Source organism: Oncorhynchus keta, chromosome 12 (genome assembly GCF_023373465.1).
Source record: "Oncorhynchus keta strain PuntledgeMale-10-30-2019 chromosome 12, Oket_V2, whole genome shotgun sequence".
In the NCBI taxonomy this organism is placed as follows: Eukaryota; Metazoa; Chordata; class Actinopteri; order Salmoniformes; family Salmonidae; genus Oncorhynchus; species Oncorhynchus keta.
In genome coordinates this window covers 29,260,339-29,548,696 of record NC_068432.1, presented here as the reverse complement: position 1 = coordinate 29,548,696, position 288,358 = coordinate 29,260,339, and the positions used below count along the sequence as shown (strand labels likewise).

General features: G+C 42.4%; 4 protein-coding genes and 1 long non-coding RNA gene across 26 annotated transcripts; 4 read left to right on the top strand and 1 right to left on the bottom strand.

The window, feature by feature from the left end:
* The first annotated feature begins 14,129 nt into the window (after positions 1 to 14,129).
* On the top strand, positions 14,130 to 35,005 carry LOC118391262 (long-chain-fatty-acid--CoA ligase 4-like). Of its 7 annotated transcripts, none has more exons than XM_035782479.1 (15): positions 14,130 to 14,248; positions 19,864 to 20,417; positions 20,789 to 20,966; positions 21,118 to 21,227; positions 26,384 to 26,522; positions 26,811 to 26,961; positions 27,276 to 27,399; positions 27,510 to 27,581; positions 28,808 to 28,947; positions 29,501 to 29,673; positions 31,269 to 31,343; positions 31,686 to 31,874; positions 32,097 to 32,211; positions 32,388 to 32,545; positions 32,701 to 35,005. In XM_035782479.1, the coding sequence occupies exons 2-15, from the start codon at positions 20,067 to 20,069 to the stop codon at positions 32,856 to 32,858; spliced, it is 2,133 nt and encodes a 710-aa protein (XP_035638372.1). In that variant the 5' UTR covers positions 14,130 to 14,248; positions 19,864 to 20,066; the 3' UTR covers positions 32,859 to 35,005. The 7 variants fall into 7 exon arrangements, with proteins under 7 accessions (XP_035638372.1, XP_035638375.1, XP_035638371.1 ...); XM_035782482.1 differs by having other exon boundaries at positions 14,142 to 14,248; positions 20,181 to 20,417; XM_035782478.2 differs by having other exon boundaries at positions 14,149 to 14,248; positions 18,581 to 20,417.
* Positions 35,006 to 46,172: 11,167 nt separating this feature from the next.
* LOC118391261 (cohesin subunit SA-2-like) lies at positions 46,173 to 60,757 on the top strand. 3 transcript variants are annotated; one of them, XM_035782477.2, is made up of 34 exons: positions 46,173 to 46,418; positions 47,831 to 47,949; positions 48,112 to 48,190; positions 48,317 to 48,472; positions 48,592 to 48,688; positions 49,144 to 49,220; positions 49,322 to 49,526; positions 49,744 to 49,895; positions 50,277 to 50,350; positions 50,918 to 51,041; positions 51,206 to 51,304; positions 51,406 to 51,485; positions 51,637 to 51,744; positions 51,917 to 52,025; positions 52,371 to 52,488; positions 52,586 to 52,689; positions 53,176 to 53,268; positions 53,427 to 53,516; positions 53,665 to 53,868; positions 54,163 to 54,233; positions 54,350 to 54,437; positions 54,549 to 54,629; positions 54,743 to 54,835; positions 55,013 to 55,187; positions 55,455 to 55,594; positions 55,687 to 55,788; positions 56,129 to 56,277; positions 56,462 to 56,590; positions 56,723 to 56,931; positions 57,750 to 57,975; positions 58,357 to 58,467; positions 58,578 to 58,704; positions 58,814 to 58,891; positions 59,121 to 60,757. In XM_035782477.2, the coding sequence occupies exons 2-34, from the start codon at positions 47,906 to 47,908 to the stop codon at positions 59,142 to 59,144; spliced, it is 3,816 nt and encodes a 1,271-aa protein (XP_035638370.1). In that variant the 5' UTR covers positions 46,173 to 46,418; positions 47,831 to 47,905; the 3' UTR covers positions 59,145 to 60,757. The 3 variants fall into 3 exon arrangements, with proteins under 3 accessions (XP_035638370.1, XP_035638367.1, XP_035638368.1); XM_035782474.2 differs by having other exon boundaries at positions 46,174 to 46,418; positions 57,747 to 57,975; XM_035782475.2 differs by lacking the exon at positions 46,173 to 46,418 and adding an exon at positions 46,510 to 46,952 and having other exon boundaries at positions 57,747 to 57,975.
* A 474-nt stretch (positions 60,758 to 61,231) lies between these two features.
* Positions 61,232 to 138,363, top strand: LOC118391260 (THO complex subunit 2-like). 4 transcript variants are annotated; one of them, XR_004827100.2, is made up of 39 exons: positions 61,232 to 61,493; positions 63,634 to 63,689; positions 63,981 to 64,072; positions 64,631 to 64,682; positions 64,796 to 64,866; positions 69,997 to 70,118; positions 70,638 to 70,771; positions 71,093 to 71,253; positions 73,022 to 73,114; positions 74,569 to 74,718; positions 76,407 to 76,579; positions 76,738 to 76,933; positions 77,052 to 77,093; positions 82,668 to 82,798; positions 83,092 to 83,193; positions 111,038 to 111,122; positions 113,916 to 114,009; positions 114,165 to 114,245; positions 115,580 to 115,676; positions 116,358 to 116,475; positions 116,603 to 116,782; positions 118,369 to 118,533; positions 118,955 to 119,230; positions 120,280 to 120,421; positions 120,997 to 121,154; positions 121,292 to 121,420; positions 121,599 to 121,730; positions 121,931 to 122,115; positions 125,842 to 126,017; positions 126,199 to 126,301; positions 126,659 to 127,059; positions 127,206 to 127,264; positions 128,810 to 128,845; positions 130,450 to 130,584; positions 130,814 to 130,880; positions 131,003 to 131,151; positions 136,941 to 137,034; positions 137,288 to 137,359; positions 137,508 to 138,363. XR_004827100.2 is itself a non-coding variant. In XM_035782473.2 (39 exons), exons 1-38 carry the CDS (start codon positions 61,429 to 61,431, stop codon positions 137,333 to 137,335), a joined length of 4,713 nt encoding a protein of 1,570 aa, XP_035638366.1. In that variant the 5' UTR covers positions 61,233 to 61,428; the 3' UTR covers positions 137,336 to 137,359; positions 137,508 to 138,363. The 4 variants fall into 4 exon arrangements, 2 of the variants coding, with proteins under 2 accessions (XP_035638366.1, XP_035638365.1); XR_004827099.2 differs by having other exon boundaries at positions 137,505 to 138,363; XM_035782473.2 differs by having other exon boundaries at positions 61,233 to 61,493; positions 136,941 to 137,017; positions 137,308 to 137,359.
* Positions 138,364 to 139,707: 1,344 nt separating this feature from the next.
* gria3a (glutamate receptor, ionotropic, AMPA 3a) lies at positions 139,708 to 269,686 on the bottom strand. 11 transcript variants are annotated; one of them, XM_052457972.1, is made up of 16 exons: positions 268,804 to 269,614; positions 268,109 to 268,267; positions 225,972 to 226,211; positions 207,362 to 207,549; positions 172,536 to 172,586; positions 165,236 to 165,412; positions 164,519 to 164,686; positions 164,275 to 164,379; positions 162,941 to 163,048; positions 160,898 to 161,104; positions 158,974 to 159,347; positions 157,220 to 157,418; positions 148,342 to 148,589; positions 143,636 to 143,750; positions 141,926 to 142,174; positions 141,267 to 141,411 (listed from the first exon to the last, which is right to left on the bottom strand). In XM_052457972.1, exons 1-15 carry the CDS (start codon positions 268,889 to 268,891, stop codon positions 141,929 to 141,931), a joined length of 2,673 nt encoding a protein of 890 aa, XP_052313932.1. In that variant the 5' UTR covers positions 268,892 to 269,614; the 3' UTR covers positions 141,267 to 141,411; positions 141,926 to 141,928. The 11 variants fall into 11 exon arrangements, 10 of the variants coding, with proteins under 10 accessions (XP_052313930.1, XP_052313928.1, XP_052313935.1 ...); XR_008060877.1 differs by lacking the exon at positions 141,267 to 141,411 and adding an exon at positions 147,463 to 147,577 and having other exon boundaries at positions 142,025 to 142,174; positions 268,804 to 269,685; XM_035782468.2 differs by lacking the exons at positions 141,267 to 141,411; positions 143,636 to 143,750 and adding an exon at positions 147,463 to 147,577 and having other exon boundaries at positions 141,418 to 142,174; positions 165,236 to 165,397; positions 172,533 to 172,586; positions 268,804 to 269,686.
* On the top strand, positions 227,865 to 230,012 carry LOC127906315 (uncharacterized). Its single transcript, XR_008060878.1, has 2 exons — positions 227,865 to 228,004; positions 228,120 to 230,012. It is a non-coding gene; the product is annotated as an uncharacterized LOC127906315 (long non-coding RNA).
* Positions 269,687 to 288,358: the final 18,672 nt, after the last annotated feature.

Sequence of the window (288,358 nt, the reverse complement as noted above, 5' to 3'; positions counted from 1 at the left end):
GGCTTCTAACTCTATTGCATCTATCTGTGAATGTAATGTAATGAATGATTCTACTGTTGGAAGTGATCATTTCCTGATTTCGTGTACAATGAACTTTGATGTTACTGTTCCAGACAGGGCACCATTCAGAAGATGGGGCTTTCATAAAGCAGACTCGGAAAAGTCTGGTGATCATTGCTCAAAGTCTGTTGGACAGTTGTCTATAGAGAGGCCGGTTGATGTATGTGCTGCCTCTGTGATCTCTGATTTTGAGTGCTGCGAATTTATATGTACCAGTGAGTGAAGTGGGTGAGAAAAGGAAGGGGGTTACTTGGTGGACTGAAGAGTGCACTGCGGCTATGCGAGAAAGAAATAGGGCGTAGGAACATGACTCCTGAGAATCTACTTGATTTCCAAAGGAACAGAGCTTTAGTATGTAGAGTCATTAAGGCTGTCAAGAGAAATGCATTGAGACAGTTCTGCTCTACAATAGGCAGGGTTACTGAGTTGGGGGTTGTACTGTGTGGTCTATGTTGAAGAAGATGACTGGAAGAAGCAGGTCCCCTCGAATTCCAGTTTTTCCTCGACTAACCTGTAGGTACCGGTACCCCCTGTATATAGTCTCGTTATTGTTATTTTATTGTTACTCTTTTGTTTTCTTAACTCTTATCTTATTTAACACTGCATTGTTGGTTAAGGGCTTGTAAGGAAGCATTTCACGGTAAGATCTACACCTGTTGTAATCGGCGCATGTGACAAATACATTTGGATTTGATTTGATTGTGGAGCAATAAATGTCCGTAACTGATAAAGAAAAAGATGACTTGTTGGGAAGACATTTGCTAGGGTATATAGTGGGGTGTATAGTGTGGTTACTTTGGATTAAGTATAAAAGCAACTCAGATTTTAAATGTTCATGTTAATGTGTATAAGAAAAGGGATACTGTTGACTCTTCTTTGGATGCTGTTTCATACATGAGATGCGTTCAGCCTTAGTAGGCTGTGGATATAGAGCCACAGGTCATGATCAGTTGTGCTTTGTAATGTTTTAAGCATCTACCAGATGAGGTCAGACATGTTCTCCTGGGATTATTTAATATGATTTGGAGTGAGGGGGTTACCTTCTGATTGGAAACATGCAGTAATATTACCTTTTGTAAAGCCTGGTAAGCACCCTTCATGTGCTGATAGTTGTAGACCAATAGGACTGACCTCTAACTTGTGTAAACTGTTGGAAAAGTTGATTGTCATATTTCCTGGAAAGGTAGATCTACTTTGGTTCCATTAGTAAAGGTGAGCAATGAAGTTGAAAAAACTCTGGTCATGAAAGACGTTATGGCTGTCTTTTTCGACATTGAAAAGGCTTATGACACTATGTGGAGAGAAGGCCTACTGATTAAGATGGAACGGCGTGGTGGGAGATTATAGAACTGGGTTTTGGCTCTTTTATTTAATCCCTCTTTTTGAGTTAAAATAGGATCCATTTTATCTGATGCCTATGGAGTTGACAATGGTATTCCTCAAGGCAGTCCTATTTTTTTTAATATTATGATTTGCAATGTGTTTTTGAATGTAGGTATGAGTATTGGGGCTTCCCTATATACTGATGATGGAGTTCTGGAAGATGGGAAGGAATGTCTCTCCTGATCAAATCTATTCAAAAAGCTATAGTGGATGTTGAAAGATGGTTGATTGACTGGGGTTTTAAATTGTCAATGGTGAAGTCTTGTTGTATTTTCTTCTCGAAGAAGAAAGTTGCTGATAATATACAGTTGTTTCTGTATGGACAGCCTATGGGGAAGGTTTCTACGTACAAATAATGGGGTATATGGTTCTATGAGCGATATACATGGAAAGATCATGTCAGAAATGTTGAAACAATGTGTAAGAAGGCGAATCTTATGTGCTCTGTCTCTGGTTATGAATGGGATGTTGACATACAATCGTTGATGGATATTTATAGAGCTCTGATCAGGACAACGATTGATTACGGATGCGTAGTTTATGGAACAGTGACGAACACTTGGCTTCAGAAGCTGGACAGAATCCAGTATATAGCTTTAAGGATATGTATTGGTGCATTTAAATCAGCATCTGTATGTGCTTTACAAGTGGAGGCCTTTGGATATATGGCATAAAAAAAATTGTCATTAGCTTATTGGGTTAGGTTGAATGGCTGTGGAGTTGAGCATCCCACTGCTACTTTTCAAGATGACTGTTGGGAATATACTACTAGAAAACGCAGTGGTTTTGGTTGGTCAGTTGGAAAGCTTGCTGATGAGAGTGGTTTGGGGGAGTTAGAGGTGGTGATATGGGATGCTCCTCCATGGTTACTTCCAGATCCTGTTGTTGATCTAACTTTGGTAGAGAAAAGGAAAGATTGGTCAGAATTCAATGATATAGGGAAACTGGTTTACAATTACATTGGTAGAAGTTGTTATTCTTTTTAACTCTTTTTCACAGATGGATCCAAGGACCCAGAGAGTGGGCGCACAGGAGCGGGCGTTTACATTCCTGAATTTGATGTGCAGATATGTAGAAAACTAACAGATGAACTATCAGTACACTCAGTTGAACTGTTGGCGATAGTAGTTGCCCTCCACTGGGTGGAGGACATACAACCTGTTAGAATTATAGTATGCTCAGATTCTCTGTCTGTATTAACTAGTTTATCATTTCATCTAAATGAAACATAATACAAAACAAAAAACGCACAGACAGGAAACATAACAAATGACACCTTGGGAAGGAACCAAAGGGAGTGACATATACAGTATAGGGCAGGTAATCAAGGAAGTGATGGAGTCCAGGTGAGTGATGACACACAGGTGCGTGTAACGATGGTGACAGGTGTGCGCCATAACGAGCAGCCTGGTGACCTAAAGGCTGGAGAGGGAGCACACGTAACAATGTTATTGTGAACAATTGAGAGAATGGGTGAAATTTTGCAATTCTGCCGGATTCCAGCACATTCGGGCGTGGAAGGAAAGGAAATTGTAGACCAGTTAGCCAAAAGAGCTTTGAAACGAGATATAATTGATATTAAATGTTCCACTGGGTAGAGGTGAGGCCAATTGTAAGATCAGAGCCATTTTGAAAGATGTATGGCAGAAGAGATGGGACTCAGAAGAGATGGGCATTTAAATGCCCTCCAAAAAAAGGTTGGTAGACCAAGATTCAAAAGGTCAGATTAGGAAGGTGTTTGCTCGAATGCGCTTAGGACATTGAACTCGTCATGACATCTGGTTGGCATGCATGTCAATGGTTTGTGTCTGGAGTGTATTTTTTATTGACTTATTTCACCTTTATTTAACCAGGTAGGCTAGTTGAGAACAAGTTCTCATTTATAACTGCGACCTGGCCAAGATAAAGCAAAGCAGTGTGACACAAACAACAACACAGAGTTACACATGGAATAAAAAAACATACAGTCAATAACACAATATAAAAAAAGATATGAAAAAAAGGTCCATATACAGTGTGTGCAAATGGCTTGAGGAGGTAATACAATTTAGCAAATTAATACTGGAGTGATAGATGAGCAGATGATGATGTGCAGGTAGAAATACTGGTGTGCAAAAGAGCAAAAAAGTAAAAAACAATATGGGGATGAGGTAGGTAGATTGGATGGGCTATTTACAGATGGGCTGTGTACAGCTGCAGTGGTCTGTTAGCTGCTCAGATAGCTGATGTTTAAAGTTAGTGGGGGAGATATAAGTCTCCAACTTCAGCGATTTTTGCAATTCATTCAAGTCATTGGCAGCAGAGAACTGGAAGGAAAGGTGACCAAAGAGGTGATGATGGCTTTGGGGATGACCAATGAGATATATCTGCTGGAGCGCGTGCTACGAGTGGGTGTTGTTATCGTGACCAGTGAGCTGAGATAATGCGGAGCTTTACCTAGCAAAGACTTATAGATGACCTGGAGCCAGTGGGTCTGGCAACGAATATGTAGCGAGGGCCAGCTGACGAGAGCATACAGGTCGCAGTGGTGGGTGCTATATGGGACTTTGGTGATAAAACGGATGGCACTGTGATAGACTGCATCCAGTTTGCTGAGTAGAGTATTGGAAGCTATTTTGTAAATGACATCGCCGAAGTCGAGGATCGGTAGGATAGTCAGTTTTACGAGGGTATGTTTGGCGGCGTGAGGGAAGGAGGCTTTGTTGCAAAATAGGAAGCTAATTCTAGATTTAATTTTGGATTGGAGATGTTTAATATGAGAGTTTAAAGTCTAGCCAGACACCTATTTGTAGTTGTCCACATATTCTAAGTCGGAACCGTCCAGAGTAGTGATGCTAGTCGGGAGGGCGGGTGCGGGTAGCTATCGGTTGAAAAGCATGCATTTAGTTTCACTAGCATTTAAGAGCAGTTGGAAGACACAGAAGGAGTGTTGTATGGCATTGAATCTTGTTTGGAGGTTTGTTAACACAGTGTCCAAAGAAGGGCCGGATGTATACAGAATGGTGTCGTCTGCGTAGAGGTGGATTAGGGAATCACCCGCAGCAGGAGCGACATCGTTGATATGTACAGAGAAAAGAGTCGGCCCGAGAATTGAACCCTGTGGTACCCTCATAGAGACTACCAGAGGTCCGGACAACAGGCCCTCCGATTTGACACACTGAACTCTGTCTGAGAAGTAGTTGGTGAACCAGGCGAGGCAGTCATTTGAGAAACCAAGGCTGTTGAATCTGCCGATAAGAATATGGTGATTGACAGAGTCTAAATCCTTGGCCAGGTCAATGAAGACAGCTGCACAGTACTGTCTTTTATCGATGGCGGTTATGATATTGTTTAGTACCTTGAGCGTGGCTGAGGCACCCGTGACCAGCTTGAAAACTGGATTGCACAGCAGAGAAGGTACGGTGGGATTCTAAATCGTCAGTGATCTGTTTATTAACTGGCTTTCGAAGACTTTAGAAAGGCAGGGCAGGATGGATATAGGTCTGTAACAGGTTGGGTCTAGAGCACATATGTCAGAGTCAAGGCCCGCGGGCCACATCCGGCCCGCGAGAAGGTTTTTTACGGCCCCTGGGATGATCTTGATTTATTATTAGAACCGGCCCGCAGACCGCAGCAAGCCGGCAGCCCGCAGATCTTTTACACGCACCAATACTACATTTCCCACAATGCAACGGTGACGCACCGAGCAGTAGGCTGCTTCATTTCAATATTTATTGGCACAGCAGTTGTCAGCATCACAGTAAAATTAACTTTCAGATACCCATCAAAAATGGCAAAACGGAAGGTGGACACTGAGAACCGGGGTTTCAAACAAGGTGGGAGTCTGAGTATTTGTTCACGGAGGTAGCTGGAAAACCTGTGTGTCTTCTGTGTGGAGAAAGTGTGGCGGTACTGAAAGAGTATAATCTGAGACGACATTATGAAACGAAACACGCGGACAAAAACAAGAATATGGACATGGAACAAAGGCTACAAAAGGCAGAGGAATTAAAACGAGGCCTCAAATCTCGACAGGCTCTGTTCAAAAAAGCCAAATCACAAGGCCAGGCTGCTGTCAAGGCCAGTTTTATTTTGGCAGAAGAGATCGCTAAATCAGCCCGGCCATTTACGGAGGGGATTTCATCAAAAACTGCATGATTAAAGTTTGTGACGAAGTTTGCCCAGAAAAAGGCAACTCTTTTTAAATGTGAGTCTGAGCAGAAACACCATTGCCGAGAGAGTAGACCAGTTGTCCATCAATCTAAAAGAGCAGCTTGTGAAAAAGGGAAAAGATTTCATTGCATATTCCTTGGCTGTGGATGAGAGCACCGACATTTCTGACATTGCCCAGTTGTCAATTTTCATCCGCGGAGTGGACTCCAGCCTAAGCGTGACAGAGGAGTTTTTGGCTTTACGTCCTATGCATGGCACAACTACGGGGCATGATTTGTATGAAGAGGTGTCAAGATGTGTAAATGAGATGGAGCTGCCTTGGGAAAAACTCGTGGGTTTGACAACCGACGGAGCACCTGCGATGTGTGGACACAGGAGCGGACTGGTGGCGAAGATACAGGAAAAGATGCAAGAGGAAAACGCGACAGGTGAGCTGACAGCTTATCATTGTATCATACACCAGGAAGCGTTGTGCGGTAAAGCCTTGAAAATGGAGCATGTAATGAGCATCATCACGCGCACAGTTAACTTTATCAGAGCCAAAGGTTTGAATCACCGCCAGTTCAAGGCATTTCTGACGGAGTTAGAAACGGAGAATGGTGATTTGCCTTATCACACAGAGGTGCGATGGCTAAGCCAGGGAAAGGTGCTTCAAAGATGTTTCGAGCTTCGTGAGGAGATTTGTCTGTTCTTGGACAGCAAAGGGAAAGACACAACACAACTCCGAGACGAAATGTTTCTGTGTGAAATGGCTTTTCTGTGTGACATTACGAGTCATCTGAATGCAATGAACTTGCAGCTGCAGGGTCGGGATCGTGTCATCTCTGATATGTACAGTACAGTGAAGGCATTTAAAACCAAACTGACTCTGTGGGAGACGCAGATGCGGAAAGAAAATTTGAGCCACTTTCCCAGCTGCCAGACCATGAAAGAGAAGCTCTCTACCAGTGCGTACCCGAGCGCACAGTTGGCTGATAAAATAGGTATGCTTGCCGCTGACTTTCGACGCCGATTTGCTGACTTTGAAGCACAAAAAGCAGGTTGGAACTGCTCGGTAACCCATTTGCTGTTGACGTGGAAAGCTCACCACCAAACCTCCAAATGGAGTTGATTGACCTCCAATGCAATGATGCACTGAGGGCAAAATATGCGGCAGTGGGTGCTGCGGAGTTCGCCCGTTTCCTCCCGACACAATGCCCCAGCTGCGCATCCAGGCTGCTCAAACGTTGTCTATGTTTGGCAGCACATACCTGTGTGAACAACTGTTTTCTTTGATGAACTTGAACAAAACATCACACAGAAGTCGACTTACTGCTGAACACCTCCACTCAATTCTGAGGATTTCCTCAGCTCAGAGCCTTACCCCGAACATTGATGAACTTGTGGAAAAGATGGGACACCACCAAGTATCACCCTCAACCTCAAACAAGTGAACATTACTGTGCAATCACATATTTAGAGTTTTTACTCAGTTCAAGTTTAAAAGTTAAAGTTTAATATTTGTTTTCACTGCATGTTACTTCTCCTTAAACAAAGTGTTGTTTTTGATTAATAGATTTTTGCACTTTATTTTATTGTATTTCAATCCAATTATATTTTAAAAATATTTCAGTTGAGTGGATGATAGAAAATTGCTATTATTGTTTTTTTCTTTGAAGTAAATTTAGCCCACTTTTGCTAAAATAGAAAATATAGGCTACTGATGGTGCCTTGAATACCGGTTTCTTTCATTTAATGTTCATGTTATGGGGATTTTTATATAAAGGAAATTTGTCTTTTGTGTCTGTTGAAAATTAAAGATTACTGACAGAGCCATAAGAAAATATTGCTTTATTTATCTGATCATATTGGAATATATTTGTTAGGTTTTCAGTAGGTTCAATTAGGTTCACTAGACTATATGCGTCATTTAAAAATTTTTCAATGAACATTCGAACAGTCCGGCCCTCGGCTTGTAGCTAAATTTTTTATTTGGCCCTCCGTCCATTTGACTTTGACACCCCTGGTCTAGAGTGTCACCCCCTTTGAAGAGGGAGATGACCGTGGCAGCTTTTCAATCTTTAGGGATCTCAGATGATACAAATGAGAGGTTGAACAGACTGGTAATAGGGGTTGCAACAATGGCTGCATATATTTTTTTAAAGAGAGGGCCCAGATTGTCTAGCCAAGCTGATTTGTATGGGTCCAGGATTTGCAGTTCTTTCAGAACATCTGCTATCTGGATTTGGGTGAGTGAAGGAAAAGCTGGGGAGGCTTGGGCAAGTAGCTGCGGGGGGATGCACTAGCTGTTGGCCGAGTTTGGGGTAGCCAGGAGGAAAGCATGGCCAGCCGTAGAAAAATACTTATTGAAATTCTCGATTATCGTGGATTTATTGGTGGTGACAGTGTTTTCTAGCCTCAGTGCAGTGAGCAGCTGGTAGGAGGTGCTCTTATTCTCCATGGACTTTAAAGTGTCCCAAAGCCTTTTGGAGTTAGAGCTTAAGGATGCAAATTTCTGTTTGAAAAAGCTAGTCTTTGCTTTCCTAACTGACTGCGTGCATTGGTTCCTGACTTCCATGAAAAGTTGCATATCGCGGGGACTATTCGATGCTAGTGCAGTCCACCACAGGAAGTTTTTGTGCTGGTCGAGGGCAGTCAGGTCTGGAGTGAACCAAGAGCTATATCTTTTCTTAGTTCAACATAAAAAAAGGGCATGCTTATTTAAGATGGTGAGGAAATAACATTTAAAGAACGACCAGGCATCCTCGACTGACGGGATGAGGTCAGTGTCCTTCCAGGATACCCGGGCCAGGTCAATTAGAAAGGCCTGCTCGCAGAAGTGTTTTAGGGGGCGTTTGACAGTGATGAGTGGTGGTCGTTTTACCGCGGACCCATAGCGGATGCATGCAATGAGGCAGTGATGGCTGAGATCTTGATTCAAAACAGCGTATTTGGAGGGAAAGTTGGTCAGGATAATATCTATTAGGGTCACCTAACAGAACGAACTCTGAAGATAGATGGGGGGCAATCAATTCACAGATGGTGTCCAGGTCACAGCTGGGAGCTGAGGGAGTCTATAACAGGTGGCAAAAGTGAGATGGTAAACCTAGGCATTGACTGACGATAAGAGAGGTTGTATCTCTGGACGCACTAGTTATGCTGGGTGAGGTCACCACATGTGTGGGAGGTGGGACAAAGGAGGTATCTGAGGCATGTTGAGTCACTATGGGCTCCGCAGTAAACTAAAACAATGATAACTATCCTAAACAACAGTATACAAGGCATGTTGATATTAGAGAGAGACCTAAAGCGAGGCGTAAAGCAATCACAGGCGTTGATTGGGAGAGCTAGCTAAGACAACAACGGGTAAGACAACAACAGCTAATCAGCTAAGACAATAACAACAGGTAAAATGGCGATGAATGGGCAGAGAGGGTCAGTTAAGTACACACAGGGCCTGAGTTCGAGGCTGGGGCCGACAGATAAACAAAAATAAACTAAATGGAGTACAGTGATTAATGTACAGTCCATCAACTATGTAGCCAAGTGATCAGGGTCGAGTGAACAGCAATAGATGAAACAGGGAAGCCGCTAGGTAGTTGTTACTATGCTAGATTGGACAGAATGGAAGGAACAGAATGGAACAGATGTCCACTTGTGGTACAGTGGAGGAGAAAATCTACAGATGGCAGGTGTTCAAAGAATCATTGATCTCAGAAGTAACTTCAGCAAAGAGATCTTAAAGAACTCTTCACGCTACAAGACACTCAATCCTCATCCACACAGACGCAGCTACCGTCACCACACTCGAGACAAAGACACACAGATCCAAAATTGGATGAACACATCACCCACCTTCACTCCATGGAGAAGTTTGGAATCTCTGATCATGACCTCATGTTCTCACATGAAGTAGAAAACAACAATGATGACCCTGAGGATCAGGAAGCTCAACGGCAAATAGAGAACAGGGTTCTGAAAGCTCAGGGGCTGAAGGCTGAGTCTGAGTTACATCAGCAGCTTGCTGGTAGCATTCAGAAACCCCATCAACACTATACAGTGGGGTCAATTGAGAAGAAGCCAATGGATGAAAAACCCAGTCCCTCCTCTCCGAAACTGTTAGAGGAAATTATAGTTAAGATGATTAATTATGTATACATTATTGATTAGAACCATTTATTCTAATACTATTATGTTATGGTATGAAAAGTAAAAGTTATTGGTTAAGCTGTTACTGAAAATATAAGCAGAACAAATTAATTGTCTGTGTCTCTTGGGAAGGTTAAAGGGAGAGCGATGCTATGGCTTTTCATACAGATAAGAATGTTTTGGTTGGATTCCATTAGTGGAGAGAAGTATATATTTTAGACAGGTTGGAATGTAGTTTTATGAGGGGAGTAAAACATCTCTAGGACTGAATACTACCTATTGTAAGGATGGGAGAGGGTGTGAAACTGATGACGTCATTTTATGTTCTCTTTCTTTAAAATGTAATGTTCTTTGTATTTTGGGTCAGTACTCATCAAGAATAAATGCTGAACTTGTTTTTAAGACTGGTCTCTTGCTAATTCATGCAAATGATAAACTTACAACTTATCATGAATTAGAAATGAGTGCGAATTTAATTGGTTTTGGCAATAAAACATAAAGGAATTTAGAATTCCTCTATCAGAAACATAACCACAACTCCACTGCGTTGGTGGACCAGTCTGGGTCTGGTGACAAGGAAGATATCCACAATCTGAGTAACAGATTAATGATGAAAGCATTGAGATTTTGGGACCTGCTGTGACAATTGCGACTGAGGAAAAGTTAATAAAGAGCAACCATCATTCTCCCATAGACAAGTCTCTTGAAGAGGTTTTATCGGCTGGTGAGGCAATTGACGCTTCTGTTCAAGTGGCTTTGGATGTGTCATCAGAAAAGAAGGATGGTATTGTTGCCATGGCGCATGGTACAAGTCTGGGATATGTTACCTCTGAAGTTGAATAAGACATACAGAAAAATGGAAATGGTTCCCCACAATGGCAGAACTTGTCACTTCACCAAGACTCCACAATCGACCAGAAGATCTCACCTGTCAAATCCCCGGAGAATCAAAGACTTTCTATGCTACTACAGATCTCCAGTACAAGCCTAGAAAGTTATGCAGAAACATCTCCAAAAGTGGATGCTGAATTTGAGTCTTTTGAAGGAAATTTCAATCTACAGTTATTGGACAGTGCTAGTGATATGTTTTCAGAGAAGTAATCCGATTCTGTCGAAGGGAATTCAGGTTTCCATCTAGAGATGGATGTCAGCTTAATTTTAGATGACGAGCCCTCTGTCTGTGAATGGAGCAGTTGAACATAATGGAGCAGATGTCCATGATGTCAACTCTCCTGTTTCTAAAGCAGACAACACTGAAGAGAACTCGTTCATTACTTCTGTAAAGAAAAAGCAAATAGCAGCTGTAATTTATGATAGTGCAGAGGATGATGTTGAGGAAGAGGAAAGGCCTGATTTGATGAACACTGAATTGGATAAATCATTCAACGGTATGTGATCCTCCAAACCAAAAACAGTTCAATCTGGATCCAGTTCCTTTAAAGCCAGGAAACGCTTTGGAGGGAATACCTCTGTGGCCTTAAGACGTTCATTTGTGGATTCAGTGATTGAGAATGTGGAAGACCTCAATGAGGACATAGAAGCTGAGCTTTCATATATGCACACTGATGATGCAAGTGAGGAAAGTGAGGTAACTGGATTTCGTGAGGCAAGGGAGGTGACTGGATCTCATGAGGAGTCTCTCACGGAAAAGGAAGAACCCACATGGGAAACCTTCAACACTGAGACCGAAGAGGAAGGTGGAAGTGGGTCAATGTATGTTGCTGAAAAATCTATAATGGGAAAGGACGATGAAAGTTCTTTGGAGGAATCTACCAGTGATCCTGAACTTGCTTCTGGTGAAAGAATGGACCGATGTGCCAGTGGCAAAGATGCCACATTGCAGACTGCGGAAGGTGTAAACAACAACGGTGATTCCCCGGCTGTGACAGAGGAAAAGTATAAAAATCTTGTGAAAAGGGGAAAGCAATCTTACTCTGATGCCCTAAGATGCTTTTTGAAAGCAATTGACATTAGAACTGGTGATCCTGAAATTCAGTTAATGACTATTCAACTGTGCTGTCAGGCTCAGTAAGTAATGAATTAGTAAAATATTATTTCTGAAATGGTTGTTAACACTGATTAGCTGTCACCTACACCAGGGTTTCCTAAACACGTTTTGGTTTTTGCCCTAGCATTACACAGCTGATTAAAATAGTCAACGCTTGATGATGAGTTGGTTATTTGAATCAGCTGTGTAGTGCTAGAGCAAAAACCAAAACGTGCCCACAAGGGTGGCCCCAGGACCGAGTATGGGAAACCCAGGCCTACATTATTGAAAATGTCAGTTTAGTGTTGTTTCTTTTAGGGTTTGTCTTGTAAAACAATGTTGAAAAACAAATGGTGCAAATCATTTTCTACTAAAAAAATGTTTGTACTGTGGTGGGCTAGCAACAACAATACCAAACCCTGTAAGGGGTTAGATTGTGACACAATGAAAAATCTGTCTGATTGGCAATTGTTGGTAGTCTATTACTGAAGATGGCCACTTGATGGTGCACTAACGACTGGAAAAGTATTTCTCAGTTTGGCCAGAAGTACAGTGCGAGGTATGTGAGAGAGGTATGTGTATGTATATATGTATATATATATTTACACCCCAAAAATATATGGGGGATTGGAATTGTTGCAGACAATTACATTGATGGAAGCAACAATCTTTCTGCAATACTAAAATGAGTAACCCCTTAAATAAATAAAAAATCCCTCAATTGAGCAGTGAATTTCAAAGACAGATTCAACCACAAAGACCTGGGAGGTTTTCCAATGCCTTGCAAAGAAGGGCACCTATTGGTAGATGACATTAAATATCAGTTGGAGCTCTTCATATATTAAAGTGTGGTGATGGCTGCATTTTATGGATATGCTCGTCATCGGCAAAGATTAGGGAGTTTTTTTTTTTAAATAAAAAGAAACGGAAAAGAGTTTAGCAAAATCCTAGAGGAAAACCTGGTTCAGTCTGCTTTCCAACCGACACAGGGGGACAAATTCACCTTTCACCAGGACAATAACCCAATTCTCAAGGCCAAATATACACAGGAGTTGCTTACCAAGACGACATTGAATGTTCCTGAGTGGCATAGTTTCAGCTTTGACTAACATCGACATGAAAATCTATGACAAGACATGAAAATGTCTGTCTAGCAATGATCAACAACCAATTTGACAGAGCTTGATGAGTTTAAGAAGGAATAATGGCATTTATTATCAAAAACTCCAGTCAGCCAAATCATAGACAGTTCTATCTACCACACCGCAAGCGTTACCGGAGCGCCAAGTCTACAGTTGGTCCAAAAGTCTCCTAAACAGCTTCTACCCCCAAGCCATACGACTGCTGAACAAGTAATCAAATGGCCACCCGGACTATTTACATTGACCCCCCACCCCTTTGTTTTTACACTGTTGTCACTTTACCCCTACCTACATGTACATATTACCTTGACTAACCTGTACCACCGCACATCGACTCATTACCGGTACTCCCTGTATATAGCCTCGTTATTGTTATTTTATTGTTACATTTTAGTTTATTTTTTACTTTATTTTATTTAGTAAATATTTTCTTAACTGCATTGTTGGTTAAGGGCTTGTAAGTAAGCATTTCACAGTAAGGACCTGTTGTTTTCGGCAAATGTGACAAATAACATTTGATTTGATTTTAAATTGTACAATCCAGGTGTGCAAAGCTCTTAGAGACTTGTCCAAAGACTCACAGCTGTAATCGCTGCCAAAGGTGATTCTAACATGTATTGACTCAGGGGGTTGAATACTTATCTAATCAACATATATTAGTGTTTTATTTTTCATTAATATATTTTTTATTTAATTGTTCTTCCACTTTGATGTTAGAGTATTTTGGTGTAGATCAAAAAATAAAAATGATGTAATCCTAATTTGTACACAACAAAAGGTGGAAAAAGTCAAGGAGCTGAAGGCACTATAATTGCCCAGAATGTATGCAATTTATTTTGACCATTATCTTAGCACCACATGTAATGTTCCTATCACCATTTCTCACCCAAATTCTTCCAATCTTCTGACTGTATTTCTTAAAGCAATTTAGACACACAATTTGGCTGTTTTCAAAGGATGTGGGAGATGAATCATACAAGCAGCGTTTTGTTATTTTCGCTATGTTGAACATTTAAATGAGAGAAATAGCCTCCATTACCAGTGTTTTCACTGGTTGGGGACTTAACTCGCATCTATATTTCATACAGTACAATGATGTGTTGCCTAGTCTATAGGGATCATGTATTTACTTATGACCCACATAATTCACAAGGGTAACCTACAGTCAGATGAGATTAATTACTTATAGCTGGTTGATATTCGTATAAAGTGTGACAATATATTTTTTTCAATGAAACTGTAGCATCAAATAAACGTAGTCTTCAGACCCATTCTCATTGGCTATGAGAGATGGACTCATATGACGTAAAATTTCCGGGTTGTCGCCTCTCTGTTGGAGGTTACTTTCGGTCATTCATCCTTCTGGGAATGTCCCTCTCACTTCTCGGTTTTTGAGGTAAGATTAGATTGACTATAGCTAGCATACAAGCTAGCTAGGGAAATGGCTAAGTAAACTGTCAGATAACATATATTATCATCATAGCTATCTTATTTACAAAAATGTGTTAATATTGAATATTCTTAATATCCAGTGTACTGAAGTAGTAAGAAAGAGCTAACGTTAGCAATGCCAACTTCATTACTGTCTTTGTTTATGATCTGGCCAGGCTACAAGCCGTTTTTAATTTTAATAACCAACAGCGCCTATTAATATCAAATACTTAAAGCGCATAATGGTTGTATTCCACGGTGGGTCTCTGTTTTCAAACATCACATTAAAGAACATTTGCGGAACGCCAGCCACAATTCTATTCCTCGTTGTCCCTCTCATTTTCATAATGATACCACGAAGCTAGCTACAAACGTCTTAATTTTGATATGCCGGATTATTTTTTAGATATGTGAACAGTCTTACATTTGTTGGGATAAATAGCACGACTATGTTTTTTCTTTAAGCTATGTCAACGGAGTTGACAAGTGCAGAGGTTACTTTTGGTCAGACAACGACATGGCCTCGCTCACTGGACCTTTATTTGATTTATTCATTTGATGTTTAAACTAAAAGGCATGTAACATTGCCTAATTGTAAAAAACGAGTGAATGTTTGAGCAAATGATTTGATAGCTATGTGGGTTATATTACAGGTTTATACTAAAGCGTTGGTGAATACTCGGTTCTGATTGGCTAGAATGGCATTCTAGAATAGACATTAAGTAAGGGATAATCGAGGGGCTATGCGTTCTCTGGAAAAGAATGAACGACGTAGAATATGTGTTCCATATTCCATATTATTCCATTATCCATATTATCAGAGTGGAACTAACATTCTAACATGAATTATTTTTCCAGAGAAAGCATAGAGCCCCGAGTTGATTATCACTTTTATACTATTGCTATAATTGAACACTTACCGCTAGAAATGGGTTAATTTGCTGGTAGAAATGTGTTCAACATCCACTGAAGTAGCTAGCAAGTTTACTAGACAGTGACAGTAATCGCCTTGGTAACCAAACAGACTTGCTAGTTTTAGCTAACCAAACCATCGGTCCTAGCTTGCTATTTTGAAAATCGAATTCAACAATGCCAATAAGGTTTTCAATTCGACTTTTGTTTCAGAAGCAGCTCAAACATAGAACATGGAAGAACTATATCCATCGAAGTTTACCGTGCAAATATACTGTGGGCTATAGGGAAATAATGCATGCTCTAGAATGCCATTCAAGCCAATCGGAAATGAGTATTCAACAATGCCATGGTATAATTAAGCAAAAGGGCCCGAGGAGGTGTGGTATATGGCTAACAAACCACGGCTAAACGCTGTTCTTATGCACGACGCAACGTGGAGCATATTGGTGAATACCACAAACCCCTGAGGTGCCTTATTGCTATTATAAACGGGTTACCAACATAATTAGAACAGTAGAAATATATCTTTTTGTCATCCCTGTGGTAATACGGTCTGAAATTCCACAGCTGTCAGCTGATCAGCATTCAGGGCTCGAACTACCCAGTTTCTAAAACCAGATAATGGGACAGTTGGAAACGTTGGCTAGCTAGCTCGCAAGGCATAAACACGTTGCCATGAAACATAAAGAACGAACGACTGCAGTCACGTCCATAAATATCGAACGAACGACTGTCGCGTCTCTAGCAATCAAAAATATGAGAGAGTATGAATTTGCTTCGAAAAATGAAAATATCAACGAACACTTTTGGTAAATGTCTGCTTAAGTATTATTTTCTTTGGCAACTGTGGTATAAGTGGAATAAACACCTCCATTCTGTACATGGGGTGGCAGGTAGCCTAGTAAATAGAGCATTGGGCCAGTAACCGAAAGGTCGAATCCCTGAGCTGACAAGGTAAAAATCTGTCGTTCTGCCCCTGAACAAAATAGTTCACTGTTCCTAAGCCATCATTGTAAATAAGAATTTGTTCTTAACTGACTTGACTAGTTAAATTTAAAAAAATAAACATTACCTTGGAAAATTGTATTCTGTTACTTGTCCATTATTTTCAAGGTCATGTCAGAGATTATCCCTTACGTTGTTGCCATGAAACATACATTTGCGGATTATATATTATATATATGTACATGTTGTACATGTATGGTTTATATTATATATGGGTTATGCATCAAAAAATTGTTTATTTACCAAGAATGTTCAATATCAGCCCCAATAACAGGATAGAAAACTAATGCCAGTCATCACCCTGTTTTGTATTGATATGGTGCTTGCTACAATTTGTACAGATGAGGAGTTTGATGTACAGTGTAGGTTTGTTTCAAGGCTTGAGGTACAGTACAGGTTTGTGTCTTTCTTTTTCTGCCATCTGTTTTATAGGAATAGCAGTAGCATTGAATAGTCTATCTAACAATACAACCTTGCCAATAGCCTTGGTCCTACCTTTCATGCATCACACAGTATTCTTCAGTGTGTTAAAGGTCATTGACCTCAAGCTATGACATGCTTCTACGTGGGTAGTAGTATCCTGTCTGATGATGAGGCAGTGGACATGTTTTTCTTGAAACAGCTGAAAGGATTTCACTGTTGCTGATTTGAAAGCGTTAGAGCACATCAAGAAAAATAATCATGTGGCTTGGAAAAACATGTCTGTCTCCTCATTTCTTGGAATAGATTAAACTGAATCTGTGAACACAATGTTGTGTCAGTCAGTGTCAGTCTATGTAATGCGTATCACTATGAGCAACCAGCTGTGTTTGCGTAACAGTTTTAATAGATGTGGTCTCTGGAAATATAATGCAAAAAGGGTTAGTCACAGTCAGCCCTGAGTACGTTGAGATGACTACTGTAGAGAGGAACCGTATCACTTCCTGTCCAATACACTCTCCTATTGGATGAGAGCAGTTGTGGGTGGAAGCAGGAGAATGTATGTTAGCTCTTTGTGAATGCAGCTGAGTTAATGAAAAACCTGAGCCAGGGAGTGAAGAATAAACATCTTGTGTCGAATAAACAATATCTCGACCAGGCTTTTTGTTTAAGGAAAGAGGAAGAGGTGTTGTTAGCGTACTTCAGAACAGTAGGTAAGGTAACCAATTTCTTCTCTCGTTCATTCTACCGAAAGGTTTCCACTGTTTTGATCTGCTCATCACTGGTGTAGTGTTTTTCAGAAGTGTGTGCATGTGTTAATTTTCTAAAGCCATTCAGACCATCTCTGAATTGCCCCTCTTTTCAGGGGTAAATGGTCTTTCCTCTGACTGTTTTAGGCTCTCTGAAAATTATGATTCTGTTTAAAGAGCTGATACACCTGATAACAGATATCATTTCAATTAAGAGCAACAAAGCGATTGGAATATTTTTTTGGGGGGGAGGCATCATATCAAATGTAGAAATATAATATATTTAGAATGTAGATAATTTCTTCTCACTGAAGAAGATATACTGATTGAAGGAGGAATTTGTCCTGGCTGATTCCTTCTGGGGTTGTGATTCCTGGGCCTCGTGTGCCTATGTAGTAAATGGGATTAGGCCAGATCAGTGGCACATGAGCAGTATAAGCCACTCACAGGCAGCATCCTGTGTGCTAAAGCACTTGAGCCTTCATTACTGTCTGGAGGGATGTCAAGTCACACAAGCATTCACCATCAGGGTAACGTAGCAGATCATGATTCAAGCATGACGTGGCCTTTCTATCATTTGAAGTTATGATCCTGTCTAGACATGCTCAGCTGCTAGTTATAGTATCTGCAGCAAGATCAATTAGGTAACATTTTTAATGGAACGTATGTCTGATGTTTTGGGCACTTTTATTACAGTTTGAGTTGACCTGAAATGTTCCCCTTATCTTTGATGTCAAGCTGCCCTCCATTAGACTACATTGTATTATAAGTGATTTGATCGAAATGTTTTACTGGATAGTGGAATGGGATTTTTGTTTAGGCTTGGTTGAAGTCCAGATTAACCTTTGGTGCCCTTTTTACCCTTTCCAGTGTGCTGGTTAGTGTTAGTTACCAAACTTTGCATCTTTTATTTTTCTAGGCAAGTCGGTTAAGAACAAATTCTTATTTTCAATGACGGCCTTTCAATGACGGCCTAGGAACAGGGGCAGAACCATAGCTTTTTTCCTTGTCAGCTCGGGGATTCGATCTTGCAACCTTTTGGTTACTAGTCCAATACTCTAACCACTAGGCTACCTACCACATCTGCACTGTTCTTCAAGTAAATGTGTGCATACAGTTGTATGGTTTGTTTAACTTTGTAATCATTGGTTTTTGTTTGACATGCATTTTAAAGTGTGAAAACCCCAGTCTGTATCACTCTGTTACAGTGGAATTGCCCTCTTGCCAGTTGCCACCTTGGAGAATTTTGCACAAAGAAATGTGTTCTTTGGCTTACATGGAAATGTCTCTGGTTTGCACAAGGAAGTCGTTTTCGGTGAAGTCATTTGGGTTTGCCCCGTTTTCATGGGAAAAGACTGGGTGATGCACATACGCCATGACAGTGATCGAGGTTAGAATGTAGACGTAAGTCAAAAGAGTTGCCAAGTGGCACCAGAAATGTGGCAGTAGTAAGAAAGTAAAAGCCAAGTATCAAAATAAGACAGAAAATAACAACTTAAATGTTTTAAAATGTTAAGTAAGATTTCATGTATGCTGTCTCTGTCATCTAACCTAATCTAACCTCACCTCTTTGGCTTCTTAACCACTCTGCTGAACTCTGCTCTGCGTCTTTGTATTTCAGTCTCTTCATTTACAACATTCCCAGGGTAGACCGACTGAGCTATTTATTAACAACAGGTGTTGCTCATTTGGATTATTCTACCTTATAAAAGTTTCTGTCTTAACCAAGGTACCATCAATTGGCATAAATACATACAGGTACTCTTTCAGATTTTTTAAAACACAGACCTAACATTCTTCCAGTTCTGGGAAATGATTGCACACTGCAAGCATCAATTATAGATAAGATAAAAGATAGTGAAATCTGAAGTGATAATATAATATAATAATAATAATATATAATAATGATGAAGTGAAGTGATGTGATGTTGACCAGACATGGGCCTAGATGTTTGTGTACAGATACAGTGGTCAGTGCAGTGCTCCAATGAAACTCAGCTATTTTGTGCAGCAATATTTACCGGCGGTAAGGTATGTGTTAAATACCATAGCTGCTTCTTCTTTGACGCCCCCATCCCCCAATAATACAACTTCTGGGTTTGGTGTGTTGCAATGTATGAATTGGCATGAAATGCATACAAGAAGGCTTTTTGAAAATAAATAAAGTACTTTTGGCTAGTCTATAAATTAGATGTTGTATTATGCTTGTGGCTACTGGCTAGCTCCTAGCTATTGCTCCAATATGACTACTCTTGGTTAAGTTCTGGGTCTATACGTGTTAGATGTGAGTAATTCAGCTTCTCCCAATGTCCAAATAGTCAGTTAAGAAAACCCGAACACTGGAACTACTGTTGCTCGTTATCCTACCCATTCCATCCCGCCGCGACAGATTCTGTCCACAAGAGATTACAATATGACTAACATACTTCTCTTTCTCCATGTATTTTCTTCCCCTGTGCTCAACAATTCTGGACCAATCACCCTGCTATAGAGCTAGCATCACAGACCTCTTGTGTCAAGCCTTTCCATTGAACCGTCTGGGTGCATGTGCTGCTACCTGTCCAATCTGTAATTACCGCCACCTGCTTTGGCAACCTTTCCATGACCTGAGAGCTGAGCCGTCTGAACTCTCCCTGAAGCAGACGCTTCTCCCTCAAGTCTCTTTTTCTCTCCACTTCTGCCTCACCTTCAACCATGAGGTTCAAAGTAGACATGCATTACATAGTGTTCTCGCCTGTGTACCTGTTGATGTGGCTGTACACGCTCATCACGTTTATCCCATGGTATTTCCTCACTGATGCTGGGAAGAAGAAAACCATGGCAAAGAGAGAGAAAGCGAAGTCCACCACAGGCAAAGCAGAGGGCCCCTATCGTTGTGTGGAGAACTTTGACAACCTGGCCCGGGAGGACTTTGAGGGAAAGGACACTCTAGACAAGCTGTTTGAGCATGCAGTGCAGCGCTTCGGCAACACAGACTGCCTGGGCACCAGGGAGCTCCTAAATGAGGAGAACGAGAGGCAACCCAGCGGCAAAATCTTTAAGAAGGTAGAGTGATCACACACACATCTCACCAGGAACCAATTATTGCAGTCAAGGTTCTGCCAAATAAGTTAGAAAAGTTATGCAACCTGAAGCAAGTCGGTGTAACTTCATATATCAATCCTAGATTAAGTCCATTCTTGTAGAGTTATGAAATCAAATGTCATAAATATATGACTTGACTCTCCAGTGTGCTTCTACACCTGCATTGCTTGCTGTTTGGGGTTTTAGGCTGGGTTTCTGTTCAGCACTTTGATATATCAGCTGATGTACGAAGGGCTATATAAATACATTTGATTTGATATTTACCCCTGTGAACTGAAGGCCCTTAGTAGAACCAACCCTAATGGCCTGTTCCTGTGCTCTCTCTGCTGCAGCTGATCCTGGGGGAGTACAGGTGGCTGTCCTATGACGAGGTGGACCAGATAATCAGTCATCTAGGTAGTGGACTGGCAGCCCTGGGCCAGCAGCCCAAGAGTACCATCGCCATCTTCTGTGAGACACGAGCAGAGTGGATGATCACTGCACAGGCCTGCTTCAGACGCAACTTTCCATGTAGGCATTGACCCAACACACTTCCCTGTTTGAGAATGGCACATAAACTTCCACTAGTTTACATTATAAAGATATTTCCTGTTAGGACAGCAATATTTGTGAAAACATTGTGTTTGTGTGCATGTGAACAACATGTTTGGTTGTGTTGCAGTGGTCACTCTGTATGCCACCCTGGGGGAGGAGGCAGTGGCCTATGGCCTGAATGAGTGTGGGGCCACTCACCTGATCACCAGCACAGAGCTACTGGAGACTAAACTCAAGGTAGGAGTCATTAGGGAAAATGCATGGTTCAGAATCTAGTCTAACTACACACTGCTGTTCTCAGCTACTCTATCTGTGGAAAAGAGAGCGATGTTTTTAGACAGGATGTGTGCAATCACCTCTGTAGATCAAGGAGGATTTGGGGTGTGAGCCATGGGGTGTTTATGTGTGAACTGAGGGGTGTCATTGGTGAAAATGGTGCCGGAGAAGATGGCTGACGTTTTACGTGCTCCTAACCAACTGTGCTATTTTGTTCGTTTACATAATGTTGCTGCTACTGTCTCTTATGACTGAAAATAACTCCTGGACATCAGAACAGCGATTACTCACCTCGAACTGGAAGAAGCTTTTTTCCTTTAACGAGTCCAACAAGTCCGACACGAAGGATATACTGCTTTCCCAGGAACAGGCCCAAATCCCTGTCATTTGCGTGAAAAAAATATGGAAAAAAGGGGGCGGAGGTCAGGTTTCCTTCTGAGAATTCGTAGGTTGAGCGAGTAAACCTCCACTGCCATCCGTTCTATTGGCCAACGTGCAATCATTGGAAAATAAAATCGAGGACCTACGATTAAGATTATCCTACCAACGGGACATTAACTGTAATATTTTATGTTTCACCGAGTCGTGGCTGAATGACGACATGGCGGGATTGTCCATGTAGAACAGAGAAGCTTCGTCTGGTAAGATGAAGGGTGGGGGTGTGTGTCTATTTGTTAGCAACAGCTGGTGCGCGATGTCTAATATTAAAGAAGTCTCGAGGTTTTTTACCTTATGATAAGCTGTAGACCACACTATCTACCAAGAGTTGTCATCTATATTATTCGTAGCCGTCTATTTACCACCGCAAACCTAAGACCGCACTCAACCAACTCTATAAGGCCATAAGCAAACAAGAAAATGCTCATTCAGAAGTGGCGCTCCTAGTGGCCGGGTACTTGCAGGAAAACTTAAATCCGTTTTACCTCATTTCTACCAGCATGTCACATGTGAAACCCAGAGGGAAAAAACTCTAGACCACCTTTACTCCACACACAGAGATGCATACAAAGCTCTCCCCTGCCCTCCAAATCTGACCATAATTATATCCTCCTGATTCCCGCTTAAAAGCAAAAATTAAAGCAGGAAGTACCAGTGACTCGCTCAATACGGAAGTGGTCAGATGCCGCGGATGCTACGTTACAGGACTGTTTTGCTTGCACAGACTGGAATATGTTCCGGGATTCATCCAATGCCATTGAGGAGTATACCACCTCAAGTCACCAGCTTCCTCAATAAGTGCATTGATGACCTCGTCCCCACAGTGACCGCACGTACATATCCCAACCAAAAGCCATGGATTACAGGCAACATCCACATCGAGCGAAGGGAGCGGGACACTAATCCGGACACTTATAAGTGGTCCTTCTGTAGCTCAGTTGGTAGAGCATGGCGCTTGTAACGCCAGGGTAGTGGGTTCGATTCCCGGGACCACCCATACGTAGAATGTATGCACACATGACTGTAAGTCGCTTTGTATAAAAGCGTCTGCTAAATGGCATATATTATTATTATTATTATATTATAAGAAATCCCGCTATGCCCTCAGACGAACCATCAAACAAGCAAAGTGTCAATACAGGATTAAGATTGAATCCTACTACACCTGTTCTGATGCTCGTCGGATGTGGCAGGGCTCGAATACTATTACAGACTATGAATTGAAACCCAGAAGTGAGCTGCCCAGTGACGCGAGCCTACCAGACGAGCTAAATGCCTTTTTATGCTCGCTTCGAGGCAAGCAACACTGAAGCATGCACGAGAGCACCAGCTGTTCTGGACGACTGTCTGATAACACTCTCGGTAGCCAACGTGAGCAAGACCTTTAAATCGGACCTGTACTCAAAGCATGCGCGGACCAACTGGCAAGTGTCTTCACTGACACTTTCAACCTCTCCCTGACTGAGTCTGTAATACCTACATGTTTCAAGCAGACAATAATAGTCCCTGTGCCCAAGGAAGCGAAGGTAACCTGCTTAAATTATTACTGCCCCGAAGCACTCACGTCGGTAGCCATGAAGTGCTTTGAAAGGCTGGTCATGGTTCACATCAACAGGATCCTCCCGGATACCCTAGAGCCACTCCAATTCGCATACCGCCCCAACAGATCCCCAGATGACACAATCTCAATCGCACTCCACACTGCCCTTTCCCACCTGGACAAAAGGAACACCTATGTTAAATAAAATGTTATTGGTCACATACACATGATTAGCAGATGTTAATGCGGGTGTAGTGAAATGCTTGTGCTTCTAGTTCCGACCGTGCAGTAATATCTAACAAGTAATCTAACAATTTCCCAACAACCACCTTGTATACACACAAGTGTAAATGAATGCATAAGAATATGTACATATAAATATACATGGATGAGCGATGGCCAAACACCATAGGCAAGATGCAGTAGATGGTATAGAGTACAGTATATACATATGAGATGAGTAATGAAGGGTATGTAAACATTATATAAAGTGGCATTGTTTTAAAGTGACTAGTGATAAAAAAAAATTACATCCAATTTGTAATTATTAAAGTGGCTAGAGATTTGAGTCAGTATGTTGGCAGCAGCCACTCAATGTTAGTAATGGCTGTTTAACAGTCTGATGGCCTTGAGATAGAAGCTGTTTTTCAGTCTCTCGGTCCCAGCTTTGATGCACCTGTACTGACCCCACCTTCTGGATGATAGCGGGGTGAACAGGCAGTGGCTCGGGTGGTTGTTGTCCTGGAGGGCAGGAGAATGCTGTTAATTGACTACAGCTCAGCTTTCAACATCATCGTGCCCACAAAGCTCATCACTAAGCTAAGGATCCTGGGACTAAACACCTCATTTTGCAACTGGATCCTGAACTTCCTGACAGGCCACCCCCAGGTGGTAAGGTTAGGCAACAACACGTCTGCCACTCTGGTCCTCAACATTGGAGTGTGTACTTAGTCCCCTTCTGTACTCCCTGTTCACCCACGACACCGTGGCCAAACACGACTCCAACACCATCATTAAGTTTGCTGATGACACAACAGTAGTAGGCCTGATCACACAACAATGAGACAGCCTATAGGGAGGTGGTCAGAGAACTGGCAGTGTGGTGCCAGGACAACAATCTCTCCCTCAATGTGAGCAAGACAAAGGAGCTGATCGTGTACTACAGGAAAAGGTGGGCCGAACAGGCCCCCATTAACATCGACAGGGCTGTAGTGGAATGGGTCGAGAGTTTCAAGTTGCTTCAAATACACCAAGACAGTTGTGAAGAGGGCACAACAAAACCCTTTGTCCCTCAGGAGACTGAAAACATTTGGCATGGGTCCCCAGATCCTAAGAAATTCTACAGCTGCATCAGAGAGCATCCTGACCGGTTGCATCACCGCTTGGTATGGCAACTGCTCGGCATCTGACCGTAAGGCGCTACAGAGGGTAGTGTGTACGGCCCAGGCCAAGCTTCCTGCCATCGAGGAGCTATATAACAGGCGGTGTCAGAGGAATGCCCAGAAAATTGTCAGACTCCAGTCACCCAAGTCATAGGCATTCCAGTACCGCACGGCAAGCGGTACCGGAATGCCAGGTCTAGGACCAAAAGGCTCCTTAACAGCTTCTACCCCCAAGCCATAAGACTGCTGAACAATTAATCAAATGGCCACCAGACTATTTATCAAATGATCAAATGTATTTATATAGCCCTTCTTACATCAGCTGATATCTCAAAGTGCTGTACAGAAACCCAGCCTAAAACACCAAACAGCAAGCAATGCAGGTGTAGAAGCACGGTGGCTAGGAAAAACTCCCTAGAAAGGCCAAAACCTAGGAAGAAACCTAGAGGGGAACCATGTTATGAGGGGTGGCCAGTCCTCTTCTGGCTGTGCCGGGTGGAGATTATAACAGAACATGGCCAAGATGTTCAAATGTTCATAAATGACCAGCATGGTCAAATAATAATAATCACAGTAGTTGTCGAGGGTGCAACAAGTCAGCACCTCAGGAGTAAATGACAGTTGGCTTTTCATAGCCGATCATGAAGAGTATCTCTACCGCTCCTGCTGTCTCTAGAGAGTTGAAAACAGCAGGTTTGGGACAGGTAGCATGTCCGGTGAACAGGTCAGGGTTCCATAGCCGCAGGCAGAACAGTTAACTGGAGCAGCAGCATGACCAGGTGGACTGGGGACAGCAAGCAGTCATCATGCCAGGTAGTCCTGAGGCATGGTCCTAGGGCTCAGGTCCTCCGAGAGTGAGAGAAAGAAAGGGAGAATTAGAGAGAGCATACTTAAATTCACACAGGACACCGGATAAGACAGGAGAAGTACTCCAGATATAACAGACTGAACCTAGCCCCCCGACACAAACTACTGCAGCATAAATAACGGAGGCTGAGACAGGAGGGGTCAGGAGACACTGTGGCACCCCCCTGACACACCCTTCCATTTATTTTGTACACTGCGGCTACTCACTGTTTATTATTTGGGCTCCAGAGTGGCGCAGCGGTCTAAGGCACTGCATCTCAGTGTTAGAGGCATCACTACAGACACCCTGGTTTGAATCCAGACTGCATCACAACCGGCAGTGATTGGGAGTCCCATAGGGCGATGCACAATTGGACCAGCATCGTCCGGGTTTGGCCGGTGTAGGCCGTCATTGTAAATAAGATTTTTTTCTTAACTGACATGCCTAGTTAAATAAAGGTGAATGTATTTAAAAATATATATATATATGTTACATCTATATATAGTGACTTTACCCCTACCTACATGTACAAATGACCTCGACTGACCTGTAACCCTGCACACTGACTCTGTACCGGTACCCCCTGTATATTGCCTCGTTATTTTATTGTTTTTATTTTTAACTTTATTTTATTTGGTAAATATTTGATTAACTCTTCTTGAACCGCACTATTGATTTAAGGGCTTCTAAGTAAGTTACTTAGTTAACTTACCGTGAAATGCTTACTTTACAAGCCGTTAACCTATAGTGCACCAATACTTGTTGTATTCAGCGCATGTGACAAATAAAGTTTGATTTGAAAAACAAACACTGATGTCATTGAAACTTGAATGAACCCTAAAGGCATTTAGGACACGAGAGCTGAGATTATTCATGTCAAGACAAAGATGTCTTCCTGTGTCTTTGACAGAGTATTTTGCCAGAAATGCATAACCTGAAGCACGTTATCTATGTGGACAACAAGAGCATCAGAAGGACGGGTTACCCAGAGGGCATTCAGATCCACAGCATGCAGGCAGTACAAGAGCTGGGAGCCAAACCTGACAACTGTACGTGGAAACATCAACAAAACTATGCATGTACAAAACACACAGGTCACACTGTTGGGTCACCCTGTTATGTTAAACAGTGTTTGCGCTGAACTTGAGTTTACATATGGCTCAGATGGCATTGTAGAGATGGTAAAATGTCTAAGCAGCTAGTGAAGTATAATATGCACATATGCTGGCAGTTTAGTTTAGTCCCACAATGTAGTAAAGAATGTTTGTACTGTCCTGAACTGTACCATTTATTTTCTAAGCATTATTAAGTGACGTGTCCCCCTGTGCTCTTGGCAGTGAGTATAGCTGTGCAGCGGCCCCAGCCCACAGACCTGGCTGTGGTCATGTACACCAGCGGCTCCACAGGACAACCCAAAGGAGTCATGATCATCCACAGCAATCTTATTGCTGGCATGACGGGCCAGTGTGAGAGGATCCCAGGCCTGGGGTGAGCAGAGCACTCTACCACAGGGCTTCTAGTATCTGACCACCATTTAACTAGGCTGGTCAGGTCTCTGCATCTGACATGGGGATTTGACGCAATGTTTTAAAGACAGCAGACAAACAGTGTAATGTGCTCATGATAACCGTGTCTACACTTATTTACTCATGCGATCTTCCTCAATTTGATAATTAGACAGTATTGTCAAAGTGCATAACCACTTATTTTTGTATAATGTTGTGCATGGTTACAGACATTGAAGATGTTCTCTCATCTTCATATTGCTTACAGTAGTGTGATGTGTTTTTGCCCATATGCAGGCCGAAGGATACCTACATTGGCTACCTGCCTCTAGCTCATGTGCTGGAGATGACTGCTGAGATCTCATGTATGACGTATGGCTGCAGGATTGGCTACTCTTCCCCACAAACACTCTCTGACCAGGTAATAGACTCAGCAGTTTGATACAAAGAGATATTTTCTTATGGATTTGTTTTATTATACTGCAAAGTGGGCAACAATCCAATGTTATTTTTATTGCTTCTCTTTTGCAGTCAACAAAAATCAAGAAAGGCAGTAAGGGAGACTGCTCTGTGTTGGGGCCTACTCTGATGGCAGCTGTTCCGGTAAGAACGAACATCCTTCCTTAATCTTTTTGCTTATCACTGATTTGTTAGTGTTTTATAAAATAGTGTTTTATAAAATAGGGATGTGCATGGTTATCTGAATATCTGAACGGACGTCGTATTCTAATACTTGTGTGAGTGTAATGTTATAGGCCAATTTTAACCTGACTCTAACACTGGTTTTTCTAAATTAAATGTAAATATCCATGTGACTTTGTTACATACAAGGATAGACCATGTTATTTCAAGTTATTCATTTAATAAAACAAACCTTTCAGTGTAGTTATTATGATGTGCACACCATAAAAAGACCTGTAGACCATCCATTGCCTTCACGTAGCTTGTTGCCAATCAAAGCGGCAAAGAGGTTCAATGTGTTGTGAAAGTTCAATAATGTAATGCAAGATGGAATGAATTAAAAGTTAGTGAAATGAGAAGGTGTAGGCTACAATGAGCAACCAACAGGTAGGCTGTTTTATCTGAATGGGGTTGTGCAGCATGTGGACTCCATTAGATTAGCTAGCTTCTCTAGGCTTCTCCCAGCCCTTGATCATGACTCTGCTCCATTACATTACACATAAGTCATTGGACGAAGGCGTCTTCTGTACAGGGGAGTTTTGTTAAGAGCCCTGACGTTCGGTCTGAACATTAACACAAATCGCTTGAGGTACGGTTTTGGAAGCATAAGGACCTTTATTTCATATCCGCAAGAAATCATTTTCAAGAAACAGACAGTTGAAATTGATACACACCTTTTGATGTGCTAGGCTCCTCCAGTCAAGACAAACTGTCTTGTTATATGGGATGATAAATAACATTGTGGCTGCTCCAAATAAACTTTAGCTAGTCTTGACTGTCGCCGAGTTGCCTTGGCATCTCTCTGTCTGGTCGCTACACACACCGCCCCATATAACCTCAATGGCTGTATTTCAAATATCCGCATATCCGACAAAAATGTATGATGCTATTTGAATTGTGACATTATTTCAAACCCACATCCATACTATAAGGCTGGTTTCTTTCCAGATTTTTAGAGGTCAGGTTTAGACGAAATCCTCGAACAGGTGATGTTGATTCTTTGAGGTTCTTTGATAACTATCCTGCAGCTTTGATTTCCTCTGTAGAGAAAGTGGAGGCAGACATGTATGGATAAGGTACAAAAGAAAAACCGCCACAAACTGATGCGTGACGTTTATCTTTTCTGTTTATTGTAATGTATCTGTCAGGAAATAATGGACCGCATCTACAAGAATGTGATGAACAAGGTGCAGGAGATGAGCTATGTGCAGAGGACTCTGTTTAAACTGGGCTACAACTACAAACTGGAACAGATCAAAATGGGCTATGATGCCCCTCTCTGCAACTTGTGAGTACACTGTATGTGACGACACACATACCAGAATGTTCCCAGCTGATGTACACAATCCTGTTACATGCACATGGCTATCTCTATAGAGATCAAATCCCTGATACAAGGTCAGTGCATAAAGACATAAACATTTCCAACATGCCATTACAGTACTTGGAAGTAAGAGATATAGCTAGGCCTTATCAAACTACATGGGTTTTTCAAAGCGGTATAGATTTGTCCTCTAGAATCTATATATTTGAAGTGTATGCTTGTATTTGGACTGGTTTTGGTTCCCACTCGGTGGCAACAATATTTTCTTGTCTGCCAGACAAGACAAGCTTCCTTTCTCCATTTCTTGGTATCAGCATGACTGAGACATTTGCCTCTGGTCACCCTCTCAACATTTGTAGGCTAAAAATGTGTCACTTCCACTGCAAGTCTAATGTGCCCTACCTAGCAAGCTGCTTATCAGGGATCAGACAGTGAAACTGTATCAGTAAGCATGGGCCAATGGGTATCTTGATACTAGTAAGTAGTAATAGTACATTTCTCTCCTCTGCTCTGTCAGGCTGCTGTTTAAGAAGGTGAAGGCTCAGCTGGGAGGGAACATCAGGATGATGCTGTCAGGAGGGGCACCCTTGTCCTCCGCCACACAGCGATTCATGAACATCTGCTTCTGCTGCCCTGTGGGACAGGGCTACGGCCTCACAGAGACCTGCGGAGCAGGTACCATCACAGAGGGTGAGTCATGGCAGGCACATCCACGGACTACTACTGCTGGGGTCCTTTGCTAATGACATTCACCCTGGAAGTGGTATCATTACCAAGTGCACCCTTGGTTCCTTCACTAGCAGAGTAGTAGTGGTATGGTGGGAGCTCTATCATTTTAGAATTTTCACCATTGTGTTTTTTTGGGGAAATTATACCTATGCATGCCATGGTAAATCTAGGCTTTAGCCAAGACAAGGTCTTTGAGAAAATGCTACTGCTCAGGCTTTTATATATGTTAAAGTGCCCTGAGGGTTTCATGTCTTTAAACACGCATGCTCTCAGAGATAGATGTCTTTGTTCCAGCCCCAACCTGTGAAACGCTCTGTGGTACTGGGATCGTGGATGACAAAGGAATGACAGCTATACTAAATGGAACTGTTTTGCGTCAATCGGCTTTGCTGTATAGGTCACGCGGGTATCGGTCACCTTTCAGTGCATTGTAAATGTGGAAGGATATGCTGGTGTGACGCTACGCAGCAGTATATGAGTGTGAAATAGTTGGCCGAATGATGCCAAATAACCACCGGGGAAGATTTTATAAGACCATATTATTTAAGAGGACCTCAGGATAGGGTTCTCAGTTTCGTTTAACACTCTTGCAAGGCAGAGGACAATGTACAAGTTCTTAGTTTAAAAACAAATAACATTATTTTATAATAAATCAATGTTGGCAAACATTTGATTACCCTCATAGCTCAAAGCAGTGAATGAACTAAATATGACAGTGTTATAATTGTGATTCTCCCACCACACTGTTTTTTGTCTCCGGTCAATCTGAAGGACAAGTGTGTTCGTGATGCGTGGGTCAGCTGTTTGTTCACCTGCCCGCAGTTGCTAATAACACATTCGCAACCGCCCAACTCTATGTGATAAAGTGAAAATCTGTGGCCCGCTCCCGACCGACCCAATCCCGTAAATATAGAAATTGGGCTGCATTATGTTAAGCTATGTGAGAGGTTGTAGACTCAGCCTACAGTCAGTGTCGAGATTTCAGTTACTATTCCATTTAACCCATCTGAACACTACAGTTCCCATCTTGTGACTGTCTAATTTGTATAGCGCTTCACAATCATCACACAACATAGCCACTATTGTCAACCTCTTCTACCACTTCACCAAATCTTTCCCAAACATTACAGTTCTGGCCCTCAATGTTTTTAATTAAACTCTGACATTGTCCTTTTTGCCTCCGTGGATGGACGTACATTTTTCCCTGAAGCATATAGAGTTATTGGCGTGCGTAGGCTAATGTTAGACCTTAAAGCTTAGGCTTTTTTGTACCCTTGTCTAAAGCCAGATAAAGTTTTTCTTTGGTTATTTTGTTAATGTAGCCTATTCTGTAGATATGTAGAATTACACAATTGTATATTTGAGTCAACCCGCACATCACTAACGTGTGTATCTTGCTCTATGCCTTAGAAGTGCATGAGCGTAAGCACTGACGCTTATTCTTTAATAAGAAAACCCAGACTGGTTTTTGGTAGGCCGGGTTGCAGCCTTCTACTGGCATCAGGTATTAAACTCAGCATGAGACTATTTTGTGATTGTGTGTTTTCTCTCTCCAGTGGCAGACTACAGCACTGGGAGAGTAGGAGCCCCCCTCATCTGCTGTGAGGTCAAACTACGAGACTGGGTTGAGGGTAAGTAATAAAACCTATGGACACACACATACAAACTTATTTGTGATAGTGTACTGCGCTGTTGAGAAAGAGCTTGCAAGTAAGCATTTCACTGTATCAGTTACACCATGTATCCTGTGCACATGACAAATACATTTTGATTATGACACACCTAAAGTATGTGTATCACAGATGGCTTGGACATCCTCGTTTTGTAGCTGCCCAATTTGCCTCCTCTGCATGTCCTCTGCATGTTGTTACTGTATTTTCATGTGGTTTTGTTTTTCTCTGGTCCAAACAATACTCTATACAGCTATTATCTCCCACCATGCCTCACTCTTATATTCCCACTGTGTTCCCAAGGCGGATACACCAGTCAGGACCAGCCCCACCCGCGTGGAGAGATCATGATTGGTGGGCCCAACGTTACCATGGGTTACTATAAGAGTGAGCACCTGAACAATGACTTCTGGGTGGATGAGCAGGGCCAGAGGTGGTTCTGTACCGGGGATGTGGGGGAGATTCACCCTGATGGCTGTCTGCAGATAGTGGGTAGGTGGCTGAGAGTTGGAGAACGCCTGAATAATAACACCAATGTGCACTGATCAACTGCCCCTTCAACACTTTATGACCATGAGGCAATACTGTCATAAACAATTCAAATGGATGTAAACAGTGCTACCTGCCATAACCTCTCAGGAGAAGATGTAGACAACGCTATGCTGACATACTTTAGTGTTCTCACTGACCCTCTGCTCTGTTTGTTCCATGTAGACCGTAAGAAGGACCTGGTCAAACTGCAGGCTGGAGAATACGTGTCCTTGGGGAAAGTGGAGTCTGCTCTGAAAAACTGCCCCCTTATTGAAAACATTTGTGCATATGCAAACAGGTATCTCTTCTGTCTGCTTTACTATATACCATACACTTCTTTACATAGGACAGAACACTGTTACATTGACACCACATGCATTTGTGGTTATTCTAGATGTATCACCCTGAAAACATATTTAATGTGCATGCTCAGGTCTAGTCTGTATCATTTTACAAATGTTCTCTTGCTTTTAGTGACCAGAACTATGTGATAAGCTTTGTGGTGCCGAACCAGAAGCAGCTGACAATTCTGGCCAATAAGAACGGCATCAGTGTCGCCTGGGAGGAGATCTGTAATCACCCCGCCATGGAGAAAGAGGTCTTGAAGGCCATCAAAGAGGTGGCTACCTCAAGTAAGGCTGACACTTACTCTATGGCACATATCCTGTTAACTTGATTAACCAGATGGATAATAACCTAGAATTATAAGACACATCATTTTAGTGTGTGACAATAGAGGGCATTGTTTATCCCTTTTATATTAACCATTGTGTTTTCCCCCCATCAGTCAAACTGCAGCGTTTTGAGATCCCAGTGAAAGTGCGTCTGAGCCCAGAGCCCTGGACCCCTGAGACTGGCCTGGTGACGGACGCATTCAAACTGAAAAGGAAGGAGCTGAAGAACCACTTCCAGACTGATATCGAGAGAATGTACGGAGGGAAGTAGAGCCACTATCTGATCTAACCTAAGAACGGTTTCCTGACAACTTTCACCAGTGAAATGAGTGGGTGTGTGTCTGAATGTGCGTGTATGATTGCGTGCGTGTGCATATGCTTCAACGCATGTGTGAAACTCGGGCTGAGTGTCTGCGGGATTTCGCTCATCCTTTGTACTTGATTGATGAAATAAGGTCACTAATTAGTAAGGAACGCACCTCACCTGGTTGTCTGTCTTAATTGGATGGAAAAATCAAAAACCTGCAGACACTTTGCCCTCTATGGAATGAGTTTGACACCCTGCTTCACAGCATTATGTCTGAACTGTAGAATTGTCTTTCCACGTTGTCTCTTTTGTCACATTATGAATGTCAGTCCATAAAGTTCAGCACAGAGGGATCAGCTGGTTAGTTACGGCTATTTGTGTTGGAGATCGCACAGCGTTGTGTAAAACGCCATTTGAATGCAAGTCTTGTATTTGCATATTGTAATTTGCCTTTGGGATTTATGACATGCCTGTAAATAGTACTATTTTTGTGTCTAATTGAGGTAGGAGTCAATGGCCTTTACTCAATGAGATTTGCTCAACTCCTGAGTCCTCTCTTCTCTGTCCCAGCTGGCCTCCTTTTGAGAAAGGTCAACATAATTGATGAAAACATTTTTGCTGCCCCCTAGTGAGCAAGCCCCCACAGTGCTGCTGTATAAATAGTTTGCTTGTTCTGTACATAGGATCACATTACTGCCACGCAACTGCCGAGCCCCCACAATCCTTTAGGCTATTGCACATAGATCAAACCTGAGTGTAACTTTGGCCATTTCTGTCACCTGTGCTTGTGTAATTTATGTTTTCATGTTTTGAACCTGCTCATGACATTGCTATAGTGACTCAACCCAAGTATGTCACGTTGTTATGTTTTGGATTTTTCAGATACTAGGTAAATGGTTGTCATACTTGCTATGTTACAGCATGGATTATCATTTTTATTTGAGCAAAAATGAAGATAGTCCTTTAGCCTTTTTCATGCTGATCTCTTCCTATAACTCTGTATTACTGTACAATATTTATAGTCTTCGATGTTTCAAGTCATCTTTATAATGTACTGTAATAGTTCTACATTTCTGACCTATGGATATGCCAACTTAATAGCCTATACTCTTGAATAATTTAACATTTTGTGACAAAGTTTATCGAGATATGAAATACTCAATATAATTCAATGCATTTTTTAAATTATATGATGTTCAAAATCCAATTGAGTTGCATGTGTAAAGAACTTATATTTAAAGTATTTTGTATGTATATGAAGGTCAAGTTAAACGTTGAACCATTTTACATTTTTTCGGATGAATTTGTACTGTTGAACTGTTTAAAGGTCCCAATTGTGCTTCTTGAAACTTTGTGTGGAACCTTGATGAAAATGCTGTGTATCAGCAAGTTTGCGTTTTCATTCAGAAGCTGTTTAATGTGGCATATAATGCAGTAGAAGAGAATTGATGGGGTTGTGACAACTGAAACGTGAAAATCAATGCCAAAAATAATATTCCAGGATGCATTGCATTCATAACATATATAATACAATTTAACGATTTTGCAAATATCCCCAATTGCCAACACATCGGGGTGAAACATACACTGTTCAAATTAGCCATGATACCACTCTAATCCATCGAGTCCTATCACGGATATGTTCCAATAGGAGTAAGAAAAGTCCAAAAAATGTTTTGTGAAGGTTTTATTATTCTTATACTCAGGGTTACATCCACCAAGAATGCAACTGCGGTAGTATTTATTTTGAGACTCATCTTATGTTAATTGTGAAGCACTTAGGTTGTGTTTACAATGGCAGCCCAATTCTGATATTTTTTCCACTAATTGGTATTTTGACCAATCACAGAGCTTTTTCAGAGCTGATTGGATTAATCAAAATCCCAATTAGTTTAAACAAGTTCAGAATTGGGCTGCCTGTGTAAATGCAGCCTTCTCTCTCCATTTATATTGATGTGATGTTTTGTTCATTTGTATTATTTATTAAAATCTGTTAATATGTGAATGAAACAATGTGTGATAGGGATGGGCAGTGTGTACCTTCTGGTTATGTCATTTGAAAGTACATATTCTTTTTATATGAACATTAAAGCTTTCTGCCCACTGTAAAATGTGTATTACTTGAATAATTGTCAGCCATAAATATCAATAAAGTATTATTCAATGATTTATAATTAGGTTCACTAGTTTAAATCTACCCCATTCTTTCACAGCGCTGTCAAGAAAGATGCATTCTAACTATCCTTGGGGCAAGCTTTGCAAATCTTTCAAGCACGGAGAATGACAGAATTTCAAACAAGCCCAAAGTATGAGGTGATTGATTCTAATGCCTCATTCAGTAGGGCTAAATGCAAACTCAAATGTGGCATTGCTCCACTCAGACACGGCTGTTTATTAAAGTGCATCATGGCAGGTAACATAGTGCCTAGTGAAGGTCTACATAGCTTGAACAGTCTTCAACATTTTCTGCCTTCAAATGAAATCTAAAAATTGATTTCATTTTAGTTTTTTTCCTACAACCTACTCCACATTTACAAAGGGAAAGTTGAATCTTTTGCCATATCTATAACTCATATTTTTATGGGAATTTGGTTAGGTCGCCCAAAAAGTTACATATTTAATTGAAAGCAAGTCTAAGATCTGTTCTATGTGCACTTTCTATGCTTCCCTTTCTTAAGTTTAGTTTTTGCATTGCTTTCTTTTGCACACCAGCTTCAAGCACAATCTTTTTTGGTTATGGAAAATATATTTCACAGCAGTTTAGATGGTACAATATTTCTCTACACTATACTTGCTTGTTTTGTCACTAACTTAAATTGTGGAACTATTAGAATTTTAGCAACCAGGAAATGACAGAGTGAATCTTTTTAATGGTCTTGTTGCAAACAGAATTGATGATTTAGAGTGGAATTTTTTTAACACAGGCTTCCTTTTCACTTTGTCAAACAGGCCAGTAATGTGAAGTGAATGCAATGTTGTTGATCCCTTTGTATTTTCTACTATTGTGGCGGCGGCATGGGGTGTGAAGAACTACAATACATCGTTTTTTATTGATTTTGAAAATGTAAAAAATAATCTTGCACTTCAAAAATGCAGAGTAGGTTGTGTAGATTGGTAAAACAAAAAAAGATCCAATTGAATCCCTTTTAGATTTATACTGAACAAAAATAAATGCAACATGCAACCGTTTCAAAAACTTTACAGAGTTACAGTTCATATGAGGAAAACAGTCAATTGAAATAAATTCATTAGGCTCTAATCTATGGATTCCTCATAACTGGGAATACAGATATGCATCTGTTGGTCACAGATACTTTTTTTAAAGCTAAGTCAGTATCTGGTGTGACCACCATTTGCCTCATGCAGTTCGACACCTCCTTCAGAGTTGATCATCAGGCTGTTGATTGTGGCCTGTGGAATGTTGTCCCACTCATGTAGCTTAAAGTTGATGATGTGGTTGTTACTGACAAGAAGCACATGGCTGAGCTCTTCAATCACCACTTCATTAAGTCAGGATTCCTATTTGACTCAGCCATGCTTCCTTGCCCGTCCAACATTTCCTCATCTCCCACCCCTTCTAATGCGACTAACCCCGATGCTTCTCCCTCTTTTTCCACGGCCCCGCTACAAAGTTTCTCCCTGCAGGCAGTCACTGAGTCTGAGGAGCTCCTGAAACTTGACCCCCCAAAAATATGTGGGTCAGATGGTGTAGACCCTTTCTTTTTAAGGTTGCTGCCCCTATCATCGCCAAGCCTATCTCCAACCTTTTTAACCGGTCTCTCCTTTCTGGGGAGGTTCCCATTGCTTGGAATGCAGCTACGGTTCATCCTTCATTTAAAGGGGGAGATCAAGCTGATCCTAAATGTTACAGGCCCTGTTTATCAAAAGGGGTTAAATTCAGATGGATGTTATGAAATGCAATTAAGTTCAAGTCCTTTTCTAAAAAGAATTGACCGTGACCCTATCTCTGCAGTTGTTTTTATCATCTGACATACTTGTGGTAATAGGCTGTAGATTTTAATGTATACATTGACACCTCTTCTCTCATCACAGATACAGCAGCTATCCTGTATGATGAACGGACTAAGAAATCATGCAGGAGGTTTCTAAAGACTACAATTAAAGATACAAGGAACATGTCGTGTGAATTAAAGACCCTTACGATTTATCTGTGTAATGCTTATATTTTTGTCCTTTGCATCAGGCCAGTGTGTGTTTGGCAACAACTGCAGATTCTTTCACATGTCAGAGGGACATGGAGATCAAGCTGATCCTAGCTGTTATAGGCCTATTTCTATTTTGCCCTGTTTATCAAAAGTGTTGGAAAAACAGGTCAATAATCAACTGACTAGCTTTCTTGATGTCTATAGTATTCTCTCGGGAATGCAATCTGGTTTCCGCTCAGGTTATGGATGTGTCACTGCAACCTCAAGGGTCCTCAATAATGTCACCATTGCCCTTGATTCTAAGCAATATTGTGTTGATATTTTTATTGACTTGGCCAAAACTTTTGATACGGTAGACCATTCCAGTCTTGTGTATTGGTGTCTCTGAGGGATCTTTGGCCTGGTTTGCTAACTACCTCTCAAAGAGTGCAGTGTATAAAGTCAGAAAATCTGCTGTCTCAGCCACTGCCTGTCACCAAGGGAGTACCCCAAGGCTCAATCATAGGCCCCACACTCTTCTCAATTTACATCAACAACATAGCTCAGGCAGTAGGAAACGCTCTCATCCATTTATAAGCAGATGATACAGTCTTATACTCAGCTGGCCCCTCCCTGGATTTTGTGCTAAATGCTCTACAACAAAGCTTTCTTAGTGTCCAACAAGCTTTCTCTACCCTTAACCTTGTTCTGAACACCTCCAAAACAAAGGTCATGTGGTTTGGTAAGAAGAATGCCCTTCTTCCCACAGGTGTTATTACTAACTCTGAGGGTTTACAACGTCATACAAGTACTTGGGAGTATGGCTAGACGGTGCACTGTCCTTCTCTCAGCACATATCAAAGCTGCAGGCTAAAGTTCAATCTAGACTTGGTTTCCTCTATCGTAATCGCTCCTCTTTCACCCCAGCTGCCAAACTAACCCTGATTCAGATGACCATCCTACCCATGCTAGATTACGGAGACATCATTTATAGATCGGCAGGTAAGGGTGCTCTTGTGCGGTTAGATGTTCTTTACCATTCAGCCATCAGATTTGCCACTAATGCTTCTTATAGGACACATTCCTGCACTCTATACTCCTCTGTGATGAGATTCGAACACGCAACCTTCGGGTTGCTAGACGTTCCCGACCAACCACCCTATAAGTAACCTTCAGTCTTATGTAATCATACCAATTGTAATGTATTGTAACGTATTGTAGCGACCCGCACAGACAGCTGTGTGCTATGCTATTAGTTGGTTGTGTTGTACTTACCAGTACCCAGTGTTCGTGGGGTCCGGCATGCCAATCAACCTGTTATCTGCCAATCACGGGAATTCCTGGAATGTTCTGATGCCTGGCATCTTGGTGGTTGGTGGAGTGGCATGGGGGATGGAGCATTGCAAAATGGCGCCAGAGGAGATGGCTGCTGTTTTACGGTCTCCTAACCAATTGTGCTATTATGTGTTTTTTTTGTGCGATATTTCTAAATGATTTTGTACATAATGTTTCTGCAACCATATCTTACGGAAGAAACAAGCTTCTGGATATAAGGGCAGCGATCACTCACCTCTGATTAGACAAAGATTTTTTCAACAACAACAACAGCAGCAAGCAGGACTCACACGATATTCTCCAAACACCCCACAGGGCAGACATCCCAATTATTCACAAAAGGAAGCGACGCAGAGGACAAAGAGCCGGATGCCTCGTCCGGACCCGCAGAAGACAACTAGGAAAGCTTCCGTTACCGTCAATATTACTCGCCAACGTGCAATTAGGTACTAAATGATATCATAACCGCCATCGATAAAAGACAGTACTGTGCAGCCGTCTTCATCGACCTCGCCAAGGCTTTCGACTCTGTCAATCACCAAATTCTTATCGGCAGACTCAACAGCCTCGGTTTTTCGGATGACTGCCTTGCCTGGTTCACCAATTACTTTGCAGACAGAGTTCAGTGTGTCAAATCAGAGGGCATGCTGTCCGGTCCTCTGGCAGTCTCTATGGGGGTGCCACAGGGTTCAATTCTCGGGCCGACTCTTTTCTCTGTATATATCAATGATGTTGCTCTTGCTGCGGGCGATTCCCTGATCCACCTCTACGCAGACGACACCATTCTATATACTTTCGGCCCGTCATTGGACACTGTGCTATCCAACCTCCAAACGAGCTTCAATGCCATACAGCACTCCTTCCGTGGCCTCCAACTGCTCTTAAACGCGAGTAAAACCAAATGCATGCTTTTCAACCGATCGCTGCCTGCACCCGCATGCCCGACTAGCATCACCACCCTGGATGGTTCCAACCTTGAATATGTGGACATCTATAAGTACCTAGGTGTCTGGCTAGACTGCAAACTCTCCTTCCAGACTCACATCAAACATCTCCAATCAAAAATCAAATCCAGAGTCGGCTTTCTATTCCGCAACAAAGCCTCCTTCACTCACGCTGCCAAGCTTACCCTAGTAAAACTGACTATCCTACCGATCCTCGACTTCGGCGATGTCATCTACAAAATGGCTTCCAACACTCTACTCAGCAAACTGGATGCAGTCTATCACAGTGCCATCCGTTTTGTCACTAAAGCACCTTATACCACCCACCACTGCGACTTGTATGCTCTAGTCGGCTGGCCCTCACTACATATTCGTCGCCAGACCCACTGGCTCCAGGTCATCTACAAGTCCATGCTAGGTAAAGCTCCGCCTTATCTCAGTTCACTGGTCACGATGGCAACTCCCATCCGTAGCACGCGCTCCAGCAGGTGTATCTCACTGATCATCCCTAAAGCCAACACCTCATTTGGCCGCCTTTCGTTCCAGTACTCTGCTGCCTGTGACTGGAACGAATTGCAAAAATCGCTGAAGTTGGAGACTTTTATCTCCCTCTCCAACTTCAAACATCAGCTATCCGAGCAGCTAACCGATCGCTGCAGCTGTACATAGTCTATAGGTAAATAGCTCACCCTTTTTCACCTACCTCATTCCCATACTGTTTTTATACTGTTTTTATTTATTTACTTTTCTGCTCTTTTGCACACCAATATCTCTACCTGTACATGCCCATCTGATCATTTATCACTCCAGTGTTAATCTGCAAAATTGTATTATTCGCCTACCTCCTCATGCCTTTTGCACACATTGTATATAGACTGCCCATTTTTTTCTACTGTGTTATTGACTTGCTAATTGTTTACTCCATGTGTAACTCTGTGTTGTCTGTTCACACTACTATGCTTTATCTTGGCCAGGTCGCAGTTGCAAATGAGAACTTGTTCTCAACTAGCCTACCTGGTTAAATAAAGGTGAAATAAAAATAAAAAAAATAAAAATTGTTGGACAATAAACTAGACGTGGTAAGATCACGAATATCCTACCAACGGAACATCAAAAACTGTAATATCCTATGCTTCACGGAATCGTGGCTGAATGACGACATGGATATTCAGCTAGCGGGATACACGCAGCACCGGCAGGATAGAACAGCACACTCCGGTAAGACGAGGGGGGCAGTCTGTGCATATTTGTAAACAACAGCTGGTGCACGAAATCTAAGAAAGTCTCTAGATTTTGGTCACCTGAAGTAGAGAATATTGTGATAAACTGCATGCCACACTACTTGCCTAGAGAGTTCTCAGCTATACTTTCCGTGGCTGTTTATTTACCACCACAGACAGATGCTGGCACGAAGACCGCACTCAGTCAGCTGTATAAGGAAATAAGCAAACAGGAAACCACTCACCCAGAGGCGGCGCTCCTAGTGGCCGGAGACTTTAATGCAGGGGAACTGAATTCAGTTCTACCAAATCTCTATCAACATGTTAAATGTGCAACCAGTACTCCACACACAGAGACGCGTACAAAGCTCTCCCTCGCCCTCCATTTGGTAAATCCGACCACAACTCTATGCTCCTGATTTCTGCTTACAAGCAAAAATTAAAGCAGGAAGCACCAGTGACTCGGTCTACAAAAAAAAGGTCAGATGAAGCAGATGCTAAACTACAGGACTGCTTTGCTATCACAGACTGGAACATGTTCCGGGATTCTTCCGATGACATTGAGGAATACACCACATCAGTCACTGGCTTTATCAATAAGTGCATTGAGGACGTCGTCCCCACAGTGACTGTACGTACATACCCCAACTAGAAGCCATGGATTACAGGCAACATTCGCACTGAGCTAAAGGGTAGAGCTGCCGCTTTCAAGGTGCGGACTCTAACCTGGAAGCTTAAAAGAAATCCCGCTATGCCCTGCGACGAACCATCAAACAGGCAAAGCGTCAATACAGGGCTAAGATTGAATCATACGACACCGACGCTCATCGGATGTGGCAGGGCTTTCAAACTATTACAGACTACAATGGGAAGCACAGCCGCGAGCTGCCTAGTGACACGAGCCTACAAGACGAGCTAAATCACTTAATAATATAATAATAATAATAATAATAATAATAATATGCTCGCTTCGAGGCAAGAAACACTGAGGCATGCATGAGAGCATCAGCTGTTCCGGACGACTGTGTGATCACGCTCTCCATAGCCGACGTGAGTATGACCTTTAAACAGGTCAACATACACAAGGCTGCGGGGCCAGACAGATTACCAGGACGTGTGCTCTGGGTATGTGCTGACCAACTGGCAGGTGTCTTCACTGACATTTTCAACATGTCCCTGATTGAGTCTGTAATACCAACATGCTTCAAGCAGACCACCATAGTCCCTGTGCCCAAGAACACAAAGGCAACCTGCCTAAATGACTACAGACCCGTAGCACTCACGTCCGTATCCATGAAGTGCTTTGAAAGGCTGGTAATGGCTCGCATCAACACCTTAGACCCACTCCAATTTGCATACCGCCCAAACAGATCCACAGATGATGCAATCTCTATTGCACTCCACACTGCCCTTTCCCACCTGGACAAAAGGAACACCTTTTGTCCAGGTGGGAAAGCAGCTCAGCGTTCAACAGCATAGTACCCTCAAAGCTCATCACAAATCTATGGATCCTGGGACTAAACACCTCCCTCTGCAACTGGATCCTGGACTTCCTGACAGGCCGCCCCCAGGTGGTGAGGGTAGGTAGCAACACATCTGCCATGCTGATCCTCAACACTGGAGCTCCCCAGGGGTGCGTGCTCAGTCCCCTCCTGTACTCCCTGTTCACCCACGACTGCATGGCCAGGCACGAATCCAACACCATCATTAAGTTTGCTGACGACACAACAGTGGTAGGCCTGATCACCGACAATGACGAGACAGCCTATAGGGAAGAGGTCAGAGACCTGGCCCGGGTGGTGCCAGAATAACAACCTATCCCTCAACGTAACCAAGACTAAGGGGATGATTGTGGACTACAGGAAAAGGAGGGCCGAGCACGTCCCCATTCTCATCGACGGGGCTGTAGTGGTGCAGGTTGAGAGCTTCACATTTCTTGTTGTCCACATCAACAACCAACTAGATTGGCCCAAACACACCAAGAAAGTTGTGTAGAGGGATGACAAAGCCTATTCCCCCTCAGGAAACTAAAAAGATTTGGCATGGGTCCTGAGATCCTCAAGGTTATACAGCTGCAACATCGAGAGCATCCGGCAATTGCTCGGCCTCCGACCGCAAGGCATAACGCCATTCGAAAGCCAAGTCAACAAACAGGTCACTGACCATCTCGAATCCCACCGTACCTTCTCCGCTGTGCAATCTGGTTTCCGAGCCGGTCACGGGTGCACCTCAGCCACGCTCAAGGTACTAAACGATATCATAACTGCCATCGATAAAAGACAGTACTGTGCAGCCGTCTTCATTTACATTACATTTACATTTAAGTCATTTAGCAGACGCTCTTATCCAGAGCGACTTACAAATTGGTGCATTCACCTTATGACATCCAGTGGAACAGCCACTTTACAATAGTGCATCTAAATCTTTTAAGGGGGGTGAGAAGGATTACTTTATCCTATCCTAGGTATTCCTTAAAGAGGTGGGGTTTCAGGTGTCTCCGGAAGGTGGTGATTGACTCCGCTGTCCTGGCGTCGTGAGGGAGTGTGTTCCACCATTGGGGAGCCAGAGCAGCGAACAGTTTTGACTGGGCTGAGCGGGAACTGTACTTCCTCAGTGGTAGGGAGGCGAGCAGGCCAGAGGTGGATGAACGCAGTGCCCTTGTTTGGGTGTAGGGCCTGATCAGAGCCTGGAGGTACTGAGGTGCCGTTCCCCTCACAGCTCCGTAGGCAAGCACCATGGTCTTGTAGCGGATGCGAGCTTCAACTGGAAGCCAGTGGAGAGAGCGGAGGAGCGGGGTGACGTGAGAGAACTTGGGAAGGTTGAACACCAGACGGGCTGCGGCGTTCTGGATGAGTTGTAGGGGTTTAATGGCACAGGCAGGGAGCCCAGCCAACAGCGAGTTGCAGTAATCCAGACGGGAGATGACAAGTGCCTGGATTAGGACCTGCGCCGCTTCCTGTGTGAGGCAGGGTCGTACTCTGCGGATGTTGTAGAGCATGAACCTACAGGAACGGGCCACCACCACCACAATTACTTTGCAGACAGAGTTCAGTGTGTCAAATCGGAGGGCATGCTGTCCGGTCCTCTGGCAGTCTCTATGGGGGTGCCACAGGGTTCAATTCTCGGGCCGACTCTTTTCTCTGTATATATCAATGATGTTGCTCTTGCTGCGGGCGATTCCCTGATCCACCTCTACGCAGACGACACCATTCTATATACTTCCGGCCCGTCCTTGGACACTGTGCTATCTAACCTCCAAACGAGCTTCAATGCCATACAACACTCCTTCCGTGGCCTCCAACTGCTCTTAAACGCTAGTAAAACCAAATGCATGCTTTTCAACCGTTCGCTGCCTGCACCCGCACGCCTGACCAGCATCATCACCCTGGATGGCTCCGACCTTGAATATGTGGACATCTATAAGTACCTAGGTGTCTGGCTAGACTGTAAACTCTGCTTCCAGACTCATATCAAACATCTCCAATCGAAAATCAAATCAAGAGTCGGCTTTCTATTCCGCAACAAAGCCTCCTTCACTCACGCCGCCAAACTTACCCTAGTAAAACTGACTATCCTACCGATCCTCGACTTCGGCGATGTCATCTACAAAATTGCTTCCAACACTCTACTCAGCAAACTGGATGCAGTTTATCACAGTGCCATCCGTTTTGTCACTAAAGCACCTTATACCACCCACCACTGCGACTTGTATGCTCTAGTCGGCTGGCCCTCACTACATATTCGTCACCAGACCCACTGGCTCCAGGTCATCTACAAGTCCATGCTAGGTAAAGCTCCGCCTTATCACTGGTCACGATGGCAACACCCACCCGTAACACGCGCTCCAGCAGGTGTATCTCACTGATCATCCCTAAAGCCAACACCTCATTTGGCCACCTTTCATTCCAGTTGTCTGCTGCCTGTGACTGGAACGAATTGCAAAAATCACTGAAGTTGGAGACTTTTATCTCCCTCACCAACTTCAAACATCTGCTATCTGAGCAGCTAACCGATCGCTGCCGCTGTACATAGTCTATCGGTAAATAGCCCACCCATTTTTACCTACTTCATCCCCATACTGTTTTTATTTATTTTATTTTCTGCTTTTTTGCACACCAATATCTCTCTACCTGTACATGAACATCTGATCATTTATCACTCCAGTGTTAATCTGCAAAATTGTAATTATTCGCCTACCTCCTCATGCCTTTTGCACACAATGTATACAGACTCTCCTTTTTTCTACTGTATTATTGACTTGTTAATTGTTTACTCCATGTGTAACTCTGTGTTGTCTGTTCACACTGCTATGCTTTATCTTGTCCAGGTCGCAGTTGCAAATGAGAACTTGTTCTCAACTAGCCTACCTTGTTAAATAAAGGTGAAATTAAAAAAATATATAAAAAAATATCAGAGAGTAGTGCATACGGCCCAGTACATCACTGGGGCAAAGCTGCCTGCCATCCAGGACCTCTACACCAGGCGGTGTCAGAGGAAGGTCCTAAAAATTGTCAAAGACCCCATTCACCCCAGTCAAAGACTGTTCTCTCTACTACCACATGGAAAGCGGTACCGGAGTGCCAAGTCTAGGACAAAAAGGCTTCTCAACAGTTTTTACCCCCAAGCCACAAGACTCCTGAACAGGTAACCAAATGGTTACCTGGACTATTTGCATTGTGTACCCCCACCCCCCCCCTTTTACGCTGCTGCTACTCTCTGTTTATCTTATATGCATAGTCACTTTAACTATACATTCATGTACATACTACCTCAATTGGGCCGACCAACCAGTTCTCCCGCACATTGGCTAACCGGGCTATCTGCATTATGTCCCACCCCCCTCCAACCCCTCTTTTTACACTGCTGCTACTCTCTGTTTATCATATATACATAGTCACTTTAACTATACATTCATGTACATACTACCTCAATTGGCCCGACCAACCAGTGCTCCCGCACATTGGCTAACCGGGCAATCTGCATTGTGTCTCACCACCCTCCAACCCCTCTTTTTACGTTTCTGCTACTCTCTGTTCATCATATATGCACAGTCACTTTAACAAGACCTACATGTACATACTACCTCAATAAGCCTGACTAACAGGTGTCTGTATATAGCCTTGCTACTCTTTTTTTCAAACGTCTTTTTACTGTTGTTTAATTTCTTTACATACCTACACACACATACCTTTTTCCCCTGCACCATTGGTTAGAGTCTGTAAGTAACATTTCACTGTAAGGTTTAAACCTGTTGTATTCGGCGCACGTGACAAATACACTTTGAATACACTTTATCTTCACAAGATAATGTCACAGTTATTTTATAGGGACATTTTCATTTATTTGTCGTGGGCTACGGCCAAGCAGTAGCCTGTGTGGAGTTGGCTTAATAAACCGTAAATTCATAAACTCAACCCTCTGTCTGGACAATTGTTCCTTTATGATCTAGCCAGGCCATTACAATTTTATACAAATATGAGTGGGACGTATTTACGTTTACTATGTTACGTCTAGTCTATGAGACCAGGCTACATGTGTATGGTTCTCAGTATTTTGTATCATCAACAACAGTCTGTGTTATGTCCTATTAGTTTTGTATGAAAATGAGTTGCGGACAAGTGTACTGTTCAATTTGACCGACAGGTGGTGCGCCATCGACGACACGAATCCATCGACAACAAACTGAGCCATGCTAGTTAGCTAGCTAGCAGAGAAAAATAATAGCCTCAGCTCAGGAATCAGATTAACCAAATCTACATTTAAGAGAGTGGTAAATAGACAATTATATATGTACAAATGAATAAACGTTCCAGCGAGACAACTTCAGAAACATCTGGATTATTTTGATGGTTGATTACAGTATTTGAGTCAAACATCGAGGTAAGCTGTAAAATGGCGGATAACATTCTGGGAGCTAGCTGTGTTGCTAGTCATGTTGAATAAACTAGCAAGTTATTAGCTATATGTAGCTAGGACAATTAATGTTAGCTAGATACAATAAGGAACTGGGATTTTAAATTGCGCTTTTGTCGCAAATTAACTAGCTAGCAGTTAATCAAACCATATTGGCGTGTCCCTTGACTGTAACGTTATATATTAGCACGCTAGTACATGGTAGCTAAGTTATTTAGCTAGTTAGCGCTTTCACCATGATGTGTGCAGGGACTTTGCCTGATTTAAGTCGGAATCGTTACCAATATCGTCTTGCGATCACCATAACACATCATGCGAGTGTATGTTTATAGTTAACCCGTTTCTTAGTTAACCATAAGATAGCCAACTAACGTTAGTTAACTACAGCAATGGTAGCCAGCTAGCTGGCAAAGATGGACGTCAAATATTGTTTACACGGAAGAGGATTGTACCCTATCAAGAATAGCTTGTTTTTGGAGTAACGTTGGCTATGTTGAAAATGTATGTAGCTAACTGGATGACAGTTATTGCATACTTCTTGGTTTTGTTTAACTATTTTACGGTTACATTGTCTGACAGCCGCAGAATGCATAGCTACGTTACTAGCCAACCTTTCATTCGCCGACAACCAATGAGCAAAGATGGAGTAGTTTAAGAACGTCTGTTGCAGCCCTGGAGTAACGTTAGTCCTCATAATGTAGGGATGTTGTTTGTTTGAAGCCGACGATTTGTTATTTAGTTCGAGATTCTCATTTGTAAAGAAGTTTGCTGACGCAGCTTTCCGAATGGCCTAACGTTAGCTATCTCGTTTAGCTAGCTTTCTCATGAATAATTGTTGCTGGCTTCATAACTGATTCCCCCCATTTCCATTTGTAAAGTCTGCTGTTGTCTTCTGGTTCTACGTGTAGTGTCATGTTATTTTATTTTCCCAGGTAACAGTAGCAAGCTACATCTGGAAGGTGTATTCATTTGTCTGTTGTAAAACGTTTTCCAACGTAAACCGCTTACTAAAGGAACCTAACGGACACAAACGAAAATGAAAGGGACATACCTGCAGTTTTCCAATAAAAACCTATCGTTTTCGTTGCAAATCATTTTCTGTTTGGCGTGAACGGTTTCCGTTGCAAAACGGTTAGCAACAGACCAAACGTTTTGCAACGGAATCAGACTAATGAATACATCTCTGTCTTCAGCAGTCAATTGTGAACTGCCGAGTGTGCAAACGGAATTGGTTATCCTCACTTCTTATTTATACTGTTAATCCATGATACTTGTTACACATCAACCTACACACACGTTAAGTTATACATAGGCATAATACCATTTTTGGACTGCCTTTGTCCTTTTGAATGTTTTACCGTTCTTTTCATATGTTCTAGGTTGTATTAGTCTACATTTTGGTGGATCCTGAGAAGTCCATACTTACTAGAGTGTGTCCAGAAAATGTTAAAGAAATGATAGCAGCACAAGAGTTGCACACAGAGTTTCAGTTTCCTCAGTAAGTATAACTTAGATCTGTAAAGTAACATGCAAATTGTATTACCTTATTTTTTTGCAAACCGTGAAGATACAGAGGACATACGCTTTGTATTGCATAGATAGACCTTCAAACTAGTTCTGTGTGTATTGTTACAATAACTTATTTTTGTTTTCTGAACAGCGAGACCGATACACAGTTATCCTCTGACACAGACCTTGAGGACCCTGATGTCAAGAATGCAAAGCTTGGGAAAGGAAAGGTGAGACTTGCTTGTAAAATCCCCTATCTACACAAGACCACCAATAATTAAATGGATATGGTCACCTCCTACCCTACATTTGTGCACACACAATATACACTAACACGGTATTCCTGTCTGTTGTAGGGTGGAAGGAAGGGGAAGAAAGCCCCTGGAGAGAAGGGGAAGGGTGGTGGAGTGAAGGGTACTGGCCTTGGCGGGGTAAATGGCCATCACCAGGAGAATGGGATGGAGAGCATGACCCTGTTCGAGGTGGTGAAGATGGGGAAGAGTGCCACACAGGTTGGTTCAAACTATTTGAATTAGAAGGATAGGGTAATAAAGTAGTCATTCTCAATGCATGTTGTTGATAGTAGTATTTTCATATTTAAGTGATGGCTAATTGGTGTTTTTTATTTTAGTCCATCGTTGATGACTGGATTGAGTCTTACAAGAGTGATCGAGACATTGCACTCCTGGACTTGATCAACTTTTTCATCCAGTGCTCTGGTTGTAAAGGTAGGCTCTCAGAGTGTATTGAATAGAATTGTTGAATAGAATACGATCTGCTGTGAAGGCTCACAGAGTGTATTGAATAGAATTGTTGAATAGAATACGATCTGCTGTGAAGGCTCTCAGAGTGTATTGAATAGAATTGTTGAATAGAATACGATCTGCTGTGAAGGCTCCCAGAGTGTATTGAATAGAATTGTTGAATAGAATACGATCTGCTGTGAAGGCTCCCAGAGTGTATTGAATAGAATACGATCTGCTGTGAAGGCTCCCAGAGTGTATTGAATAGAATTGTTGAATAGAATACGATCTGCTGTGAAGGCTCCCAGAGTGTATTGAATAGAATTGTTGAATAGAATACAATCTGCTGTAAAGGACTTTTCTAAATCATTTTGCATCCGTTACTTGTGATGATTAAACAAGGTAAGATTTTTTGGTTCTTATTTTTTGTTTTGCTACAGGTGCTGTCAGTGCAGAGATGTTCAGACACATGCAAAACTCTGAGATCATCAGGAAGATGACAGAGGAATTTGACGAGGTACTTTTTGATTGTACACTTACTGTACATCGTTATTTATGCCTCTCTGTCTATAGCGTATATTTAAACATGATTCCCGCTTTCGCTCTGTTATCAAATAGGACAGCGGGGACTACCCGTTAACCATGGCAGGGCCACTGTGGAAGAAGTTCAAGTCGAGCTTCTGTGAGTTTATCGGGGTGCTGGTGCGGCAGTGTCAGTACAGCATCATCTATGACGAATACATGATGGACACAGTCATCTCGCTGCTCACTGGCCTGTCTGACTCGCAGGTCCGAGCCTTCAGACACACCAGCACACTGGCAGGTCAGTACTAACATAATAGAGACTCTGGGCAGTTGAGGGAAGACTGTAGTTCATCCACTGTTAAACTACTAGCTTGATGTATTTTAGTGCTATCTTCTATGATGGCTACACTGTGTGTGTAGGCCTATTGAATATACCTTTATTTGATGGCAGGTCTGCATAAATAGTGCCTTATTAATTAGTAGATGTCACTCAAGTGAGTCGTTGTCTCTACCAGCCATGAAATTGATGACAGCCTTGGTGAACGTGGCTCTGAACCTGAGCATCAACATGGACAACACTCAGAGGCAGTATGAGGCAGAGAGGAACAAGGTCATGGCCAAGAGGGCCAATGATAGGCTAGAGCTCCTGTTACAGAAGCGTAAAGAGGTGAGTGGGTTCTTCTGGTGTCTCTCAACCGTTTCTTCCCTACGGCTGTTGTAGGGAGGGGGAACCTTACCTGGTCCTAACAATTCAAAACTGACCATTTAGACATTTTTGAAAGGGAAAGGCACAGCGCTCGCTCACCATTTTAAAACATTATTTTATTTAAACAACTAAAAGCTTGACAACCAATTTCTGAAGGCCATCAATGAAGTCCGAAGCGTCAAACGTTTAATAGTTGTTTAAGTAAAATATGTTTTTAATGGTGAGTGAGCGTTGCCTTTTATAATTTGGTTGCACCTCGACTTGCGTTGGTTGTGCGCCCTCCACTTCTTTCCATTAGATATGTAAAAAGCATTTTCAATTTGAAACGTCTCCTCTTTTCAGCTTCAAGAAAATCAAGACGAAATTGAAAACATGATGAATGCGATTTTTAAAGGCGTGTTTGTTCACAGATATCGGTATGTATTGCAACTTGTCATCTTTCTACGTACAGAACAATGAATTAAATTACAACTGTAATGGATTATATTATTATTATATTATATATTTTTTTATTCTGTATTGTTTTAGGGTGGGTATTATGAATGGTGTTTTTGTAGTAGATTTTTAAAGAGGAGTCTAAAAAGAGAACTGTGAGTGCATTCACTTGATGTCAGAGAGTTTGATCACTGTGTGAAAACCAACTTCAGGTACTGACATTGAGAGAGACTTCAGATGCATGGAAGGCTTAAAGCAGTTCTGAGATGTGCAGGCTGGTCTTTCACTGAGCTGTTCCAAGGCTTTAGGGTGCCCTCTTGTGCTAAACAACAGGCAGCAACGGTTGCTAAGGCAGAACAGCTCATCATGGCACACCATGGTGCACTGATCTCTGATCTAAGTAGAACTGCCTCTGGTTGTACCACTTAAGCCTTTCTAATGACATCAATATTAACTGCCCTACCTACCGTAAGATATCAAATAATTGATTTGATCATTGAGCGTAATGGGGGGCTGTGAATAAGTCTGGACATTTCTCTGTTTATCAGCGATGCTATAGCTGAGGTCCGGGCAATCTGCATTGAGGAGATTGGGGTATGGATGAAGATGTACAGCGATGCTTTTCTCAATGACAGTTATCTGAAGTATGTTGGATGGACCATGCATGACAAGGTGAGCCATGCAATATGTCAAATCACATTTGTGGGAGTTGTATAGCATGTTGCGGGTAGTCATTTACTGTGTGTTTCAACAGTAGGTATATTATCAGAGTTGAAAAGCTACAGCATTGAGGTTTGAACATTGTGGTTTGGACATTGTCCTCCCTGTGATCGCAGCAAGGAGAAGTGCGCCTCAGGTGTCTGACTGCGCTCCAAGGCCTGTACTATAACCGGGAGCTCAACACTCGACTGGAGCTTTTCACCAGCCGCTTCAAGGTAGGTCAGACGCTCCCCCATCACACCACTGACTGGGAAATCCTGTACATAACATACACACATCATGGTTGGCCAGATGTTGACTTTACTGTCATTGACAGGACCGCATTGTGTCGATGGCTCTGGATAAGGAGTATGATGTTGCAGTGCAAGCCATAAAACTTCTGACTCTTGTCTTGCAGTGAGTAACCTTGTCTACAAATCATGTCTATAATTGCTCATCCTTCACAACGTTAGCCCACGTATTATAGTGTCCAGCCCTCCATGCACTCCTGACCCTTCGCCGATGACGATGAGACCTTACAGACCTGTGTGTTGTTTTCTCATTGCAGTAGCAGTGATGAGGTCCTGACAGCAGAGGACTGTGAGAGTGTCTACCATCTGGTCTACTCTGCCCATCGACCTGTGGCTGTGGCTGCAGGAGAGTTCCTCTATAAGAAGTAGGTCTCACACTGGCTCTCTAAAGCTGTGGTGGAAGCTGAAAAATACTCTTATGAAATTGTGATTAAAGCCCCATTTGGGTTGGTAATGCCTTAAGGCTGAGAAACAGATCTATATTTTTTAGATTATCCAGCTGCATTTAACCTTACCTCAATGTTGCCATGTCCATAGGCTCTTCAGCCATCGAGGTCCAGAGGAGGAAGGGATGCCCAGGAGGGGCAGGCAGAGCCTCAACGGGAACCTCATCAAGACCACCGTCTTCTTCTTCCTGGAGAGTGAGGTGTGTTCAGGCTCCATGAAGAGTCTGTCTCTGTTTGAAGTGACCTACTTGGGGCACAAATCAAAGTCACATTTTAAATTATGTTTTGTAAACAACATGTGTAGACTAACTGTGAAATGATTACTTACGGGCCCTTTCCCAACAACGAAGAGTTAATGATAACAAAAATAGAGATACAGTAGTGACTCGACAAATACACAGTGAATAACATGGCTATATACAGGGAGCACCAGTAGCATGTCAATGTGCAGGGGTACGAGGTAGTTGAAGTAGCTATGTACATATAGGTAGGGGTAAAGTGACTAGTGACGTGTTTCAGTTGTGATAACCTCTGAACGTTTGCAGCTCCATGAGCACGGGGCCTACCTGGTGGACAGCCTGTGGGAGTGTGCAGGGGAGCTGCTCAAAGACTGGGAGAGCATGATCAGCCTGCTACTGGATGAGCCCATGCCAGGGGAGGAAGGTAAGGAGGCGCAACACACACACACACACACACACACACACACACACACACACACACACATACACACACACACAGAGTCATGTTTTGTCTTGTCCAGCCCTGACAGACCACCAGGAGACTGCTCTGATAGAGATCATGCTGTGTGCCATCCGCCAGGCCTGTGAGTGCCACCCTCCAGTGGGCAGAGGCACTGGGAAGAGGGTGAGTGCTGCTTGGCATTTTCCAATGTAAGCCCCTCAGCGGTCAACTCTAGTACTAGTGAGCTCTCAAGGCTTTATTTTCAGAAGGCATGTTTGAACATTCACTCAGATATGAGGTTTTATAAAAAAAATCTGTCATATAACATTATTGTAATGTGAGTTCAGGTGGGCCGTTGCGCTTTAGCAAAGGGAAGGAGGGGTGTTCAATGACAAAAATCACCAGAATGGCTCACCAAGAAAAACTTCCAAAAGTACTAATTTGAGGTAAAAAGGAGATGGAGCACTCAACAAGAAAAGCCAGCGATTGATTACATTTTGCTCACTTTAATCCATTGTACAGGGAGCTAACAGGTGACAGACGGTTCTGCCTTTTTTTGTTGAGTGCTCCAACTCATTTTGTACCTTCAATTAGTCCTTTTGGAAGTTTATCTGGTTAAGCCATTCTCATGATTGTGATGTGATTGTGCTCTTCTGAAAATCCTCCTAGGTCCTGACAGCGAAAGAAAAGAAAACCCAGCTGGATGACCGGACGAGAATCACTGAGATCTTTGCTGTGGCGTTGCCTCTGTTGTTGGCCAAGGTCAGTTATCAAGTTGTGTATATGACTGTCACTTTTTATAGTCTATACACAGCTTCTATATATAACTCAAACCCTGGGACTGCCAGAATGATGCAGTATTACTCAACGCTAGGTCTCTTGTTGTAGCTCCCCTCACCCTCTCCATCTTACCCTCACAGTACTCCGTTGATGCTGAGAAGGTGACCAACTTACTGCAGCTACCGCAGTTCTTTGACCTGGAGATCTACACCACTGGTCGATTGGAAAAGGTTTGTGAATCATCTGATATTCCTGGAGCATAACTAATCCTACCGCACCTTAGATTGTTAACAGGCAATTATTCAGATGGCCATTGTGGCAGAATATAGTTTGAGACCTCGCCACAAACAGAGACCTTTGTCTTCTGTTTGTGTGCAGCACTTGGAGTCGTTGCTGCGTCAGATCAGGGAGGTGGTGGAGAAGCACACAGAGACCGACGTGCTGGAGGCGTGCTCCATGACCTACCACTCTCTCTGCAACGAAGAGTTCACCATCTTCAACAGGGTGGACATCGCCAGGTCCCAGCTACTGGACGAGTTGGTGGACAAGTTCAACAGACTCCTGGAGGACTTCCTGCTGGAGGTGGGCTCAGATGTCTAGAGATACATAAAATGTCTATTGTATTCTATTTTATTCTATGTTTAGCTGGCTGAGTGGCTTAGAGACTGAGCAGTCTGTCTGTCAGATTGAAAACTTCTATGGCAGATTTGGCAATGCATAAGGACATTGCCTGTCTTTAATCTTTGTAGACTATTTGTCAAAGAAAAATGAGTGTTCTAGGGTAGTACTCAGATTGGTGTTGATTTAAACTGGGACTGTAAATTGAGTGATACGTGGCTGTGTAGGATTTCACAACCTAGTTATCTGTTGTTTCAGGGTGAGGAACCAGATGAGGATGATGCCTACCAGGTCCTGTCCACATTAAAGAGGATCACTGCTTTCCACAAGTAAGGCCTTGAGCAAGATTAAACAAGTAATGTGTCATCCAAACATTTGCCAATGAACGGTAGATAAATCAGAACTCCTTATCTGACTAGATTCTGTGTTTCTCTCTCCTCTTCAGTGCACATGACCTCTCTAAATGGGACCTGTTCACCAGCAACTATAAGCTATTAAACACAGGACTTCAGAATGGAGATATGCCTGAGCAGGTACCTAAACCATAACCCTTTTATCCCCTCAAACCCACCTACCCCTGAAATGTTTGACATTCATCTCCACTGTTTACTATCACTTACCTTGTAATACTCTCTTTTTCCCAGATTGTAATTCATGCGATGCAGTGCACACACTACATCATTCTGTGGCACCTAGCCAAGGTCTCAGAGGGCAGCTCCACAAAGGTACACACACTGTTGTTATCAGTGACTAATAACTATCCAGTGTCTGCCAATGGTTGTGACTATACACCCCTGTGTGGCGGAGTTACAAGTTGTGTCTGTAAAATGGTTTCCAGGGGAACATGGTCACCCTGAGGAAGCAGATGAGGGCCTTCTGTCTGATGTGTCAACGCTACCTCACCAGTGTCAACACCACTGTCAAAGAGCAGGTGGGTTGTCCTACGTCATGTCAGTCTGTTGCCTGACTGTGTAGCTGTGTGTTCACTGTTAAGTGAGGGCTGAGGAGTTGCTGCTCTGTTGTATTTTCCTGGATTACTGTAAAGCACTGTGTGACAGCTGTTGACGTGGATGGGTGTTGTGTGATTGATTGATTGACTGTGTTCCAGGCCTTCACCATCCTGTGTGACGCCCTGATGATCTTCAGCCACCAGATAGTGTCGTCGGGCCGGGAGCAGCTGGAGGCTCTGATCTACACTCCAGACTCCCCCCTACAGGCAGAGCTGCTCAACTTCATCCTGGACCACGTCTTTATCGACCAGGACGATGACAACAACAGCACAGGTCAGACACAGCCCAATGGCAGACAGTAACAACACAGGCCAGACAGATCCCCCCTCCCCACACACACAGCACAGGCTGAACATCCACACAGCCCACCTGGCAGCTAGTCACAACACAAGGAGACAGCTGAGAATGGCTTTTAATGTGAATAGTGCACACACAAGTTAAAACACCAGAGCTGTTTCTGAGTTAAAGCGAACACATTATATGGAGACAGGAATGTTAAAGTTTTGCAAGGGGTTACCTCAGTGTTCTTCATTTTATCAGATGGGCAGCAAGATGATGAAGCCAGTAAAATCGAGGCTTTACACAAGAGACGTAACCTGCTGGCAGCGTACTGCAAACTGATCATTTACAATGTAGTGGAGATGAACACTGGAGCTGATATCTTCAAGCAGTACATGAGGGTATGTCTGGCCTCCAACCATATTTAGACCTTTTAAAAGAAAAATGTAATGTTGTGCTATTCCTAAAAGATGAAATGTGTTTTTCTCTCTAGTACTACAATGACTATGGAGATATCATCAAGGAAACGATGAGTAAAACAAGACAAATTGACAAGATCCAGTGTGCCAAGACCCTCATTCTGAGTTTGCAGCAGGTAAGAGCTATGGCGAAATTAACATTCAGTTAAAGTATTGTCTTCATTTTGTGACAATGTGAGTGGTTTTGATCATTGTCTTCATTTTGTGACAATGTGAGTGGTTTTGATCATTGTCTTCATTTTGTGACAATGTGAGTGGTTTTGATCATTGTCTTCATTTTGTGACAATGTGAGTGGTTTTGATCATTGTCTTCATTTTGTGACAATGTGAGTGGTTTTGATCATTGTCTTCATTTTGTGACAATGTGAGTGGTTTTGATCATTGTCTTCATTTTGTGACAATGTGAGTGGTTTTGATCATTGTTTTTTAAAAGTTGCAACACTTTTCTCTTTTTAGCTTTTCAATGAGATGTTATCTGACCTCGGCTGCAACTTTGACCGCTCGTCGTCGTCCTTCTGCGGCATTAAAGAACTGGCCCGACGTTTCTCGTTGACCTTTGGCCTGGATCAGCTGAAGACCAGAGAGGCTATTGCCATGTTACACAAGTAAGCCTGCTGCAAATGTGAAACTCATCCTCTGTGTAGGAATCAATACATAAAGGTTTAACAGCTCTGCAGGCATGCTTCTATTTGAGGCTTCTCAACCTCCCAGAACTGTTAAAGTATTTACAGCTCAATACTTCAATCCATTCCTTCCTAAACATTTTGTCTTGTGCTACACTTGCTGCAGGGATGGAATCGAGTTTGCCTTCAAGGAGCCCAGTCCCCAGGGAGAGGGAAACCCTCCTCTCAACCTTGCCTTCCTGGACATACTCAGCGAGTTTTCCTCCAAACTTCTCCGTCAGGACAAGAAGACTGTGTAAGTCAGAGGAAACTGTTATACTTAGTGCTATGTGCAGTCAAATCATTAGTGACTGTATTATCCTTAGCCAGACAGACCACAGCTACACTAGATCATGGATGTTGATTTGTGGTCCTCTGTCCTCTGCAGTCACCTCTACCTGGAGCGGTTCATGACCTTCCAGATGGCCCTGCAACGAGAGGACTGTTGGCTGCCCCTCATCTCCTACAGGAACTCCCTGCAGGCCGGAGGGGACGACGACACCATGTCTGTCATCAGCGGCTACAGCAGCAGAAGTTCCAGCATCAGGACCAAGAAGGCCAAGCCAGCCAGCACCGGAAAGAGGAAACTGCCTGAAGGTGAGGGGCCGACACCGAGCCACAGAACAGCATGGGCAACATACACTTGTGTTAAACCTGAAAGCTCAATGTTTAGTGTTATGATATACACTGAGTATACAAAACATTACGAACACCTTCCTAATATTGAGTTGCAGAACAGTCTCAATTTGTCTGAGCATGGACTACAAGGTGTTGAAAGCATTCCACAGGGCTGCTGACCCATGTTAACTCCAATGCTTCCAACAGTTGTGAAAAGGTGGCTGGATGTCCTTTGGGGGGTGGACCATTCTTGATACACACAGGAAACTGTTGAGTGGGATAAACCTAGCAGAGTTGCAGTTCTTGACCCAGACCAGTGCGCCTGGCACCTACTACCATACCCCGTTCAAAGGCACTTAAATATTTTGTCTTGCCCATTCACCCTCTGAATGGCACACACACAAATCATATCTAAATTGTCTCAAGTCTTAAAAATCCTTATTTTACCTGTCTCTTCTCCTTCATCTACATTGATTTGAAGTGGATTTAACAGGTGATATCAATAAGGGATCATAGCTTTCACCTGATCAGTCTATGACATGTAAAAAGCAGGTGTTCCTAATGTTTTGTACACAACAAATTGTGTTCCAGAATATGCCACCTGCTTTGTGCCATTAGATTTTCACTTGGGGAAATAACTTGCCGAATGAAGTTTAGACATTAATGAATTGAGTGTTTGCTAGATGTTATCTGACGTTGGCTTTATAAAAAGCCAATACGCTAAGATGTCTCTACCTGAGCAGTGAGTGGTCTGCTCACTATATAACAACCCTATGAAAACCTTGCTATTTCAGCAGAGGAGAGTAGCAGCTGCAGCACAGACGCAGTGTGGATGAACCAGGAGCAGAACGTGCAGATGCCAGTGATGATGCCCTCGCCACATCTAACCTCCACTGTGCTGAGGGACCCCAAGAAAATGAGGCCAGAGGAGAGCTACATGGGTGCCTATGCTATGACATCAGAGCAGCAGCACCAACAGCTGCCCCCCCAACAGCATCACCATCAGACCCCCATGGACTACAAGTACGGAACACCTTTCTATGGCTCAACACCTTTTGATTTTCACGAGTATCTTTGGCCATCCATTGTAGGGCGGCAGGTAGCCTAGTGGTTAAGAGCGTTGGCCCAGAAAATGAAAACTTGCTGGTTCGAATTCCCGAGCCGACTAGGTGAAAAATCTGTCAATGCGTCCTTGAGCAAGGCACTTAACCCACTTAACCCTAGTCGCTCTGGAAAAGAGCATCTGCTAAAGAACTAAAATGTAAAAAATCTATAATGTAATGTTACTTAGCTATGTATGCAATGTTATCAAAATGAATGATATCTTCAATGAAATGGCTGTAGTTCGCCTCTCGTTTGATTAAGTATGACTGTCCGTATTAATGTGTCTGACTCTGTTTTCAGTACCCAGGTGACCTGGATGCTAGCCCAGAGACAGCAGGCAGAGGCCCGGCAGCAACAGGAGCGAGCCAGCATGCAGTATGCCAAGATGAGGAGCCACATGCAGAATGCAATGTAAGACTGCACTTCTCTTCCAGACCACAGTGGTGTTTCAACCCCAGTGTAGTACTTACTGTCATGTGTAATGTATGTAGTAATTTGTGGTCATGTCTTTGACCATCTAGCCGCCGCGGTTCAGGACTCATGGAGGATGATGAGGAGCCAATAGTAGAGGATGTAATGATGTCATCAGAGGACCGTTTGGAAGATCTCAACGAGGGCATGGATTTTGACACTATGGATATTGATCTGGTAAAATACATCATACATCATAAAGATGTTTATTTTCTCACAAGTTGTGCATTTATGAATATTACTGCCTTGGTGTCTCTTCTTTCTTACTTGGCTGTTTATTGTTTAGCCACCATCTAAAAATCGCCGAGAGAGATCAGAGCTGAAGCCAGACTACTTCGATCCTTCTTCGATCATGGATGATTCGGTGGGTATTGGTTTGTTATTGAGAGTACAGTGATATCTTCATTGTTAAAGATCACGTACAAAAAACAATATGATCAACAATAACAGTGGCAGTACCGAAGTGAAATCCAGATACCTAGTTAATGTCTTTGGTATACATATGGAAAGGCTATACTCATATTCTCTAATTATTTTCCATATTATACAGCAAGTAACTAAAAATTTAAATGCAGTATTTTCTTTCTTTTTAGGTCCTCAATGTTTCAATGTTCTAAGCTGATTATGGTAGATCTGCGTGAAGAGGACACTGTGTTGTTACCGAAAATGTTTTGATGACAAGAAGTATTCTCTGTAGAGAATTGTTTTAATAAAATAAGCTCATGGGACTATTTGCTTATGAGGCATCAATGGTTGCACATTCGTCATCATGTTTGAATTTCACTTTTATTTTGTCGATCAATGGGCATGTTTTTGTCTCATGTAAATACATAGTTGCTGACATACTTTTAAAATATAAAACCGGGCATGACATGTAGCCATATATTAAAACATATACAGTAGGAGAAAATGTGAAATGTCTTCATATTGTTGGAAGGCCTTACCGCAAATATGAAATACAGGGTTCTCAGAATTCTCTCTCTGTCATTATTTTTTAGAGGTTTGTCTGTTCTGCTTTTATAACTTATAGAATACTTTGATTTATAGGTATTTTGTAATGACAATCAGATGTAAATCAGTACTTTATAATCATGTTAATACTCGTATAGAGTACAGAAAATAACCTTTGTAATGGAATTTCCGGTGTGTAATAATGGATGTGGCCTGCAGTTTTTCTTTTTTCCAATGTTATAGGTGAGACCTCTTGGTGAACTGATAATGCCCAAATGCCATTTGACCCATTGACAAGCTTAGTTTAAATTCTGAATCACTTTTAAAGGTTTGATGATTTTGAATGCTTTTGAAGAGTGGTACAAAAGTATAGTGTGCAGAGGGTTTGTATAAAAGAGTGGTCAAAATATTCTCTGTTGTACCACTGTGTTGTGTCTGTAAGAGAGCTTGTTATAGAATGTTTCTAAAATACCACATTTAAGAGTTTGGGTTAGCTATTATGGTATCATAATATATAATTATATATTATACAATTATAAAAATGTGTAATATATTGTGAATCGGTGCTCATTTTATATTTGCTCAGTTTTAGTTAATTTGAAGTCTAATTTAGGAAAAGGTTCAATAGAATGTAAACTGGTTTAAATTAACCTAATTAATGTGCAGTTATGCATAATAATTTACCTTTGAATTTGTATTTATATTTAAATGGTAAATGTTTTGTTTGTCTTTTCTAAGGATTTTTGTTTTAATAACTTTTCTTTACCTCTATGTACTTTGGTTTGCAGATTCCCAACAAGCTTTTCTGGAGGAATAAAACTGTAATCATGAATATTGTAAATTATAGTTTTATACAGTCACAACAGCTTAAAACACAGCCTCTCCATTTTCAAAAGCTAAAATGTTATATCAAAATCTAAATACAAAACTACAAACCGGAGAATTGTATATTTTTTATTATTTACATTGTAGCAATGTTAGACAAATTAAAAAAAATAATTTTAATGCATAGTTGTTTTGCTTAAATCTTATGTAGGCTTCATACTGTCATTTTGATATTTACCTTTCTGTTGTCCTTGCATTGAACTGCTGAAAGTGTGTGCATATGTCTAAATGTGTATGTATACACATACATATATTATATATATTCAAATGTATATGAAACGTTTTTTTTATTCTATTTACAAAGTCCACTGTTCCATTTATGGTTTGTATTTATGTCTCGAGACCAGTAACTTTTTGAACAAAATAAACCCCTGCAATTGTGTGATGATTTGAATTAAGTGTTACTAGTATTTTGTAGGCCTATTTACACGGAAATGAAATGTCTACGGGACAGAGTGCAGTATAGTCACTGGTTGTGTGACTGGTTTGAATCACCTGTGTCAGGGGTTGTTACAATGGTGTCATTATTAGGATGGTGATCATGTAGATCACTAAGGGGTGAATGTGGGTCTTTTTTAAAGAATAAGGAAGCCACTGTTACAGTAATGGGGTTGTGGATAATGTGAGAATTCAATGTATGCACAAACGCCCACACACAAATCATCCCAAGAGACAGTGGGTAAACTGGAGTTTACCTTTAAATCCTTTGTGCTCACCTCTGCCATGAATTTGTCTGAATACTGTTCATAAACTGAAATTGAGAGGCTCCTAGCATCACATGCCCATCATGAACTGAACACATGCTCTGACGACTTGAAGTGATAGAGACGCTTAAGCAAGCCAAAAACCCAGTGGATCTGTTCAACATAATTGATTATCTTTACACTAATCTACATAAAATCTTACACGTTAATTATTGTAGCGTTGTAATTTTAGGCTTCCAACGTTTATTTGTGGTAAACTGACTGGAAGACCTCAAATTGACTCGTCGTCCCACGATGCACTAGTTTTCATTATTGTGCATTCAGCTAAACATCCGGGCTATGTGTGGTATTGTGGGGGAAGATGGCGACACGTATCGTCCCTGCTGATTGGATCAAAAACTGGGAGAAATCTGGAAAACACGAGTTGTAAGTTTTATTATATTGTTAAATTATGAAGACGAATGTCTTGGTATTTCGTTTTCCATGAGGGTTGTTGAGCCATGCAACCGGTTCCCATAGTTATCCTGTAAGAGACCGGGCTAACTCGCGACGTGAATTAGCCAACCTAGCGTGCTAACTATTTCATAATAGTAAGATAAAGTTGGCTACAGTTCAATAGTGTTGTTTTAAGTAATTAATTTGGTAAAGCACTTGTACAATCCATGTACTGCAACACTGGCCCGGGCCATTAGATGCTAACTAGCAAGCTAACTAACTTTTGAGTCCGTCTGTCCTCCGAGGCAGCTAACTAGTTAGCTTAGCCCTGAAAGCCAGTGCAGTGGACGAACTAACTAGTCAGCTATTATTGATGCAGGCTAGCCTGATGGTTGACCCTGTGCGTTCTAACTAACCTACCTACTATAGTTAGCTAGCTACCTCTATACCTATCTATTTGGCAAGTTGACTTAGTGACCAGTGAGCTAGCTAACTCATACTATTATTGCATGCATGTGCATCACAACATGCGGGTTTCGCTCACATGCACTACATGGCCAACATAATGTGGACAACGCTCCAAACTTGTCGATTCGGCTGTTTCAGCCACACCCGTTGCTGACAGGTGTATAAAATCGAGCACACCGCCATGCAATCTCCATAGACAAACATTGTCAGTAGAATTGCCTTACTGAAGAGCTCATTGACTTTCAAAAGTCAGTTCCTGAAATGTCTGCCCTGCTAGAGCTGCCCTGGTCAACTGGAAGTGCTGATGTGAAGTGGAAACGTCTAGGAGTTACAGCGGCTCAGCCGCGAAGTGGTAGGCCACAACAGCGCAGAATGGGACCGCCGAACGCTGAAGCTTGTAAAAAATTCTGTCCTCGGTTGCAACACTCACTACAGTGTTCCAAACTGCCTCTGGAAGCAATGTCAGCACAATAACTGTTCGTCCGGAGCTTCATGAAATGGGTTTTCATGGCCGTGTAGCCGCACACAAGCCTAAGATCACCATGCGCAATGCCAAGATTTGTGTGATGCTCGCCCGTCATAAGGATTCTGGAGCAATGGAAATGCTTTCTCTGGAGTGATGAATCACGCTTCACTATCTGGCAGTCCGATAGACGAATCTGGGTTTGGCGGAAGCCAGGAGAACTCTAGCTGAATGTCCGAATGTGTAGTGCCAACTGTAAAGTTTGGTGGAGGAGGAATAATGTTTTGAGGCTGTTTTCCATGGTTCGGGCTAGGCCCCTTAGTTCCAGTGAAATCTTAATACTACAGCATACAATGACATTCGAGATGATTCTGTGCTTCCAAATTTGTGGCAACAGTTGGGAAGGCCCTTTCCTTTTTCAGCATGATACTGCCCCTGTGCACAATTCGGGGTCCATAGAGAAATGGATTGTTGAGATCGTTGTTGAATAACTTGTCAGGAATCTGTCCAGGCCAGTCCTCGACTCCATCAAACCCTGTTAAGATAAATTGGAACGCAGACTGCAAGCGAGGCCTAACATCAGTGCCTGACCTCAAGTATGCTTTTGTGGCTGAATGGAAGGAAGTCCCTGCAGCAATTTCCAACATCTAGTGGAAAGCCTTCCCAGAAGAGTAGAGGCTGTTTATAGGAGCAAAGGGGGGACTAACTCTATATTAATGGCCATGATTTTAGAATGATATGTTCGACGAGCAGGTGTCGTTCCCAGCAAGCTAATGGTACCACCACCTGACTCTTGCTACACAAAAACATTAGCTAGCTAGAATTGAAAACATGTCGTCGTCTGAATTTGGTAGTATGGGTGTGATTTCTGCTGATTAAATAATTGGCAACAGTTGGCATTGATAAGAATTTAGTCATCAAGCTCTAGTAACTGGACGTTAAGAATTTTGGACTATGTTTTAAAGTGTCAAATGCTCAGAATGGTGTATTCAAACAGTTACAGTGTAATATGCAGCGTTAATATTGGGGGTTGACATAAGGCAGATTTTGCATATCTGCAACACGTACTGTACAAATTATGTACACATACTACAGCACACTACTAACTGTTCTATGGTCATTTGGAAAACTATTTACAAGTCACTGAAAATAAACTAGATCATGTATAGTAAATAATCACCTTTTCCCCCTCCTTTTCAGTGTACAACTATGTAAGAATCTTGCATACAAAACAAATCATGACAGCACAATAAAAGGTAAGCTCAAAAATGAAAGTACCCATCTGTGCTCTTTGAAAGAACAGTATACATGTTAGTTTTGCAACAATTGAGTCTTTGCAAATTAAGTTAAGATATTATTCAAGGTAATTTAAGGTAATATTCATTCAATGATGGGGTCTCGCTATGTCAGGTGTCATGTAATGTTCATATAGCATCATAATGAGCCTCAACAGCTCTTCGGTTGGCCGTTTGTGAAATGGGGGTTATACTGATACATTGTATTGAGAGTAATTCTCAGCCTGTTTGCCTCTTCTTTTTATTGTCTAGATATACAGGCAGCTTTGTATGAACTCTGCTGGCATGTCATACAGGGGAACTTCAAGCTGGACCTTTCTGCTAGCGTCCTCTGTGACATGATGGTATGTATAGTCCTTTTGATGTCCTCATTCTCTGCAATGTCTTTCATCACAGAAAATCTTCCATGCGTTAGTGCAATAACGAAATGAGGGTTTTGTGTCATAGGAGAGTCCTTTTTGTGAAAACATTGACTAGTATCTGCAATTGAGGAGTGATGTGCATTTAGTTCTTGATTTCTGGTTATTTTTAAGAGGGAGAAAAATATACAATCCTAATCGGAGGTTCCTTTAGCAGCTGTTCAAATTGATCGAGTAATGTTACAACTCAATGAGTCTACAAGTTTTTTCTCTGTTCCCTGGAATGTGGGATTTTTGTAATGTTACGAATAGAGGCACAGACGCTATCATTAGGAACATGCAGAGAAGGTACACTTGCAGCTGCGCCATAATAAAACAGTCCTCTTCTGCCTATTCATTAATTTCAGACAGAAACAGTGTGCTTTGCTTGTGAAGAAAGCTAAACACCACTTCTGGAACTTCTGTATCAGCAAACAAAAGTCAATAAGAATTTACATTTTTAATGCCCGTTTTGAATGCGTCTTATTTCTTGTTTATTTCCAGGATCTGCGGGATGACATGCCATCCATTTTAGCAGATGTTTTCAGTATACTAGGTGGGTTTGACTTCAGTTTGGGCATATTGTGACAGTCATTTGCAATTTAATGCCTAAATGTGTTGCCTAATTGTAGTCATGATATTGTAATGTTTCAATTGTTATTTTGACAGACATAGAGACCAGCTCTTTAGAGGAAAAAAACAAACGTGACCATTACACCCAGCTAGTGGGAGCGTGTCTGGTAAGTGTGTTTCAAGTTATTGGGATGAACAAAAATACATTCTCATGAGATGTCAACTTTCACTAGGTGGCAGTATTGATCATAGAAAATTCAGCCTTTGTCTGTATTTCCTACTGCAAGGCAAAAACACAGTATTTGAGTGTCAAGCTTGAATTACAAACTTTTTAAAAAATGCTATTGACTCTTAATATAAATTATAGTAACATTTGATTCTCTTCACAAATGACACATTTTCTGTAATTCATAACCAGGGGTGAAAGTAGGCTGGTCCGGTACGGCGTTCCGGCCAAATAAATAGTGAGGCTCATGTTTTACCAGTACGGTGTAGCCCATCACAATTAACACAAAATGCCAAAAGATAATAGGCATTTACACGCATTCTGGGATATGTTTCGGGTAGCCTCTGAGAATAACATTGACTAATACACGGATACAGTGACTGAGTTCATCAGGAAGATTATAGGAGATGTTGTACCCATTGTGACTATTGAAATCTACCCAAACCAGAAACCATGGATAAATGGCAGACTGAAAGTGCGAACCACTGCATTTAACCATGGCAAGGTGACTGGGAATACACAAACGGTGTACTTCTTCCCAACGTAAGGCAATCAAAGAGGAGAAACATCAGTACAGAGACAGTGGAGTCACAATTCAACAGCTCAGACACGAGACGTATGTGGCAGGGTCTACAGACAATCACGGACTACAAAGGGAAAACCAGCCATATTGCGGACACCGTCTTGCTTCTGGACAAGCTAAACGCTCTACGCCCGCTTTAAGGATAATACAGTGCCACCGACGCGGCCCACTACCAAGGACTGTGGACTCTCCTTCTACGTGGCCGACGTGAGTAAGACCATTTAAACATGTTAACCCTCACAAGGCTGCCGGCCAAGACTGCATCCCTAGCAGCTTCCTCAGAGCATGCGCAGACCAGCTAGCTAGAGTGAATACCGACATATTTGATCTATCCCAGTCTGCTGTCCCCAGTTGCTTGAAGATGTCCAGCATTGTTCCTGTACTCTAGAAAGCAAAGGTAACGGAACTAAATTACTATCGCCCCGTAGCACTCACTTCTGTCATCATGAAGTGCTTTGAGAGGCTAGTTAAGGATCATATCACCTTCCCCTTACCCGACACCCTAAACCCCCTTCAATTTGCTTACCGCCCCAATAGATTCACAGATGATGCAATTGCCATCGCACTGCACAATCCGGACAAGAGGAGTACCTATGTAAGAATGATGTTCATTGACTATAGCTCAGCATTCAACACCATAGCTCGGGGCCCTGCCCTGTGCAACTTTTTGTAAAATATATTTAACCAGGCAAGTCAGTTAAGAACAAATTCTTATTTTCAATGATGGCCAAGGAACAGTGGGTTCACTACCTTGTTCTGGGGCAGAGCGACAGATTTTTACCTTGTCAGCTCGGGGATTCGATCCACCAACCTTTCGGTTACTGGCGCAATGATCTTAACCACGAGGCTACCTGCCGCCCCATGTGGATTGGGTCCTGGACTTCGCACCTAAAACCCTCACACATTTTCACAGTATCACCGTCTGGTACAGCAACTGCACCGCCCGCAACCAACGGGCTCTCCAGAGAGTGATGCGGTCTGCCCAACGTATCACTGGGGGCACACTGCCCGCCCTCCAGGACACCTACAGCACCCGATGTCACAGGAAGGCCAAAAAGTTCATGAAGGACATCAACCACCTGAGCCACGGCCTGTTCACCCCGCTATCATCCAGAAGGCGACATCGGTACAGGTGCATCAAAGCTGGGACCGAAAGACTATCATAAAGCCATCAGACTGTTAAATAGCCATCACTAGCCGGCTTCCACCCGGTTATGCATCTTGTCAATTCAGGCTACACGTGTAGGCCTTCACAGAATGTAATTACAGTACACGTAGGTGTTTTGTAACGGATGGCTCTTTCCATTGATTTGTGAGTGGATGAATGTGCGCGGGTAGCCTCTTGGGGCCCTTTGTTAAGTGATTGTCAAACAATCGGATGAAAACATCATGACTGGTTGTTTATGACGCATTAAAAGGCATAGACGACACGTCTATAAAGCTATGGGAAGCTTTCCCTAATGTAACTTGAATTCAATTGCCAAAATTATATAGGCTTACTTACTTACTCTTACTTACTCTGTCTATACAGAAATGAATAAAATCATTCAAAATGGGCAACTACACCAGAAAGTATGATTTGGCTACAGGATCGTTAGCATTGTTTATTTTGAAATTGCATAACCTACAGATGGAAAGGCCCGCAATTTGGGCAGCGCACAGCATGTACCAAATAGATGATTCAGTTGTGACTGTCAGTGAAAAGTGGAGACCCAGCCAGGCAAATCGCAAAATGTAAATACAATTACAGAAAACAGTTTGGAAAGCAAATGGATGTTTCTGTAAAGAGATGCCAATGAAAAGACTCCAGTCTGTCTTTTAGTTATCAAAATTCTTAACTTAAGTGAGCGAACAGTAAGTAGCCTATTTTATGAAGTGAGTGAACGTAGTGAATATCTTTATCATTGGGTCAGTAACGCTTTTTTGGTTGTTTTTGGACAATTTCCTCCTCCAGGTTAGATAGATGTCATATTGTATTTGTGTCTCACCTTTTTTTGTAGGCCTTTTTATATGGATCAGATAACATTGTTTTTATTGATCTGTCAGGTGACAGCAGAGTAGGCTACCCTAACATTTGTCGTAATAAGATTCTGCTAATATAGTGAATTCAGAAAGTATTTCGATCCCTTGACTTTTTCCAAATTGTGTTCCGTTACAGCCTTACTCTAAAATGTATTATAGTTTTTTTTATCCTCATCAATCTACACACTACCCCATAATGAACAAGAAAAAAAACGTTTTTTAGATTTCTTTTGTTGCAAATTTATTTAAAAAAATATATATTTACTTAAGTATTGAGACCCTTTACTCAGTACTTTGTTGAAACCCCCTTCGGCAGTGATTGCAGCCTCCAGTCTTTGGTTATGACACTACAAGCTTGGCACAACGTTGTGTGGAGTTTCTCCCATTCTTCTCTGCAGATCCTCTCAAGCTGTGTCAGGTTGGATGGGGAGTGTCGCTGCACAGCTATTTTCAAGTCTCTCCAAAGATGTTAGATTAGGTTAAAGTCGGGGCTCTGCCTGAACCGGTGAAGGTCATTCAGAGACATGTCCCGAAGCCACTCCTGCGTTGTTTTGGCTGTGTGCTTAGGGACATTGTCCAGTTGGAAGGTGAACCATCGCCCTAGTCTGAGGTCCTGAGCACTCTGGAGCAGGTCTTTATCAAGGATCTCTACTTTTATCCGTTCATCTTTCCCTCTGTCCTGACTGGTCTCACCAGTCCTTGCAACTGAAAAACATCCCCACAGCATGATGCTGCCACCACCATTGCTTCACCTTGGGGATAGTGCCAGGTTTCTTCCAGACGTGACGCTTTGCATTCAGGCCAAAGTGTTCTTTAGGTGTCAAGCGGGCTGCCTTTTACTGAGGAGTGGCTTCCATCTGGCCACTGCCATAAAGGCCTGATTGGCGGAGTGCTGCAGAGATGGTTGTCCTTCTGGAAGTTTCTTCCATCTCCACAGAGGAACTCTGGAGCTCTGTCAGAGTGACCACCGGGTTCTTGGTCACCTCCTTGACCAAGGCCCTTCTCCCCCGGTTGCTCAGTTTGGCCGAGGGGCCAGCTCTAGGAAGAGTCTTGGTGGTTCCAAAAGTCTTCCATTTAAGAATGAGGGGGTCCACTGTGTTCTTGGGGACTTTCAATGTTGCAGACAGTTTTTGGTACCCTTCCCCAAATCTGTGCCTTGACACAATCCTGTCTATGGACAATTCCTTCGACCTCATGACTTGGCTTTTACATGCACTGTCAACTGTTGGACCTTTTTTATATAGACAGGTGACTCCTTTTCCAAATCATGCCCAATCAATTGAATTTACCACAGGTGGACTCCACGTTGTAAAAACATCTAAAGGAGGATTAATGGAAACAGGATGTACCTGAGCTCTGTTTCGAGTCTCATAGCAAAGAGTCTGAATGTTTATGCAAATATGGTATTTCTGTTATTTTTAACACATTTACAAAAATGTGTAAACCTATTTTCGCTTTGTCATTATGGGGTATTGGATTTTTATTTAATCCATTTTAGAATAAGGCTGTAATGTTAACAAAATGTGGATAAGGGCAGGGGTCTGAATACTTTCCGGATGAATATAAAGTAGTAAAATTGAATGAAATGTGTTTATAAAAGGCCAACAAGACATGTATCTGATAGGCCTACTCTACACCCATTTGTGCTGCATTGAAGTATATATTTTTTGCCAACAGTGATGGAGTTAGTGTTAGCTTAAATAATGACTCCATTCTAATTCTCACATTCGGAATAGTAGACTAACTTACATAATTCTGAAAATGCGAGGATACATGGAATGCTTTATTATAAATGTGCATGTTTATGGTGAAAATGATCTTCCCCAAAGTTGAAACCCACGTGCCGTCTATGTTAAAAGGTAATGCATGTTAAGTGTTATGGCATATCTTTACTAGTCCATGGCCCACTGAGATCATATGAAATGAATAGGGATTCTATATGTAATTCTATGATTACACCTAGGCTATACAAAAAATGAATGTGTGTGCTCTTTGGTGTCCCGTACCGGTAAGAAATGTAATCTACTTTCACCCCTATTCATAACCATATGAGATCTATTTACTAATCTTTATACAGTCTCTCCAGGATTTCACAAGGTTTTTTTGTTATTATTGCTGTCAAAAATGCTTGGTTTTGCTGTGGCAGTTCTGGCATTTTGCATGTCAATGTGCAGTGATTTTTGTCCAATTCGTTGTGAAAATGCACTGAGGAAAAAGGTTTGAGGCGTGGCTTGATTGAACCATATTTTTGATAAATGTGCGCTTATTGGTTTAAATTGTGAGCCCTGTTTTTGTACTGTGTTATGGGTCAGTTTGAGATAATGTTGCATTAGACTTTTATGCAGGAATAGTGCAGTGATTGGTCATATTTGCAAGCCCTCCCACAATATGCTGGGAATGTTTGTAACCGCGGAATCCTGGAGGGATTATATAACACTTGTTTGTTTCATTCTGCCCTCTCTTCAGTTCTTTGTGCCAGATGCCATCCTGAAGGAGAGGCTGGACCCAGAGACCCTGGAGTCCCTGGGACTCATAAAGCAAGCTCATCAGTTCAACCAGAAAATCGTTAAAATCAAGACCAAACTATTGTAAGTGGAGCGGTGACTCATTTTCATCTGTAAAAAAACAAAAATCCTGTAATGGTCGGTGTCAAAAGTCAACAATGTAATAAATTGAATGGTCTGACCAAGTAGCCGGAACTAGAGTAAGCTACTGTTATTCCCAGGTCAGGGCTGAATGTGCCGTTAACCCAAAGTTACATCTCCAACACTGGGCTATCCGCCTCGCAGCCTGTGGCTGTAGCATTTAATATGTGACCATTTACCCAATAGGATGTGAGCTTTGCCACAAATGCCAAATGTAATGTCAGCACAGAACGTAGAGAAATTACATAACTTTAGTTGTTTATATTCTCTGACTGTTCATGCACTACCTTGCTGCAAAACATGGTTATTCAGGCTGTATAGGGTTCTATTACCCTATAATACACTAGAAACACAATAAATAATATCACTTGTGTTCACGCTTGGGCCTAAAGTTTGAAGTTGTTTATCTAATGGTGAGTGGTTGGCCTCCTATGTATTGTTTTCCACTCTGCCCCCTTATAGTTACAAGCAGCAGAAATTCAACTTGCTGAGGGAAGAGAATGAGGGCTATGCCAAGCTGATCACTGAGCTGGGCCAAGATCTCTCAGGCAACATCACTAGCCACATCGTCCTAGAGAGCATCAAGTCCCTAATAGGTATGAAACCCCTAGTCTTTTTCGTCACGTTCTCCACTGCCAAGAAGGAGCGGATCCTTGTTGCACTCTTAGTCTCGCTGCATTTTTTGTGACGGGTATGTATAATATCTGTGACTAACAAAGAAAGTAATGGAGATTCTAAGTTTGGCAGAAGTGCATTTTACAGTTTTTAAATTGAGGATTGAATTGTTGCATGGGACGTTAATATATATTTTTTAGACATTTAGACTCCCAAATGGGGGTTACATTACACATGGCCTTATTTTGTACCCAAGTTACTCAATGTCATCTGTACACCCTTACCCCCTCTCCACCCTGCAGGATGCTTCAATCTGGACCCCAACCGCGTTCTGGACATCATCCTGGAGGTGTACGAGTGTCGCTCTGACCAAGACGAGTTCTTCCTGCCCCTCATCAAGTCCTATATGTGTGAACCCCTCACCCTCTGCCACATCCTGGGCTTCAAGTTCAAGTTCAACCAGGTGAGAGAGCAGACTCCCCACTGTGACTGTCTGCACACCGTGCTTCTACACCTGCATTGCTTGCTGTTTGGGGGTTTTAGGCTGGGTTTCTGTACAGCACTTTGAGATATCAGCTGATGTACGAAGGGCTATATAAATAACATTTGATTGATTGATTGACTCTACAGCCTGTCTGAAACTGGCCGGATATAAACTGTACAAATTGGTGTTTGTGGGGAGCTGCCTGTCCAAGAAGCGGACAAATCCTTAACCAAATTAATTAAAAAATACTTCAAGGTCTTATTGATGAACATAAGTCTTGCGCACATTCTCCCTTGACCTGCAAGAATGAGGGGAAATGGTGCAGTCAGACCTGATGTGAATATTAGTGCTGCCAGTAGGGATGTTAACAGTTAACCACAAACGGTCATTTAGTGGACATTTTTTATTTATTTTTACCTTTATTTAACCAGTCAAGTCAGTTAAGAACAAATTCTTATTTTCAATGACGGCCTAGGAACAGTGGGTTTAACTACCTGTTCAGGGGCAGAACGACAGATTTGTACCATGTCAGCTCGGGGGTTTAAACTTGCAACCTTCCGCCTACTAGTCCAACGCTCTAACTACTAGGCTACCCTGCCTAGTAGTTATAATAAATTGTCTTGTGTATTTCCGCTACTTGTCATGTATCTTATCACATGTGCACAGAATAAAGAGCCTAGTTTGAAGAGTGGAATGGCCTATCACCTGTCAGACAGTGTGAGAACAGCTCCTCAAAAAGTTGGTACTGGAGTGAATCATGCTTTTATAAGCCCAGTCAGTAAGCAACAAATAACAATTCTAAATGCAATCAGGTGCCAACTCTTTTCTAGGCCTAGATTTAAAAATAGCTCATTTTAATTTCTTAACTCGTAATTAAAGCGTGCCTCCGATTCGATGTGCGTAGAATTTAGTCAACGGCAGGCAGGGTATCAGCATGTCACCCACCACTTTACAATGTACGCTTGTGGCAGTGTAGTTGTTATACCTTGCTTCAAAGTAGCCTAGCCAAAATCCAACCATAGAAATGTGGAGACAATTGTTCCATAAAGACTCATGCCATTAACCAGCAAGGACCCCTGTTCTATTGGTTTTCATATCTAGAAACAGAATCCTAGTCGTATTAGCAACCTGTCCTAGTTGTTGCTATTAGATTCCCCTCTAAGTTATTAGCTGAGATTTTCATCTCTGTCACATGTGACAGACTGCCTTGTTAGGTGACCCGCGACATACGCCTAGTTACCTGCAACGGGTCACATATGGAACCGCTCGCATTCGATGCTCTGTTAAGAATGGTGTTTTCTCCTGAATTGCATTTTGGCAAATGTTTGAAAACAACTTTTTTTTATTAGCTGCTTCATTACAGCAGTTGCATCTTCAGTAATATGCTATAGCCTTTTGACTATAAGACGATAGGCTTGCTATTCTTGCATGTTTTCATGAAGCTCTTAGGAAACATGTCCGTTCCTTGTTTGTATACATAGTATTTTCTGTTGGTCATGTCATTTTACTGTTTTGGGATTAAAAAAAAAAAAAAAAAACTGTTTTAATGAGGGTTGGTCAGCCAGAAGCAAAATTGACCGAAATGTGCATCCCTAGCTGCCAGTCACTGAACTATACACTTTAGCTTCAAGTAGGGGATCAAAAGACGGCAGAGTGAATTTCTCTGATTTGTATTAGAACCCCCCCATATCCATTAGCTATTCCTCGGTATGTATTGAGTGTTCCTTGACTGTCCACCTCCTCCCAGGAGCCAAATGAGGAGACTCCCACGTCACTCTACCACATCGCTGCCGCCCTCTTGCATCACAACCTTATAGAGCTGGAGGACATCTATGTGCACGTAAGCATCTCAACTCACACCTACAGAGCATTGTCTCACATAATACAGTTCCTTCTCAACTTCTTCCACGTTTTGTTGTTAGAGCTGAAATTAAAAAATAAATCACTGGCCTACACAGTACTCCATAATGTCAAAGTGGATATTTAAAAAAAAAAATCTTTACAAATGAATCTGAAATGTCTTGAGTCAAATTACAAGTATCTGTGAGGTCCCTCATTCGAGCAGTGGATTTCAAACACCAATTCAACCACAAAGACCAGGGAGGTTTTTCAATGCCTTTGAAAGAAGGGTACCTATTAGTAGATGGCTAATAAAAAGAAGACGGTGAATTTCCCTTTGAGCATGATGAAGTTATTAATTAGTCTTTGGATGGTGTATCAATGCACTTGAGTAAAACAAGATACAGTCGTCCTTCCTAACTCAGTTGCCGGAGAAGAGGTAAACCGGTCAGGGATTCCACCATAAGGCTAATGGTGACTTTAAAACATAGTTTAATGGCTGTGATATGATAGAACTAAGGATGGATCAACAACATTGTAGTCAATCCACTATACTAATTATTCCAAAACATGCATCCTGTTTGCAACAAGGCATGAAAGTAAAACTGCAAAGAAATTAACTTATGTCCTGAATACAAAGTGTTAAGTTTGGTGCAACACATCACTGAGTACCACTCTACATCATGTTATGGGTATGCTTGTCATTGACAAGGACTAGGGAGTTTTTTTATGATTAAAAATAAACTAAATAGATCTAAGCGCTGGCAAAATCCTAGATGAAAACCTGGTTGTCTGCTTTCCAACAGTCACTGGGAGACATTAACCTTTAAGCAGAACAATAACTTAAAACACAAGGCCAAATATACACTGGAGTTGCATACCAAGAAGACGGTGAATGTTCCTGAGTGGCCTATTTACTGTTTTGACCTAGATCGGCATGGAAATCTATTGCAAGACTTGAAAATGGCTGTCTAGCAATGATCAACAACCATTTTGACAGAGTTGAATTAAAAAATAATAATGTGCGTATTGTCCAGGCGCGCAAAGCTCTTACACTTACCCAGAAAGACTCACAGCTGTAATCACTGCCATTTGACTCAGGGGATTGAATGTCTAATGAATGTATATTAGTTTTCTATAAATGTTTTACTTGTGTTAGAATTCTTTAGCACATATTTTGTGTAGATCGTTGACACAAAAAAAAGACAATTAAACCCATTTCAATCCCACTTTGTAACACAACAAAATGTGGAAAAAGTAAAGGTGTGAATACTTTCTAAAGGTATATAACGGTATGTGTATATATGTATATAATTTTATATCAAAGATTTGACTAACATTGGTTGTCCTCAGTGCATGCCAGATTGTGCAACATGTGATCCAACAGAGAAATCTAAATGCCTGGTGCTATAAATTGTGACCTGATGTGTGACTGAGCCTGCGTTGCCCTCCCAGCTGATGCCACTGGATGCCAGCATTGTAGAGGAGCACAAGAGAGAAATCACAGAGGCCAAGCAGATCGCCCGCAAGCTCACCATGGTGGTGGTGCCCTCCGAGAAGACTGAAGACAAGGAGAGAGAGAAGGAGGAAGAGAAGAATGACAAGGTAAAGTAATCTCATGTTACACTCGCACACATTTCTACTATTTGAAATCCATGTCTCCACATTTGGGTAACTGTTCCACACTAAAGCACAGGTCTACTTCCACTAAGTGTCCTTCTTTTATCGCCTTGATGAAGCCCAGTCTTTATAAGGCTTCCTCTGTGTGCTGCTGATGGAAAGGGAAAAGGCTTTATTGTTGTGTGTTAATGAGGTGTCAGTCAGTGTCTTGTCTGAGGCAGGGCTGTGCATACCACCACTGACAGACAGACAGTGATTGATGGGCCAGAGGAGGTCTGTTAGAGTTAAAGCTGCAGCAGCAGCCCCCCCTCCCTCCCACACGTTAAAAGTAACGAAGAGCAACACTGAAGGCTTTTGTGAGCCATGTTTCTAAAATAAATTCCGCCTCCAGCCCAAGATCCAGATTGTCAGATTGCATCTGTCATCTGAGTGCCCGCGTCATGCTAATGCTATATTTAGCAAATAACTGTTTCAATAATAGTTTTTCAAGTGGCTTGAACCAAAAAAAATATTCAATATTCCAGAACCTGCAGCCTGTTTGCAATAAAGAACTAAAGTAAAACTGCAAAGAAATGAACTCTGTCCTCAATACATCATTGAGTACCACTCTTCCATCTTTTGAACAGGATGGTGGCTGCATCATCTTATGGGTATGCTTATGACTAGGGATTTTTAAAATGATAAAAATCAAACAAAATATAGCTAAGTACAGGGATATCCTAGAGGAGAACCTGGTTCTGTCTGTTTTCCAACACACTGGGAGGCAAATTCACAAACATCTTTCAACATTAAGCTCATAGTTTGACGTAAGTGCTTTTCGTTTTTTATAAAATAGCCTGAAAAATGAGTGACATTGGATGAGCGGAATATCAGTTTGTCCTCTAGCTAGTTAACTCATCCCACACTCAGCCTCTCCCTGACAACACTGCCTTGTTACTATGCTGTGTCAGTTGGTTGTGTCAGTCACACACATGAATTAAGTGCAGCGTCAGGTACGATGACAGATTTCTACAGTTCCTTGTTCCCATCCAATGCTGCTGGAGAAAATTACGACTCATAGGGCCTCCCGGGTGGTGCAGTGGTCTAAGGCAGCTTTGCCACCAGAGATTCTGGGTTTGAACCGGGCGGCGCACAATTGGCCCAGCGTCGTCCGGGTTAGGGAGAATTTGCCTCATCGCGCACGAGCGACTCCTGTGGCGGGCTGGGCACAGTGCACGCTGACCTGGCCTCTAGGTGTACGGTGTTTCCTCCGACACATTGGTGCTGCTGGCTTTCGGGTTGGATGTGCATTGTGTCAAGAAGCAGTGCGGCTTGGTTGTGTTGTGTTTCGGAGGACTCGTGGCTCTCGATCTTCGCCTCTCCCGAGTCCGTACGGGAGTTGCAGCGATGAAACAAGATAGTAACTACTACCAATTGGATAACACGAAATTTGGGAGGAAAAGGGGGTAAAAATAATAATTTAAAAAACTAATATATTTACAACTCATGATTTACTCACTAATATTATTTACTCACTAGGCTTTGTTTGCAAATCCTCCTTAACCTCTTTTAATGGGCCTGCTTTGTACTTTGTAAGATTCCTCCGTCATAAACCTAAGGACATAGCTGCTCTCAGACTCCTACTGCTGCTCCAAGCTCACCCACACACTCTGCATCTCCCCCTCTACCCTCAGGCTCCTGATAACCAGAAGCTGGGTCTGTTGGAAGCGCTGCTGAGGATCGGAGACTGGCACCATGCCCAAAGCATTATGGACCAGATGCCCTCCTTCTACGCCACCTCTCACAAGGCCATTGCTCTGGCGCTGTGCCAGCTGCTGCATCTGACTGTGGAGCCACTCTACCGCAGGTGCCCGCCTGCTCCCCTCGATTCACTTTGTGCTCTTTGCATATTAGCTGAAGAAATGTACACATTTACCTAAATACAACACGACAACACGACATACACAGCCAGCCAGCCGAAATACTACAAACTCTGTGCCCTGTCTCACCTGTTTCCCTTTGCAGAGCCGGGGTCCCCAAAGGGGCCAAGGGATGTTTGTTGAGGCCCCTGAAGAACAAGCGGGCCCCCAGGCCTGCAGAGAGCTTTGAGGACCTGCGCAGGGATGTGTTCAGCATGCTCTGCTACCTGGGGCCCCACCTCTCCCATGACCCCATCCTTTTTGCCAAGATCGTACGCCTGGGCAAGGGCTTTATGAAAGAGGTACATGCCCTAAAGTCAATTGATGCTTTTTTGATCCCCAAAGGAAAATGTATTGGCATACCGTCCTACCCTGGCTTCATCTCACTAATTGTCCTCGTGCTTTCTTTTATTTCTCCAGTACCAAAGTGAGGGTAGAAATGACAACGTCAAGGACAAAATGGTGAGTTGTCAAAGTAAATGGGACCAAGAAGTGTCTTGAACAGTTTTGTTGTATTAATCAGCAAGAGGAATTCAGAGAATAAATTCAGGTGTACAAGTGTAGACTTGACCGTGAAATGCTTGCTTTCAAGCCCTTCCCAACGATGCAGAGTTTTAAAAAATATATTAAATAAATAAATAGTAACACAAGGAATAAAATGCACAACAATGGAGTTACAGTGGTGCAAAAAAGTATTTAGTCAGCCACCAATTGTGCAAGTTCTCAAATAAATTAATAAAAAATCCTACAAGGTGATTTTCAGGATTTTTTTTTTCTCATTTTGTTTGTCATAGTTGAAGTGTACCTATGATGAAAATTACAGGCCTCATCTTTTTAAGTGGGAGAACTAGCACAATTGGTGGCTGACTAAATACTTTTTTGCCCCACTGTATATGCAGTGAGTACCAGATCATTGTGTAGGATTACGAGGTATTTAAGGTGTTAGATTCTGAACAAACTCAAACGGACGACTGGAAAAGCTAAAAGTATATTTACCCACTGGGTCATACCCCGGCAAAGACAAGATATGATTACACAAGCACATATACAGTGCCTTGCGAAAGTATTCGGCCCCCTTGAACTTTGCGACCTTTGGCCACATTTCAGGTTTCAAACATAAAGATATAAAACTGTATTTTTTTGTGAAGAATCAACAACAAGTGGGACACAATCATGAAGTGGAACGACATTTATTGGATATTTCAAACTTTTTTAACAAATCAAAAACTGAAAAATTGGGCGTGCAAAATTATTCAGCCCCCTTAAGTTAATACTTTGTAGCGCCACCTTTTGCTGCGATTACAGCTGTAAGTCGCTTGGGGTATGTCTCTATCAGTTTTGCACATCGAGAGACTGAAAATTTCCCCCATTCCTCCTTGCAAAACAGCTCGAGCTCAGTGAGGTTGGATGGAGAGCATTTGTGAACAGCAGTTTTCAGTTCTTTCCACAGATTCTCGATTGGATTCAGGTCTGGACTTTGACTTGGCCATTCTAACACCTGGATATGTTTATTTTTGAACCATTCCATTGAAGATTTTGCTTTATGTTTTGGATCATTGTCTTGTTGGAAGACAAATCTCCGTCCCAGTCTCAGGTCTTTTGCAGACTCCATCAGGTTTTCTTCCAGAATGGTCCTGTATTTGGCTCCATCCATCTTCCCATCAATTTTAACCATCTTCCCTGTCCCTGCTGAAGAAAAGCAGGCCCAAACCATGATGCTGCCACCACCATGCCACCACCATGTTTGACAGTGGGGATGGTGTGTTCATGGTGATGAGCTGGGTTGCTTTTACGCCAAACATAACGTTGCCAAAAAGTTCAATTTTGGTTTCATCTGACCAGAGCACCTTCTTCCACATGTTTGGTGTGTCTCCCAGGTGGCTTGTGGCAAATTTTAAACGACACTTTTTATGGATATCTTTAAGAAATGGCTTTCTTCTTGCCACTTCCATAAAGGCCAGATTTGTGCAATATACGACTGATTGTTGTCCTATGGACAGAGTCTCCCACCTCAGCTGTAGATCTCTGCAGTTCATCCAGAGTGATCATGGGCCTCTTGGCTGCATCTCTGATCAGTCTTCTCCTTGTATGAGCTGAAAGTTTAGATTTGCAGTGGTCTGATACTCCTTCCATTTCAATATTATCGCTTGCACAGTGCTCCTTGGGATGTTTAAAGCTTGGGAAATCTTTTTGTATCCAAATCCGGCTTTAAACTTCTTCACAACAGTATCTCGGATCTGCCTGGTGTGTTCCTTGTTCTTCATGATGCTCTCTGCGCTTTTAACGGACCTCTGAGACTATCACAGTGCAGGTGCATTTATACAGAGACTTGGTTACACACATGTGGATTGTATTTATCATCATTAGTCATTTAGGTCAACATTGGATCATTCAGAGATCCTCACTGAACTTCTGGAGAGAGTTTGCTGCACTGAAAGTAAAGGGGCTGAGTAATTTTGCACGCCCAATTTTTCAGTTTTTTATTTGTTAAAAAAGTTTGAAATATCCAATAAATGTCGTTCCACTTCATGATTGTGTCCCACTTGTTGTTGATTCTTCACAAAAAAAATACAGTTTTATATCTTTATGTTTGAAGCCTGAAATGTGGCAAAAGGTCGCAACGTTCAAGGGGGCCGAATACTTTCGCAAGGCACTGTATTTATAACCTCATAGGCGGGGTCAACTCCTTACACATCTAGACAGCCAATACATCTCTGTTGCTAGGCAGGACCTTATTTGTTTCCTCTCACTGGCGTAGACACGACCCTGCCTGATGCTAGAACCTATGTGGAAGTTTGTGTGCAATATGATTGTTGTGGTGGGCCCCTCTGGCCCCCCCACCCAGAGGTTTCATCTCACTTCATCTGTTGACTTGACCTCAAGCCGAATTCCCTTGCTCCTCCCTAGTTCCGCAGCTGGCCTGCCTTATCAGAGATTAACTATTGCTCTTCGCCTAACTCTTTAGAAACATGGAACAGAATATGAACTTTCTGAACTTCCCATTATCTCACTCAGTAACTTCCCATACAGCAAGTCCCTATCTACCCTTCATTGACCCCAACAAACACATTCCTTATATGTCAACAGTAAAACTGTAGTTATATATATTTGTGTGTGTGTGTGTACACACACAGTTGAAGTCGGAAGTTTACATACACCTTAGCCAAATGCATTTCAACTCAAACTCACAATTCCTGACATTTAATCCTAGTAAAAATTCCCTGTTTTAGGTCAGTTAGGAATAATAGTAGAGAGAATGATTTATTTAAGCTTCCCACAATAAGTTGAATTATGGCCCATTCCTCCTGACAAAGCTGGTGTAACTGAGTCAGGTTTGTCGGCATCCTTTGGTCGCACACACTTTTCAGTTCTGCCCACACATTTTCTATAGGATTGAGGTCAGGGTTTTGTGATGGCCACTCCAATACATTGACTTTGTTGTCCTTAAGCCATTTTGCCACAACTTTTTGGAAGTATGCTTGGGGTCATTGTCCATTTTGTAAGACCCATTTGCAACCAAGCTTTAACTTCCTGACTGATGTCTTGAGATGTTGCTTCAAAATATCCACAAAATTCTTTCCTCATGATGCCATATATTTTGTGAAGTGCACCAGTCCCTCCTGCAGCAAAGCACCCCCACAACATGATGCTGCCACCCCCATGCTTCACCGTTGGAATGGTGTTCTTCAGCTTGCAAGCCTCCCCCTTTCCTCTAAACATAACAATGGTCATTATGGCCAAACAGTTCTATTTTTGTTTTATCAGACCAGAGGACATTTCTCCAAAAAGTACGATCTTTGTCCCCATGTGCAGTTGCAAACCGTATGGCTTTTTTATGGTGGTTTTAGAGCAGTGGCTTCTTCCTTGCTGCGCAGTCTTTCAGATTATGTTGATATAGGACTCGTTTTACTGTGGATATAGATACTTTTTTACCTGTTTCCTCCAGCATCTTCACACGGTCCTTTGCTGATGTTCTGGGATTGATTTGCACTTTTCGCACCAAAGCACGTTCATCTCTAGGAGACAGAATGAGTCTCCTTCCTGAGCGGTAATGACAGCTGAGTGGTCCCATGGTGTTTATACTTGCGTACTATTGTTTGTACAGGTGAACGTGGTACCTTCAGGCGTTTGTAAATTGCTCCCAAGGATGAACCAGACTTGTGGAGGTCTACATTGTTTTTTTTTTTTGAGGTCTTGACTGATTTCTTTTGATTTTCCCATGATGTCAATCAGAGAGGCACTAAGTTTGAAGGTAGGCCTTGAAATACATCTACTGGTACACCTCCAATTGAATCAAATGATATCAAATGATATCAATTAGCCTATCAGAAGCTTCTAAATCCATGACATCCTTTTCTGTAATTTTCCAAGCTGTTTAAAGGCACAGTCAACTTAGTGTATGTACACATCTGACCCACTGGAATTGTGATACAGTGAAATAATCTATCTGTAAACAATTGTTGGAAAAATTACTTGCACAAAGTAGATGTCCTTACCGACTTGCCAAAATTATAGTTTAACAATAAATGTGTGGAGTGGTTGAAAAACAAGTTTTAATGACTCCAACGTAAGTGTATGTAAACTTCCGACTTCAACTGTATATATATATTTTTTTAAATATTGGAAGAGAAATTACCGTAAAAAAGACAAGCATTGTAGATGAGAAATTATGGGAATTAACGGGAGGCCGCAGGGGTGGTGTGCAAATCCCTGCGGCCTCCATTGGATTAGTCCACTCAGATTGGCGTGAATCAGACACGTGTCTCGTGTACCATACTTTAAAAATATATATGTATTTGCCACTGCTCGACTAAAACAAGTCCGTCGACCAACAGCCTATTAACCAAACAATCGACCAGTTGACTAAATGTGGTCAGCCCGAGAATGAAGGCAGGATAAAGTGACTAGGGATACAAATGTCAGCTAGGCTACTTTGAAGCAAGGTAAGACAATCTTCATTATTTGGGTTGAAGTAAAACATTCAGGTATTCAGCGATTATACTACCTCAATCTCACTTTGTGAAGTGGTGGGTGAAGCGTTGATGGCCTCTTGACTATAGTTTATGCACTCAATTGTTGAATGGGAGGCATGCTTTAATTATGAGTTGAGATTTAGTAATAAAAATAGTAGCTCTTTTAATCGTGCCAATGAAAACAGTTAACACTCGATTGCATTTAGAATTGTAATTTGTTGCTTACTGACTCTGCTTATAAAAGCCTGTTTCACTGCAGTAACATATTTGAGGAACTGTTCTCGCTCTATCTGACAGGTGATAGGCCACTCGCACCTCAAACTAGGTTCTGTATTTTATGTGCGTGTGATAAATAAGATGAACGACGAGTAACAAATACACACGACAATTTAATTCAAAAAAATGATGCAAATGAATCTATAGATTGATAATCATGACCAGTCAAATGTATTTTCAGCAGCTAACAGATTTTAAATCTTAACCGTTAATATCCCTAATCAGGATGGATAGATGATGAGTAAAATAAAGAACAGATTAGCAGCTGTGTGTGAGAGCGCGTGGATTTGTCTGGGTTTTGTGTGAGTGTGCATAGAGCAGTGCAAGATGGGGTCAGTACAGATAGTCCAGGTATCCATTTAATAAAACATTAATCAGTCTTATGGCTTGAGGGTAGAAGCTGTCTCGGAGCCTGTTAATCCAACCGTTTGCCAGACGTGGCTTGGGTGGCTGGAGTCTTGGGCAATTATTTGGGGCATCTTCTGACACCACCCGATATAGAGGTCCTGGATGGCACTGAGCTCGGCCCCCTTGATATACTGAGCTGTCTGCACAACTCGCTGTAGAACTTTGCGGTCGAGTGCGGTGCATTTTCCATACCAAGCTGTGTCAAGATTCTTTGATGCAGCTGTAGAACTTTTAGAGGATCCGAGGGCCTTTTCAAAAAAAATGTATTATTTTTTGGTCCTCCCAAGGGGGAGAGGTGATCTTTGTCCATATAATTTTGTAATTATCCACTCACTGTGGTCTGTACTCTGGTGGTTGATGCGCTCCTGTTCCCTCCTAGGACACATTGCTGAGTTGTTTCCTGAGCATTGCAGACCAGGTGCTGCTGCCCTCGCTCTCTCTCATGGAGTGTAACGCCTGCATGTCAGAGGAGCTGTGGGGCCTCTTCAAACTCTTCCCCTACCAGCACAGGTGAGAGACACACACACACACACACACACACACACACACACACACACGATCATAGTGGTGTCCTTTTAGACTAGAACTGACATGTTTGGCCATCAATTTTGAATCCATCCAATGGAGATAGCAACGCCCACACAGAGACTGGAGTATGTGGGTTTATGAAACTTGTTCTATTCTCCGACCCTGTTGTGTTCTGTTGGTATTTCAAGGTCCTAATTCCAGGCTGGTCCTGGTGTATGTATTATTAAATATGTCACTGTTAACCCACTCACCTGTGTGCTACCTGTGGTCGTCAGGTACCGGCTATACGGGCAGTGGAAGAATGAGACCTACACAAGCCACCCACTTCTGGTCAAGGTCAAAGCTCAGACTGTGGACAGAGCCAAATACATCATGAAGTAAGTCACGTTGCTACGCAGGCCTGGAATTTCTTGATTTTTAGGGGCAAGGCCATTTGCCTGTCAAGAGGTGCTCAATCTGCCAGGGCACCAAGGCCATCAACCAAAATAGTCAATTTAAATTAATTTGAAAACCAAAAAACAGTAGCTCTTCTGTTAAGAAAACAACACGATTAGCCTACATGTCAAAGTGTAGGTTATAGACTATGCACATTTGCTACAGGCTCTAGTGTCCACACCGATGCTGACATGAGGTTGGCACCAGAAAATGTCAACTTTCTTTAATGAGACTTTTAATTATACAGTTCATTTGGAAAGTATCAAGACCCCATTTTGTCCACGTTTTGTTACGTTAGTCTTATTCTACAATTGATTAAACCTACACACAATTCCCCATAATGACAAAGCAAAAAAAACAAAAATTTTGCTAATTTATTTAAAAAACGAATCACATTTGTCTCACCACCTGTATTCAGATATATGTAGCAAAATGTGAAATGGTGTTTTTTTTAACGTTGGATAAAAGTAGACTGAGCTTCAAATTGGTATATCATACACTGCATTTCAAATCCAAATCAAATTTATTTATATAGCCCTTCGTACATCAGCTGATATCTCAAAGTGCTGTACAGAAACCCAGCCTAAAACCCCAGACAGCAAGCAATGCAGGTGTAGAAGCACGGTGGCTAGGAAAACTCCCTAGAAAGGCCAAAACCTAGGAAGAAACCTAGAGAGGAACCAGGCTATGTGGGGTGGCCAGTCCTCTTCTGTTATAATCTCCACCCGGCACAGCCAGAACATGGCCAAGATGTTCAAATGTTCATAAATGACCAGCATGGTCAAATAATAATTATAGAACAGAACAGTTGAGTCATCATGCCAGGTAGTCCTGAGGCAAGGTCCTAGGGCTCAGGTCCTCCGAGAGAGAAAGAAAGAGAAAATTAGAGAGAGCATACTTAAATTAACACAGGACACCGGATAGGACAGGAGAAGTACTCCAGATATACCAAACTGACCCTAGCCCCCTGACACAAACTACTGCAGCATAAATACTGGAGGCTGAGATGGGAGCGGTCAGGAGACACTGTGGCCCCATCCGACGATACCCCCGGACAGGGCCAAATAGGAAGGCACACCCCACACACTTTGCCAAAGCACAGCCCCCACACCACTAGAGGGATATCTTCAACCACCAACTTATCATCCTGAGACAAGGCCGAGTACAGCCCACGAAGATCTCCTCCACGGCACAACCCAGGGTGGGGCGCCAACCCAGACAGGAAGATCACATCAGTGACTCAACCCACTCAAGTGACGCATCCCTCCTAGGGACGGCATGAAAGAGCACCAGTAAGCCAGTGACTCAGCCCCCGTAATAGGGTTAGAGGCAGAGAATCCCAGTGGAAAGAGGGGAACTGGCCAGGCAGAGACCGCAAGGGCGGTTCGTTGCTCCAGAGCCTTTCCGTTCAACTTCCCACTCCTGGGCCAGACTACACTCAATCATATGACTCACTGAAGAGATTAGTTTTCAGTAAAGACTTAAAGGTTGAGACCGAGTTTGCGTCTCTCACATGGGTAGGCAGACCATTCCATAAAAATGGAGCTCTATAGGAGAAAGCCCTGCTTCCAGCTGTTTGCTTAGAAATTCTAGGGACAATTAGGAGGCCTGCGTCTTGTGACCATAGCGTACGTGTAGGTATGTACGGCAGGACCAAATCAGAGAGATGGGTAGGAGCAAGCCCATGTAATGCTTTGTAGGTTAGCAGTAAAACCTTGAAATCAACCCTTGCCTTGACAGGAAGCCAGTGTAGAGAGGCTAGCACTGGAGTAATATGATCACATTTTGTGGTTCTAGTCAGGATTCTAGCAGCCGTATTTAGCACTAACTGAAGTTTATTTAGTCCTTTATCCGGGTAGCCGGAAAGTAGAGCATTGCAGTAGTCTAACCTAGAAGTGACAAAAGCATGGATTAATTTTTCTGCATCATTTTTGGACAGAAAGTTTCTGATTTTTGCAATGTTGCGTAGATGGAAAAAAGCTATCCTTGATATGTTCTTCAAGAGAGAGATCAGGGTCCAGAGTAACGCCGAGATCCTTCAGTTTTATTTGAGACGACTGTACAACCATTAAGATTAATTGTCAGATTCAACAGAAGATCTCTTTGTTTCTTGGGACCTAGAACAAGCATCTCTGTTTTGTCCGAGTTTAATAGTAGAAAGTTTGCGGCCATCCACTTCCTTATGTCTGAAACACATGCTTCTAGTGAGGGCAATTTTGGGGCTTCACCATGTTTCATTGAAATGTACAGCTGTGTGTCATCCGCATAGCAGTGAAAGTTAACATTATGCTTTCGAATGACATCCCCAAGAGGTAAAATATATAGTGAAAACAATAGTGGTCCTAAAATGGAACCTTGAGGAACACCGAAATTTACAGTTGATTTGTCAGAGGGCAAACCATTCACAGAGACAAACCCAAATCTTTCCGACAGATAAGATCTAAACCAGGCCAGAACTTGTTCGTGTAGACCAATTTGGGTTTCCAATCTCTCCAAAAGAATGTGGTGATCAATGGTATCAAAAGCAGCACTATGGTCTAGGAGTACGAGGACAGGTGCAGAGCCTCGGTCTGATGCCATTAACCTGTTAGTCCTATAGGGGCAGTATTTCATTTTTGGATAAAAAGACGTGCCCGTTTTTAGCGCAATATTTTGTCACGAAAAGATGCTCGACTATGCTTGGAATTGATAGTTTTGGAAAGAAGACACTCTGACGTTTCCAGAACTGCAAAGATTTTCACTGTGAGTGCCATAGAACAAAATCTACAGGCAAAACCAAGATGTTTGAGCGACCAGGAAATCAACAGGATTTCTGACGGCACGTTTTCCATGATCGCCTTATATGGCTGTGAATGCGACAGGAATGAACGGACACTTTCTATCGTTTCCCCCAGGTGTCTGCAACATTGTGACGTATTTGTAGGCATATCATTGGAAGATTGACCATAAGAGACTACAATTGCCAAGTGTCCCGCACGGTGTCTGCGTGGAAATTGGTGCGCAAAAGTCAGCTACCAGTATTTTTCCATCCGAATCAGAGAAGAATGCACGCTTCCAGGGACGGCATTTCAATGAAGAGATGTATGACAAAACACCTTGAGGATTGATTCAAACAACGTTTTCCATGTTTCAGTCGATATTATGGAGTTAATTCGGAAAAAAGCTTGACGTTTAGGTGACTGAATTTTCGGTTAGTTTCGGTAGCCAAATGCATAGTAACAAAACGGAACGTTGTGTCCTACACAAGCATCTTTCAGGAAAAACTGGACATCTGCTATGTAACTGAGAGTCTCCTCATTGAAACATCTGAAGTTCTTCAAAGGTAAATTATTTTATTTGATCCCTTTGCTGGTTTTTGTGAATATGTTGCGTGCTAAATGCTAACGCTAAATGCTAAGCTAGCTATCACCACTCTTACACAAATTATTGATTTTCTCTGGTTCTAAAGCATATTTTGAAAATCTGAGACGACAGGATTGTTAAGAAAAGGATAAGCTTGAGAGCAGGCATATTTATTTAATTTCATTTGCGATTTTTAGAAATCGCTAACGTTGCGTTATGGTAATGAGCTTGAGGCTATGATTACGCGACCGCATGCGGTGTGGGTCGGCCTAAGAGGTTAAAAGGTAATTTACCACCTTCACAAGTGCAGTCTCCGTGGTATGATGTGGTCTAAAACCAGACTGAAGCATTTCAAATACATTGTTTGTCTTCAGGAAGGCAGTGAGTTGCTGCGCAACAGCCTTTTCTAAAAATTTGAGAGGAATGGAAGATTAGGCCGATAGTTTTTTAAATAATTTCTGGGTCAAGGTTTGGCTTTTTCAAGAGAGGCTTTATTACTGCCACTTTTAGTGAGTTTGGTACACATCCTGTGGATCGAGAGACGTTTATTATGTTCAACATAGAAGGGCCAAGCACAGGAAGCAGCTCTTTCAGTAATTTAGTTGGAATAGGGTCCAGTATGCAGCTTGAAGGTTTAGAGGCCATGATTATTTTCATCATTGTGTCAAGAGATCTAGTACTAAAACACTTGAGTGTCTCTCTTGATCCTAGGTCCTGGCAGAGTTGTGCAGACTCAGGACAACTGAGCTTTGAAGGAATACGCAGATTTAAAGAGGAGTCCTAAATTTGCTTTCTAATAATCATGATCTTTTCCTCAAAGAAGTTCATGAATTTATTACTGCTGAAGTGAAAGCCATCCTCTCTTGGGGAATGCTGCTTTTTAGTTAGTTTTGCGACAGTATTAAAAAGGAATTTCGGATTGTTCTTTTCCTCAATTAATTTGGAAAAATAGGATGATCGAGCAGCAGTAAGGGCTCTTCGATACTGCACGGTACTGTCTTTCCAAGCTAGTCGGAACACTTCCAGTTTGGTGTGGCGCCATTTCCGTTCCAATTTTCTGGACACTTGCTTCAGAGCTTGGGTATTTTCTGTATACCAGGGAGCTAGTTTCTTATGAGAAATGTTTTTAGGGGTGCAACTGCATCTAGGGTATTGCGCAAGGTTAAATTGAGTTCCTCAGTTAGGTGGTTAACTGATTTTTGTCCTCTGGCGTCCTTGGGTAGACAGGAGTCTGGAAGGACATCAAGGAATCTTTGTGTTGTCTTTTGAATTTATGACTTTTGATGTTCCTTGGTTGGGGTCTGAGCAGATTGTTTGTTGCAATTGCAAATTTAATAAAATGGTAGTCCGATAGTCCAGGATTATGAGGAAAAACATTAAGATCCACAACATTTATTCCATGGGACAAAACTAGGTCCAGAGTATGACTGACAGCGAGAAGGTCCAGAGACATGTTGGACAAAACCCACTGAGTCGATGATGGCTCCGAAATCCTTTTGGAGTGGGTCTGTGGACTTTTCCAAGTGAATATTAGTCACCAAAGATTAGAATATTGTCTGCTATGACTACAAGGTCCGATAGAAATTCAGGGAACTCAATGAGGAATGCTGTATATGGCCCAGGAGGCCTGTAAACAGTAGCTATAAAAAGTGATTGAGTAGGCTGCATAGATTTCATGACTAGAAGCTCAAAAGACGAAAATGTCTTTTTTTTTTTTTTTTTTTTGTAAATTGAAATTTGCTATCGGAAATGTTAGCAATGCCTTTATGGGATGCACGGGGGATATGGTCACTAGTGTAGCCAGGAGGTGAGGCCTCATTTAACACAGTAAATTCATCAGGCTTAAGCCATGTTTCAGTCAGGCCAATCACATCAAGATTATGATCAGTGATTAGTTCATTGACTATAATTGCCTTTGAAGTAAGGGATCTAACATTAAGTAGCCCTATTTTGAGATGTGAGGTATCACGATCTCTTTCAATAATGACAGGAATGGAAGGGGTCTTTATCCTAGTAAGATTGCTAAGGCAAACACCGCCATGTTTAGTTTTGCCCAACCTTTGAGGCACAGACTGTGCTAGTGGCAGACTCCAATGCTGGCAGGCTGGCCAACAGACTGCTGCCTGGCCTGCACTCTGTTTCATTGTGGAGCTAGAGGAGTTAGAGCCCTGTCTATGTTGGTAAATAAGATGAGAGCACCCCTCCAGCTAGGATGGATTCCGTCACTCCTCAGCAGGTCAGGCTTTGTCCTGTTTGTGGGTGAGTCCCAGAAAGAGGGCCAATTATCTACAAATTCTATCTTTTGGGAGGGGCAGAAAACAGTTTTCAACCAGCGATTGAGTTGTGAGACTCTGCTGTAGAGCTCATCACGCCCTCTAACTGGGAGGGGGCCATAGACAATTACTTGATGCCGACATCTTTCTAGCTGATTTACACACTGAAGCTATGTTGCGCTTGGTGATCTCTGACTGTTTCATCCTAACATCGTTGGTGCCGACATGGATAACAATATCTCTATACTCTCGCCAGTTTTAGCTTTAGCCAACACCATCTTCATATTAGCCTTAACGTCGGTAGCCTTGCCCCCTGGTAAACGGTGTATGATCGCTGGATGATTTGTTTTAAGTCTAATACTGCGATTAACCTCTTGATCTTAGCCATCCCGGATCCGGGATTGTGACTACACCCTCAGGCTCATTACCATAACGCAACGTTAACGATTTCTAAAAATCGCAAATGAAATTAAATAAATATGCCTGTTTTCAAGCTTAGCCTTTTCTTAACAACACTGTCATCTCAGATTTTCAAATTATGCTTTTGAACCATAGAAAATCAATAATTTGTGTAAGAGTATTGATAGCTAGCATACCATTTAGCGTAGCATTTAGCACGCAACATTTTCACAACCAGAAAAGCAATCAAATAAAATAATTTACCTTTGAATGTTTTCAATGAGGAGACTCAGTTACATAGCAGATGTCCAGTTTTTCCTGAAAGATTCTTTGTGTAGGACAAATCGCTCCGTTTTGTACATCACATTTGGCTACCGAAACGAACCGAAAATTCAGTGACCAAAACGTCCAACTTTTTTCCGAATTAACGCCATAATATCGACCGAAACATGGCAAACGTTGTTTGAATCAATCCTCAAGGTGTTTTGTCACATATCTCTTCATTGATATGCCGTTCGTAGAAGCATGCTTTCGTCTCAGAATCCCATGGGAAAATGCCAGCAGCTGTGTTTTGCGCACCAATTTCCACGCAGGACACCGTGCGGACACTTGGCAAATGTAGTCTCTTATGGCCAATCTTCCAATGATATGCCTGCAAATACGTCACATTGCTGGAGACCCCTTGGGGAAACGATAGAAAGGGCAGGCTCACTCCTGTCGCATTCACAGCCATGTAAGGAGATAATGAAAAACAGAGCCTCAGAAATCCTGTTCATTTCCTGGTTGCAGTTTCATCTTGGTTTTGCCTGAAGCTTCTGTTCTAAGGCACTCACAGTGAATATCTTTGCAGTTCTGTAAACGTCAGAGTGTTTTCTTTCCAAAGCTATCAATTCCATGCCTAGTCGAGCATCTTTTTGTGACAAAATATTGCGCTTAAAATGGGCACGCCTTTTTATCCAAAAATGAAATACTGCCCCTAGAGTATGGAGAGGTTTTAATGGAGTCGCCAATGTCTAGAGTTTTCAATTTGTCAGAGCTAATGGTGGGAAGCTTCGGCGTCTCAGACCCCGTAACGGGAGGAGTAGAGACGAGAAGGCTCGGCCTCTGACTCCGACTCTTTGCTTAATGGGTAAAACCGGTTTAAAGTTTCTGTCGGCTGAATAAGCGACACAGGTTGAGCATTCCTACAGCATTTCCCTCCAGAAACCTTGAGAAAGTTGTCTGGCTGCGGGGACCGTGCGAGTGGATTTATACTAACGTTACTATATGTACTTAGTGGTGGCACAGACGCTGTTTCATCCTTTCCTACACTGAAATTACCCTTGCCTAACAATTGCGTCTGAAGCTGGACTTGTAGCACAGCTATCCTCGCCGTAATGCGATCGTTCTCCTGTATATTATGAGTACAGCGACTGCAATTAGAAGGCATCATGTTAATGTTACTACTTAGCTTCGGCTGTTGGAGGTCCTGACGAACCATGTCCAGATAAAGTGTCCGGAGTGAAATAGTTGAATGAAAAAAAAGTTGAGGGAAAAAACTAAAATGTAAACGGTAATTAAAAAGTAAAAACCGTGAAGTTGTCAGGTAGCAAAGCAAGGTTGGCAACAAAATGCACAGCAACACGTAAACAAGTCTGCAAGTTGTGACACCAGTGTTGCTCTGCTGGACTTGAGGTCTTCAGTGGATGGAGGGAACAGGTTCACAGCAGGTGTAGCAATATCTCCATCTGTAGAACGTAGTCAACGGATGGGATGAAAACAAAACACAATTGATAACAGTTTAGAATACAGTACATGTAGCATTTCAGGAACAATGGGAAGGTAATTCTGCTTTTAAAGTTGATTAACTTGTAAGCTCACTTTTGAGAAAATCGCCTTTGAATGATTTGGTGTCTTGTGAAGAGCTCTTAGTCTCCACCCGTTCTGCATCATTCACAATTTCTTAAACTTTAGCCCCACCCATCTCGTTTCACTCTCAGAGCGCACACTTGACGCTCTGACAATGGTTTGTTTACCTCTGGATAACATGAAAACAGCCTATAACTAGCTCTGCTGGCAACAATTTCATTACTCTTTTTTTGCAGATATTTACTGACACCTGCCACGTACATGCATCACGTAACGTTAGCTAACGAGCCAGCCAGCTAATGTTAGCTAGATAAACAACAATGAACAAAGTGCTAACAATGCCTAACATTCAGCTCGAACTAGAGAAGTAAACAGCTCTGGGAAACGAAGAATAACGTCCGCTATGGAGCCAGCCAGCTAAAGTTAGCTAGCTAGTTAACAGTACACTTTAGCTTGAAATGAAACCACTTTGTCAAAATTAGAAACATGTAATATCTGAAAATGTAGCTAGCTATCTTACTTGTTTACATCATCATGTATGTTGGATGCTTCTACATGTCAGGAATGCCATACCACGGTTGCCCTTAGTTTGAAGATGTAATCCAGAGCTATCATACTCCAGTTCCACTGATTTCAAAACTTGATCCTCCAGAAAGTGGAGAGCAACACAATATATTTTTTTTAAAGCAGCGTTCGACAGGACTACCAAAACAGACTGACGAGCTCAAAAAGACAGCAGCCTTCAATATGTCAGACCAATCCTCTCTCCTCTCTCGGTATGTCCAGCCCACTCATTATCTCAGCCAATTATGGTTATCTTCTGTGGCTTGACCAACAAGGCTCGAAATGTAACAATTGTTTTCGTATTTACAGATGGCACACAAGTTTGTTATTGAGGCACATGAAAGGTCACATGTTTGAGAAGGCATGTTTGAAAATATCTTTTGCATTGAAACGGCTCTCCTGTGAAGTCATGACTTGCGACATATGCCTAGTTTCCTGAATCCGGTCACATTTACATAAGTATTCAGACCTTATACTCAATACTTTGTTGAAGCACCTTTTGGCAGAGATTACAACCTTGTGCCTTCTTGGGTATTACGCTACAAGCTTGGCAGCCTATATTTTGGGAGTTTGTCCTATTATTTTCTGCAGATCCTCTCAAGTTCTATCAGGTTGTATGGGGAGTGTCTCTGCACCGCTATTTTCAGGTCCCTCCAGAGATGTTCATCATCGGGTTTAAGTCTGCGCTCTTGCTGAGCCAGTCAAGGACATTCAAAGACTTGTCCTGAAGCCACTTGTGCGTTGTCTTGGGAGTGTGCTCAGGGTTGTTGTCCTGATGGGTCGAAGGTTCACCTTCCAGTCTGAGGTCCTGAGCACTCTGGAGCAGGTTTTCAGCTCTGCACTTTGCTCTGTTTATCTTTCCCTCGATCCTGACTAGTCTCCCTGCCACTGAAAAACATCCCCCTCAGATGTTCAAAAGCTCATATCAGCCCAAGAGCCTAATGCTTCTTAGTTCTTTGAGATTTTGTCTAGATAACAATCTCTCCGCAGAAGCGACAGTTCCAGGAATGGTCAAAAAAAGCTTGATTTGCCGTATCAGGGGAAACTGCGGGGAGTGGTGTTGCAGAACTGCTGTATTTGAATCATATTTAATTGGGCTTTTAATTCTCCTTAATTGCTGGCCTCAAAACGTTAAAGATTATAACTGTATAGGAGGCTCTGGGGACAGGTCGTCGATACTGGATAACCAATTTGCATTTGCCAGTTTATTTGCCATCGTCTTTAGCGGGGAACAATTCTTGAGGGCCTGAAAAAATTAATTGTGTTTCCTTCATACTGGTGAACCAGCATTTTAAGTTGTGTGGTTGCAGTATCAACAGTTCCTTATCTCTGGTATATCTTGGCATCATCATCATATAATGCACAATTTCTCAGGAAAGACTGTCTGGATTGGCAATACTCAGTATAGAAAACTGTCGGGCCCATAACCTGGACCTACAGGCCATGGTGGAAACATTTACACACAAAAAATGACTTCTGGAGACCAGGGGAGCCTCTCAAGTTGGATTTAATTCATACTGAACAAAATATGAATGCAGCATGCAACCATGTCAAAGATTTGACTGAGTTATCATTCATATAAGGAAATCAGTCAATTTAAATGAATTCATTAGGCCCTAATCTATGTATTTCACATGACTGGGCTTATGGATATGCATCTGTTGGTCACATATACAGTTGAAGTCAGAAGTTTACATTAGAGGTCGACCGATTAATCGGAATGGCCGATTTAATTAGTCGCCGATTCCAAGTTTTCATAACAATCGGAAATCGGTATTTTTGGGCGCCGATTTTGCCGTAAAAATAAATTAAAACTTTTAAAACTTTTTTTTTAACTGGGCAAGTCCGTTACCTCACCGTTCCAAGGCCGCCATTGAAAACAAGAATCTGTTAACTGCCTTGTTCAGGGGCAGAACGACAGATTTTCACCTTGTCAGCTCGGGGGATCCAATCATGCAAACTTAAAGTTAAATAGTCCAACGCTATAACCACCTGCCTCTCGTTGCACTCCACAAGGAGACTGCCTGTTACGCGAATGCAGTAGAAGCCAAGTTAAGTTGCTAGCTAGCATTAAACTTATCTTATAAAAAACAATCAATCAATCATAATCACTAGTTATAACTACACATGGTTGATGGCTAGTTTATCTAGCGTGTCCTGCGTTGTATATAATCGATGCAACGCTGGGGGATGATTTAACTAAAGCACAATCGTTGGACGACTGTACCTAACCATAAACACCAATGCCTTTCTTAAAATCAATACACAGAAGTATATATTTTTAAACCTGCATATTTAGCTAAAAGCAATCCAGGATAGCAGGTAATATTAACCAGGTGAAATTGTGTCACTTCTCTTGCGTTCATGGCACGCAGAGTCAGGGTATATGCAACAGTTTGGGCATTGTGAACTAATTTGCCAGAATTTTACGTAATTATGACAACATTGAAGTTTGTGCAATGTAACAAGAATATTTAGACTTAAGGATGCCACCCGTTAGATAAAATACCGAACGGTTCCATATTTCACTGAAAGAATAAACGTCTTGTTCTCGAGATGATAGTTTCCGGCTTCGACTATATTATAGACCTATGGCTTGTATTTCTGTGTGTTATTATGTTATAATTAAGTCTATGATTTGATAGAGGAGTCTGACTGAGCGGTGGTAGGCAGCAGCAGTCTCGTAAGCATTCATTCAAACAGCATTTTTGTGCATTTTGCCAGCAGCTCTTCGCAAGCACAGTGCTGTTTATGACTAAAAGCCCATGAGCCTAATGGCTGGTGTAACCGATGTGAAATGGCTACGCTGCTTCGAGTGTGACTGTTGTCGATGTGTTCGATGTGTTCCTGGTTCGAGCCCAGGTAGGGGTGAGGAGAGTGATGAGGAGAGGGACGGAAGCTTTACTGTTACACTGGCAATACTAAAGTGCCTGTAAGAACATCCAATAGTCAAAGGTATATGAAATACAAATGCTATAGAGAGAAATAGTCCTATAAATACTATATTAACTACAACCTAAAAGGAACCACCAACTTTCATATGTTCTCATATTCTGAGCAAGGAACTTAAACGTAAGCTTTTTTACATGGCACACATTTGTACATGCCACATATTGCACTTTTACTTCTCCAACACTTTGTTTTTGCATTATTTAAGCCAAATTGAACACGTTTCATTATTTGAGGCTAAATTGATTTTATTGATGCATTATATTAAGTTAAAATAAGTGTTCATTCAGTATTGTTGTAATTGTCATTATTACAAATAAAGGCCGATTAATCGGTATTGGCCTTATTTGGTCCTCCAATAATCGGTATTGGCCTTAGTTGGTCCTCCAATAATCGGTATCGCCGTTGAAAAATCTAAAATCCTTTTAAGAATGTTAAATGTCAGAATAATAGAGTGATTTACTTCAGCTTTTCTTATTTCACATTCCCAGTGCGTCAGAAGTTTACATACACTCAATTAGTATTTGGTAGCATTGCCTTTAAATTGTTTAACTTGGGTCAAACATTTCTGGTAGCCTTCCACAAGCTTCCCACAATAAGTTGGGTGAATTTTCGCCCATTCCTCCTGGCAGAGCTGGTGTAACTGAGTCAGGTTTGTAGGCCTCCTTGCTCACACACGCTTTTTCAGTTCTGCTCACACATTTTCTATTGGATTGAGGTCAGGGCTTTGTGATGGCCACTCCACTACCTTGACTTTGTTGTTCTCAAGCTGTTTTGCCACAACTTTGGAAGTATGCTTGGGGTCATTGTCCATTTGTGACCCGGATTTAATTTCCTGATTGATGTCTTGAGATGCTTCTTCAATATATCCACATGATTTCCTTCCTCATGAAGCCATCTATTTTGTGAAGTGCACCAGTCCCTCCTGCAGCAAAGCACCCCCACAACATGATGCTGCCATCCATGTGCTTCACAGCCTCCCCCTTTTTCCTCCAAACAGAACGATGGTCATTATGGCCAAACAGTTCTATTTTTGTTTCATCAGACCAGAGGACATTAATCCAAAAAGTACGATCTTTGTCCCCATTTGCAGTTGCAAATCACATGGCTTTTTTATGGTGGTTTTGGAGCCGTGGCTTCTTCCTTGCTGAGCGGCCTTTCAGGTTATGTGGATATGGATATTTTTGTACCCGTTTCCTCCAGCATCTTCACAAGGTCCTTTGCTATTGTTCTGGGATTGATTTGCACTCTTTGCACCAAAGTACGTTCATCTCTAGGAGACAGAACGTGTCTCCTTCCTGAGCGGTATGACTGCTGCATGGTCCCATGGTGTTTATACTTGCGTACTATTGTTTGTACAGATGAACGTGGTACCTTCAGGAGTTTGTAAATTGCTTCCACAAGTCTGGTTCATCCTTGAAGGTCTACAAAAAATATTCTGAGGTCTTTACTGATTTATTTTTCTCCATGATATCAAGCAAAGAGGCACTGAGTTTTGAAGGTAGGCCTTGAAATACATCCATAGGTACACCTCCAAATGACTCAGGAGCTTCTAAATCCATGACATCCCTTTCTGGAATTTTCCAAGCTGTTTAAAGGCACAGTCAACTTCTGACCCACTGTAATTGTGATACAGTGAAATAATAATCTCTGTAAACAATTGTTGGAAAAATTACTTGCACAAAGTAGATGTCCTTACCGACTTGCCAAAACTATAGTTTGTTTACAAGAAATGTTGTGGAGTGGTTGAAAATCAGTTTTAATGTCTCCAACCTAGGTATATGTAAACTTCTGACTTCAACTGTATACAGTCGTGGCCAAAAGTTTTGAATGACACATATTAATTTCCGCAAAGTTTTCTGCTTCAGTGTCTTTAGATATTTTTGTCAGATGTTACTATGGAATACTGAAGTATAATTTAAAGAATTTCATAAGTGTCAAAGGCACTTTATTGACAATTACATGAAGTTGATGCAAAGAGTCTCTATTTGACCCTTCTTTTTCAAGACCTCTGCAATCCTCCCTGGCATGCTGTCAATTATCTTCTGGGCCACATCCTGACTGATGGAAGCTCATGCTTACATAATCAATATTTGGGAGTTTGTCAGAATTTGTGGGTGTTTTTTTTGTCCACCTGCCTCTTGAGGATTGACCACATGTTCTCAATGGGATTAAGGTCTGGGGAGTTTCCTGGCCATGGACCCAACATATAGATGTTTTGTTCCCCAACCCACTTAGTTATCACTTTTGCCGTATGGCAAGGTGCTCCATCATGCTGGAACAGGCATTGTTTGTCACCAAACTGTTCCTGGATGGTTGGGAGAAGTTGCTCTCGGAGGATGTGTTGGTACCATTCTTTAAAAGTAACTTCCTCACCATTTTAGATAAGCATGCTCCGTTCAAAAAATGCAGAACCAAGAACAGATACAGCCCTTGGTTCACTCCAGACCTGACTGCCCTCGACCAGCACAAAAACATCCTGTGGCGGACTGCAATAGCATCGAATAGCCCCCGTGATATGCAACTGTTCAGGGAAGTCAGGAACCAATACACGCAGTCAGTCAGGAAAGCTAAGGCCAGCTTCTTCAGGCAGAAGTTTGCATCCTGTAGCTCCAACTCCAAAAAGTTCTGGGACACTGTGAAGTCCATGGAGAACAAGAGCACCTCCTCCCAGCTGCCCACTGCACTGAGGCTAGGAAACATGGTCTCCACCGATAAATCCATGATTATCGAAAACTTCAATAAGCACTTCTCAACGGCTGGCCATGCCTTCCGCCTGGCTACTCCGACCTCGGCCAACAGCTCCGCCCCCCGTAGTTCCTCACCCAAGCCTCTCCAGGTTCTCCTTTACCCAAATCCAGATAGCAGATGTTCTGAAAGAGCTGCAAAACCTGGACCCGTACAAATCAGCTGGGCTTGACAATCTGGACCCGCTATTTCTGAAACTATCTGCCGCCATTGTCGCAACCCCTATTACCAGCCTGTTCAACCTCTCTTTCATATCGTCTGAGATCCCCAAGGATTGAAAGCTGCCGCAGTCATCCCCCTCTTCAAAGGGGAGACACCCTGGACCCAAACTGCTATAGACCTATATCCATCCTGCCCTGCCTATCTAAGGTCTTCGAAAGCCAAGTCAACAAACAGGTCACTGACCATCTCGAATCCCACCGTACCTTCTCCGCTGTGCAATCTGGTTTCCGAGCCGGTCATGGGTGCACCTCAGCCACACTCAAGGTACTAAATGATATCATAACCGCCATCAATAAAAGACAGTACTGTGCAGCCGTCTTCATCGACCTCGCCAAGGCTTTCGACTCTGTCAATCACCAAATTCTTATCGGCAGACTCAACAGCCAAGGTTTTTCGGATGACTGCCTTGCCTGGTTCACCAATTACTTTGCAGACAGAGTTCAGTGTGTCAAATCAGAGGGCATGCTGTCCGGTCCTCTGGCAGTCTCTATGGGGGTGCCACAGGGTTCAATTCTCGGGCCGACTCTTTTCTCTGTATATATCAATGATGTTGCTCTTGCTGCGGGCGATTCCCTTATCCACCTCTACGCAGACGACACCATTCTATATACTTTCGGCCCGTCATTGGACACTGTGCTATCAAACCTCCAAACGAGCTTCAATGCCATACAGCACTCCTTCCGTGGCCTCCAACTGCTCTTAAACGCGAGTAAAACCAAATGCATGCTTTTCAACCGATCGCTGCCTGCACCCGCATGCCCGACTAGCATCACCACCCTGGATGGTTCCAACCTTGAATATGTGGACATCTATAAGTACCTAGGTGTCTGGCTAGACTGCAAACTCTCCTTCCAGACTCACATCAAACATCTCCAATCGAAAATCAAATCAAGAGTCGGCTTTCTATTCCGCAACAAAGCCTCCTTCACTCACGCTGCCAAGCTTACCCTAGTAAAACTGACTATCCTACCGATCCTCGACTTCGGCGATGTCATCTACAAAATGGCTTCCAACACTCTACTCAGCAAACTGGATGCAGTTTATCACAGTGCCATCCGTTTTGTCACTAAAGCACCTTATACCACCCACCACTGCGACCTGTATGCTCTAGTCGGCTGGCCCTCGCTACATATTCGTCACCAGACCCACTGGCTCCAGGTCATCTACAAGTCCATGCTAGGTAAAGCTCCGCCTTATCTCAGTTCACTGGTCACGATGGCAACACCCATCCGTAGCACGCGCTCCAGCAGATGTATCTCACTGATCATCCCTAAAGCCAACACCTCATTTGGCCGCCTTTCGTTCCAGTACTCTGCTGCCTGTGACTGGAACGAATTGCAAAAATCGCTGAAGTTGGAGACTTTTATCTCCCTCACCAACTTCAAACATCAGCTAACCGATCGCTGCAGCTGTACATAGTCTATAGGTAAATAGCTCACCCTTTTTCACCTACCTCATTCCCATACTGTTTTTATACTGTTTTTATTTATTTACTTTTCTGCTCTTTTGCACACCAATATCTCTACCTGTACATGCCCATCTGATCATTTATCACTCCAGTGTTAATCTGCAAAATTGTATTATTCGGCTACCTCCTCATGCCTTTTGCACACATTGTATATAGACTGCCCATTTTTTTCTACTGTGTTATTGACTTGCTAATTGTTTACTCCATGTGTAACTCTGTGTTGTCTGTTCACACTGCTATGCTTTATCTTGGCCAGGTCGCAGTTGCAAATGAGAACTTGTTCTCAACTAGCCTACCTGGTTAAATAAAGGTAAAATAAAAAATAAATTCTTTATTCATGGCTGCTTTCTTAGGCAAAATTGTGAGTGAGCCCACTACCTTGGCTGAGAAGCAACCCACACATGAATGGTCTCAGGATGCTTTACTGTTGGCATGACACAGGACTGATGGTAGCGCTCACCTTCTCTGGACAAGCTTTTTTCCGGATGCCCCAAACAATTTGAAAGGGGACTTACCAGAGAAAATGACTTTACCCCAGTCCTCAGCATTCCAATCCACGGACCTTTTGCAGAATATCAGTCTGTCCCTGATGTTTTTCCTGGAGAGAAGTGGCTTCTTTGCTGCCCTTCTTGACACCAGGCCATCCTCAAAGTCTTCTCCTCACTGTGCGTGCAGATGCACTCACACCTGCCTGCTGCCATTCCTGAGCAAGCTCTGTACTGGTGGTGCCCCGATCCCGCAGCTGACTCAACTTTAGGAGACGGTCCTGGCGTTTGCTGGACTGTCTTGGTTGCCGAAGCCGCCTCCACAGCAATTGAACCTCTCTCCTTGAAGTTCTTGATAATCCGATAAATAGTTGATTTATGTGCAATCTTACTGGCAGCAATATCCTTGCCTGTGAATCCCTTTTTGCGCAGCGCAATGATGATGGCACGTGTTTCTTTGCAGGTTACCATGGTTGACAGAGGAAGAACAATAATTCCAATCACCACCCTCATTTTGAAGCTTACAGTCTGTTATTCAAACTCAATCTGCATGACAGAGTGATCTCCAGCCTTGTCCTCATCAACACTCAAACCTGTGCTAACATGAGAATCATTGACATGTGAGCGGGTCCTTTTGTGGCAGGGCTGAAATGCAGTGGAAATGTTTTGGGGGATTCAGTTCATTTTCATGGCAAAGAGGGACTTTGCAAGTAATTGCAATTCATCTGATCACTCTTCATAACAGTCTGCAGTGTATGCAAATTGCCATCATACAAACCGAGGCAGCAGACTTTGTGACAATTTTATATTTGTGTCATTCTCAACTTTTGTGTGTGTGTGTGTGTGTGTGTGTACACCTCTTTAAAAAAAAAAGTGGTGTGGATCAGAAAACAGGTCAGTATCTGGTGTGACCACCATTTACCTCATGCATCGCGACACATCTCCTTCGTGTGGATTTGACTAGGCTGTTGATTGTGGCCTGTGGAATGTTGTTCCACTCTTCAATGGCTGTACAAATTCCTGGATATTGGCGGGAACTGGAACACGCTGTCATACACGTCAATCCAGAACATCCCAAACATGCTCAATGGGGTGACATGTCTGAGTATGCAGACCTTGGAATAACTAGGACATTTTCAGCTTCAAGGAATTGAGTACAGATCCTTGTGACATGGGGCTATGCATTAACATGCTGAAACACAAGGTGCTGGCGGGGGACCAATGGCACAACAATGTGCTATTGAAACTCGTCATGGTATCTCTTTGCAGTCAATCGATAAATTGCTATTGTGTTCTTAGCTTATGCCTGCCCATACCATAACCTCACCACCACCATGGGGCACTCTGTTCACAATGTTGACATCCGCAAACCGCTCGCCCACACAATGCTGTACACTGAAGTCGGTTATGACGCTGAACTGCAGTCAGGTCAAGACCCTGGTGAACTTGAGACATCTGTGGCGTTGTGTTGTGACAAAACTGCACATTTTAGTGGCCTTTTATTGTCCACAGCACAAGGAGCACCTGTATAATGATAATGTTGTTTAATCAGTTTCTTGATATGCCACACCTGTCAGGTGGATGGATTATCTTGGCAAAGGGAAAATGCTTACAAACAGGGATGTAAACAAATTTGTGCACAATTGTTGGTAAATAAGCTTTTTGTGTGTGAAACTTTCTGGGATCTTTTATTTCACCTCATAAAACATGGGACCAACACTTTACATGTTGCGTTTTATATTTTTGTTGAGTGTAATTTACCGTAAATATTGCGGCCCATTTGTGTAGGCTATTAGCCAGACAACAAATGGTTGAACAATAAATAGTGGCTGAATTTATCGTCAAGCCGACTACTTCTATCCTCATTGTTAGGCTATTTGATGTGTAATTTTTATTAAAATGTTTATAGCAGTTAAAAACGGTATATAGCTATAGATTCTATACTGCTGTCGTGACTTGACTTAAATAACAAGTCTTCAGATGAATATTAATCTAATTAACTATTTTGAACTGTTACCCGATTTTAAATGAATCTAACAATTAACTCATTAGGATCTGGGAGTGGTTCTTTTAAATAGTTACCATCTCCCAAATTATACTCTTAAATGTCTTTACCTATCACATCTATCTAGAGTCAACTTATTAATCAAATCAAATGTATTTATATAGCCCTTCGTACAACAGCTGATATCTCAAAGTGCTGTACAGAAACCCAGCCTAAAACACCAAACAGCAAGCAATGCAGGTGTAGAAGCATTAATCATAACCTCGTATCATATCATCATTCAGTGCTACACAAATTAGGTTAATTATTTATTTACTAGCCAATTAAATGGGAACATGGGATAAACACACACTGCACCGGTAATACGCTGAAAAAGGGTCCCTTGCGAATGACAGCGACATGGATGCTTGTTAAAGGAGAGATGGGGACAGACACACTTAACATTGCCATATTCAGAAACTACTCTCACCTACAATAACCATATACGTTGAACATGAGCCACCGCCCGCTTTGAGCAAGAAATCATGAATGTATTTACGTGAAATGCCTGGGTTCGCCAAGAACTCTGTGAACGGGGCAGCCTTGGAAAGGGTGTTGGGCCTTTTCGCGGCACGCTTGTAAGGTGCCGATTGTCTGAAATGGTTCCAACAACTCTTCTACTGTTATCCTCCTTAGTTGTCTGGTATCCATCCGGTGACTTGTCGTGTAGTCCTGAACAGAACTTAAAGTTGATTGTCCTTCCATTCGCTTTTGAAGATACTTCTTTGAAGGTAGGCTAGCCAGTCTTATCAGTGGTTCCCCAGTGGGGTGATGAGAATAGCGTAATATGATGGTTTGAGCAGAGTAACAGGACGGTCCTACTTAAATTTGCTTTCGACGGTACTTTACTTAGAACAGCTAATCAGCCATACCAGTGATTGTCCGGGAGGTGATTTTATCAAACCGTTTTAAACGTGGAGCTGCCGCTTCATGCCTTTTTCTGGTTAAATGTTTTCTTTCCCCCTAACCCATTATTTATATATTTTACTCCAAAGGGGCTGTTCCGGCAGGCTGGCACGCACCCTGGCTTCACTCCGGGGCTGTGATGAAAAACAATTATCTTCTAAAAGCACATCCCCCTCTTAAGAAAAACACTCAATTTTCATATTACACGCACAACCCATCGTGTGGAAACTTCAGCTATGTAGTGTGTATGTACTTTCCAAGTTGAAGTATTTTCTTTTACAAAATGTTTAATGGCAGTGTTCTACAGATCGCCTCCACCATACCGCATGTTCTACGCTCAAAATATTGTTCCTGTATTCGCTTTTGAAGGTGTTAGTTTCAGCGGGAAAAGATCTGAGACAAAGTACATACTTTTAGTGAATTTGGAGAGTGCAAGCCTGGATCTTCTCCCTTGATTTACCACAGGACGTGTGTCAATCCCCACTAGTTATTTCCTCCCACCTCTGGGTGAAGGGGGCCTGATTGAAGTTATTCGTTGCAAATTTGATCTGACCTATTTGGATTCTCGCAGTCAGTCATGACACTGCATAATGAAACAATCCCTTGTAAGCTAGTGTTTAGAGGGTGGACTGACTTATTTAGTAGACTGGTTTTACTCAAAACAACTTTATATCAAAGCTGGGAGAGAGCGCAGGCATGGCTCATGTCATGCAGATAGCCTATAACGGACAGTTTTATATTCCAAAAATCTGTAGCTGATTAGTATGTAAAATACATTTTTGTTGCAACAGCGATCTGCAATGTTTGAATTTTGAACTATTTTTAATGCACCCCCCAAAGCCAGTCAGTGGTTTACATACATTTTTCTAGGAGATAAACTCAAGGTTACTGTTCTGCAACAGTAATTATGATATTGCCACCAACCAGCAGTCTAAAAGTGGGAGCATTGAGACACCGTATATAGCTTTTGTGCAATGTTAGGTATAACATGAGAAAATTATGACCAAATGGACCTACCAATAAACATTTATCGATTTGTTAATGCGTAGTTAACATGCCTTGGCACCACAGAAAGCCTATAATCGATTTGCTAGGCATGCAGCCGCATAGACATGCTGCAATGTCAGCAACATTGACCGCGATCGTTAGTCTATACTTTGAGTGGCTGTCTGGCTGACTCATTCGATTTTATTTTAGGGAGGGGTGCCCGAACACTGTCCTTGCGGGGGGGCTCCAGATAAACTGCGTTACGCCAGTGATGATGTGCAATGGCTAATAAGAATTGAGAGAGCCATGTGAGAGGTGCTTTGTAGCAAGGTGATTGGCAGCCGAGCAAAGGGAATTATAATTATTATATTCAGCTCAGGGGCATTGCAACCACACACATTGGAGGCCTGTTGCTACACCTCCCTAACGTTTCGCCTTAACAGTTAGATATAGTGCCCGTTGTTTTATCCATCGTGTGTTTGTGGCACTTAGAAGTCACATTTTATACACCCACTATTCGTATTTTCCTTTTTATAGACTTTTCAGGCATCTAACAGAATTCAATCATCCAACCCATGCCCCTTGGGTACACTGTAGCAGCATCTCTATAGAAATGCACCCCCAAAGCCAGTCAGTCAGTGGTTGACATACATTTCTCTAGGAGATAAACTCAAGGTTACTGTGTCCATTGAATTCTTTATGGATATCAGTGGTTGGTATGGAAACATGTGTAAAAATAAAAATAATAGGGAAGTGGGTGCTGAGAAGCACTAACATGCAGCCCTGGTTACCATAGTAATTTTGGTTGGCACAGATCTAGGACTGTTCTGCAACTTTCATGGCTTTATTTGATACAAGTGCTAACATCTACTAATGGCTTGCGTACCCAATGGGCCAGGAATATTTAATTTATCCAGCTCTCAACCAAATGCTCACTCGCACTGCCATAAAGAGAGAGACACACACACACACAGACCATCCAGGATTTGAAACAGTCACAACAAGGTCACCCAGTCACATGTTTTGATAAACAGCTGAGAGATGCCAATTCCGGATTGCCCCTTTAAAGAGCAACTCAACAAAACAAAAAAAGTATCTAGTTGAGAACGACCAATGTGGCATTGATATTAGTCAAACATTTTTTCCAATGGTAACATTGTCTAAAAAGAGTAAGTAGGATAATTTTGGTCCTAAATTCAGTATATTCCAAAACAGTTTTGTGAGATTTGTGTAACTGAGGTCTTCACAATTTACATACGGGATGAATTTAGATTACATTCATGCCCACTTGCCAATTGTAATGCCTCAGGGTGTAACAGTTCACCAAACCCACGGTTCGGTACATATTGCGGATTTGCGGTCACAGTTCAGGTACAGCGAGAAAATGAAATGGCAGTTATTTTTTTGTTTAAGAAAATACAAAGTGTTGGTATTCCTGGTTCTCTATCATGAGTCATATAATGACTGATGGGATTGCAATCAGGAATAACACAAACTTTCTATTTTCTTAAATGAAAACACCATGATTGCTCAATACTAAAATAAAGTGCAATATGAGTGTAAAATGTGTAAACATGGCTCAGACATTGTTTAGGTCTATGCTACGTTTTCTTACAAAGAGAAACATGTTAAGTAGCCCTGGAGGTTCGTCCATCTGTAGTAAGCACAACTCATGGTGCACTGGCAAATTCATTGCGATAGGGCGAAGTTCGTAACGTGGCTCGAGCACTTTCACGTGGTGCTTATAAACTCTCCATTCTGAACCACTGAGAATGGCCGCATTTTCACAGCTATAAACATACCTATCACTCTTGTAATTTCTTTGGCTCGGTCAGAATCAGCTGCGAAGGGGTGCTTGAATACAGAGGGGGACAATGTTTGTTTTATTTTTTGGGGGCTTTTTTTTTTTGCGTTTCCGTCGTTCTGGTGGTAGGAATACTGGGGTGACGTTGGCGTAAATGTGTCAACATGTTTGAGGTTTTGGCAGCTGCATACTGTAGGCTATTCTCTTGAGCAGTGGAGACGTACTCTGTCCATCGCTGTTGTAATCTACTGGGAAGCCAAAATGTTCCCAAACAGGAGATCTAAACGATAATGGTGAATCCTCCAGGTTTACCGACCCCGTCACTGGCCATCGTACAGAACTAGTTCCCGGCTGCTTGTTTACATAAGACATTAAACTTATACAACTGGTGGGTCTAATTCTGAATGCTGATTGGCTAAAAAAATCTATGATTTTAAAATGCCTGTTTACTCTGTTCCATCTGATTGCGCAATCCACTGTCTCATTAGCCCAGCCAGGCAATTTATAAACTTGATCTCCACTATAAAAAGCATTGACATTATCTCACAATTTCTTTTCAGATAAGATTGTTTTCTCAAGTGGAGATTTTAATAAACCTTACGGCCGGTCTCACTGACCATTTGCAACGTTGGTTCAATATTTAAATTCGAGCTCCAGCTGTCCCATAGTGATGGACAGGCGGGCAGCGTTTCTCAACCAGTCAATCATGAATTGGCTGGCATTTTTATGGCTATACACAAATGTCCTTTTGAAAAAAGTTACGAAACGAAGTGTAGCTAGTCTGCATTCTTTCCAGCTTCAGTTTGAAGTGATTATGTTAGCTGTGTTGTTGGCGAGCTCCTCTGAGGAGGAGTAAGCACATTTTCTATGCCAGGTGAAATCATGCCTCATTTAAATCATTGTTATGGATGCATCCAAATGATTGTCACTAGAAAACAGCATAACAAATGCAGCTACTGTTGTTATTCTGGCAGCACTGTTTGACGTGACTGTAAGATAGCCATAGTTGGCTGGCTAGCAAACAAGGGAGAAAAAAAATTGCCAGCCAGTATGGCAATGGAACATTTAGAGCATCCCAAAGAAACACAACCACTTGGTCGCGTCTCTGGCAACCGAACCGTTAGAATGGCTTGGGTAGCAACCCTAGATTTGTGTCTGGATGATATCTTGTGGAAGGATGAAATAAATTAATCAAAAATAATGTTTTTAATGTTAATCTTTATTTGAATATGTTGGTAACCTGTTATACACTGCTAAAAAAAATAAAGGGAACACTAAAATAACACATCCTAGATCTGAATGAATGAAATATTCTTATTAACTACTTTTTTCTTTACATAGTTGAATGTGCTGACAACAAAATCACACAAAAATTATCAATGGAAATCAAATTTATCAACCCATGGAGGTCTGGATTTGGAGTCACACTCAAAATTAAAGTGGAAAACCACAGGCTGATCCAACTTTGATGTAATGTCCTTAAAACAAGTCAAAATGAGGCTCAGTAGTGTGTGTGGCCTCCACGTGCCTCTATGACCTCCTTACAACTCCTGGGCATGCTCCTGATGAGAAATGCAACCCCACACCATGACTGACCCACCGCCAAACCGGTCATGCTGGAGGATGTTGCAGGCAGCAGAACGTTCTCCACGTCGTCTCCAGACTGTCACGTCTGTCACATGTGCTCAGTGTGAACCTGCTTTCATCTGTGAAGAGCACAGGGAGCCAGTGGCGGATTTGCCAATCTTGGTGTTCTCTGGCAAATGCCAAACGCCCTGCACGGTGTTGGGCTGTAAGCACAACCCCCACCTGTGGACGTCGGGCCCTCATACCACCCTCATGGAGTCTGTTTCTGACCGTTTGAACAGACACATGCACATTTGTGGCCTGCTGGAGGTCATTTTGTAGGGCTCTGGCAGTGCTCCTCCTGCTCCTCCTTGCACAAAGGTGGAGGTAGCGGTCCTGCTGCTGGGTTGTTGGCTTCCTCCACGTCCCCTGATGTACTGGCCTGTCTCCTGGTAGCGCCTCCATGCTTTGGACACCGCTGACAGACACCGCAATCCTTCTTGCCACAGCTCGCATTGATGTGTCATCCTGGATGAGCTGCACTACCAAAGCCACTTGTGTGGGTTGTAGACTCCGTCTCATGCTACCACTAGAGTGAAAGCACCGCCAGCATTCAAAAGTGACTAAAACATCAGCCAGGAAACATAGGAACTGAGAAGTGGTCTGTGGTCACCACCTGTAGAACCACTCCTTTATTTGGGGTGTCTTGCTAATTGCCTATAATTTCCACCTGTTGTCAATGTATTGTCAATCAGTGTTGCTTCCTAAGTGGACAGTTTGAGTAACCTACACATCTCAACTGTTCAGAGGAGACTGCGTGAATCAGGCATTCATGGATGAATTGCTACAAAGAAACAATACTAAAGGACGCCAATAAGAAGAGACTTGCTTTGGGCCTAGAAATACAAACAATGTACATTAGACCGGTGGAAATCTTTGGTGTGATGAATCCAAATTTGAGATTTTTTTTTGGTTCCAACCGCCATATCTTTGTGAGATGTAGAGTAGGTGAGCGGATGATCTCCGCATGTGTGGTTCCCAACGTGATGCATGGAGGAGGAGGTGTGATGGTGTGGGGGTGCCCTGATGGTGACAGTCAGTAATTTATTTGGAATTCAAGGCACACTTAACCAGCACGGCTACCACAGCGTTCTGCAGCAATGCGCCATCTCATCTGGTTTGCGCTTAGTCCCACTATCATTTGTTTTTCAACCTGGACAATGACCCAACACACCTCCAGGCTGTGTAAGGGCTATTTGTTCAAGAAGGAGAGTGATGGAGTGCTGCGTCAGCTGACCTGACCGCCACGATCTCCCGACCTCAACCCAATTTGAGATGGTTTGGGATGAGTTGGACCGCAGAGTGAAGGAAAAGCAGCCAACAAGTGCTCAGCATATGTGAGAACTCCTTCAAGACCGTTGGAAAGCATTCACCATGAAGCTGGTTGAGAGAATGCCAAGAGTGTGCAGAGCTGTCAAGGCAAAGGGTGGCTACTTTGAAAAATCTAAAATAATATATATTTTGATTTGCTTTACTTTTTTTATTACTACATGATTCCATATGTGTTATTTCATAGTTTTGATGTCTTAGCTATTATTCTACAATGTAGAAAGAAAAACCCTTGAATAAGTAGTTACTGTAGTATATATGCTACTGTATATCTCATTTACTGTTTTTCACACTAGTGCAGTATGATGCATACTTATTTTCAATGTGTGGAAGTACATGTAAGTGCCTGAGGCCATTCCCTGCTCCCTGTAGTGTACCAGTGGACATTGGCGTATTCCCATCACCATACACAGAGCGAGCACCCCAGGGCTGCGTGATAATGTATTACAGAGCAGACACGGTTTTGTTTTGTACCCTAAGCCCAACCCCGCCATCCCGGAAGAAAATATGTTTTTTAATGGAAGCAGGTAGCTGGGAATGGAGCAGGCCTCTTACCGTTATCAATATTCTGCTGGATCCCACCCGGCAGGAACACTGCACGGCCAGCCATGGTGTGCTCTACCCCCACACATGTTTTGTTAACACTCTGGCAACTGTGACGGTGTTTCCACTGATTGCTTGTGTTTGCGTGTGTAAGGGCCTTGACAAAAGGATACCCTGAGGACGTGTGGTGCTGGTGGTGTCTTTGGAGGGTGCGATGTAACCACACCAGCATGCATCGCTCTGAAGGCGGAAGAGACAGTTTAGTATGTGTGAAGGCTCCCCAACTCGGTGGGTGGGGAGACTAATGGATAAACTGGTGCTGCGGGGCTGAGATCCTGCAGCTCTGGTGCAGTGGAAGGCAGGGAGGGGTGGAGTGGAATTGAACAGCTACTATTCCTTCCACCGGGGGCATTATAGAAGATGGCTCCACAGTTGCACTCGAGTGGACTACCCCCATCCCATGTCAGATTTGAGGCTAGCATTGCAGCACGCCAACCCTGCTGCAATGGCCTGCTCTCATAGCACCGTGACCCTCTCACCAGCCCCTAGACTCATGTAATATAAACCATTTGTTAAGTTGTTACTACTGAATGATTAAAATGGCCATTAGACATTTTGATTATTCATTCAATCCATCCCTTTCCCATCCCTGTATGCATCTTAGTCTCTTGTAGTTAGCTGAAGGATGTCAGTGCCTTCGGTCCAGTGTTTATTAATAATGTAAATGGGACATTGCCTGGACATTACCCGTACCTCTTGATATGGATACAGCTCTGCTGAGTGACATGTCACAACTGCTCTGCGTCACTACAAGGTGGCTAATGCAGACGATAGGAAGTTAATTAATGTGTTGTGCCTGGCACCTGGCCTGCATCATTATGCGTGTGCAGTGTACTGTGCAGAACCACAGTAGGACATGAATGCCTGGTGGTGGTGGTGCTTTTAAACTACTTCTAAATCACCACCCCTCTTCCTCTCTCACATTTATGTATGTATTGCGATTGGATACGGTGTTCCGATGGCAATATTGGTAATGTTATTGTTTCGATGTTCCAAACATATTGCCAACCAAATGTCTGCTACAGAGGGATGAGAGAGCAATGAGAAAAGCCACGAGTTTGATCAGTCAAGGAAACAAAAGTGCTGGAAACAACAGCCTTCTTGTGCAAAAATAATATTTGATATTGTCAAAACGCTACAATATATTGTCAAATATCCAGATTATGCAACTGTGTTTCTCCCCCCAGAAGTAGAACATTTATTATTGTGTATTCTGTCGCTATTGACCTTCACACGACTCGACGGTAATTCCACCGAAATATAGATTTTGCCTGAACTATACCTTTACCAGCTTGGATTACTGCACACCCAAAAATACTTTTTAGTTTTGTCAATGTGAAGTATAATGTTGTCAATAATACTATGTATGAGTTAACAAGATAAAGGGAAAAGCATAATTTCGATAAATGGATATCAGCATTGTTAGGTTATTTTTCAGAGTAAATAACTCACGGACACTAGAGAAGCTTTAACCAAGTTTAATTCTTCCCAAAGGGTTGTTAGTTGTTGTTCAGATTTAAAAAATCACAAGTATATATATGTGTGTGTGTGTGTGTGTGTGTGTGTGTGTGTGTGTGTGTGTGTGTGTGTGTGTCCTGTCAAACCATAAGATGTAAGGATTGGAGAGAAGGAGGAGTGTCCAATGTGGGATATATATCAAATATATATATTTGATATATATCCCACATTGGACACTCCTCCTTCTCTCCAATCCTTACATCTTATGGTTTGACAGGAAGAGGGTAACAGGATAATATAACCATTATTTCTCCCTTCATGGGATCTGACGTGACCTCCTGACCTCAACCCCTCCTTCTCCTAATCCACAGATGTCCTCTTGTATCACCTGTCGCACTCCTGTGATTCTCTCCCGTCCACCCATCACATTCCACAGCCACTCTGTCTTTCTACAGATCTCTCCTTTTATATACTATGCGTCTGATCTATCATGTCTTTAATATCTCAATGTTCAAAGTTTAGCCCGAATCCAACAGCATGAAGCAACCAAACATTGAGCACAAGTTCATTATTCGTTGCAAATTCTTCTACTAAAATCATCTTCTTCAATCTAGGCCTAACCATCAAATCAGTCCCACAGCATTGACAGGGGTACATGTATTGGTTGCAAGATGCTTCAATAGATTTAATAAATTGCTCTCTTTTCTCTCTCTTTCTTTGCTTTTTTCCAGGCGATTAACCAAAGAGAATGTGAAACCATCTGGGCGCCAAATAGGCAAGCTGAGCCATAGCAACCCCACCATCCTCTTTGACTATGTATGTATTCTCAAGGATTTTATGATATTTTATTCACCCACTGTACAGTTGAAAGTAGTGTTTTGAGACTTACACTAATATTATCCTTATTTTGAGTGATCTCCCTCCTATTTTAACTGAGTATTTAATCTTGACAGTGAAAGGGCTCTGTGTCCTCTACTATCTTCATGGGGTAGTGAGATCTTATTTTAAGGCCACTGTCTTTATAATCTGCCTTTGTAACGATAGGCTACTGCTGAAAAATGGGGGCTGAATGTAAATTGGATTCACTGCGACTGCTTACATTCTCTTTACCCTCACCCCAATGAACATTTTATCATTGTCACAGATTTATGTATTTGTATAATTGTTTCAGTCACTTTTCTTGTTCACCTGTACTGTTGGAGCCTAAGAATTTCACTGTACCCAGCAATTACATCTGTGTGCATGTGACTAATGAACTCACCTACTCCACATCACAGCTTGTCTTGTCTTGCTAGAACACCCCCATCCACTCCTTCTCCTGTCCATCTCCACATCTACCCCTCCCCTAAATATCTCACGTCTCAAAAAATGACTAGCAGAATGTCGGCCAAATGGAAAGAGGAGTGGGGAGGTAGTGGGGCTGTGTTTCGTGGTGCCTCAGCAGCAGGACCTTAATGGAATGAAAAGGCTGTGCTGCTCCTCTCCCTTTTTAAAGCCTCCATCTCTTAATCTCTCAGCCTGCACTCTGACTGAATGGCCTCTTCTCTGAGTGAATGAGGAGAGTCGGACCTCCCTTGAGACTCAACTCATCCTTACTCGGCCTCAGCCCCCCCCTCTTACCTTCCTCCCCCACCTCAACCCCTGTCCATCTGTCTTCACAAATAATATCAAGGTCATGGGAAGAGTGTATAAAATTGAGCACACAGCCATGTATTCTCCATAGACAAACATTGGCAGTAGAACGGCCTTACTGAAGAGCTCAGTGACTTTCAATGTAGCACCTTCATAGTCAGTTCATCAAATTTCTTCCCTGTTCGAGCTGCCCCTGTCAACTGTAAGTGCTGTTATTGTGAATTGGAAACGTCTAGGAGCAACAACGGCACAGCCGAGAAGTGGTAGGCCACACAAGACATCCGCCAAGTGCTGAAGTGTATCGCGCATAAAAATTCTGTCCTCTGTTGCAACACTCACTACCAAGTTCCAAACTGCTTCTGGAAGCAACGTCAGCACAAGAACTGTTCGTCGGGAGATAAATGAAATGGGTTTCCATGGCTGAGCAGCCGCACACAAGCCTAAGGTCACCATGCGCAATGCCAAGTGTCGGCTGGGGTGGTTTAAAGCTGGCCGCCATTGGACTCTGGAGCAGTGGAAACGTTCTCTGGAGTGACGAATCACGCTTCACCATCTGGCTGTCTGACGGACTAATCTGGGTTTGGTGGATGCAAGGAGAACGCTACCTGTCCGAATGAATTGTGTCAACTGTAACGTTTGGTGGAAGAGGAATAATGGTCTGGGGCTGTTTTTCATGGTTCTGCCTCGGCCACTTGGTTCCGAAAAGGAATCTTAATGCTACAGCGTACAATGACATTCTGTACTTCCAGCTTTCTGGTAACAATTTGGGAAGGCCCTTTCCTGTTTCAGCACGATAATGCCCTTGTGCACAAGGCGAAGTCCATAGAGAAATGGTTTGTTGAGATTGGTGTAGAAGAACTTTGACTGGCCTGGGCAGAGCCTTGACCTCAACCCCATTGAATACCTTTGGGATGAATTGGAACGCTGACTGCGAGTCAGGCCTAATCGCTCAACATCAGTGCCTGACCTCACTAATGCTCTTGTGGCTGAATGGAAGCAAGTCCCCGCAGCAATGTTCCAACATCTAGTGGAAAGCCTTCCCAGAATTTCTGAGGCTGTTATAGCGGCAAAGGGATGACCAACTCCATATTAATGCCCGTGATTTTGGAATGAGATGTTTGACAAGCAGGTGTCCACATACCTTTGTGGAGGAACAGGAGAGTCTGATGGCATCCTGTCACAGTGGGAGTGTAGGGATGTAGTGTAACCGATAATAAGGTGGCTTTAACAGGAGAGAGGTCACAGTGGGAGTGTAGGGATGTAGTGTAACCGATAATAAAGTGGCTTTAACAGGAGAGAGGATAATAAAGTTTAAGTGACCTGCAAAGGACACTGCAGAGCAATAGCCTTGTTTTCTCAGACCATTTAGAATGTTATTCTAGAATCTGACTCTAATGATACATCTACACAGTCTACAAAATATTAGGAACACCTGCTCTTTCAATGACAGACTGACCAAGTGAACGCTATGATTAGTGTAGATGAAGTGAAGGAGACAGGTTAAATAAAGATTTTTAAGTATTGAGACATGGATTGTGTGTGTGTGCCTTTCAGAGGGTGAATGGACAAGACAAAATATTTAAGTGCCTTTTAAACTGGGTATAGTATTAGGTGCCAGGCGCACTGGTTTGAGTGTCAAGAACTGCTTAACAGTTTCCCTTGTGTATAAACAATGGTGCGCCACCCAAAAGACATCCGGAAAACTTGACACAACTGTGGGAAGTATTAGTCCACATGGGCCAGCATCCCTGTGAAACACTTTTGACAGCTTGTAGTTTCCATACCTTGGTGAATTGAGGCTGTTCTGAGGGCAGAAGGTGGTGCAACTCAATATTAGGAAGTTGTTCTAAATGTTTTACACACTCCGTATGTATATAACAGCTGGGTGGATGTTTTTTAGATATCCTCTTTAATCATCATCGTTGTGGCCTGTTGTCCCTGTATTGTATTAACTAGGTATTTTTGTCCCTCTCTCAGATCCTGTCTCAGATCCAGTGGTATGACAACCTCATCGGTCCAGTGGTAGACTCCCTTAAATACCTCACCTCACTCAACTATGACGTCATGGCTTGTATCCTTAACCTGACATTTTGTGACTTGCCGTTTTTGCCCATTTTATTTATACACTTCCAGAACTATGTTTAATCATGTATTTGAAACGCTATAGTCCAGCTAATGTTGGCAGAATGTATTAAGACGTGTTGTACCTCAACTCGTTGCCTGTAGATTGCATAATTGAAGCGCTGGCAAATCCAGAGAAGGAGAAGATGAAGCATGATGACACTACGATCTCCTCCTGGCTTCAGAGTGAGTTCACTAACTGAATCCTACAGACAAAGAACCATATGTGTGCGTTTAATTATTATTATTTTTTTTATATAAACTTCATGAATCATTGTAAAAGAGGTATAATACAAAACAATTGCCAAATAATTGAGAGAAGTGTGATTTCTTTATGTTTAAAGTAATGACACTCTTAATAACGTATACACATTCCCCCCAAAATTATATATTTGACTATGAAAAATGTTCTAAATGCACATAGTGCCCTTGGAAAGTATTCAGACCCCTAGACTTTTTCCACATTTTGTTACATTACAGCCTTATTCTAAAATGGATAAAATGCATTCTCAGCAATCTACACACAATACCCCATAATGATAAATAAAAAATAGGTTTTTGGACATTTTTGCAAATTTATTAAAAACAAAAAACAGACCTTATTTACGTACATTTTCAGGCGCTTTGCTATGAGACTTGAAATTGAGCTCAGGTGCATCCTGTTTCCATTGATCATCCTTGAGATGTTTCTACAACTTGATTGGAGTCCACCTGTTGTAAATCCACTTGATTGGACATGATTTGGAAATGCACACACCTGTCTATGTAAGGTTCCAAGGTTGACAGTGCATGTCAGCAAAAACCAAGACATGAGGTCGAAGGAATTGTCCGTAGAGCTCCGAGACAGGACTGTGTCGAGGCACAGATCTGGGGAAGGGTACAAAAACATTTCTGCAGTGTTGAAGATCCCCAAGAACACAGTGGCCTCATTCTTAAATGGAAGACGTTGTTTGGAACCACCAAGACTTCCTAGGGCTGGCCGCCCTGACAAACTAAGCAATCGGGGGAGAAGGGCCTTAGTCAGGGTGACCACTCTGACTGACAGAGCTCCAGAGTTCCTTTGTGGCGATGAGAGAACCTTCCAGAAGGACAACCATCTCTGCAGCAGTCAAAGGCACATGACAGCCAGCTTGGAGTTTGCCCAAAGGTACCTTAAGGATTCTCAGGCCATGAGAAACAAAATTCTCTGGTCTGATGAAACCAACTCTGACCTGAATGCCAAGCGTCACGTCTGGAGGAAACCTGGCACCAACTCTACGGTGAAGTATGGTGGTAGCGGCATCCAATTAGAACACAGATTTTTGTATTCTGTTACAATTTATTTTGCTACAGTGTACCATACTAAACACGACCCTGATGTCACGAATCTGCTTTATTATTGAAGGGGCATTTGGGTGTACTTTTGTTCCATGTAGTTACAGCCCAGTGCAACTCTACTTTAGTTGACTTTATTTTATGCAACATATACATGTCTGCTTGACAACTGATTGACTGCTGACCTTTTTTTCTCCTATCTCCAGGCCTGGCCAGTCTGTGTGGAGCGGTATTCAGGAAATACCCAATTGAGTTAGCTGGCCTCCTCCAGTATGTGACCAATACGCTGAAAGCAGGGAAGAGGTAACTATAACTTCTGAGCTGGCAGACGGGCGCCTCATTGACTTGCTGGCTCTGATGTGATTCATAGTGATGGAGTCTGTCGCTCATAGTCAATCAACTGGGTCCCCTGTCTCTGTCTGGCCTCTCCTGAATCAGAACAGGGCCTGACGTACAGTCTATTCCGCCTGTAGCAATACAAGGCCAGGGCTGGGAGGGGGAGAGGGGTCTTGGCCGTTGTTGTGCCACCCTTCAGGGCCCTGGACTGGGCAAAGCTGCTAAGTAATGTTGTGTTGATGAGGAGGCTGCAGACTGTGGGGGGGGGGGGGGAGGGAAGGATAATTGTATCAGCACTGGTCTCCCTGTGATGCCTGGAGTCAGCAGGTAGTAAATCACACTGGGCTCCATGGCCACTCTCTCATATCTCTCTCTTTCTCTCCCATCAGTTGAAATCAGTCCTTTCCAGGGCCAGGGATGCAGGGGAAGTAAATAGAGGTGGCACTCTGCCACAACGCCCTATGAAACGGCATGCTGAATTATGTTATTATTAGTGCCCTGTCCTTAGCTACTCCCACGGTTGTTTTTGCCCCCAACCTTGTTTTTTATTTTTTTATTTTACACGTTTATTTTTGTGTATGTGCACAGTATTTATGTCTGCATTCACAAGTATGTATAGACTGATTGTTGTGTTCCCCCCCACTGCAGTTTTGACCTGTTGATTCTGAAAGAGGTGGTGCAGAAGATGGCCGGGATCGAGATCACTGACGAGATGACATCAGAGCAGATGGAAGCTATGACTGGAGGGGAGCAGCTCAAAGCAGAGGTACAGGACCCTCTTTGGTCTGATTTGAAACTGTACACCATGACCAGCTCAAAGCGGAGGCACATTGCATTAGTCGGCTATTCCTCAGCATGACTTGAAACAATGCAGTTATATTTTCTGTCCTCAGGGTGGTTACTTTGGTCAGATCCGTAACACTAAGAAGTCGTCCCAGCGTCTAAAGGATGCCCTGTTGGACCATGATCTGGCCCTGCCCCTCTGTCTCCTCATGGCCCAGCAACGCAACGGAGTGGTCTTTCTGGAGGGGGGTGAGAAACACCTCAAACTGGTGGGAAAGCTGTACGACCAGGTACTTACTGACCCCCTTTACAGCTTTACTTACACTAGTTTTACACCTTGGAGAGTTCTCCTGTTTAGAGTTCATTAAATAGTCAATCTGTCATTGCTTTTCCTCTGCTTAAAATAGCATATTGATAAGCACAGAGGGTAACTAGAAGTCATGCCGATAAGCTACATCGGGGGAATGCAGATGAAGGGAATTCTCCCCTTTTTCATTTCTTAAATATTACACAGCTGACAATTATGTTTGGTTTAATTCCCCCATGTTGCCTGTAAGCTGTGAGCTTTCCTCAGTGATAATCCCTCCAAAATTGCCTCTGTTTGCAGTATTGGGCCACATTGATGGATAGTTTGAATAAACCAGGTTGTGTCTTTAAACAAATGACAAACTGTGGGACTAATAGCACACAAACATGACTGTGCAATTAGGGAGAATGAACTGGCTTTGTCCAAAATAGATGGCGTTGTCCTATTTCCTATATCGAGCAGACAGGAGACCGCTCCAGCCATTACCATGAGCCCGTTCTCCCCAATTAAGCTGCCACCAACCTTCTGTGATAGAAAACTACTTTTGACCACCAGGGGTTTGAACCGGTTCAGGGAACAGAGCATAAAACAACATTTTTCGAGGAACGTACGTGATCAATACTGTTCCGGAACAGAACCGTTTTCAAAGCATATGCAAAGCCCTCACTCAGTAACTCAGTTATTCCGGTGTCTGTCTGCCAGTTGAAAGTCTTTGCCAGTGTGCGTGTCTGCAACCTGCCCCTCCCCTCTGAACCATAGGCTACTGTAGCCTACTGACGTTACAAGCATGATTCAGAAATTAGAGAGATTTTTCATTCGAGAAGAATCTCTTAACTTTTTCAATGCTAGTTACAGATACTATAGTTATCATGTTTCACGTTGGCTTTATGAACTACAAAATGGCAAGACGTGTTTTTAATTCTGGTGCCGCTCTGCACACACAAGATTGTCAGCTATCTCTGGTCTATAAGCCAGCGCTCGGAAGTTCAGACATTCAAAGTTCCTCCATAGAACACGTTCCTCTGTAGGTATAATTCTGTGGGCCTAATTCATATAATGCATGTCCTAACAATGCCAGGTACTTCAAACCAAGCCTCCTCCACCCACTCTCCCGACCCGGGAATTGTCAGTTGCATCTCGCGCCTTACATTTGTCTGTCCATCGCACATGTAAACAACTATAGCTTAGGCAGCCAATAGCGCCCATGCACAGATGCCTAGGCTAAAACGACTACAGCTTGCCCGCTCCATAGCAAGGTGCTCTATCCACAATGATTGGTGAAGTAATTTAATGTCAAGCTAAGGTAACAAAACTTCTGATTTCAGAGGATTAAAAAGGAACGAAAAGGAATGATATAAACCAGTACTTTTTTTTTGGCACGAACGGTTCAGAACATAATTTAGCAAGTCGGAACAGTGGAATGGAATGAAAAAAACTATGATTCTGTTCAGAATGATACTATTGGAAAAGTATTTAGACTACATCCCATGCTTTTGTCCAGAGGCCATAAGTAGTGCACTAAATAAGGATTAGGGTGCCATTCTCTGACTCCCTGTCCCTTGGCCACAGTGTCACGACACCCTGGTGCAGTTTGGTGGCTTCCTGGCCTCCAACCTGAGTACTGAGGACTACATCAAGCGTGTTCCCTCCATTGACATCCTCTGTAACCAGTTCCACACGCCCCACGATGCTGCCTTCTTCCTCTCACGCCCCATGTATGGACATCAGATCCTGGTGAGTAGTCTCTCCTTCCCTCTGGCACTTCACCTTTAGTCTGTACAGTATGACAATTAGATACAGTGAGTATAAACGATCTACAAATAAATTCAATACAAATAAGACTAACTTTGAATTGATGTGCACAGTAATGCTTTGAGAACACTGGCCACGTAGAATCCTGAAAAAAATGTTTCAGTTAGAGTGCTGTGTAACCTCATTTACGGTCCCCCTGGCCGCACTTGAAACATCCCGAGTTCCCCCTCTGCTGCCGTCACATGGCATGGTTGTGCCATGTGAACAATCACAGCTGACACGCATGCATCATGAGGAAATGGACTCGGTCAGGTTGTGTGTCTGGAACATACTGTATATCAATCCGTTTGTGAATCTTACCATGTAAAGGAGACAGTAACTGAGTGTCCCCTCCTCTCCCCAGTCTAAGTATGATGAGCTGAAGAAAGCTGAGAAGAGCAACCGGCAGCAGCAGAAGGTCCATAAGTACGTGGCTGCGTGCGAGCTGGTGATGTCGCCGGTGCATGAGGCCGTGGTGTCCCTGCACCCACCCCGTGTCTGGGACGACCTCCGACCCCAGTTCTACGCCACCTTCTGGTCGCTGACCATGTACGACCTGGCCGTGCCACACAACGCCTACGACCGCGAGGTGAAGAAGCTCCAGCTCCAGGTGCAGGTCATCGAGGAGAACCCTGATGTGGTGAGTCACATCGTCATGGTTGTGTTCATTAGAGCGCACAACGGATACCGCATTCAAACCAAAATGAGCTTTTATTATTAGTCCAGACGCAGTTCCCCTGTGTCCGTCTGTTTGTTTTCTTATGTTGCCGAATACTCTAAACACGACTCAGGCATCTAGCAGACCCCTTGATGACAACACTTGTATTATTTCTTTATTTTATTTTTTTTAGCAGTGGTTGAAAAAGTACCCGATTTGTCATACTTGAGTAAGGGTAAAGATGCTTAATTCATTTTCTATTAAGGTAAAAGTGAGTCACCCAGTAAAATACTACTTGTGTAAAAGTCTAAAAGTATTTGTTTTTAATTGTCTTAAGTAAAAGTATAAATTATTTCAAATGGCTTATTAAGCAAACCACACAGCGTAATTTGTTTTATTTTATTCACGTATAGCCAGGGGCACACTCCAACACTCAGACATCATTTACAAGTGAAGCATTTGTGTTTAATGAGTCCGCCAGATCAGAGGCAGTAGGGATGGGTCATGAATTGGGTCATATTTCCTGTACTGCTAAGCATTCAAAAAGTAATGTAACTAGTACTTTTGGGTATCAGGGAAAAATGTACAGAATAAAAAGGACATTTTCTTTAGGAATGTAGTGAAGTAAAAGTTGTCAAATATAAGTAGTGAAGTACAGATAACAGAACAAATGACATAAGTAGTACTTTACTCCACTGCATTTTAATCATTTAGCAGACTCTTATCCAGAGAGACAATTAGTGCATTCATCTGAAGATGGGTGAGGCAAGTACATTTTCCATCAAAGTAGTTGTCAGTGCTAGTAGGAAAATACTTTTCTCATCTTCCAGTTCATCTAAATGCCTCCAAACACAGTTGTACACTTCAATGTGGCATAACTCCAATTATCACTTGACTTGCAGTGTAATGGTAAAAGAGTACTGTAATTGTATTGTGCTTGAGCTCGAAGTTGTTATTAGTGTTTTCTCTCTGCATGTGTTCACCCTGTCTAAACAGCAGCCTGCTTGTCTGTCTATGGTGTCCGTCTGTAGCCAATGAACAAGAAGAAGAAGGAGAAGGAGCGCTGCACGGCCCTACAGGAGAAGCTGCAGGAGGAGGAGAAGAAGCAGCTGGAGCACGTCCAGAGGGTCCTGCACCGCCTCAAACTGGAGAAGGACAACTGGCTCCTCGCTAGTAAGATAACATCACGCTCACACTATTTTTCTCCCTCTCTCTTCCCCCCCACCCCCTCTCTGTCGCTCTCAAAAAGACAAACACACACACACACTGCTGACTGCCCCTCACAACACTAATCCCAGCAGACCCTCCCGTACCCAGCTGCCTGTTCCCATTGGGGGACAATACTCTATTGGGACAGTAACACCACAGTCAAGCCCCCTCAGCTCCCATGAGGCTACTGAAAACCAGCCTCACCTTGTTTGTTTTAGCCCAGTTAACAGGCATGACAAGTTGTTTGCTGTCATGGCGCCATAGTCTGTTTTAGAGGATCTGGGCTAATGGCAGATGTCAACTCTCCCATTTCATTAAAGCACACATCAGTCATATGAACAATTTCACTGTACAGCTCTATACAACCTACGCTAATGACATTTTAAGAGTGGGTTTAACCTCAAATCTTGTTTGAAGAAATACCTCTGAGTCACTCTAAAGATGAGTCATGCAAGTTAGTTGACGGTAAGTCTTAATTCACTGTTCTCACATCCTTTTTCAATCCCTTCCCTCTCCCTCACACCTTTTTTTCCCCTCAGAATCCACCAAGAATGAGACCATCACTAAGTTCCTGCAGCTGTGTCTGTTTCCTCGTTGTATCTTCTCTGCCATCGACGCTGTGTACTGCGCCCGCTTTGTGGAGCTGGTGCACCAGCAGAAGACCCCCAACTTCTGCACCCTGCTCTGCTATGACCGGGTGAGACTTCTCCCTTTCTCTCGGTCTTTCTTACTTTCTACTTTCTGCCCTCTACTATCTCTGGTTATCACATGTCATTATACCATGGGATTTTCATCACTTAGTGACTCCGCCCTGACCTCCTAACTGTGTTGCAGGTGTTCTCTGACATCATCTACACGGTGGCCAGCTGCACGGAGAACGAGTCGCGACGCTACGGCCGCTTCTTGTGCTGCATGTTGGAGACGGTGACCCGTTGGCACAGTGACCGAGCTGTCTACGAGAAGGTAAGGATTCCACCTCTATCTCACACACTACATCCTCTCAGATCAACACATGTGTCGGGGCAAGGAGTTTATTTGAGGTTGGCCAACGTTATCTACTGACATTACTAATATTCACTGAAGTGTGGAAGATGTAGAATGCACGTGTTAACACTTGTCTATTTGTTGTTCCCTCTTCAAGGAGTGTGGTAACTACCCAGGCTTCCTGACCATTTTCAGAGCCACAGGCTTTGACGGAGGGAACAAAGCAGACCAGCTGGACTATGAGAACTTCAGACATGTAGTGCACAAATGGCACTACAAGCTGACTAAAGTGAGTTCTTCCCTTTGTTTCATTGCCTTCTGAAGAAGTCAATCTGGTACTTTTGTCTCATTAACACCCATTCATTTACTACCATTATTCAGAATGCAGTAGTTTAAATGAAGAGAAACGTGGCGGACAACTCTAACAGGAAATGGCAACCGCTCAAGCAGTTACAATGCACTCCTCGCTCTCCCCTCTGTGCCCTCTAGGCATCAGTCCACTGCTTGGAGACGGGGGAATACACCCACATCCGGAACATCCTGATCGTGCTGACCAAAATCCTGCCCTGCTACCCCAAAGTGCTGAATCTGGGCCAGGCACTCGAGTGCCGTGTCCACAAGATCTGTCTGGAGGAGAAGGAGAAGAGGCCAGACCTCTATGCCTTGGCCATGGGGTAACACAGAGTCCACCAGCCGCATTGTGTGCAGCCCAGGCACAGTTCACTAGCATTGTGGGGATTGTAGTTAAGTGGTTACCTAACATATTGCTGTTAGGTTTGTCAGTTTGTTTCTAGTACCAACAAAGGGTGGTGTTAAATGGAGTTGTGTACTTTCAATGCAAAAATAACTGCAGAGGTATAGATGAAGTGGTATTGGATGAATTATCATTAGGGAAGGTTGAGTTGTATTTTTATCCAGATGTTATTTACATTGGGATGCACTTGTTGGCGATTATCTGAACAGATAAATGATCTTGGTACTTTGTCTTGTAGTGACTAGTAGAGGATGGGTCTTAAGGAGCTGGTGTGGTAATGAGGACTGATTTAATTAAGGTGTAGGCCTAGTCTAGCTGTTCGACCTGTCTGCCTGGGATTCAGTCAGTCACCTGGTGCTGCTGCAAAGCACTTCAGACAGCTAAACAAACATAATCCTCTACAGAGCTTTACAGGATGTACCTGGCATATCCTCACTTAGAGGCACTGATCCCGTGTGTGTGTTTGGGATGTAACGATTCACCGATACGCATCGGCCCCCAGTTCAAATGTTTAAGATGCGAGTGCATCGGTCCGCAGGCGTCCAAACTGATCCAAATGAAGCCTGCATTGGTAAGAAGAAACTATTGAAACGTTGCCAAATCGCCGGTCCACTAACTTTTTTACTCGTAATATTTTGTTCTGCCTTATTCCGAAAAATACTTATATTCTGTTGGCTGAATTGATGTGTCCTTTCCTTCAGCCTATCAAACGTTTATGCATGTAACTGTGTATGACTACAAGTCGGATCACAACTGTCAAATCAAATTGTATTGGTCACATGCGCCGAATACAACAGGTAGACCTTACAGTGAACTGTGAACGTACAAGACCTTAACCAACAAACGAGTTTTAAGACCCCCCCCCCACCCCCCCAAAGTAAGAGATAAGAATAACAAATAATTAAAGAGCAGCAGTAAATAACAATAGCGGGGCTTTATATTGGGGGTACCGGTTAGTCGAGGTAATTATGTAGGTAGAGTTATTAAAGTGTCTATGCATAGATAATAACAGAGTATCAGCAGCGTAGGGGGGCAGCGCGGGAGACGCTACCAATGAGAGATGGGTCTACCCTATCCCTGTTCTAATATTTGTAGGCTACGTCTGTGCAGCACCTTCAGCATTCAATGTTTGTACAATGGCTTTCGCATGATTAAATCATAAGCTTTATTGCGGGACAACCAATGTAATTGGCTGGGTCATTGTTACTAAATTGTGTTTCACTGGCGGAGCTGTATAGGCTACCGAAGTGGTCACAAGTAACATCGTGCTGGTTGCACATCCAGCTGCTGATTGGGGCTTTTCAATTACAATGTTTACCGTAATAAGTATTTTTGGTAGTTCTGCTTTAAACAGTCTGCATTTGGTCCTTTTTACATGCACATGGTGAAGGTGTAATTTCATAACAAGGACAGCAATTTTTACTGGCTTCACTGGTCAGAACAGGAGAAGAGTAGTTCTCCTCTGTAAAGTTCTAAATCATTCTCTTTTGAGACGGTGGTGACATCCAAAGTTGTGTTATGTGAATTGGCTATGTATTTCATAGCTCATTTTTGAAGATGAAAATTGACATATTACTAGCACAACACATTTCTATCTTCTATATGACACGTTCATCAGTGGGTGATCAGGATTTCAGATAAAAAGTAAGGGAGGGAAACAAATTGCCAGCTCACACACTACATCATACGCACGCACGCACGCACGCACGCACGCACACGCACGCACACACAGAGCTGCTCAGACCAATCCAGCTGAGCTCCATCCGTAACATATATTAATTTAGAATGGAAAATGAATTTGTTCATGCAACCGTTGTTTGTGCATTGAATTGAACCACATCGATTTGTTCCACTAATGAAATTGAATCGCACCGAGTCATGAAAGTATCGTATCAGAGCCCAGTCAAAAGTTTAGACACACCTACTCATTCCAGGGTTGTTCTTTATTTTTACTATTTTCTACATTGTAGAATAGTGAAGACATTAAAACTATGACATAACACATAGGGAGTCATGTAGTAACCAAAAAAGTGTTCAACAAATCTAAATATATTTCATAATGGACATTCTTCAAAGTAACCATCCTTTGCCTTGACAGCTTTGCACACTCTTGGCATTCTCTCAACCAGCTTCATGAGGTAGTCGCCGGGAATGCATTTCATTAACAGGTGTGCCTTGTTAAAAGTTAATTTGTGGAATTTCTTTCCTTCTTAATGCGTTTGAGCCAATCAGTTATGTTGTGACAACGTAGGGGTGTTATACAGAAAAGACCAAGTCCATATTATGGCAAGAACACCTCAAATAAGCAAAGAGAAATGACAGTCCAACATTACTTTAAGACATGGTCAGTCAATGCGGAAAAACCATCAAGCGCTATGATGAAACAGGCTCTCATGAGGACCGCCACTGGAAAGGAAGACCCAGAGTTACCTCTGCTGCAGAGGATAAGTTCATTAGAGTTACCAGCCTCAGAATTTGCAGCCCAAATAAATGCTTCATAGAATTCAAGTAACAGACACATCTCAACATCAACTGTTCAGAGGACACTGTGTGATTCAGGCCTTCATGGTCGATTGCTGCAAAGAAACCACTACTAAAGGAAACCAATAATAAGAAAAAACTTGCTTGAGCCAAGAAACGCGAGCAATGGACATTAGACCGGTGGAAATCTGTCCTTTGGTGTGATGAATCCAAATTTGAGATTTTTTACACTTAACCAGCACGGTTACCACAGCATTCTGCAGCATTACGCCATCCCATCTGGTTTGCGCTTAGTGGGACTGTCATTTTGTTTTTCAGCAGGACAAATGACCCAACACACCTCCAGGCTGAGAAAGGGCTATTTGACCAATAAGGAAAGTGATGGAGTGCTGCATCAGTTGACCTGGCCTCCACAATTACCCAACCTCAACCCAATTGAGATGGTTTGGGTTGAGTTGGCCCATAGAATGAAGGAAAAACAGCCAACAAGTGCTCAGCGTATGTGGGAACTCCTTCAAGACTGTTGGAAAAGCATTCAAGATGAAGCTGGTTGAGAGAATGCCAAGAGTCTGTAAAGCTGTTATCAAGGCAACGGGTGGCTACTTTTAAACGAATCAAAATATATTTTTGATTCTTCACTCTTTTTTTGGGTTAAAACATCATTCCATATGTCTCATTTTTATATTTTCGATATCTTCACTATTCTGCCCTACCAAACAAAAAGGCTGTAATTGCTCATTTTGTCATTTTTGCTACATTAAATTCATGCTTAATCAGGTGGACAAGTATTCTGCCTTGTCCACAACATGGGGGTCATGTTACTGTGAAACTACGGTAAAAAAGTTCTAAGCTACGAGCAGTTACTGCCTTTTTGCTTAGTAGGGCAGTATTATTCTACAATGTAGTAAATAGCACAAATAAAGAAAAACCCTCGAATGAGTAGCCGTGTCCAAACTTTTGACAGGTACTGTAGATGTGTATCGAAACGTGCTTGTAAGGATAGATGCACATCCTGTGTGTGTGAGTGGCAAGATATCATTATGTTATTGCGTCCCTATGTGGGAGTTCTGTTTCTGTGGTATGGGTATGTGTGTAAGCATGTGTATGGGGTGTAATGCTGTATGATTGCCCTGCTTGTACCTTGTACTCTCCATGCCTCTTGCAGCTATTCTGGCCAGTTGAAAGGCAGGAAGGCGCACATGGTTCCTGAGAATGAGTTCCACCACAAGGAGCAGCCGGTGAGGAGCGCCACCCCTGTCAGCCAGCAAAACGGCCCTGGCACCACGGCCAAGCCTGCCACCAACGCCAGCAAGACGGAGGAGGGCGTCAGTGAGGACGCCGGTGAGTGGGGAGATCCAACAAGTTTCCACTGAGATCTGACCTATCATAACCACAAGTCGAACAGATCATTTTATGTGTCACACACAATATGACAGGTGTTCTTGTTTTAATTAGTATGGGAACAGTTGTTTTATTGAAAGGGCCATTGTGTTCATTCTGTTGCTGCTTCATGTTTTGATAGATCGAGCCAAGGATAAATCTCAGGGTGCAGCGAAGCCAGCGAACAAAGCCAACAGCACAGCGGCCAAAGTGACCACCAGCAACGGGAATGGGGCTCCTAACAGGTAGCCATGGAGGCCAGCCAATAGCAGCCCACAGCACTGGGGCTGGGAAACAACCAGATTTACTTATTTACTGTTCTCAACTATAGCTCATTAATACGTTAAAAAAAAGGCTGAATAAAACAAGGAAGAGCTCGATCAGTTGTTTGAATATGTCAGTCAGTGAATGACCAGATTGGAATCTAACACTGCACTTTGAACTGGTGGATATTAAGACTAGGCATCTGAAGTTTGAATGTTTAAATACATGAATTAAAGAATGACTCTATGAGCATGTTGGATCAGTCTTGCTTATCTGTGCATCCGTAGCATGTTGTCCATGTTGAACTCTGAACCATGTCCATTCTGTTTCTCTCGTAGCACCAAAACCATCAAAGAGAGGGATGACAAAGAAAAGAGTGGGAAGGAGAAAAAAGAGAAAAAGGAGAAGACTCCAGGCAGCACTCTAGAGACGAAGGGGGAGAGCCGGCGGGAGAAGCAGAGAGACGAGAGAGGAGCAGGCGGCAAGGAGGAGCGGGCGCCACGCGAGGGTAAGGAGAAGACGCCCAAGGCAGACCGGGACAAGCAGAAGGTGGAAGAGAAGAGCAACAAAGAGGACAACAAGGCCAAGACCGGCAACGGAGAGCCCAAGGAGCCATCCAGGGAACGCGACACCGGAGCCAAGGAGTCTAAGAGCAAAGAGAAGGGAGGAGACAGGAGTGCCATGTCCGGATCCCTCAAGTCTCCAGTTCCCCGATTGGAGTCTGCTGAATCTGAGAGGGGTAAGCAGCCTAACCTTCAACACGGGCTCTGCTCATATACTGTTTCTGATTTTTCTCATTGTTGTCAACGGGTAATTGGAGCTATTAGTTTGAATGTGCCTGTTGAAATGAGAACTAACTGAATTTAATACTCTTGTTTATTCCAGATCACAAAAGGCGAAAACTGGAGACCCACTCTTCACCATCCCATTCCTCCTCTGTTAAGGTTAGTATGGCCTGAGGAAGGCTGTGCGCGTGTTTCTTCCCTTTCTGCCGGAGCGTTCCCAACTGTTGCGTGTTCCATCGTCCCTCAAGATCACCGGGGAGAGTTCTCACACACGGGATCCCCGTCTGGAATCCCCTTCCTAAACCATGACCGTTTGGAAATAATTCCATGGACTTTTCCTTAATATTTTCCTGAGTGGGGAAAACCATCAAGGACTTAGCCAAGAGAAAAATGTATATATTGAAATGTATTTTCGTGTGAATGAAAGCAGTAAAAGTGCGAGAGGAGTTTTTATGCATTTCTATAGTCCCCACCCTTTTTTTCTCTTTTTGAGGGCACTATTTTTCCTCAAGTAAAATGCCTTCCAAGTCAGGAGCTTGCTCGTTTTTCGCTGAAAAGATGACCCCCCCCCAACCTCTAAGATCGGTATTTTTCCGTTGTAAATAGCACCCAAGATGAAGAGCTTTTCTCCTGTTTTCCGGCAAGCTGAAAATATTTATTGTTTGAAGTCGCGTGAAGTGTTTTTCTTTTCCTCTGAATCTACGGGAATCCAGTGGGGGTTGAGCGGAGTCCGCAGTGGCACAATGTCGTCAGAGGAAGTCTATCTGCTACAGGAGGAGAGGCAGAGAGCCGTCCTGCTGCTGCCACGTCATCTGTCCCCACTGTTGGTTCTGTTCAATCACAGCCTTCATGCAGCCTCAGTCTGTACCTTCGCTTCCACTCAAGATGTGTACGCAGTCAGTTGTTCCTTTGGCCTCCTCCCCACAACCCTTCCCCACCAACAACTAGCAATCCTCCCCCCCTCAACACCCCTACCACCCTGTCACATGCGCAGTGGGAACCCCAAGCACCACCAGCACCCAGGCCCACAGAGAGCAGGAGAGACGAGCGGGAGCTTCAGTTTTACACCAGCCAAAAGTACAGAAGGAAAATAAAGCCTGCCTTCTACTACAGAGAGCGCGAGAGGGAGAGAGAAAGTGTTGGCGAAGCCTTCTGGATCTGCTGGAGCGTTGCCTAAACCGCTGGAAGCTTGTGATAGGTCTTAATGTTTACTACCACCAGAGAGATAGGCTCCTCCCTGTGTCTTATCCATTCTCAACTGTAAGTGACAACAACAGTGTTAAAACGTAGGAGAGCAGAGCACATACGAAATGTAATTAATTTAGTCAGACACATACATACACAGTTCAGTTGTTTTGTTAGTTTACACCACATGCACTACAAACAAAGTAAAATACCAGCTGTTCTTCAAGTCTCAGAGGCTTCATTTAATTCCAGACAATTTTTTTATACAAAGTAATCAGACACTATTTTTTTATCTCACAAGTCAGTGTTTTTCTGATTTAATGTAAAGTCTATGAGATGACCCTTGTTAAGGCTATTATGAACTCTTCTCTGTTAATAACCTTGTGAAAGCCTTAGTCCTTGAAGGTCAAAGGGAAAGAAGTGTGACATCGCTCTGTCCAGCCCCCCCTCCACACACTTCTCCTCCTGTCCTGCTGTCTGACAACTCCCCAGCTCATCTGTCTCCATTCATTCCTACAGGACAATAGCAACGAACCCAAGGACTCTGCATCCAAGGTTTGGACTCCTAAACACTTCTCTATTATCATTCACCTTGACTTATCATCTTCACTCTCCTTTTACAAGTGCCATGAGGAGGGGGTCAGTTAGAAGGACTTTAGTAGTTCACACGTAGTGAATGGGCAAATTGACCAGTTTGCAGACTTCCCGAATAAATCTGACTTAAATAAAAAGTCATTGCTGAATAGTATAACTTGAAATGTCACCTTAGGTCAAGTTTTTCTGTTTCAGTCCACTCTGCCAGGCAGCCAGACCCACACACTACGTTTTAATGAGCTCGGAGTCATGGGAAAGATTAAAGTCCTTGTCCAGTACAGCAGACTGTTGTGAAAAAGTGCTGATTGTGCCACCGGGGGGAAGAGAAGGCGAAAGGGCAGAATTTTAAGCAGGCGGCATTTCTTCCTCTTGTCTGTGATCACTTTCTAAGGCCGTCCCTGATGCCTGCCCGGCTGGAGACTCATTAGCTATGCATTTGATGTGCTGAGAAGAAGAGGGGTAAATCCTCTATTGAGCCCACACTACAGACCTCTGTCTCGCAGTCAGACACACCCATTCACCCACCCGCCTCTATTCCATATTGATTTCTGATATTAGTTTAAAGCAAAACACTTGAAGTCTTTATTAAGCTCTAGGTTTTTTAGGCTCGTTTTAAGACTGTAGCCTGCCATTCCTTTTCACCACCAAAACCCCTATAAGCCCTAGTCCATATTCATTGGGGTCCTCTCAAATCAGTAGCCAATGCCATAGTTCAGTTATTCCTCTGTCTCGATGCTCTCCTTGCAGACTGAGCTAGAGATGCTGTAGATGGCTACGCCAGGTGAATAATTCATACAGCAGGTACAAGGTTGGCTTGTTAAACTTTTATTGAGTTAGACAGCAGCACAGGTGTAGCGTTGCCCTGCTGTCTGTGTCCTGTACTAGTCTGTGATATTTTGATCTCCCGCCTGCAGTCCCCATGGTCCAGTCTCGTATCACCTACACTATACATGGTTCGCTGTGTAGTTATTGGGATGATATCTATGCTCTCTGGACTGAGCTACAGTTATTGGTGACACAGTTTTTGTCGGGGAGGGAAATGTTTGGGGTCTGAATACTGAGGATGATGAACCTTACTACACCTCTGACCACGTGGTTAGGGATAGTGTTCAACTTTGATACTACAATATTGAAAATGTTCCTGATGTTCTATTTTACTAGATAACTTCTGCAGTGGTAAGATGCCCTGTGGATCTGCTCTTGAATCTCTTTTTCTTCCCATTTGTTTTTAGTCCTGTTTTATTTAGCCGCTCTATATTCCTGTGTCTTTTTATGTTTAGTGATTTTATCTTTGACTGTTTCCTAGTGATTTTCCTCCAGGAACTGTCAGAGCCACTTAGTGGGTTCATTCATATGATCAGCAGCACGTAGTACAGTTTACAGGGTGTTCCTGGGAATATGGGGTTATATTATCAGGTTAATGGCTTGGTAATAGGCACACTCTGAGAGAACGGGCTGATTTCAGCACACATGTCAAGGTATCCTCCTGTAAGTGGACAGAATGCCATGAAACGTAAAAATAATCATCTATTTTGGTCTGTCTGTTGTATGCTAATTCCTTACAGCACCACATCAACTACAATTCGGTCGCGCGGTCCAAGAGCAGAGAGAGAGAGACGGACAAGAAAGAGTCTGAGAATACCCGGGGCCGTTCCAAAGAGAAGAAGACCGATGACAAAGACCGAAAGGACAGGAAGAGAGTGAGTATTTTACAGGCCATGTTGCATTGAGAGATGTTAAAGCCCCACACTGGGCTCCATGTGGAACTGAATGTTCTAAACTGATTTTATACAGGTCCCATATCTATCTTGATTTGATAGCTATAGAACTTAACAGCCAAATACTTCAGAGGAATTCTGACATTAGTTTTGCATAGATTGTCAGGTGAGATTGATTCATTGTCCTTATTTATTTCCCATCTTTTTTTAGGAGCATATGACCACTGACCGTGAGATGAGCCTAGAATCCAAACGCAGAAAAGATGAAAATGGAACCAGTAAGTTATCTCCATGTACATAATAAGCAAACCTCTCTGCCTAAGAATACAGAATAAAACATTATTTTCAACATGGATATGATCAATATTATTGGTTGGTTATTCTTCTGCTTCTCTCCCAGATTCCTCCAACAAACACAGCAAGAGCGCCAGTCCTTCCTCAGGCTCCCCAGTCTCGGCTGACAAAGAGAAGACCAAGAGATCAAAGTCCTCTAGCAAGGAGAAGGGAGAGTCTGCTAAACCTGAGAGAAACTCCTCCGGGGGCAAGAAGGTAGGTAGTACTGGCCTGGTTCTGGACCCTTGCAGAACACAACACAGTGAGACTCAGTCAGTTCCCTCCCTGGGAGGGGCCATCGTCTCTCATCATAGTTTTGACCCCTTATGGGTTGTTGTTGCACAGTAAAAGCGGTGTAGCTGTAATGGTCTTGGCCCAGCCATGACATGAATGGTGTCTTTCTGTACAGCTTGTCTGGCCCTTTATAAATAAGTAAGTGGCATGCTGCTGCACATAAATATTGGAATCAGCATATATCAGACCTGTCAACCTGCACGCATTTTATGTAGCATGCACGCAATTTGACGTCAAATTACGCTGGTATGAAAAATGAAACGTTTAATTGGCACTTTGTGGTTTTTAACTCAACCATCTGAAGTTGGAGCTGAGCCAATCAGAGGACTTGGGCAAGGAGGAAAAATCTTTAGCTCTCCGCTTCGGCCCGCCCCCGTAGTCATAGTACTATATTCCTCCCTCAAGCTGGATGGCAGTGCGCCACTTCGGCCATTGATACCACTGATGTGAGAGAGAAAACACTTTCTTGCCTGCACATGCTGTGACCTCCACAATGGTAGTAGGCACAAGCGCATCAACAATTAAGGAAACATGTTGCGGTAGTTCAGTGCCGTCGCTGTGTGGATGGAAACAGACATGGCAGAGAGCTGTTCCGCTAATACCTTTCTTCACAAAGTTCTGTTGGACCGTTACAGATTAGTAGGCCTATGTTACTGAATCAGTTTCTGTCCTCTTCATATATGTCAACACTAGGCTCCTAATGGTAAGTCCGTTCACCAATGACAACAAGACATGTCGAATGAATGGTATTCCAAATAGCCTACAATAAACTACACTACTACATTGCATCCAGTAATTGAACTAATAAGGCGGTTTACATTTTCATTAGACTAGTATCCACATAGACACTCATTAGAATAATCGTTACCCCTAAATTTAGCCAAAATAAATGTCAGGGTCATTGAGACAACCTCTAATTTAGGATCAAACAAGACTTCTCTGTTGACTACATTGTTTGATATCAGTTAAGACTATTGGTTTCAGGAAATGGCAGAGGTTTTCAAAACTTCTAAATGCTTCAACTTCCAGAGGGGGAAGTTGTCTGACGCCCTCTGGACCTCCCCCTACCCAACTTTAGGCCTACATCAGCACCACCTTGTCAGAAAATTCTAGGTAGAGCCCTAATTGTAAACTTAAACATATAATACATCTTCTTAGGGATAGCCCCCCCCCCTTTTTTTTTCAATTTTCACCTAAAATGGCATACCCAAATCTAACTGCTTGTAGCTCAGGCCCTGAAGCAAGGATATGCATATTATTGGTACCATTTGAAAGGAAACACTTTGCAGTTTGTGGAAATGCGAATTGAATGTAGGAGAATATAACACAATAGATCTGGTAGAAAAGGCAAAGAAAATAAATCTGTTTTTTTCTAACACCATCTTTGAAATGCAACAGATAGCCATCACTCTGGTTGTAATTCCGATGGTGTCCACAAGATTGCATTAGTGTATGTGCAAAGTTTCAGACAGAACTTGTAGTATGAGCGAACTACATGACATTTAGTGTGAAGTCACTCAGGTACATTTGGGCAAATCGTGAAGGAGACATTTGCATTCATGACATTTTTCTGCAACAATATTGTCACATCTGTATACTTGGACTTTTTTTGGGGGCTTTTCCAGTATTAGTAGCCATATTATACGTTTGCAAAACATACATTTTTCTGAACTCTAAATATTCTTATTTTTGTCCAAAATGATATGGCATGCTGTCGCGCAAGGTTCGTAGCTACATTTTACGACAGATACAGGGTTTCCGGATGCTCCCGTAAAGCCCAGCTCACTGGCTATCTAGCTAGCATTGTTTGACCCCCATTTGTGCTTATTTGACAAAGTTAGTCGTTCAAATGAAGACCTTCCGCGAAATCGGTGTGCCATGAAGGCGTCGCTCTCTGACCAAATATGCTGTCCTATAGGATATACTACACCCCTAATGATATAGTGAAGTCTGATCTCTGAGGAATACATACGAACGCGATTTGACTGGTTGAAGCAACATTTAGGGTTAGATTTTTCAGATTCCTTTCTTTGCAAATTGAAGGAGTGGAAATACAAAATCGATCGTGCATGCTATATGGACCTTTTTAGAATATGAAAAGGGATTTTATTTAGCAAAACTACACTTCCATGTTATCTCTGGGACCCTTTGGATGATAAATCAGAGCAAGATTTCAGAATGTAAGTCCACATTTCACCTTCAGAGATTAATTTATCAAACCTATCGCGGTGAAAGTGTTTTGTTAGGAGCTCTCCTCAAACAATAGCATGGCATTTTTTTGCAGTAATAGCTACTGTAAATTGGACAGTACAGTTATATTAACAATTTAAGCTTTCAGCCGATATAAGACACTTATATGTACCGGCATTTGTTTCTCTAAAAATCTGTCATTGTGACAAGGCGCTGCATGATTTACAACTGTCCCGTTGACGGGACACCTATCCCTAAAAACGATTAAATACATTTTTAAAATCCTCATCAATCTACACACAATACCTCATAATGACAAAGCGAAAACAGGTTTTTAGAAATGTTTGAAAATGTGCTAAATATAATAAGCATACCTTATTTACATACGTTTTCAGACTCTCTGCGATGAGACTTGAAATTGAGCTCAGGTGCTTCCTGTTTCCATTGATCATCCTTGAGATGTTTCTACAACTTGATTGGAGTCCACCTGTGGTAAATTCAATTGATTGGACATGATTTGGAAAGGCACACACCTGTAAGGTTCCACAGTTGACAGTGCATGTCAGAGCAAAAACCAAGCCATGAGGTCGAAGGAATTGTCCGTAGAGTTCTGAGGCAGGATTGTGTCAAAGTACAGATCTGGGGAAGGGTACCAAAAAAATCAATCCGCAGTATTGAAGGTCCCCAAGAACAGTGTCCCCCATCATTCTTAAATGGAAGAAGTTTGGAACCACCAAGACTCTTCCAAGTGCTGCCCCCCTAGCCAAACTGTGCAATCGGAGGAGAAGGGCCTTGGTCAGGAAGGTAAACAAGAACCCAATGGTCACTCTGACAGACGACCTGAGTTCCTCTGTGGAAATGGGAGAACCTTCCAGAAGGCAACCATCTCTGCAGCACTCCACCAATCAGGCCTTAATGGTAGAGTGGCCCGACGGAAGCCACTCAGCAAAAAGGCACACGACAGCCTGCTTGGAGTTTGCCAAAAGGCATCTAAAGGACACTCCGACTATGAGAAACAAGATTTTCTGGTCTGATGAAACCAAGATTACTCTTTGGCCTAAATATCACGTCTGGAGGAAATCTGGCAGCATCCCTACGGATGGCACAGTGGTGGCAGAATCATGCTGTGGGGATGTTTTTCAGCTGCAGGGACTGGGAGTTGAGTCTGGACAGAGGGTAAGATGAACGGTGCAAAGTACAGAGATCCTTGATGGAGCAGGTTTTCAGAGCCCTCAGGACCTCAGACTGGGGGGAGGTTTACCTTCCCTAAGCACACAGCCAAGAGAACGCAGGAGTGACTTTGGGATGAGTTTCTGAATGTCCTTCCTTGGCCTAGCCAGAGACCGACTTGAACCCAATCGAATCTCTGAAAATATTACTTCCCATCCAACCTAACAGAGCTTGAGAGGATCTGCAGAGAAGAATGGGATAAACTTCCCAAATACAGGTGTGCAAACTTGTAGCGTCATACCCAAGAAGACTCGAGGCTGTAATCGCTGCCAAAGGTGCATCAATAAAGTACTGAGTAAAGGGTCTGAATACTTATGTACATTTATTTGTAATTCTTTTTTGTAAATTTGCAAATATTTCTAAACTTTTTTCTTTGTCATTATGGGCTATTGTGTGTGGATTGAGAAGAAAAAACAATTTAATCCATTTTACAATAAGACTGTAGCGTAACGAATTGTGGAAAAATGTCTGAATACCATCCGAAGGCAATGTAAATTGGATGTTTCTGTATTTAATTTTCATTAAATTTGCTAACATTTCTAAAAACATGTTTTAATTTTGTCATTATGGGGTAGTGTGTGTAGATGGGTAAGAATTTAGTTTTTAATCAATTTTGAATTCAGCCTGTAACACAAAATTTGGCAAGGCAAATATGTATACTTTCTCAAGGCCCACACATTGGTGGTCCAGGTGTACAGTTGTGGCCAAAAGTTTTGAGAATGACACAAATATTAATTTCCACAGTCTGTTGCCTCGGTGTCTTTAGATATTTTTGTCAGGTGTTACTATGGAATAGTGAAGAATAATTACAAGCAATTCATAAGTGTCAAAGGCTTTTATTAACAATTACATGAAGTTGATGCGAAGAGTCAGTATTTGCATTGCTGACCCTTTTTTTTTTCAAAACCTCTGCAATCTGCCCTGGCATGCTGTCAATTCATTTCTGGGCTACATTCTGACTGATGGCAGTCCATTCTTGCATAATCAATGCTTGGAGTTTGTCAGAATTTGTGGGGTTTTGTTTGTCCACCTGCCTCTTGAGGAATGACCACAAGTTCTCAATGGGATTAAGGTCTGGGGAGTTTCTTGGCCATGGACCCAAAATATAGATATTTTGTTCCCCAAGCCACTTAGTTATCACTTTTGCCTTATGGCAAGGTGCTCCATCGTGCTGGACAAGGCATTGTTCGTCACCAAACTGTTCCTGGATGGTTGGGAGAAGTTGCTCTCGAAGGATGTGTTGATACAATTCTTTATTCATGGCTGTGTTCTTAGGCAAAATTGTGAGTGAGCCCACTCCCTTGACTGAGAAGCAACCCACACACGAATGGTCTCAAGATGCTTTACTGTTGGCATGACACGGGACTGATGGTAGTGCTCACCGTGTCTTCTCCGGACAAGCTTTCGGAAAGGGGATTCATCAGATAAATTGACTTTACCCCAGTCCTCAGCAGTCCAACCCCTGTACCTTTTGCAGAATATCAGTCTGTCCCTGATGTTTTTCCTGGAGAGAAGTGGCTTCTTTGCTGCCCTTCTTGACACCAGGCCATCCTCCAAAAGTCTTCGCCTCACTGTGTGTACAGATGCACTCACACCTGCCTGCTGCCATTACTGAGCAAGCTCTGTACTGGTGGGGCCCCGATCCCGCAGCTGAATCAACTTTAGGAGACGGTCCTGGTGCTTACTGGACTTTCTTGGGTGTCCTGAAGCCGCCTTCTCAACAATTGAACCCCTCTCCTTGAAGTTCTTGATGATCCGATAAATGGTTGATGTGGGTGCAATCTTACTGGCAGCAATATTCTTGCCTGTGAATCCCTTTTTGTGCAAAGCAATGATGACGGCGCGTGTTTCCTTGCAGGTAACCATGGTTGGCAGAGGAAGAACAATGATTCCAAGCACCACCCTCCTTTTGAAGCTTCCAGTCTGTTATTCAAACTCAATCTGCATGACAGAGTGATCTCCAGCCTTGTCCTCGTCAACACTCACACCTGTGTTAACGAGAGAATCACTGACATGTCAGCTAGTCCTTTTGTGGCAGGGCTGAAATGCAGTGGAAATGTTTTTGGGGGATTCAGTTCATTTGCATGGGAAAGATGGACTTTGCAATTCATCTGATCACACTTCATAACATTCTGGAGTAGATGCAAATTGCCATCATACGAACTGAGGCAGCAGACTTTGAAAATGTATATTTGTGTCGTTCTCAATTTTTGGCCATGACTACTATGTACCACTGGTGGACGGTAGTGATGTTTTGATTGACGTGTGTGTTTCCTGTCTGTTTGTTGAAGGAGTCTAGGCACGACAAAGAAAAATCTGACAAGAAGGAGAAGAGGGACAGCAGTGGTGGAAAGGATGAGAAAAAACAATATCCTTAAGTTCTGGGTAACACTTCAGAACTGAAATTATGGAATTAACTAACTTCTGGAGACATAGTATTTGGTGTAATTATAATTGTATTGCCTCGAGTACTGTATATATTTTAATTGTATTATTCAAGACAACAACCAAATCAAAATATTGGGTCTAAATAAACATGACCCTGTAAGATGTTTCTAATCTCGCTACCTTGTGGTAGATTTTCTATTGATCTTTGTTATGTGTATCTAACGAATTGCAATGTTTTTACTATTTGAAGTTTTTCCTTAATGGTGGTACTCATAAGTCTTCTGACAAGCACAGATAATGTGTTACAGTTCAGTCAGTGAAGGTAAGTAGTAATGGAATAGTATATGAAAAGTTAATTTAATATTACGCTTGACTTTCAAGTGTTTGTATGATTTGGTCTTTGTCTAAAGCATGTCTTCATTCTTATACTCCTTCCTCACCCTCCCCTCCCAATCTGTGGGCTGCAGCAGACCTGGAGAAGCCGTGCTTTCCCCTAGACAGACAGACGGAGAGACAGACAGTTACCCTCCCTCCTGTACCATGCTGTTAGCTAGTGCTCCGTTTTCTCTGCCTTGTGCAGTCTGAGATGAGGCATCTGAAATTTTACTCATTTCTGCCTGTTTCAGTTGTAACTGTCTGCAAGTGATGTTAGTTTTAGTGTTTGAAACTTGCAGATCTCCTTTATTTTTTATTTCAGTAACCAACTGAAAGTGAGTTTTTGTTTTTTACTTTTGAATATTGGCACAATGTGCTATTCAAATCACGAAATGTTATTCTATTCAGAAATTAAACTGGTAACTGAATGAAATGCTCTCGAAAGCATCAGGTCATACAGTCGATAATCACAAATGCCTCATGAAAAAAATGTATCTGTTTCTTGTTGTCAGGCTCCTCCCCTCTTTCTTGTTTTATTGGCATTAATAGACACGCTCCATATTTGCATTTACCTCATTTAGTTACATGTCTATTTTATTTATCCTCCTTTTAATCCAGGCAAGTCTTTAGGCATGTATTGAGTGAAATGATACAAATGACCAGTTTGTATATTATGTGTACAATAATAAAGGTAACATGTAAGTCATATCTGTTATGTTTATTTTTCGATGTCCCCTTGCTATGTCCATTATGCGATTGTGTTATCAGGTTTTTAAATCATTTGTAAAATGACAGTTCCTCCTTGAAGCCAATAAAAAGAAATGTACAAATTTAGAAAGCTTTGTACTCCAAATACAAATGTTTCAGAAACAACCTTTTTTGGAGTTTTTATCTGCTGTACTCGACAAGTGTATGCTTTTTTTAACTAATAAATGATAGTTTTCCTAGTGAGCCATTCGTGTTTGGTGTCCACTTATTTGAACTTTTAGGGTTATTTGCCATCCCACTTCACTTCGTTGTTACAGTTAAGCTGAAGTAATACAGACCTTTCAGTTGGTCAGGCAAGAAGTTCCCACACAAAGGGTCCACAGAGAATGCTCTAAACTGTGCATTTCCTGATGTGAAACCTTGCACAGAGACATCCCCAGTGTTGAGCAAAGCTATAAAGCCTTATAGGACAAGTTTTTGCAGTTTATTTTCTGATATGTACAGAAAACCCTGTAAATATTTGAGTCAGAGTGCAGTATAACTTCAGTACACTGCAGTTATTCTGCAATACCACAGTTGACTGCAGTTACTGCACTTTTCCTGCCGTTTCAAAACTGCACTTCTTTTTTTGTAAGTGAAGCTCTTAAATACCTTAGATTAATAGTCTAGTGTTCGCCGATCAGATTTTCCACCAATGCTCCTTATCGGATATATCACTTCACTCTGTAAACTGGCCATATCTGTATACCTGTTGCAAGACCCATTTACTGATGCTTATTTATAAAACCCTCTTAGGGCCTCACTCCCCCTATCTTAGTGACCCACTGCAACCCTCATCCTCCATATACTGTACATCACCCGTTCTACCTTATTGCCCTTAGTGCTGTTACCTGTGGCTAAAGGTTTCTAACATGTTTGTGCTGCTACTGTGTTGTTTCATGTTGTGTTGCTACCATTCTGTGTTTTAGGTCTATGTAGTGTTGTCTTTCTCGTGTTTTGTCCCGGCAGGATGCCTCTTGGTAGGCCGTCATTGTTTGTAAATTAGAATTAGTTCTTAATTGACTTGCCTAGTTAAAGGTTAAACAAATAGTGTTCAGACTAGGCTCCTAGTCTTGTTATTTTCCAGTTGAGGGCATTCTCCTGTTCCTCTCTGCCTCTGTTTTTAGCTTGGTCGTAAATCACAAGTTCCCTGGCTTTACATCATTTATCACACAAAATCCCCAAGTCCTGTCCAGTCTGGCAATCCTGCTAGTTTATACAAGTACATTGGAAATAACCCTCTCTCATTCCTTCTTTGTAATATAGTGCATTGTCATGAAAAAATTGCTTGCATAAACCATTCAACCGTAATGACATTCTACTCCAGGGCAAGCCTTATGGATTGTCCATATTGTGTCATTCTCTGACCAGTTCAAGATCATGCTTGCGGGATGAATAGTCGGCTGGATAAATGTTAATATTTCCTGGTTTCTTCCTGTCTATTATATGGTGCAGTATGATCACTGGAGATATTTGGATGATAAAATGTATTGTCCCTGTATGACAGAATAACATTCAATAGCTTAACCAATAATATTAGAAAATAACTGAATTTTAAATCCACTTTTATTTACAAAATGTAATAAAATTCTTTGTACAGGACCTCACAAGGTTCAGTATGTCCACACATGCAGTTCTTGTTATCACTACACAGCTTGGCAATTTTCTCATTGCTGAGGTGCAATTACAAATGAAATAACTAAAAGGATCCGATTCGTTAACTTACAGACCCTAACTTCCTAGGGTCTGCTTTAGGTTGCAGTTTGGTAAAGTGATCACCAATTTCACATGCATTTTATTTGTAAAAAAGAAAAAAGCCCCATGGTTAAATTCTTATTCATCATCTGTTTCCTGCTTGGCATGTCTTCAAAGTGTAGGCTAGTGGATCACAGTTTTTGTAGAAACATAAAAACACAGAAATACTCTTGTATTCTTCTGATAGTTATTTTTCTCAAACATAAAACAGAAATACTCTAGTTGTATTCTTCTGATCTCTCCACTCATTGGGTTAATTACTGAATAATGATCAATCTAAACAGAAAACACAGGTACAAAGAAATGAATGTAAATTACAACTAGATATAGTGTGCTATTATTTACCAAACATGTTAAGATAGAGATTTAACTCCATTAGTATATATTATCATTGGATTGCATTGCAATTAGACTTACAATTTAATAACCTTTTTGTGAAAGATATGTAGCCAATTTTGATTAATATGAGTACTCAAACCTTTTATGTTGTAAATTGGGGTGTACTATTTATAACAAAAAATCTATTATGCTCAGTAGGCCTATACTGTAAATATGCAAGTGTTCTCTACAACTTTTAACACTCTGTTCAATCAAAAACCTCAATCACAACATGGCCCCATATGGCTTTTAAAAACTGATCATGTCTTCAAAAAATGTAATATTTAATATTAATATTTTTGTTTGGCAGTAGTGACAAGTGTGGGCCATTGCCCAAATTAAATATTGTATTTATTTTTAACCAGTCATGTTATGCTGCTACCATGGTGATAAAATGTCAGCTTGTCCATCAGGCTCTAAGAAAATGGACAGCACTTGACATTTTAAATAACTGATGAATTCAAATTATTCATATTTTTTAAATAAAAGATTAGGGTACAACATTGTCCTTTTCTTTTGATCCTACCCTATTGATTGAAGTTTGTCTTAGATTATTATATGACATTGAAAATAATTTTATAGTAAAATAGGCAGATGACTCTAGTACGTTCAATAAAACACAACATTTTTTCAATAAACATTTTACCACTAAAATACACCTGTAAAGGCTTGAAATGACTTAAAATGTTCTCTGGGATGAGTTTCTTAATGGTAAGTAATGGCTTTTTTTCTTCAAAATAATTTAACTAAAACTTTCCCCACTTATAGATTACCACAGTATAAATGTTTTCTTTCTTTCCTACCCTATATTCTTTTGCGATTCTTGTATTTTCAAGTGAACCAAAATGGAGTTGCATTGCTGTGATGCTGAATGCTCCGTAAGGCACTAAGAGAGGCAGGTCCCATATTTGAAGAAGCACAGGTCCTATTGCGTCACCATGGTCAATAATCGTGCCAGGCTTGGCAACACAGGATGGGCATTTGTTGACTGTGGGTTTGGGTCCAAGCTGATGACCAAGTCTGCCGCCTCGCCTCCAGGGTGCCAGCCAGTGGGTTGTGTTCCTACAGAGTGACTGTCCCTTCCTCCAGACACACCAGCGGAAGGGACAGACTTCAGATCTGTAAAACCGGAGTCGGATTTCAACAGAATTTTGTGCTGATACCATAAAATGTTATATTTTTCAGTAATAGGCAAACTTACATAAAACATATAGACCATTCAGGACCCTTGAAGACTAGATTTCAACAACATTCAAAATCAGTGTTTGTAGCCTATTCTTGAAAAATATTCTAGAACACACCAATACATGCATTGCTTATGTTGAAACCATTATCAGCTTATCATAACATTGTTTTGCAATAGCATTCAGTAACAGGATGACATCAATTCTGAGAGACACTTAGTGCCCAAGACAGGGCTCTCCAACCATGTTCCTGGTGAGCTACCCTCCTATAGGTTTTCACTCCAACCCCAGTTGTAAGCAACCTTATTCTGTGTATCCACCAGCTAATTATTAGAATCAGGTGCACTAGATTAGGGTTGGAGCAAAAACCTCCAAGACGGTATCTCTCCAGGAACAGGGTTGAAGAGCCCTGGCCCAGACAACTGGAACAAAATGTGGGAGAGACATACCCCCTAGATTTTAACACTCTCTGTTCCATACACATTATAGCCTTCTCGGTACGTGGCAAAATTCTGGGTGTTTGCCGGAGGAGCTGGTTTAAAGTTTTGGGCATTCTTAGCCAGATTCAGTCGTTTGGTTTCAGCCCGTGACTTATAACAGAACTCTATCAAAGCCACGGTCATAGCCAGCCCTAGCCCTCCAACCAGAATATAGAAGACTCCCGCCACATTGCTCAAGCTTAGAGCACTTGTCTTGTCCTGGGGAAGGTAAAGAACAATGTTAAGATTTTTTTTTACAGACATTTTGGTTGTGACCTGATCAAACAAGAAAGGCAAAATCTCCCCAAGTCAAATCCAGCTCTAATGAAGATGACACCCCCACTATTAGTGATCTAATGGATTACCCCAACAACTCTGTATGGTTCTATCAACTGTATAGGCAGTGAATCCTATGGAGACATGCCTACTGTGGGGTAGATTGAAGTAAACTACAGAGGTTGACCTGCTGAATGACTTCCCTACAATAGTGGGAAGCTGGGAGCAGCTTGGGACTGTCTTGTAGGTCAGTCAATCCTCAACAATAGCAGGAGAGGTGGGTCAACTCTGCAGGTAGTTAATAACATAGCTAGATTGGTGAATGTCGAGAAAAAGGTTCCTTATACCCTACTCTGTGGCTCGTTTACGAGGCCACCCTAAAGGAAGGTGGTCAATGTCGTACAGGTCAAAAAACTCTTCATTGGCCCTGACTTCACTGTGATATTGTAGTTCTTCAAATGTACCATTAATAATCTGACTGAATCTCACAATTTCAATCAATGTGGCAAGATGTTAGAACTGTGAATTGAACCATTTTGCTGCTACTAAGATCCAAATTTAGATATTGAAATTCATTTATAAGAGTTTTACCATTTGCATTTTAACCCTATAAGTGTGCCCTTTAAATTGTGCTTCATATAGACTGTCATAGGAGAGCCCTGACATTGGCTACAGGGCCAGTATGTCCTGTCCTCTGAATTTCTCAGAGGGTTAAATAACTGGTTTATATTAAATCCTTTAACTTCATGAAGTGTGCAAATAAAATCTCCTTATTGTGACATTTCACAGTTCAAACATGACCGTCAGATTCCACATCATCACTGTATGACCAGGTGGAGTTTGAAAGTTATTTTGGAGTTTGTCAGAGTAAAGAAGCTTGTTCAGTAAGTCACACTGTATAATGTTAATGGATTGAATATACTCAATTAGCACGCAAATAAGTAAGGACACTAATAAACAATATTTCAATAAAAGTTTGGTCAACAAAACAGTAGCATAATGGTTACAATTCAAGGGTTGACATTTGTCTATGGTAAATATGAATACAAATTTAATTTGACATTTTCCAGGGCATGCTGCACCTTTTCAACTATCATTACATATGTCTAAGCTGTGTCATGAGATCTTAGGAATAATACTAATTCATAATTGAACAGTAATGTAAACATTCATAATGTGGATGCGGATGTGTAAGACAAACTATGCCATGAATTGTTTAGAATGTTTTCACTGTGTTGCAGATATGTCATTCTTGGAACACAAAAACAAAAAGAAAAAAAATGAAAGAAAAAATATTTCTATACATATATATTTTTTAAATGTATGGTATTTAGGTATTTGCATATGAACAGTTAAGTCAAAATGCAATTTGCAATCAGTACAAAAAGACCTGCAGCGACTGACCTTACTTCCAGAGTCCTTGGTTCCACATTCACCCTTATCGTACCACCATTTGTTTTTCAGCTTGTCTAAGATGCCTTGTTCACTGAGTTTCAATACGGCAAGGTTTACAGGAGTTCTTCACGTGGGAAATAACATAAATAACATTATATTATGTTATTTTATGTTATTCAAGCTTTAAACTACTTCATACTTTACAAAGCGATAGAGCAGGGTCCTGGCCAAGACAACACAGAGAGCAGGCAAAACTAACTGTCACCTTTCATACACCAGGACTAACCCCTACCGTACCAGACCCTACCTGTATCGCTTTGAGTAATCGGCACACACTGTTCAAAAAAGCACTTATGATTGGGACTAGCAGAATAGCTACTGTATAGCTCTGTATGTACATAAAATAGGTGCAATTGTTATGGACACATGTAGCTTTTTGACCAAGGGTTTAGCAAGGTGGATCTAACAGGAACCCTTTCCTGACTAACAGACAAACAAAAACTAGCAGCCCATTTTGGTCCTAGCTGAGGGTAGCCAACGCCTCACAAAATACAGCCCTTCACTGCACATGCATCCACAGAGCCACCTATAAATCTGACTTGCGTAGGCCTATACTGTGCAATTAACATCAATCAAATGTAACGTTAGGAACTACAAGAGAGCGGTAGATCTAAATTGGAGTAATATGGAATTGTAGCCAATCTGGTTTTCTATCATATATATATATATATATATATATATATATATATATATATATATATATACCAACATGTTGATTCTATTAAGATCTGTGGCTGCATGATTAGTGTATATAGCTACTTTTTAAACTTCTAATTGCAATGAGATCAATAAAATATACAGGTAGTTTTGACTGAATAAGACTAAGGAATGTAAAAGCGAAACAGTTTCTAATGAGTCCTGAAGTAGGGCGTTATGTTTGTAAGACATTATGCTCTCTACATGACTGCTCGATTTCTGTATTTATTTTCTTCCTGAAAAATGATCAGGGTTTGTAATTTAACTTAAATATATTGTATTCACCACTGTAGTCTGCTTCATGCATAATAGCATAATATTTACATAAAAGAGGAGAGAATGGGAGGTTATTTGATCTTATCTGGTTAGACGGCTTATTTTCACAGCAATTTAGACAACATACTTCGACAACATTTATGGTTCGCAGTAAGTCTCAGAAAATAACTATGTGGATAGGAATGAGTTTAGTAACAGCAGCTTTGCACAATTAGTACTGTCTCCTGCTCATACTGAGCTGTTGCTATGGACATGGTAAGTCACATCGGGCCAGGTTCCAGTACTGGTATCAGTGTGGAGAGAAGCAGCTAAACAATGGGCAGAATGGGCACAACATCAGGACAAACTGGGTGTACTGACATCTGTTTCCCTACTAAGTCCCCAAGCAAGAAGAATCCCTGGCAATGGCATGGCTATCTGGTTTGGAAGAGTACCATCCCCCTTTCTTAGACTATAGTAATGACAGACTAAATAAATAAAGCGCTATAACAGTGCCATAACATAACAGTGTTATAATGCATGATGTCGTCACGGGGACAAAGCAACAACAACAAAAAAACAGGTGATCATTTAGTTCCCTCTTGCGTGACCCGTATCCAGAGCTGGCAGGGTGTCCTATGAGGGCATGCAAACACATGAAGGGACTCACAATAGCCATGACCCAGCAACCTAGAGGTCAGTGGACTGAGAGCGCTGACAGGCTAACAACGAGATAGAGGACAGTACTCTCCTAGCTAACGTGTCACTGAAGGCCTGCCTGTCTGTCCAGTAGCGGCTGACATGATAATGACACATGCTGATGTACGCGCTGTACTGAGCATGCCTGCCAGATGGCTATCCCCTTGTGCCTGTGATTGCTGCTCGGTAAACATGCGTTGCTTCGTCCTGTCTTGATCCAGTCCAACAACGAGGAGGGGAAATGTAAAAATGCAAGGTTCAGTTCTTTTTTGGGAGTATAAAATCAGTGTCTGTGGCGGGGGATGTCGAAGGACTCTTTCACTGTTACCATCAAGTATGACTCAGGTGTCAAATGAATACATATGTTGAGGTGACAAAACAAAAACTGGAAAACAATACAAACAGAACACTCCCAAAACATACAAAGAGACAAAACTATCAAATCAACCCACACAGTATTTGACAGTTCATTCAAGATATCAAGATACAATGTTAAAACAAAAGATGAACAACTGAGAAAACATGACACACAGAAGAAACACGATTTACTCACGTCTTTACACCATCCGATTCTCACACATCCAAATATCTATCAGAAATAGTTACTCATTCCAGTTCTTAACTTGCTGTGTGAACTTTCCTTATTGACTATAGGTCTGTGATAAGCATGTCGTCTACTTTCATATTTGAGACAATTTCCCTGGGTATTTATGGTATATTTACAGTGTAATTTGCCAATGTCAGATCTAGTTTGTGTCTATAATATATTGGGTTTTGCTCTGTCAGTGGTTATTACATACAATATATTTGAAGCACATTGTTAAAGTACCAACACATGCATTTTTAAGAATAAAAGAATAAACAAGAAATGTGGCAGTCAGGTGCAATATCATAACATGGCTACCCTCTCTCTACCAAGGATTCAAGGCAGATTGCTTGCAGGACGAGGCAGCTGCTTTGTGTTGCTCTGCTATAGTTTTCATGTCCCGCTTACACTCAGGAATGAATGACTAGAGTCAACAACATCAAAGTCAGTCTGCCTGTTCTTCTACAATGTGCCAAGTGTACTGTGGTCAAGATGCAAGCAGAAGATTAAAGACAGAGACGGATCCACAGTCAGGCTGTCACTGTGCCCTCGTGTTCTGAAACACAAGATCAGGTCATATTTTACACCCTCTTGCAGCATTTCATTGGTCGGGGCAGGGCCGGCCATGGGTATACTGACTGGTCTTGGAGACTAAGACCAACCAAAGGAATCTGTCAGGGTCACAAGCTAAGACTGGTTTTCAGCGATGTTGTTGGTATCAGACAGAGGTTTGGATCATTTGGTGTCACTGTCATTAGAATTCTCACGTTTGCCTGCAATGCTTAGTCCCCTCAAGACTACGCTGTTCGCCTCGCCTGCCCTAGCACCCAAGGTTGAGGCAGTTTGGAGAGTGCTACAGTACACCTCAGTGCTAGGGTACATGGCCACTGCCATGTTATTCTCTTAATCAATACTTAATTCAGAATCAATTGCAACAAATTATTAATCCACTGTCAGTTAAATAAGTGATGAAATGTGTTGTTCTCTTCAAATAGAAGCTCCCTGAAGTACATTTTAGTGAAACAGCATTATAATTCCACCATGTTTGTCCTGTGGATATAAAAAGCAGAGGAAATGTACATTCTGCCATTCTGTATGTTTTGCCTTTGACAACCACAGGGCAAAGCACTAAGCTAAAAAGCCTCTGGAGAAACGTAGGAAATATCTCACAGAGCAGCCCTGCTGCAGAGCAAAACACTAACTCCCCAAAGGAGGTCACACAGTATGGCTTCTTACCAGAAGTGCTACTCTTCAACCATCGGGAATAATACTTAGTTTCAACACTTCTTTACCTGCAGTTTAAAAATATATATTTTTTTATCAGAAATATCTCAATTGTTACTGGTCTTTTTCCTCCATTAGCCAAGTAAAGGGTTCTCAGTTTGATCTCAGTTGCACAATAAAATAGAAAAAGCCACACGGTTTTCTGTTACAGGGACATAGTGGATATGGTTGGGGCCTATAGGTTACAGTAGTGATATAACAGGCTTGCCGATTACTCTACTCTACGATACCCGATATTGGTGACATTGAGGCTGACCTTGGAGTCACCTCCCCCGCTGCCGCACTCTCCCTTGTCGTACCACCATTTGTTTTTCAATTTGTCCAAGAGGCCTTGCTCATTCAGTTTTAACACTGCCAGGTTAACAGCATTTCTTGAAACGATAAAACATGACTTGTAAGAAAACGAACAGGTCCGTGAGAAATCTAATATTAGAATATTGGTTAATAGTAATAATAATAATAATATCAAATGATTCATAAGGGGGATCACGAAAATGACAAATTGGTAAAGAATTTCAACGGTGTGTAGAGGTAAGAAGCGTTTTACAGCAAAGAAAGTGTTAAATATTAAGAGGTGGTATGGAGGGTTACATTGCTCAGAACTGAAGTGTGCGGGATAGGGACACTTTGTCATAGAGAATAGAAGAATAACGACAACATACAGCATGCACGTTAACATTCATCATAAGTGACAGTGCAGCTTTTAGCAAGTTAAGTGAAATAAACACATTGAACTGTTAAATTAGAAGCAATGCTGAACTGCCAGAGAGGGACACCACAGAGGACAGAGAGAGGAAAGGTTGAGGGAAGAGAAAAACAAACGAGGGGTGGGTGTGGGGGCACATCAACATTCAAATGGATTTAGTAAATATGACTAATATACCAATAAGTACTTTCCCTTTGAAGAGAAAGAAAAAGACAGAAACACAGAGAGAAACGAACCATAGAGAGAACATGATAGAAATGGCTTTACGTCTACACGAGAGTTAAACACATAATACCGTTTACTTCCTGATGAACCTCAAAAAATGAAAAATTGAGGAGTGAGGAAGAAGAGGAATGGGACAACAGGAGACATCAGGGTAGGTGGAATACTATAACAACATGGAGAATATTGTTATATTATCCCACCCACCTTAATGCTGAGCCTTTAGGTGTTGCCACACCGTATCCTTTAGAGTCGAGGTTGCCGCCCACTTTCATGGTGTCACAAGGTTTCCGCTGCTCAATGTACTCGTTCATTGTGGATTCGAGAAGAAAGGCAAATTTGCCTTTCGACTTTCGCACTCGGGCAACCCCTTCTGGAGTGGTCTTTGCGAACACTGACGGTTCAGCTGATTTCATGTAAGACCACATTTTTTCATAAACTGCTATTTTGGAGCGCTGCATTTAGGGAGAGAGGGAGAAAGAGAAGACAAAAATAGGTTAGTGGTGTATTTAAAAAAATGGAGACCTTAGCTCTCAGTGCTTAAATAACACATTTTACACACATACAGTGGGGCAAAAAGGTATTTAGTCAGCCATCAATTGTGCAAGTTATCCCACTTAAAAAGATGAGAGAGGCCTGTCATTTTCATCATAGGTACACTTCAACTATGACAGACAAAATGAGAAGAAAATAATCCAGAAAATCACATTGTAGGATTTTAATGAATTTATTTGCAAATTATGGTGGAAAATAAGTATTTGGTCACCGACAAACAAGCAAGATTTCTGGCTCTCACAGACCTTCTTTAAGAGGCCTCCACTCATTACCTGTATTTATGGCACCTGTTTGCTTGTTATCGGTATAAAAGACACCTGTCCACAACCTCAAACAGTCACACTCCAAACTCCACTATGGCCAAGACCAAAAGCTGTCAAAGGACACCAGAAACAAAATTGTAGACCTGCACCAGGCTGGGAAGACTGAATCTGCAATATGTAAGCAGCTTGGCTTGAAGAAATCAACCTTTGGGAGCAATTATTAGGAAATGGAAGACATACAAGACCACTGATAATCTCCCTCGATCTGAGGCTCCACGCAAGATTTCACCCCATGGGGTCAAAATGATCACAAGAACGGTGAGCAAAAATCCCAGAACCACACGGGGGGACCTAGTGAATGACCTGCAGAGAGTTGGGACCAAAGTAACAAAGCCCACCATCAGTAACACACTACACCGCCAGGGACTCAAATCCTGCAGTGCCAGACGTGTCCCCCTGCTTAAGCCAGTACATGTCCAGGCCTGTCTGAAGTCTGCTAGAGAGCATTTGGATGATCCAGAAGAAGATTGGGAGAATGTCATATGGTCAGATGAAACCAAAATAGACATTTTGGTAAAAACTCTACTCGTCGTGTTTGGAGGACAAAGAATGCTGAGTTGCATCCAAAGAACACCATACCTACTGGGAAGCATGGGGGTGGAAACATCATGCTTTGGGGCTGTTTTTCTGCAAAGGGACCAGGACGACTGATCCGTGTAAAGGAAAGAATGAATGGGGCCATGTATCGTGAGATTTTGAGTGAAAACCTCCTTCCATCAGCAAGGGCATTGAAGATGAAACGTGGCTGGGTCTTTCAGCATGACAATGATCCCAAACACACCGCCCGGCAATGAAGGAGTGGCTTCGTAAGAAGCATTTCAAGGTCCTGGAGTGGCCTAGTCCGTGTTGCCCAGCAACAGCCCCAAAACATCACTGCTCTAGAGGAGATATGCATGGAGGAATGGGCCAAAATACCAGCAACAGTGTGTGAAAACCTTGTGAAGACTTACAGAAAATGTTTGACCTCTGTCATTGCCAACAAAGGGTATATAACAAAGTATTGAGATAAACTTTTGTTATTGACCAAATACTTATTTTCCACCATAATTTGCAAATAAATTCATAACAAATCCTACAATGTGATTTTCTGGATTTTTTTTCTAATTTTGTCTGTCATAGTTGAAGTGTACCTATGATGAAAATTACATGCCTCTCTCGTCTTTTTAAGTGGGAGAACTTGCACAATTGGTGGCTGACTAAATACTTTTTTGCCCCACTGTACATCTTCATATACAGTGTAGTCCTTTGCCATGAGTCAATAGAGTGCTCTCTGTGCTCCCAGAGAGCTGAGTAAAGGAGTAGTTGTAGTGGGCCTGTTGCCAACAGCAGATAGTGCCTAAGGTCCGACAAGCTGGCAGCACACTAAAAACAAAACTGCAGGGCCACGTTTCTCCTCGGCATCCATCGACAGGACGACCACCTGACTGACCACCTGCTCCCTTTCACCATCCCCCCTTAGTTCACAAGACAGGAAGTGAGTCAGCATGCCCTTTGACATTGGGGTTCTGGAGGTGTCACCTGGATTGGTAAGTGAGGCTGCTGCCACCTGGAGCAGCAATATGACGTGCTGAGAGGAGAACACAACCCTGCCATGCCCTGGCCTGCCTCCTTCCTCCTGCCTCCTGCCTCCTGCCTCCTGCCTCCTTCCTCCTGCCTCCTGCCTCCTGCCCTTCCCTTACTGACACACACCCAGGGAGCTGCTGCTAAAAGTGGCCTTTGAGTGGCTGGCTTTGGGTCTCCATGGAGCTGGGGTATGCACACAGCAGTCGACAACAGAAGGACAAATAAGGAAGTTGCATTAAACTTGGTTTATGTGACCTTCCGCCGAGTGACCGAACAAGTGGGGAAAACTTTAGGATGGATGTTCTCACGACCAAAAAAGGCATGTGTATAAATAGCCTATAGATTGATTTAATTAGCAAGTGAATAATTCATGTGGCAAAAACAGAGTCAACTTGGTGATTATATCTATGGCTATATTGCCCAGGGCCCCAAATAACATCATATATTGTTGATGAATAGATATTACAATTTAATCTGAGAGGGCCATTGGAAGTTCATTTCTAGCAAGGCTTTGTTTTGTCATATCTTTTTCACATTTTAATGGAGAATGGGCAATAGGCCCACCATAATAGCTGAATCAAGCTAAATCTAACATTACATATTAAACTGCAGATGGCTTGGCTACTGTGGACCATCGTGAAATTTAGTGTGAAATATATGACTGTACTAACCAGATAAACAGATTGATCTACGTTTTACGAGTGTGAGCACACGCATACAGTTGCAGACGCACGCGTGCTCGCACGCTCTCGAACACACACACACACACACACACACACACACACACACACACACACACACACACACACACACACACACACACACACACACACACACACACACACACACACACACACACACACACACACACACACACACACACTTACAGTATACATTTTAGTATCCTTGTGGGGACCTGAAATGTATTTCCTTTCAAAATCCTATTTTCCCTAACCCTAACTCTAACCCTAATTGTAACCCTAACCGATAAGCCTAAAATAGCCTTTGTCTTCGTGGGAATTTTTCTTGTTTTACTGTCCTTGTGGGGTCTTTTGGGGATTTCTGGTACCCACTAGAATAGTAATACACACACGGAGTAAAAAACAACTCATGGAATGGCAGGGACTGTGAGGGGACACACAGATACACTCTAACACACATACTTTTTTCTTGTTGTATTGTTTGTATCATTTTGTTGTTGTATTGTTTATCTCTGTATCATGTTTTTGTTGTATTGTTTGTATATCATTGTATTTGAAATGTGTGTGACTGTCCTTGTCTATCAGTGTAACAGTGTTTTTTTACTTGTCATGTAATGGGGATCCAAATCAACATAAAAGGGTTCTACCTAGAACCAAATATGGTTCTTCAAAGGGTTCTCCTATGGGGACAGCCAAAGAATCCTTTAAGGTGTAAAAACACACAAACACAAACACGTCCTTACAGACGAAGAAGGCCCAAATTTACGTAGAGAAAAATTCCTCTCTAATTAATATTGTTTGTACATTAAGCACCAGTTCTGATGTGTTCTCTAAAATCAGTCTACAGGCTGTCTATTAACTGACTTACTAAGTGTTGGGGGTATAATTTGCTGGACATTCAGCTGTATCTTCTATCAGATGGTTGCACACCAGAGCAAAACAGTGCATTGTCATCTTTATCTGGATTAAGTAAATCCTCATAGGAAGTGTCAATCTGTTTAACAGAGGTGGCTGTATACAGAAACTACAATGTCACTTCATTTCAGTTAGCTGATTATTAATATATTACATGACTCTGAATGTTATAATTTTGAAATGGACGGGGTGGCAGGTAGCCTAGTGGTTAGAGCATTGGGCCAGTAACCGAAAGGTTGCTAGATTGAATCCCTGAGCTGACAAGGTAAAAGTCTGTTTGTTTTGCCCCTGAACAAGGCAGATAACCCACTGTTCCTAGGCTGTCATTGTAAATAAGAATTTGTTCTTAACTGACTTGACTAGTTAAATAAAAAAGACTGTGTTCTGTGGTTCTGGGGTTCTGGTTCTGGGGAGGTGATTTGGGATGTCAATAGTTTACAGAACCTCTAATGGCCTCAGCTCCTCTGCTCTTTAATGGTTCTGGGGAGGTGATTTGGGATGTCAATAGTTTACAGAACCTCTAACGGCCTCAGCTCCTCTGCTCTTTAATGGTTCTGGGGAGGTGATTTGGGATGTCAATAGTTTACAGAACCTCTAATGGCCTCAGCTCCTCTGCTCTTTAATGGTTCTGGGGAGGTGATTTGGGATGTCAATAGTTTACAGAACCTCTAATGGCCTCAGCTCCTCTGCTCTTTAATGGTTCTGGGGAGGTGATTTGGGATGTCAATAGTTTACAGAACCTCTAATGGCCTCAGCTCCTCTGCTCTTTAATGGTTCTGGGGAGGTGATTTGGGATGTCAATAGTTTACAGAACCTCTAACGGCCTCAGCTCCTCTGCTCTTTAATGGTTCTGGGGAGGTGATTTGGGATGTCAATAGTTTACAGAACCTCTAATGGCCTCAGCTCCTCTGCTCTTTAATGGTTCTGGGGAGGTGATTTGGGATGTCAATAGTTTACAGAACCTCTAATGGCCTCAGCTCCTCTGCTCTTTAATGGTTCTGGGGAGGTGATTTGGGATGTCAATAGTTTACAGAACCTCTAACGGCCTCAGCTCCTCTGCTCTTTAATGGTTCTGGGGAGGTGATTTGGGATGTCAATAGTTTACAGAACCTCTAATGGCCTCAGCTCCTCTGCTATTTAATGGTTCTGGGGAGGTGATTTGGGATGTCAATAGTTTACAGAACCTCTAACGGCCTCAGCTCCTCTGCTCTTTAATGGGAGTGATGAGCTTGACTCCTGATGAGCATGATGATAACATCATTGGTCTGTAATGTAAACTGTAAATAGGGTTGTTGAACATAATGAACACATTAGTGTCACTCTAGTAGATTCTGTAGAGATGCCTGGTGTTCTCAGGACAATTGATATGACAGGGGGTAGGATCAGATCAGCGGGGATTCAATAAATGAGCTAAATATGAGTCAACATGTTAATTATTAAACTATAGAGAAACAACCAATGCTGCAGTCAAAATATTAGTCTCTGATCTGCACATACACCATCTGCTGCTATGTTGGCATCAGCATCACTCTGCTCAAATATTCACAAACGCCAATACTGTCATACAGTTCTCATCAGTGATGGTTGCGTTTACACTCACAGCACACCAAGGAATTGAATGAAATTGAGCTGACTAGTATGTAATCTTGAACAATGGGGAGTCAGGTTCCCCTACAAATGATTCCCCACATCACCCCCCACCCCCACCCCAGAGAGGTGGATTTTACCCCCTGCATCACACACTCATTTAAAGAGTACAGGGAGAGACCATATGGGAGGTGATTGAGGGGGTGGGGTTGCTCAGCGGGACATTCTTTGGAAGCGGTTGCTTCTTATGCACCAACAGATGTTGAAGCCTTATGGGTGTATCAATCCAGGGCAAATATGTTTCACTAACAAAATATTTTCAAATCTGCAGTACATTCAGCTCCTATTGCTGCTTGTTACACCTCCATGATCTTCAGGCAAAAGGAATATGGAAATCAGTGTGTCTTTTGGAAAAAGGGCCTTTTGTGCAGCAGGGCCTTCAGCCCAGGTTTTCAGGGAGAGAAGCTAGAATAGACTGGGCGGAGGGGGTGGGACCTGAGCTGTCGTGCCAGAGTGGAAAGGGCATTTACACAATACAGGTGACAAGAATGACTGTGGCCAGAGAATCCAGTAAATGTCACAGAAAGTGCTTTAAATGTCAATACTGAAACCCCTGTGAGAGCACTTTTGTTATCACTTGAAACATAACAAGACAAATTATTTTCGGTATCGATAGTGAAGTCAGCATTATATCAGATGAACTACAAGAGCCAAGCTTAAGCACCTGGCTTGATCAGACTGATGTCATGGATGCTCTATATCAGGGATGGGCAACTTTGATGGGGGTGGGGGGGTCACAAAAAATCTGAACGAATCATGATGGGCTGCAGTTGCTAATATATAATAATAATAATAATAATATATGCCATTTAGCAGACGCTTTTATCCAAAGCGACTTACAGTCATGTGTGCATACATTCTACGTATGGGTGGTCCCGGGAATCGAACCCACTACCCTGGCGTTACAAGCGCCATGCTCTACCAACTGAGCTACAGAAGGACCACGAGTTGCTTATGTCTCCAGCTTCTTATGTTTTTACAGTAGTTGCATGATAATATCTGCTCAATGCGTTCTGCAAGATGGATGCATTTAACAGAACATCAGTATCAATGCATTGCTGAATAAAAAAATGAAGCTGTCTCCCCGCATTGTATCATGCAAATTTCAGCAGTAGCTGGATATGTAATGAATTCAGGGCCATGATTGAATCATGCTTGACATCTGCACAATTTCAATGGGAGGGACCGTTCATGTAAATTACAGTAATATGTTATGACAGGCTTGGCCATGCTGTGTAAACAGAGGGTAATTTCTGGGTCATGTAAAGATGCGTGCAGCTCTTCTGCTTGTGTTACTTGAGTCAGCAATCATATGTGGGCTAAAGGTCTCCAGTGTTCAAACGCAAATCTATTTTCATCTATACTACAACATAGATAAGCACGTTGTAAGTTAGTTTTCGGCCTCAGTATCCATTTGCAAAATAAATCAATATTAATGAGAAGATGAGCTGACTCCTATAGTGCAACACAAACACCTCCAGCTGTCAGTCCATCTATCAACTCTCCATTTATGCGCTCTGAATGCTTCATGGCTGTTTGCTCAGATCCACCCCACTGGCAATACAAAGTAGGGATGAGTCAGAAAATAAATCATTAGCATTCTGTCTGTATGCAGAGTGCTTGTCCACATGTAATTATTGGATTCTCTTCTGGCCAGTTATACGAGTGCCAAAAGTATTAAAATGTACTCTGGAGACAACATAAGTAGCTCCAAAAAAAATCTGCAATTTCATTTCATCAGGCGTTATTAACATCAACCTGGAGACATACACGTAACATAGCAAATGTAAATCCAGGACACTCCAATTAGTATGATATGTTACATTTCGTATGGTATGTATTCATTTGTGGATTTCCATCATCCATTTCGTATGAGATGTTACGAATTACAATTTGTAGATGTTATCTACTGCAATTCGTACAATATGTTTGGAATTGCAATTCATACAATATCTTACGAATTTGTGAAATTCTAGGTGGCTAATGCAAAAATTTGCTAGGTGGGTAAAGTTAGCCAGGCTAGATGTTAGGGTTATGGGTTAAGGTTAGGTTAAGGTTAGGGAAGGAACTAGCTAACATGGTAAGTATTTGCAAAGTAGCTAAAAAGTAGTAAGTATTTGCAAAGTTGCTTATTAGCAAAACTACTAACGTTGTCCGTGATGAGATTTGAACAAGCAACCTTTGAGTTGCTAGACGCTCGCATTTCACACCGAACCATCCACCCTGACCAACCACCCTACTTTAGTTTTTGCTTTATGTAATCTTCTATCTTTTGTAACCATACCAAATGTTACATATCATACTAATTTGAGTGTCCCGTATTTACATTTACTATGTTACGTTTAGTCTATGAGACCAGGCTGATAACATACACATGGCTGGTTTTGAAAATGAGATGCCTGAGCTAAGTTAATTTCTCTCCATGTATCACATACATGCTGCTGTGCCTAAGATACATGAGGTGGAAATGGAGCTAAAAATGCAAGCACTTAAAATCTATGAATATTCTTCTTCTGACTCTTTGACAACAAAGGGGCTGTGTCATAAGTGAGGGAGTAGTTGGGGAAGCATGTGATGTACTAGGGTGCCGGTACGGTAAATCCTGAGAGGAGTGAGGGAATGCATGGAAAGTAAAGGTGAGCCATTTGAGGGATGACCTGCCAGTGTGTCATCAGAGCAGATTTTCGTTTGCCTGGTAGCTATATGACTCTAATTAAGCAGCACATCTTTCCTGAAGAACATATTTAAAATGTATCTGGAGCCTCTATTTTAATTAAAAGACCCCCGGAATGGCTCCTCAGTCGTGACATTTGAAGTTTGAAGGCGGAGGAACAGGAAGTGGGTCACTCATTATGAAGTCCCTGAACACCTATCAATTATCTTCCCAGAAAGACCTGGGAAAAATCACCAGGCCGTCAGCCAGCCTGCCAAACAAATCATGAAAGAGAAGTACATTTGCATTACATCCAGTGGCTTGCACAGGTGGTTGTGTTTCACTGCACTGATTCACTAACTCTAAACACCAGGCTATAAATATACTTTTTTAAATATTCAGTGTGTTCAATTTTTAATGCTTTGTTTTATAAACACCACAAATTGAAAGAGAAACCATGCAAAATTGTCTTCTGTCACCACACAGTAGCATAGACTCTGATAGACACCTGTTTCATGTATAGTAGCTTGACTTTCTTCAATATTTATTATCATAGCTAACTACTTCCATATTTTCTGTCGGGTATCAAGCAAAACTAAAGATCTATACCATTCCCCTGTGCTCCTTGCTTTGATGTCTTGTCTGCTTTTTTGTTGTTTTCTAACTGTCTGTAAAGAGACTAAAGTTGTGTCTGGTGAATAACCCCCCCAGTTAGTTTAGTCACTCACCCTAAAAAACTCCTTGGTGGAGCCTGAGTCTAGGGTCCCGTAGGCAATCTCTGTCTGCTTGGCCAGGTCCTCAGCACTCTCTATGGGAGACACCATCCTCTCCACTGTGAGGAAGGCAGCCAGGTTGGCTGTGTAGGAGGAGATGATGATGAGGGTGAAGAACCACCACACCCCCCCCACGATTCTGCCCGACAGAGACCTGAGAAAGAGGGGAGGAGGAGGAGGACAGAGGGACATGAGAGCAGGGTGCTCAATCCTACACACTGACAGGGGGATGGAGGTCGCCATGCTTTTGGAGTCCACTGCTTCCTGTGTCTGGGTATCACACACCATGTATTGACATAAATGCACAGCCTCAGAGCATTGATCTTGGATTTATGTCAAATCTCACCCACATACCTCAATGTTAATGCTCTTTACACAGAGAAAAACATGGCGTCCCAGCCTTGTTGCTCTATGATGCTTGCATGGAGGGTTGTGTTGTGGCTGAATGAAAGCACACACAAACACAGCAAGCAGAGATTAGCGTGCATCAGCTTCAATGAGTCTGACGAACCCCACTGGTACGGTAACTACTAACCTTAGGCTTACTGTAGTATATCACGAAAACTGATCCTCCAGGAGGGAGAGGGACATTTACTAAATCGTTTTCATCAAATTCATCAAATCTGTGGCATTGACTCTTTGGCATTCTATGGGCTTTTCAAATAGTACCTGACATCCTAAATTGCCATAGAATGTTTTGTGTTCTTTTCTGTTATTATGTTACAAGGATTAAATGGCTTGTATTTTATTTAGAGTTTACTTTCTTCACTGCACATGAGAAGCCATCACTCAGTTTTCAGCACGCAAACCCCTTTTTTTTCATGAGCAATGCTCAAAAAAAAAAAAAAAAATTACCATAGAGACAGTAAGGGAACAATTACTGAGGAATGAATGGGAACGATGCATGTTTAAATGTTGATCTCAGTGGATCATTACCCTATAGCGCTGTAGCCATCACTATTCAGGTGAGACTGATGCTCAGATCTGATAGACATGTCCTGGAACACTCTCTCATTGATCTTCATTCAGATGCACTACAATGGCCCAACATCCCAGACAAGATGTGGAGGGATGGCTTGAACAATGACAGTCCCCCGAGAAGGAATGAGGGACACACCGGCACAACAGTGATGATGAGTGAAGAGATGGACTGAATGAATGAAAAGAGGGGGAAGAGGGCGTAACTTTTTGTCTATATGAAAATGCATGATATTAGTCATGAGGTAAGAGGCCGAATTTAATGCCATTAAGGTGCTTCATCAGAGTGAAAATTGATAAAAATACATTACGCACCAGGCTGACGACCGTCAAATGGGACATGCAGAAAAAACACGGTAGCCCTCCAAGAGTCATGTGGAATAGGGTAAACTACGGATGTAATGACCCTGTGCATTTTACAGTCCCCTGGATGCTGGACATAAGTTATTTTGTGGATGCAATGCATAACTGTTAGCATGCAGCCAGGAGAGAAAGAGTGAGAGAGTGAGGAATGGTGGTGGTGTGTTTAACGAGGATGAGGGAAAGATGAAGTGGAGGTGAATGGGGTGGAGAGCAAAACAACCAAGACACAACCAAAAAATAACATATATGCACCATGACATGATGGGAGTTGTAGTGATTATGACCATAAAATGCAGAGAGATGGTACAGTTTGTAGATGATAGGATGGCTGAGTTTGAGGTGATGGAACATGGAGTACAGTAACCAACCTTGGCGAGATATCGCATCCTTGCTGCATGAAGGCGCCCAGGGAGAACCACAGGCTATTAAAAATCCCAAAGTCGTTAGGTGGGTCTGGAGGGCTCTGAGGGTCTTTGGCCTCGTCGTTCTCATCCAGATGCCACTCATAGGGGCTGAAGCGGCTGACCAGGAAGAGCACCACGCTCACGCCGATATAGGCAAACACTATGCACATCCAGATCTCATAGGCCAGCGGGTCCAGGAAGGAGAACACGCCCGGCTTTGACTTTTGAGGCTTCTTTATCATAATGGAGATCCCCAGGCTCATAAAAGGCTTAGAGAAGTCTATCACTTCCTCTCGTACCAATGTTATAGTTAGAGGAGCCACTGCTATATCAGCTCTCTGGAAACATGGGAACAGGAACAGGAGGAGTTAGTGGGTCAAAACAGAGCACAGACACATCACATCAAACTGCCTTGTGATCAAAGCCCGACTTATAACAATTTAAAATAGAATACCCATCTAAAGAAATTGTGATTTTACTGTTTCTTGATCAAATAAACTGGTCATCAGGCAATTTTCAATATCTCATTATGACTATAGTATATCTATAATGTATTGCTGAAACCAATGAGTAGAGATGGAGCGCGGAAAAATGAAATGGTGGATTAGAAAAATGAATGCATTAAATGTCAGATACGTTTAAGAAGAAAGTGAGACCTGCCAGCTTAAAATGGACCAATCTCAGTTAGCATTAGTAGTGGCTAATGTCTCTGCCTTAATCCAAAAGAGTGCATTACTCCGTCAGATCCATCTATGAAGTAGAAGGTATGGAAACAGGAGGTTGAAGAGCTTATGCAAACAGCCCATGATATTTGAATCAGCCTAGGAAATTCAACTCCTTTATCAGATTGTCTTTAAAGCCTCCTAGCCTTATTAGCAAATAGCTCAGCTATGTAATAAATGTTCCCATCGATAGCTTTTCAGGTCCCAGAGTTACAACCGGACCCGGCCTTGACTTATAAATATGTAAATGCCATGCGAGGGCTGGGATCATCTTAGTGAGGGTTAGGCAGGGACTCTGTGAAAAACACAGCTCCAAGCCACTCCTTGTCTCAATATATCACTGGCTCATTTGCATGTGAATGGCTAATTAATGGTTCAGCGGATTTACTGTTGATGCAGAGAGGTGTCTCAGGGCATGTACAAAGCCTGTCAATTATAGCAGGAGATCATCTCTCTCTCTTTCAGCTCTCTGAAGAGTTTGGGGTGTCATTTTACAGAATGGTTGGTAAAATGTTCATTATAAAAGAGATGTGCTATTTCGTGTTAAATTCAAATGCGTTCAGAGTATCACTGCTTGCATTCAAACTGACAAACAGATGTTTTTCATTTTCACTTTATAGTCTGGCTGTCATCTGTCCCTTAATGAAACATGAACCAGTTCACAGTTGGTGTTTTATGAAAGAAGAAAATGATCTCATACTTACACATGTAGTGAGTGGTTCATAACATAAAGTAATCAATCTTTCAATTAAGATCGGATTTATGGAGATACATATGGAGAAAATCACACACCCAGTCAGTAGAGGATTGCGGGCCAGATCTGGTTGCTGGGTGGCACATATGGATCAGTGCTGCCACCGCAACAGTAAAAGGCCAGATCTGGTCCGAATGTGGGAGATGCGACCAGGGCGAGGGCAGGCACACTTTGCTTATGAGCCAGTTCTGGCTTGTGATATGTGAGCATAACAAATACCCATAGTTGCTGGGACACTTTTGAATGAATGTGGATCACATTCACCCTGCTGGGCAAGGTCTGGCCTTTTCATGCCGAAGATCTGGTTTAGGTGTGTTAACCAGATCTGGGCCACATACCTCAAGCCAGAGCTGGCCAAGCCCCCGTCCCTGTGTTGGTGACAGTGCTTCAGTACGTCCAGACTGTCACTTACCCCATATACCAGCTCACCCACCATCCCGTTCCACGTCTTGGTCTCTGGATCCCTTGCACCATACTTCCCGTCCGCAACTACTGACAGTTTGTATCTTATCCCCACATGTTTTGCAATTTCAGCCGCTAAATCGACACAGTAGCCTTCATATCTGTCATTCCCATCCAGTGACAAGTAGTTTCGCTTGTACATCACATAAGGAGATTCCTGTTAATTAAACATAACGTTGAGTTTATAGTTGAACATGCACACATTCCATTCACAGAGGCCTTTCCTCTTGAGGCCAGTCCTCTTAAACCCACACCGTGATTGTTGCATGCACACATGCTTGGATTACACACACAGACATACACAGACACAGAGCACACAAACAGGAAATAATAACAGAACAGCATGGACAAGAAGCGAGTTGGTCACATGGGGATGTTGGGGTGCTGACCCGATCCACAGCCAAATGCAGCCAGCCTCCATAGCAGCGGGCTAGATGCAGGGCCCGGCCCGGGTAACCAGTAGGGACAGTAAGGCCTCTGACAGACAGGCATGAAGGGGAAAGGGGGTGGGTCACTCAGTCAGATTCCTTCATGTTAAACCCAGACACAACTCTAAGGAGGTGGCTTTGCATCGGTTTGGTAGGACAGGGGCAGGTTGAACAGGGGTTTGTGATACTTTCCAGTTCATCATGTAAATGGTAGTGATTGGCAAGGGATTACAGTAATGCTCGTTTTTATTGCAACACCATCAAACACATCGATGAATGTGCAGGGAGGCTGCATCATTCAAGTCATCAAACCAACTCTGAGCTTATCTTCCATACAGAATACACTGGGAGGTTTTCATACAAATACTTGGCTCTTTAAACTCTGAGATGTGGTTGGTTTTCTTTTTGGCTCGGCTCAAAAATCACACAGAGTGATTGATCTTAAATCACATCCCAATCCGTGTCAGGTGTAGAAGAGATGCCAGTGGGTAAAACAATGGTCAATTTCTTTCTTTCTGTGCTGAAGGTATCTTTTCACCTCTATGCTAGAAGAAATGGGTTTCTGAAACAATAAAGTCAAATATAGCTAATTCTGATGCATAATGAGATTTGGCCAATTTACAATGTGAATAGACAAATACATGATCACTAGATGAGTAGTGTAACACTATTGCTATCATAACATTACAATGGTCCTACCATTTCCCTGTGTCTATCAGAAGTATCCTAACCAATTATGAGTATGAGCATGACATGCTTACATCTAGATGAGAATGTCTGACTTTCGTATTCTGAATTTGCCTAAGATGAACACATAATAGGCAGAGTCAGAAAGAAGGCCATCGTTTTAAATGTAAGATAAGGCTTACCTTATTTTACATTTAAAAATGACCAAGATCTTCTAACTAACCATATATACATCCAGCTGATTTATTTTTATCTCTCTGCTTGAGCTGGGGAATACTTCATCTCTTGCTATCCCTGACCTTTGACCCCCTAATATCGCTGGATATTGGAAGAAGCCACAGAGGTTATACTTCAGTACAGAACTTGAAGTGGACGATCCAAAATAGATTTGAACAGGGGGATAAACAAACCAAAGCTTTAAAGCCTTGAGGTTTTTTATGTCCTCCTCAAATGGCAGTTATTTTGTGTCCCCAGTGAGAAACAATTGACATTAAAGGTTGTTTTGTTGTCTCTATCCCCGTCATCATTGACCATTTACTTAATGAGTAAGAAACAGGTTTTTACTTACGTATGCACTGAATGTGTATTAGATTACGTCTATCGGCTCTAACTAGTTTCATTACCAAAGCCGTTATTGTGATGTCACTGCTACAACAGGCCACCGTAATATGGAAAATCAAAATGCTTTAACACCCACACGGATACAGTTGAAACACTCTTTGTGAATCGACTGTTTCAACATGTAGTGAGTGGATGGAAAGCAACTCAAAAGAAAATAGTTCTACCCTCCCAGGACAGAATGTAACAATGGACACCTTGACCTTGAGTGGCAGAATTGTTTAGAGGTGGAACATTTAAAATCTGCTTGGAAAGTGTACCATAATAGTAGTGACCACAATCGTTCGGTTTTCCACAGAAGAGGACTCGTTGGTGACCTGCGCATCCACAATAAATACATATTTTTCGAATTCATTCCAGTACCCGGTCTGAAAATGACAGAAACATCATAGTTATTACAAGAAGCAGCCATTTAAAAGACATTTGTGAGTAAAGCCTCCAAGTGCAGTTGGCAGGCGAGCATGTCTGATGAGAGTCTTGGCCTGAAGGGGGGTTGGGGGTGTCTAGTGATGCGCGAGATAAAAAGCCCTGTACTGGTGCTGTGCTTGGAGATGACGCTTTAACCTCTGCTACAAATCCAGTGGGGGAAAAGAGCATTCAACTTTCAGCTAATCTCCCTCTCAGCACACTTACTACAGCTGCACTGTCACAGATCTTTTACATAACCATGAATTACTGCCCATGAAATGCTCCTCGCATGCAGCTTGGCAATACTAATACCAGCAAAAAAGAACGAGTCTTATTCAGCAATAAGCAATTTCAGTTGCAATTTACAGAGTGAGGGGCTTCTCTTAATGTACAAACATTAAGCATACTATATCTATGCTGCTACTAAAAATAGATATCTGACGTCTGTGAAACTTTTCAATAACTGCTGAGATTGAAAGAAAACGTCAGCAGTTACATGTTATTTGTTCTGTTCTGTTTTGTTCTGTTCTGTTGTTCTGTTTTGTTTCGTTCTGTCTGTTGTTCTCATCTTTTCTGTCCGGTTGTATTCTGTACTTTTCTTTCCTGTTCTTTCTAATTCTTCTCTCCTCTTCTACTGTTCTATAGCTCAGCATGTTCTATAGGCTAGTATGTGTGGTAACTAGGGGGGTTACTGGCTAATATAGCACTACTCCTGACAGACTCGATGTGTCCCCTCTCCTACCCCCTGCCCCAGTTATGACTGAGCACAAAGGAAGCACGCAGGGAGAGGTCAGCCCCCAGTACATAATCCGCTACAGGTGAAAGCTGTCCTACTGTAAGCACTCCAATAAAGCTTAAAGCTCTGCCCTGGACCCTGCTCAGAGCTGTTCAATGATTACTGTTGCGCACGTATGGTGCAATGCAGTTACAAGCACACTTATGTTATGGAGTCATGTTAATGTGTAATTACGTAAATATTGAATGTGTAATTACTTGAATATTCATATTTAAAGTCCATACAACTGAACTATCTACACAGTTATGAATAAAGAAAAAAAAAGAAGTGAACTGGTCTGACATCCTGCAACCTTTTCCCAATTACTCAGTTAATGACCCTCTGAACTCAACAATGTGAGAAAGTGTTGTGTAATCTGCATGTTGAGCCACTGTGCTGCTTTCTACTTACCTTCTTGGGCCCCCCTATTTTCATTTCATAAACATCGATGCTGTAGTTGGATCTCCGACCGAACGAGTCAAACTGGATATTCCCTGTCATACCTTGTACCTGGACCTGCCACGCACACCACGACACAAGGAACCGTAACAACCTTCACACAACAGCTCAATTCAGATTTAGTCCAAATATACTACTATATTTTAAAGACATGGTAACAGGGGTACACCTGGGCACCTGTGAAGAACCCTCCTACCATTTTGAGGGCTCTCTCTATGTCAATGCCTTGGCTCCAGGGCACGGCCGGGTTGGCTAAGCAGTCCCCAGCGCTCCCCCTCCGGGACACATCCACCCTCTGCCTCCGCAGGTACCGGAAGGCCTCTGCCAGGACCAGCACAGCATCATGGGTCAGTGCCGACGTGTACTGAAACACAACCACCAAACCAGATCATGACACTAGGAGAGCAGTCCGAAGGGTACTCACTGGTTTGTGTAAGGAGCACATTTAGATACAAAGCACAATGTGAAAAGGGAATAAATTGTGAAAATGAGTATCAATGATAAAGTCGGTACAGCAGTAGCGGAACAGCCCACTGCCACTCTGCCTCAAGGTTTATTTTATTCAAGAGTAATTGGTGATTGGCAGTCTGTTGTTGCCTGATATGCCAAAGCTAGTTCATACTGTTGTAGCTACTTTCAAACAGAAAACCAATTTTTGCCTATTTTCTGAGTGACAAGCAGTAAACAAGCAGTATGATTTTACTATTGCCTCACTGACAGTTTATCTGGTTAAATTTGACAAAAGCTTTCCTTTTGTGAGTGAAAATGCTCTGTCTTTGATACTATTAGCGAGACACAGATAACTGAACAGATAGTCAGAGAGAAAGGTAGAGAAGCAGATATGGGCAGAGATGGAAGTTTCGTACTGTAAATAAAACATCCACACAACATTGACAGCTGTGCGGTACTGTACCTTCAGCGGTGTGCCCTTAGCCTCAGGAAACTCCCTCTCGTCTAGGCGTTCCCAGCGCTGGATGAACTGTGTGACTATTGGGTTCTCTGGGTTGAGGATCTGGAAGCCTGTTATGTTGGCTCCTCCAGCAAACACTTTGTCCAGGGTCATGTTAGCGAAGCCCTGCAGTGAAACCAGAGGTACCCAACAACATGCAGGCATCAAACAATCTGTCCCCAACAACATGGAGGCATCAAACAATCTGTCCCCAACAACATGGAGGCATCAAACAATCTGTCCCCAATAACATGCAGGCATCAAACAATCTGTCCCCAACAACATGGAGGCATCAAACAATCTGTCCCCAACAACATGGAGGTATCAAACAATCTGTACCCAACAACATGCAGGTATCAAACAATCTGTCCCCAACAACATGGAGGCATCAAACAATCTGTCCCCAACAACATGGAGGCATCAAACAATCTGTCCCCAATAACATGCAGGCATCAAACAATCTGTCCCCAACAACATGGAGGCATCAAACAATCTGTCCCCAACAACATGGAGGCATCAAACAATCTGTCCCCAATAACATGCAGGCATCAAACAATCTGTCCCCAACAACATGGAGGCATCAAACAATCTGTCCCCAACAACATGGAGGTATCAAACAATCTGTACCCAACAACATGCAGGTATCAAACAATCTGTCCCCAACAACATGGAGGCATCAAACAATCTGTCCCCAACAACATGGAGGCATCAAACAATCTGTCCCCAACAACATGCAGGCATCAAACAATCTGTCCCCAACAACATGCAGGTATCAAACAATCTGTCCCCAACAACATGGAGGCATCAAACAATCTGTCCCCAACAACATGCAGGTATCAAACAATCTGTCCCCAACAACATGCAGGCATCAAACAATCTGTCCCCAACAACATGCAGGCATCAAACAATCTGTCCCCAACAACATGCAGGCATCAAACAATCTGTCCCCAACAACATGCAGGCATCAAACAATCTGTCCCCAACAACATGCAGGTATCAAACAATCTGTCCCCAACAACATGGAGGCATCAAACAATCTGTCCCCAACAACATGGAGGCATCAAACAACCTGTCCCCAACAACATGCAGGCATCAAACAATCTGTCCCCAACAACATGGAGGCATCAAACAATCTGTCCCCAACAACATGGAGGCATCAAACAATCTGTCCCCAACAACATGGAGGCATCAAACAATCTGTCCCCAACAACATGGAGGCATCAAACAACCTGTCCCCAACAACATGCAGGTATCAAACAATCTGTCCCCAACAACATGGAGGCATCAAACAACCTGTCCCCAACAACATGGAGGCATCAAACAATCTGTCCCCAACAACATGCAGGCATCAAACAATCTGTCCCCAACAACATGGAGGCATCAAACAATCTGTCCCCAACAACATGGAGGCATCAAACAACCTGTCCCCAACAACATGCAGGTATCAAACAATCTGTCCCCAACAACATGCAGGTATCAAACAACCTGTCCCCAACAACATGCAGGTATCAAACAATCTGTCCCCAACAACATGCAGGTATCAAACAACCTGTCCCCAACAACATGCAGGTATCAAACAATCTGTCCCCAACAACATGGAGGCATCAAACAATCTGTCCCCAACAACATGCAGGCATCAAACAATCTGTCCCCAACAACATGCAGGTATCAAACAATCTGTCCCCAACAACATGGAGGCATCAAACAATCTGTCCCCAACAACATGCAGGCATCAAACAACCTGTCCCCAACAACATGGAGGCATCAAACAATCTGTCCCCAACAACATGGAGGCATCAAACAATCTGTCCCCAACAACATGGAGGCATCAAACAACCTGTCCCCAACAACATGGAGGCATCAAACAATCTGTCCCCAACAACATGCAGGCATCAAACAATCTGTCCCCAACAACATGCAGGTATCAAACAATCTGTCCCCAACAACATGGAGGCATCAAACAACCTGTCCCCAACAACATGGAGGCATCAAACAATCTGTCCCCAACAACATGGAGGCATCAAACAATCTGTCCCCAACAACATGGAGGCATCAAACAATCTGTCCCCAACAACATGGAGGCATCAAACAACCTGTCCCCAACAACATGGAGGCATCAAACAATCTGTCCCCAACAACATGGAGGCATCAAACAATCTGTCCCCAACAACATGGAGGCATCAAACAACCTGTCCCCAACAACATGGAGGCATCAAACAATCTGTCCCCAACAACATGGAGGCATCAAACAATCTGTCCCCAACAACATGGAGGCATCAAACAACCTGTCCCCAACAACATGGAGGCATCAAACAATCTGTCCCCAACAACATGGAGGCATCAAACAACCTGTCCCCAACAACATGGAGGTATCAAACAATCTGTCCCCAACAACATGGAGGCATCAAACAATCTGTCCCCAACAACATGCAGGTATCAAACAATCTGTCCCCAACAACATGGAGGCATCAAACAACCTGTCCCCAACAACATGGAGGCATCAAACAATCTGTCCCCAACAACATGGAGGCATCAAACAATCTGTCCCCAACAACATGGAGGCATCAAACAATCTGTCCCCAACAACATGGAGGTATCAAACAATCTGTCCCCAACAACATGGAGGCATCAAACAATCTGTCCCCAACAACATGCAGGCATCAAACAACCTGTCCCCAACAACATGGAGGTATCAAACAATCTGTCCCCAACAACATGGAGGCATCAAACAATCTGTCCCCAACAACATGCAGGCATCAAACAATCTGTCCCCAACAACATGCAGGCATCAAACAATCTGTCCCCAACAACATGCAGGTATCATACAATCTGTCCCCAACAACATGGAGGCATCAAACAATCTGTCCCCAACAACATGGAGGTATCAAACAATCTGTCCCCAACAACATGGAGGTATCAAACAATCTGTCCCCAACAACATGGAGGCATCAAACAATCTGTCCCCAACAACATGCAGGTATCAAACAATCTGTCCCCAACAACATGGAGGCATCAAACAATCTGTCCCCAAACAACATGGAGGCATCAAACAATCTGTCCCCAACAACATGGAGGTATCAAACAATCTGTCCCCAACAACATGGAGGTATCAAACAATCTGTCCCCAACAACATGGAGGCATCAAACAATCTGTCCCCAACAACATGCAGGTATCAAACAATCTGTCCCCAACAACATGGAGGCATCAAACAATCTGTCCCCAAACAACATGGAGGCATCAAACAATCTGTCCCCAACAACATGGAGGCATCAAACAATCTGTCCCCAACAACATGCAGGCATCAAACAATCTGTCCCCAACAACATGGAGGCATCAAACAATCTGTCCCCAACAACATGGAGGCATCAAACAATCTGTCCCCAAACAACATGGATGCATCAAACAATCTGTCCCCAACAACATGGAGGCATCAAACAATCTGTCCCCAACAACATGCAGGTATCAAACAATCTGTCCCCAACAACATGCAGGTATCAAACAACCTGTCCCCAACAACATGGAGGCATCAAACAATCTGTCCCCAACAACATGCAGGCATCAAACAATCTGTCCCCAACAACATGCAGGTATCAAACAATCTGTCCCCAACAACATGGAGGCATCAAACAATCTGTCCCCAACAACATGCAGGTATCAAACAATCTGTCCCCAACAACATGCAGGTATCAAACAATCTGTCCCCAACAACATGGAGGCATCAAACAATCTGTCCCCAACAACATGCAGGTATCAAACAATCTGTCCCCAACAACATGGAGGCATCAAACAATCTGTCCCCAACAACATGCAGGTATCAAACAATCTGTCCCCAACAACATGGAGGCATCAAACAATCTGTCCCCAACAACATGGAGGCATCAAACAATCTGTCCCCAACAACATGCAGGTATCAAACAATCTGTCCCCAACAACATGGAGGCATCAAACAATCTGTCCCCAACAACATGCAGGCATCAAACAATCTGTCCCCAACAACATGGAGGCATCAAACAATCTGTCCCCAACAACATGCAGGCATCAAACAATCTGTCCCCAACAACATGCAGGTATCAAACAATCTGTCCCCAACAACATGGAGGCATCAAACAATCTGTCCCCAACAACATGCAGGCATCAAACAATCTGTCCCCAACAACATGCAGGTATCAAACAATCTGTCCCCAACAACATGCAGGCATCAAACAACCTGTCCCCAACAACATGCAGGTATCAAACAATCTGTCCCCAACAACATGGAGGCATCAAACAATCTGTCCCCAACAACATGCAGGCATCAAACAATCTGTCCCCAACAACATGGAGGCATCAAACAACCTGTCCCCAACAACATGCAGGTATCAAACAATCTGTCCCCAACAACATGCAGGTATCAAACAATCTGTCCCCAACAACATGGAGGCATCAAACAACCTGTCCCCAACAACATGCAGGCATCAAACAATCTGTCCCCAACAACATGGAGGTATCAAACAATCTGTCCCCAACAACATGGAGGCATCAAACAATCTGTCCCCAACAACATGGAGGCATCAAACAATCTGTCCCCAACAACATGGAGGCATCAAACAATCTGTCCCCAACAACATGCAGGCATCAAACAATCTGTCCCCAACAACATGCAGGTATCAAACAATCTGTCCCCAACAACATGCAGGTATCAAACAATCTGTCCCCAACAACATGGAGGCATCAAACAATCTGTCCCCAACAACATGGAGGTATCAAACAATCTGTCCCCAACAACATGCAGGCATCAAACAATCTGTCCCCAACAACATGCAGGTATCAAACAATCTGTCCCCAACAACATGCAGGTATCAAACAATCTGACCCCAACAACATGCAGGTATCAAACAATCTGTCCCCAACAACATGCAGGTATCAAACAATCTGTCCCCAACAACATGCAGGTATCAAACAATCTGTCCCCAACAACATGCAGGTATCAAACAATCTGTCCCCAACAACATGCAGGTATCAAACAATCTGTCCCCAACAACATGCAGGTATCAAACAATCTGTCCCCAACAACATGCAGGTATCAAACAATCTGACCCCAACAACATGCAGGTATCAAACAATCTGTCCCCAACAACATGCAGGTATCAAACAATCTGTCCCCAACAACATGCAGGTATCAAACAATCTGTCCCCAACAACATGCAGGTATCAAACAATCTGTCCCCAACAACATGCAGGCATCAAACAATCTGTCCCCAACAACATGCAGGTATCAAACAATCTGTCCCCAACAACATGCAGGTATCAAACAATCTGTCCCCAACAACATGCAGGTATCAAACAATCTGTCCCCAACAACATGCAGGTATCAAACAATCTGTCCCCAACAACATGGAGGCATCAAACAATCTGTCCCCAACAACATGCAGGTATCAAACAATCTGTCCCCAACAACATGCAGGCATCAAACAATCTGTCCCCAACAACATGCAGGTATCAAACAATCTGTCCCCAACAACATGGAGGCATCAAACAATCTGTCCCCAACAACATGCAGGTATCAAACAATCTGTCCCCAACAACATGGAGGCATCAAACAATCTGTCCCCAACAACATGGAGGCATCAAACAATCTGTCCCCAACAACATGCAGGTATCAAACAATCTGTCCCCAACAACATGGAGGCATCAAACAATCTGTCCCCAACAACATGCAGGTATCAAACAATCTGTCCCCAACAACATGCAGGTATCAAACAATCTGTCCCCAACAACATGCAGGTATCAAACAATCTGTCCCCAACAACATGGAGGCATCAAACAATCTGTCCCCAACAACATGGAGGCATCAAACAACCTGTCCCCAACAACATGGAGGCATCAAACAACCTGTCCCCAACAACATGCAGGCATCAAACAACCTGTCCCCAACAACATGGAGGCATCAAACAATCTGTCCCCAACAACATGCAGGTATCAAACAATCTGTCCCCAACAACATGCAGGCATCAAACAATCTGTCCCCAACAACATGCAGGTATCAAACAATCTGTCCCCAACAACATGGAGGCATCAAACAATCTGTCCCCAACAACATGGAGGCATCAAACAATCTGTCCCCAACAACATGGAGGCATCAAACAATCTGTCCCCAACAACATGGAGGCATCAAACAACCTGTCCCCAACAACATGCAGGTATCAAACAATCTGTCCCCAACAACATGGAGGCATCAAACAATCTGTCCCCAACAACATGCAGGTATCAAACAATCTGTCCCCAACAACATGCAGGTATCAAACAATCTGTCCCCAACAACATGCAGGTATCAAACAATCTGTCCCCAACAACATGCAGGTATCAAACAATCTGTCCCCAACAACATGCAGGTATCAAACAATCTGTCCCCAACAACATGCAGGTATCAAACAATCTGTCCCCAACAACATGCAGGTATCAAACAATCTGTCCCCAACAACATGCAGGTATCAAACAATCTGTCCCCAACAACATGGAGGCATCAAACAACCTGTCCCCAACAACATGCAGGTATCAAACAATCTGTCCCCAACAACATGGAGGCATCAAACAATCTGTCCCCAACAACATGGAGGCATCAAACAATCTGTCCCCAACAACATGCAGGCATCAAACAATCTGTCCCCAACAACATGCAGGTATCAAACAATCTGTCCCCAACAACATGCAGGTATCAAACAATCTGTCCCCAACAACATGCAGGCATCAAACAATCTGTCCCCAACAACATGCAGGCATCAAACAATCTGTCCCCAACAACATGCAGGTATCAAACAATCTGTCCCCAACAACATGCAGGCATCAAACAATCTGTCCCCAACAACATGCAGGCATCAAACAATCTGTCCCCAACAACATGGAGGTATCAAACAATCTGTCCCCAACAACATGCAGGTATCAAACAATCTGTCCCCAACAACATGCAGGCATCAAACAATCTGTCCCCAACAACATGCAGGTATCAAACAATCTGTCCCCAACAACTGGGTTCATCTGTACTGAGAGCTTCAACTGTAATGCCTTTACAGTTAAAAAAGGAAAGAGTTTTCTGATGTATTGTTTTCTGAATAACATACAACTTTCTAGTTTTTGCTGATAATGTATGTTCGTATTTGTTCATAAAAGTACAGTTTGTTCAAATTTAGAAAACTAAAGTGATTGCACATCACATTGTATAATACATGTTTAAGAGGGCACCTGAAAGAGATAAGGATTGTTGTGTTGTCCTACTCTACTCACCAGGTTAGCCAGGATGTAGTGGTAGCCTCTGCTGTTCTTCCCCAGGGTCACCACCTGCAAGAGGGGGGAAAAAACTCTAAATTAGACAAGGTATCAAAGGACATCACATCACATACTCTATCAGTCTTCTGTTCTAAGAAGACACAATAGAACCTGAAAGCCTCTATCAGTTCTCAGAAGTAGCATAGATCCACTTGATCAAGGTTGTGGGTTTCCAGTCTCTTTGCACTAATGAGCAAATATAGTGCACCACCACCATCCCCATCAGTGACTTTTGTTGAGCAGCAGAAACCGCACAGATTCAACTGTCATCTTTCAGTTCAAAAACAAACAGAATAATTGAATTTCTTAAATAATGTTCCTTAGATAATGTCTGATGTGTATATGAGTGTGTTTCTCTAACAGGGTCTGGGTGTGTGTTTGTGTGTGTGTGCGTGTGTGTGTGCGGGACTTTGTGTTCCTTTTGTATTAGCGTCAGTATGGAAAATAAGGTCAGGATTCAAGGCCCGCAAAAAAATTACCCTTTTATAACGCAGCTGCCTGCTGAAACAAAAAGTGCTCTCTGTCATTATCTGCTGTAGCTCAATCTGCCACAGGGTTATATAGACTTAATTAGGACCAAAACTGTTCTCTCCTAGTGAGAGTGGGCAGGCAGGCATGGACAATCAACGCTAGCTGTTTTGTTTACTCTAATGACCAGTCCAGGCTTAGTTAACGCATCAAGGTTACTCAGAGAAACTGTAAGTTACCTCTCATTCTTACTGCCTGGCAGAACAGAACAAAGCAGAACATAAATGTGGTTTCATCATGGAGATACATACAGTCCCATACTGAGGGGGTGGAGAGAGAGGCTTTTTTCTCTCTATTTTCACTGTCTTTTTAGACTTCCTCCCCCACAGTTTTGACAAGGATGCTCTCTATGTGTCAGCCACTGCAACATCCAGTGTTATGTAGGACAGTTTCACGCATTGTAGTTGAGAGAATGCCTATGAATTCCAACAACGAACATGTGGTAAATGTGCTGTATGTTTAATTTTACCTTTGAATAACCTCCAATATGGATTGTAATTATTGTAAGAGTATCAAAGCAAGGAATCAAGGATATGCAATATGTTGTGTTGCATCGCTTAATTAATTCTCATATCTCCTCCACCTCCCGCAATGTCACTGAGGGCTGTATTGTTAGATGTAACCAAGGAAACAATGGAAACAGTGTAGGAATAGGACTTTTTTTATCACAGTTAAGGGCGTTAAATTACCCACAAGTCTCCATCTGTAAAGGCATCCATCTGCACATTGTGACTTTAATTCAGACAGCATCCAGTCAGTCCTTTCCTTCACACCTCTACCTTTCAACCATCATCTGCTTAGTCCCTTTAATAGCTCCCAATTGTCTCTGGAGAGAGAACATTCTCAATCCTCCAAGGTTACAGCTCAGTCCCTCTCCCTATACTCCCCATCCTTATGGCACTTTCCACTCTAAATCCTATTACCCTGGGAAGGTGTGCTCAACGATTTCATTATGTTTGACATTTTCCACATCCACCAGTAACCCCCTCAGATCCTGCCTGCCTGGGACCCCAAACTTCCCATTTCTCAGAGGGAGAATAGTTACGGAACTAGAAGGTCCCAGTGTGTGGGATAGGGCCATACTACTGGTAATAACACCTGTAATGACGTACATAGCCCATTTCACTGTCATTTCAGAAGACACAGAGTGATATAGACAGGCTCATTGACAGTGGGACTCTGTCTCTAGTGAAGGATCTGATCTCCAGTGTAGGGGAGTAGTGAACTGCATGTAGTTGAACTAAATTCAAATCTAGGTAGTTCATTACTTTTTTCCATGTAGCGGTGTAGCTACATGGAAAAAATATATATAATTTACTTTCATTTTTGTCATCAGACTTGCCTAATTCTCACTTGAAATTTAAAAAAAAGTTTTTAATAGGAAAAATTACATTGTGTTAACATGTGACCCCAAAGTTAACTGTTTTGCATTTCATAGTCATTGACATTTCAGATGTACATATTAAACTTTTTTAAGACAATATACATCATAAGACAGTTATTTTTAAGTAAACTATATTTTTCTTAAGGGTAGCTTTAGTCTAGCTTAACTTCTTCCAGTGTTAAGTACATGGTAGCTTGGTAAACTCTCTTTTCAGAGTAGATTCCCCAAAACTGCTGATCACACATGTTAAACCACCCTGTTCCTCAGCCCCTCGTCATCCCATCCCTCCCAGGCAGAAAGCATGCATAATCAAAAAGTTCAATTAAAAAAGAAGAGGGAACAAAAAGCCCTTCATCTGGGATTCTTGTGAGAGGGAAGGAGCCACGGCGGACAAAGTGTGACAACACAGCAAGCACTTAATGAAGCTGCAGCGCCTGGAGCCAGCGGCTAATTCTTTCCTCTGACGAGTCACGGAACGAACGGCACAGGACCACTGCATCCTGCCGTAAACATAGGCTATTCGCTTATATTTTTTATTTTTTTATTTCACCTTTATTTAACCAGGTAAGCTAGTTGACAACAAGTACTCATTTGCAACTGCGACCTGGCCAAGATAAAGCATAGCAGTGTGAACAGACAACACAGAGTTACACATGGAGTAAACAATTAACAAGTCAATAACACAGTAGAAAAAAAGGGGAGTCTATATACAATGTGTGCAAAAGGCATGAGGAGGTAGGCGAATAATTACAATATTGCAGATTAACACTGGAGTGATAAATGATCAGATGATCATGTACAGGTAGAGATATTGGTCTGCAAAAGAGCAGAAAAGTAAATAAATAAAAACTGTGGGGATGAGGTAGGTGAAAATGGGTGGGCTATTTACCAATAGATTATGTACAGCTGCAGCGATCGGTTAGCTGCTCAGATAGCTGATGTTTGAAGTTGGTGAGGGAGATAAAAGTCTCCAACTTCAGCGATTTTTGCAAATCGTTCCAGTCACAGGCAGCAGAGTACTTGAAATTGTATTTTTGGCTCAAATATTGAAGTCTGTTTAATTCATCGTATTTAATGAGTAACTTAATATTGCGCTGTGATCTGAAATGTAGAAAGTGCTGAAACATCTCTGTGGTCCGCTGTGTGTTGGTTCTCTATTGCAGAGACGTATGACTACGCAAATCCAATTTGAGTACTTAAGAGTCCTAAACTAATCCGTCCCAGGGTGTGTATGTGTGTGTGCCCACGCGCACGCACTCATGCAAGTAGGGGGAGTTGAGGTATTTCAGTGACTCATACACATTACCATTCAAAGGAGGCCAGTTCCAATCTAGGGGACATAATTGTTGTATATGAAGACAGTATGCAGTATCCCCCCCTTTGCCCTCAGAACAGCCTCAATTCGTCGGGGCATGGACTCTACAAGGTGGCTGGATGTCCATTCTTGATACACATTGGAAAGTTTTGAGCGTGAAAAATCCTGCAGCGTTAAAGTTTATTACGTTCCTAAAAGACACCCACCATGAGTGCCCACTACATTGGCCCAAGAAGGCCAATATAAAATAAAGAAGAACCCACACCAAACTTAAAGACAGGAGGCAAATCAAAAATTGGAGCAAAATGAAAATAGAGAAGAACAGATACAGGATTGTTTTTCTAGAAATCAAATAGGGAGTGCCAACTAAAGGTGTTAACCCCACACACCTCTCAAGAGAACTGGGCCAACCACTCTTAAATATCACTTGGGCCAGCACATGTGAAACACCTTCCCACTAACGAGATGACAAACCAGCACAGGTGTAACACATTCTGACTAACGAGGTGACACCAATCAGTGCGCCCCACGTGCAAACGTGAGTATAACCTCGAAATATAAATGGGCAAACAAAAGCATGTAACAAGTTCTTGACACAAACCAGTGTGCCTAGCACCTACTACCATACCCTGTTCAAAGGCACTTCAATATGTTGTCTTGCCCATTCACCCTCTGAATGGCACACGTAAACAATCCATGTCTCAATTCTCTTAAGGCTGTCTCCTCCCCTTCATCTACACCAGGGGTGTCAAAGTCAAATGGACGGAGGGCCAAATAAAAAATTTAGCTACAAGCCGAGGGCCGGACTGTTCGAATGTTCATTGAAAAATTTTTAAATGACGCATATAGTCTAGTGAACCTAATTGAACCTACTGAAAACCTAACAAATATATTCCAATATGATCAGATAAATAAAGCAATATTTTCTTATGGCTCTGTCAGTAATCTTTAATTTTCAACAGACACAAAAGACAAATTTCCTTTATATAAAAATCCCCATAACATGAACATTAAATGAAAGAAACCGGTATTCAAGGCACCATCAGTAGCCTATATTTTCTATTTTAGCAAAAGTGGGCTAAATTTACTTCAAAGAAAAAAACAATAATAGCAATTTTCTATCATCCACTCAACTGAAATATTTTTAAAATATAATTGGATTGAAATACAATAAAATAAAGTGCAAAAATCTATTAATCAAAAACAACACTTTGTTTAAGGAGAAGTAACATGCAGTGAAAACAAATATTAAACTTTAACTTTTAAACTTGAACTGAGTAAAAACTCTAAATATGTGATTGCACAGTAATGTTCACTTGTTTGAGGTTGAGGGTGATACTTGGTGGTGTCCCATCTTTTCCACAAGTTCATCAATGTTCGGGGTAAGGCTCTGAGCTGAGGAAATCCTCAGAATTGAGTGGAGGTGTTCAGCAGTAAGTCGACTTCTGTGTGATGTTTTGTTCAAGTTCATCAAAGAAAACAGTTGTTCACACAGGTATGTGCTGCCAAACATAGACAACGTTTGAGCAGCCTGGATGCGCAGCTGGGGCATTGTGTCGGGAGGAAACGGGCGAACTCCGCAGCACCCACTGCCGCATATTTTGCCCTCAGTGCATCATTGCATTGGAGGTCAATCAACTCCATTTGGAGGTTTGGTGGTGAGCTTTCCACGTCAACAGTAAATGGGTTACCGAGCAGTTCCAACCTGCTTTTTTGTGCTTCAAAGTCAGCAAATCGGCGTCGAAAGTCAGCGGCAAGCATACCTATTTTATCAGCCAACTGTGCGCTCGGGAACGCACTGGTAGAGAGCTTCTCTTTCATGGTCTGGCAGCTGGGAAAGTGGCTCAAATTTTCTTTCCGCATCTGCGTCTCCCACAGAGTCAGTTTGGTTTTAAATGCCTTCACTGTACTGTACATATCAGAGATGACACGATCCCGACCCTGCAGCTGCAAGTTCATTGCATTCAGATGACTCGTAATGTCACACAGAAAAGCCATTTCACACAGAAACATTTCGTCTCGGAGTTGTGTTGTGTCTTTCCCTTTGCTGTCCAAGAACAGACAAATCTCCTCACGAAGCTCGAAACATCTTTGAAGCACCTTTCCCTGGCTTAGCCATCGCACCTCTGTGTGATAAGGCAAATCACCATGCTCCGTTTCTAACTCCGTCAGAAATGCCTTGAACTGGCGGTGATTCAAACCTTTGGCTCTGATAAAGTTAACTGTGCGCGTGATGATGCTCATTACATGCTCCATTTTCAAGGCTTTACCGCACAACGCTTCCTGGTGTATGATACAATGATAAGCTGTCAGCTCACCTGTCGCGTTTTCCTCTTGCATCTTTTCCCGTATCTTCGCCACCAGTCCGCTCCTGTGTCCACACATCGCAGGTGCTCCGTCGGTTGTCAAACCCACGAGTTTTTCCCAAGGCAGCTCCATCTCATTTACACATCTTGACACCTCTTCATACAAATCATGCCCCGTAGTTGTGCCATTCATAGGACGTAAAGCCAAAAACTCCTCTGTCACGCTTAGGCTGGAGTCCACTCCGCGGATGAAAATTGACAACTGGGCAATGTCAGAAATGTCGGTGCTCTCATCCACAGCCAAGGAATATGCAATGAAATCTTTTCCCTTTTTCACAAGCTGCTCTTTTAGATTGATGGACAACTGGTCTACTCTCTCGGCAATGGTGTTTCTGCTCAGACTCACATTTAAAAAGAGTTGCCTTTTTTCTGGGCAAACTTCGTCACAAACTTTAATCATGCAGTTTTTGATGAAATCCCCCTCCGTAAATGGCCGGGCTGATTTAGCGATCTCTTCTGCCAAAATAAAACTGGCCTTGACAGCAGCCTGGCCTTGTGATTTGGCTTTTTTGAACAGAGCCTGTCGAGATTTGAGGCCTCGTTTTAATTCCTCTGCCTTTTGTAGCCTTTGTTCCATGTCCATATTCTTGTTTTTGTCCGCGTGTTTCGTTTCATAATGTCGTCTCAGATTATACTCTTTCAGTACCGCCACACTTTCTCCACACAGAAGACACACAGGTTTTCCAGCTACCTCCGTGAACAAATACTCCGACTCCCACCTTGTTTGAAACCCCGGTTCTCAGTGTCCACCTTCCGTTTTGCCATTTTTGATGGGTATCTGAAAGTTAATTTTACTGTGATGCTGACAACTGCTGTGCCAATAAATATTGAAATGAAGCAGCCTACTGCTCGGTGCGTCACCGTTGCATTGTGGGAAATGTAGTATTGGTGCGTGTAAAAGATCTGCGGGCTGCCGGCTTGCTGCGGTCTGCGGGCCGGTTCTAATAATAAATCAAGATCATCCCAGGGGCCGTAAAAAACCTTCTCGCGGGCCGGATGTGGCCCGCGGGCCTTGACTCTGACATATGTGATCTACACGGATTGAAGTAGATTTAACAAGTGACATCAATAAGTGACCATAGCTTTCACCTGGTCAGTCTATGTCATGGAAAGAGCAGGTGTTCTTAATGTTTTGTATACTCAGTGTATGTCTTGTTCTCTAGACCAGAAAAGTGGACTAAGATAAAAATAAAGCATGTGATGTGTGCATAATAAATATTTTTAGGATCCTAGCGCTCCAGTTTCCTGGTTCCCCTGGGATGATAATATTTCCAGCCTGCACCTAAAACAGATGGATGGGGACTTAGTGAGGTCATTCTCATTCCTCCGTCACATCAGTTCGCTTCCTGATCTGAACCAGTCTCTGTTGTTCTCTTTCGGTCAGAGACTAGGTGAGTCAGGCCATTGTGTTCCAGCCAAATAGAATGTCATTCTATTCTATTTATATGGTTCCATCTCCCTAGACAGGATGGACAGCTCACCATTATCCACTTTGTGGGTGGAAAAACTCTTCAAAGGCATAGCAATAAAGGAGAACTGTTAAAGAGTCTACACCTTATCCAACTGTACACTGGGAGAGAGTGAGAGGGGAGCTCCAGTATCAACTGCATTGATGTACTCCTCAATTTTATTGAACATTGAATGGAATAGATAGCCTGAGTGCAATCATGGACTGCTCATAGTTAGTGTCTTCTTCACAAATCAGCCTCACATACGAGCCAGCAACGTGTGGGCAATGTGTGATGCATCTTATCCATTTAGAATGAATCTTAGGGTTTGTGTAACAACAGGCTAACCAGAGGGAGCCCCTCCCACACCGTGGACAGTGTGACCATACAGATGTAGGATCTTAATTTGAGTCAGTTTGCTACAGCAGGAAAATTATCCTGCAGCAACAGGAAACCTGAATTATTATGTGGATTATAATTCATTAACATTTTTGAAGGGGTTGCAAAAATAATGTAAGGGAAATCAAGTCTGATATGTCAAAGTGGAATCGACAAACTGCAGATTGCATTGGGCAGACAAAAAAAGCCTTTATTGAGAAGAGGGGAGGCTATGCTTGGTTTTTAATCAAATAAAAGTTATTTTTTTAATTCTGTGTTTCTAAATGCAAAGTATACAGGCACCATATGCACATTAGGCTACTCTTGTTCTATGCGCATACTGGCGCAGTGTGCATCACGGCTGGATAGACTGCATTTCCGCTGACAAAATGCATGCCATAACCAACTGCGTTACTGCTAAAACCAACTTTTGGTTGGTATCCCTGATATCCCTATCAGCACTGCACAAAATTATCACTTTGGATCATGTTTTTAAGGACACACATCAAATATATCCACCACACCAATCTGAGCGCAAGCTAGCTGATATAAGACAGGTAAGATGCCACTGCGGCATCTCTCTCTCTCTTTCTCTCTATTAAGGTTGGTGAGTGTAAACTTCACTATTGCAAAGTCAATATTAAACAAATCACAGATTCATTTAAATTGACTTACTGAAATTCAGAAGACATTACTCTCAGAGGATCACAAATCAGGTATCTTTCCCCCGGGCAGCTCTCAGTAAAAGTCTGGTCTGGGCGTGTCCAGGTCGTCTTTTGTCAGATGGGAAATTCCCTAATGCTTTCCCACTAGGGAATGCGGCACCGGTGTCTCCCTCGCAGACCTTCACTGATCCTTTTTGTGATGCCAAATTATTGTGGAAATTACAGAGGGACACAGGGACACTCAAAGACAATCTTAAATGAATCATTGTTTATTGTCAGCACACTGGAGAGGTTCCAACAAACTTGATGCACCATAGTGAATGTCTGTCAGGAGCTCTAAAGGGGCAGTCCCGTTTAGTTCCATTATATACTGGTTACAGACAGGTTACATAGGCATAGTTCATAAGGTTGCTTCCGGCATGGGTCTGGCACCGTCTCCTTTCTTAACTTATAGAACATATTCCGGGCATTCTGCCACTTCAACTATGACAGACAAAATGAGAAAAAAAATCCAGAAAATCACATTGTAGGATTTTTAATAAATTTATTTGCAAATTATGGTGGAAAATAAGTATTTGGTCACCTACAAACAAGCAAGATTTCTCGCTCTCACAGACCTGTAACTTCTTCTTTAAGAGGCTCCTCTGTCCTCCACTCGTTACCTGTATTAATGGCACCTGTTTGAACTTGTTATCAGTATAAAAGACACCTGTCTACAACCTCAAACAGTCACACTCCAAACTCCACTATGGCCAAGACCAGAGAGCTGTCAAAGGACACAAGGAAAGTCCCCTGCTGATTACAGACCAATAAGTGTAATAATTTGTGACAATAATATTTTTAAAAAGCTCATAAGCAATAGAATGGCAAAAGTCTTACCAGACTTGATACATAATCAAACAGGGTTTTTTAAAACTCCATTTACAAACAAATACAATAACATATTTCATTTTAATACAATACGCTAAAAAACAAGATATACATTTATCAATAATGGCCGTTGATGCCGAAAAGGTTTTTGACCGTCTTGAATGGCTTTTCTATTCAAAACTTTGGAAGCTTTCAACTTTCCAGCTGAAATAATAAATGTTATAAAGAATATTATATAAATGTCCTAAATTATGATATTGCTGATGATGAAATTGCTTTAGAAAGGGGCACATGACAGGGATGTCCTCTCTCCCCCCTCCTGTTTGCACTGGCAATTGAACCACTTACAGAAATAATTAGACAGGACCATATCAGTATTGGTAAACATGAATATAAACATGCATAAACAGCATGTGAGCGGAATTGAGCAATTGGAAATTGCTCTCATCGCTCATGGAGTGGTGCTTGGGCTGGAAATGTTTGATGTGAGTCTGGAAGGAGAGTTGACAGTCCAACCAGAAATCTATTTGTAGTTGTCCACATATCTAAGTCAGAACCATCCAGAGTAGTAATGTTGGACGGGCGGGCAGGTGCTGGCAGTGATTGGTTGAAGAGCATGCATTTAGTTTGACTTGTATTTAAGAGCAATTGGAGGCCACGGAAGGAGAGTTGTATGGCATTGAAGCTCGTCTGGAGGGTTGTTAACACAGTGTCCAAAGATGGGCCAGAAGTATACAGAATGGTGTCGTCTTAAATCATTATAGTCTATACATTGTGCATATAGGCTGTGATTTACTGAGAATGAAATACAAATTAAATGAAAAATGACTTATTAGTGCCTTTGAATTCATTTTTAGAATACATTTTTAGAAGCACTAGTTTGCCCAGTGTGTGGCTTCAGGGTCATGCAATGGTGTCTGGAGAACAGGCCAGCAGTGTATAACATCCTCTCCATACTTGCAGAGCCACTGGGGATCCTAAACACCCTTTTGGCCACTCTTCCCAGGCTAGGTAGAGATCCAAAGTCATTTTTTATTTTTCTATGGGAAGGCCCTTCTGGTTTTTAGGCAAATTAACCCAATCAAAATGGAAAGCTTCTTGAACGTGGGAATATGCCAGGCCTATTGGGCCAAAATCAATTATGGCCTATTGGGCCAAAATCAATTATGGCCTATTGGGCCAAAATTAATTATGGCCTATTGGGCCAAAATTAATTACGGCCTATTGGGCCAAAATCAATTACGGCCTTTGGGCCAAAATCAATTACGGCCTTTGGGACAAAATCAATTATGGCCTTTGGGACAAAATCAATTATGGCCTTTGGGACAAAATCAATTATGGCCTTTGGGACAAAATCAATTATGGCCTTTGGGACAAAATCAATTATGGCCTTTGGGACAAAATCAATTATGGCCTTTGGGACAAAATCAATTATGGCCTTTGGGACAAAATCAATTATGGCCTTTGGGACAAAATCAATTATGGCCTTTTGTATAGATAACAAAACAAAAATGAACGGAATGTTTAATAGCATGTGCACATAGTAAGCACACCAACATACTTTCGGGATACGTGTCTTTTCAGATTCCACAATGATTCTTTAGTTGTGGGCACTACATCACCACACTCCCTCTCTTGCTCTTGGTCCCCACCTTGATTTAGCGCCTGTGTGGTTTATCAGTTTCTTTATGAAAATATTTAGCAACTCCATGACAGTAGCTAAAGCAAGGGGATATAACAGCACACAAGTAGACTACAAATGCATGCTGGGCTGGGCCTGCCCTAAGCTCATGAAGTGAGTGCTACTGGAACGAAATTGGAGCAAGCGAGAAGGCCGACGCTCCAGTCTCTGGGAATCTCGCTCTACGCTCCAGTCAAATTGGGCATGCTCGCTCCTCGCTCCGCTCACATACTCTGATATAAATAAAAAATATTTGCAGATGATCTCCTGTTATACCTGAGCAATAGAAAATACTTAATGGCCCCCTTGCTAAAAATATTTTCAGAATACTCTAAAATCTCAGGATATAATATGAACGTGGGAAAAAATGGCAATAGGAAAAATATAATTAATAACTTATGAGTGAGACAACCCTCCCACTCTGTCTGCCCAATTCGTTCTCTTTGCTCTTGTTTTCCTTAATAGGATGTCGGTGGGCGGAGTCGAGTGGGTCGTCAGCGAAATGGGACACACCGAGGCTTTGGTGTGTCCCGGGGATGAATACACCTTTCCCACATACATTGAAGAGACTCTCTCCATGCAGACACACTGTTGTTTTTTATTCTAGCATTTTGGATCTTCTTTGTGTGCACTTGTTTTGGCACCTCTCAACACCTCTCATTATCACCATCTTTGCACACATCCACTCACTACACTAGTGAATACAAACACCTTTGTTAATTGTATATAGTTTACTTGATTTAATAAATATGTTTGTTATGTCTTTATCTCCGCGTTGTCTCTCTCTTTGTTACGGGCTATGATCCAGTTCATAACATGAGCTACAGCAGTCCTTCAAGTGGACCACGAAAATATCAAACACTTAGGATGTGTAATAAGTAACAACAAACAAATAAAGATAACTTCATCACATCACTTAACAAGACGAAAGCAGATCTAATTAAATGGAACAATCTTCCCATAAACCTTACAGGTAGAATAAACGTCTTCAGAGTGGCATGGCTCCCAAACTTTTTATATTATTCTCGGTAATAACAATTACCCCACCGAAGACATTCTTTAAAAAATTATTCTCGGTCATAACAGACTTGAAAACTCATAGAATAAAAAGTAATGTTTTATATCTTCCTAAGTCTGAGGGTGGTTTTAACCTTCCATCAACTCGCTACCCAAGCTTTCACTAGGGACACTAAAGAGAAACAATGGGAATGTGCACGCTCATTCCCAGAACCTTTTTCACATGTCTACTTTCAAAGGATAAAGCTAAGAACATGAACAACTGCATAATTAAGAACACTATAACAATATGGAAGAATATGAAACGTATTCTATTAAAACTAATATCACTTCCTAAAAACACACCCCTCAGAATTCACAGATAAACTGAAGGCCTAGAAACCGCAAAAGGCTTGGTAATAGGAAATACATGTGTTTCTATTTCAGAATGAACAAGATCTTTTGGATTGACCAATGTCCATATTTTCAAATGAAACAACATTTTGATTTGAAATCTTTTGGGCATTAGAGCAATCTTGAGGGAATCCTATTTGAGTCAGGAAAGGATCTTCGTATGATAGGTAAGATATGCAAAACCTTGCGAGAGCCTATCCGACTGATAATCTCTGACAACAACAAAAAATAAACTATTGTAATCAAGTACTGATATTGGCACAAGACGGAAGGAATGTTGAAACTGAGAATCACTGAAGACAGGGGAGCATGAACATCTACCATCTACCCCCCTCCCCCGCATGATTTGTTCTCTTTGAATAAGCCTATTTTCCCCCCTGATTTGCTTTGGGTTTTGTGTTATTGAAGAGTAACATCAACCGCCAACATTTGATGCCGTGACCAGAATGAATTGAGCTGAAAAACAACAAGAAAAAAGTAATCAACTGTGTGTTGATCCAGAAGAAAGAGAGAAGGCTGAGTGCAACCCACTTCGGGAGTCAACTCTTAATCTCCTGATTGTTGGCATAATTGCTGGGTGAGTCTAGACCAATATCATTTTAAAAGAACCAAATCAGGTAAAAAAATGTGTGCATGCAATGAGTTATACGTATCTGTGAGGTATAATGGTTCAAGTCCTTTGTTCTACTACAGAGTTTAGTCCTTTGTTTGCTCGGTTAGTGGGTAGAGTCCTCTGTTACAGGTTTGTTAAATCTCTATTATAGGGGTTCAAGTCCTCTATTAAAAGGGAAACAACAGAAACAATTTGTGTTCTAGAAGATAGAGGTTTGAGTCCTCAAAATAGTTTATATACACACACACACACACACACATAATTTGGGGTTAAATAAATATATAAACATAGAGGTATATATTATACAGCTTTTGAAGTTTATGTAATGCCATTGTTAAATGAGAAAACCACTCTGGAGAAGAGCGGAACAGCTCCTCCAGATGTGAGCATGAAAAATATTTTAAATTCACTGTCTAGTCATATGAAGAACCATTTCAAAGTAGAGAAGTGTAGGCAAGAGATAATAAAAAATATTCTGTCATTGTTGACAAAGATGGAATATTGAATCTGTCTGATATACGAAACGTTTGGGGAAAATACAGAGAATGTCTAACTCTGATAAAAACAAGATGGACATACACAGTATTAGCTGAAGTAAGGAAGGGGGATGAGAAATTCTGTCTTGATAACTGTGATAGGACATTGCAGAGAGATAAAGATAGTTTGAAAACTCTTGGTGAACAGATAAAAACCTTGAAAGGTGAAATTCAACAATTACAGGAGGCAAGGGTGGCAGACTTGACCCCCACCTGTGGACCCTTTGTTCCCTCAATCTACCCTCAGGCTGAGTTGCGCAAGGATGATCGGGTTTTTAAGCATCTGGTCAGCATTTCCTGGCTTTGAGTCAACAGATTCTGACAGCGGTGATGAACGAACAACCTCCAGTGACAGTAATCACACATAAATCAGCATCTCTAAAACAGTTGGATGAATGATCAAACATGTTGAAACATCCACGAGAAGTGGGTATGAAAACATGCGACCATTTGAAGCGTTATAAGAACTCTACAATCCACATCCTTATGATGGGTTACATTATTTAGCCTTTGTTTTGAACAACCGTGAACATCGTATACTTGAAGAAAAGGTTTATGGAGCTGTGGGTGGTGAAGAGCAAAATGTGGCCGATGGATGGAGAGCCATACATGTTTTTCTTAAGGGAGAGATAACCAAATGTGTTCAAAACTGAAAGAACCGTTTGTTAAATTTAAAGAAAGGTTTAGAGCAGAGGTGGTTAGACACAGTGGGTTACCCGACATGGAAGATGAAGATACACTCAATTCCTCCAAAAATGGGGCTCATCAGCTGATGCAATCCATACAGGATGATTTGCAACAACAACAAAAATGTTTCCACAACTACTGATTGGGAGAGACAAAACTATGGTGACATCATCGAAAGGTTATCACGACTGGACAGAGACATCAATCCACATAATAAACCGGCTGTTATCAGAGTTGTGCAGGTTCCGAGTGAAACCAACAACATTATTCATTCAGAAAAAGAAAAACCTGGTGTATGTCATTATTGCGGGATGTCTGGTCACTGGCAACGAGAATGTCGGAAAATAAAATGTGTTTATATGAGTAGTGGCCAGGAGAAGAAGGGTCCATCTGAGGGAAAATAGAATCAACACAACAGCCCCAAACGACACAATGCTGATGCAGAAATGTAAGAAGCTCTCTCCGGCTCAGCAGCAGAGTTTGCTGGATGCTGTGGAGGGAACGTAATAGACCCACTCTTACGTCCCATCTCAGCTGGTACATATGAAATCGGATGGAATATATGTGAACATGATGGTTAATAACTTTTCAGTAGTGTTTTTCGTAGATACGGGTGATGAAGTCACTGTATTGCCCATATCTTATGCAAAACATATAGAGTTGAAGTCGGAAGTTTACATACACTTAGGTTGGAGTCATTAAAACTTGTTTTTCAACCACTCCACACATTTCTTGTTAACAAACTATAGTTTTGGCAAGTCGGTTAGGACATCTACTTTGTGCATGACACAAGTCATTCTTCAAACAATTGTTTACAGACAGATTATTTAACTTATAATTAACTTTATCACAATTCCAGTGGGTCAGACGTTTACATACACTAAGTTGACTGTGCCTTTAAACAGCTTGGAAAATTCCAGAAAATGATGTCATGGCTTTAGAAGCTTCTGATAGGGTAATTGACATCATTAGAGTCAATTGGAGGTGCACCTGTGGATGTATCTCAAGGCCTACCTTCAAACTCAGTGCCTCTGCTTGACATCATGGGAAAATCAAAAGAAATCATCCAAAACCTCAGCAAAAAAAATGTAGACCTCCACAAGACCTCCACAAGGTTCATCCTTGGGAGCAATTTCCAAACGCCTGACGGTACCACGTTCATCTGTACAAACAATAGTATAAAGTATAAACACCATGGGACCACGCAGACATAACGCTCAGGAAGGAGACGTGTTCTGTCTCCTAGAGGTGAACGTACTTTGGTGCGAAAGGTGCAAATCAATCCCAGAACAACAAATCAAATCAAAGTTTATTTGTCAAGTGCGCCGAATACAACAGGTGTAAACCTTACAGTGAAATGCTTAATTACAGGCTCTAACCAATGGTGCCAAAAAAAAGGTATGTGTGTGTGTGTGTGTGTGTGTGTGTGTGTGTGTGTGTGTGTAGGTAACTAAATAAATAAAAATAAAAAAGAGTAGCAAGGCTATATATAGACACCTGTTAGTCAGGCTTATTGAGGTAGTATGTACATGTAGGTCTTGTTAAAGTGACTGTGCATATATGATGAACAGAGAGTAGCAGAAACGTAAAAAGAGGGGTTGGAGGGTGGTGTGACACAATGCAGATCGCCCGGTTAGCCAATGTGTGGGAGCACTGGTTGGTCGGGCCAATTTAGGTAGTATGTACATGAATGTATAGTTAAGATAAACAGAGAGTAGCAGCAGCGTAAAAGGGTGGTTGGGGCGCCACACAATGAAAATAGTCTGGGTATCCATTGGTTACCTGTTAAGGGGTCTTATGGATTGGGGGTAAAAACTGTTGAGAAGCCTTTTTGTCCTAGACTTGGCACTCCGGTACCGCTTGCCATGCAGTAGTAGAGAGAACAGACTTTGACTGGGTGGGCTGGGGTCTTTGACAATTTTTAGGGGCTTCCTCTGACACCGCCTGGTGTAGAGGTCCTGGATGGCTTTGTCCCAGTGATGTACTGGGCCGTACGCACTACCCTCTGAAGTGCCTTGCGGTCGGAGGCCGAGCAATTGCCGTACCAGGCAGTGATGCAACCAGTCAGGATGGTCTCGATGTTGCAGCTGTAGAACCTTTTGAGGATCTCAGGACCCATGCCAAATCTTTTTAGTTTCCTGAGGGGGAATAGGATTTGTCGTGCCCTCTTCACGACTGTCTTGGTGTGTTTGGACCAAACTAGTTTGTTGTTGATGTGGACAACAAGGAATTTGAATCTCTCATCCTGCTCCACTACAGCCCCATCGATGAGAATGGGGATGTGCTCGGTTGTCCTTTTCCTGTAGTCCACAATCATCTCCTTAGTCTTGGTTACATTGAGGGATAGGTTGTTATTCTGGTACCACCCGGCCAGGTCTCTGACGTCCTCCCTATAGGCTGTCTCGTCATTGTCGGTGATCAGGCCTACCACTGTTGTGTCGTCAGCAAACTTAATGATCATGTTGGAGTCGTGCCTGGCCATGAAGTCGTGGGTGAACAGGGAGTACAGGAGGGGACTGATTACGCACCCCTGGGGGGCTCCAGTGTTGACGATCAGCGTGGCAGATGTTTTGCTACCTACCCTCACCACCTGGGGGCGGCCTGTCAGGAAGTCCAGGATCCAGTTGCAGAGGGAGGTGTTTAGTCCCAGGATCCTTAGCTTGGTGATGAGCTTTGAGGGTACTATGGTGTTTAACGCTGAGCTGTAGTCAATGAACAGCATTCTCACATAGGTGTTCCTTTTTGTCCAGGTGGGGAAGGGCAGTGTGGAGTGCAATAGAGATTGCATCATCTGTGGATCTGTTTGGGCGGTATGCAAATTGGAGTGGGTCTAGGGTTTCTGGGACAATGGTGTTGATGTGAGCCATTCCCAGCCTTTCAAAGCACTTCATGGCTACGGACATGAGTGCTACGGGTCTATACATAGTCATTTAGGCAGGTTGCCTTTGTGTTCTTGGGCACATGGACTATGGTGGTCTGCTTGAAGCATGTTGGTATTACAGACTCAATCAGGGACATGTTGAAAATGTCAGTGAAGACACCTGCCAGCAAAGGACCTTGTGAAGATGCTGGAGGAAACAGGTACAAAGTATCTATATCCACAGTAAAACGAGTCCTATATCGACATAACCTGAAAGGCCGCTCAGCAAGGATGAAGCCACTGCTCCAAATCCGCCATAAAAAAGCCAGACTACGGTTTGCAACTGCACACTTTTTGGAGAAATGCAAGCCGAAGAACACCATCCCAACCGTGAAGCATGGGGGTGGCAGCATCATGTTGTCGGGGTGCTTGACTGGTGCACTTCACAAAATAGATTGCATCATGAGGGGTGGACAATTATGTGGGTATTTTGAAGCAACATCTCAAGACATCAGTCAGGAAGTTAAAGCTTGGCCGTAATCTTCCAAACAGACAATGACCCCAAGCATGCTTCCAAAGTTGTGGCAAAATGGCTTAAGGACAACACAGTCAAGGTATTGGAGTGGCCATCACAAAGCCCTGACCTCAATCCAATAGAAAATGTGTGGGCAGAACTGAAAAAGCGTGTGCGAGCAAAGAGGCCTACAAACCTGAATCAGTTACACCAGCTCTGTCAGGAGGAATGGGCCAAAATTCCCCCAACTTACTGTGGGAAGCTTGTGGAAGGCTACCAGAAATGTTTGACCCAAGTTAAACAATTTAAAGGCAATGTTACCAAATACTAATTGAGTGTATGTAAACTTCTGACCCACTGGGAATGTGATAAAATAAATAAAAGCTGAAATAAATAATTATCTCCACTATTATTCAGACATTTCACATTCTTAAAATAAAGTTAATTAATTGTCAGGAATTGTGAAAAACTGAGTTTAAATATATTTGACTAAGGGGGTGGGGGGCAGATATGAAACAAACCAAACCATTATCAATTTCTATTGGTCCAATGAAGATTGATGCAGGTGTGTGGATAGGCTCATTTGAACAACCTATTTTAGGCCTTGATGTTATTATGCAACTTGACTCTACATTGAACATTTCTAAAGGGAAGGTGACAGTTCAGAACCATCCTATTTGGACTACGGGAAAAAATGGGTGTGTAACTTTGGATATGGAACCAGTGTACTTGACAGGTGCTGCCCCACCTTGCACAAAACAATATCCCATTAGCAAAGAAGCAATGGCCAATACTAAAGTAGTGGAGGGTCCTAACATCATCATACAACGTGGCACACCACATAATCCAGCTACTCTGATGCTTCCTCCAGATACCACATTACTTGAACACGACTGTTGTGAGTTGGTTTTGGATCAGCTCTCTGACGGGTTTATAAAGAATCTGTTGGAAAACCTGGAGTTTATCTTATACACAGACGGTTCAAGCATTGTGGAGGGGGGGGTGTGAAGAAGGCAAGCTGGGCAGTTACTACAATGGACAATGTGATAGTGACAGGCACGTTACCTGCAGCAACATCAGCACATGTGGCGGAATTGGTGGCTTTGACAGAAGCATGTAAACAAGCTGAAAGAAAAACAGCAAATATCTAGACTTGAGGTATGCTTTTGGTGTTACCCATGATTTGGGAAAAATATGGAAAAACAGGATTCATGACAGCACTGGGAGCTCCTGTGAAGAACTGAATGCTCTACTGAATGCTCTCCAGTTACCTGGACAAGTTGCAGTTTTGAAAATGAAAGCACATGGATTTTTTTTTACAGATGAGAGTAAAGGTAATGATCTGGCTGACAGAGCTGCCATGACGGCTGCACCTCAGGCACCTAAACTGACTAGGAAATACATCTCAGATGCATTGCCTATGGTATTATGTAGTATACGGGCAACACATAATACAATCACAGGATTGAGTCCGTTTGAGGTCGTCACAGGTCAACCCATGTCACTACCAGGCATGTTAGAGAAAAGCAGACGTTCACTTTATGAGTGACACAATGCTTAACTATTGCATACAACTCTTAATGCAGTGTGGGAAGCAGACAGACAAGTAAAAGAGGTGAATAAGTCCCGAGGGGAGACATGACGTAGTACCAGGACAGTGGGTGATGGTAAAAACAATATGTAACAGAGTCATTAGGGCCAAAACGGAAAGGTCCTTATCAAGTTTTGCTCATAATAAGGTCAGCTGGGACAATCACGATGGATACATGTCACTCATTGCAAGGTTGTCCAAGTCATCATTTTTTTAATTTTATTTTTCCTTTATTTTACTAGGCAAGACGGCCTAGGAACAGTGGGTTAACTGCCTGTTCAGGGGCAGAACGACAGATTTGTACCTTGTCAGCTCAGGGATTCGAACTTGCAACATTTTGGTTACTAGTCCAACGCTCTAACCACTAGGCTACCCTGCCGCCCCCGTCATATTAGGGATATCTAGACAACTTTTTCCTGAAAATCGGGACATATTTACTTAGGGAAATCTATGTGAAATGTACATTTCTCTTGAAACCAGGACATGTTACTTTCACTTTTTTGTTTCCTTCGTTACAGGTTATGATAATCTACCATCTGAAGCTGCAGCACTATCCCTTGACTGTACCTGAAACGATACAAGATCACCGGTGAAGTGTTCATTAGTGATGTCCTTATCAACCAGTGGAAAGGAAGAAGAATTCCTCACTAACAGGCAGACTGTCAGAACATAATTTCTAATAGTTATCTATGTGGGACTGATAACAGTGTGGAAGAGCTGGTCACTTTTAAAGGACTTGCTGAATGATTACCTTGCCAATAGGACCATTAAATATTATTGTCTTGAATATTATTGTTTGTGTGAGTTTCCTCCTAATACAGGATGTGGTTGGAATCATAAGGGACATCACCATTACACCTGTTAATACTTATTTTCTATAACTTTATTTGAAATCTATTTCTTAATGTAACAGCGAGTACAGTATGCCCTTTGTGTTTTATAGAAATGCAAGGTGTTTAATGTGAATGATTTTATGTTTACTGCTAATGTTTTTTTACTGTCTATTTTTTCATGTTTTTTTTGTTTTCTAAAAAGACATTTGAAGTATATTTCTTTTTTTAAATGGTCTAGGGTGGAGTGTAAGAATATTTTAAAGATAACACACGACGCAGAGGACAAGAGGTCAATAGAGTACTAACGATCAATGGAAATAGTGTTTTTTTCTATAATATCAATGGGTCAGAGACATGGGAGGAATTTCAGTCTGGGACTCAAAGCTACATGGCAAGTTCTCATTGGTCCAAATTGTTTATACATTGAACCTGAAATAGGATATTTGTTATTTGGCCATTGTCCCAGTTTTATTCCAAGGAATTCTAATTGGTCAACCACAGGCTAGGGCTGGGTTATAAAACTACATCCTGTCCCTTTGTTCTGTGGAGAGAATCACAGGAGAGAATCACTGAGGACAGGGGAGCATGAACATCTACCATCTACCTCCCCGCATGATTTGTTCTCTTTGAATAAACCAATGTTTCTCCCCCTGATTTGCTTTGGGGTTTGTGTTATTGAAGAGTAACATCAACTGCTAACACTATACAGTGCTTTCGGAAAGTATTCAGACCCCTTGTCTTTTTCCATGTTGTTACTAGAGTTCGAACGATTAGGATTTTTCAACACCAATACCGATTACTGGAGGACCAAAAAAACAATACTGAATGAACACTTATTTTAATTTAATATAATACATCAATAAAATCAATTTAGCCTAAAAAAAAATGAAACATTTTCAATTTGGTTTAAATAACGCAAAAACAAAGAAGAAAGTAAAAGTGCAATATGTGCCATGCAAAAAAGCTAACGTTTAAGTTCCTTGCTCAGAACACGAGAACATATGGAAGTTGGTGGTTCCTTTTAACATGAGTCTTCAATATTCCCAGGTAAGAAGTTTTAGGTTGTAGTTATTATAGGAATTATAGGACAATTTCTCTCTATACGATTTGTATTTCATATACCTTTGACTATTGGATGTTCTTATAGGCACTTTAGTATTGCCAGTGTAACAGTATAGCTTCCATCCCTCTCCTCGCCCCTACCTGAGCTCGAACCAGGAACACATCGACAACAGCCACCCTCAAAGCACCGTTACCCATCGCTCCACAAAAGCCGCGGCCCTTGCAGAGCAAGGGGAACAACCACTCAAAGTCTCAGAGCGAGTGACGTTTGAAACGCTATTATCGAGCACCCAGCTAACTAGCCATTTCACATCGGTTACACCAGCCTAATCTCGGGAGTTGATAGGCTTGAAGTCATAAACAGCTCAATGCTTGAAGCACAACGACGAGCTGCTGGCAAAACGCACGAAGGTGCTGTTTGAATGAATGCTTATGAGTCTGCTGGTGCCTACCACCGCTCAGTCAGACTGCTCTATCAAATCATAGACTTAATTATAACAAAATAACACACAGAAATACGAGCCATATGTCATTAATATGGTCGAATACGGAAACTATCATCTCGAAAACAAGACGTTTATTCTTTCAGTGAAATATGGAACTGTTACGTATTTTATGTAACAGGTGGCATCGATAAGTCTAAATATTCCTGTTACAGTGCACAACCTTCAATGTTATGTCATAATTACATAAAATTCTGGCAAATTAGGCTGCCCAAACTGTTGCATATACACTGACTCTGCGTGCAATGAACGCAAGAGAAGTGACACAATTTCACCTGGTTAATATTGCCTGCTAACCTGGATTTCTTTTAGCAAAATATGCAGGTTTAAAAATATATATGTCACGTTCTGACCTTTATTTCCTTTGTTTTGTCTTTATTTAGTATGGTCAGGGCGTGAGTTGGGGTGGGCAGTCTGTGTTTGTTTTTCTATGTTTGGTTTCCGTTTCAGCCTAGTATGGTTCTCAATCAGAGGCAGGTGTCGTTAGTTGTCTCTGATTGAGAATCATACTTTCGGTAGCCTGGGTTTCACTGTTGGTTTGTGAGTGTTTGTTTCCGTGTGAGTGTTTGTCGCCACACGGTACTGTTTCAGTTACTTTTAGATTATTTAGGCATTAAGAAGAAGACAAAAAGGATCCATCAAATTCATTTGGCGTGTCATCATAGTGGTCTCTGATAAATTTAAACTTGCGCCTTTTTTATGTAAACATAATTTCGGAATTTAAAAGTAAGCCAGTTGTTCAAATGTATCTGAAATCGGATTTCAATATTCTGCTGGTAACATAACCGGTTACAGTTATTTTTTTTGTTTTCAGATTACATCTTAATCTTCAATTTGTTGGATTGAAAAGGGGCCAAACCTGAATGCGGTGATGTATTCTTCTGCAGTAAGAGTTATAAAACAGCCCGTCAGTATGTTTGGGAGAGGGCTTTCTGTCTGCCCTGCCCATTGTGTAAGAGAGCACAGTTATCTTCATTTCCTCTCCTATCTTGGTTGCGCTGTGCTGGGCTGTGCTGTGCTGTGCTGCTGCAGGACCATTAGCCTAAGTATTCCTTGGGGAATCTATTCTAATTAAGCAGACTGGAGCCGTGGCTCTGTGCAGGGCTCGATCTATACCCCGGTGTCTTCCAAAAGATTTGGCTCCCTTTAAAAGCATTCCCACTGACAGAGCCTTGTCTTTGTTGATGTCGTATAAGAGTCATTTGTCATCCGACTCCTCAGAATGGAAACTGGCATCTTTAGGATTCAAATCCTTCCCTTTCGCTTTCCACTTAAAAATCTGTGTAAAACAACTGAGCAGGAAAAGGTCAAATTAAAATGTGTACTAATGATAGTAATAGTAGTACTAATAGTAATACTGCTGCACCACCTCTAAAACTGCAGTACTACTACAAAGACAGCGTATCATGTCATACCTTTTAAATTGATATCTATTGTCGTGTCTTTGGCATCATTAAAACTGAAGACCTATTTATCAAATAACTCTCTGTAATTACTATTACGTGATTAAACTACTTAATCACGTAACTGTAATTAACTAGGAAGTCGGGGCACCAAGGAAAATATTCAGATTACAAAGTTATAATTTCCCTAATATAACTTTTCAGATATTTTAATATCTGATCAATTAGTCTTCTGATTAATGACTTATTTATTTTACCTCACGTTAGTCTCATTCCAAACGTCGTAAATTGTTGGTTATCTGCACGAACCCAGTCTTCACTATGAGTCATCCATACATCAATTGTCTTAAATCATTTATTTACTAACTAAGTAATTCACAGAAATGCATAAACAAACGGTAGATAGTTACAAGGAAATGATAGCGGATGTGCCCTAGTGGGCTAAACCGGCATCGCGGCTTGGTGTACAAAAAGGGAAGTGGGGGTCAACTGAGATGAGACAGTACAAAGTTGATAATTATAACAATTGAAATGCTAATCCTTTGCACATGAACGCTCATTCATTCGGGAACAATTGCAATCAATATATATATATATTTACGCTCAGTGTGTCGTCGGGATCTCTGTTGAAAAGTTAGTTTCTGATGGAGAGCCTGTGCGCCCTCTCTCTCTCTCTCTCTCTCGCTCTCTTGTTGTGGTTAGGATAGATAGTTCAGAGTGACATTCATTCATGTCGTTATAAAATAGATGTTTCGGCGGTTGTCGGTCTTCGCGTTCAATGATACCGAATTCCTAGCTGCAGACTAGTAATTAATATCAAAGACTTGTTCTTATTCTGTCGGTATCGATAGTCTAAGAGTTTAACCACATGGTATGGTTAAAAGATTCAGCAATCGTCTGCAACCTTTGTCCTCTCGGATTGAGAGAAACATGGTCTGGTGATAGAAAACCCGGGTGGTGGTTTTATTCGGAAGAGCAGAAAAGGGCCTGTCCCAGGATGCCCGACCATAACTGTGCTCATGGGAGGTCCTCTGATTTAGTTAAACTCCAAAGGGAATTGGAGTTTCCTTCATTAAACAGTCCAAAATCACATTACACAATTTCAAACAGTATCATCCTCACTCATTCTTCTTATACAACAATTAGATGTAAGCCTCGTATCTGAGGCAATTATATAAACAGCGTTATGGTATTGTCTCCCATGAGTTTCACAAAATTGTACCAAATGGACCAGTTCATAGCTGGATTCTTCACCGATCTTTAATAGCTTCTCCAGAACATAAATGTTGTTCAGTTCTCCAGTTCTGTGAGGTGGAAGAAATTCCGTTGTTCTCTCTATGAAACTTTACTCTTTCTCTATATTGTGGCCATGACGAGATCATCTCCTCCAGGAATTTACGACCTCTCTCTGACCACAGCAGCCTGGGTGTAGGAGACAGGGGGTTAGGTGGATGGTGCATAGAAAAGGTCTGGTGCAGAGGGAGGGGTGCTCGCTGTACCCAAAGAGGGCAATGTCATGACACTATGTAAAACTGTCACGTTCTGACCTTTATTTCTGTTGTTTTTGTCATTATTTAGTATGGTCAGGGCGTGAGTTGGGGTGGGCAGTCTATGTTTGTTTTTCTATGATTTTGGGATTTCTATGTTTCGGCCTAGTATGGTTCTCAATCAGAGGCAGGTGTCATTAGTTGTCTCTGATTGAGAATCATACTTAGGTAGCCTGGGTTTTACTGTTTGTTTGTTTGTTGGTGATTGTCTATGTTAGTTGCTTGTGTCAGCACAGGTCTCATTTATAGCTTCACGGTCGTTATTGGTTTATTATTTTTGTGTTCAGTACTTTCTTTTATTAAATATTCATCATGAACACATACCACGCCGCATTTTGGTCCTCCGATCCTTCTCGCCTCTCCTCTTCAGATGAAGAGGAGGAAGACCGTGACAAAAACAAACCATTTAGCAATACAGTAATTCACACACAGAGTCAGGTTCCCTCTCCCATTTCCCCCTCCAGCAGAATCCAGCTCATCCACCCCCCTCTCCTCTGTGGGAGTGGAATTCCAATCCACCAGTGGGCATTATACCACTTCTGCTATTCCATCAACCAGCACAGAGCACTGCACAGGAGAGGGAAGCTGCATGCATGGTTCCATTCCCACAAGCATTCTATTCTCTCTCCATCCACTCTCGTCTCTAGTCTCCACACACTACATCTCTTTTTTTCCTCCTGTGGTAAACTGGTACCGTCGCTTGATCATTTATGAGCAGGTTGTGGGAGTGAGGTCTCTCCAAAGGCCCATCCATTCATGCCTGGGCCTATTCTTTACAGAGGAGATGAGCAGGTTGATACCTTTAAGATGGTGAGAGCCTGCAGGGCAGGGCAAGCTCCCAGATCCCACAAATCAACACATACAGAGCCTCAGGCCAGCACACACTCTGGTCTGTCTAGCACCAAACTACCTCACTGAGAGAAATGATAACGGGTAACAACTATATGATTGAATAGGAGACACTGTGCTAGACATGCGTTTTGAATGACAAGTCATTGGGTTCATATTAGAAGAGAAAGACAGGGAGCCCTCCACTCTGTGTATCTCTCTCAGATATTGTGCCTTCAGTACTGCACACTACTCGAGGAATACAATCCAAAATGGGTGTATCGCTGAGTGATCTTGCATGTGTTCAGGCTCCTGCCTGCCTTTGTGTGAAATCTTCCCTCAGGCTAGGAGGCTAGGGCTATTTTTAGCAGGCTGATTGTATGCTGTTATGGGACAGCGTGTCCTACTTACACTGGGAGCTGCTGATATTAAAGCAAAGTGTTGATGTGACGACCCACATAATGAATCGTCCTTGAGAGACCCAGACGTGTCCTGCCAGTCTCAAACACCAAAGCCACCACTGTGTCTGTTAAGTGACTTCAAATGGCTTCAACATTCACACTGGGGCTGTGGGTGTCAGGGCTTGGAAAGCAGAGATATCACACTTATAATTGCCAGAAGTTAAACAGAATGACCATATTGGTATTCATAGGACAGCTCAGAATTAGTAAGCTGAATTCAGCTAATAAATGTCAAGATTTCAACCTCTCACATCAGTCAAGAGGACAGATATAAACCTCCTGACCTGAATGAGAAAGTAATATTCTGTCACTTTCAGATACATCCTTCCATCAGGGTCAGAACCAAGTGGCAATAAACACAAATCTGTCTGAAAAGGTCACAGTAAAACTCTTTAGCACAATCACAATGAAGGATCACCATAATGAAGAAGACCTGCTCATTCCATGACATAGTCTAACCAGGTGAATGCTATGATCTCTTACTGATGCCACTTGTTAAATCCACTTCAATCAGTGTAAAGGAAGCGGGGGAGACAGATTAAAGAAGGATTTTTAAGCCTTGAGACAATTGAGACATGGATTGTGTATGTGTGCCATTCAGAGGGTGAATGGGCAAGACACAATAAGTGCCTTTGAATGGGGTATGGCAGTAGCTGCCATGCACATTCGTTTGTGTTAAGAACTGCAGTGGTGCTGGGTTTTTCATGCGCAACTGTTTCCTGTGTGTATCACGAATGGTCCACCATCCAAAGGACATCCAGCCAACTTGACACAACTGTGGGAGGCAATCGGCCAGCATCAATGTTCCCTCTAAACTGTGCGTGTGCACTTCCTCCAGGACTGCCGCCCAGAAGAAATGCCATGCCGCACAGAGACGCATGAGATTGAACTTCACTGAAGTCGTCCCATTAGTTTGCCCTATATAGATCAACGTTTTTCGTTTTTCGAATCAACATTATATCACCCCCTTTTCAATGCAACAAACCAAAATAAATCTAACTTTGCAAGATCTATCTGTGATTTTGTTGTAACAGAGCCAGAGCACAACAGAGTAGAATTCTATTGTCGGGGGTAGCCCACGAGCGGTCTTTCAATCACCAGTTAGTGCACTTTTCAGATCAGTTCAGATCAGAGCGCAGAGTGTGCGTGTGCACATTTGTTTATATTCTTTGCTAGTTAGCAAGTTATTAGCCCAGTTATAGATAAATATAGGTCAGCAATGGGGAATTACTGCTTTCTACAAGAGGACAAAACGTGTAGGCTACATTTCAAGCTGTCTTTGAAAGGCCAGTCAGCTTATATCTTAATGAAATGGGAAGTGTTGTATATTGAGACAGGCTTGAATATGTAAATAAGCCAATAGGCAGAGGGGTAGCCTACATCATCTAATTCTCTGTATGGTAATAATAATACATTTCATTTCATATAGTGGTTTCTTGCATCATACAACACAATACAATGCAAGTTACAGTCAGCTTTTTGGCCCATGTTGTAAAAAATCATTAATTCATGTCAAGCCCTTCATAATGTAAAAATGTTTTTAAAAGTCTAATTGAATGTAGGCCTGCACTGAACACCACATATAGGCTATATCACAGAAATCCAAAGCTATTTCCATGTGAAAATGTTATGGGATTCGCTCCATTGGTTTTGTTGGTAGGCCTACAGTGCATTCAGAAAGTATTCAGACCCCTTGACTTTTTCCACAATTTGTTCAGTTACAGCCTTATTCTAAAATGGATTAAACAGTTTTCCCCCCTCATCAATCTACATACAATACACAATACTGAAAAAGCAAAAACAGGTTTTTAGACATTTTTGCTATAATATATATATTAAAAAAACTGAAATATCACAATTTGCATAAGTATTCAGACTCTTTACTCTGTACTTTGTTGAAGCAGCTTTGGCAGCGATTACAACCTTGAGTCTTCTTGGGTATGACGTTACAAGTGTGGCACACATGTATTTGGGGAGTTTCACCCATTCTTCTCTGCAGATCTTCTCAAGCTCTGTCAGGTTGGATGGGGAGCGTTGCTGCACAGCTATTTTCAGGTCTCTCCAAAGATGTTTGATCTATCTGGGCCACTCAAGGACATTCAGAGACTTGTCCCGAAGCCACTCCTGCATTGTCTTGGCTGTGTGCTTAGGGTCGTTGTCCTGTGAAGGTGAACCTTTGCCCCAGTCTGAGATCCTGAGCGCTCTGTAACAGGTTTTCATCAAGGATCTCTGTATTTTGCTCCGTTCATCTTTGCTCCGTCCATGCCCCCTGACTAGTCTCCCAGTCCCTTCCGCTGAAAAACATTCCCACTTCATGTTACTGCCACCACCATGCATCACCATGCATCACCGTAGGGATGGTGCCAGGTTTCCTCCAGATGTGATGCTTGGCATTCAGGCCAAAGAGTTCAATCTTGGTTTCATCAGACCAGAAAAAAATCTTGGTTCTCATGGTCTTAGAGTCCTTTAGGTGCCTTTTACTGAGGAATGGCTTCTGTCTGGTCACTCTACCATAAAGGCCTGATTGGTGGAGTGCTGCAGAGATGGTTGTCCAGAGGAACTCTAGAGCTCTGTCAGAGCGACCATCGGGTTCTTGGTCACCTCCCTGACCAAGGCCCTTCTCCCCCGATTGCTCAGTTTGGCCATGCAGCCAGCTCTAGGAAGAGTCTTGGTGGTTCCACACTTCTTCCATTTAAGAATGATGGAAGCCACTATGTTCTTGGGGACCTTCAATGCTGCCAAATTTTTTTTGGTACCCTTCTCTCGATCTGTGACTCAACACAATCCTGTCCCGGACCTCTAAGGACAATTCCTTCGACCTCATGGTATGGTTTTTGCTCTGACATGCACTGTCAACTGTGGGACCTTACATAGACAGGTGTGTGCCTTTCCAAAAATGTCCAATCAATTGAATTTACCACAGGTGGACTCCAATCAATTTGTAGAAACATCAAGGATGATCAACAGAAACAGGGTGCACCTGAGCTCAATTTCGAGTCTCATAGCAAAGGGTCTAAATAATTATGTAAATCATGTTTTTTTTCTAAAAATCTGTTTTTGCTGTGTCATTATGTGTAGATTGCTGAGATTTGTTTTATTTAATCCATTTTAGAATAAGGCTGGAACGTAACAAAATGTGGAAAAAGTCAAGGGGTCTGGGTGCTTTCCAAAGGCACTGTACATTATGCTGAAATAGCCACAATAGCCTATTGGCAACTGTCTAAAACTGCAATGTTACAGCCTCAGTGTTGACTGTAACCGTGTGCAGGAAGTTGCACAAAATCCTCACAATGTTCAAGTGTCCCCTCACCTGACCTAAAGTTTGCTCAGTGCCCCCCAAAAAATGTGAAGTAACTTTGGCCAGCATCCCTGTGGAATGCTTTCGATACCTTGTAGAGTCCATGCCCCACAGAATTGAGGTTGTTCAGGGCAAAACTCAATATTAGGTAGGTGTTTGGACACAGATATACACACACACACACACCATGTGAACCCTGTAGACTTGTGTATTTGTGTAAAAAAATAAGAAGAAACATAACATGGGTGAAACAAACAGTGTAATTATGAGGAGTGTTTTCCTGTGTGGATTGAAGGTCCTGGGAGTCAGTCAGTCAGTCCCATTCCTTTGAGCCCTCTGCCCCAGGTGGCACTCCTTCTCATTAGAGCTCTGTGACATCGTAAAGAAAACCTTTCAACACCGCTGACTAAAGAATTGTGGCATTACTTCAATTTCCATTGACAGATAGAATATAACGTCACCGCTCAGGGTTTTTTTCCCAAAAAATCCATTCAGTTTGAAAAACCCTATAGGAAACATGTTTTATGAAAGAAAAACTAAAGCGCTAGATTAGGTATTTAGTTATAGTCTATGAGTTGGGAATCACATCGCTAATTAATCAAACTCTATATATCAGATGAAATGCCATCCTATAACAACAACAAAAAGCTAAACAACTGGCATAAAATTATCTTCTTCACAATAAGATTAGTGAACCCATTCCAAGCTTGTGCAAGCAGACATAAACAAATCTAAATCAACAGTAATGTCTTATTCAGTGGCTGATCACCTAGGAAACAGGATGAGAGAGGAACCGTGGTTAATAGTAGCTGCTATTCCTCAGTGAAAATGTAGCCTAGGAGCCAACCTCAAACCGTGGCTAGATCAACAATAAGAACCAACGACAAGTTTTAATGTATTTATGTTATGTTGCACCATAACCCCCTTAGCCCTCTGTTTGTGATGTGTGAGGTTATTATGAGGCGCTAAGTAAGCGTTTCAGCCATACTTACTGCCCAGTTAAATGTCTTAGAGGGTAATGGAGAAGCCCTGTTAAATGGCTTAGAGGGTAATGGAAAAGAAATAAGAAGTACAAAGCTGGAGGAGCCAGGAGAGGTCTCTACTAATGGAGATGGTACTTTCAGAGGTATTGAAGGAATGGAGGCAGACTGAATGGCAGACTGAGGCTCATGAAATGCTTCTTTGAAGGGATGGAACACTGACAGAGATCTATGTGGGTGAATCAGACTCTCTCGAAGAAGGTCCTCTTAGTATTTGAAAACAAACAAGGGCACGGAGAAAATTTTAATAATCTTTTGTAGAATCAAGATTATTACTACAAAATACTCCATTCATGCACACACATAAAGGACAACTAAAGTGATGTTTAAACCTAAGAACCACAGCTCATTAAATGTTGCTTGAGTACGCGTAATAATTACATTTTTTCCCACAGGTATAAAAGTATAAATGGGGTACTGAACCCTGGTTGTTGATTCATTCAGTTGATAGACATCAACTGACTGATCCGATTCACACACACCAATATAACCGAACTTGAGTACTCTACAACTCAACCAAAAATCGGTGGTTCTGCCCCTGAGCAAGTGCCGAAGACGTGGATGTCGATTAAGGCAGCCCCCCGCACCACACATTTCAGTTGAAGGCATTATGTTGTACAACTGACTAGGTATCCTCCTTTCCCCTCTCCCTTATGAGAGCTAACACCAGTATTGAGGTTTCAGGTGAAGTTATCTAAGTGTAGTTCAACGAATCCCCTCATTTTCTGCAGTAGCGAATGAGTCTTAAAAGGGCCAATGCAGCCATTTGTATCTCAATTACAATGAAGTACCTTATTGTGATTGTTTTCAATTAAAATGGTCAAAAAGAAACAAAAGAGCTTATTAGCAGATAGCAATTTCCCAAGCAAGAATTTAGCTACAGTAGGAATGTCAGGGAGTGGAGGGGGAATACTGAAAATGAGCTGTTATTGGCTGAGAGGTTGGTCTATTAACTAATTTACCGCCTAGTGATGTCATCAGACAGGCCAAAACTCCATCCCACCTAAACAGGCAGACATTTCATGCAGTCTCTTCAAACAGCTCCTACACTAAAAGGGCATTATCATAATTTTCACAGTATTATTCCAACCTTTTTGTCAGATGTTACTATGGAATACTGAAGTATAATTTCAAGCATTTCATAAGTGTCAAAGGCTTTTATTGACAATTACATGAAGTTGATGCAAAGAGTCAATATTTGCAGTGTTGACCCTTATTTTTCTAGACCTCTGCAATCCGCCCTGGCATGCTGTCAATTAACTTCTGGGCCACTTCCTGACTGATGGCAGCCCATTCGTGAATAATCAATACTTGGGAGTTTGTCAGAACATTTGGGTTTTTGTTTGTCCACCCGCCTCTTGAGGAATGACCACAAGTTCTCAATGGGATTAAGGTCTGGGGAGTTTCCTGGCCATGGACCCAAAATATCGATGTTTTGTTCTCAGAGCCACTTAGTTATCACTTTTTCCTTATGGCAAGGTGCTCCATCATTGTCACGCCCTGGCCTTACTATTCTGTGTTTTCGTTAGTATTTTGGTGAGGCCAGGGTGTGACATGGGGATTTATGTGGTTTGTTTTGTCTGGGGTTGTTTGTAGTTATGGGATTGCGGTTAGATTAGTACTCTAGGTAAGTCTATGGTTGCCTAGAGTGGTTCTCAATCAGAGGCAGGTGTTTATTGTTGTCTCTGATTGGGAACCATATTTAGGCAGCCATATTCTTTAGGTCTCTTGTGGGTGATTGTTCCTGTCTTTGTGTTTGTGGCACAAGATAGGACTGTTTCATTTTTTTTTTTTCATGTGTCTTGTTTTGTAGATTGTTGTACTTTCATCTTTATTAAAGATGTACAAAACTAACCACGCTGCATTTTGGTCCGCCTCTCTTTCAGCAGAAGAAAACCGTTACAATCATGCTGGAAAAGGCATTGTTTGTCACAAAACTGTTCCTGGATGGTTGGGAGAAGTTGCTCTCGAAGGATGTGTTGGTACCATTCTTTATTCATGGCTGTGTTCTTAGGCAAAATTGTGAATGAGCAACCCCACACATGAATGGTCTCAGGATGCTTTACTGTTGGCATGACACAGGACTGATGGTAGCGCTCACCTTGTCTTCTCCGGACAAGCTTTTTCCGGATGCCCCAAAAAATCGGAAAGGGGATTCATCAGAGAAAAGGACTTTACCCCAGTCCTCAGGAGTCCAATCCCTGTACCTTTTGCAGAATATCAGTCTGTCCCTGATGTTTTCCTGGAGATAAGTGGCTTCTTTGCTGCCCTTCTTGACATCAGGCCATCCTCCAAAAGTCTTCGCCTCACTGTGCGTGCAGATGCACTCACACCTGCCTGCTGCCATTCCTGAGCAAGCTCTGTACTGGTGGTGCCCCGATCCCGCAACTGAATCAACTTTAGGAGACAGTCCTTTCACTTGCTGGACTTTCTTGGGTGCCCTGAAGCCTTCTTCACAACAATTGAACCTCTCTCCTTGAAGTTCTTGATGATCTGATAAATTGTTGATTTAGGTGCAATCTTACTGGCAGCAATAACCTTGCCTGTGAAGCCTTTTTTGTGCAAAGCAATGACGACGGCATGTGTTTCCTTGCGGGTAACCTTGACTGACAGAGGAAGAACAATGATTCAAAGCACCACCCTCCTTTTGAAGCTTCCAGTCTGTTATTAGAACTCAATCAGCATGACAGAGTGATCTCCAGCCTTTTGTGGCAGGGCTGAAATGCAGTGGAAATGTTTTGGGGGATTCAGTTCATTTGCATGGCAAAGAGGGACTTTACAATTAATTGCAATTCATCTGATCACTCTTCATAACATTCTGGAATATATGCAAATTGCCATCATACAAACTGAGGCAGCAGACTTTGTGAAAATTAATATTTGTGTCATTCTCAAAACTTTTGGCCACGACTGTACATACTATACACATTTTACATACACAATCTATTTTACAATAGTTATATTTAGTTTCATTTTAGTCCTGGCCTTCCTCTATTTCTGATGTCCATCCATTTTTATTTTTATTTGCCATATTTGTAACTGTGCTATTTCACAAAAGTTCTGAACCTATATACATTTTAGACATATTTAAATTATATCTTGTTGTTATTAGTCCCACCCTACAGCTCCATTCAACCCCTCCCATCTATCTCTTAACACCATCCATACTGGGTTTCAAGTTGACATATTCTTCAACTGTGCTGTGATGCTTCACAAAAGTACTGAAACTTTCTATTCTCATAGATTGTAAATTAAAATACACACATTTTTACTAAAATAATTATTATATTATTGATCAATTGACTATGACTTTTCAAATCACCCAGTATTGCTATCTGCAGTGTTAGCTCTAGGTAAATGTTACAATTATTCAGCCATTTCTGGACTGTGACCAAAAAACGAGCTACATGTGGACAGTACCAAAATAAATGATCTAATGACTCTGCCTCCATGCAGCAAAATCTGCAGAGCTGGGAATGTTGTATGCCACATATATATAACATTCTATTGGTTGCAAGAATTGAGTATAATCCTTTATATTGAAAAACTCAAATTTTTTAATCTGTCGTCGTTTTGCATGTCAAATTATAAACCATGTGCCATGGAATCAGTACATCGTCAAATCTCACCTCATGGCACAATGCCTCTCCCTTATGTGCCCTACTTTGTGTGTGTGTGTGTGTGTGTGTGTGTGTGTGTGTGTGTGTGTGTAAATTGTAAAGTCTTTTGTCTGTAATGTTATATTTCTCGTTATGTGTCGGACCCCAGTAAGACTAGCTGTCGCCATGGTCCTGGCTAATGGGGATCCCAATAAAACAAAATTTAAAATATATACACTCACCGGACAGTTTATTAGGTACACGAAAATCGATCGCTCCTACACACAATGAGTCACGTGGCCGGGGCTTGCTATAGAAAGCAGGCAGACAGGCAGACAGGCAGGCAACAAGGCATTCAGTTACTGTTTGATTGAAAGTTAGAATGAGCAAAACAAGTGACCTAAGCGACTTTGAGCATGGTATGATTGTCGGTGCCAAATGCACCGGATCCAGTATCTCAGAAACGGCCGCCCTCCTGGGCTTTTCACACACATCAGTGTCTAGGGTTTACAGAGAATGGTGCGACAAACAGAAAACATCCAGTCAGCGACAGTCCTGTGGGCGAAAACAGCTCATTCATGAGAAAGGTCAAAGGAGAATGGCAAGAATCCTGCAAGCTAACAGGCAGGACACAAATAGACAATTAACGGTGCAGCACAACAGTGGTGTGCAGAACGGTATCTCAGAACGCACAACTCGTCGATCCTTGTCACGGATGGGATATTTCAATAGACGATCACACCGTGTTCCACTCCTGTCAGCTAAAAACAAGAAGCGGCTCCAATCTCCACGCAATCTCTCATAGCCTGGTTCCTCTATAGGTTTCTTCCTGGGTTTTGGCCTTTCTAGGGAGTTTTTCCTAGCCAACGTGCTTCAACACCTGCATTGCTTACTGTTTGGGGTTTTAGGCTGGGTTTCTGTACAGCACTTTGAGATATCAGCTGATGTACGAAGGGCTATATAAATAAATTTGATTTGATTTGATTACAAACATTAGACAATTGAGGAGTGGAAAAACATTGCCTGGAGTTCAGTTTACTTAAGCAGCCTGCACAGTCCCCAGACCTCAACCCAATAGAGCATATTTAGGATGAGATGGAACGGGCTGTTCACAGCAGTAATGCACTGTCATCCAATCTGCAGCAACTGCGTGATGCCATCGCATTAGCATGGACCAACCTCCCTGTGGAACGTTTCTGAATTGTAGAATTCACCCGAAGAATTCAGGTTTTCTGGAGGCAAAGGGGGGTCCGACCTGGTACTAGATGGGTGTAGCTAATAAACCGACCAGTGAGTGTATATTTAAAACAGGAAATCAAATTTTTGACTGCACTGGGACTTTAAGGCCTATACCTAAGGTACTATACCTGTTCCAGGATGGTGTTGATTCTTCCAACCTCACAGTCGATGAGGAAGCGTTTCTCCTGCCTGCGGTCCATCTCCTCAATGATGCGTTTGTACTCTGTAGGGTCCACTATGCTGCCCACCGACCGGGCCGTCACCTGCCAGTTATTGGCCACTGCTGACTCCATGATGGCTTGAAGGATAGAGAAACCTGGAGAGGAGAGAGAGGGGATCAGTCACATACAGTAGAATGGGAAAGGTGGGTTTGTGGTCGTTTGCAGAGGAGAGCGGTGTACTTAATCACGTCATAGTTACTGTAAAGTCAAAATACAAAGCTCTTTGACAATAAAATCTGGACACATTCTAGTCACGTGCACAAGTACGATGAAATGCATTTCTTGCAAGCTCTAAACCCATCAATGCTGTAATAACATAAGAGAACAAAAACACACAAGAAATAAAAAGAAGAAATCAGAAATAAAAGAACACGAGAAAGTAAGAAGCTACAGTTCCAATACCATATTTACAATGTGCAGAGATACTGGAGTGATAGAGGTAGATATGTATATTGGTAAGGTGACTAGGCATCAGGATGTATGATAAACAGAGTAGCAGTGGCGTAAATAAAGATTGTATGTGAGTGTGTGTGCGTAGTCAGTATGAATCAGTGGAGGCTGCTGAGGGGAGGACGGCTCATAATAATGGCTGGAACGGAGCAAATGGAATGGCATCAAACAGCACGGAAACCATGGAAACCATGTGTTAGATGTATTAAATACCATTCCACTGATTCCGCTCCAGCCATTAACACGAGCCCGTCCTCTCCAATTAAGGTGCCACCAACCTCCTGTGGTATAAATGTGTGCATGTTATGTGTGTGTTGGAGTGTCTGTGTGCGTGAATGTGTAGAGTCCTGTGTGTGTGCATAGAGACAGTGCAAAAATACAAATAATTACAGGGGTCAACTCAGTCTGTGTAGCCATTATTTTAGCTATTTAGCATTTGAGATATTTAACACCTCTTATGGTTTGGGGATAGAAACTGTTCAGAAGCCTGTTGGTGTCAGACTTGATGCACCGGTATTGCTTGCCGTGCGAGAGCAGTGAGAGAACAGTCTATATCTTGGGTGACTGGAGTATTTAATGATTTTCCGGGCCTTCCTTTCACACCGTCTGATATAGAGGTCCTGGATGGCAGGGAGGTCAGCCCCAGTGATGTACTGGGCTGTCCGCACCACCCTCTGTAGCACAATGCAATCGAGGGCGGTGCTGTTCCCGTACCAAGCAGTGATGCAGCCAATCAAGATGCTCTCAATGGTGCCGCTGTTGAACTTTTTGTGGATTTGAAGGCCCATGCCAAACTTGTTCAACCTCCTGAGGGGGAAGAGGCACTGTCGCACCTTTTCACAACTGTGTGTGTGTGTGTGTGTGTGTGTGTGTGTGTGTGTGTGTGTGTGTGTGTGTGTGTGTGTGTGTGTGTGTGTGTGTGTGTGTGTGTGTGTGTGTGTGTGTGTGTGTGTGTGTGTAGACCATTTTAAGTCCTTAGTGATTTGGACCTTGAGGGACTTGAAGCTCTCAAACTGCTCCACTGCCGCCCCATCGATGTGGATGGGGGCGTGCTCGCCCTCCCCCTTTCACATTTCTCACTTTTTATCATCGTCAATTTAAAGGTTCTGTTTTGTACTGTTTGTTAACCAACTGGTGTAGGGTATGAATATTTTATGTTTTCTGTCCACTTGAGTGGTATCATTCTGTCATAAAAACAACCACAATAGGCTTTGAGCCCATGAGAAAAAACCTCCCAAAAGACAGCCCTGTCAATATCACATTTCATGGGTGAAATAAATGGTATAGAAGGCAAAGTATGTCAAATGGAAAAGTAGCTTATAGCTTCCAGGACAGGCAACTAGAAATTCTAGTCTGGGCTTTTTATGATGGGGAACTGTCTCGCAGAAATACTACGTGCAATGCCAATAAGCTTTGGAGGAAAACTTCAATTGAATAGGTTTTCATTTCAGCTCCCAGTGTCTCGGCTGTCACAGTCTGTAATAACTGAATTAATGTGATTTAAAATTTAAATTCAGCAGTACATCATGTCAGTGTTACCCCTCCAACGTATAGGTTATAATGGATATCACAGTGCTCTAGGTCTGACAAGCAGGCCTTAAAGGGGCAGAGTTACAAAAGGGGCGGAGTTACAACCCAGGACATGTTTTCTTTTCAGAAGATCAATGCATCGTCCATTATGTCAACTCAAGGTCAAACTGCGGGCCTGAAATGGGGGTTATAAAGCGAGAGCCGCACCCCTTTATGGGTAATAGCCTTATCAAAATATGAATGTTATTTAATAACACTCCTTACAACACAATGAATAATGATGTGCTACCACTGGATTATTCATGCATAGTAATATACAGACCTAGAATAGAGTAATGAAAGAAAACATATATACGTATCAGCGATGGTGGAAATGTGTGGTAGCAGTAGGTCATTATGTGGTAACTTGGAAGTAAAAGACAGATAAAATGCTGCAGTTGAGGAAGGCTTTGTGCGAGAGCAAGCACGCTATAGTCGGCTTGGCTAAATGGGCAGAGGCAGCAAAATGCGCTCGGCTATCTCTTCCTCTTAGAGCTTGGGATAAAATCGCTGATTCAATAAAATGATGAATATTATTACTGATGCTGAAGCAGTCAGTGTAGATTATGCTAATGCTGATGCGGTCTTTGCAGTGCACCCCTGCTGGGCCCATCCACATTAAGCATCCACACTGTTCTCTATATGCGCAACCGTCACTTTGTCCAACCTGCTACTGGCACGCCAGGGACCTCTGTATAAAAACACTGACAGCCCAGTCTAAAGACACCTGTAGCCCAAAACATCTCACAGTACCTCCACTAACAGCCAGCCATCACAGTTCCAGCATGTTACTTTCCATGTGAAAGGAGCATTTTAATTCACGTCAAATGGAGGAAACATGTTATGAGTGTTCATGGATACTTTAAACCGTCTAGAACGCTAGTTGTAGGCATAAATGGATCTACTGCTGTATATGTAGATACAGTGGGGCAAAAAAGTATTTAGTCAGCCACCAATTGTGCAAGTTCTCCCACTTAAAAAGATGAGAGGCCTGTAATTTTTCATCATAGGTACACTTCAACTATGACAGACAAAATGAGAAAAAATATTTATGCATTTATTTGCAAATTATGGTGGAAAATAAGTATTTGGTCACCTACAAACAAGCAAGATTTCTGGCTCTCACAGACCTGCAACTTCTTCTTTAAGAGGCTCCTCTGTCCTCCACTCGTTACCTGTATTAATGGCACCTGTTTGAACTTGTTATCAGTATAAAAGACACCTGTCCACAACCTCAAACAGTCACGCTCCAAACTCCACTATGGCCAAGACCAAAGAGCTGTCAAAGGACACAAGAAACAACATTGTAGACCTGCACCAGGCTGGGAAGACTGAATCTGCAATAGGTAAGCAGCTTGGTTTGAAGAAATCAACTGTGGGAGCAATTATTAGGAAATGGAAGACATACAAGACCACTGATAAGCTCCACGCAAGATCTCACCCTGTGGGGTCAAAATTATCACAAGAACAGTGAGCAAAAATACCAGAACCACACGGGGGGACCTAGTGAATGACCTGCAGAGAGTTGGGACCAAAGTAACAAAGCCTACCATCAGTAACACACTACGCCGCCAGGGACTCAAATCCTGCAGTGCCAGACGTGTCCCCCTGCTTAAGCCAGTACATGCCCAGGCCCATCTGAAGTTTGCTAGAGAGCATTTGGATGATCCAGAAGAAGATTGGGAGAATGTCATATGGTCAGATGAAACCAAAATAGTAATATAATTTACTTTACTTTAATTTAATTTACTTTTTGGTAAAAACTCAACTCGTCGTGTTTGGAGGACAAAGAATGCTGAGTTGCATCTAAAGAACACCATACCTACTGTGAAGCATGGGGGTGGAAACATCATGCTTTGGGGCTGTTTTTCTGCAAAGGGACCAGGACGACTGATCCGTGTAAAGGAAAGAATGAATGGGGCCATGTATCGTGAGATTTTGAGTGAAAACCTCCTTCCATCAGCAAGGGCATTGAAGATGAAACGTGGCTGGGTCTTTCAGCATGACAAAGATCCCAAACACACCGCCCGGGCAACGAAGGAGTGGCTTCGTAAGAAGCATTTCAAGGTCCTGGAGTGGCCTAGCCAGTCTCCAGATCTCAACCCCATAGAACATCTTTGGAGTTGAAAGTCCGTGTTGCCCAACAACAGCCCCAAAACATCACTGCTCTAGAGGAGATCTGCATGGAGGAATGGGCCAAAATACCAGCAACAGTGTGTGAAAACCTTATGAAGACTTACAGAAAACGTTTGACCTCTGTTATGTACCCTTTGTTGGCAATGACAAAGTATTGAGATAAACTTTTGTTAATGACCAAATACTTATTTCCCACCATAATTTGCAAATAAATTCATAAAAAAATCCTACAATGTGATTTTCTTTCTCATTTTGTCTTTCATAGTTGAAGTGTACCTATGACGAAAATTACAGGCCTCTCTCATCCTTTTAAGTGGGAGAACTTGCACAATTGGTGGCTGACTAAATACTTTTTTGCCCCACTGTATATGGAGCTGTGAAGTGAAGAACTACCATATAGCTAGCTAGAGCACATAAGAATTCTGCGCACAGCCAGAGACTCAGCCAGCCACTCTCCTCTATATCCTCTCCTACGTTAGTGACCTTCACTCAAGAGACCACTGCAGAAGGTTGTCCAATCAGACATTGCCTTTTACAAGACAGGCGGCTGTGAAGGACTGAGCACGGCTACATCACCATCACCCACTCAGGTGGCGACTGGAAGAGCAGCGAGGAGCAGGGAGAGCCGTGTATGCACGTCTGATATTTCTAAAGGTTGGGAGACTCAACAACGGTTTTCATGCGTCTGGCCGTATCCCAGCGCACTGTGAATGACAGCCAGATAAGATAAAACCCAGGAGCTGACCCCTGGTTGAAAGGACAGGGGCTTATTCTGTCATTGTAGAAGCACCATCAGGTCACACTGAAAAACACTTCTTTTATCATCCATCCCCACAGCATATTAAGAGAGAGAAAAGACTGCAGTCTATGTCTGATAGCATAGCAGCACAGAGGAAATTAAAAAGCAAATGCTGAAATATGAGGTGTTTTTTCACCAGCTTCCCTGAGACTACATATTGTATAGAGTACACTGGGTAAAGCCTGACATTTTAAACATGTTACCAGCTGCTTATGAAGAAAAAGGATTTGGGAGGATTTAGAAATGATTCCCTCATGACTTATATTTTGTATCAATCTTCTGCCTCTAAGCTGATCTGGAAGTTTTGGGATTCAGACGTTATTATGTTTTTCTCAATGCTAAACGTGTTCTGAAACATTGACAAGTTAAAATACTTGGAGATGAAAAATAAATTACCAATAATTCTGACAGAAAATATAAAACAGGGGATGTCATGGCATCACAATGCTAAAAGGAACAACATTCTGGATATTGGCATCTTCTGTCTGCTGTGTGTGAGATGAACATAGTGTCACTCAGTGGTGCAAACAACAAAGTGAGTGAATGTTGGTGCAAGGTTTTTAGACGTAAACAGATGGTACATATCACAGAAGCCAGCGGGCAGGGCGACCATCAAGAGCATTTATGAACTGTCAATTGTACAGCCCATAATAAAAAACACATGAAATATTCAGAAATCTGGGGCATATTGTCACAAGGCAATGTATAATTGGGATGAAAGTAAGACATTTTGTGAGGGAAATGTTTTAAAGATGACCTATAGTAGTACATTTCTTTTAAAAACATTTGATACCGTAGACACATTCACCTGAATGATTTTTACTACAGCCTGCTGACCAATTGGGAAACATCATTTGTGTGGAAATGAGTCCTAGCTACAGGGTCAGGGTTGACACCTTTATTCACATCAAGTCCTCAACACTAGATGTCTATCATCTGAAGTCCGACTTGACAGACACTTCATTCAAGTGTAATAGATGATGCAGTAAAAACAAATGCAGCAAACTAAAAAAAATCTCTCTGACGCTCGATACTCAATTGAACCAATTTTTGTCAGAAAGAAAAACATAAATGATTTTGTACTCAGTATCAAATCTTTGAAAACTAGACATGGTGAATGGATGAACGAGGAGCGTTCAAAATATCATTTTAATGGTGGGGACCTTGACTGGAATATAAACCTTCTTGGTTGTCATCACACTGGGTTCATTTACATTTCTTCACATGAACATAATTCCCTGCCTCAGCGTGGAGTGTGAAAGGTCAAAATGATTATGCAGAAAGCCGAGAAAATGTCTAATTTCTTCAAAAGAACAATTACAACCCCTGACATTTGTCAGTGTCAATTATCATAATTGGGCTATTTGAGTAGACTAAGACATAAAAATGTTCCTGATGCTTCTCTATTTCTCTTGATATACCAAAAAATGTATTTAGATAATTTCACAGTCAGTGAAAGCTATATATATATAGTAATTTTTTCATATGTAACAATTGAAGGGTATTAGTAACCATTCAAAATATACAGTTATAAATAAACAAAGACTGACTACATCTGGGACAGCACCCAACTCCAAGCCCAATGCAGTGTGATTTGCATATGGTCTTTGTATATGGGAAGGATTGATAATGACAGGTTTTACTGTAGGTGGTGAGCAGTATGGATAATGTGTAGGGAGGTTCTGATAGTATTTGATTTCAGTTTGAGGATATAAGTGTAGATAAGTGTAGTGTGGATAGTATGCTGTGCCGTTTGGAGGTTATGAGAGGTAGAGTGGACAATATGCTGTCTCAGGTGGTGGATAGCATCATGGTGGCTGCAGCATCATGGATGCTGTGTGCCCTCAACTCTGACTCAGTCTTCCCCTGCTGCCTCCCAGGAGATGGTGACCTCTTTTAATCTCTCTCTCGGGGCAGGCATCAGAGTTATTTGCTGTGATGGCTTGCCCAAAGCTGAGCAGTGCATCACCGAGGTGAAGTCACACAAAGCTTCTGAGACCACTTTTAGAGAAAGCTCCAAAAATCTCAAAGCTTAAGTCAGAGAGAAAAAAAACAACAAGAGCTACTGCAGAGAGAGGCATTCCACTTCCCTGCACCAGATTTCACAAAATTGAGTTTGCTGGCTGGCTTTCTCCTTGAGAGTAAAGCTGCACGTACAGTCCCATGTTTCTGCTCAATTACCTACAGAACACCAGTCTCTTAAACAAACAAAAATGGCCTTTCATCTTGGGCAAACCATGTACCGAACACAGCATATTAAGTCTTTCATAATGCAGAAAGACCACTGTTCAAATGGCCCATGCATTATCCTGAAAGCTTGTGTCCCAAAATAGATGAAAGGCTTTGGAGACCAGTGGCCAGAGACAAGTGAGCAGAGGACGGTATAAACAAAACAGTGTGTAATAAAGCAGGGGCAACTTCTATTAGTCACCCAGTTCATTATTATGCCATTTTAAGTCACATGGTCAGGCCAGATTAGATGTGACAGACTGTGGATCTCCTTAGGAGATGTTTAGAATTCATAAAGTAAATCATATTTGGTTGAGCTGCAGAGGCACAAAGGGTTTGCTGACTCCTCCATTATTTTCCCCAGGCTACGCCTCCACAATGTTTTTTATGCTATTGAAATTTCTGCTATTTCTCCTGCGAGCAGCTGAGACTAGTGCAGTCAGCTGAGGAGAGAGAGAAAATGAGAGAGAGACTCATCCTGGCCATTATAAGCCTCTTGCTCCTGGGCTCCTCTCTTGCTTTTGTTTAGAATGGATGTGTGTACATTTGTCTCCTAATGTCAGTTTTTCCACATACTATGATAGCACAGGATACAAATACAAGGGACTTATTCTGTCAGAGATACAAAGGCTATATAACAATGGGGTTTAAATACCAACACATTTTAAATATTGAACAATTACATACCTAGGATAATACTGAAATGAGTCACATTACATGTCGATGTTAAAGGTATGCATACATGACATTTTAAGGTCAGTGACTTGTGCTGGTTTTCTTTTCTCTCTGAAACACTATTTCTGTCTGCATCCTGTGTATTGATTTCTTTATTTTTCCCCAGCAGCAGCAGCAGCAGCAGCCGTAGGGGCAGTCACAGCACCAACCAAGCAAGCAGTAGAGAAAAGAGAACTGTCCAGTGCTGAAATACTGGTTTCTGCAGTCAGAGCCAGTAGTATAGAGTGGAACTGTCCAAGGTTCTGAAATATTAGCAACTTAGAACAGGGAGCAGGGAAAAGCAGGGGGAAAAAATATCTGAAAATGGCACTGAACCACACAAGGCTGCAGCATTGGAAGCAGTGTTAGTAGGAGCTGTTTCAGCCCAGTGCTGAAATACTAGCTGCTTAAAGAAAGATGAGTACAGACCAGTCGGAAATACTAGCTGCTTAAAGAAAGATGAGTACAGACCAGTCGGAAATACTAGCTGCTTAAAGAAAGATGAGTACAGACCAGTCGGAAATACTAGCTGCTTAAAGAAAGATGAGTACAGACCAGTCAGAAAGACTGATGCTTGTGATGATTTTTGTATTTGTATTAGTATTTATTATGAATCCAAGGCAGAAGCTACTATTCCTGGGGTCCAGAAAAATTAAGGCTGTTTATACAATTTTAAAAACATTACAATACATTCAGATTTCACAAAACACTGTGTGGCCTCAGGCACCTGCTCCACCACCACCATCTAGGGTACTAAATCCATGTGTATGTGTGTGTGTATGTTATCGTGTGTGTGTGTATGCATATGTCTGTGCCTGTTTGTGTTGCTTCACAGTCCCCGCTGTTCCATAAGGTGTTTTTTAATCTGTTTTATAAATCTAATTTGACTGTTTGCATCAGTTACTTGAATAGAGTTCCATGTTGTCATGGCTCTATGTAGTACTGTGCACCTCCCATAGCCTGTTCTGGACTATGAAGAGACCTCTTGTGGCATGTCTTGTGGGGTATGCATGGGTGTCCGAGCTGTGTGCCATTCAATATGTAAAAACCTCTCAATAATACAAGTAGTGAAGAAGTCAATCTCTCCTCCACTTTCAGCCAGGAGAGATTGACATGCATATTATTAATATTAGCTCTCTGTGTACATCCAAGGGCCAGACGTGCTTCCCTGTTCTGTGCCAATTGCAATTTCCCTAAGTCCTTTTTTGTGTCATCTGACCACACTACTGAACAATAGTCAAGGTGCGACAACACTAGGGCCTTTTGGATAGTGCCTTGTTACTGCCTGTATGATAGTGTAGTGCAATTGTAATGGCTTTGCAGATAATAAGAAAAGATGATCAGTATTTATCTGGCTAAAAGAGAAGGAATATAATATCTATTGTTTCAGGAAACTTATTCAACCATTTTAGATTACATTTTGTGGACTTTTCTAAGCTGTTTAAAGGCACAGTCAACTTAGTGTATGTAAACTTCTGACCCACTGGAATTGTGATACAGTGAATTATAAGTGAAATAATCTGTCTGTAAACAATTGTTGGACAAAGTACTTGTGTCATGCACAAAGTAGATGTCCTAACCGACTTGACAAAGCTATAGTTTGTTAACAAGATATTGGTGGAGTGGTTGAAAAACAGGTTTTAATGACTCCAAACTAAACTTTCGACTTCAATTGTATATATTACATATATAGTACCAGTCAAAAGTTTGGACACACCTACTCATTCCCGGATTAAACTTTATTTTTTAAATATTTTCTACATTGAAGAATAATAGTGAAGATATCAAAACTATGAAATAACACATATGGAATCATGTACTGTAGTAACCAAAAATATATTTTATATTTGAGATTTTTCAAAGTAGCCACCCTTTGCCTTGAAGACAGCTTTGCACACTCTTGGCAGGTAACTCTTGTATGTCTTGTTAAAAATTCATTTGTGGAATGTATTTTCTTCTTAATGCATTTGATCCAATCAGTTGTGTTGTGACAAGGTAGTGGTGGTATACAGAAGATAGCCCTATTTGGTAAAAGACCAAGTCCATATTATGGCAAGACCACTCAAACAAGCAAAGAGAAATGATAGTCCATCATTACTTTAATTAAGACATGAAAGTGAGTCAATGCGGAAAATTTCAAGAACTTTTCAAGTTTCTTCAAGTGCATTCGCAAAAACCATCCAACGCTATGATGAAACTGGCTCTCATGAGGACCGCCACAGGAAAGGAAGACCCAGAGTTACCTCTGCTGCAGAGGATGAGTTCATTAGAGTTACCAGCCTTAGAAATTGCAGGCCAAATAAATGCTTCACAGAGTTCAAGTAAAAGACACATTTCAACGGTTCAGAGGAGACTGTGTGAATCAGGTCTTCATGGTCAAATTGCTGCAACGAAACCACTACTAAAGGACACCAATAAGAAGAAGAAACTTGCTTGGTCCAAAAAACACAAGAGTGTGCAAAGCTGTCATCAAGACAAAGGGTGGCTCTGAAATCTAAAATATATTTTAATTTGTTTAACAATTTTTTGGTTACTACATGATTCCATATGTGTTATTTCATAGTGTTGATGTCTTCACTATTATTCTACAATGCAGTTAATAGTAGAAATAAAGAAAAACCCTTGGATGAGTAGGTGTGTCCAAACCTTTGACTGGTACTGTACATTTACAAAAATATATATGGGGGATTGGAAATTGTGCGGACAATTGTATTGATGGAAGACATAATCTATCTGCAATATTAAAGTTGATCTACCCCCTAACAAATAAATACAAATACACATTTAACACACTCTAAATGTGGTCCCAGATAAATAATGGGAATGTAGAATTGGTGTGTGTCACATTATGGAGGACTCTGATATATCTGGTGTAAATGCTATTATTATAGCAACACTATGGACTCCTGTGATTCTATATTGGGACACTTAATTTTTACTGTTAGTTCCCTCTACATCCTTGTCATTTGTTTATCACTCCGAAACAGCATGATAACTGTTCCTCATTTGTCTCTGTGCTTCACGATTGAGTTCAAAATGCATCAAGAGTGCAAAATAGTCAGCCTCAACATACAGAAATCAATGTGATATCCAAACCAGAACAATTTACTCCTAACAAGCTCCCTTTCTCCCTCTACTAACCTGCACCTCCTGATACTGTTTATTTATCTGTTATTTTATCAGGTAAGTTGACTGAGAACATGTTCTCATTTGCAGCAACGACCTGGGGAACAGTTACAGGGGAGAGGAGGGGGATGAATGAGCCAATTGTAAACTGGGGATTATTAGGTGACTGTGATGGTTTGAGGGCCAGATTGGGAATTTAGCCAGCACACCGGGGTTAACACCCCTACTCTTACGATAAGTGCCATGGGATCTTTAATGACCTCAGAGAGCCAGGACACCCATTTAACGTCCCATCTGAAATACAGCACCCTACACAGGGCAGTGTCCCCAATCGCTGCCATGGGGCATTGGGACAATTTTTTAGACCAGAGGAAAGAGTGCCTCCTACTGGCCCTCCAACACCACTTCCAGCAGCATCTGGTCTCCCATCCAGGAACTGACCAGGACCAACCCTACTTAGCTTCAGAAGCAAGCCAGCAGTGGTATGCAGGGTAGTATGCTGCTGGTATACCACCCTGCATACCTGCATACCATACTGTATTTCCTAAGAGGAAATGTCAAAGCTAGATTAAAAAAGAAGCTATAACACAGTCTATAATCATAATTAACACATTTTAATCCTGAATATGCAGCACACCGCAACAGTGTGTTGTGGCACAATATTGTAGCCAAGTATTATACTATTCTATGTGGTCTGCAGCACACCACAAACCACCATTTTCCTCCCATTCCACTACCTCTACATGCTTGAATGTGCCTGGACACATGGTGACCATTTGGGGCCTCTGGCAGGAAGGTGGGCAGGCTTGGTTTTGTTCAGAGGGGAGAGCAGAGGCACTCGGGGAGAACAGATGCCCCAGCTACAGACTCTCTGCTGTGAATGCTCTATGAGTCATCGCTTTTCATCAATGAGGTCATTCCACAGTGCACGCACACAGAGAGAGCCTTACAAAACACAAACAATAAGATCAACATACACCCATACAGTACACCCACCCACCCAGTATACCCATCCACACACTGCAACACACCACCCCACTTTTACCTTCATCTCATACTCTGACTGACCATTCCTTGTTTAAAACACACTGTACAGTACTTCCATCAAGTTGCAGTTTATCTAAAGCTTTGCAGTCAACAGACCCAGTTTGTATCATCTATCTCTAAAGTTAATACAATTGGGGATTCAAAGAGGATTTGTTAGGCATCACAGAGCTCTCCAAGGATACAGAGCTCCAAATTGGGCCGACCCAATGTTCTCCATGTTCCGCATCAGGTTGGGCCCCCCAGAGAGAGACACACAGGTCCCATAGAGAATAAGGACTTGACTTAGAGATGTTAAAAGCCAACTGAAGTCTTGGAGTCCCAAGACAGAGCTAATGAGTGCGGGAGAGAGGGACCACGCAGACGGCAGGCAGAGCCAGTGATGGGGAAGAAGAGATAAACAGCGTTTAGCCACAGCAGGCTGCCTGTGCTCATTGATTTGTGCGGAGAGGCCCGGGCTGGGCTGGAAGCGAAGGTGATGTAGAGAGCTCACGGAGATGGAGAGGAGAGGGAGTGAAGCAGCAGGTTTGTGCCACGTCGTCTCTCTCTCTCGCTCTCTCTCTCACCCACACTGTGTTAATGAGCCTGTGCCTGACTGCTGAACGCAACCATTTAGCACTGTGCAATTAATCAGATGTTTCCTTGCAGAGAGGAAGCCAGTGAGGCATATAGCAGGGGAGCTGTGATTTTACTCCATACAAATGCAATTTTCCACCTCAACCCCTACCTTCACCGAGTGTCAGGGGTAACATAGGGACCAGAGAAAAACTGTCCTTTTGCCTGTTAGTTTGTAGACTTTGGTTAAAATGATTTCATAAGATGAATCCAAAGCAAGGAAACAAAAGGTTTATTACAAAGCCCTATATCCTACAAGAAAGGGGCAGTCAGTTAATATTACAGTATTTATGCAGGCAGTAAAATATAAATACACATTCTTTCCCGTTAATCACATAAAATAACTGACAAACAGAAAGTAGACCGCTCTCACATGAGTGTGTGTCTGTCTGCTTGTGGATATTATATGAAAAGGATTTGATTTCTCATATTAAAAATGAATGCGCTCTATGGCACATTCAACAAGATACAGTTGAAGTCGGAAGTTTACATAAACTTAGGTTGGAGTCATTAAAACTCTTTTTCTCAACCACTCCACACATTTCTTGTTAACAAACTATAGTTTTGGCAAGTGGGTTAGGACATCTACTTTGTGATTGACACAAGTAATTTGTCCAACAATTGTTTACAGACAGATTATTTCACAATTCAACTGTATCACAATTCCAGTGGGTCAGAAGTTTACATACACTAAGTTGAATGTGCCTTTAAACAGCTTGGAAAAATCCAGAAAAGTATGTCATGGCTTTAGAAGCTTCTGATAAGCTAATTGACACAATTGGAGGTTTACGTGTGGATGTATTTCAAGGCCTACCTTCAAATTCAGTGCCTCTTTGCTTGACATCAAGGGAAAATCAAAAGAAATCAGCCAAGACCTCAGAAATAAAACTGTTGACCTCCACAAGTCTGCTTCATCCTTGGGAGAAATTTCTAAATGCCTGAAGGTACCACGTTCATCTGTACAAACAAGAGTACGAAAGTATAATCACCATGGGACCACGCAGCCGCCATACCACTCAGGAAGGAGACGCATTCTGTCTCCTAGAAATGAACATACTTTGGTGCGAAAAGTGCATATCAATCCCAGAACAACAGCAAAGGACCTTGTGAAGATGCTGGAGGAAACAGGTACAAAAGTATCTATATCCACAGTAAAACGAGTCCTATATCGACATAACCTGCAAGGCCGCTCAGCAAGGAAGAAACCCCTGCTCCAAAATCGCCATATAAAAGCCAGACTACGGTTTGCAACTGCACATTGGGACAAAGATCGTACTTTTTGGAGAACTGTCCTTTGGTATGATGAAACAAAATAGAACTGTTTGGCCATAATGACCATCAGTATGTTAAGAGGAAAAAGGGGGAGGCTTGCAAGCCAAAGAACACCATCCCAACCGTGAAGCACGGGGATGGCAGCATCATGTTGTGGGGGTTGCTTTGCTGCAGGAGGGACTGGTGCACTTCACAAAATAGATGGCATCATGAGACAGGAAAATTATGTGGATATATTGAAGCAACATCTCAAGACATCAGTCAGGAAGTTAAAGCTTGGTTGCAAATGGACCTTCCAAATGGACAATGACCCCAAGCATACTTCCAAAGTTGTGGCAAAATGGCTTAAGGACATCAAAGTCAAGGTATTGGAGTGGCCATCACGAAGCCCTGACCTCAATCCTATAGAAAATGTGTGGGCAGAACTGAAAAAGCGTGTGTGAGCAAGGAGGCCTACAAACCTGACTCAGTTACACCAGCTCTGTTAGGACGAATGGACCAGAATTCACCCAACTTACTGTGGGAAGATTGTGGAAGGCTACCTGAAGGATTTGACCCAAATGCAAACACTAACAGGATCTAGCTATAATTCAAAGGCACAAATTAATTCCATTCAAACACATTCTCCTTTTTGAATGATTATTGTTAAAGGACTTGAGGTGTTCTTCAAGCACCTGGCAGGTATACTAACTGAACTCCCATTTCTGTTAACAGGAACTAGTGGTAAAGACCTCAAAACACTCTTCAATGATTCAATAGGAAAATCCTATTCAATGTGATTCAGATTCAACACAATTATGGAGACAGGATATTGTAAGTATTTCCAGCATGATGGCGAGGTGGAATCGATGTGATACAGAGGTTGAAAGAGGAGAACATGACTGCCGGTGTGAGAGACTCTCACTAAGGGGCCAAATCACATTGGAAATCAAAAGCTCCATGGACAGTGAAGGCAGGGTCGAAATCTTTGGGTGTTTATTTTGCAAGCAGGAGATTCCTATGTTATTGTACCTTGACACAGTAACAAATCTTCCTATTACAACACAGTGTCTCAGAACCTGAGCAAGACTTTCAGTCATGATAGGGTTCACCTCACTGCGATCCAGGAGACTGTAGTTTGCATCCATTACTATTCCCATTTTCATGCTTTTTGTGAAGAAAAAGGGACTAGAGTCATATATATTTCTCTGTCTCTTTTTTTGAGTGTCCAGGTGTGTTTGGTGGCTTTGTCATCAGTGATGGAGAAATCATCCCACTGGAATTCTTCTCTGCTTTAGTGCCCTAATGCTATCATACTCTGTCACGGGATGTCAATACAAGCAGACATTGCTCCTGCCTCCGAATTTAAGAGCCTTCCCAATTTAAAATGGCTCCCTCTTGTAGTTGTAACAGGGAGTCAATATCAGTGTACCTAATAGTAATATGGCATTTAGTATGTCCTTTTAGAACATGTGGAATTTAGATGGGTGGTGATCACTGTAAAGCCGAAACAACATCTCCCAATCCATGTGGGGAACAGAACAGTGAGGGGTGCTATGAACAGGAGGAGCAGGAGGGCTCTCTAGCCTTTCTTGCCTCAGAGCAAACACAAGCTGTAGGTAAGGCATGCACAGCACAGCATGTGGGGTAAGACTCCAAACTACAGTGGCTAAAGCAGCCAATGTTGCTGCAGGCCAAAGATCCCCAAAAAAGCTTCATCTATTGCTTTTCCAAAAATCTATTTCCTATGACACAAAATACCACAGTGAGTTGATAGGGCTCTTCTCTCCTGTTATCCGTCTGGCAGGATGGAGTTTTTACCCATTTTTGTTTTCTTTACTGTTTCATGTCATTCTGTGGAAATGGGAGTATGTTACAGATGGTTGCGATCTGATCCAGACACAGGAGGTGGAAGGGCCTCCATAAGTCAAGGAGAGCTGTTGGGTGAATCAGGAGGCACATGGAGGAAGGTTGATTTTGCCCGGGAGAGACAATAAACCTCGTAATCACCTTTCCTCCACCACAGCAGCCAAGCAATTATCCGCTGGTACGGCCTGCCGCAGACACACAGACACTGAGACACATGGCCCGTGTCCATGCTTCTGACATGAGGCCCCCAATTTCAAAGCAATTGGCACTGTCTTAACATGGTTTAGGAAGGGATAAAACATCTGGAACAACATAAGGAAAGGGTGTTAGCTACTAACATCTCAATTAGGTTGCTGTGCTGATGGAGAGGGAAGATTTAAAAAGACAAGCATTTTTTAAATAAACGACAGTGGGAAAAATGGGTTAGAAGTGAGCAGTCTTTTTCTAGTTGAACGATGCACAACATGGTTGGATGAGATGATGGATAAAGCACCAAAGTTATATCGAACCCACTACCCTGGCGTTACAAGCGCCATGCTCTACCAACTGTGCTACAGACGTATGTATATTGTAAGGTAAACCAGCAAGTAAACCTCTACAAAGCACTGTAATAAAGCTGTCTCGACGTAGACTCAACAGCACTTTGAATACACTCTACTGTATATAAAACCAGTACACAATCACAATACAGTGAATATCTCTCACCATCGCCAGACCATTCAAAAATACATGTACAAAAGGGCAGAATGTATTTTAGCCCAAATGTGATCTAATATTTTTTAGAACTCTAATTATTTCTTAAAAGCTCAACATTTGGTTATACTAACCTCTCATGGGCCAGAGAGGATAAAGGCAACTAAGATCTCCCTCGGCCAGAGGAAAAACTGGAAATGGTCGACAGAGGACATACACTATAGTTTTACACTATGATGAATAGTAAATGGTTGGTTTACACAAGTGAGAAACGTTGTGGAACTGTCAGCCTCTGCATTTTGTCCTATCCCCAGTTTCTAATTACAGCAAGAACTTGGTATTGTAAACAGAATACCTGCTCCAACAGTAGCCTGGTCCAGTACAGTTTGTCTCTCCCTCTCTACAGCCAGCCTTACAGTACAGTAGCCTGGTCCAGTACAGTATGTATCTCTCTACAGCCAGCCTTACAGTACAGTAGCCTGGTCCAGTACAGTATGTATCTCTCTACAGCCAGCCTTACAGTACAGTAGCCTGGTCCAGTACAGTTTGTCTCTCCCTCTCTACAGCCAGCCTTACAGTACAGTAGCCTGGTCCAGTACAGTATGTATCTCTCTACAGCCAGCCTTACAGTACAGTAGCCTGGTCCAGTACAGTATGTATCTCTCTACAGCCAGCCTGGTCCAGTACAGTAGCCTGGTCCAGTACAGTTTGTCTCTCCTTCTCTACAGCCAGCCTTACAGTAAAGTATGTCTCCCTCTACAGCCAGCCTTACAGTACAGTAGCCTGGTCCAGTACAGTATGTCTCTCCCTCTCTACAGCCAGCCTTACAGTACAGTAGCCTGGTCCAATACAGTATGTCTCTCTCTACAGCAAGCCTTACAGTACAGTAGCCTGGTCCAGTACAGTATGTATCTCTCTACAGCAAGCCTTACAGTACAGTAGCCTGGTCTAGTACAGTTTGTCTCTCCCTCTCTACAGCCAGCCTTACAGTACAGTAGCCTGGTCCAGTACAGTAGCCTGGTCCAGTACAGTTTGTCTCTCCCTCTCTACAGCCAGCTTTACAGTACAGTAGCCTGGTCCAGGACCAGGAATATCCTACTCTGACAGATTGGAGTGTCATTAGTGTTCTGTCTTAAAGCTGAACTCTCCAGATGTTGACCTTCACAGAGCAGGATGGAGACCTCCGCTAGCTCCCTTCGTCAGCCCACGGCTGCTGCTGGGGTACAGCGGAGAAGAGAGCTGGGGGGTGCATGAAGGACATGTAAAAGTCACGGTGTGTTGTAGCTCGTTCTTTATATAATCCAATTAGAGTGTAAATTCTATTCAGAGGATTAGAGGCTGGTACCGTACAGATGGAGGGATCTCCTCAGAGTTACACTACAGCACATCAACAGTCACAGCGACAAGAACACATAACAGTACCTGTCTTGGACTCATTTACGGAAGCAGACAGAGCCCTGTGGAAGCCAAGCAGCATTCAACCTCCTCCCAGACACTAAAGCACTTTGGCATCATTACAGGCCCAGATTTAAAGGTCTTAGATAGACCACTCTTGGAATGAGAACTGGGGAAAGGATTTCCACACTGAGGGGAAATAATGAAATACTTCATGGTTTAACGTGATGTGAGGAGAGAGGAGCACCTCTTCTTTTTCCAGTCAGTCAATCTGGATTATCACTTAGCACAGAACCTGAAATCAAAAATGAGCTCGTCTGATGGGTCTAACAATATCAAATAGACATATTTCTCTCATGATATACTGAACACAAAAAAATGTAAGTCAGGCTATGGGTTAACCAGAGAGCATGTATACTGTATATAGTACAGTGTCTCATTTGTGTCAGGCTGTCAGTCCGTCAGTCTGTTAGGCGGCTGTCTCTTAGCTCTTATCTCCAAGTGTCATAGAGGTAGACAAATAAAGAAGCCAGGCTAAGGGTTAACCACAGAGACCCTTTTCTATATGCAGCATTCCATTGTGTGTGGATGGAAGGCTGTCTGACTGTTAGACAGGCTGTCTCTTACCTCTCTCGGTGTCATAGAGGTAGACAAACTTCTCCCACTTGTAGTGGGCCAGCAGGCTGAGGACAACTCCCCGGAGAGGAGGCCTCATCTGGATGACAAACTGCACGTCGGCATCGGCGGGGAAGCTGGGTGTGATAAAGGACGTGTGTAGAGCCCCACAGAACGAGGTCAGCGTGTTCATGGACTTCTGGTCGTAGAAGCCGAAGATGGCGTACACTCCTCTGGAGAACTGGGAGCAGACTGGAGAAACAGACAGACAGACAGACCGAACAGTCAGCTTTGGGTCAGAACATAGTCAGCCTAGAAATACAAACAGACAGGCAGTCGGTTTGAGTAAGCTCAGGTGAGGGACAGAACTCAGAACACAGTCAACCAAACAGTCAGACAGCACCGTCAGTACACAGCACTGGATATAAAATACAGACAGCACCGTCAGTACACAGCACTGGATATAAAATACAGACAGCACCGTCAGTACACAGCACTGGATATAAAATACAGACAGCACCGTCAGTACAGAGCACTGGATATAAAATACAGACAGCACCGTCATTACACAGCACTGGATATAAAATACAGACAGTACAGTTAGGTGAGGGTAAAATGAGGGTAAAATCAAAGTCAACCAAGCCTCCAGGCATTTCTTCCCACATTCAGATATCCAGGTGAGGGTCAGAACACAGTCAACCACACACACAGTCCAACAGAACCAAATCTCTCCCGGCAGCCATAGAACATAACACCAAGCCCTGACAGACATGGTCAGATCTCAAAATAATAGCTACCAATCAGAGAGAGAGACAGAATGGATAATTCAGAATATTGTACAAAATAGTTGTCATGGTGGAGTAATAGAGAATTCAGGGGAAATCACATTTAATGTGTAGAAAATGAACTGTCTAATTCATTTAAACAGGCATTAATCTAAATAGGGAAATAAATGGTGACCATTCAGAATAAAGGACAGCTGTGTGGGATGTGCGTTCCCATGGCAATGCTTTCTGCCTCTCTGTGCCCTTCACTTCTCCTTGGAGTCAACCTATCTGCTTGGTTAATCAACTACAACTAATAGAACTAATGGGGGAAATCAGTGCACTGGTCACTGCTCTTAAGAGACAAATACCTCCTTCCACCATGCAGGACGCAGACAGGCGTTGCAGCATTAGATTGTGAATCACAGATCCCTCCGGAACTTTCATCACGCACACTTGTCCCCTATTCCCACTGATTAGTATTTGTATATGTGCCCTTTGGTTTCCATGGTCTTGTCGATTATTGTTACAGTGTCCGTTGGTGTGTTTTGGGCTTTCGTGCCCTTGTGGATTTACGGGTCTCTTCCCGTGTGTTAATACTTGTGCGTGTGTGTTATTTATTCGAGGTACTACTCGCTCTTTTTGGGGGGTTCCAACCCTGTGTTTTTGTTACGTGGTTGTTTGGTCTTCGTCCCTGTGCCTTTACACAGCACGCCGTAATTTGGGGCTTAATTTTAAAAAACTATTACACATTCCTACATTTGTCTCCCGAATTTCTTCATACCTGCGTGACAGAATAATCGACCATTGAGGGAGACAGCGGGAATGGCCCGTACGGCGACGCTATGACCGGTCCGTCCCACGCCGCCGATACTTAGGTAGACGTCGTCGGGTCCGTCTGACAACGCTGAGATTGGTCCGTCTGGCGCCTCCACAACTTCGGCAGCTGCAACTGGGTCGTCCAACGTCGCCACAACGGGTCCGTCCGACGACGCAACTTCAGCAGCCACAACTGGCCCGTAAGAAGCCGCCACAACCGGGCCATCTGACGCCACTGCTACTGGTCCATCCGACGCCGACGTAACTTCGGCAGCTGCAACTGATCGACCGGCACTGCGTTCCGGTGAACATCTTCGAGGCCGTTGTCGTTGCCAGCGTGACACTGTGCTCACTGGTCGCAGCAGCTTGTTACAAATCAGTTTATACTGCTATCTAGAGCCATATGTGGGACTGATGAAAACCGCTCTGGCTATAAACACACTGGATACTTGGTCTAACAAGGTATAAATATTTGATTTGATTTGTACAAAACAAATGAGTGAACATTCCACTCGTGACTGTACAAAAGGTTTTAAACAAGCTCCCGTGACCCTGCCTCTCTCTCTCTCTCCTATAGATGTTAGTTGTAAGTGGAATGGATGTTTGTGAACCCTGAATAACAACTCTACTGTGCCACACCATCTGGCTGATCCCTCAAGCGCTTTGTCCTCCGTGGAGTGTACTCCTCTCCTCTCTTCACCTGACTGACCGGCAAAAGTAGAAAATGAAAGAAATAATCATTGAAAAGGAATGCAGTGCTCTAGAGCTTATGGAATCAATAGGGGCCTAAACCTCAAGTAAACCTCTTGAAAACTTCAAAAAAACACAGCATAGATACTGCATAAAACTATAAAGACTGACATTTGGAATGGATTGGTAAAAAGAGAACAGGCTTATTTCAAAGTCTGGAGGCACACCTGAATAATTTTGCGGTTCTGTAATCTTCAAGTATTATTTTCAAGTTCAATGCTGCATGTTATACAACACTGGTTTAAAGGCATCTCAGCGTCATTCCTCCATCAAGCTAACCATTCACTCAAACATCCACACATTTCTCTACACATCTATCATGCTTCAATTCAACCATCTATCCATCTATCATCCTATCATCCATTCATGGCCTTTTCCTTTGGTATGTGCACATATCAGATGAATGTGTATTTGTTCTGGGGCCAGGGGCAACACCAGACTAATGACTGCTACAGCAGGTGTCTTTGTGAAGCTAACGCATTACATCTGCATGGTATAACTAGCGACAGATGAGGCTGAAACCACGGGACGTGGCAGGACTCAACATGAGGCTGTTGTGGCATTGTTTCATATTCAAATCATATTCTTTCCCCTGTTTTTTTCTGCAGACTTGAAGGACCTTTTTTAATTGAATGGGTTCTACTCCCTTTGTTGTGGCGTTGGAGACAGGCAGATTCCCATGCACTGCTAGAACCATCATTTATTACAGTCTCTCTCAAAGCCAGCCCACCGTCTGCATTGAAACAACCATGTCGATAAGACACATACTCACACACACACACACACACACACACACACACACACACACACACACACACACACACACTCAGCTCAAAGACCTGATACACTACATGACCAAAAGTACACTACGTGGCCAACAGTATGTGGACGACTGCTCGTTGAACATCTCATTCTAAAATCATGGGCATTCATATGGAGTTGGTCCCCCCTTTGCTGCAATAACAGCCTCCACTCTTCTGGGAAGGCTTTCCACTAGATGTTGGAACATTGCTTCCAGTCAGCCACGAGAGTATTAGTGAGGTCGGGCACTGATGTTGTGCGATTATGCCTGGCTCGCTGTCAGAGTTCCAATTCATCCCAAAGGTGTTCGATGGGGTTGAGATCAGGGCTCTGTGCAGGCCAGTCAAGTTCTTCCACATCGATATCGACAAACCATTTCTGTATGGACCTCGCTCTGTGCACAGAGGCATTGCCGTGCTGAAAGAGAAAAGGGCCTTCCCAAAACTGTTGCCACAAAGTTGGAGGCACAGAATCATCTAGAATGTCTTTGTATGATGTAGCATTAAGATTTCCCTTCACTGGAACTAAGGGGCCTAGACCGAACCATGAAAAACATCCCCAGACCATTATTCCTCCTTCCACCAAACTTTACAGTTGGTCCCGTTCTGTGAGCTTGTGTGGCCTACCATTTTTCGGCTGAGTCATTGTTGCTTCTAGACGTTTCCACTTCACAGCACTTACAGTTGACCGGGACAGCTCTCGCAGGGCAGAAATTTCACGAACTGGAAAGGTGGCATCCTATGACGGTGCCACATTGAAAGTCACTGAGCTCTTCAGTAAGGCCACTCTACTGCCAAAGTTTGTCTATGGAGATTGCATGGATGTGTGCTCGATTTTATACACCTGTCATCAACGGGTGTGGCTGAAATAGCCAAATTCACTAATTTGAAGGGGTGTCAACAAACTTTTGTATATAGTGTATATTGAATAATACACACATGCAACTGAGACACACAATTATTTTTAAAGACTACCAATTCCAAGTCTATGGATTTGGATTCAAGACAAATACTTTGTCTCCACTGCATACCAAGGGAGCCAGGCTCTGGTGATAAAAGATGGAATTCCCTTCTAAAGCATTGATTTTCAATTTACATTTAAAAAAATGTTTTCATTTTCCATGCTATTAATGCATACTGTACCAGGGGCGCAAATTTGGTCTTAGAAGTGGGGAGAACATTTTTTACATTTATTATTATAACAAATATTAGGCACATTCCTACTATAAAACGGGGGGGTGGCACAATGCAATTTCAGAATGTGGGGGATATTCCCAGTGAAAGTTGCGCTCCTTTTCTGTACTATGGCCTAGCTGCAGATTAGTACACAAAATGATGGCAATCGCTCCTACAGTCACCATTATAATCGTTTGAATATCAAAAAAGAAATACCAAATAATATATTTTTTAAGACGCACATTTTCTCCTCTCATCCGCTCCTGACTGCATATGCTTAGCGGTGGAGAAGAATCGATTCCTTGTCTCCTTGCCCTTCAAATCTCCTCCTCGATTGCAACGGAAGATACTGAGTAGTTATTTTAACTTCCAAGACAACAAACTCACATCTTTCACAACAAAGAAGAGCAAACTAGTGAGGGAAAGAGAGGGGAGGGGCACAGCCATACGTAGGTAGGCAAGACCGACAGCAGGCAGACAGAATCAGAACTGTGCACCGGTAAACAAAAGCTGTATCTTGCCATTTCATGGCTTACAATTTCAATAAGTAGGGGCTATCAATGTGTAATAGGCTACCGTAAACTATTCTATACGCAACAGACCGAAGACTGAACACACACTCGCGAACAGAAAGAACAGGCGACCCAGCGAGGGAGAGACAGGCAGGCAGACAGTCGTAACAGTGCGCATAGGCAATATAACCTGTATCTCGCAATGCTCATAAACTCACCAAAAGTATAGATTAGGCTATCAATGTGTATGGCTAAACTATTATCCATTGTGTCAGTGAATTGAAGTTGAACATCGCCAAATGCGTCGGTTTAATTAGGCCTAAATGTGCAATAAAAAGTATTGTACCTATAGCTTATTTAATGAAACCCTGGCTGTTGATGTTCTAGGCAATAGATCGCAGGGCAGGGAATCCCCGATTCCCCAATGAGCAAAACTTTTTGGGGAAATGGCAGGTTCACTTTCTCATCCATAGGGTGATTGCCTGTTTGTAAATTCAGGGCGTTGTTGTCAGATTGCCCGTTTGTAAATTCAGAGCGTTGTTGTCAGATTGCCCGTTTGTAAATTCAGAGCGTTGTTGTCAGATTGCCCGTTTGTAAATTCAGAGCGTTGTCAGATTGCCCGTTTGTAAATTCAGAGCGTTGTGCGTTGTTGTCAGATTGCCCGTTTGTAAATTCAGAGCGTTGTTGTCAGATTTCCCGTTTGTAAATTCAGAGCGTTGTCAGATTGCCCGTTTGTAAATTCAGAGCGTTGTTGTCAGATTGCCCGTTTGTAAATTCAGAGCGTTGTTGTCAGATTGCCCGTTTGTAAATTCAGAGCGTTGTTGTCAGATTGCCCGTTTGTAAATTCAGAGCATTGTTGTCAGATTGCCCGTTTGTAAATTCAGAGCGTTGTCAGATTGCCCGTTTGTAAATTCAGAGCGTTGTTGTCAGATTGCCCGTTTGTAAATTCAGAGCGTTGTCAGATTGCCCGTTTGTAAATTCAGAGCGTTGTTGTCAGATTGCCCGTTTGTAAATTCAGAGCGTTGTCAGATTGCCCGTTTGTAAATTCAGAGCGTTGTTGTCAGATTGCCCGTTTGTAAATTCAGAGCGTTGTTGTCAGATTGCCCGTTTGTAAATTCAGAGCGTTGTCAGATTGCCCGTTTGTAAATTCAGAGCGTTGTTGTCAGATTGCCTGTTTGTAAATTCAGGGCGTTGTTGTCAGATTTCCCGTTTGTAAATTCAGAGCGTTGTTGTCAGATTGCCCGTTTGTAAATTCAGAGCGTTGTTGTCAGATTGCCCGTTTGTAAATTCAGAGCGTTGTTGTCAGATTGCCCGTTTGTAAATTCAGAGCGTTGTTGTCAGATTGCCCGTTTGTAAATTCAGGGCGTTGTTGTCAGATTGCCCGTTTGTAAATTCAGGGCGTTGTTGTCAGATTGCCCGTTTGTAAATTCAGGGCGTTGTTGTCAGATTGCCCGTTTGTAAATTCAGAGCGTTGTTGTCAGATTGCCCGTTTGTAAATTCAGAGCGTTGTTGTCAGATTGCCCGTTTGTAAATTCAGAGCGTTGTTGTCAGATTGCCCCTTTGTAAATTCAGGGCGTTGTTGTCAGATTGCCTGTTTGTAAATTCAGGCGTTGTTGTCAGATTGCCCGTTTGTAAATTCAGAGCGTTGTTGTCAGATTGCCCGTTTGTAAATTCAGAGCGTTGTTGTCAGATTGCCCGTTTGTAAATTCAGAGCGTTGTCAGATTGCCCGTTTGTAAATTCAGAGCGTTGTTGTCAGATTGCCCGTTTGTAAATTCAGAGCGTTGTCAGATTGCCCGTTTGTAAATTCAGAGCGTTGTCAGATTGCCCGTTTGTAAATTCAGAGCGTTGTTGTCAGATTGCCCGTTTGTAAATTCAGAGCGTTGTTGTCAGATTTCCCGTTTGTAAATTCAGAGCGTTGTCAGATTGCCCGTTTGTAAATTCAGAGCGTTGTTGTCAGATTGCCCGTTTGTAAATTCAGAGCGTTGTTGTCAGATTGCCCGTTTGTAAATTCAGAGCGTTGTTGTCAGATTGCCCGTTTGTAAATTCAGAGCATTGTTGTCAGATTGCCCGTTTGTAAATTCAGAGCGTTGTCAGATTGCCCGTTTGTAAATTCAGAGCGTTGTTGTCAGATTGCCCGTTTGTAAATTCAGAGCGTTGTCAGATTGCCCGTTTGTAAATTCAGAGCGTTGTTGTCAGATTGCCCGTTTGTAAATTCAGAGCGTTGTCAGATTGCCCGTTTGTAAATTCAGAGCGTTGTTGTCAGATTGCCCGTTTGTAAATTCAGAGCGTTGTTGTCAGATTGCCCGTTTGTAAATTCAGAGCGTTGTCAGATTGCCCATTTGTAAATTCAGAGCGTTGTTGTCAGATTGCCTGTTTGTAAATTCAGGGCGTTGTTGTCAGATTTCCCTTTTGTAAATTCAGAGCGTTGTTGTCAGATTGCCCGTTTGTAAATTCAGAGCGTTGTTGTCAGATTGCCCATTTGTAAATTCAGAGCGTTGTTGTCAGATTGCCCGTTTGTAAATTCAGAGCGTTGTTGTCAGATTGCCCGTTTGTAAATTCAGGGCGTTGTTGTCAGATTGCCCGTTTGTAAATTCAGGGCGTTGTTGTCAGATTGCCCGTTTGTAAATTCAGGGCGTTGTTGTCAGATTGCCCGTTTGTAAATTCAGAGCGTTGTTGTCAGATTGCCCGTTTGTAAATTCAGAGCGTTGTTGTCAGATTGCCCGTTTGTAAATTCAGAGCGTTGTTGTCAGATTGCCCCTTTGTAAATTCAGGGCGTTGTTGTCAGATTGCCCGTTTGTAAATTCAGGGCGTTGTTGTCAGATTGCCCGTTTGTAAATTCAGAGCGTTGTTGTCAGATTGCCCGTTTGTAAATTCAGAGCGTTGTTGTCAGATTGCCAGTTTGTAAATTCAGAGCGTTGTTGTCAGATTGCCCGTTTGTAAATTCAGGGCGTTGTTGTCAGATTGCCCGTTTGTAAATTCAGGGCGTTGTTGTCAGATTGCCCGTTTGTAAATTCAGAGCGTTGTTGTCAGATTGCCCGTTTGTAAATTCAGGGCGTTGTTGTCAGATTGCCCGTTTGTAAATTCAGGGCGTTGTTGTCAGATTGCCCGTTTGTAAATTCAGAGCGTTGTTGTCAGATTGCCCGTTTGTAAATTCAGAGCGTTGTTGTCAGATTGCCCGTTTGTAAATTCAGGGCGTTGTTGTCAGATTTCCCGTTTGTAAATTCAGAGCGTTGTTGTCAGATTGCCCGTTTGTAAATTCAGAGCGTTGTTGTCAGATTGCCCGTTTGTAAATTCAGAGCGTTGTTGTCAGATTGCCCGTTTGTAAATTCAGAGCGTTGTTGTCAGATTGCCCGTTTGTAAATTCAGGGCGTTGTTGTCAGATTGCCCGTTTGTAAATTCAGAGCGTTGTTGTCAGATTGCCCGTTTGTAAATTCAGAGCGTTGTTGTCAGATTGCCCGTTTGTAAATTCAGGGCGTTGTTGTCAGATTGCCCGTTTGTAAATTCAGAGCGTTGTTGTCAGATTGCCCGTTTGTAAATTCAGAGCGTTGTTGTCCGATTTCCCGTTTGTAAATTCAGGGCGTTGTTGTCAGATTGCCCGTTTGTAAATTCAGAGCCTTGTTGTCAGATTGCCCGTTTGTAAATTCAGAGCCTTGTTGTCAGATTGCCCGTTTGTAAATTCAGAGCCTTGTTGTCAGATTGCCCGTTTGTAAATTCAAAGAGTTTCGCTCTCGGAGCGTTCACACTGAACGCTCTGGCCGAGGAGTAGAGATGATCCGAGCGTTCTGACCAAACAACGACAGTCAATCACCCAAGATAACTGCCAAACGTTGGCTTGCTTGCTATCTACTTCCAGACACAAATGACACCTCACTCTGACCAATTTACTCGCCCTAGCAGAGCTGGTTAGACTGTTTTCGTGTTATCCGGAGCGTTGGTGACTGCAACTGTGCTGCTGGCAACAATTTAACTACGCTTTTTTTTAATGACCCCGTTCGTAAATTCATCAGTTATTCTGCGCTCTGGCACCCTCAGACAAGAGTGCTCTGAAATCGGAGTAGATAGCTAGAGCGAATTTATAAAGCACCCATAACCTCAAGCGCAAATACTGTTCATCAGCTCAAATCAGCAGGATGGGGGGCATTTTTATTAGGAGGGTCTTCTACCACCGATTGCTAAAATAATAATAATGATAACACTTCCTCAATTTAAATATTATGGGGACACCTATACATTAGGCAGCCAAGCACGAGTTATCAGTGTAGTTTAATATCGTCTAGACATGCCTCTAGGTTTAGGGCATTTCAGACAGTTGTTAAGGGGACCTTTTTTGCTGAATAATGTGACAGTTTTTTATAATTGTGTTTTGCCTTTTGTGTATTGTTGTGTATAATAAAGTGTATTTTAATGTGTATATGAATGTGTAGTTTAATGTGTTTATTGTATTTTGATGTGTATTGTGGTGCTGTACAGGGCTCGTCTGGAAAAGAGACCTTTGTATCACCATTCAATATAAAGGTTAAATAATTGAAATATGAAATATCTTCACGCCTAGAATAAAAACCACAGGCACTGTTATACTGTTCTATTTTCACTCACAGCTCTGTTCTATACACTCACAGCTCTGTTCTATACACTCACAGCTCTGTTCTATACGCTCACAGCTCTGTTCTATACGCTCACAGCTCTGTTCTATACACTCACAGCTCTGTTCTATACGCTCACAGCTCTGTTCTATACACTCACAGCTCTGTTCTATACGCTCACAGCTCTGTTCTATTTTCACTCACAGCTCTGTTCTATATGCTCACAGCTCTGTTCTATACACTCACAGCTCTGTTCTATACACTCACAGCTCTGTTCTATACGCTCACAGCTCTGTTCTATTTTCACTCACAGCTCTGTTCTATATGCTCACAGCTCTGTTCTATACGCTCACAGCTCAGTTCTATACACTCACAGCTCTGTTCTATACACTCACAGCTCTGTTCTATACACTCACAGCTCTGTTCTATACACTCACAGCTCTGTTCTATACGCTCACAGCTCTGTTCTATACACTCACAGCTCTGTTCTATACGCTCACAGCTCTGTTCTATACGCTCACAGCTCTGTTCTATACGCTCACAGCTCTGTTCTATACACTCACAGCTCTGTTCTATACACTCACAGCTCTGTTCTATACACTCACAGCTCTATTCTATACACTCACAGCTCTGTTCTATACACTCACAGCTCTGTTCTATACACTCACAGCTCTGTTCTATACACTCACAGCTCTGTTCTATACACTCACAGCGCTGTTCTATTTTCACTCACAGCTCTGTTCTATACACTCACAGCTCTGTTCTATACACTCACAGCTCTGTTCTATACGCTCACAGCTCTGTTCTATACGCTCACAGCTCAGTTCTATACACTCACAGCTCTGTTCTATACACTCACAGCTCTGTTCTATACACTCACAGCTCTGTTCTATACACTCACAGCTCTGTTCTATACGCTCACAGCTCTGTTCTATTTTCACTCACAGCTCTGTTCTATACACTCACAGCTCTGTTCTATTTTCACTCACAGCTCTGTTCTATACACTCACAGCTCTGTTCTATTTTCACTCACAGCTCTGTTCTATACACTCACAGCTCTGTTCTATACACTCACAGCTCTGTTCTATTTTCACTCACAGCTCTGTTCTATACGCTCACAGCTCTGTTCTATACGCTCACAGCTCAGTTCTATACACTCACAGCTCTGTTCTATACACTCACAGCTCTGTTCTATACACTCACAGCTCTGTTCTATACACTCACAGCTCTGTTCTATACACTCACAGCTCTTTTCTATTTTCACTCACAGCTCTGTTCTATACACTCACAGCTCTGTTCTATACACTCACAGCTCTGTTCTATACGCTCACAGCTCAGTTCTATACACTCACAGCTCTGTTCTATACACTCACAGCTCTGTTCTATACACTCACAGCTCTGTTCTATACACTCACAGCTCTGTTCTATACACTCACAGCTCTGTTCTATTTTCACTCACAGCTCTGTTCTATACACTCACAGCTCTGTTCTATACACTCACAGCTCTGTTCTATACGCTCACAGCTCTGTTCTATACACTCACAGCTCTGTTCTATACGCTCACAGCTCTGTTCTATACGCTCACAGCTCTGTTCTATACGCTCACAGCTCTGTTCTATACACTCACAGCTCTGTTCTATACACTCACAGCTCTGTTCTATACACTCACAGCTCTATTCTATACACTCACAGCTCTGTTCTATACACTCACAGCTCTGTTCTATACACTCACAGCTCTGTTCTATACACTCACAGCGCTGTTCTATTTTCACTCACAGCTCTGTTCTATACACTCACAGCTCTGTTCTATACACTCACAGCTCTGTTCTATACACTCACAGCTCTGTTCTATACACTCACAGCTCTGTTCTATTTTCACTCACAGCTCTGTTCTATACACTCACAGCTCTGTTCTATACGCTCACAGCTCTGTTCTATACACTCACAGCTCTGTTCTATTTTCACTCACAGCTCTGTTCTATACACTCACAGCTCTGTTCTATACACTCACAGCTCTGTTCTATACACTCACAGCTCTGTTCTATTTTCACTCACAGCTCTGTTCTATACACTCACAGCTCTGTTCTATACGCTCACAGCTCTGTTCTATACGCTCACAGCTCTGTTCTATACACTCACAGCTCTGTTCTATACGCTCACAGCTCTGTTCTATACACTCACAGCTCTGTTCTATACACTCACAGCTCTGTTCTATACGCTCACAGCTCTGTTCTATACGCTCACAGCTCTGTTCTATACACTCACAGCTCTGTTCTATACGCTCACAGCTCTGTTCTATACACTCACAGCTCTGTTCTATACACTCACAGCTCTGTTCTATACACTCACAGCTCTGTTCTATACACTCACAGCTCTGTTCTATACACTCACAGCTCTGTTCTATACACTCACAGCTCTGTTCTATACACTCACAGCTCTGTTCTATACGCTCACAGCTCTGTTCTATACACTCACAGCGCTGTTCTATACACTCACAGCTCTGTTCTATACACTCACAGCTCTGTTCTATACACTCACAGCTCTGTTCTATACACTCACAGCTCTGTTCTATACACTCACAGCTCTGTTCTATACGCTCACAGCTCTGTTCTATACGCTCACAGCTCTGTTCTATACGCTCACAGCTCTGTTCTATACACTCACAGCTCTGTTCTATACACTCACAGCTCTGTTCTATACACTCACAGCTCTGTTCTATACGCTCACAGCTCTGTTCTATACACTCACAGCTCTGTTCTATACGCTCACAGCTCTGTTCTATACGCTCACAGCTCTGTTCTATACGCTCACAGCTCTGTTCTATACGCTCACAGCTCTGTTCTATACGCTCACAGCTCTGTTCTATACGCTCACAGCTCTGTTCTATACGCTCACAGCTCTGTTCTATACGCTCACAGCTCTGTTCTATACGCTCACAGCTCTGTTCTATACACTCACAGCTCTGTTCTATACACTCACAGCTCTGTTCTATACACTCACAGCTCTGTTCTATACACTCACAGCTCTGTTCTATACACTCACAGCTCTGTGCACCTCTGCTCAAAATAACACCACAGAGGTGCATTATTAACACAGACATGAATGAAAAATCCCTTCACTTCTTTCCTCTTTACTTTCTCTAAGTATTCTCTGACATACTTTCTTCCCCCTCTCTCCTCTCTTCTATTTAGCCTCCTCACTGTCTGAGACTGTCGTTCCTTACTAAATGACAGACAGTCTCTCTCTATATCCAGCTCCATCTCTCCATCCCTCTGTTGCTCCCCCTCTCGACAACTCATTACACGTAATGGGTGGTTGGCGCGGTCCCAGTGGCCCCAGCGTTCAATCATGTTTTCCAGAAACCTGGTGATTTGCACTTCAGAAGGTCTCCCCTACAGGCAGCTGGTGGATCGACTGTGAGTCTTACATACCACTCAGTGAGGTGAGGACGAAGCTGTATCAACGCTGTGCACTGCAAAGCCCAGGCAACCTGCCTGCAAAGTGAATTATTTAAGTGCTAGCTAGCTGCTATCACTGAAGGCAGGGGAGGAGAGGAGAGGCTAACAGAACAGAACCAACAGGCTTTCTCTTGAAGTTGCTGCTGCTGACCTTGCCCAGCTACGGTAACACCAGATGCATCAGTAAGGCAGCCAGAAAATCAATCCCCCATTTATGTGACTAAATAGAGCAGTAAGAGGGAGATACGGGCTAATTAAGGCATACCAAGGCTCTATGACATTGCTGAGGCCGCCCTCCTGGGTCTGAGGGCCAACAGACAGTGGATGTGGGCTTTACTATGGACAACTGCATCACCCTCTGGAACAATGGCTGATTAGACATGTTGTTGCCTGATGGTGAGGTTATTCTAAAGCTGCCTAAGACCAACAACTTCAGTAGTGGCACTGGGCTGGCTGTATTCTAGTGTAGGTGTTGGGAGCCAGCAAGGGGGAGAGTGTTGACTGCTGACTGGAGGTACCTCACCCTCCTTCAGAAAGGCATCCTGGGTGAGAGACAGGCCAGGGGCCTGGGGTTAGGCTCTAATCACCATGGGAATACCTGTCCAAGGGCCACATGTTCAGGGACAAGATAGAGTAGAGCACAGCGCACAACAGCTGCTGAACACACATGCGGACACACACACACAGATGCATGGACACGCTGACACATACGTATACTACACACACTATTTTAAGTTAGGCAAAGCAATATAAAATAACAGAAAAACAACTCCCAACAGCTCAAAACATGCCCCAAAAATACAAATAGATGAAAGACATAATACTCTTATGGTATACTTATTGAGAAAGATAAACAACTTGTATATTTTCTAAGACAGCCTTATTAACTGCTGCATGTGGAATTATTTTGGAGGTGGAACCTATTTACGCTACTGTAATGTGGGAATCACTGTTTGGCAGACAACAGAACCAATGGTACATTATGTTGCTTTTATGCTTCAAAGGGATTTCACCACTCTCAAAGACAAGCTTAAAGCATGCCAGTACCCCTGTGTTACACAATAAATACATACTTCTTCCTCTTATCCCAGAAGAGGCCACTTTCAAATAATGATTGTGTTTTCGGAAAAAAACAATATTTTAGAAGAAGAAAAATTATCTTCAACCTTTATTTTTACTGGTTGCCCAATGAAGAGAAATGTATTAGATGAGATTGAGTCCATTTCCACTGTCTTTATATAATTTATTTGTATTTTATATAGTACAATCATTTCTGGTGTAAATTTGGAAAAAGACTGCAATGAAATTACAACAATTCGTTGAATCCATAGCAAAGTTTCAAGGAAAGTCTCTCACAAATCGTACTAAAAACGGGACCTACCTTGGTTCAATGGCACCCTTTGGCACCTGATAAAGAAGAGAGATGCTGCTCTGAAGAAATCACAAAAATCTGGCTTAGTTGTTGACTGACCAGTTAACAAGGGACTTAGAAATGAAGAGACTAAGAGGTTTAGGAAAGCCAAAGCTGATTTCTTTCTTAAAACCATCAAGGAGGCCAAAGACAACGGCAAACTCACATAGAAAAACCTTGATAAATTGACTGAAAAAGGCCACGTCAAGACTGGTGACCTACAACTGAAGGTAGACTGGAGTCTCCAAGACTGTCATCGCTACCACTTTCAATAAATGCTTAATTTATTCAGTTTTAACTTGGGCCAACAATTTACCATCAGAGACCAGACTATCAACGCTTGCAACGAATATCACCAAGGACAAGAAAAAGGAACAAACCTGGACACTGCTCTTGCTAGTACCACTGCTCTTTATTAAGCTTTACGTATTTAGCAAGAGCAGTGTGCAGGTTTTTTATTTTTTCTCATCTTATCCAATTGTTACCATGTACCTGCAAAAAATATTGCTCAGATGTGCGAGTGCCTTTTGAATTTTGAACCTGGTGACGACAAATGAAGGGAAGGTGCATCCTCATATCTTCTGTGTCAAACTCTAAAGCCAAGGATTAAGAGTTTATTAAGTACTTTACACTACCCCGTTCACAAAAATGGATCGCTCATACAGACAGTCACGGGGAATGCTATATAAAGCAGGCAGACAGGCAATCAATTATTGTTCAATTGAACATTAAAATGAGCAAAACGAGTGACCTAAGCGACTTTGAGCATGGTATGATTGTCGTTGCCAGGTTCACCAGATCCAGTATCTCAGCAACGGCCGCCCTCCAGGGCTTTTCACACACAGCAGTGTCTAGGGTTTACAGAGAATGGTGCGACAAACAGAAAACATCCAGTCAGCGACAGTCCTTTGGGCGAAAAAAGCTTGTTGACGAGAGAGGTCAAAGGAGAATGGCAAGAATGGTGCAAGCTAACAAGCAGGTCACAAACAGGCAAATAACGGAGTAGTACAACAGTGGTAATGGAACAGCTAACAGCCCACCTGAAAATGGGTAGCTTTCCCCTTCACCCCAGGCAGTTTAGGTTTAGGGTCAACCACTCTCCAGAAACAGCATGTTGGTATTTCCTAGAGATGATCAAGGCCAAGCTGGATAAAAGCGGGTGTTGTAGATTCTGTTCTCCTCGACCTCAGAAAAACCTCTGACACTGTTAACCACAATGTCCTCTTCTCCATGCTATTTAACTTCAACATCTCATCAAGTTCTTTAAAATGGATTGAGTCTTATCTGGCAGAACAGATGCAATGTGCTCAAATAAATGGTGAACTATCATCACAAAGGGATTGCACTATGGGAGTACCACAGGGGTCAATCCTGGGCCCTTCGTTTTTCGGTCTCTATATTAATGACCTTCCATCTGTGTGCCAAGGTGTGGATAAACAAATGTACATGGGTGATACAGTTTTTTATACCCATGGCAAGAATGCTGATGAAGTGGCAAGCAAACTAACAGCATCATTGGAGAAAGTGGCTGAATGGCTCAAACATTCCTGTCTCACCCTCAATGTGGAAAAAACAGGAATAGTACATCCGGCTTACCCGGACATACTCCTCCATGGACAATAAAATGTACAGTTTAAATATCTGGCAAATATCCTAGACCCTACATTGAACTTTCAAAAAACACATTAAAAGGATGTCCATCAAAATCATATATAGTCTTTAAAATGTCCAATACATCAGGAACTCTGCAGAGGCAGCCAAAAAATGTACATGCAATGATCTTTTCTCACCTGTCCTATTTTAACACCAGCCAGTCTCAAGCCAATGAAACATAAATGATACCCGTTAGATATCTATATAAAGAAGCACTGAATATCCTGGACAGGAAATCACATTATTACCACCACTGTAAAATTCTCCACATGTACAATCTGTTAAATTTTGACAACTTTATTTTTTTCTCAGATGTCTTTCTAGTTTATAAGATGATCAAAAATCCTACACCCCCACATCGGAAAAATGTTGTAATATTAAGCTCTGAACAAAACAGCAGTCACGCGGAACTCCACAAGAGTAGACCAGTGTTTCCCCTATATGCATTTAGCAGCAGCTTATATATATTTTTTTAGGATGGTAAAACGTTTTCAGTATAAACCAGTACTAAACAGTACTAAAACCAGATATAAAGTATGTAGAAAAAATAATGGAGCAATATCTCTTTTTTATAAGATCATATTTGAGAACTAACAATCACCAAAATAAAAACTAGACAGTCAGAGAGAATCTAAAATTCCCAAAATGGCATGGCATGGCATGGGGCCCCCATTGATATTGTTCTAAAGTTTGAGTCACTCAGACAGCATAAGAACAAGGCATAAGCCATGGCAAAATGTGTATAATTGAAGGAAATCTGTTTTAACCTGAAAATGTTCACTCAATCCCATGTCAAAATGTGGAGAATTAGAGGTAATTAGCTTTGAAATTGCAATTTTTCCTTCTCCATGGAGGTCAAAGCAGGATCAAGGCGCACCAACCCTGAACACATTGACTAATTCTTAATGCACCCAAGTATCAATGTGTTTCATGTACTGTGTCCTGTACTTATTATATTATTTGTTCTATTTTATGTGAATGTATATTTAGCTATGTTTATAATATATGCCATTTAGCACTCGCTTTTAGCCACAGCCACTTACAGTCATGCGTGCATACACTTTAAGTATTGGTCATCCCAGGATTCAAATCTTCTATCCTGTAGTTGCAAGCACCATGTTCTAACAACTGAGCCACAGAGGATTACATATTTAGTTACGTTTAGTTAGGGACTGCGTATGAAAAATAGCTGTGTTTAGCTAACTCTGGTGCAAACATCATATTTCACTGTCTGAAATGTATGTTTTTACTTCCACATGGTCCCTTTAAATAAACAACTACTACCACATACATTAAACCAAATTCAATTGTGCATCAGATCTATCTGTAATGCCATAATGAGCAGTGAGAGGATGTATCATGAGGGAATGTGAGTGTTTTTGTGGTTGTAACCAGCTGTAACTCCATATGGACCTGACTTGAACATCCTAATCCAGTTCAACTAACAGATGTGTGAAGTGGAAGCAGTGTGTGGGGTCTCACATCTCAGCCTTATGACGATTTTATGTTTGAAGATGTCAGGTACTCTGAAATCCGCTCCCCATGACAATTATGTATCTTTCCAGGGAGAGGGAATGAACTGGTTCCACTGAATAATGAACTAGTTTCTCATGGCTGCCTCTTCTCATGGTCTTTTTGTGTCAACATGTTTAACTGTTTCGTAACACTCATGTCTTGTAAGTTTCCGTGCTGTCATGTGCTCCCTAAAAGTAGTTTGATAGAAAAATGTAAAAGGAACAGTTCAATTCCCCAGGTCCACGCGCTTATATGGTTATTCATCAGATACAGCTGAAAAGCAGAGACACATTTTATGACGCATTTGCTGTGCGTTGGACTTAATCCACCCGGAGGCTAGATGTCATCGCTCGTCCAATCTTATTATAAAGTCACAAAAGACCAACGTTATTATCAGGCTGTAAAAAGTCCCTGAATGCAAACAAAACAAAACATGACATACTATACAAATACACAGAAGGTGCTTCCGCGTTTGTAATACCCATGTTTAGAGACGCGGAATAGTACTGTAACAAAACTGTATGTTAGAAAAATGGGTTTTCTGTTTATATTATTGAAAACAGGCATTATGCAGGCCTCAGGCACCAATGTGAGATGTTGGTTGGGATACATCTCTCGGCAGAATATGTAAATAACATGAAGTTGCACCAATGGTCTGCCTGTGTTTCCACTCGTATCCTCAGACCACATCTTAGGTGGATTATGCCTAATCTCAGGCCTACTGGTGTATTTATGAAGCCCACAAGTAAAACGATCAGCCTGAGCGAGCAACAAACAGCACTGCCGACTACTGTGGTTCTGTATGACAGAATTATGCTTTAATATTCCAGCATGGAGGAACAGCAACACAGCTAACCCCCAACCCACACACACTTTGCATATTGCAGGAACAACAGGACCAGACTGTTTATGAAGAGCAGGGGAAGGAGAGTATGCTTGATACATGTTCTTTAAAGTCATTGCTTTTTGAAACTCTGCTAGATCTGCACCAAAGCCCTTGATTGTAGAGTTGGAAGAAATCACAAGAGAGACTCACAAGATAAATGTTGCACTCTGATGATTTACAATGTGTTGTACATTGCCTCTTGAGAGGAAAGGGTTAAGAGATTCAATAATTGTGCATGTGAAGCAGCACTGTAGTAACACAACCACTGACACTCGTTCAGACGCGTGAAATATTGCAATTGCAATGGGAGGAATTCCATCATGACTCCAGAGGGCTGTGCATCAGCACCATGAAACCCAGTATGAAAAGTCAACTTGGAATATTGCCTGCTACTCACAGGATCAAATACTTTCCTTCATCTCCTTAAAATCCACCAACACACACACTACAATAGACATTATGAAATGCATATCATGCTACTGTACTGTATGTTAAATATGATATGACACAAGTGTCAGTTTGGACAACTAATTTCAAAAGGATGCATATTCTAAAAATGTACTAAAATATTTAATAAACTAACAAACTGCCAATGGGGGGTTATGAATGAACAAGAGCTGATTCTAGTAAGATTACATTTTCATCAAGCATATGATCACATTTTTATACTTTGTGGTTTCATCATCATTTAATTTGTATTTGAGGCCATAACGTGATTGCTTCTGCAAACCCAGTACAAATGCCAAGTGGAATTAAGAACAAGGTACATGTGAGTCCTTGAAAGCTATAAAAACAGCCCCGCTAAATTATTCACTTGCCCAATGGTGTGTTTCGTTTATTTTTCATTAGGCTACTCAATGTGAAGCACATAGCTTGTTGTCCTAAAATAATCTCAGATAATAGTGAATCACAGCACAGCGCAACCTTCAGAGCTTTATTGTGTGCTGCTGTAGCTAGCTTTCTGTGGGCCTGTGATAAAGTGTGTTGTGTAAGAGTGAAAAATCTTTCAGCGGCGAAGGGGGCCATTGTGACCTGTCAGTAGAGATCCCTTTCGCTTGGTTGCCACACTGACATTCATGCACATTCTGAAGCACAGGATGAAAGGGGCACTGCACAACCCAATGACTCGCCCTCAGGATCACCCAACACTGATGCCATTTTACAACCTCACCATTTCCACCATGTGCACTGTGGGCAGAACATACTGCTGCATGTGTTAGAACTCGGTGTACAGGACTGTGGACGGGTTAAGCACAAAATTAAATAGAACACTATGGTGTCTTGTATCTGTATGGGGCTACGTCTTTCATTTTGAGATGGGCAAGGTGACATTCTTTCATAAGTATATGTTATGGTCTCTGTTTATCAATCACCGTGATTCAATGCATTGATGCCAAAATCCATGATCTGCCACTTCACTTTCTATATGGGCTTAATCCACCACATGCTGAGGAGAATATGTTTTATCTGTCTTAAAGACTGACAAAGGAATTGATGGAGGACACTCAGATAAATTCCTATATACTGTTCTTGTGAACAACATCATTGTAATTATGCAAATTGTCACGTCTAATCCCGCTCCCCCTCTCTGGCGCTCATTGTCGCCAGTTTACTAATTATTACGCACACCTGTCACCATCGTTACGCGCACCTGCGCCTCATGAGACTCACCTGGACTCCATCACTTCTATGATTACCTCCCCTATATCTATCACTCCCTTTGGTTCTGTCCTCAGGCAGTATTAGTTATGTTTCTCATGTCCAGACACCACTTTTGTTTTGCATTGTTCTATGTATTATGAAATTCACCCCCTGTACTTGCTTCCTGACTCCCAGCATCTGCGTTACACAAATCCCTGTCATTTATGGTGCTAGATCTACCTCTGGTATGGGTGTGGTTGGGTGTATGTATTGGTAGCCAGCATCAATATTTCCTTTCTCCAACAACCCCTAGGCGTAGATGACGGAGTATTGCAACTTATGGTTATTGATATACACAGAGTCTAATGTCAAGGAGAGGTCAATGGACTCACTAATGAACAGGAAATGTTGTTTTAGCAAAACAAAGGGGAGAAAATATTACAAAACACAATATTTATGCTGCAGTCTCTAAGTGAAGGTCACATCAAAAGCATACAGTATCAAATCAAATACATTTGTATTTGTCACTTGAGCCGAATACGACGGGTGTAGACTTTATGGTGAAATGTAACAGCCCTTTCCCAATAATGCAGAGTTAAAAGGTCAAAAATATTAGCAAATCAGGAAATAGTAAAACAATAAAATAACAATAACGAGACTATATACCAGTACTGAGTTAATGTGCCGGGGTACGAGGTAGAGTTCATTTGTACATGTAGATAGGGATAAAAGTGACTAGGCAATCAGGATAGATACTAAACAGAGTAGCAGCAGCGTATGCGAAGAGTGAAAGTGTTTCTATGTGTGAGTGTGTGGCGTCAATTTGAGTGAGTGTGTTTGTGTGTGTGTGTGTGTTTTCTGTGTGCATGTACTGTATTTGTGTCTTGGAGTGTCTGTGTAGTATGTGTGAGTGTGTGGGTAGAGTCCAGTGAGTGTGCATTGAGCCAGTGCAAGAATGTCAGTGTGAAAAATACATCAAAAAGAGGGTCAATGCAAATAGTCTGGGTAACTATTTGATTAACTGTTCGGGTAGAAGCTGTTAAAGAGCCCTTTGGTCCCAGACTTAGGTCTCTGGTACCGCTTGCCGTGTGGTAGCAGAGAGAACAGTCTATGACATGAGTGGCTGGATTCTTTGAGCTCGGCCCCAGTGATGTACCAGTGATGTACTGGGTCGTATGCACTACCCTTTGTAGCGTTGCATGCCAAGCAGTTGCCATACCAAGTGGTAATGCAGCCAGTCAAGATGCTCTCAATGGTGCAGCTGAATAACTTTTTGAGGATCAGAGGGCCCATGCCAAATATTTACACCCTTGTGAGGGGAAAGAAGTGCTGTCGTGCCCTCTTCACAACTGTGTCGGTGTGTTTGGACCATGATAGGTCGTTAGTGATGTGGACACAGAGGGAACTTGGAGCTCTCGACCCATTCCACTACACCCCAGTCCATGTGAATGTGGGTGTGCTCGGCCCTCCGTGTTTTTGAATCCACGATCAGCTCCTTTGTCTTGATGACGTTGAGGGAGAGGTTGTTGTCCTGGCACCACACTGGCAAGTCTCTGACCTCCTCCCTGTAGGCTCTCTCATCTCAGTCGGTGATCAGGTTTACCACAGTCATGTAGTCTGCAAACACGTTGGAGTCGTGTGCGCCCACACAGTCGTGGGTGAACAAGGAGTACAGGAGGGGACCAAGCACGAACACCTGAGGGGCCTCCGTGTTGAGCGTCAGCATGGCGGACATGACGGTATGCGAATTGGAGTGGTTCCAGGGTGTCTGGGATGATGGCGTTGATGAGCTTGGAGTGCATGACCAGTGCTATGGGGCGATAGTCATTTAGACTGGTTACCCTGGTGTTCTTAGGCACATGGACTATGGTGGTTTGCTTGAAACATGTAGGTATTACAGACTAGGTCAGGGAAAGGTTGAAAATGGCATTGAAGACACTTGTCAGCTGGTCAGCACACACTCTGAATATGCGTCCTGGTAATCCGTCTGGCCCTGCGGCCATGTGAACGTTAACCTGTTTAAAGGTCTTACTCACATCGGCTATGGAGAGCGTGATTACACAGTCATCCGGAACAGCTGGTGCTCTCATGCATGGTTCAATGTTGCTTGCCTCGAAACGAGCATAGAAGCTATTTAGCTTGTCTGGTATGATCACATCACTGGACAGCTCGGGATGGGTTTCCCTTTGTAATCTGTGATAGTTTGCAAGCCCTGTCACATCCTACGAGTGTCAGAGCCGGTGTAGGAGGATTCCATCTTGGTCCTGTATTGAAGCTTTGCCTGTTTGATGGTTCGTCTGTATAGAGAGATTTCTCTATAAGTCTGGATTAGTGTCCCGCTCATTGAAAGCGGCAGCTCTAGCCGTTAGCTCAGTGTGGATGTTGCCTGTAATCCATGGCTTCTGGTTGGGATATGTACACACGGTCACTGTGGGGATGATGTCGTTGATGCACTTATTAATGAAGCCCGTGACTGATGTGGTAAATTCCTCAATGCCATCGGATGAATGCCGGAATATATTCCAGTCTGTGTTAGCGAAACAGTTCAGTAGCTTAGCATCCACTTCATCGTACCACTTCCGTATTGAGCGCATCACTGGTACTTCCTGTTTGAGTTTTTTCTTGAAAGCATGAATCAGGAGGATAAAGTTATGGTCAGATTTGCCAAATTGAGGGCAAGCAACAGTATTGTATACATCTCTGTGTGTGGAGTAAAGGTGATCTAGAGTTTTTCTGCCTCTAGTTGCACAGCTGGCCTGCTGGTAGAAAGGATTTCAGTTTTCCTGCATTAAAATCACCAGACACTAGGAGTGCCGTATCTGGGTGAGCATTTTCTTGTTTCCTTATGGCCCTATACAGCTCTTTGAGTGCGGTCTTAGTGCCAGCATCGGTTTGTGGTGGTAAATAGACAGCTACGAAAAATATAGATGAAAACTCTCTTGGTAAATAGTATGGTCTATAGCTTTTCATAAGGAAACTCAGGCAAGCAGATCCTCAAGACTTCCTTAATATCAGAGATTGCGCACCAGCTGTTGTTTACAAAGTGACACCCCCCCTCCCCCCTGAGCTTGCCCGACACTGCCGTTCTGTCCTGCCGATGTATAGAAAAAAACAACTAGATATATATTTTCCATGTCCTTGTTCAGCCACGACTCAGATCACAGATCACATTGATGGGATTGTCTCGAACAGAGCTTGTTCAGTTTATTCTCCAGTGATTGCACGTTCGCCAATAGAACAGAAGGTAGAGGAGGTTTATCCACTCTCCAACGTGCTTCTACACCTACATTAATTGCTGTTTGGGGTTTTAGGCTGGGTTTCTGTACAGCACTTTGTGACATCAGCTGATGTAAAGAAGGGCTTTATAAATACATTTGATTGATTGATAGTCTCGTCGACCTCTATAGCGCTGTCTCCTCCTTCTCTGAGTGTCCAGTATATGGGCCTGGTCCGGGATAATCAATATGTCCTACATCTCCGACTCATTGAAATAGTCCTCATCCCTATCGAGGTTAGTGATAGCTGTTTTGATGTACAGAAGCTTTTTGGTCATAGGAAACAAAGGCGGAAACATTATATACAAAAACTGTTCAGATCTGCATAAAAAATATACAAAATAGCACAATTGGTCAGGAGCTCGTAAAACAGCTGCTATTCCTTCCAGCGCCATGTTTTTACCACGTGTCCATGGTAAAGTTTGAACAAACTGTGGACATCCATTTGGATTGGCTTGCAAGGCATTCATGGAAGGACTCAAAATCATTCAAATATGCTCACCGTTGTCAAGTAAACACCTTAGGGTATACATATAGCATGTGTTGACTGGTGTTTGCTCACACACATTGTGCTATAGAGAAATCCATGTTCCACTTTAGGATTTTCAGTCAGAACAGATTCTTTAGTATTTTTTTAAGCTCCTGTATTTTTTTTAAGCTATCAAATGATAACCCCATGACAAAATTTGAGAGGAATGCTTGCCAACCTGAGGCAAGGCATCCAGACTAACAAAGCTCTGGCTTTAGTGGCTAGAAATTCAGACATTTTTGTCAGTACATCATAAAAAAAGGACACATTTTGGGAAAGTTTCTCAGTCCGTCCGAGTGATCCCCAAATTCAGAGGGTACTTTTTCAACTTTCAAATGAAACAGAGGGGGGGAATAAGAGAGACATACTGTCACATTACTCTCCACTAGATACCCCTGTGCCTCAAGGGAACTGTCGTTTATCCATCTTCATTCTATCTGGGTCAAGGACTGTCACTGTGAACTGGTCCAGACCATTGAAAATCATCATTCCACAAGGACAAATTCTTGACCATTACTAATTCAAGCATGCTCTACTTATTTGTTTGCTAAAAATATCATTACAGTGTTTCTCACTGAGCAGATTGAAAGTCAATGAGCATGGTATACTGTGGAAGGAAGGTTCTATCTATATAAATAATTACATCTTACAGTAGGTTCCACCACTCTGACCTGGTTCTGATTAAATGAATTAATTATATATTCTAAGATTATTATCTGCGGTCTGTAAATACACTTCCTACTCTGCCATCAAATCAGATCCTAAATGAGTCTGGTTCCAGGTGAGAGAGCCAGACATTCTATGGAGGCTGCAATTCTCTGGGGTCAACCTATTTGACGACACTGGTCCCCAGTGCTGGTCCATCATTCATGAGGTTGTCTGCAAAAATGAGCAGCACTCAGAGAAGCAATGGGACTTAAATCCCCTATCTGGAAAACCCCTGCTCTCACAGAGCTGGGAGAATAATTGACATTAGATTGAAGACATCCAATTTTCCTCCAAACCATTCTATTGGATAAAAAAGGCACAGCAGCTGCTGTGCTCTCTCAGCGATATTGTAAAAGGAATTTGAATGCAGTTGACCCATCGTGATCCCTGGTATGTCTGATCTATATCTTATATAGGGCATGCTGTTGCAGGGAATGAGTGTTTCCATGGGTTCCTGTTTTTCTGGGCCAAAACAGCAATTGCTGGAACGGGAGATCCAAGCGATAGATAAATAATCAAACTAGAATAACTCTTGAGAGGAGACACAAGATAGTCTCTGGTCAAGAGTATACCAAGGCTGGAGGTAAGATGTTTTAAATAGAATAACAAGACCACCAAACTACTGTTTAAAAAAACATTCTATATTTCAAAAGACAAATATGTCTTTGACAGCAACCTCCATGCTCAGGTTCACTCTAAGTGTGTCTTTTGATATTGGTATAAAATATGCAGTTTGTTGAATTTGCCCTCCAGTGAACAGAATGGATTGAGCTGTATCTCATTACCATCTATTCTCCACTAGATGTAGACTGCAGATTGGCCACCATCCTCTATGAACCAAGAGGAAATATCACACAGATCCAGGCAGTAAAGGATTATAAACAAAATACACATTCCTCTGAACGAACAAAATGTACAGAACATTCCTTCTTCCTCCCAATGGGTTGTAGTGTTAACAGCACCAAAGATCTTTTCTATCAGTATATCAATTGGCATCACCACTATTCTCTCTCTCATCCCCAATCTCTCAACCCTTATAAACCTCTAAATAACTCCACATGTAGCTAGTATTTTGTTGTGTTTAATCTCATGGCACAAACTCCCTCTCACAGGTACCCAGGGCAGTTAAAGGGGAGGAGATGGTGTGGTACTGGCATTGTGTTGTCCCTGTGCTGCTAAACCGCAATGCTGCCTCTATAAAACTGAAGCCATGTGGAGTTCAAACATGACCCTTGAGCTATGTTATTGTCCTTGAGCTATGCCCATGGCCATGCTCAGCTAGTGACAAACACCTCCATATGGCCATGGAGATACAGTGCATTCGGAAAGTATTCAGTCCCCTTGACTTTTTCCAAATTTTGGTGGAAGTTACAGCCTTACTCTAAAATGGATGACAAAAAGAATCCTCATCATTCTACACATGATACTCCATAATGACAAAGCAAAAACAGGTTTTCAGAAATTTTTGTAAATTTATAACATTTAAAAAACTGAAATTCCTTAGTATTCAAACCCTTTGCTATGAGACACGAAATTCAGCTCAGGTGCATTCTGTTTCCATTGATCATCCTTGAGATGTTTCTACAACTTGATTGGACATGATTTGGAAAGGCACACACCTGTCTATATAAGGTCCCACCATTGACGATGCATGTCAGAGCAAAAATCAAGCCATGGAATTGTCTGTAGAGCTCCGAGACAGGATTTTGTCGAGGCACAAATCTGGGAAAGGGTACCAAAACATTTCTGCAGCATTGAAGGCCACCAAGAACACAGCGGTCTCCATCATTCTTAAATGGAAGAAGTTTGGAACCACCAAGACACTTCCTAGAGCTGGCCACATGGCCAAACTGAGCAATCGGGAGAAGTGCCTTGGTCAGGGAGGTGACCAAGAACCCGATGGTCACTCTGACAGCTCCAGAGTTCCTCTGTGGAGATGGGAGAACCTTCCATCTCCTGGAGTGGCAAGATGGAAGCCAATCCTCAGTAAAAGGCACATGACAGCCTGATTGGAGTTTGCCAAAAGGCACCTAACGGACCATGAAAACAAGATTCCCTGATCTGATGAAACCAAGATTGAACTCTTTGGCCTGAATGCCAAGCATAATTTCTGGAGGAAATGACTAGTCAGGATCGAGGGAAAGATGTACAGAGCAAAGTACAGAGAGATCCTTGATGAAAACATGCTCCAGAGCTCTCAGGACCTCAGTCTGGGGCAAAGGTTCACCTTCCAACAGGACAACTACCCTAAGCACATAGCCAAGAAAATGCAGGAGTGGCTTCAGGACAAGTCTCAATGTCCTTGAGTGGCCCAGCCAGAGCCTGGACTTGAACCAGATCGAGACCTGAAAATAGCTGTGCAGAAACGCTCCCCATCCAACCTGACAAAGCTTGAAAGGATCTGCAGAGAAGAATGGCAGAAACTCCAGAAATACAGGTTTGCCAAGCTTGTAGCCTCATACCCAAGACGATTCAAGGCTGTAATCACTGCCAAAGGTGCTTCAACAATGTACTGAGTAAAGGGTCTGAATACTTATGTAACTGTGATATTTAATAAAAAAAATGTAAATCTAAAAACCTGTTTTTGCTTTGTCATTATTGGTTACTGGGTGTAGATTGATGAGGGGGAAAAAACTATTGTATCAATTTTAGAGTAAGTCTGTAACATAACAAAATATGGAAAAGGTAAAGGGTTCTCAATACTTTCTGAATGCACTGTACGTGCTTTACAGATCAGAGAAAGGCGTGCTCAAAGAACGTCATTGCATGCCTTTGATTTTAGCTTAAAAATGACTCAATGAATGTTATTTCTGAGGGGATGGGTACCACAGACACTCCATTGGAATGGTTTATTTCGGAATTGTCCAATGTCAGGCCTAAGGGTGGTTTAGCATCAGTGTTCTAATTCCAGAGGATGTCACACTGTAATCAGATCTCTCTCTGAGCTCCGTCCAACACCCCAGCTGACTGATAATCAAATCACTGATGTTGTTTCAGACATTAATCATCAGTCTGATGTAATGTTATTGATAACACCTCGAGCAGATGACAATCAGATGGTACTGCTGGTATTGGTGCTTCAGTGGGACTGCTCAGTGCTGTATGTCCTCTATGATAGCGCGTTAAGGTGCTTTAACAGCACTGTGCTGGTTGAGTCATATGCAGGGCAGGGAGAGATTAGGAGCTGCTTTCCGACACTATATAAATAATATACTGCTATAATAACATGATCAAATAGAAGTGTAACTCAGAAGAAATTGTGGTACATGAAAACCCTGCAGCTTTTACTTTAGATATTGGGTATAGAGTAAGTTCTAAAAGATAAGTGATGTGGCTTTTTACTGTGTTTATAGTATATATTCACAGAGCAGCTTGGGACTATTCCTCCTTTTAGTGCCAGATGCACCGTCAGCCATGAGCCTGTAAAGTGTTTGTACATTATACCAAGACAATAGCTTTGGTTTGTCTCTACTTATTTCAATCTAACTGACAAAGTGATGCGATTATAATAAAAACTTGCTGATGTAAATGTATGGTGGCTACTAACCCAGTTCCACTAGTGCTAACCTGGAATTCCACATAGACTTGCCACTTTCCAGATATACTTGATTCATGTCCACTGTCCACCCTCACTACAGCACATCTAAACTTCCATTCCACTGTGACTCAGTGTCTCCCTCGCCCTCCTCCCTGTCTTGACCTCAGCCTAAAAGTGGAATTGACAGCGTTTTAACTACTTTGTATTAAAAAAAGAATCTAATTCCCAGTTTATGCTTCAAAACCAACTTCATAAGAGGTTTTTATAAAATATTATATTTGACTCAAAATTCCATGACGTACAGTAAGGCATTGTGTGACGGCTTTCCTCTTCCTCTTCTGAGGAGGAGTAACAAGGATCGGACCAATACGCAGTGTGGTAAGTGTCCATGATACTTTAATAATAACTGAACACGACTCAATACAAAAATAACAAAGTGAATGGAAACGAAAACCGAAACAGTCCCGAATGGTGACACAAACAACAAAACAGGAAACAATCACCTACACCACACAGGTGGGAAAAGGCTCCCTAAGTATGATTCTCAATCAGAGACAACTACTGACACCTGCCTCTGATTGAGAACCATACCAGGCCAAACAGAAAACACAACATAGAAAAACGTACATAGACAACCCACCCCAACTCATGCCCTGACCAACCTAAAACAAAGACATAACAAAAGAACTAAGGTCAGAACTTGACAGCATTGTTGGCAGAATAGATGAATGCAGTTCAATGTATGATTAATATAATACACCAGTACATTTTTTGGTAGTCTCCAAAATATTGCAAAATATTGTTTGCTGCCTCCACCCATTCAGGATGCACTGTTTCAGTTTCACTGACTCAATATTTTGAACAAAAACAGACAACAGTAACTAAGGCTGGGAATGCCAATACAAACTAGCTAGGGCAATGATCAAAAGCCAATCATAACGTGGCTAATAGGCTAGCGCACATATCAAACACAGTGGGCCGAACAGGACACACAAGTGAGTATAAATTAGTCAACAGTTTTACAGCCTGATCAAATCAAATCAAATCTTATTGGTCACATACACATATTTAGCAGATGTTATTGCAGGTATAATGAAGGCTTGTGCTCCTAGCTCCAACATTGCAGTAGTATCTAACAATTCACAACAATACACACAAATCTGTCGCGCCTTCTTCACCACACTGTCTGTGTGGGTGGACCATTTCAGATTGTAAGTGATGTGTACGCCGAGGAATTGAAGTTTTACACCTTCTCAACTGCGATCCAGTAGATGTGAATAGTGGTGTGCTCTCTCTGTTGTGTCCTGAAGTCCACGATCAGCTCCTTCGTTTTGTTGACGTTGAGGGAGAGGTTCTTTTTCTGGCACCACTCCGCCATGGCCCTCACCACCTCCCTGTAGGCTGTCTCGTCTGCAAACTTGATGATTGAGTTGGAGGTGTGCGCGGCCATGGAGTCATGGGTGAGCAGGGAGTACATGAGGGGGCTGAGCACGCACCCTTGTCAAATCAAATAACATTTTATTGGTCACATACACATATTTAGCAGATGTTATTGCGGGTGTAATGAAATGCTTGTGTTCCTAGCTCCAACAGTTCTGTAATATCTAACAATTCACAACAATACACACAAATCTAAAAGTAAAAGAATGGAATTAAGAAGTATCTAAATATTAGGACGAACAATGTCAGAGTGGCATTGACTAAAGTACAGTAGTATTTGGGCCACTGTGTTGAGGAACAGCGAAGTGAGGTGTTGTTTCCTACCCTCACCACCTGGGGGGCGGCCCGTCAGAAAGTCCAGGACCCAGTTGAACAGGGCAAGGTTCAGACCCAAGCTTAATGATGAGCTTGGAGGGTACTATGGTGTTGAAGGCTGAGCTGTAGTCAATGAACAGCATTCTTACATAGGTATTCCTCTTGTCCAGATGGGATAAAGCAGTGTGCAGTGCAATGGTGATTGCATCATCTGTGGATCTATTGGGGCGCTATGCTAATTGAAGTGGGTCTAGGGTGTCAGGTAAGGTGGAGGTGATATGATCCTTAACTAGTCTCTCAAAGCACTTCATGATGACAGAAGTGAGTGCTATAGTAATTTAGTTCAGTTACTTTTGCTTTCTTGGGTACAGGAACAATGCTGGACATCTTGAAGCCAGTGGGGACAGCAGACTGGTATAGGGAGATAGTGAATATGTCCATAAACACTCCATCCAGCTGGTTTGCGCATGCTCTGAGGACGCGGCTAGGAATATCGTCTGGGCCGTCAGCCTTGCGAGGGTTAACACGCTTAAATGTCTTACTTACGTCGGCCATGGAGAACGACAGCCCACAGTTATTGGGAGCTGACCATGTCGGTGGCACTGTGTTACCCTCAAAGCGGGCAAAGAAGGTGTTTAGCTTGTCCGGGAGCAAGACGTTGATGTCCGCGATGTGGCTGGTTTTCCCTTTGTATTCCGTGATGGTCTGTAGACCTGGCCACATATGTTTTGTGTCTGAGCCGTTGAATTGCGACTCCACTTTGTCTCTATACTTACATTTTAATGTTTGATTGACTTACAGAGGGAATAATTACACTGTTTGTATTCAACATATTCCCAGTCACCTTGCTGTGGTTAAATGCGGTGATTCGCACTTTCAGATTTGTGCAAATGCTGCCATCTCTCCGCGGTTTCTAGTTTGGGTAGGTTTTAATAGTGACCGTGTGATCAACATCCCCTATACACTTCCTGATGAACTCAGTCACCGTGTCCATGTATATGTCAATGTTATTCTCAGAGGTAAACCGGAACATATCGCAGTCCACGTGATCAAAACAATCTTGATACATAAATTCTGATTGGTCAGACCAGCGTTGAATAGACCTTAGCACGGGTACTTCCTGTTTTAGTTTCTGCCTGTAGGAAGGGAGGAGCAGAATGGAGTCGCGATCTGATTTGCCGAAGGGAGAGCGGGGGCAGGCCTTGTAGCCATCCCAGAAGGGAGAGTAACAATGGTTCAGAGTTTTTGTAGCGCGAGTACTACAGACAATGTATTGATAGAACTTCGGTAGAATTTTAGACAAATTTGCTTTGTTAAAATCCCCAGCTAGAATAAATGTGCCTTCAGAATATGTGGTTTCCAGTTTGCACAAAGTCCAGTGTAGTTCCTTGAGGGCTGTTGTAGTATCGGCTTGAGGGGGAATGTACACGTCTGTGACTATAAACGATGAGATTCTCTTGGGAGGTAAAAAAGTCGTCATTTGATTGTGAGATATTCTAGATTGGATGAACAAAAGGACTTGAGTTCCTGTACGCTATCACAATCACACCATGAGTAGTTAATCATGAAACATACACTACTGCCTTTCTTCTTCCCGGAGAGTTCTTTATTCCTGTCTGCGCGGTGTACTGAGAACCCAGCTGGCTGTACGGACAGGGAGAGAGAGATGATTCCGGAGAGAGAGAGATGTCTGGAGAGAGAGATGATTCCGGAGAGAGAGAGATGTCTGGAGAGAGAGATGATTCCGGAGAGAGAGAGATGTCTGGAGAGAGAGAGATGTCTGGAGAGAGAGATGATTCCGGAGAGAGAGAGAGATGTCTGGAGAGAGAGATGATTCCGTGAAACAGAGTATGTTAATGTCCCTTGACTCTCTATTGAAGGAGATCCTTGCCCTGAGGTCGTCTACTTTATTGTCCAGGGACTGAACATTAGCGAGTAAAATACTCAGAAGTGGTGGATGCTGTGCACTTTTCCTGAGTCGCACTAAAAGTCCACTCTGAATACCTCTTCTCCGCCAGCGGCATCTTGGAGAAGCCTCTGGGATCAGTAAAATTGCCCTGAGGGGTATGAACAAAGGATCCAATTCAGGGAAGTCGAATTTCTGGTTGTAATGTTGGTGAGTTACCACCGCTCTGAATTCCAAAAGTTATTTGCGGCTGTATGTAATAACATTAAGAAACGTTGTAGACTAATAATGTAAGAAATAACACACAAAAAAACAAAATACAACAAAGTTCCTTAGGAGCTAGAAGCAGAGCTGCCATGTCTGTCGGTGCCATGTTTTACTGCTTGTATAGGTGAATTCAACTTCAATTGCGCTGCCTTCATGTGTCTTGTTTACAGCGTGCAGCAGAGGGAAAGTGTACAGACAAACACATGCTATAGTCCTAGCTAGGCTACTAAAATGTTGCAGTCTGGCTTCGGTTTTTAAAGCTTGACAATGAATAACCAAAAAACAAAACACCATGCAAAGGAGAAACAAGTAGGCCTATTACAGCAACATTTGAGCAGTAACCTGGGCTGACAACTCAACTACAATACATTTTGAGTGCACCATTCAGCAATGCTGCATTCAACAGCACCTGTGATCCATGCAGTGCAACAACAAAAAAAAAATAAGCTGGCTACTATTCGCCATCGTTTATCAGTGCAATTTTGATGGCCAACTAGCTGAAAAGGTTTGAGAGGGTTTATCTAACGTTCCCTAGTTAGAGTTTAGCTTATCTCACACTGGCTAGCATTACATGTTGTGCATAGGCAACTATGGGAGAGAAGCTACCATTTCAAGGCTGTTTGATCTGTAGGAATGTGAAGTTCCCAAATGCAAGAGGACTCCCGGGGTATTTACATATTTGCAGAAATCCATTCAGGTGTATTTTGTAGCTTTTGGCAAATACGATCTAAAATAGATCTAGTGTAGCTCTGATTGGCTATGGCAAACCAGTCTGTGGAGACACTGGTCCTGCACAAGACAGATGTTGTTATTAGGTTTTATTTACTGCAATATCTATGAATTGTCCAAACGCATGGCTGCTCTATTGCTGTAGAATCTTCACAAATGCCTTACTGTACGTCATTCCCAAACATTCTATGAATGAATGAAGCCGTGAAAATGACCATATATATAAGTGCTCGCTTGTCCGAAAAAAAAGCTGTTGTATTCTTCCTCGGGTGAATATGAACAGATTTGTATAAGATTCATGTAATGAATACTCAGGGAGAAAAAGGTGTAGTTGCAAACTGTAGTCTGTCTTTTTTATGGCGGTTTTGGAGCAGTGGCTTCTTCCTTGTCGATATAGGACTCGTTTTACTGTGGATATAGATACTTTGTACATGTTTCCTCCAGCATCTTCACAAGGTCCTTTGCTGTTGTTCTGGGATTGATTTGCACTTTTTGCACCAAAGTACGTTCATCTCTAGGAGACAGAAAACGTCTCCTTCCTGAGCGGTATGACGGCTGCGCGGTCTCATTGTGTTTATACTTGCGTACTCTTGTTTGTACAGATGAACGTGGTACCTTCAGCCGTTTAGAAATTGCTCCCAAGTATGAACCAGACTTGTGGAGGTCTTGGCTGATTTCCTTTGATTTTCCCATGATGTCAAGCAAAGAGGCACTAAGTTTGAAGGTAGGCCTTGAAATACATCCACAGGTACACCTCCAATTGACTCAAATTATGTCAATTAGCCTATCAGTAGCTTCTCATTTTATTGAATTTTCCAAGCTGTTAAAAGGCACAGTCAACTTAGTGTATGTAAACTTCTGACACACTGGAATTGTGATACAGTGAAATATAAGTGAAATAATCTGTCTGTAAACAATTGTTGGAAAAATTACCTGTGTCATGCACAAAGTAGACGACCTAACCGACTTGACAAAATGATAGTTTGTTAACAAGAAATTAGTGGAGTAGTTGAATAACGCGTTTTAATGACTCCAACCTAAGAGTATGTAAACTTCCGACTTCAACTCTATATGTTTATCTATGTACACTTGTCTGTAGGTTGGTGTTGTACCGTACAGCAATATGGGTCAAACTCTCTGGGGCTCATATTTTTCTGAGAGAACTGTAGCCTACACTCTGAGATAATAAAAAGCTCTAGTGAAATTAATTCTGTTCTGTCACACATCCGGAGATGTTGAGAGAATGATATGGGCAGTGAGAGCTGATCTCCTCACACCAACACAGTGTAGCACAACACACTACACCAAACACTGCTGTCTTGTCCTGTGGCCTTCAGCCTATTGATCTTCTCAGCCAATAACACAGTAATGGCCGATGGGGATTTGTGACTATCATTACATCCTGACCCAACCAGGGTAACGGACGTTATTCTAATCACAGCCCATGTCTGACTGCCACTTCTTCCTAATCGAGAAGTCTTTACACGTTATGGCTCTTTTTTTATTTTTTATCTATACGTACATCGCCTGACTCGGTCATGTGATTCAAAGACATCGATTTAACCCTTTGTAGATGGATGTGCCTTTTTTAAGATACACAGTCTCCACAGACAACCACAAATCACAAAAATTGCAATTGACAAAATAATATCTAACATCAAGAAATTATAGCACCCTCTATACACACTAAAAACATATAGTTCTACAGTATATAGTGCAAAATAAAGGTTATTTGACTTGTAACCATAATGGAACCCTTTGTGGTGCTTTATGGAACGTTTTTTATTAAGGTTCTATTAAGAACAATATTAAATTGGTTTGAAATGGAACCTGTATGGTGCTATAAATAACCCTTTCCTAAAGTTCTATAAATAACCATTAAAAAAGGTTCTATATAGAACCAAAAAAGGGTTCCACTAAGGTAAGAACACTTTTTGGGGCTACTGCATATAGAGCCCTTTTTTATGATTATTTTTATAACCTTTATGGAGAATGGTTCTAGAGAGAAAGTTATTTTTTAGAACCATACAGTTTTTTAAATTCTGGTTTAATAGCCATATTATACTCTATTGTTAAAATTCCATAGGTTTTATTATTGTGTTTATTAAGAAGTTGAATCAGGTGTGCTAGCTCTGGAACGGCTATGGGTGCCCGAGGAGAGAATTGACAACTACTCACTTTGTCAACGGTTCTCAAGTCTTTCGAAATACATTGTCACTGGCCATGTAAAAGCATAACACATCAGATTAGATCAACGGGAATAACACTCTCACAATTGAACAAAAAGAGCTGTATGCAATCTACGCCCTAAAATATTTGAATGAGCCACCGCCCCTACATTTTATCGTTCACTAAAATAGATAACCTTTTTGAACTGAAAAGAACCATTAAAGGGCTCAAAGGGTTCTTTGGGTCAGTATGGTTCCACATAGAACCATCCCCCTTCCCAAAGTACCCTTGAGGAACCCTTATTTGTGTGTGTGTAGTGAGACACCACATAACTTTTCTCACTAGAAAAAATCCTTTGAAAATAATTTGAATAATACAACTCGTTTTCCACCAACTGAGATGGTTGTTTTGTTAGCATTGTCCCCACTTTTAACATGATGCATACAATCCGGTCTTACATGTTCCAGTACTCTTGAATAGAAAAAATAATTTTCTATTTTCGTTAAGTAGGAGACATCTGCTATGTTCAATCTTCAAACTGAATATCCATCTGTTATGCAGATGTTTTGAGGAAGCATGAGAATGCATTAAAGAATGAGTAGCAGCAGATCCACATACCATCCCACATTATTATCAAGTGAGGCTGAGGCTGAGGTGAAGAATAAAGAGTATCTTCTGCGATGAAAGAACATACAGTACATTCGGAAAGTATTCAGACCCCTTCACTTTTCCCACATTTGTTACGTTACATCCTCATTCTAAAATTGATTAAAAATAAATAAATCCTCATCAATCTCATCAATCTACACTACAGAGGGAAGCACAGCCGCGAGCTGCCCAGTGACATGAACCTACCAGACGAGCTAAATCACTTCTATGCTCGCTTCGAGGCAAGCAACACTGAGGCATGCATGAGAGCATCAGCTGTTCCGGATGACTGTGTGATCACGCTCTCCATAGCCGACGTGAGTAAGAACTTTAAAGATGTCAACATACACAAGGCTGCGGGGCCAGAAGGATTACCAGGACGTGTGCTCCGGGCATGTGCTGACCAACTGGCAGGTGTCTTCACTGACATTTTCAACATGTCCCTGACTGAGTCTGTAAAACCAACATGTTTCAAGCAGACCACCATAGTCCCTGTGCCCAAGAACGCGGCAGGGTAGCCTAGTGTTTAGCGTTGGACTAGTAACCGAAAGGTTGCAAGTTCAAATCCCCGAGCTGACAAGGTACAAATCTGTCATTCTGCCCCTGAACAAGGCAGTTTACCCACTGTTCCTAGGCCGTCATTGAAAATAAGAATTTGTTCTTAACTGACTTGCCTAGTTTAAATAAAGGTACAATTAAAATGACTACAGACCCATAGCACTCATGTCCGTAGCCATGAAGTGCTTTGAAAGGCTGGGAATGGCTCACATCAACCCCATTATCCCAGAAACCCCAGACCCACTGCAATTTGTATACCGCCCAAACAGATCCACAGATGATGCAATCTCTATTGCACTCCACACTGCCCTTTCCCACCTGGACAAAAGGAAGACTTATGTGAGAATGCTATTCATTGACTACAGTTCAGCGTTCAACACCATAGTACCATCAAAGCTCATCACTAAGCTAAGGATCCTGGGACTAAACACATCTCTCTGCAACTGCATCCTAGACTTCCTGACGGGCCACCCCCAGGTGGTGATGGTAGGTAGCAACACATCTGCCACGCTGATCCTCAACACTGGAGCTCCACGGGGGTGCGTGCTCAGTCCCCTCCTGTACTCCCTGTTCACCCACGACTGCATGGCCAATCACGACTCCAACACCATCATTAAGTTTGCAGACGACACAACAGTGGTAGGCCTGATCAACGAAAACGACGAGACAGCCTATAGGGAGGAGGACAGAGACCTGGCCGTGTGGTGCCAGAATAATAACCTATCCCTCAACGTAACCAAGACTAAGGAGATGATTATGGACTATAGGAAAAGAGGGCCGAGCACGCCCCCGTTCTCATCAACGGGGCTGTAGTGGAGCAGATTGAGAGCTTCAAGTTCCTCGTTGTCCACATCAACAACAAACTAGAATGGTTCAAACCCACCAAGACAGTCGTGAAGAGGGCACGACAAGGCCTATTCCCCCTCAGGAGACTAAAAAGATTTGGCAATGGGTCCTGAAATCCTCAAAAGGTTCTACAGCTGCAACATCGAGAGCATCCTGACAGGTTGCATCACTGCCTGGTACGGCAATTGCTTGGCCTCTGAACGCAAGGCACTACAGAGGGTAGTACGTATGGCCCAGTACATCAAGCTGCCTGCCATCCAGGACCTCTACACCAGGAGGTGTCAGAGGAAGGCCCTAAAAATTGTCAAAGACCCCAGCCACCCCAGTCATAGACTGTTCTCTCTACTACCGCATGGCAAGCGGTCTTGGACAAAAAGGCTTCTCAACAGTTTTTACCCCCAAGCCATAAGACTCCTGAACAGGTAATCAAATGGCTACCTGGATTATTTGCATTGTGTGCCTCCCCCAACCCTTCTTTTTACGCTGCTGCTACTCTCTGTTTAACCTATATGCATAGTCACTTTAACTATACATTCATGTACATACTACCTCAATTGGACACACCAACCAGTGCTCCCGCACATTGGCTAACCGGGCTATCTGCATTGTGTCCTGCCACCCACCACCCGCCAACCCCTCTTTAACGCTACGGCTACTCTCTGTTCATCATATATGCATAGTCACTTTAACCATATCTACATGTACATACTACCTCGATCAGCCGACTAACCAGTGTCTGTATGTAGCCTCGTTAATTTATAGCCTCGCTATTGTTCACCTAACACCTTTTTTGCACTATTGGTTAGAGCATGTAAGTAAGCATTTCACTGTAAGGTCTACCTACACCTGTTGTTTTCGGCGCACATGACAAATAAACTTTGATTTGATTGATTTGATTTTAATACCCCATAATGACAAAGCAAAACCCGTTTTTTAAAAACATTTTTCAAATGTATTAATAAAAAAAAAAAGAAATACCTGATTTACATAAGTATTCAGTCCCTTTGTGGGACTAGAAATTGAGCTCAGGTGCATCTTGTTTCCATTGATCACACTTTAGATGTTTCTACAACTTTATTGGAGTCCACCTGTGGTAAATTCACTTGATTGGACATGATTTGGAAAGGCACACACCTTTCTATATATAAGGTCTCGCAGTTGACAGTGCATGTCAGAGCATAAACCAAACCATGAGGTCTAAGGAATTGTTCATAGAGCTCCGAGACAGGATTGTGTAGAGGCACAGATCTGGGGAAGGGTACCAAAACATTTCTGCAGCATTGAAGGTCACCAAGAACACAGTGGCCTCCATCATTCCATCATGGAAGAAGTTTGGAACCACCAAGACTCTTCCTAGAGCTGGTCACCTGGCCAAACTGAGCAATCGGGAGAGAAGGGACTTGGTCAGGGAGGTGACCAAGAACCCGATGGTCACTCTTACAGAGCTCCAGAGTTCCTCTGTGGAGATGGGAGAATCTTCCAGAAGGACAACCATCTCTGTATCACTCCACCAATCAGGCCTTTATGGTAGAGTGGCCAGACAGAAACCACTCCTCAGTAAAAGGCACATGATAGCCCGCTTGGAGTTTGCAAAAACGCACCTAAAGGAGTCTGCCCATGAGGAACTCTTTGGCCTGAAAGCCAAGCATCACGTCGGGAGGAAACCTGGCACCATCCCTACGGTGAAGCATGGTGGTGGCAGCATCATGCTGTGGAGATGTTTTTCAGTGGCAGGGACTGGGAGACTAGTCAGGATGGAAGGAAAGATGAACAGAGAAAAGTACAGAGACCCTTGATGAAAACCTGCTCCAGAGCGCTCAGGACCTCAGACTGGGGCGAAGGTTCACCTTCCAACAGGACAATGACTCTTAGCACACAGCCAAGACAATGCAGGAGTGGCTTCGGGAATATCCTTGAGTGGCCCAGCCAGAGCCTGGACTTGAACCCGATCTAAAATCTCTGGAGAGACCAGAAAATAGCTGTGCAGTGAAGGTCCCCATCCAACCTGACAGAGCTCGAGAGGATCTGCAGAGAATAATGGGAGAAACTCCCCAAATACAGGTGTGCCAAGCTTGTAGTGTCATACCCAAGAAGACACAAGGATGTAATCGCTGCCAAAGGTGCTTCAACAAAGTACTGAGTAAAGGGTTTGAATACTTATGTAAATGTGATATCAGTTTATTATTTTTAATGCCTTTGCAAACATTTCTAAAACACCGTTTTGGTTTTGGCATGACGGGGTATTGTTAGTAGATTGATGAGAGAGAAAAAATGATTTAATCAATTTGAGAATAAGTCTTTAACGTAACAAAATGTGTAAAAGTGAAGGGGTCTGAATACTTTCTGAATGCACTGTATATACATATCATCCATTTGATAATTTCATCTGACATTAAAAAGTGTGAATAATAAATAATAGTAACTGTGTTATTGTCCAACAATGTTAGTGTCTGATGAGGTAACTTTTCTCCATATCTGCCATCATTATGCGCAATTGTAATCCAATTAGCAATTAAAATATAGAAATACAGTTCAAAGCACTGTATGTAAAATAAATGTATTCTAATCTTCAATTGGCCAGTAATTTAGAAATACATACATGAAGGCTCGAATTGAATAAATGTGAAAAACATGAATATTATTAAAGTGCTACACATTGAAATGTCAGGCTTTGTAGCCTCTCTGGTCAAAGTCAAAGGTTATCCAAGTTGGCTACTCATCTATTTTACCCCTCTTCTTCTTCTGATGTCAATTTCAAAGGGAAAGTGACATAAACAGATTTGTATTATATCATGGCACTGGTGGTGTTATGAGTGCTTTATGAAGGCTTCATGGAAGTCCGACTTATAATGTTCCCTTCTGATTGTCTGTTGTGTCATGACATTAACAGACATGGTTTTTAACAAATGGAAATACCACAATACACAAAAACCACACAGAAGGACAAATGTCAATTTGTAACTACAAAATCATCGCAATGAGAGATGGTTTTGCACTTTAATAGATGAGCCCGGAAAGGCATCCAACAAGCTCCAGATTTCCTCATATTTTTTCTCTTTATTGAGTTACACTACCATCTGAGTGGCTAATTCTGTTTGCTGACACATATTTGAATAGTCTGCCTCATCCTTGGAGAAGTACAGTTAGTGAAACGTTAACATGCCAAAAGAGTGCTTCTGACAGTCCCTGTGGCTCCCAGACACATCCAATGCTGCCAGAGGAAGTCAGTACGATTTTGGAAGCCCACTCTCTGTCCACAACCATTCTCATCTAGAATGAACCAGAGGGTCCCATCGCATGCCATTCGACAAAAACAAATGCAAAGACCTGACATCAGAATACACTCCAACATGTCGAATATTAGATAAGCAAACAGATAAATATATTCATTTAAGTTAAAAAATAAAGAAAAGCAATCTATAGGTTATTGTCTTCAATAAACACTGCAATACAATACTGAAGCAAAACACGTTTTTTTCTTGGGATAGCTAGCTAGCATCAAACTGAGGTTGGCATTGGCTCCTCTTTGAATTTAAAACATTACATTTACTCAAACTAGAAACAGCAAATACTGCATCTAATCACAATGGAAAAATGTGCAACTGAAATGTGCACAGAGCACATGTTTACTTTACTTAGCTTTGCTTGGCAGAAAGGCTCATACCTGCTTGTCAATCATGTGGCAGATATCCATATTCTGTCATATTGATCACTATAGCAACTGGAGACATTTCATGAATCCTGAAATATCTAAAAGCCATCCATCCGCTCCAATTATAGGTCAATTTCTCCACCCCGGCAATCAAATTAAGTAGTCAGTTCCAGAAATGAATGAGAATTCATTCGACAAATCTAAGAGAGGAAAATGATTTTACCAAAGCTATCCTCACAGTCACAGTAAAGGGAATTGGTACAAAGTAAATTCAACAACTTACAGCGTAGGCTATAGCAAAATGATGTAACCGGAGATGGGGGGTTAAATAAAGCCCAACAGTAGGATACACTGCAGGCTTATTCATGTGCACCCTCATTACAAGCCTATCGCTGTGACCTTACAATAGTGCCCCAAGTGAACAGCAACTAAGAGAGGAGATATAACACTGTCAAGTGCCATTCATTAACGTTTTTTATACCACAGCTACAACACAAGGTAGAGAGAAGCATCTTTGCCAGACGAATGTGGAATTGTCATTTCAGAGAAATATTAACATACAGTTTTCCAACAGAACAACAGCAACCTCTGTTGAATCGTATCCAAAGGATTGATAAGCATTTCCTACAGATGATAACTGTGATATTCTCAATGACATTATTTCCAAGTCTTTTGTGAAATATCCCAGCTATAGACAGACATGACAAGTTTACTGCGTGTCTTCGTATACATTAAACATTTGTACCTGTGTACCATTGTGCTTTGTGTGTCAAGATAGCTGCTATGCAGTTTAGACATAATGTTTCTCAATTTGGTGTAGACTTGGCTGACCCTAACCTCTTCTTTTTAAATGCTCTTAACGTACACACTTGACTAGTGTACTGTGCATGACAAAACAAAATATCATTTATATCTACTACAGTGTAGGTAAAAAGTGATATAACAGAGAACTGAATCTGTCATTTTGATTATTAGGCTATACAGCAATTGCTGCAACAACCACCTCTTTGGAATATCCACGGCTTCATCTGAAAGGAACTGGGTCTTGTATAATAGTCCAACTTTCTTTGACAATCATAGTGGTGTGACATTTTTTTTTTGCATACAAAAGATAGTATATCCGGACAGGAAAGAATTAACAGATAAAACTATAAAAGATCAACCATATTTTGAATCTTTAACAATTACTCCAGCTTAAAATAAGCTGTATATCCCAGGCTCTGAAATAACTATGCCACTTAAAAGCTCATAAAGCTGACTTTGATACACAACAGTAATGTAATGTTTTCATGCGGTTTTCATTGTGTTTTTCTGGAATTGTTCTCATCAATTTGACCCAACCCTATACCCTACCATCAGCAAAGCCATGTGCAGTGACAGCTCAGAAGACATGTGTGGGATGATCGTCTTCTAATGCTATAGCAATTCGCCTACAATCAATGTAATAAATTACATAGGCGTCAAGCCAATGCCACTGTGGATATAGCCCCCAGTCGGTGCAGTAGCCGCTCATAATACATTGAGGGGGGGGGTAGTGCCCTCCATATGTGTCGTTAATTAAATGAAATATATTGCTATCATTTAGTGTCGTGGTACTCACACGCATGTGTGACGGAGAAGCTGTTGGAGGATTCGAGGTTGTCTACATTATAATTGAGATGGAAAGGTTTCTCCGTCACATTCTGATTGGTATTATACAGCTGAACAGCGAACCTGAAGGCGCTGTGCTCCTGCACTGTAGAGCGCATAAAAAGCCCACCTATAAACGAAAGAGGAGAGGAGAATGGGAAGAATTGCATAGGTTAGTTCCTCTTATTCCGTTTCATGAAAACATAGTATGACATCAATATCATCCCTTATAATTTATTTTCTATCACTGACGACAAATGATCAGTCCTATTTTACGCACCAAGGTATTTCACATTACTAAATGGATGAACATCGCTTAATCTAGAATAAACATCAACCAATTAATTATACTGTGATTCATTTATTAATGTCAAATCTATACTGGCCAGTGAAGGGGTGGAAAGTTCTGCATGAAGATACTTAAATAGGCAAGTATGTGAAACTTTTGGTGATTTATTTTACCCTCCCCCCACTCTTAAACGCATTGTTTGTCATAGCTAGTCTGCTACCTCTCTTTAGGGTATGACTGATGAACTTGACAATGAATTATGCAAATAATAATCAGTGCAAATGAAGTCAACACCACACAAGCTTTTAATGTACATTTATATCGTTTTCTTTTTAGGCTAAAGAAAAAACATTTTAGTAATTGAAAATATAACTTACCTATATTTATCTGGTTTGGAAACGCTCCATGCGATTTACCAAAAAGCCACACACAAAAAAGGACAGTCGCTATTATGCGATGGCCCATTTTATCAGACCTCTGAATTTAACTCCTCAAACGAATCTGATATAGGGAAACCATGTAGGTACACAAGCCTATTCGCAGAGAAAATCCTCCAGATGTGCAAGGAGCTCTCAGCCTCTCACTGTGGACTACGAGTGACATACATTGAACTGCGAACCGAACTGCAGCAGAGCGAATCTTCTTCCGTTGAGAAAAAGGGCACAGACTTTCTCAAAGATGGTTGCGGAGCGAGAAGATTATATTTTTGTGAATAAGGATCCAATTGAGCCAGCAGGGGGACGTTGATTATACTTGATCTGACGTTGAATTATAACAGCATCCTCGCCATGCCGCCACTGCAGACATGTGGGCTGGGAAGAATCAGCTCGGACACAGCTATACAGTGTTTGTCTGCATGGTGCACAGACAAAGCGAGTCCATATGATGGTATCTACTCTGTAGTCAAGTGGGCTAGTTGAGGGAAAGTGACATTTTTGGTTTTCTTTGGTGCATGTTCTATATCATATCTGGTGAAGATGTAATTATTCTATATGAAAAAATAAGCATTAGGCTATGTGATTTTCCTAAATATATGACAGTTAAATGAAATGGATGCCAGGAAAATTGGTGACCATTTATTTAATCTCCTGTGTAATTGGTCTCTGGAGATATTCCTGAAGACATGACAAGTTGTTTTATCTCCTGAACTAAACCTGTAAGTAACCCAGGCCCAGCCCAGGTGTTAGGTAGACTTCAAGTCCTATGAGTAAGTCAAATATATTTTCCATCAAAATAGTTCCTATGACAATGAAAGTGAATGAGTGCCACTTCAGGTTTTCATTAAAATAATTCCTCCCATGATTGCAGTCGTCTGCGCTGCCTGCCTGTCAGTATCTTTGGAGCGAATGTGATTGAGTCTGTCAGTTATTCATTCTGGGGTTACTGTGTAATGTGAAACAGGTGTTACTGCAGGGCCCTATCAGACCCACGCCATCCGACCCCTTTTCATCAAGCCAAACTATGCCTCCAGTCACAGGCAGGCACCAAGAGAAAAGGGATGTGATGTTCCATCCTGGGGAGTGAAATCCCTCCCAGCGCTGGAGAGCTCTCGCCTCCAGCAGGTTGGAAATGTTCATTAGTATTGCAGAGGAGTTTCACACTGATGCTTGCTGAGGGACTTAGTGCAGTTATAAAGGTATCAATCATCTTCTATAACCTCTATACAGTACATACTGTAGCATACAACCACTCACTACACTAAGTATACAAAACATGAAGAACACCTGCTCTTTCCATGACATACACAGACCAGATGAATCCAGGTGAAAGCTATGATCCCTTATTGATGTGTAGATGAAGGGAAGGAGACAGGTTAAAGAAAGAGGGGGAGGGGGGGGGGGTGCAACTAAATATTAGGAATGTTTGTATGTTGGTATACTCAGTGTATACTGTGGTTCATGTGATCCTTCAAAACAATGATAATTCACACTCTAGCACAGCTATATCAACCCACTGTAGCCTGGCTATGAATAAGGAGATATAGATTACATTATGGAAGCTCTTTGTTCAGAGAGTCCGTGTGTACTGTTGGAGAGCCAAGGGCAAGTCAGCTAATCATTACCGCTTTCTGTTAGGAAGAGGCTGATGCAGACCCAGCCTTGCAGAACAGGTCAGACTGTATTGACCCAGATTAATCAGAGGGATTTAATGCTTGGCATTACAACTCTGATGTTAATTTACAGTTAACTCACTGTAGTAGGGCCAGAGCAGTGGTGATGTGCTGCACAAATGTTGGGTGATTTCCTTTCCGGGACTGAAAGTGATTTTGCTTTAGAACATGTACACTGGGTGTACAAAACATTAGGAACACCACCCAAATGACATCCAGCCAACTTGACACAACTGTGGGAAGCATTGGAGTCAACATGGGCTAGCATCCCTGTGGAACACTTTTGACACCTTGTAGAGTCCATGCCCCAATGAAGTGAGGCTGTTCTGACGGGAAAAGGGTGTGTAACTCAATATTAGGAAGGTGTTCCTAATGTTTTGTACACTCTGCCTAAGACCTCACAGATTTGATGAACTACACATTCTACTTTCGGCTCGGCTGTGTAAAATTATTACATTTGTTCCTGTGCGCTCAAAAACAAACTCAGACTTAATTTGACTGAGCTTGTGGCAAAGCTGGCGCTTCACATTCACTGAGGTATGTATGTCATCAGGATGAGAGCCATCAGAGACAAACTCATCCAGATATAGTATACAGGACCCCTGATGAGGATGCTACTATGTCTGAAACATCTCAGCAGGGAAGAATAGGGAGAACAAGGAAACCATGGTCAGACTAAATAGAATGGGAAGGGAAAGGAGAAGAGTGGAGCAAGAGGAGATGAGACAGGCAGTCAGGGAGAGATGCAGCATGACACTAAGGCCTGTCTGTGCTCACACACTCTCTGAAGACATGAAAATGTGCTTTAGCTTTTTAAACAATGAGCAGCCAGCTGAGTATTCTTTCCATGCAATAGTGAATTCACGACCTAAATCAGGGATGGGCAACTTTTATTGGGGTTAGGGCCACAAAAAACTTGAACTCATCATGGGGGGCCGCATCGTGCCATTCTACACATTTTGTCATGGGGTGTAGAGAAAATGCTGAAGCTAGTTTGCTTCAATTATACACATTTTTCCATGGGGCGGAGAGAAGATTTGTCAATTTTATAACTAATTTCATGCACATTTTTACGTTTAAAAGTTCATTTTGTGCAATCTTACTCCTTTTGCCATGCGGCGGAGAGGAAAAGTAGCAGTTTTACTGCTAATTTAATGCAATTCTACTAATTTTGCCATAGGGTGGAGAGAAATGTTAACAGTTTTGAAAATTATATCTGAGTGAAACTGACTAACAAAATCAATGGGGGCACCTGGGGCTCTATTTCGACCTTGATTACTACAAGTTTATAAAGCTGATCTCTAGACTAACTTACTAATCTAAAACATTTTACCTGACATGGGCAAATTGAGTGGCTATCAGCGACTGATATACTGTAACAAGAGAAAAACTGTTGAAGCACAACCAAATTTCGAAATTGCATCTTGTGTATTCTACTATTCTACTTCGCAACAGTAAGTTGAAACCCTGACTGAGTTCCAAGGGGGGCCTACTTAAGGGGGGCCTGCGGGCCCCCCTTCACTGATCTAAATGTGTGTACTGTTGGTGTTTCATTATTTGCTGCTATGTACTTTTATTATGTGCTACATTTAAAAAGAGATTCGGTGCAGACAAGGGCCTATTATGCTAGCCTGAGACATTTTCTTCAAACTATCCTAAGCATGCAAAGAAGGCTGCATATTTCTGGCGAAGCTAGCTTTTCATCATATTATAATGAAACACACATGCACAAGTATGCGCGAGCACACACACACAATTTGTGTGTGTATTCAACAAGACCCCACTGAGTGTAAATGCTAGTCGTCCATTCCAGCACCTCCTAAGGAATTTAAGTGAGCGTGCCATTCAGACACTGTAGACCATATGGCTAGTACAATTAATGACACAGTCTAATTTTGGCATCTCCCCAAAGATAGCTTTATTCAGCTCTGTGATGACATCACACAAACAAACCATATCCCCAGGCTACATACTGTCGCGGGGAACTTTTTACTTTTCTTTAAATGTTAATATGTTTTATTTAATCCCAGTTTACCAACAGAAGAGACACACACATGTCATCATCCATAGAGATGCAGTAAGAACGTCACCACTATTTAACAGATCTCTACCACCATGTTTGTCTGGTAAACTTATTTCTGCCTGCTGGGGGTTGGTGGTTGGTGGAGACATTAGTAGATTTGTAATCATCAGAAGTTATATTTTATATATATATATACAGTTGAAGTCAGAAGTTTACATACACCTTAGCAAAATACATTTAAACGCAGTTTTTCATATAATAATAGTAGAGAGAATTATTTATTACAGCTTTTATTTTTTTCTTCACATTCCGAGTGGGTCAGAAGTTTACATACACTCAATTAGTATTTGGTAGCATTGCCGTGCTTCACAGTTGGGATGGTGTTCTTCGGCTTGCAAGCCTCCCCTTTTTTCCTCCAAACATAACGATGGTCATTATGGCCAAACAGTTCTATTTTTGTTTCATCAGACCAGAGGACATTTCTCCAAAAAGAACACTCTTCATCCTCATGTGCAGTTGCAAACCGTAGTCTGGCTTTTCAATCGTGGTTTTGGAGCAGTGGCTTCTTCCTTGCCGAGGGGCCTTTCAGGTTATGTCGATATAGGACTTGTTTTACTGTGGATATAGATATATATTTTTTGTACCTGTTTCCTCCAGCATCTTCACAAGGTCCTTTGCTGCTGTTCTGGGATTGATTTGCACTTTACGTTCATCTCTAGGTGACAGAACGTGTCTCCTTCCTGTGCGGTATGACGGCTGCGTGGTCCCATGGTGTTTATACTTGCGTACTATTGTTTGTACAGATGAATGTGGTACCTTCATGTGGTACCTTCTAAAACCATGACATTGTCTGGAATTTTCCAAGCTGTTTAAAGGCACAGTCAACTTAGTGTATGTAAACTCTGACCCACTGGAATTGTGATACAGTGAATTAGGAGTGAAATAATCTGTCTGTAAACAATTGTTGGAACAATTACTTGTGTCATGCACAAAGTAGATGTCCTAACCAACTTGCCAAAACTATAGTTTGTTAACAAGATATTTGTGGAGTGGTTGAAAAATGAGTTTTAATGACTTCAATCTAAGTGTATGTAAACTTCCAACTTCAACTGTATATATATATATTTTACACCCTTTTTCTCCCTGATTTCATGATATCCAACTGCGATACACTTACGATCTTGTCTCATCGCTGCAACACTCAACAGGCTCGGGAGAGGCGAAGGTCGAGTCATGCGTCCTCCGGAACATGACCCGCCAAACCACGCTCCTTAACACCCGCACCAATGTGTCAGAGGAAATACTGTTCAACTGACGACCGAAGCCCGGCCCGCCATAAAGAGTCAGTAGATGGGGCAGTGGCGCAGTACTGCCGGGTGGCGCAGTGGTTAAGGGCGCTGTACTGCAGTGCCAGCTACACCACCAGAGACTCTGGGTTCGCGCCCAGGCTCTGTCGTAACCGGCCGCGACCGGGAGGTCCGTTGCGCGATGCACAATTGGCCTAGTGTCGTCCGGGTTAGGGAGGGTTTGGCCGGTAGGGAAATCCTTGTCTCATCGCACACCAGCAACTCCTGTGGCGGGCCGGGCACAGTGCGCGCTAACGAAGGTTGCCAGGTGCATGGTGTTTCCTCCGACACATTGGACAAAGCGGCGTGACCATAGTTTGCTTTGTATGTTTTCGTTGGTCAGGGTGTGAGCTGAGTGGGCATTCTATGTTACATGTCTAGTTTGTCTAGTTCTATGTTTGGCCTGATATGGTTCTCAATCAGAGGCAGGTGTTCGTCATTGTCTCTGATTGGGAACCATATTTAGGTAGCCTGTTTGGTTTTGGGTTTTGTGGGTGATTGTCCTTGTTACTGTCTCTGTGTTACTTTGCACCAGTATTAGGCTGTTTCGGTTTTTGTGGTACGTTTATTGTTTTTGTATTTGATTCGTGTTTACTTTGTTTCATTAAACATGGATCGCAATAGCCACGCCACATTTTGGTCTGACTCTCCTTCACATACAGAAAACCCTTACAGGTGCGGCTGTCTTCCGGGTTAGATGGCGCTGTGTAAAGAAGCAGTGCGGCTTGGTTGGGTTGTGTATCGGAGGACGCATGACTTTCAACCTTCGTGTCTCCCGAGCCCGTACAGGAGTTGTAGCGATGAGACAAGCTAGTAGCTACTAAAACAATTGGATACCACGAAAAAGGGGTAAAATTTTTGAAGAAAAACAATAGAAAAAAAGTCAGTAGAACGCGATGAGCCAAGTAAAGCCCCCCCTGCCAAACCCTCCCCTAACCCAGACAATGCTGGGCCAATTGTGCGCCTCCCTATGGGACTCCTGGTCACGGCCAGTTATGTACCACAGCCTGGGATCAAACCCCGGTCTGTGATGACACTGCGATGCAGTGCCTTAGACTACTGCGCCACTCGGGAAGCAATCATCAGGAGTTTGATCATAAACTGTCTCCATGGTAAGACTTTGTGTGCAGGGTAGTATTTTCTTTAGGGATATGTGATTCTTAAAAGCAGTGGCCACCTTTCAACTCTTCAGTGAGTGCTTCGGATCTCCAACACATAGCCAAATCCCTGTTCCAGGAAATGACATCTAATATGTCATTGACTCAGCTTGTCAATATAAAGCTGTCAATATAGATTAAGTGAGATGTTGTTTTCCTTTGGTAATGGTTTGTTAGAACCCATGGAATTACACACAAGTTGTTAGCCTGAAAAAGTGGACTGGCCTATACAGCCAGCCAGGCAAATGCAATGTTCTGTATTTGCACTGTGACCAGAGTGCAAACCATTACAGTCAGACTGAGACCCATCTGGAATCTATAGCAATTAAATCCAGATAAAGTCATTTTACTTCCTACTTGTTTCTCCAGCAGCTTTCTTCTAAATCATTTGCCCTTTCATTTAATGGATTATGTCATGTAATGGAATGAGATTGTAGATCAGGGGCAGACATACAGTATGTTTGCTATATTTGTCAACTTGTTTAACCATTGTTGAAGCAACTGTTTGAGATAAGATAAGGCTCACAGAAAAGCAGTTGACATAAGGAAAACATACAAATCTTTTTTTCTGTCTGCATTCTTAGCTTGGAGGTGCTGCCTGTGTGTCTGAGGATGAAGGCTTGCTTATTTCACATCGCGTGTTTTGCCTTTCATTACCCTGTGAAATTGGATGTGGGCCTTGCTAGGCATGTGACTGTTCGCAGCGGTTCAACGTTTTACATTCAAGTCCACATTAGGGCCAAAGCCTGCCAGAGAAACTGGCAAGTGCACGGCAGAAGTGCTCTGATGCATGAGCAGCCTCATTTTCCTCAGGCAAATTAGGGTTGGCGTTGGCTAATTAAAGATGGAAAATCCACTGGTAAACAATGTCTCTCTATTTAAACTGTGCACAGTGGATCGATCTCCTGTCATACAGTTTAGCTTCGGTATTAGAGATTAAGTGAAGAGAGCATGTGGTGTAGTCTGATGGCGGGCTGTCCAGCAGAGCAGAATATGACCCATGTAGTTTTTTAATGCCACTTTTGTTTGCTTGGTTTCAGAGAGAAAGACATGCTAAGATGGGAAAGTCATAGTAGTAGCCACTGCATCTTAAAAACTCCTTAAATTAATAGAATCAACAAATACTGTCATAGATGTCCTAATGCTGAGTTCATGTGCCTAATAGTCAATTGTACAGTTTGTTGCATGTACCTATTACGGGGATGGATTTATTTTTCTGTTCACCTGATACCTCAGTCAAATGTATTTCAATCAATCAAATGTATTTATAAAGCCCTTTTTACATCAGCCTGAGTTTAACATTAACATTATGGTGTATTATGTCTTTGACAATATAACAACAAGAGGAGCAATGTCCAGATTTATGTTATGTCCTCTGTTTAGGGTAATGTAGTGAAAGGTCAGAGGATAAAATAACACATTGAAGCAGATGAAGGGCTGCGGTTTGGATTCCTCTCAGTCTCTGAAACTCCTATAAACTCCTCTGGTAAATGATCTGGACTCAGTTATGTTCCTTCACTAAAGTGCTCTGAAAAAAATATCACATTTTCACTTTCCACAAAATATCCACATTTTCTTGTGCCAATAAGATGATAGAACTGTCCACCAGGTTGTTATTGACAAAATGTGTTTCCTTTTCGCCATTTATCTCATCGCTGGCAATGCCCGGATTTCAGGAGTGAAGGCCTCAGGCTTATGCACTAATGTTCAGTCTCATGTATTCCACCCCAGGACTTGACCGACTGAGACTGAGAAAATTGGGGAGGATTCTGAAAAATACTTTTCACAAGTATCCTGGCTCATCTGTACAGCCTACCAGTATTTGATTTGGAATACTCGCTCGCAAAATAGCACAAATGAAAGTCAAATGTCAAGGCATATTCCATTGCCAAGAATATATTCTATATTTTATCAGTAGTGCTGCCAGGAAATGTGCTGGTAATGTTCTGGAAATGTCAAAACTGTGAGGTAAGCTAAGTGCATACATATTGTCACAGCTATGTATGCTATAGTATGTATAAGAGGGCAAAGAGCAGGGGAAGTGCTTTCTCTCTCTCAATAATTCAATAAAAACAACAGAGCAAATTTGTCTTGTGAGATGCTGCCTCACACTCTTTTGATTAGGACATCAGCATGAGAGATTGGCTATACCGTTGCATGCAGATAGTGCTGCGTTTCAGCAGGGCCAGAAACGGGGTGGCAGCTTGCCAACATGTTTCTCAGCATCCAGCCAAGTGGAGAAAAGCCAGCCACAGGTGTGCCCTATCAGGACACTTTGGTTACACAACTCAAAGTAATCATTATGTTACACCTGGTCTTCAGAAGAGCTGTGGAGCAGCTCTCACATCTGTGCCGGGGAGACAACAGAGAGCTTAATGAAGGAGTCATGGAGTAGTCCTTCATGGAAGCAATGGAATCAACCTAAGGGATTTTATACCAGCCTAATGACATGGCACTGTTATAACCATTGACGGATAGCTTATGTCAATCTTGCTTAAAGGTAGTTTGTTAGATCATTTGACATCACAGTAGGCATGGGCTGATATCGTAGCTGTAATATTATGGTTATTTTAGAGTTGTAAAGGCTGATGATGGCCAGGTGGATCAAGCAAAGTGTTTCCTAGATGTCAAATGTGGCTGAATTAAATGCCAGCCCTGGAATCTGCCTGGATGTCTCATGACAAGCACTGTTGTATTCCTGTTATTGAGTCATATGCAGTACCAGTTGAAAGGTTTGGACACACCTACTCATTCAAGGGTTTTAGTTTATTTTTTATATTTTCTACACTGTAGAAAAGTTGTGAAGACATCAAAACACATGTGGAATCATATAGTAATCAAACATGTGTTAAACAAATCTAAATATACAGTGAGGGAAAAAAGTATTTGATCCCCTGCTGATTTTGTACGTTTGCCCACTGACAAAGAAATGATCAGTCTATAATTTTAATGGTAGGTTTATTTGAACAGTGAGAGACAGAATACCAACAAAATAATCCAGAAAAACACATATCAAAAATGTTATAAATTGATTTGCATTTTAATGATTGAAATAAGTATTTGACCACCTCTCAATCAGAAAGATTTCTGGCTCCCAGGTGTCTTTTATACAGGTAACGAGCTGAGATTAGGAGCACACTCTTACAGGAAGTGCTCCCAATCTCAGCTTGTTACCTGTATAAAATACACCTGTCCACAGAAGCAATCAATCAGATTCCAAACTCTCCACTATGGCCAAGACCAAAGAGCTCTCCAAGGATGTCAGGGACAAGATTGTAGACCTACACAAGGCTGGAATGGGCTACAAAACCATCGCCAAGCAGCTTGGTGAGAAGGTGACAACAGTTGGTGCAATTATTCGCAAATGGAAGAAACACAAAATAACTGTCAATCTCCCTCGGCCTGGGCTCCATGCAAGATCTCACCTCGTGGAGTTGCATTGTTCATGAGAAGGGTGAGGAATCAGCCAAGAACTACACGGGAGGATCTTGTCAATGATCTCAAGGCAGCTGGGACCATAGTCACCAAGAAAACAATTTGGAACACACTACGCCGTGAAGGACTGAAATCCTGCAGCTCCCGCAAGGTCCCCCTGCTCAAGAAAGCACATATACATGCCCTTCTGAAGTTTGCCAATGAACATCTGAATGATTCAGAGGACAACTGGGTGAAAGTGTTGTGGTCAAAATTGAGCTCTTTGGCATCAACTCAACTCTCCGTGTTTGGAGGAGGAGGAATGATGCCTATGACCTCAATAACACCATCCCCACCATCAACCAAGAGGGTGGAAACATTATGCTTTGGGGGTGTTTTTCTGCTAAGGGGACAGGACAACTTCACCACATCAAAGGGACGATGGATGGGGCCATGTACCGTCAAATCTTGGGTCAGAACCTCCTTCCCTCAGCCAAGGCATTGAAAATGGGTCGTGGATGGGTATTCCAGCATGACAATGACCCAAAACACACGGCTAAGGCAGCAAAGGAGTGGCTCAAGAAGAAGCACATTAAGGTCCTGGAGTGGCCTAGCCAGTCTCCAGACCTTAATCCCATAGAACATCTGTGGAGGCAGTTGAAGGTTCAAGTTGCCAAACGTCACCCTCGAAACCTTAATGACTTGGAGAAGATCTGCAAGGAGGAGTGAGACAAAATCCCTCCTGAGATGTGTGCAAACCTGGTGGCCAACTACGAGAAACGTCTGACCTCTGTGATTGCCAACAAGGGTTTTGTTACTAAGTCATGTTTTGCAGAGGGGTCAAATACTTGTTTCCCAATACCTTGACTTTGTTATCCTTAAGCCCTTTTGACACAACTTTGGAAGCATGCTTTGGGTCATTGTTCATTTGGAAGACCCATTTGCGACCAAGCTATAACTTCCTGAATGATGTCTTGAGATGTTGCTTCAATATATCCACATAATTTTCTTTCCTCCTGATGCCATCTATTTTGTGATGTGCACTAGTCCCTCCTGCAGCAAAGTACCCCCACAACATGATGCTGCCACCCCTGTGCTTCACGGTTGGAATGGTGTTCTTCGGCTTGCAAGCCTCCCCCTCTTTCCTCCAAACATAACGATGGTCTGGTGTAACTGAGTCAGGTTTGGCGCCCCCCATTGGGTTGTGCCGTGGGGGAGACCTTTGTGGGCTATACTAGGCTTTGTCTCAGGATGGAAAGGATGGTAAGTTGGTGGTTGGAGATATCCCTCTAGTGTTGTGGGGGCTGTGCTTTGGCAAAGGGGGGTGGGGTTATATCCTGCCTGTTTGGCCCTGGCAGGGGGTATCGTCGGACGGGGCCACAGTGTCTTCCGACCCCTCCTGTCTCAGCCTTGAGTATTTATGCTGCAATAGTTTATGTGTCGGCGGGCTAGGGTCAGTCTGTTATATCTGGAGTATTTATCCTGTCTTATCCAGTGTCCTGTGTGAATTTAATTATTCTCTCTCTTTTTCTCTTTTCTTTCTTTCTTTCTTTCTTTCTTTCTTTCTTTCTTTCTTTCTTTCTTTTTCTCTCTCTCTCTCGGTGGACCTGAGCCCTAGGACCATGCCTCAGGACTACCTGGCCTGATGACACCTTGCTGTCCCCAGTCCACCTTGTCATGCTGCTGCTCGAGTTTCAACTGTTCTGCCTGCGGCTATGGAACCCTGACCTGTTCACTGGACGTGCTACCTGTCCCAGACCTGCTGTTTTCAACTCCATCTTGAGACAGCAGAAGTGGTAGAGATACTTTGAATGATCAACTATGAAAAGCCAACTGACATTTACTCCTGACCTGTGCTGACCTGTGCTGACCTGTTGCACCCTCGACAACCACTGTGATTATTATTATTTGACCCTGCTGGTCATCTATGAACATTTGAACATCTTGGCCATGTTCTGTTATAATCTCCACCCGGCATAGCCAGAAGAGGACTGGCCACCCATCATAGCCTGGTTCCTCTCTAGGTTTCTTCCTAGGTTCTGGCCTTTCTAGGGAGTTTGTCCTAGCCACCGTGCAGAAGGAAGGCACTGATCATCCTCCGCACCATTTCTCAGAATTGTTTCATAGAGGGGCAATTGGAAGGATGCAATAATTGTCTTGAACAACATCAACTCCCTCTTTAATTCATACATCATCCTCTAATGGAAGAGAAACTGCCACTACATGGTACAGTTACAGTTGACAACAAGATATACTGGCAATTTAGCTCTAATTGCATATGAATAGGAATGTCTACAGTAATGAGAATAGCTCAGAATATCACATATGTTGGAGAGCTATTTTATCCTGTACTAGCATGCTGGTAACTACAAGGAGCTGCTGCAGCACAGATTAATATTAACGGTAATTTGATTCCAACATCTCTGTCTTCAGCTGGAGAATATCCCACCGGCCAAGTGTCAGTGCTTAGAGAGTGGAGCAAATTAGCCTGGCAATTTTAATTAGCGATGCTCTGCTTCTAAAGCATCCCACCGTCTCTCTCTTCCTCTTGATGAGATATCCATTGTGCACATACTGTAGAAAAACTGTAAAAGAGTCACAAAAGGAGGAGCTGTATACATGGGAGAGGTGGTAAAAGGTGTTGTTCCCAATTTCCGGGTGAATCTAAGAAAACATTTTGTTGGGGTGATTAAACTGAGCAAGCTTCAAAAGACTCCTGATAAGAGGACGTACTGTAGCCTTATAGCTGGGAGATAAAACTAGGTCTGGTTGTACTGATGCTTATTACAGCTCAGAGGTTACCATGACCACGATTCAGTGTCGTGTTAAATGGCTATGTTTTGAACAGTACCTGTCAAAAGTATGAACACACCTTCTCATTCAAGGGTTTTTCTTTATTTTTACTATTTTCCACATGGTACAATAATAGTGAATACATCAAAACTATGAAACAACACATACTGTATGGAATCATGCAGGAACCAAAAAAGTGTTAAACAAATCCAAATCCAGGCTACATCTCATCCGGCCGTGATTGTTTGTGGTCACTTAGAAATGTGTCACGACTTCCACCGAAGTTGGTCCCTCTCCTTGTTCGGGGCGGCGTTCAGTGGTCGAAGTCACTGACTTTCTAGCCATCGCTGATCCTCTTTTCATTTTCCTTTGGTTTTGTCTTGTCTTGTATCACACCTGGTTTCAATCCCATCAATTACATGTTGTGTATTTAACCCTCTGTTCCCCCTCATGTGTTTGTCAGTGATTGTTATTTGTAAGTGTTTGTGCACGTTTGTCCTGGCGTGAGTAGGGTATTGTACCCATTTGTTATATTTGTAATGTTTCCCGGTGAGTTTTTGTTTAATAAACTGCGTCGCTGGAAACACAGTTTTCTCTCCTGCGCCTGACTTCTCTGCCGCCAGGATGCGACCCCTTACAAAATGTCCTTGTTTTTGAAAGAGAATCACATTTTTTGTCCATCAAAGTAACATCAAGTTGATCGGAAATACAGTGTAGACATTGCTAATGTTGTAAATGACTATTATAGCTGTAAACAGCAGGATTTTTTATGGAATATCTACATAGGTGTACAGAGGCCCATTATCAGCAACCATCACCCCTGTGTTATGAAAAGTCAAGTGACATTTACTCCTGAGGGGCTGACCTGTTGCACCCTCTACAACCACTGTGATTATTGTTATAATCTCCACCCGGCACAGCCAGAGGACTGGCTACCCCTCAGAGCCTGGTTCCTCTCTAGGTTTCTTCCTAGGTTCCTGCCTTTCTAGGGAGTTTTTCCTAGCCACTGTGCTTCTACATCTGCATTGCTTGCTGTTTGGGGTTTTAGGCTGGGTTTCTGTATAGCACTTTGTGACACCGGCTGATGTAAAAAGGGCTTCATAAATACATTTGATTGGTTGATTGATTGTTCCAATGACACGTTGTGTTAGCTAATCCAAGTTTAACATTTTAAAAGGCTAATTGATAATTAGAAAACCCGTTTGTAATTATGTTATCAAAGCTGTTCTGATTAAAGAAGCAATAAAACTGGTTTTCTTTAGACTAGTTGAGTATCTGGAGCATCAGCATTTGTGGGTTCGATTACAGGCTCAAAATGGCCAGAAACAAAGAGCTTTGTTATGAAACTCGTCAGTCTATTCTTGTTCTGAGAAATGAAGGCTATTCCATGCGAGAAATTGGCAAGAAACTGAAGATCTCGTACAACACTGTGTACTACTCCCTTCACAGAACAGAGCAAACTGACCCTAACTAGAATAGAGGAGTGGGAGGTCCCGGTGCACAACTGAGCAAAAGGACAGGTACATTAGAGTGTCTCGCTTGAGAAATAGACGCCTCACAAGTCCTCAACTGGCAGCTTCATTAAATAGTACCCACAAAACACCAGTCTCAACGTCAACAGTGAAGAGGCGACTCCAGGATGCTGGCCATCTAGACAGAGTTGCAAAGAATGAGCCGTATCTCAGACTGGCCAATAAAAAGAAAATATTAAGATGGGCAAAATAACACAGACACTGGACAGAGGAACTCAGAATGCTGACACTGACAGTGTCACCAGCAAAGCACCCCCACACCTCCTCCTCCATGCTTCATGGTGGGAATCAAACATGTGGAAATCATCCATTTACCTATTCTGCGTCTCACAAAGACACGGCGGTTGGAAACAGAAATCTAAAATTTGGACTCATTAGACCAAAGGACAGATTTCCACCGCTCTAATGTCCATTGCTCATGTTTCTTGGCCCAAGCAAGTCTTCTTATTATTGGTGTCCTTTAGTAGTCGTTTCTTTCCAGCAATTCAGTCATGAAGGCCTGATTCACACAGTCTCCTTTGAACAGTTGATGTTGAGATGTGTCTGTTACTTGAACTCTGTGAAGCTAATGAACTTATCCTCTGCAGCAGAGGGAACTCTGGGTCCTCCTTTCCTGTGGCGGTCCTCACGAGAGCCAGTTTCATCATAGGGCTTGATGGTTTTTGCGACTGCACTTGAAGAAACTTTCAAAGTTCTTGACATTTTCCGGATTGACTGACCTTCATGTCTTAAAGTAAGATGGACTGTCGTTTTCAAAAAATGGCACAATATAACTGATTGGCTCAAATGCATGAATATGATTCCATATGTGTTATTTCATAATTATGATGTCTTCACTATTATTCTACAATGATGAAAATAGTCCAAATAAAGAAACACCCTGGAATGAGTAGGTGTCCAAACTGTTGACTGGTACTGTGCATGCGTGACTATCTAAATAACTATTTGTAAAAGAGAGGCTTAGCTGAACAACTGATCATGGTCAGTGAAACCAGAAATAACAAAATCATGATAAAAACATTTTTAAAGCATCAATTATAATGTAGTATTAACTGTAGTGTGACAAGGATTTTTCTGCCAAATTAGAGTCTAATGATATATTCAGTGAACTGATTCAACCCCCTTGGGGACTGCAGGTTCCTCGTTGACCTTCAGGACCTTTAGGTTGGACGCCCTTGATGTTCTCTCAATCTGGGGTCCACATAGACTGACATGATAAGAATCATTTGGCTGAGGTCAACGTGACTTGACTGACAAGTCTGACAACACAAAGGCCATGAGAACCAACCTCAATACTGCTTCTCTACCTACAGTGCTGTGTAGGATACTGCAGACCGGGGTCATTACTTCTTCTCTACCTACAGTGCTGTGTAGTAGGATACTGCAGACCGGGGTCATTACTGCTTCTCTACCTACAGTGCTGTGTAATAGGATACTGCAGACCGGGGTCATTACTGCTTCTCTACCTACAGTGCTGTGTAGGATACTGCAGACCGGGGTCATTACTGCTTCTCTACCTACAGTGCTGTGTAGGATACTGCAGACCGGGGTCATTACTTCTTCTCTACCTACAGTGCTGTGTAGTAGGATACTGCAGACCCGGCGTCATTACTTCTTCTCTACCTACAGTGCTGTGTAGGATACTGCAGACCAGGGTCATTACTTATTCTCTACCTACAGTGCTGGGTAGGATACTGCAGACCAGGGTCATTACTGCTTCTCTACCTACAGTGCTGTGTAGGATACTGCAGACCGGGGTCATTACTGCTTCTCTACCTACAGTGCTGTGTAGGATACTGCAGACCGGGGTCATTACTTCTTCTCTACCTACAGTGCTGTGTAGTAGGATACTGCAGACCCGGCATCATTACTTCTTCTCTACCTACAGTGCTGTGTAGGATACTGCAGACCAGGGTCATTACTTATTCTCTACCTACAGTGCTGTGTAGGATACTGCAGACCAGGGTCATTACTGCTTCTCTACCTACAGTGCTGGGTAGGATACTGCAGACCGGGGTCATTACTGCTTCTCTACCTACAGTGCTGTGTAGGATACTGCAGACCGGGGTCATTACTGCTTCTCTACCTACAGTGCTGTGTAGGATACTGCAGACCGGGGTCATTACTGCTTCTCTACCTACAGTGCTGTGTAGTAGGATACTGCAGACCAGGGTCATTACTGCTTCTCTACCTACAGTGCTGTGTAGTAGGATACTGCAGACCGGGGTCATTACTGCTTCTCTACCTACAGTGCTGGGTAGGGTACTGCAGACCGGGGTCATTACTTCTTCTCTACCTACAGTGCTGTGTAGGATACTGCAGACCGGGGTCATTACTGCTTCTCTACCTACAGTGCTGTGTAGGATACTGCAGACCGGGGTCATTACTTCTTCTCTACCTACAGTGCTGTGTAGGATACTGCAGACCGGGGTCATTACTGCTTCTCTACCTACAGTGCTGGGTAGGCTACTGCAGACCGGGGTCATTACTGCTTCTCTACCTACAGTGCTGTGTAGGATACTGCAGACCGGGGTCATTACTGCTTCTCTACCTACAGTGCTGTGTAGGATACTGCAGACCGGGGTCATTACTTCTTCTCCACCTACAGTGCTGTGTAGGATACTGCAGACCGGGGTCATTACTGCTTCTCTACCTACAGTGCTGTGTAGGATACTGCAGACCGGGGTCATTACTGCTTCTCTACCTACAGTGCTGGGTAGGGTACTGCAGACCGGGGTCATTACTGCTTCTCTACCTACAGTGCTGTGTAGGATACTGCAGACCGGGGTCATTACTGCTTCTCTACCTACAGTGCTGGGTAGGATACTGCAGACCGGGGTCATTACTGCTTCTCTACCTACAGTGCTGTGTAGTAGGATACTGCAGACCGGGGTCATTACTGCTTCTCTACCTACAGTGCTGTGTAGGATACTGCAGACCGGGGTCATTACTGCTTCTCTACCTACAGTGCTGGGTAGGGTACTGCAGACCGGGGTCATTACTGCTTCTCTACCTACAGTGCTGTGTAGGATACTGCAGACCGGGGTCATTACTGCTTCTCTACCTACAGTGCTGTGTAGGATACTGCAGACCGGGGTCATTACTGCTTCTCTACCTACAGTGCTGGGTAGGGTACTGCAGACCGGGGTCATTACTTCTTCTCTACCTACAGTGCTGTGTAGTAGGATACTGCAGACCGGGGTCATTACTGCTTCTCTACCTACAGTGCTGTGTAGTAGGATACTGCAGACCGGGGTCATTACTGCTTCTCTACCTACAGTGCTGGGTAGGGTACTGCAGACCGGGGTCATTACTGCTTCTCTACCTACAGTGCTGTGTAGTAGGATACTGCAGACCGGGGTCATTACTGCTTCTCTACCTACAGTGCTGGGTAGGGTACTGCAGACCGGGGTCATTACTGCTTCTCTACCTACAGTGCTGTGTAGTAGGATACTGCAGACCGGGGTCATTACTGCTTCTCTACCTACAGTACTGTGTGGGTTATACATGTTTATCCATTTCAACTAACCTTGAATTCTGTCCTTGTAGAATTCTAAACTTATTAATAATAACTTATCCTTAATTTCCATTATTAGTATTGTGGAGCCTTGCTTGAAAATAAAGTACAGAGCTGTACATTGTACTGTGTAAGTTTATTTCTTATCCATGCAAAAGTTAGAGAGTTCATTTTGAAGATAGGACAGTTCAGTACACTGCTGCCATTCCCTGAGGTAATGCCCCAGACTTACTGTATCTATAAATAGGGTTACTGGGCTGCATCCTCCCAGCTCCTTATGCATGCTGCTGTCCCCTTTAGCATGGCCTGCCACAGCACTGAGCCATCCACCATGTCCTGGTCCAGCATGGAGCGCTGGTGGTGGTGAGCACTGCACTGACTGACTGAATTACATCAGCCTTAGCTTCCGCCTCAGCTAGCTAAACCACCATGCCTGTTATGTCCTCAGGTCAGCCTGAACATCCTTGGCCAACACAGACCGAACAGTGTTTTCTAGAGTTATTATTAGAACTAGGGCCTGGAATTTTTCCTGGTCAGGTTATGTGGTAAATATAACACAAACTAACCAGCCTATTCCAAATATATAGATCAGTGTTGAAATTCTGCAGATGCCTGAAGGCAAAACTTAATCAGAATCATGTTATATAAGTATATGATGAGTCATATGGTCCAAAGACAAGATAGTTTTTGGTTTAAGATGTTTGTTTACTCCATTTTTATTACATTATGTAATCTTCCTAACCACAAAACAGCACAGTGCCATAGTGGACACGGTTTCCCCTCGGATCGATCTGTACCTCCTCTCCAACACATCAACAGCTGCTCACAGGGAGGCTGCCCAGCGTCATTAAGGAAGGTGACTGAGCCAAAGGAGGTCAGCACCTTCCTGCTCGTCGGAATTTCTTATTTAACATATCATTAATTCTGAATTGCTAATAAAAAGGGCTGGGAGCTTATTGAAAGCTTTTTATCACCTCGCTTATTTCACCACGTCTAGCTCTATTCAAATATTCGTAAGTTAGCTACTACTATCATACCTTGCTACCATACCACACCATTCTTTGCGAAGCTGCTGAAGCAAATGAAATATACTGCTAAGTTTCAGCTGGTAGGTTATGCATTATAAAAGCCATTTACCAGTTTGGTTATGAAGAGAGAAAATGTGGTGGCTTTTGTGGGTTTTTCATCAGAACCTTGTTATCACTGTGCTGACATGAAGATTGCACACTTGGCTATTTGTGGATAAGTGAAACATGGAGATAGAAGGGTTTTAAGTGCTGGTGGGCGAGTCTCCTCTCCTGCCTAAGTGCTGCATGTTATTGCTGTTTCACCAGGAGAAAGACTTCACTTTGCTCAGACAGGACATTGTATTAAGCCTAATAAAGTAATGGGAATTGTCACTTCCTCGGGGAAATGTGCAGTATTAACATGGTACAAGCTATAGAAGCTGACAAAAATAAATGAATTTTAGAAGTACTCGCTGACATCCGTGCAGAACGCAGCACACTCCAACAGCCAATAGTAATAGGGGGTTTCTGTGTCTTGGTTTGTTAGTGTGAATATGTGTCCGTGCTTCTTTAGTGTAACAACAAATCAAGACATTATGCAACGAACCAAACTAAGCCCACTGAAAGATACACATGACGTCATCTGCCGTGTCAGTCATCTTTATGGGACAGCAATGCCCTCTGTTGTTTGAAAATGTTTCTGCAGGTGGTAATGTGCATGTGAAATAGAAGAGTTGAATCTAGAGTACTTGTGTTAATCAATTAAACTATACTATGGATCAGTACATAAAGTTTAGTGTAAGTATTTGCTTCCATCCAAAGATATTTATTGGCATCCCACTAAACAAGATGGATTGAGTAGTCCTCTAGAGATATAGGCCTTATCAGACGATCCCACATTGATCATGACAGAAATGTTCATCATTATAGTGCTAACATGTAGAGAAAGACAATATTCATGTCAATCTGTGAATGAACACGACATCACCAATACATGAATCAAAGTAATTAGTGTCAGTGAGACGTAGTATAG

Bases quoted from the DNA above. Each gene is read 5' to 3' on its own strand.
- LOC118391262 (XM_035782479.1), top strand. From the start codon at position 20,067: ATGAGGTTCAAAGTAGACATGCATTACATAGTGTTCTCGCCTGTGTAC. The intron at 21,228-26,383 runs GTAGGAGTCATT...TGTCTTTGACAG, and splicing joins TACTGGAGACTAAACTCAAG to AGTATTTTGCCAGAAATGCA. The intron at 29,674-31,268 runs GTGAGTCATGGC...TTCTCTCTCCAG, and splicing joins AGCAGGTACCATCACAGAGG to TGGCAGACTACAGCACTGGG.
- LOC118391261 (XM_035782474.2), top strand. From the start codon at position 47,906: ATGATAGCAGCACAAGAGTTGCACACAGAGTTTCAGTTTCCTCA. The intron at 52,489-52,585 runs GTAAGGAGGCGC...TGTCTTGTCCAG, and splicing joins GCCCATGCCAGGGGAGGAAG to CCCTGACAGACCACCAGGAG. The intron at 56,278-56,461 runs GTAAGCCTGCTG...CACTTGCTGCAG, and splicing joins GCTATTGCCATGTTACACAA to GGATGGAATCGAGTTTGCCT.
- LOC118391260 (XM_035782473.2), top strand. From the start codon at position 61,429: ATGGCGACACGTATCGTCCCTGCTGATTGGATCAAAAACTGGGAGAAA. The intron at 76,580-76,737 runs GTGCCCGCCTGC...TTCCCTTTGCAG, and splicing joins GTGGAGCCACTCTACCGCAG to AGCCGGGGTCCCCAAAGGGG. The intron at 115,677-116,357 runs GTAACTATAACT...CCCCCACTGCAG, and splicing joins ACGCTGAAAGCAGGGAAGAG to TTTTGACCTGTTGATTCTGA.
- gria3a (XM_052457968.1), bottom strand. From the start codon at position 268,891: ATGGGCCATCGCATAATAGCGACTGTCCTTTTTTGTGTGTGGCTTTTT. The intron at 207,550-225,971 runs GTAAGAGACAGC...TCTCCTCTCCAG, and splicing joins CCTCTATGACACCGAGAGAG to GTTTCTCTATCCTTCAAGCC. The intron at 163,049-164,274 runs GTAAGTAGAAAG...TGTCATTTTCAG, and splicing joins AAATAGGGGGGCCCAAGAAG to ACCGGGTACTGGAATGAATT.